We start from the raw sequence: 288,358 nt of genomic DNA, 5'->3' as shown, positions 1-288,358 counted from the left end.
AAATAATAATTATATATGCTTATATATTATGTAATAATAATTAATAAATAAAGGCACACTTTTAATAGATTCTTCCAAACTCCTTTCTTTGGTAACCCTATTATTATCCCAATTTCATTTTGTATTTAACACTCCTGCTGCCTAGTTTAACCCTTCATTTTATCTGTAAACTCTTCTCCTAAAGGAATATCCCTTTTGGCAAAGAGAATGGTCATTGTGAATTCTTCATGTGACCAGCCCTCTACATTTAATGCCAAATGCTCTCCTAAATCTCAGCATTTGGTGCTGAACCTCAATAACCTCCATACTGTTACTTGTTCCATTCACCAAAAAGATCAGAGAGGAAATTTTCATAAAATAAAATATAGTATTTTTGTGATAGTAAATAATCCATATATGAGGAGACTATAAATTGAGGAATAGCTGAACAAGTTGTAGAATATGACTTATAGAGAATTACTGTATTGAAAGAATGATTTCAGAAAAACCTGGGAAGACTTGTATGAATTGATGCAAACACAACATAATGGTCAACTAAAATTCCAAAAGACTCATGAAGAAATACGCTATCCACCTCTAAAAAGAGAACCAACAGGCTCAGAGGATAAATTGAGGTAGTGTTCATCATTCAGGGCTAACAAAAGCATGCTGCAAATGTGCCAGGTATCAGCTACTGCCCAGAGATCTCAAACTGGGGCTGCCAAAGGATGATTTCTAAGTTCCCCCTTCTGTTGTCCTCTAGAGGTTCCCAAAGCCCTGCTGTCTTTGCACATGAAAAACCATCCCAAGCCTGATCTCACATCAGTTTGCTCTCTTCCCAAATTAGCTACAACTGCAGAATCCAGAGGATTTTGTGCCCCTTCCAGTCCTTTGCTAGGGGTTGTTAAAAATGTGATGGATTATTTTTGTACCATAACAGATGACACAATGGACAGCTTCAAAGGAAACTAGAATGACTTCCATGAACTGATGCAGAGTGAAGTAAGCAGATTTAAGATAACAATTGACATGGAAACATTACAAAGAAAAACAACTTTGTAAGATTTGAGAATTTTGATTAATATAATGATAAACTATGAATCCAGGGGATTGAACATGAAGCTTATCACCCACCTCCTTTCAGAGAAGTAATGACCTTAAAATGTAGGATGACATAGACATTTTTGAACAAGTCACTATGGAAATTTGTTTTGTTGGATTAAACATATGTATTATAAGGGTTTTGTTTTTCAATTTTCACTGTTCCATTACAGGGAAAAATAACAAGTGTTTTGTTTTGTTTTTTCTAATTCAATTTGATTTTATTTTCAGTTTTGAATTCTCTCCCTCTTTCCTCTCCCTCCCCACTTAATGACAAAACCCATTACAAATATGTATATTCATGCAAAATAAATTCCCTCATTAACCATATCCAAAAAAAGAATAACAATAACTTAAAAAGAAAATATCTCTCAATCTATACTCCAAGTCCATCATCTCTCTATTTGGAGGTAGATATCATGTTTAATCATTAGTCCTTTGAAACTGCTGGATAACAAATGTTTATTTAAAAGATTGGCAAAAAGAATAAGCTTGGCCCCTAAAAAGAGATAGGAGATGCTTCTTTCTGCTCCTTTGCAGAGGTGGAAGGGCCATGAGTGTGGAACATTTCAATAATGTATGACAGTAGGGAGTGGGGATCGATTCATTTTGATAAACTTTTCCCCCTTTGTCCTTGTTTTCTTTTTAAAAAACTGTAGCAAGGTGATGTGGCTAATGTAGACACCAGGATGATGGTAGGTACCAAATGTCAGAGTTTGGTCATGTGAAAAATTCACAATGGTCATTCTCTTTGGCAAAAGGTAGTTTTATTTAGGAAAAGATGTTACAGACAAAATAAGATGTACAATAGACACCAGGAATGGTATATATGAAATAGAATGGGAGAACATATAAAAAATAAGTTCTTCAGTGGAACTCACAAATACCTAATAGAAAGGGAACACTCCATGAGGTTGGGGCATCCCCTTAACTGGCAGGCTAAATCCCAACACCCTAAATGAGTTAGTTAGCTGTAAGGAGGAGAAGTAGGGTCAGGAGAGGAGAGATATCATAAGATACCATGGGATTAGGACATGGAATGAAGGAAGGATTAAAACACCATGAGGCAGAGTACCACGGGGGGCTAACACAAAGGAGGGCATCATGGTATGGACCCTAAATGGATTTGTGGGGAATATTTAACCAGGGACATGACTGGGATTTCTGACAGGACTGTTCATAAACTCCACAGAGGGTGGGACCAAAGAATTAAATTGATCCTTCTCTTGCCTGCCCCAGGAATCAATTTTATCAATTTTTTCAGTTTCTCTAAGCCCACCATTGCCACCTTTAAGAATCATGGTAGTGTAACACCTGTCAGACTGGCTAGAATGACAGGGAAAGATAATGTGGAATGTTGGAGGTTATGGGAAAACAGGGACACTGATACATTGTTGGTGGAATTGTGAACACATCCAACCATTCTGGAGAGCGATTTGGAACTATGCTCAAAAAGCTATCACACTGTGCATACCTTTTGATCCATCAGTGTTACTGCTGGGCTTATATCCCAAAGAGATCATAAAGAAGGGAAAGGGACCTGCATGTGCACGAATGTTTGTGGCAGCCCTCTTAGTAGTGGTCAGAAACTGGAAACTGAGTGGATGCCCATCAATTGGAGAATGGCTGAATAAATTGTGGTATATGAATGTTATGGGATATTATTGTTCTGTAAGAAATGACCAACAGGATGATTTCAGAAAGGCCTGGAGAGACTTACATGAACCGATCTGAGTGAAACGAGCAGGGCCAGAAGATCATTATATACTTCAACAACAATACTATATGATGATCAATTCTGATGGACCTGGCCATCCTCAGCAATGAGATGAACCAAATCATTTCCAATGAAGCAGTAATGAACTGAACCAGCTACACCCAATGAAAGAACTCTGGGAAATGACTAAAAACCATTACATTGAATTCCCAATCCCTATATTTTTGCCCACCTGCATTTTTGATTTCTTTCACAGGCTAATTGTACAATATTTCTTTTTGTACAGCAAAATAACAGTTTGGGCGTGTATACTTATTGTGTATCTAATTTATATTTTAATATATTTAATATCTACTAGTCATCCTGCCATCTGGGGGAGGGGGTGGGGGAGAAGGAGGGGAAAAATTGGAATAAGAGGTTTGGCGATTGTCAATGCTGTAAAGTTACCCATACATATAACTGTAAATAAAAGGCTATTAAAATTTAAAAAAAAAAAAAAAAAAGAATTATGGTAGTGTGAAGGAGAGGGATACAAAGAAAAATTTAAGTGATTAAAAAAGATATTAATATAATCTATATTTTAAAAAGAGAAGGGAAAGCTTAACAAGGTCTTCACAGTTGTTTTCAAGTATTTGAAGGACATGCACCTGAAAGAATGGTTAGACTTGTTCCCTTGGGATTCAGATGGCAAAACTAGAAAGCAAAGAGAGGAAGTTGGAATGAGGCAAATTTAGGCTTCATATCCAGAAAATTTTCACAAAGTCATGTATTATCTCATCTTGAAGGTTTTTGAGTTCAAATGACTTCCCACTGGGTTTGTTCTTAGATGAAATTCGTTTCAATTACAGGTTCAACTAAATTGCCATTGAGGTCACTTCCAACTCTGCGATTCCATGTTTTTTGTGATACTGTGAGATGGAGGCTCAGGTCTTTTAACTCTAAGCTATTATGTACACAGGTGTATTAGATTCAGGGCAAATAAAAGTCAATGAAGATAGAGTCTGTGTCCTCAAGGTAAGGAAGAAATATACATATAAATGAGACAATTGTAGTTCAAAAGCAAATGTGTAATAATAAAATCCTCAAAGCTGCAGGGTTTTGAAATAGCTAGAAATGACAGCAGAAGCACTGCTGTAATCTAACTACATCAATGTAAAAATAGCAACACACCAGGAGAAAAATATACAGTGTTTTCAATAATATGAGCAAAAAGAATTCTAAAATACAGCTGAATGCTGAGCAATCTCAATGACCCTCTGTGGCCCTAGAGAGAAAAAAGCACCATTCTTTTTGAACTAGAAACAGCAGTCTATGAGGGAGGAATGCTTCATAGATGACTCAATTACTAGATTTTGAACTCCTTGAGAGCGAGGAATATATTTTGCCTTTGTATTCCCAGAGCTTAACACAATGCCAGGCAAACAGTGGGTGTTTAATAAATGCTTGTTGATTGACTGGGATGTATAGGGTGTTCAGGGAAGACTAGTATGTCTGGTATAAAGGCTTGCTGAGATGTTTACAAGATTGCTTATCCACCTTTGGTGTCTGGCACTCAACTCTCACCTGTAAGTCTCACCAAGAGATTGTAGTTCACTCAATGGCTACATTCCAGTAAAATTTTTTTGGCAAACTGACCCACTTGAGGGAAATCAACAGGCCTCAAACAAGTAGGTAATTTAGTGGGGTGTCTATCCCAAGTATAAGAAGACTTACCCAGTGAAATAGAAAAATGAGAAAAATATATTCCAGTGGCCATGAGGTAGCTGAAGCAGGTGCTATAGAATATTTAAAGTTCTAGCAGATGTCAAAGATGCTAAGGTTATCTACCACATCCCGGGCCATCTCCAATAATCTTGACTTTTATTTTGCCACTCGACCTTGATAACTCTGGAAGAGAGAGTAAGCTTAACAAGTTTGTGTAATTCAACATTTCCTTACTTAAATCCAATTTTCCCATGAGTCAGAATATCAAGATGTTATTGGTTCTCTTTGAAAATGGACAAACCACATTGATTTACAATTGGTTTCTTTATGCTTGATTATTTTTCCTATAAAGGGGAACTTCTTTGTGAGTATGTTTGTGAAGAAGGGAGAATAATATTCACAAATGACTATGAATATAAGCATAAAAACTCCATAAAGTAGATATTAAAAAAATAATAACAGCAGCAATGAAATCTTTTTGGAGATAAGAATAAGAGATAAGAGAAATAGAGAGCATTTTTTGTTATTTTGTCAAAAATACAAGTAATTTGGAATGCATTATTTTATGTACAATCATTTTTTTTCACTTATTTTTGTTTTTGTTAATGATTACTGAGTCCAGAACAAAATGTTTCTATATTTGTATATATAGGATAATTACAAATCAGCAATTACCTGTATGTTAAAGCAGAAGACTGAACTCTGGACATATTAGAGAACAATGATCAAATTCAAATTATTCAAAGTATGATGAAATTAATGAATCAGAATTCTGTTTACATTTCTATCCTTAAAAGTCATAATTTAAATAAAGCCTTGTGATCTTCATCTGTAAAAGGAGAAGACTGGACATTATCCTACCTTCCAGTTAAAATAGCCATGATTGTATGATTAAAGATGTTAGGACATGAAAGTGTTGGCTAAATCTTGTTCCTTGGTGTTAAATTTAAATCCTGTGAAGTTCAAACACACTAGTAGAAATGAAAATTTTCATTTATTAATGGTCTTCATGAAAGTAGACTTCCTCTCTCTCTCTCTCTCTCTCTCTTTTTTTACCTGAGGCAATTAGGATTAAGTGACTTGCCTAGGGTCTCACAGCCAGGAAGTGTTAAGTGTCTGGGGTCAGATTTGAACTCAGGTCCTCCTGACTTCAGGGCTGGTGCTCTATCCACTGCACCACCCAGTTGCCCCCCCATGAAAGCAGACTCTCTTAACAAAATCTTTAATTACTTCAGAAGTAATTGTGGAACCACAAATAAGTGTCTCAGTTTTCTTCTCTCCTATGAACATGACTGCTAAGTTCCTGAGATTTGGCAGTGACCAGATTTTTCTTCTAGTTCTGAGTTAGACAAAGCAAATATAGACAGATAGAAAGTCAAAGCATTTATTTAAGGCTTTCTATATGCTAAGCTCTGGTGACATAAATAGCAGCAAACAAGACTACCCCTTCTTTTAAAGAGACTACATTCTAATTAGGAAAGACTGCGCACAAAAAAAGGGAGTTGGAAAAGTGGGGTATAGAAGGCGGAGAGATGGGTGGAAAATAACTAGGAGGTTTGATTCTTATCCACACAATAGTTAAGCCAGGTTAGGGAAAAGTTCACTTATCAGAGTCAGTGGACCCAAGATCAGAGGTCAAGGTGGAGAGAGGAAGGAGGAGCAAGTGAAGATGATGATCAGAATTTAAGGCAGCATGCTAAGGAAATATCTGGGGGAAAATAAAAACTACTTTTTTTTATCATGAAAATGATAAACTATAATCATGAAAATGAAAAACTATTCAATGATAGTGTTTGGAAGTTACAAGTGTTTAGTAATGGATAAAGAAGTGTAAGTATCTGCAAAGTAAGTATACCCATTTTGAGGCTTAAATTCATCTTTCCAGGAATAATCCATACAGCTGTACTTATAAAAACCCATAAGGAACTCAAAAACCTCACAGGTTACCTTTCCTGGCTCCTTTCCCAAGCCCTCTGGGAAGATTTCTTGGCATCATGATGCTAGGCACTGATGCTGTGAATAAGCTCTCCTTGAAATCATGCTTTGAGGAGTTGTTCCTCAATGAGTTGTCAAAGGATATCAACAAAAAATTCTCAAAAGAATTGCAAGTGTGAGCTGGGGGTTTTCACCTCAAGTCCTTGAATTAATGTAATCAAAAAGGACCTTAACTTAATCAATCAATCAGTAAATACTTATTAAGAACCTATTGTCTGCCAGACAGTGTGCTAATGAAGTGGTTTAGGAAATTTAGAAAGTGTAGTTTTTGACTGTTAAGAGAGTATAAAATTTTAGTAATATCAAGTTATTTTGTGGGAGAGCAAAATGATTCACAACATGAAGAAATCATGATGAGGCATTTTCTCACAGATAACAAAGATTTGCCATTTATTACTTGAAATAGCTCAACCAAATATGAATAAGTAAAGCAGGATAATGCTTGATTAAGTAAAGTGCTTTCACGTTGGGGGAACTTTTAAAGCCTCAGGAGAGAGAAGAAGCAAGGATTTGGGGAGTAAGTGGAGGAACCCAGGAAAAGCTAGGGAGGAGCTAGGGGCCAGCAAGGACTCAAGGGTGAGCCAAGTGGAATCTAGGTGACTAACTAGGCCCCAGACTTCTCTAAAGATATATTAATCAAGTTGAGAACCAGATAGATGTATTAGAGTTCCTGGCAATGGAGACCTGATTAAATTGATTTAGAATTCATATCACTAAGTACTGAAAAAATAAAAAGAAGCAAAAGATGGTCCCTGCCCTCAAGGAACTTGTAATCTAAGAGGGAAGACAACAGGGAAACAAATCTATACAAAACAAGTTATCTATGTAATGGTAGGAAATAATTAACAAAGGGAAGGCACTAGAATTAAAAGAGGCTGGGAAAGGCTTCCCATAAAAAATGGGATTTTAAATGAGATTTAAAGGAAGTCAAGTTGGAGTTGAGGAGGAAGAACAACAAGAGCCATGGAAGAAAACCAGAAAAAATGCCAGGAGTCAAGAGATGCAGTGTCTTGTTAGAACAATCAGAAAGCCAGTCGGGTATAAAAAGATTGGAAAGTTAGAACGAGGCTGGGATATGAAAAGCTTTGATTGACAGAGTATTTTTTATTTGATACTCCAGACAATAGGGAGTCATTGGAGTTTATTGAGTAAGGAGTGATGTGATCAGACTGATTGAAGTTTTTTAATCAACAAACATAACGTAGATATTGAAGACTTTTCTTATAACCTTATAACAACATATGATCAAGCCCTTAATAAATTTGAAAGAACAATGGAACTTTGGACCATCATATGAAAAGCAGGTGATACCTTATTGTGAATGGTTGAGATAAAGTTCCATCTCTGGATTGTTGTTTGTCTTTCATTTTTGAAAATGATCACAGCATCAGAGCCATGATACATAAGTGAATTGGATTTAAATGAGGGAGACCAGCTTCACTTTTTCCTCCAGAGTCTTCTAGGTCCAGCAGCCAGAGATAGATCAGAATAATTGGAGATAGCCCTGGATGTAATCCCTGGGCCCATGAAAAAAATAGCTAGCTAGATAGTTTGGAGTGAAGCAGTCCAAAAGCCTAGGGATGAAGGAGCTCTAGCCAAGCCCCTGAATGTGAATGTGGGGAATAAAGGGAAGTGGAGAGTTTCTTCTTAGTGCTCCTTTCTCCCCCCATTCTGAGCTTCTATCAGAAGTCTCAACACTGATGGAAATGATAGCCAGTATGATGGTGATGAGATCTAGATGAGGGTACCAAACAATGCGATCCAATAATGCGATTATACATATTTATACAATTATCTTGTTGCACAAGAAAAATCAGATCAAAAAGAAAACAAAATGAGAAAGAAAACAAAATGCAAGCAAATAACAACAAAAAGAGTGAGAATGCTATGTCACTGATCCACATTCACTTCCCTAGTCCTTTCTCTGGGTATAGATGGTTCTCTTCATCACAAGATCAATGGAACGGCCCTCAGTCATTTCATTGTTGGAAAGAGTTACATCCATCAGAATTAACCATGGTATAATCTTCTAGTTGCCACCACATATAATGATTTCCTGGTTCTGCTCATTTCATTTGGTATCAGTTGATGTAAGTCTCTCCAGGCCTTTCTAAAATCATCCTGCTCATCCTTTTTTATAGAACAATAATATTCCACAACATTCATATACCATAACATTCTCCAACTGATGATCATCCACTCAGTTTCCAGTTTCTTGCCACTACAAAAAGAGCTGCCACAAACATTTTTGCACATGTGGGTCCCTTTCCCTCTTTTAAGCATCTCTTTGGAATATAAATCCAGTAGAAATACTGCTGGATCAAGATATGCACAGTTTGATCATTTTTGAACAAAGTTATATTCTTTCTATACTCTCCTAAAAGCTAAGTCACTAAATTTTTGGTGACTAGAGTTAATGGTAAACACACAAGTGGGCTTTACTTAGCAACAGCAATAAAAAATTCCAATGCCTCAAGATTCTTCCTAGAACCCTGAGGGAAGTAGTAGTCAGCTTCCTTCTGGATTTTGGCTCTGGATATGACCAAGAGCTGAGGGAGTTGCCTGGATGGGACAACATGAAACAACCACAAAATCACTAGTAACAAAAGAAATACAAATCAAACAACTTCACACTCAGAAAATTAACAAAAATGACAAAAGATGAAAATACAATATTGGAGGAGCTGTAGGAGCAGTATTGGTGTTGTCATGAATTGATCCAACTGTTATAGAAAGCAATTTTGAATTGACAAGATCTACAAGCTTTTGTCAAGTGCTTACTATGTATCAGGCACAGTTCTAGTTCTAGTAATAGATATAGTAGCAAAAATTCAGTTTCTGTCCTCAAATAACTTAAATTCTAATGGGATTGAAATGGAATATGTATTTGTATTTCAATTTGCTATATCATCTCACTATATATCCTTTTGGAAAAATAATCTTAAAAAAAGATAATTAAATTCTTGCTACAAAGGACATTTTTATTTGGACACGGAATGGACCAAATGGCTTTTGAGAATGACACATAAAAGGAAGCTTTAAGAGCACCAAAATATTTATACCAGCACCTTATATGGTAACAAAGAACTGGAAACAATGTCTAAACAAATTGTGGTACATGAATATTACAGAATATTCTTACACAAAGAGAAACTATATGGAGAATATATGGAGGCATGGAAAGACTTCTATGAACAGATGCTAAGAAGAACCAGAAAAAATATACCAAAAAAAATATGGGGAGGGAAAGAAAGACAGAGACAAACAGATAGACAGACAAAGCAAGCAGAAAAAAAAAAAAAAAGATTAGCACAACAGATTTGTACAATTTTTTGACTCAGTGGGCGAGAAGAGAGATTATATTTGAAAAAGATGATATAAAGTCAAAAATTATTAATAATTTTAAAATGCTTTTAGAAAAAGGCAGTTAGGTGGCACAATAGATAGAGTTCAGGGCCTAGAATCAGGAAGACTCATTTCAAATCTGGCCTCAGGTAATAGTTATATGACCACAGACAAGTAACTTAACCCTGTTTGTCTCAGTTTCTTCATAAGTCAAATGAACTGAAGAAGGAAATGTCAAACCATTCCATTTTCATCTGCCAAGAAAACTCCAAATGGAGTGTGTGTGTGTGTGTGTGTGTGTCTGTGTGTCTGTGTGTCTGTGTGTGTGTGATGTTCCCTACAGGGAGTTGCCAGATTTTTCTATCTCAAGAAAGTGGACTTCCTTCACAGGAGTCCACTTGTCAGTGTTTCTGTGTCTGGAATAACCCAGCAACAATTTCAGAGTGTTACTGATCATTGGGGAGAAGAGATCTGCCATAAAAACTGTCTAGATGATAGCCTATTATCATATCGTGCATGCGTCTCAGTGCTGAGATTTTGGTTTTAGGACCTCATCAATATTCATCACTAAGAACAATGTGGAAGGAGAGAAATAGTTAAGCAGAGGAAAATTAAATCTTGTCACAAGATTCATAAGACTATATGGGTTTGCTTGACAATAATTATAACAAATTCTCCTTTTCTTGCTTTCTCAATGGATGGAAGGGAGAGAATTCAGATCTGATAAAACAAAATTGAATTTTAAAAAGATAAAATTAAAATCTTTAAATTTGCAAAAAAAAAAAATACTTATTAGGTTTTAGAACATATGGGTCAGATTGGATTTCAAAATGAGTCAAAAGCTATTTTCTGCCTAGTCAGGAGAAAAGTTACTTAACCTCTCTCAGCCTCAGTTTCCTTGCCTATAAAATTGAGCTAAAAATAGCACACAAGTCACAGGATTGTTTGTGAAGATCACATGAGATGACATATGTAAAACATTTTGCAAATCTTATGAGCTATATAAATGCTAATTTATCAGAGGAAGCTCTTGACCTATATAATATCCAGAGAAAAATCATGAGTTCTGTGTGCATAAGCAATGATTCCACAAGCTAAGAGTGATGAATTGGTCATTGATTCTCTCTACCTAGAGGCCCTGAAAGTCTCTGGTGATTTTGTTAAATCAAAGGGGCTCTTTGCCCTTTTAACTGATGTATTTTCAACAGGATTATTCATTCCTTGTGCACATATAACCTCAAAAATCCCTGCTGTTCTTACTTATAAGGACCTTTTTTTCTAGGATGGTACCATAAAATTTCAGAAGAAAAAAGGAATCTCAGAAGTCTTTTAAAAAGTCCCTATCCAAATAGAAATCTCCTTTGCAGCAAGTATTCAATTCTCTCTTATGATTATTTATTTATTTTTCTCAAAGGGATATATACTGAGATGATATAGAAAAGGTTAGATATATAAGATCATATGTACCACTTACCTCCAACCCCCATCCACATGTATAGGGAGAACAACTTCATTTTGGACATTTTTATTTGTGACTAAGAACCTCCATTTTGATTATGATGTGCTCACAAGGCCCCTCATCCACTTAAAGTAATCCAGATTAAGTAATCTGCCACTTTCCTCTCTGCTACAATTCCCAGAGATCAACAGATCTAGAAGGTGCTTTAGTATTCAGTTTATATAAAATATCGGAACCTAACATCTCATTGGTTAGTTGCCTCATTTTCCTCATATTTAAGAAAGCTTTCAAGAATTGTCAATTGAGTGAATGCCCATGAGTTGGGGAATGACTAAATTATGTATATGAGTATAATGGAATATTATTGTTCTATAAGAAATATTGATCAGATTGATTTCAGAAAAGCCTGGAAAGACTTTCCTGAACTGATGCTGAATGAAGTGAGCAGAATCAGGAAAATATTGTACATAATAACAACAAGATTATGTGATAATCGACTATCATAGATTTAGCTCTGCTCAGCAATGTGGTGATCCAAGACAATTCCAATAGATGGAAAGAGCCATCCACATATAGAAAGAGGACTATGGGGACTAAATGCAGATCAAAGCATAGCATTTTCACCTTTGCTTTTCGCTTGTTTTTTCTTTCTCATGTTTTTTTCTCTTTAGGTCTGATTTTTCTTGTGCAACATGATAAATATGGAAATATGTTTAAAAGGATTGTACATGTTTAACCTATATCAGATTGCTTACTGTATTGCAGAGCGAGGGGGGAAAGAGGGAGAAAAATTTAGTACACAAAGTTTTATCAAAATGAATGTTAAAAACTATCTTTATGTATATTTGGAAAAAATAAAATACTATTGGGGAGAAGAAATATGACATGGAAATAGGGAAAGAGTACTAATTCTTAGAGTAACAGAAGTGGGAGAGCTTTGGAGACTAGTCGCTTAGTCCAACTCCCGAAAGACAGAGGGAAAGAGAGAAGAGCAGAAAAGGGGGGGAAGGGAAGGGGAAAGAGGAAGGGATGGCAAGGAGAGAGCAGGAGAGAAGGAAGAGCAGGGAAGGGAAGAGAGAGGGAGAGTAGAAAAGAGAGAGAAAAAGGGAGAGGAAGCCTTTAGAGCTATATAAACCAAATCCGTACCCTAGGAATCTGCAGTTGCCAATGAGTGAAATGGGAAACTGAGGACTTCTCAGAGTAACTATAGGAAATTTAAGACTCAGCACCAAAATCATTAAGGCTCTGGGTAGAATAGCAAAAGACTTGCTCTTCTAGCAGAAATACCTGAGATAACCCCCTAGACCTTTACTTAACTGCTTAGAGAAAAACATGACTAATTATTTAATGGCCTGGAGTCTCCAAGAAATCTCCAAACTAGCTATCTCTATTTGTTGATTGAAGAAGGCTGAGGTAAACTAAATCTTCTTGGTTATTCTAGCTTAATGGATTACTTACCTCTGAATAAATCTCCTTACTGTGAGGAATTATATGGTTTCTCATAAAATTATTCATTAAGGTAGATTGAACCTATAACCTAAATTTAGTTAATGAAGATCTAATGGGTTTGGAAAATGAACTTCTTTGTACAAACCTTATAATAGAATGCTCACACTAGCTCAAGTAAGCATCTATAAACCTTGTAAGGCTGACCACCATAAATCCATAAATTTAGGCAAACACACCTGTGAGCATTTGTAAACCTTGTGAAAGTGACCACCATAAACTTAGATAAATATATCTGCCCTGTCAGCTGTATAGGCTTGACTAGAATTTAGCAAACCTGTGCTATTTCCAGCTAAGCAGGCAGTGAAAATTAACCAGATAAGGGGAGTGGGGTCATTATGATTATATAATCACCTTTAACTTCTGTGAGATTGGCCTCCGTTCTCTGAGACTACAGTGAGTGGACCATCTGCTTCTTGCGAGATTCTAATAAAGCTTCTGTTCTTCACTTTGAGAAATCTCTGAGTAGTCATTTTAAGTTAGGACTTACCGTATCATACACCAGTAAAGATTATCAACCTTACAATATTAATAAATTACTTTCCTCTTCGGCTTGGCTACTCACTTTATTGTTTGACTTCCATTGTTGGGAGTATTCTCAGCAGTCTAACTTTCTTGAGAAATAGCTCTTCACTGCTACCTCAGTTTCCTGAGGAGAGTAGGCTGAGATTTATGACTGCTACAATGTTTCTCCTGTTAAATTAATTTTCAAAAGCAGCATACCCAATGATTCTGTCATTTCCCCATACAGGAATCAGGTGTGGTGCAGTGTCTCAACAACCAGGTGATTCACAAGTGACTGGATCCCAGGAGGTAACTCCTCAGGTAAAGAAATTTATTAAATGTTCAAGTTCCTTAAATTCCTAAAGTCTTTCGTATATGCTTAAGAAACAAAGACAAAAACAAAATGGTTTCTGCCCTCAGGGAACTCAGTCTATTAGGAAGCTATCATTGTGTACAGTGGTAAATGAATACAATGTAATACAAATAAAAGGAATTTTAGGAAAGAGAGGTCTAACACCTAGGAGTAGCTATGTGATATATTGGATATAATGTTGGGCCTGGCGTCAGGAACTAACTTCAAATCCAGTCTCATACACTTAGGACATGTATGACCTTAAGTTACTTAATCTTTTAATTTTGCCCACAGTTTTCATTTGTAAAATAAAATAAAATAAAATAACAGTACCTATCTCCTAGGGTTGTTCTGAAATAATATTTTTTATTTTATTTTTTTTAAAACATATGCATAGATAATTTTTAACATTCACCCTTGTCAAACCTTGTGTTCCAAATTATTTTCCCTCCCTTCTCCCCACCCCCTTCACCAGACAGTAAATAATCCAATATATGTTAAACAGATGTAATTCTTCCATACATATTTCCACAATTATGCTACACACAAAAAAATATCAGATCAAAAAGAAAAAAATGAGAAAGAAAACAAAAAACAAGCAAATGACAACAAAAGTGAGAATACCATGTTATGATCCACACTCAGTCCCACTGTCCTTTCTCTGGATGCAGATGACTCCCTTCATCACAAGATCATTGGAACTTTCCACAATCACCTCAAAATTGAAAAGAGTCACACCCATCAGAATAATCTTGTTGATGTGTACGATGTTGTCCTGGTTCTATTCATTTCATTTAGTCTCAATTTATGTAAGTCTCTCCAGGCCTCTCTGAAATCATCCTGCTGGTTGTTTCTTACAGTATAATAATATTCCATAACATTCATATACCATAACTTATTCAGCCATTCTCTAACTGATGGTATTCACTCAGTTTCCAGTTCCTTGACACTACAAACAGAGCTGCCACAAACATTCTTGCACATACAGGTCCCTTTCCCTCTGTAAGCTCTCTTTGGGATATAAGCCCAGTAGTAACACTGGTGGATCAAAGCATATGCACAGTTTGATAACTTTTTGAGCATAGTTCCAAATCGCTCTCCAGAATGGTGGGATCAGTTCACAACTCCACCAACAATATATTTGTGTCCTCATTTTCCCACATACCCTCCAACATTCATAATTATCCTTTCCTGTCATCTTAGCCAATCTAAGAGATATGTAGTCGTACCTTAGAGTTGTCTTAATTTGCATTTTTTTCTGATCAATAGTGATTTAGAGCATTTTTTTCATATGGCTAGAAATGGTTTTAATTTCTTCATCTGAAAATTGTCTGTTCATATCCCTTGACTATTTATTGATTGCAGAATGGCTTAAATTCTTATAAATTTGAGTCAATTATCTATATATTTTAGAAATGAGACCTTTATTATAACACTTGTATGTGAAGTTTTTTCCCATTTCTTCCCTTCTAATCTTGTCTGCATTTGTTCCCAATAATGCCATCAATATCATTTATTGGTGCAATAACATCACCAGATCAAAATATTTAAGGACAAAAAGCATCTTAGAGCTCTTAATTTATATTTCTATTTAAAAAAATTGAAAGCCCATGGGTTCAGAGGGCCAAATTCTGCAAGCTAAGAGCAAGTTTTTTTTTTTTTCATTTTAAGATACAATAAAATTTTATTTTAAAATTCAAAATTCTTTCTTAGTTTTTGCTACAAAAACTAGATAGGCCGAATTTGGCTGACAATTATTTGCTAATCCTTTCCTTAGATGAAAATAACTATATTTACAAGCTAAAATTATTATTCTTTTAGCAAGTTTAAATTCTTTTTTTCTATATCATAACACCAGAAGAGTGACAGAGATTAAGTGGTATCATTGGCACACTTTTTTGTTCTGTATTTGTCATGACCCACACATTTCCACAAATCTTTGGAAAATCAATTGTCTATAAAGATAGTAAAAGGTAAGCCTGAGGGTAGATGTGGAAAATACTTCCAATGCTTTCATTTCAGCCAAGTCTGGAATTTATTTAAATAAATATCGAACCATAGTCAAGTGATTTAACCTCTGGATATTTCAGTTCCTTTACCTGTTAAATTAGGGCTTTGAATTCAATGACCTCTAAAATATCTCAATCTATGATCCCATAGCAATAGAAATGAAGTTCTGGTTTCCTCAAGGAAACTGCAGTTCTTAAAGGAAATATTTGTTTCACTTAAATAACAGGTCAGCACATACTGAATAGAAAAGGCTACATCAGATAACAACCAGGGATCTTCTTATTATCATCAACATCTTGCTTACTGTGTGTTTCTATGAATGACTTCCTCCATTTTAGCACTTCCCTGGAATCCTCTGGTGGTTTATTTCCTTTGCTGAGCTGTTCTCTGCTATATCTATGATTCTACCATCTGATGCTATCATGCTAAATTGTAACTCTAGTATGGACTTTCCTACTAGAAAAGGAAAGGGTTATTTCAACTCTTTTGTGACTCAGATCTATGGTTTTGGCTACTCAGAGAATCAGTCTTACAAATATGTCTTCTGAATTTCATTTCTTTTGCCATAGATGTCATTCTTTGAATTCCTACCCTATCTCTGCAATAGCAAAAATAGACTTAAAGTGGATCAATAAGGAAACTACATTTTGCTGAAAAGTACCATAGACAATGAATTAATATAAATATTAAATGTACACTCATGAAATGGCATAGCAACTAACTGCTTAAAAGAAAAGCTAAATAAGTTACAGAGAGGAATAAATGCTAAGAAATATTTTTTTAAAAAATCTATCCTGCAAGTCACTTAATCTCTTTCTCAGTTTCCTGTCTTTAAAATGGGAATAATAATAAGTCCTTCCTCTCAAGGTTATTTGAGAATAAAATGAAATAATATTTATAAAGTATATAATAACAGTTACTGGCATATGGCATGTGCTTGTTAAATTTCATTGATCCTGGCAAACTTGAGGCTCTATTTAAATGCTAGCTATCGTTATTATCACATGTATATCTTAGCGAGTACAAAAACACATTATTATTTGAGAAGGGGCAGAGCACTAAGGACCATAGGATCAGGAAAGGTTTTTTTTTTTCTTTTAACAATATTTGATTTTTCCAAATACATACAAAGATAGTTTTCAACATTCATCTTTCTAAAACCCTTGTTTCAAATTTTTCTCCCTCTCCTTTTGCTCCTGCTTCCCCAAGATAGCAAGCAATTGGATAGGTTAAAAATGTATAATTCCTCCAAACACATTAGCAGGAAAAGTTTCTTATTGGAAATAGTATATGATGTCAAAGAAAGATACCAATTATTTTCTGTTAGAGCAAAAAAATCCCCCCTACATTCTAGGAGGATGGCTTATAAAAAGGCATGGAGGAAGGCTATGAAATGCTAAGTTTGGGAAATAACAAGAAGAACAATTTGTCTGGAATTTGGAACTGTGCAAAGAAGAATGATAAGAAATGAGAAAGGACTTTTTTGCTGCAAAAGCTAAATGTACCTATGGCTATGACTCACAAAAGAACTTAAATAGCACTGAGATTAACTACCAAAAGCATTGCAAACATTTCAAGGAGGAAAGCAGTTTACTAGCAAATTACTCTTCATGGGTCATGAACTTACTAAACTATTGAATATATTATTGTGCCATAAGAAAGGACAAAATAGGGACATCTAGATGACACAGTGGATAGAGTGCTTATAGAGTATTTACTCTGGAGTCAGAGGGACATGAGCTCAAATCCAACCTTTGACACTAACTGATCTCAGTAACTCACACCCTGGGCAAGTCACTTAACCCTGATTGCTTCCAGGAAAAAAAAAATAGGAAGGAAGAACAAAATAGATATTTCCAGGAGAAAAAAAGAAAAGACCTGCCCCTATGAACTGATACAGAGTGAACTGAAGTTGAAGAACAATTATTACATGATAACAACAATATTGTGGAGAAAAACTTTGAAAGACCATAGAATTCTGGTCAGTGCTATGATAATGAAGTGTGTGGGAGTCATGGTTCATAATTAGTTTGAAAGAATTCCCCTATAGTCACAAACGAGTTTATTTGTTCCATAGTCTAGCAATTAGAGAAAATTTGGGAATTTTTAAATATACTGAAATATGGAGCTTAACTAGCAGGATATCAGCCTAGATAGGGAAACAAGATACAAATAAGGGAGGAGCCAGCATGTCTTTTCACCCAGGTAAGGAGACAGGATATCTTTTAGCAAGGTATTGTCAATCAGATAGGATGGTGTTTTTGCAGGGGACAAATAAAAAAACAACAGATAAGATATTGCTCCATATTCCTTAGCTAGATATGCAGTTTTGAGCAGTCCCTCAGCTCTGACCCATCAATAACCCACAAAATTCAGAGCATTGAAGATAAACATGCTACCTACCTTGTGTCACAAATGTATTGGACTCAAAATACAGATGCCAAGATATAAATTTTCAGGCATGATCAATTTGGAAATTAGTTTTGCTGGAGTACATATGCTTAAAATGAGTTTTTACCCTCCTATTTTTTTGTTGTTGTTCTATTGAGGAGATTAGTGAAAGGGACAGGTGATAGTCATATGTAAAAATATATACGTTTATTAAAAAAAAAATCTTTCGAGACTATTCATCCCTCTGGTTGCCCTTTATTAAAACTCTCCAGATTATAAAGGCCCTTCCTGAATTGTGGTATCTAAAATAGAACAATACTCCAGATATGGTCTGACTAGGAGAGAATATAATAGAAGTATCACCTCTTTATTATTAGAAGTATAATTCTTTTACTACACCCCAAGTTCACTTTCCTTTTCTATTAACCCATTAACTAAAACTCCCAAGTCTCTTTTGGGCACTCTGCTAACTAACTATGCTTCACCTTTCATACTTAGGAAGTCAATTATTTTAACCCAATTGTCCATTTATTTATTTACGTTTATTACTATTAAATTTCATTATTATTATTAAATAAAATTGTATTAGAAGTGACAACAGAGAGTTAAGTGGAAGAAGCCAGTGGTGATTGCAGCAAGTGATAGTTTCTGAGGCATAGAGCTATTCTAATCTAAAAATATAAGTTGTTTGGGCTCTTAAGAATTCCTTTTATCACTAGTGGTTTAGAAATAATGTGAGAGAGGATACTCCTATGTGTTTAAGGGAATTTTTCCTTGTTATTTACTTTGTTGTTGTTTGATTAAATGCCTATTTTTTGAATTAATGTGTTATAGCATTAATTCATAATATAGATTGAAATGCAGAAGGAACTGTGCAGTTCATATTATAGACTGAATTGAAGTTCGTATTATAGATTGAAATACAGAAGTCTGGAGCAAATGCAAAGGTATTTCCTTGTATGTGTTTATTTCCCTTGGATAGAATAATAGTTTCTTGAAAATGGGTTATTTGACTTTTATTTTTGAATCATCAATGCTTACATAATTGGTGGTTAAGCAATGCTAATTGAAAAGAACCCAGAGGGTTAGGACCAGAAAACTTTCATTAAGAATTAGATTAGAAAGTTTTGGTACATCCAAGTATTAAATGTCTATTGTTAGCATTTCTAAAAGTCTTAACTTGATGTGTTATTTCTGAATTCCCCTTATAAATGTAGCTACAAGGTATGACTCACAAAAGAACTGAAATAGCCTTGAAGCTAGCTGCCAAAAATCACTGCAAGCATTTAAACATGAAACTATTCAGATACTGTAATAAAAAAAAAAAATGGGGGGGGAGCAGGTACCTATTTGGGGCATTTGGATACAAGCTGGATTCACTTCATTCAGCAGTTGAAAAGTACAATGTACTGCAGTGGGTACTGTCTCTTTTTATAAAGAGCTTAGAATTGAAGTGAGAATTAGCTGTCCATAAATAAAAATGAGAAAAGGCGGAGAGTGGGGGAGAGAGAGACTTGCAAGAATCATATCATCCTTTTGCCACATGAACTCAAAGTTTGAACTCCCTTTCCCTTGGACTCTACATGTAGTCATCAAAGAATTTTGTCCTCCCTTTTGTGGGTGTGTATCAACTGTTCTTATGATACCAACTTAGTAAATGTTCCTAAAAGCTAATCAAATTTGGCTACTGAATTGATATCAGCCATTAGTAAATAGGAAAAGAACACCAGTAGGGTTCAGTACTAAGCTTATTTATTCAATCAATCAAAAAACATTTTAAGTACCTACTATGGGCCAGGCATTGTCCTATTACCTGGAGAGACAAAGAAAAGAAACAGTTTTTGTCCTCAAAAATCTTATATATATATTTTTTGAGGTAGACAACATACCCATTAATAAATACATATGTTGAAAAATACAAGATAATGGTGGGGAGAGGGAAGGGAGATGCTTTGCATTCCTCCGTTACAAATATTATCTTATTTTATCCTCACAAAAATCTTGAAAGATCTTGGTGCTATTATTTCCTTTGTTTTGAAGGCAAGACAGTTAAGTGATTTGCTCAAAGCCACACAGCTAATAGTGTTTGAGATTGATTTGAGTTGGTCTTCCTGACTGTATCTAGTGCTCTAACTATTACATTAGATATCTCATGAACAAAGCTGATGAGGAAGAAGCATAAGGCAAATCTTTTTGGTCTTTATTTTCACAGGCTATCTCTAATGCTTGGAATCTTTCTCCCTGTCTCTACCTTAAAGTCCCAGCTAAAATTCCACTTTCTACAGGAAGCCTGTCCTCATCCTTTTTAATTCTAGTGACTTCCCCCAGTTGATTCTCTTCAATTTATTCTGTATTCAACTTGTTTGTACATATGTTATCTTCTCCCACTAGATTGTGAACTCCTTGACAGCAGAGATTGTCTCTTGCTTTTTCTTCTTGCTGTAAAATTCAATGGTAGTTTTTCTGCCTCTTTTTAGTGGAAGTTGAGTTTGACTATTGTGCCATTTTAAAAGTTCAAAAGACAGTTTCTGGGTAATTAATAATTTTATTAATAATACTAGTATATTATTAGTAAAAGAGATAGTCATTTGATCATCTCTCTTTTGGATCAAAGACAATTCATGCCTCGGGCTCATAGTTTATATATTCTTGGAAGAATAGGATGTTGCTGAAAGTGAAAGTCAACTCTGATTAACAATTAATGGGAAAAGTGAACATTACAATGAGAGTTGAACCTATTCTGAGAGGCTGGGACAGGTACAAATTTATGTCATTTACTTCTAAATGCCTAGTCTTGGTCAATCTAATCGAAGAAATTATTTTACCGAAACCTAATTAGAACACAATGGGCTTCCTCACCTGGGTGGGGTCTGAATAAGATTAAAGTTAATTCTATCTACTATCTATTATCAGAGCCTTGAAATAAGAACTTTAGAAAAAGAGGGAACTCTGGAACTCCTCAAATCATTGGTTATTAATAATTATTTGTCTCACTATAATGAAAAATAAGGACATCATCTTATTTTCCAACTGTTGGAGAGAACATGTGAAATATTAAATTTTGAAGTTATTGAATAATCCTAATCCTAAACATTATCGAGATAGTGAGAAAGTAGATTGTAAAGAAAAGAGATTCCTACTAACAGAAGCAGATATGGGCCAACTCAGTATCACATTGTTCAAAAGAAGCCTAACTAGATATTTGAATTTCTTGGAGTAGAAATGTTAACTTAAAAAAAAATTGTAGTGTAAGTGTGTGAAGAGAAGAGAGGTAAAAGAAGTAAGAAAATATTTTTTAAATGATGGAATTCTAACCAAACTACTTTAATTTGTCATATGTTCTCTGTCAGGGCAAAGCAGAACAGCATTCATCCCCAGGCAAACTGTGTGACCCAGGAGAGATACCTGAGTAAGATAGAAAAAACTCCATGTTGGAATCTTGCTTTCCAGGATTATAGCAAAGGCCTGTAAGTCAAAGACAGTGAGACCAGTGATGAACACCCATAGAGCAGATGAGTATGACCTAATTATTTGGGGAATGCTGAAAACCACCTGGCCCCCTAAATCTTTCCTTCTCCATCTTCCATAAATACAGGGCCAAAAAAGATTTCAGAGGCTATCTTGTCTAATTCTCTCATTTTAAAGATGATTTAAAGAAGACTCTCAGGTCCAGAGAGATTATATGATTTGCCCAGGGTCACAGAGCAGAGAAGTATCAGAACTGGGAGGCCAATTCAAGTCCTCCAAATCCACTGCTTCTTTCACTCACTACATTGCTGGTAATGAGATTCCTACATAGAATAAGAAAATTTTAGAAATTTGGAAGGAATCATACAGATTATCTGCCCAGCAATGGCTAACTGAAATTGGATAGCTGTTTAAAGTATAAAAGCAGCACTTGTTTGAGCTAAAGTAATCTAGATTATGGTTCTTTGAATAATCTTATTAATCCAATTATATAGCCATTGGAACAAAGGGACAAAGCTAATAGATATAGTTTGGGGAGTTTCAGGCAGCAAAAAAAAAAACCGATCTAGGCAAGTCCTCATTAAAGCATGAAAGTAATGACAATCACATACTATACTATGGCTCAAGTAGGATAGGTTGGCTAAAGGAACTAAGGACCTTCTTTTATAATGCAAATATACCATATAAGCAAGAGAACTCATGTCAGATGGGCTAGTTTACTTCACTGTGCCTGGATGGATGAGATGGGGCCCAAGTAGGTAAATCTAAAGGGGAGAAGGCTGGAGATCTAAAAGTCTAATGGTCATAAATTACCTGGGGTGTTTTGATGAAGCACCTTGGACAGCTGGAGGGATTCACATGGGTGCCTAAAAAGAATGCAGAGAAAAGAAAGATAGAGAAGCATTTGGTGAGGGCATGTTTATTTCATACAGTACAATGCAGCGGGACTCTCCAATCCACAATGCAAAGCAAATAGATTCTTCCCCTTCTGGTTGCCCCTAACAACCTGCTACAGAAAGGCATATGTCAATGACTATTTCAATATAGAAAGGAATGATGAATACATAGCCTTCTCACTCCCATAGGCAAGTATTCTGGATTTTAGTTTTGCATATCTCACACCAGGGAAGCTATTACTAATTCTCATAACAATCAGTACCAACATTGTGTTTTTCCATCAGAAAAGAAACACCAGACATTTCCATTCACCAATAAATTTACCATGCTGATGCAATTTAATTATGCCTGAAATTTTCTGACACTGAAAATTTTATTGTGGATTTTAAATTTTTTATGTTTTGTATTTTTAGAAATCTCAGTCATCAGTAACTATTTTTCAAAATGGCAATCCTTTCTTTAGTACCTTAGTACAGTGGTTTACCAAGAATCACTAATGTGATCCATTCATTGATCAATGGCTCAGTTCATAAGCATCCAAGTGCCCATAAAACTTCACATGTATCGATTGGGACTGGACACAGTCAGGAAATACAAACATTCAGGCATTCTCTTTTTGTCCTGGATCTGTCTTCATTTGTGTCCCAGTCTAGTTCTCCAAAAACAACTGAGATAAACCAGAATTTGATGGTGGTAGGGAACATATTAACATGGCTGTTTTGTGTGTGTACCTGTGTATTTGGTATCTCATTATTCACATAGCTGAAGGAGAAGAAAAGCATTCATAATTTAAAAATTTATATTTGGCTTTTGAGAGAATTTTTTTATTTCAATTTGATTCAATTCAATTCAGACAACAAGCAGACAGGTAGGTGGCTTTGTAAATAGAGTGCAAATTCTGGACCTGAGTTTAAATTCCACCTCAGATATTTATCAGCTACAGAATCCTAAGTTATTTGCTCTTCTTCTTGTTGAATTCATGGCCCCATTTTGGATTTTCTTGGAAGAGATATTAGAGTAGCTTACCATTTTCTTCTTCAGCTCATTTTAGAGATGAGGAACAAGGCAAACAGTATTAAGTGACTTGCCCAAGAATATATAACTGGTAAATGTCTGAGACTAGATTTGAACTCAGGAAGACTCAACTTATTGACTTCTGGCCCAGCACTCTACCTATTGTGCCACTAAATTCTGTTTCCTAGTTATAGCACTTATGTCTTAGGGTTATTGTAAAATGAAATGAGATAAAATATGCAAAGTGACTTGTAAATTTTAAAAGGATTTGGACCACATTGATTAGAGAAATGCAAATCAAAACAACTCTGAAGGATCACCTCATACCCATCATATTGGCTAATATGACAGAAAAGGAAAGTCACAAATATTGAAGAAAATGTGGGAAATTGTGATACTAATGCACTGTTGGTGGAATTGTGAACTAATTAAATCATTCTGGAGAAAATTTGAAAAATATTCTCAAAGGACTATATAACTGTTTATACACTTTGACCCAACAATACTACAACTAGGTTTGCTTCCCAAAGAGATTTTTTTTTAAAAAGAAAAAACCTCTATGTGCAAATATATATATACATAGAGAGAGAGAGAGCAGCTTTCTTTGTGGTGACAAAAAATTAGAAATTGAGGGGGAAAAGCTGAACAGGTTGATATATATAAAGGTTCACTTCACAATATATGTAATTTTGATGTAATGCTACTGTGCTGTCTTATAGACATTTCTTAAAAGATGATTAGAATGCTTTCAGAAAAAACATAGAAAGACTTACAAGAACTGATGCAAAGTGAAGTGAGCAGAAGCAGGAGAATATGGGGCAGAGTATATTGCTCTTACAGCAATATTGTATAGGATCAACTGTGAATGGCTTAGTTGCTCTCAGCAAGACAATGCTACAGAATTCCAGAATACAGAAAAAATGCTATCTACCTGTAGAGAAACAACTGATGGAATCTGAATGCAGATCAAAGCAAACTTTTTAAACTTCATTTTTTTTTGAGGATTTTTTTGGAGGGAGGGGGTCTATGTTTTCTTTTACAACATGACTAATATGGAAGTGTGTTTTGTATGATTGCATAAGTGTAATCTTTATCAAATTGCTGTCCTTCTCTATGGGAGGGGGAGGGAAAGAAAGAATTTTGAACTCAAAATTTAAAAAACTGAATGTAAAGGGGTGGCACAGTGGCTAGAGCACTGGCCTTGAAGTTCAAATGTGACCTCAGACACAACACTTACTAGCTGTATGATCCTGGGCAAGCCACTTAACCCCAATTGTCTTGCCAAAAAAAAAAAAAAAACTGAATGTAAAAAATAGTTTTTACATGTATTTGGAAAAATAAAATATCAGATATTTAAAATAAATTTTTTAATTAATTAATTAAAGTAATTTGGACTAGACCTATGATTTCATTGATAATAAGAACTTTCAGATAAAGAAACTTCTACTTGCTGTCCAAACGTGGACACTTAGAGAGTTGCCTGGAGGGAGCTCTGAGAGTCATAATCATAAAGCCTGTATCAGAGACATAACTTGGCCCAGATCTTCTAGGCTCCAAGACCATCTCTGAATCCACTACTCCACATTATTTCATGCAAATCTTTAAGCACTATAGAGGCTGCTAGGTGGTGCAATGAGTGGAACACTAAGCTTGGAATCAAGATCTGAGTTTAAATCCATTCTTACATATTTACTAGCAGCATAATCCTCGGCAAGTCACTTAACATCTGTCAGTTTCCTCAACTGTAAAATGAGGATAACAATAGTACGCGCTATTCAGTAGACACATGATTTAAAATGCTTATTTTCCTCCTTCTGGATATTTGTTCTAGTCCCTGTATTTTGAATATGCCATCTCTGATATTCTAGGATTTAGTTTCAGATAAAATGATAAAGCCATATCATTCCCCACCCCCCTCTCAGCAGCTCTTTCTGTCTGTCTGTCTCTCTCTGTGTGTCTCTGTCTCTCTCTTTGTGTCTCTCTGTCTCTGTCTGTCTGTTTCTCTGTGTGTGTGTCTCTGTCTCTGTCTCTGTCTCTTTCTCTGTCTCTATTTTGTATCCCTCTGTGTCTCTGTCTTTCTCTGTTGTGGGGGTCTCTCTTTTCTCTTTTCTCTCTCTTCTCTCTCTCTCTCTTTTCTCTTTTCTCTCTCTTCTCTCTCTCTCTCTCTCTCTCTCTCTCTCTCTCTCTCTCTCTCTCTCTCTCTCTCTCTCTCTCTCTCCTCACCCCCCACCTCTGCTAAAACAGTGGGAAGAAGGTTAAGTGTTTGGACTTTTTTATAAGGAGACAAAGTTGACATATCAATGAGCCAATAAATAAGCAAATTAGGAGACCGGCTATCGATACTGAGGATGTAAGGTCAGCCAAGTAAATACTTTAAAAGGTTAGCATCCTGCTTCAGTATCCAGGAAGCAAACTTAACTGTCACGGTGTGGATTCCCTTCCAAGAAAGCTATTCCAGGGCAAACCATTGCCACAATCCTACAGGCCAGAGAGGAGGGCTATAGCTAACAGCCACTAAGGATCCTGCTACAATTTCCAGCCTCTCTCGTTCTGAGGTAGCAGAGACTCCAGACTGTTACAAGAGTTATTTGTCTTGGAAGGCAGGAGAATGACATAGTATGAGATAATCTGGCTCTCCAGGGTCTCTCGTTCCTGGCTACAAGGAAGATCCTTCAAGCCTCATGTTTCCTGAATCAGGTGCTTCTGAGTGACTCTGGGGAAGTCTGCACAGGGCTGTGCTGGGATCTGCCCGGCACACAAAGCACTGGGAAATGTTGGTTCTGTGGCATATATGTTCTGGACCTACACTCTGCTCTCTTGGACCTGCCTTTGTCAGGGACCTCCACGCGTACATTGCACACAGCCCTTTGTCTGGCTTCTGGTTTTTATACTCCAGTGCCTTCCATCTGCTTTTTTGACCTGACTCTGCTTGGAGTGGTGGGGAGTGCTTTTTGTCACTTTTCAGCCCTGTTCCTGACTGCCCACTCAAGACCTTTTTAATTCAATTCTGGTATTTCCAACTTATTCATTCTAGCCCCATCTCCAGCTTGGCATTCTTCCAATTTCAGCTTAGTTTTCTCTGTTTGGTCTGTACCAGCAGCTCTGCCATTCTGATTCCCTCCTCCAAAGTAAGAGGAGCTGCCAACCTCCCAGTGTGGACAAGGTCCACTTCATCCTTAAGGGCCAGGAAGTAACTATGGCTGGCTGCTGAATGTCTCATCCCTAGTGGTAGGACAGAAGGAGTAAGTATTCCTCTTCATTTAACTTGAAAAGTCTGATTTGCCTCAGAAAAATTGCAATTCATTCATCCAGAAAACACTTGCTGAGAGCCAACTGCACACAAAGCCCTGTGCTTTCACAGACCTTATAAACTAATCCAAGAAATAAGAATTTTCTCAAATATGGATTCTAAAAGGCAGTGTTGGGGCAGCCAGATAGTATAATGCATAGAGCACCAGCCTTGAAGACAGGTGGACCTGAGTTCAAATCTAGTCTCAGATGCTTAATATTTCCTAGTTGTATGACCCTGGGCAAGTCACTTAATCCCAATTGCTTCAGCAAAAACAAAAACTAAAACTAAAAAGCAATGTTGACAGCTCCCTAGAGATTAGTCAATAGTGGACTGTGTAGGGTGCTTATGTCTGCCTCTTCCTAATCACTTTAGGATTGGGCATTTAGGTGTATAAGATTGATATTGAGCTAGGGGCTGAACCTATGTTTTCATTGGTGTAAAGAACTTTTGTATGAAGAACCTCTACTGGTACACCTTAGCAACTTATCTGCTATTTATAGTCATAGAGTTGCCTAGATCCAGTTTCTTAAACTGTGGGTAGCCTCCCCGCCCCCCATACATGGGTCTTATAACTGAAAGTGGAAGTCATAAAATTATGATTTATTATCAGTTACTTATTTCATATAGCTGTATACTCAGGGTCATGTAAAAATTTCTTGAGCGAAAAAGGGATCACAAGTGGAAAAAGGTTGGGAAGCCTGGCCTAGATCATTTAGAAATTAATTATTTTTACTCAGGTTCCCATATGTACCAGAGACAGGACTGGACCTCAAGTGTTCCACATTTCAAGATTAGCTCTCTAGTCTTTCAAGATTTTTAGATTCATACAATTTTAGAGCTAAGGGGATCATAAAGAATATTTTGTCCAACACTCCTGTTTTAGAGAAAACTGAAAAGAGAAATTATTTAGCCAAGCTCATAGAACCCAGGTTTTCTGAGTCTAAATACAGTGTTATTTTGGCTTATACCACATCTCCTTTAGATGCTCTAATACTCATCAATTTTAGATAACTAGATAACAGTACCTGGTACATTGAGACTCCTGAAGGTACATTATCTCCTTAGCACAATCTTCGGGGTTCTAGCTGCTTCCTCTATTGGTTAACTCCATTGGTTCCCTCAGAAGGCTAACAGGTAGCTGGAATTTCTATGTGTCTTCTCCCTCTCTTCCAATTACCCTCTTTGGTGCTTTAAAAAGAATATTTACTATAAAACCCTTTAGGAGAAATGTGAGGGGAGGGGACATTGTACAATAATATATGGAAAGGAGGGAAAAAAATCACATCTATCAAGACTCTTATTTATGGTTTGATGCTTGTCTTAAGCACCAACTAAGGTTTACTGTTTTCCTTTTACTTTCTTCTTCAGGGTTCAGGCTTTTGTGCCATCTCTTCCTTCCTCTGAGAATCCCCAAGCCTGATTCTTAAAGGCTACTTTTTCCTCAGCTTCTTTTGTTTGGTACCAGTCAATTTAATTCTACCAAACTGGACTCCCTGGTCAGGTCAGAGATTAGCTCAATCTTTGGTGGCAAAATAGCTGTTCTACCTATGCTGTTACCTACATGCTTTGTGCTCTACTTATTCCAGTTTGTCTTCTCAGGCTAAATTTCTTTCTCTTTAAAATGTGATCAATAATCATTGGTTGAGTTGAGCTAATAGATATATCCCTAAGACAAATGCAGCTAGGGTACCTTTCCTTGTTCTCTTGCTCCTAGATCCAGTTATTTCCCTCTCTCATGATGAGTCATGGCCCATATGGGGGACCCTCCCCTCTAGGGATGAATCCTGAAGATTACATGTTTTTGCCATAATTACAAATAAAAAATGCATGAGCCTACAGCAGCAGCAGTGCTATCTCATTCTCTCCATAACTGTCAGGGCCATTCTACCACCGGCATAAAATGAGGAATTTTATGATTCAATCCCTCCTGCTCCCTACTTCATGATGGAAATAATGAATACCTGATGGGTATAGTTAGTGCATCCTCTATGATAAGATGACAATCCTATGCCTTTGGGATCCTTGCTGTTTGCCAACCCGGTTAACCCAGGTTTGATTCATGTCTGGATAATAAATTTCCAAAGGGGTTGTCACAGGATAGTTTCAAACCTATACTCACCATTCTCTCCAAAACAATCAAAGCCCAAGTGGAACTTTGATGGTTTAATCTGGCCCACATTTCTGGTTAGCTCCTGTGAAAGAGCTAAAAGATCACTTGAATAGTGATCAGTGATCTTCTGTTTAATCAAATTTCTTTTTCTCAGTCCTAATGCTCCTTGGCTTGTGGCCTTTAACATTATTTGATCATTCCCTCCTTTTTGATATTCCATTCTCCCTTGAGTTATTTCAGTGATGTCTGATTCTTCATGGACCCCCTTTGGAGTTTTCTTGGCAAAGATACCAGAGTGATTTGCCATTTTCTTTTGCATCTCATTTTGCAAATGAGAAAACTAAGATAAATAGCAGTAAGTGACTTGTGGGGGGTCACATAGCTAATAAGTGTCTGAGGCTGGATTCGAACTCATGAAGATAAGTTTTCCCGATTCCATGCCCATTCTCTATTCATTGCTTTCTCCTGAGTCTCTGTGTTATGGGCCAAAACTTGAAACAAGGTACTAAGTGGAACTGAGGAGACAGTGGTTAAATCTAGTTTAGCCTTGATTTAATCCTACAACAAATAATGGTTTCCTAGTGATGTAATGATTGGTTTATACTCAGTGTGGGACATATAAGCAAGAAGCTCTCAGGGCCAGAGGAGACAAGAGCACTAGAAGCTCTCAGAGGCTGCAACAGATTCATTCCATCATCCACCTTTGGGGTGGCTGGAGGCTGAAGCACAAACCTGTGGATTCGGAGAGATTCAGAGGGCAGAGAAGGAGGCAGGAGCGCAAGCTCTTGGAACCAAGGAGAGAGATAGGCTTCTAAGAGAGCTAAGTGGACCCCCAGGAAAGGAGACAAGAATTTGAAAGAGATAATAAAGGATCTGGACTTTAACCCCTGGCTACTCGTGTGGTGATTACTAAACTGAAATGAAGGCTGCTCCCAGAGACCCCAAGAAAACCTCAACAGAGAACATTACATTTTAGAGAGAACATTACATCTCTAACTACCTATATGAATACTTCTTTTACAGTGATCATTGCTAGATCATCATCCATCTCCCCCCCTTTAAGTGTGGGGATCCCTGCAAGATCTATTCTTTATTCTTTTCTTTCTCTAGACTCTTCCCCTTGGGAAGCTCAACAGCATCCTTATATTCTATTATCATATTTATGTTAATGACTCTTGCATTTAATCCATCTAGCCCTAATATGTCTGAACATTTCTACATTCACCTCAAACCCACTATGTCCAAAATAGAACTCAGTGTCTTCAACCTGACCCTTGAACTTGGCCCTCCTTCTCACTTCCCTATTTCTTTTAAAACTGGATTCTTGGAAGTAGAGACAAATGGTGGTGGTTAAAAGAGAGAGAAGATGAAATGTTGAAAGGAAGGTATTCGGTTACAAAATAAACATTTCACTTTTTAAGAAGGACCTGAATCTTAAAATAGCTCAACACCTTAAAAAGTGGTAAGCAAAAACAAAGAACTTGTTTTTGGAGTATCAGCTGCATTCCTACCTTTGTCTGAAACCACTCATCTGCATAAGACCCCAAAAGGCCTTCCAGAAATATAACAGAATGAATCAGGATTAATTACCATAAAATGAAGTGGAGTTTTTCAATGAGAGAACTGGCTATGAACCTTCCAGGTTCCTGAATTGAGGAATGGAGAGCCCAGATCTCTCCCCAAGCCTGCGAGGATATGAGGAACCTCAGAACTCAGAAGCAGCTAACTGGTTCAATCATGGTGCTATAGATTGAGCAATGGTCTGGAATAAGAAAAATCTGAATTTAAATCCACCTTCACTTGTTAATTTTGTGCCTCAGTTTCCTCAATTATGAAATGGGGATAATAGCATCCACTTCATAGAGATGTTGAAAAGATTAAATAAGATAGTATTTTTTTTAAATTTAGCACATAGTAGGTGCTTAATAAATGCTGTTTCCCCTTCTATAGGCTCTAAGGAGGAGTCACAGAGGCTTGTCAATCCTCAAGGGTCATTGTCATAAAACAGGGATAATAACATCCATTTCATAAGGATGTTGAAAAGATTAAATAAGACAATATTTTAAAATAATTTAGCACATAATAGGTACTTAATAAATTTTTTTTCCCCTTCTATAGGCTCTGAGGGAGTCACAGAGGTTTGTCAATCCTCAAGGGTCATTGTCATAGTCAAAAAGAAAGTCCAGGCACTCCAATTGAAAATATAACTGTAAGATTCTAGTTTAAGAATATACTGGATTGGGCTCTCCATTCACACCCCAGTGAATGAAGTTGGCAAATGAATGCAGCTGCTCATTCTAATAGACTTAGGATGGAAAATGCCATTCCTCATCCAGAGAGAGACCTACGGAGACTGAATATGGATAGAAGCGTAGTGTTATCAGTGTTTTCACTTTTTGTTTGTTTGTTTGTTTTTTTTCTTTATTATGGTTTTTTCCCTTTTGGTCTGATTTTTCTTGCACATGACAAACATGAAAATATGTTTAAAAGAATTGCATAAATTTAACCTGTATCAGATTATTTGCTGTCTTGGGGAGGGGAGAGATAAAGTAGGAAGGGAAAAAAATTGAGAACACAAAACCTTACAAATATAAATGTTGAAAACTATCTTTACTTGTATTTGAAAAATAAAATACTATTGAAAATATTTTTTAAAAAGAATGCAATTACCCACTGAAGAGCAGTCTAAAGGAATCCAGAAGACTGACCTATTAAGCAGATCCAGGGGCAGAGAAACTTGCCTGGTCAAGTCTGACTGCAGCTGCCCAGGGGCAGGGTAGCTGTCCACATTCGATCCAGGAGCAGCTACGCCTAAAAGCTCAACAACCTGCCTGGGCCAGTAACTAAGCTCATAAAGGCATTAGAGCATGAGCCAAAAGATCTGTTCTCCCCAACCCACCAGCAGTGTGACCAAAGTGGTACAGTGGATAAAACCTTGAGCCTGGAGTCAGGAAGATCAGAGTTGAAATCTGGTCTCAGACACTCTCTAGCTGTGAGAAAATGGGCAAGTGACTTATATGCTCTGGGTCTCTGTTCTTGTGTTAAAAAGGGGGTGGGGGGCTGCCAAAGTGATTTTTTAAAGCTCAGTGATCCTGCTCAGTGACCTACAGTGGCTCTCCATTATATCTCCGCTCATATACAAAGTCCTCTTCTGTTTTGTATGTAAAGTTCTCCCTTCCTATCTTCTCAGCCTTCTTATCCTTGAGTCCCCTTCATAAACTCTATAATGCCCATAGATGACTCCTTTCATTTGCTGTCTCCTTAGCTGATGAATATTTGTTATTTCTTATGGTGCATTAACATTCCATTGATAATCCAATTGATAATCACATCTGCTTTGTTTATTTTATTCCCTAATTATTGCATAAACATTTTGTTTCTACTTTTTTAGTGCAACAAAGCATATTGCTATCAATATTTTGGGGAAATATGAAATTTCCTTCTGTCTTTGGCTCTCAAATCTGGGTCAAAGAGTGTTAATGGTTCAGTCACTTTTCTACCATTGTTCTAAATTATTTTCCAGAGTGCTTGGGCTAATTTTCAACTTTACCAACCTGAATTTCCAGCCTTTGTTTTCATTGTTTCCCTTTCATGCCTTCTGAGTTCCGGCCAAACTGGAGTACTAGCTGTTCCCTGAACTCAGCATTCAACCTTCCACCTCTTTACATTTCCACAAGCCATTCCCTCATACCTAGAATGCATTCCTTCCTGGTCTCTGCCTCTTATAAGTATCTTCCTCTGTAATTCAGTTCAGATATAGCCTTCTCTAAGGTGAGTTCCGGAGTCCTCCTCTCCCTCTACAGATTATATCTACATCTATGGCCATTAAAGTAATCTACACGGTTATATAACGTGCAAGCAGATAAGTATAAGATAAATCTGAGGGAGATCTACATATCTAGGTAGATGTAGATATCTCTGTACATCCATAGATAGACAGATACAAAAATAGATTTATTTCTAGGAGTATGCTTACATTTCTTCTAAATCCTATCAGGTCAAGCCTTTATATTCCCCTTAAGATCAATCAACGAGTTATCTTGTCAATATTACATACCCAATTATTATACATTAATATACATAACCAATAATTAGTAACACCAACATCATTTTAACTAGTATTTTCCTTGATATCCTTAATAATCAATCGATGTGAATTAGCTTGTTTAATGGGATATTTATTGAAAATATATGGAAAGGACACAAATATAAACTCCCACCCCTAACCAGGGCACACTCTCCATTTGATCATTACCATTCTTGGGAAGAATGAGCTCAATCTTAAAGTGGCTCGCACACATATTCTCACCAATAAATTCACTTCTGAATGTGTTATAATTAAAGGATTGGTCCTGCCCTTGTTTATAAGATACAGTATTTTGACTACCTGGTTGATTTAATGATGAACTGAGTCACATAGTTTTCACTATAGGGCTATACCAGTTCTTCATTTGGTTTAGCTATAGCAATCTGTGCAATGGACTTCCCACACTGGGTTTCTTGTGGCTCTCCTGATTTTTCAAAGCCCCCAAGTCCAATATTTCTTTTCCTAAGATTAGGGACAGAAAACAGCATAATGATGTGTCTATGGGCCAGATGGCAGCTGGGTAGGGAGGTTGCCCCTCCTAAATAATTCTCTCTCCCACCAGAGATCTATTGCATTTCTCCCTATTTACTAGAAAAAGCCACCAGTGACTTCCTCCACTGGAGGAGCCTTTTGTTTTTAGTTCAGAAGTCAATTAAAAGTTTTTCTTCACCATGAAATAAGTAAATAGGAAACAGTCACAGAATGGCTGAACATACTCTGAATCAGGATCAGAGCCTTTCCATGATTTGTCACCATGAATTTCTGAAAGCAGTGTCCTGAAATCATGAAAAAGGAAAAAGGACCCACATGTGCAGTTCTTTTTGTGGTACCAAAGAATTGGAAAATGAATAAATGTCTATCAACTGGGGAATGGCTGAATAAGTTGTGGTATATGAAGTTAATGGGATGTCATTTTTCTATTAAAAAATGATGACCAAGCTGATTTTAGAAAGGTCTGGAAAGATTTACATGAACTAATGCTCAGTGAAACAAGCAGAACCAGGAATACTTTATACACAATAACAGCAAGAATATGCAATGATCAACTATAAAAGACTTGATTTTTCTCAGTGGTTCAGTGATCCAAAGTAATCCCAATAGACTTTGGATAGAAAATGCCATCTGCATCCTGAAAAAGAACTATGGGGATTGAATGTAAATCAACAGATGCTATGTTCATTTCTTTTTTCTATTTTTTCCCTCTCCTATGGTTTTTTCCTTTTGCTCTGATTTTTCTCTCCCAACATGATTCATAAAGCAATGTGTATTAAAAATAAATAAACTAAGTGGAAGAAAGCAGAGTTCCAAAATATCTTTATGAAGTTAGCATCAAATAAAATAGACCTGATATAATCAAATGATTGGGTCCCATTGACCAGTCCTCCATTACCCTAGCACAATGCCTTCCACATAGTAAGCTATTCATAAATGTTTGTTGGATTAATTTTAATTGCTGACACAGAGTTCTTAAGAGTGAATATTCCTGTAATATATTTCAAAGGGATATGAACCAGACCTATGATTTCATTTGCTGTAGTAAGATCCCCATGAGGAACTTCCTCTACTAATACAGGTCAGCATCTTTTCAGCAACTTATTCTTAGAGGAGTATCTAGAGAACCGAGGGGTTAAGGGATTTGCCCAGCATCACAGAGTGAGTATGCATCAAAGATAGAATTTGATCTCCAGTATTCCTAAGTCCAAAGCCAGTATTTTAGTCACTATGATACACTGTCTTATATTTAATAGTCATAATAAATAATAAACGTCGTTTCATTTTTTGGTAGAACTTTTAAATTCTTTTTTTTAAAGCAATCTGTCAATTGTGCTCCAAAGATACAAAAAAAATCTTAATTTATTCATACAGACCCTACTGATTCAGAATGTGTGATTATGCTGTGTTAGAAATTATCTCTGCTTATTAAAATTCTTTCTTTATAGATTTCACAAATAACATTATATATAGAATATTCAAAATTCTTCATAGGACAACCAGTTTTCACATCTCCCTAACCACTTTAGAAACACCTCTTTACAGATCATTGATGTATTCATTGCAAATCATCCTTAACTATTAATTTAAATAGATAATTTAAGGACTTCCCATTAATACTAGGTTTTAGTTCCCATTATTTTTATATCTACCTAAGTACCAAAATTTCATTTTTAAAGAATTCTATAATTCATACTTTAGCAACTAGTGTTAATAGAACATACATGTATGGTACTTTATAATTAAGTAATGTACTTTCTTTATAACTACTCTTTGAGATACAATTCATTTTTCCAATCTTACTCATGAAGAAACTGAAACTCAGAGTTAAAATGGCTTTTCCAGAATGTGGAAACTCAAACCTCAGTGTTTTAAATCCAGAGCTAGCACTCTTCCCATATTCACACATTTTCTTGGTCAGTTGGTATTACTGAGATTTATTCTATCAGTATTTTTAGAATACTGATTTAGATTAGAATTAGATTTAGAATAGAACATGAGAGGAAAGTAAAAAGGAATCAGTAAGAATCTAGAAATATATGTAAGCTAAACATCTAGTCTATGACATTACAGATACCCATTATTTGCTGCTCATAGGAGGAACTTGGAATGATGCCATTGGAGGAAAAAACCCAATAACTTGCTATGCTGAAAACAATGTTAAATGAGAATAAAAAATTACATTCAGATTAAAAATGATTTAGCTCCTCTGGCGTTTCTAATATAAACTCAGTTAGAGCTAATCCCCAGCCTATGTGAAGCAAGCTGGGTGAAAATTAGAAGTAGTTTCTTTAGACTGTCAAGACTCCTAGTTAAAGCCTTAGTCAGAAACTCAAGTGTTACATGAAAGGGGGAGGTAACCAGGTTCATTTGCAGAATAGCCCCAGGACTCAATTCAAACTGATGTTTGTGGTCCAATTGGAAATATACTTGGTTGTTCAGAATCTGCTTTTATACAAGTGCCAAAATTTGACTTTATCCCTAGCTGTTTAATGCACAGTGACTTCTTTTTGTTGTCCTTCAGTTGTTTCAGTCATGTCAGATTCTGTGATCTCATTTGGGGTTTTCTCAGCAAAGATACTAATTGGCCATTTCCTTCTCCAGCTCATTATACAGATGAGGAAACTGAGGCAAACAGGGCTAAGTGACATGCCCAGAGTCATACAGCTAGTAAATGTCTTAAGCCAGACTTGAATTTATGAGTCCCTCTCCACCCACTGAAGCTTCACCACGCTGTCCCAATCCCTTCTGTAGCCACATCAATTTATATGTCCCAAAAGCCTTAGCACAGTTTTAAGCTTTAATAATTTAATAATTTAGGGGATACCTTTAATTTATCTGTTTCTATCTACAAGTATATGACTTGTCTCTCCTTGGTGGAAATAAAGAAGAAGACCCTGGGGTAATAGAATTTGAATGGAGGGGATATTGTAAGTCAACTAGCCCAGACCCCTCATTTTACAGATAAAACCCAGGAAGATTAAGTGATTTGTCCAGTATCACAAAGGCAATAAGTGTCAGGATCAGGATTCAAATCCAAATCTGTGACTCTATATCTAGCATGCTTTCTACTATATTTCCCTGGGGGGTGGGGGGAGTGGGGTGGGAGGGGGAATAGCCCCCAAAATAGTCTGAGCAAAAACTTGCTTCCACACCAAAGCCCCCTAGATAGATGGGGAAGTACAATGAACAGAGCACTTAGCTGGGAAATCAGGTAGGCCTGCCTCATAAACTTATTAGCTGTGTAACCTTGACAAGTCTTTTTAGTCTCCATTTCATAATCTCCAAAGGAAGGTATTCAAATCAAAAGCCTCTAAAGATCTTTGCAGGTCTAAATCAATCATCCTAGACTGGCAAGGGGAGGACCTAGAAAAAAAAAGAGCTATTAAACTAAACTCTAAAAATCAACAGCCTTGTTTTTTTTCACCCAATATCTCAACTCTGTATTGAGGATTGTTTTCAATTTGTTTTATTTTATCTTATTTTATTTTTTAAGATGGGGGAGGAGGTGTCATACTGTATTCATTACTGAGCCACAGTTTTATTTTCTGGGAAGTTATTTCAGTGATCCTTGTCGAAAAAAATAAAAACCCTCATTATCCGGAACAACCTATTCCTTCGTCCTCTTGTTTCCTGATATGATCTGCCTTTGCCAGGTCATCTGGTAATGTAGAAATCCAATATCATTTTTTTTAAAAAGTGAGGTACAAATGCTTCATTGTAAAAAAAAAAAAAAAAAAAAAAAAAAAAAAAACACTGATGAAGGGTTTCATAGATGAGACTCCTGACTTCAGAACTGACTAGTTCCCCACCATGCCACTTGGTGGAGCTTAGAGATTTATGTTACCAAGTACATTATCTGACATATTGGGGGGCGGGGGGGGGAGTTCCCGGGGCCAAGAAAAAGACTTCCATCAGATTTGTCACTGGACAATCAGAAATCTGTATGAATTCTCTACATTGAAACAGACCTCTCAAAAATAGGAGAGCTAAAAGATTCATTTGCTAATGTGTGATTCCCTCCTGAGCCCAGTAGAAAAACTATGATGAGGGCCTGTATCAGGGTAGGATAAATGACAGAGGAATGGGACATATAAAAGATATGTCCTTAGTGTGGAATCAACAGAACTTGACAACATTTTGATGAGCAGGGAGGGAGGTGAGGATAAAAGAGAGGAAAAAATTGAGAATGACATTTAGGTTGTAAGTCTGACTGACTAGGAGCATGGTAGTGTCCTCAACAGTATTATGGAGGCTAAGAAGAAGAAAGGATTGTTTGGGGATTTGGGGGAGGGGGGGTTAGGGGAATGAGTTCAGTTATAAAAATTACATTGCATTATAGATATAGTCTATGGCTAGCTAGTCTTACATGGGCTTGACCCAATCTTGGGAGAACATCTCCCAATTATCACTTGACCCAATCTCAGAATTTACTATAAAAAAAAATTTCTGAATATAATTCAAATATAGGATATGTCTTAATATCTATAAATATGGTTAATAGCATCACTATCAGCCTTTATTCTACCTAACTAAAAAAACCTTGAGCACATAGCAACTTATAACTTATCAATGTAATTTTTCTCTTTGTATGAGTCTACTCTTTCCCTAGTCCCATAGAATCTTTTAGAGACAATTTTTTTGAAATCTTTGTATTAGTATGGAAGCATTCCTATAATCTAACTTTCCTGCCAAAAGACTCATGGGTATTTAGCCTCATAGTACTACACAAAGGAATTAATTCCTCTGAAAGTAAAAATGAACACAAAGTTACAAGAGAAACAACTTCCTTTCCTGTTGAAACTTTACTAAGTAACTTAAAATAGTGGAATAGAGAAAAGTCTTGACTATATCATGGCTTTAGTCCCTGCTTGCTCCTTCTACCTTTTCAGGTCATGTACAGGGTCTTCTCTCTAAGAGATTGACACTGCCTGATAAATAACTTCCTGTGAGTCTCTAGAATGCTGGAGTCTGAGTTCCTCTGATTTCTCTAAGAGAAAATTCTCCCTACAAAGGAAGCCTTCCCAGTCCCTATTAATTCTAGTGCCTTCCCGCTGTTATTTCCAATTCATCCTATATATAGTTTGTTTGTACATGGGTGTTTGTGTATTTTCTCCCCCATTAGGTTGTCATATCTTTGAGAGAAGACAATGGCTTCTACCTTTTTTTTTTTGTATAGGCACAGTGTCTGGTACATACTATGAACTTAAAATGTTTATTAAATGAATGTCTGCCCCCAAAGAAACCATTAATTACTCCTGATGCCAGAATACTTATACAATGTCTCTCTCTCTCTCTCTCTCTCTCTCTCTCTCTCTCTCTCTCTCTCTCTCACACACACACACACACACACACACACACACACACACACCAAGTACAAGAATCCAAGGTCCACTCTCAACTACAATTCACTCCATTTTTATAGAGCTAGCATGAGAGGATCCTTCCCACAAAAGTCTAAGCCAACCAGTTTGTCCCCATTTGATTCACAATAAGTCCAGAAACATTTAAATGGACATAACCACAACTTGCACTGGCAGGTATAACCAAAGTCCCAAACAAAGACTCACATCCTTGTTAACTCAGGTTGATCTGGGAACTCCTCTGACCAAATCTCTACATGTAGTTCAAAGGAAGGAGAAATTCTTCCTGCGCTAAGGTGATTTTTAAGGGTGAAGGAGGGGTTTCCTGAAAGAGGCTTTGATCTTAATCTTGAAGGATCCATAGGATTTAGTTGGGGGGAGAGGAGGAAGAAGGAGATTCCAGGCAAGGACTTAAAATTGGGAATGAGTGTGGTGTGTCTCATGGATAATGAAGAATCTATCCCAGGAGGTATAAGTAGATCTTAATATAGATATGATGTAGTAAGGTGCTTTACAGATACAGAAGGTGTTCTTACTATCTAGGGTGACCATGTCCTAGGACATTTCTGGTACAATTGATCATCCAAAGCCTGAGGGTTTAAATAAACAATACCTTTAATAAAAACATCTTCAAATATTCCCAGATAATAGCAGTTTCTGAGGCAGTTAAAAAAATTCACAGGAAGATAAAAGTAAGTAAAAGTCAATGGCAAGGAGTTTAAAAGTAAAAGCAAGAAAGTTCTCTGGACTTTCAAGAACTCTCCATCAGCTTCTTAGAGTTAACTGTATGTTTTCTTAATCCAAAGGTCCTTAACCTCAGTTCTGCTATGAATGTATCTGAGGACAAGATTAACTGCTCCAGGTCTACTCCATCACTTCTACACTCACAGCAATCCCAGTCTGTTATGAAAGTATAAAAGAGTCTCCTAAATTGCACCAATATTGTGGTCTATAACATTCAGTGATATTTCTCACTCACCACCAAATCTCAACATCAAATATTTCATTTTCCATTTCAGGCAATCTATTTTTCTAATTTCCAATGAAAAAGGATATTTTCCTCCTACTTATCCTGTTTCTCTTTATATTAGATTCTCTTTTTTGGTAGAACATTTTCTAGGTCCTAGGAGACCAGAACTGAAAACAAAGAACAGCTATAAACCAACTTTTCTCTTGTTCTAGGTCTTGACCAACCAAGCTGAGCCTGTCCCTAACAATAGAATAAGATAAAATGAGTGATTGAGGGCTTGTCTCAAGGAAGCCTCTTAGCTGCAAAGACTCTTTCTGAGGATCTCACCTGAGTCAATGGAGAGTTCTATACAGCTAATTAAGCATTAATTTCTAATTGCTTCCTATTGTGCTTTCCATTGGAGAGCAACTGGTAATCTCAAGCTGGAGAGACAGCATGCTATTGCAATGGAAAGAATATTGGATTGGGAGTCTGAAAACCTGAGTCAACATCCTGGCTCCATAGCTACGAACTGTATGAATTTAGGCAAGTCAACTTTCTGATATTCAATTTCCTCAACTGAAAATTGGGCATTGGACTAGATTTCAAAGGTTCTTTCATCACTAAATCTGTGTTCCTATGTTTAGCTCAAAGATAGATAGATAGATTGATAGATAGACAGACAGATAACCAAACATGGGTATACTTGAGCCCATTTTACCTGGCTCATGAGAACTAATGGTCAAATTATCAGTGTGAGCATATTTACCTCAGAAAACACAAATTAGGGGCTGATTTATTGTTTTGTTGATTGTCTAGTTTTAGAAAAGTGGTCGAGAAAATGTTAATAAAACAGATAAAATGTGTGCATATATATCAGAGAGCCACTTGTTAAACATTTACTATCATATCCTTGGTGCTAATTCAAGGCTGAGAAGTTGGCTTATTTTTAATGTTTTATTTTTATTTTTTATCTCAAGAGCTCTCCTCTACAGAAAAAGAAAGACAACATAGGTTAGTAGAAAGAATAGTAGAATTGGGGTCAGCAATTCTGAGAGTACATTCTGGCACTCACTTATTACCTATATATCTTTGAATAAGCAATTTCTCTTTTATGGATATCATTTTCCTTCTCTGTAAGATGAGAAGCAAGATTCTGTACATCCTTCCCATACCTAGATCCCATGATTATGCTTCAATAGAGCCATAAGATGCAATTCCAGCCCTAACTGCTTTTAAGCTAGAAATTCCACTCACGGTCTTGGTCAGTGTCCAGAGCTTTTAACTGGGAACTCAACAACTTTTGCATCCAAAACAACTACTATAAACACTTGTGGCAAGTAGCATGAAGTTTGCCCCCCTCTTCAAGGGTAAAAAAGATCTCATGTGGGAAAAACAAAGGCCTTGGGACACCAGTTGCCAGGCTGCTACTGGGCTGGCTGACAGCCATGCAGTGGGGGAAGGGAGGGAGAGAGAGTAGGATAGGGTAGGAAGATGCTCACTCTCAATTCTCAATGTTTTATTTGACAGCTACCAGTTTTAAGGAATTATTCCTCCTAACAAGGAGCTAAACTCTGATTATTCCATGCTCCTAAAAAACTACTTCTAAATTATAGATCATGCCTTTTTGTTATGGGTCTGAGTATGTTTAGCACTTTCCCCTGCATTACTAAGAGGACGATAGGAACATTGCTAAGAAAACATTCTTGCCCTATTCTGCTTAACTCGCTCCTCTTTTTAAAAATGAATAAAAACGTCATTCACCCACCTGCCTTTTTCAGTCACTCATAATTTCATTTTTTTCTGAAAGCCAGGGATTTGATAGCACAAAATATAAAGACCAAGTCTCCTCATACCTTTTCTATTTTTGCCCCTCACCACAACATTGATCTTTGTGTGCCACAAAAGAGAAACCAGCATGGAGAGCCTGTCCACAGAGATCTGGAATAACATTTTAGAACTGGAAGAGCTTTTAGAGTTTACTTAGCCCTGCCTCCCTCATTGTCAAAGTGAGAAAATTAAGGCGTAAGGAAGGAAATTTGTTTTTCCAAAGGTAACCCAGCATTGTATGTGCAAAGCCAGGAAGAGAACTCTGCTGGGACAGGAGACTTTCCCATGTTCTGTGTCATTGATCCCACTTCTGCCTTCTCTTTTCTATGTATGAGACCTTAGCATTTTCATGTTGCTTTTTTCAAGTTTGCCTTTGCTCAAAAGTTCCAACCGCCCAGTGACCTCCTTAGTAAAAAGTCTTGGGGCTATCTGTCTCTCAGTGTCAGCTCAATTCATCAGCTTCCAAGATGGATCTGTCTGTTTCTCTTATATCTTAACTTTCACTGGATAGTGATACTGTTGTCTCCTAAGCCTATTGGCTTTGAGAGGAGAAAAGCAGTGCTAGATTTAGCAGGATCCTATGAAGCTTCCTAATATTAACAGTTTTTCTCCTTTGTCCTCCCCCTCTTCTGTGTTGTAATTTTCCTTGGCTGGCTTCTTTGCAATGATCCTATTTTTATAGACTTTACATTGAGCTCAGAGTGACTACCATATATGTGAATCACCTGGCTACAGAACACTTCCATATGATTGGTTCTAATATCTCAACAAGAAATGAGACAGGAGAACAATGCCTGCATTGTGTAGGGATATTACCTGGTTTGGATGCGTTGTTAGGTGGAAGACAGAAGTCTCAAGGGCTGTGTTTGCCCTTGAGGAACCTAAACTCCAAGCTTAACTCATTCCATTCTCAAATTCTTAACATATCATAACATGTCAGAGGTTGACAAGGTCTGCTTTGTCTTCCAAATGTTGCCTTCCTAGGGATAATTCAATTAGTGTTTCCAAGCAAGAAGTTCCTCATGCTATCCCTTCCCTTTTCTTCCCCCCTCCAAAAAAAAACAAACCCCAAAAAACAAAACAAAAACCCTAAACTATTGGAAGAATGGAAGAGGGAAGGGCTATGCATATTTTGGAAAATTCATGCAACAGTTTTAATAGATCAAATGATTTTTTTTCTTTCTGAAAAAGTAACTTGCCATAATGGACGGAATCTGGATTTAAAGTGAGGACATTTGGATCTCATTTTGACATTTGTTACCTGTGTGATCCTAGTCAAATCACTTAAGCTCTCTGAGCCTGTTTCCTTGACTGTAAAATGAGATTGTAGGACTAGGGTGGACTCTGAGGTTCCTTCCAACTCTAAACCTGGGAGTCTGAGTGTTCCATTTCAATATGGCAGTTTTGCCCCAGTCCCAAACCACCAGCAAAATTCTCTACAATTAGGAATAAATAGCACCTCGACTACTATACCATTTCCTATACCCAACCTCCAATGCAATTGATATTAAAGATTTTGACTGTCATGTCCCAGGACTTCATCCAGAAGGTCTTTTCTGATTATTCTCTGTTCAGAGTCATTCAATAAATATTAATTAAATAATTATTATGTGTAGAACTCTGTTCTAGGCAGTAGGAAAGATATCAAGTTGAGGTCCTTGACCTCAAGTCTAGTAAAAGGCATAACATATGGATACCAATACATAAAAAATGTCCCCAAGAAGATATGGATAAAGTATCATTAGTAACTGGAAGAATGAATTGTCATCGGTAAGGCTTTATGAAAGAGATGACATCTGATTAGGGTCATGGAGAATAAGATCATGGCAATCTCAACTTTTTGTGAAGAAAGTATAGTAGAAAACAAGGAAAGGGGAAAAAAGAAAAACAAAGAAGGAGTGAACATTATTTCAGTAATTTTGTAAAAACTGGACATATTTCCAGTAATGAAAATATAAGGTACTACTCCTTTTCTGTTTGGGTATTTTATTTGCTAAAAAAAAGGGCAAGAAAACGAAATATATGTGAGAAAAGCAGCTGGAGACAGTGCTAGGAAAGTGAGAAAAATAGTGCCTCAATTAAATGTGTTGAGGGGACTTTTGTGAAGGCAACCTAGAAACAAAATCTCTGACTGAAGGTGTAGGGTAATGTAGTGTATTATCTACATCTCATTTACATATGACCATTTTCGGTGATCTGAGGATTACAACTGAGAAACTAAAAATCAAAGATCTATTTGGTGATGCCCAGAAAAGTGCATGGTGCTGGTTTTGTATGGCACCTGCTAGAATTCTGGATTTGGGATTCTGAATTGGAGATCAATCAGACACTACAAATGAGGGTCTCATCTGGGAGGTTAGAGAATGAGGAGATGAGATGCTCAAGATGGGAAGAAGGAGAACCCAGTTAAAGGGGGAAGCAGCAAAGGAGAAATACTTGTTTCTTGAAAGCTTCTTGGGTAGGTTCTGCAAGCTGTTTTGATTGGAGAAGAGCTCTGAAGTTGCTGGGAGCTCATTGGACAAAGTTGAATCCCTCTGCTCTGTGAAGTTAGAAAGGCTTGTCAGTCACCTTTCAAAACTGAAGATGGCACTAAAGAGCAATAAAGATTAACCCAGCTAACCTCATGGATGGAAACCTGATGGGTAGAAAAAGCCCTAGAGTATGAAGGAGGGAGGAGGGAAGGGAGGGAAGGAAGGAGGAAGGAAGGGAAGGAAGGAGGTTCAGTTCCAGCTCTAACTTTGCTGCTGATCAGTTGTGATTCCATGGGGAAGTCATTAATCCCCTCGGGATCTTCATCACCTCTTCAGAAAAATAATTGGGTTGGATATGGTTATAAACTGGATCAGAAATGGAATGAAATTAATCCCATCTTAATGTCTCTAACAGTTAAATAAAGAGGTTTACTTAGCATGGAAAGAATACTAAGTAAAGATACAGAACTGATTTGGTTGGACCAAGCTTCCCTGACATTGTATTGGCCCTGCTGCTTTGGTGATCTGAAGATTGAGGGAGAAATTGCTTAATTCCCATAGACTGGCAATTTATGCCAGTTAAGCAACCAGAAAACTGGTTCAGGTCTTATTTAATTAAGTCTTATGAGTAGTTTTAATGGCTAGACTAGCTTTCAGAAGTTCCTATCACAGAACAGATGATCTATATGTTCTCTATCAGATCCAAACATTCTACTATTTTATTTCTAATATTCCTTTCTTCCCCATTCTAGCATTTTATTTTTTTTCCAATTACATGCTAAGATAGTTTTCAACATTTACTTTTATAAGATTTTGATTTTTCTCCCTCCTTCCTTCCTTCCCCCACCCCAAAACTGCAAACAATCTAATTCATAATGCTGTCTCAAGGTTTGCCAAGTATAATATATGTCCCATTTTGTTTACTCCTTACATCAACCCTATGAAGAAGGAGGGATATTTTAGGATTATTTTAGGTATAAAAAAAGTGAGGCTAGAAAAAGTCATTTGTTCAAGGTCATAGAAGGAGCAGAGAGAAAAATAGAATCAGAGGATTTTTGAGTTGGAAAGGCTGGCAGAAGTTATTTACTCCCTCTCTCTCATTTTACAAGGGAGAAACTGAAGAGGCTCAAATAAAGCCTACAGAATAAAGGTGATCCTGAAAGATCTTAGATGGGATTCATTGTTTTGGGTGCTAAGGGGGAAGTGCACCTGTAGCAGGAAAGGTGATAGGAGATCTCCTACAATTAAAGGAAGAAAGAAAGACAAAGCCCTTATAGAAGTGAATGAAGCCAAAATTGACTCTAGTGCCTAGAATTACTCTTGTTGGCTCATTTCCCAGGGGATTTAATTTTACAAACCTATGGAAGGTGAAAAGGGCTCAGTTATCTACCTTTTAAGGTACTATACAAAGTAAGTAACCGGAAATGTTGAATGTTTCTCAGACACTATGAATCAAAAGGAACCAATGTTGTGGTGGAAAATTTGGAGCTGCGTCTCATGTTGATCAAAACAAAGATTTAGGTAAAAGACTTTCAGCAAAAGTACAAGTATTAGTGTCTCCTTCTGGCAGAGAAAGAAACTTGGGAAGGAGAGAGGTGAAGTCATTTCCCAAGGTTGCAGAGGTAGTGGAAGAGCTGACACTAGAGCCTAAGTTTTTTAAACTCTTAGTTCAATGCTCTTTTCATTAGACCATAAAAGAGCCAATAACCAAAGTTTCTGAAAAAAGCTTATTTGTTCCTTCTTTTTACCTCGTTCCTTTATTATTTGTAGACCTATCTTGTAGCTCAAGTTTAAATGCTGTCATTTTGGGGGGAAGTGAGAATGATATACTTGAAAGCATTTTGAATTTGGAATCAAGAGACCAAAGGTTCTTGGTTCTGACACTATCTATGTGACCTTGGGAAAGATAATTACCTTTCCTGAGCTTAGGTCTCTGTGGAATGAGGATGATCAACTTTCTGTTGTGAGCAAGATGGTTTAACTAACCTGTGCAACAAAAATGTGAATTGTCATCATTAATCCCTAAATGGGTCAGTTACCATATGGTGATTTTTATTCTTCTATATACTGACCTAAAAGAAACCCAAGAGGTCATCTGATCTATTTCAGAATAAAGTCTAAACCTAGACCATTCACAGACTTTTTAGAAATCCTTAGATGTTTATTCCCGAGATTCTTGACACATATCATAGAAACAGAGGAACATTTATTGAGGGGATATAGTGCAGCAAGATGAATGCTGGCCTGGGAAACTGGAAGAATTGAAGAATCCTATCTCAGATATTTACTATCTGCATGGCCCTGGGTGTCTGTGCCTAAGTTTATGTATTAAATAATGGAGACAGATAGATGTGCCTACAGAATGAGAGGGCTAGACTTAATGGCTCCTAAAATCCTTTCAAGTTTTAAATCTATGGTCCTATGCACTTTTATTTTTTGAATCTTACTTTCTTCATTTGTTAAATGGGGAGCGTACCTATAGAACTTATCATATAGGAAAGTAGCAAGGTTTCCTTAGACTAATGTATGTAAAATTGCAAAATACTACTATTAGTAGCAGTATTAGTATTGGGGACTTAAAGGGGCCTTCAGTATATCAATCAGCAAGTATTTATTAAATGACCATTATAAATATCCATTATTCAATCTTGGGCAAGATATGATCTTTCCATGTCTGAAGGTCCCCACTCAGAAGTGAAATAATGAAGACAGATTGTTTCAACATTTATTGAATATCTCAGAGTAGCATGGTGAGCATTATCATTAAATAATATTTGCTAAGTACCTACTTCCAAATGAAACATGTTGGGTAGAATGATTGTATAAACAGAATACCTGGACCTTGGCCATAAGATGTTCAAAATTATATAGAAGGCACTGAGTGTCCCTGAGGAGATGAAGTCTAATAAAATCAGACATGACAGCCTGTGGCTTTCTTCTTTTAATTTTAGAAGGTCGGGAAGAAAGAATGAAGATAGAGAAGAGAGGTTAGGTCTGGGGCGACTGTTATAGTAAAGCTGAAAGGAGACTTTGAGATCATTTTAGTCCACTATGATACTTGCTAGTTGCATAATTGTGGCCAAGTCATTTGGGCTTTTTTGGATTTTAATTTTAATATCTGTGAAATGCACAACTTTGTGCCTTATTGTTAGGAGTTATTGTAGGAGAATGCTTTGTAGAATTAAGAGGTTACATGAAGGAAAGTTACTACTGTCTTCTCATATTTTCATAGCAGACTATCTAAAGGTTTTAGTACTGACACTTTATTTATTTATTTATTTTGCTGAGACAATTGGGGTTAAGTGACTTGCCTAGGGTCACACAGCTAGAAGTGTTAAGTGTCTGAGGCCACATTTGAACTCATTTCTTCCTGACTTCAGTGCTGGTGCTCTATCCACTGCACCATCTAGCTGCTCCTGATACTTTTATTTAACACATTTCAGTAGAATGTAAAGTCTTTGAGGGTATGGATTGTTTCAGTCTGTGGACCTGTTCTGCTTACCATAGTTGTTGCTTAGTGAATAGTTATTGGTATGATCTAGAATCAAATCAGAGGATCTCAGTAAAAGGAGATAATTGTGGGGTGATACAAGAAAGAACAATTAGAATTGTCCGATAATGAAGTCATTTGCCCCACCAAATAGGGTGATGCTTGTCACTGAAGATATCTAAGGCATATTGGGATTATCTGAGTTGTCTGAGAGAATAGAATTGCATTAAATGACCTTTAGAGTCCTTTACTAGTCTTCAGTGTAACTCAATTTGTTTGTACTTATTACCCTCCTTGCCAGGAATTCCTTGGAGTGAGAGAATGAGCAATCTAGAATAGTGGTTATTAAAGTATGGACCCTGGGAGGATAATGCATAGGTTATGCTAAATTCAATATACAGACATAGTAATTGTGTCTAAATAATCGGATGTGTATTTAGAGCCGTGATTACCTTTTATTAGAGGCAAATCTTACTGTCAACTTCCTACTAACTTGTGTCATCTCTTCTTACTCTTACTCCATGCAGCCTAAAAAAAATTAATTTATCTCTGGTTCCTACGTGTTAATATTTGTTCTGTTGTTTCATTATGTATATGTTTTTGCTAGATTGTAAACTAGGTTAAGACAAGGACAATTTTTTTACTTTTTATTCACAATGAAGCTCTTCATAATGAAGAGCCCTCTAAATGCTTAAGGTCTCACCTTCTCCTTAGGAAGTAATGACACAAAGAGATATTAAATTTTTAGAGACCATAGCTTCGCTGTACTTGATCTTAGAGTTTATATTGTCAGTCCTTTTGGGTTAAAGGGAGACAGGATGAATTGAGGAAAAAAGCTGGAGTAGGAGAAGCTAAACAATTAATCCAATATTTATTTATTTTTCAACAATCACTTTATAAGATTTTGAGTTCCAAATTTTTTCTTTCTCCCTTCCTTCTGTCCCTCCTCCCCAAGATGGCAAACAATTTGATATAGGTTATATATGTGATGTTTTTCCACATTGGTCATGCTGTGAAAGAAGAATCAGAACAAAATCAAAACAAAAACAAAACAACAATCAGAATATCATGAGAAAGAAATAACAGTAACAACAATAATGAAGGTGACAGTAGTATGCTGCAGCGATGTGCATTTGAACTCCACAGTTCTTTCTCTGGTATGGACTGCATTTTCCACCATGAGTCTTTCTGAATTGTCTTGCAATCTAGTATTTTTTAAGCAATTCCTATGTGTCAGGAACTGTGCTAGGTGTTAGACATACATACAAGTATAAGGAATGCCATAATTTCTCCTCAAAATGTGCTTACGTTCTAATGGGGAGATCAGTATATATGGAAACACATATAAATATAAAGTTAGTGAATACAAAAGCATATACCAAAACAACAAGGTTATTTGAGAAGGAGATCCCTAATATTTGGTAGGACTAAGAATAGCTTCATGCAGAAAGTAGTATTTGAGTTGATCTTTAAGGAAGAAAGGAATTCTATGAGGTGGAGGTAAGGAGAGAGTGCAGTCCAGACATGGGGACAGCCAAGAAAAGAACTGGGAGATGGAATGTTGTGAGTGAGGAAGACCAGTCTAGCAAGAATGGGACAATAATTGTGAGGTGCTTTATCTGATAAACAGAGATATTCATAGTTTACTCCAGACACTGGAATTGATTCTGTAGAGGAGTCATGTCCTCAAATCAGCCTGTAACAAAAGTTACTTTTGCAGAAGTATGAAAGATGGATTGGAGTGGGAAGAGACTTAAAGAAGGAGATCAATTAGGAGGCAATAATCCAGGGAAAAGGTGCTAAGGGCTGAAAGTATAGTGGTAGTTGTTTGGGTAAAGAGAAGGGCTAAGATTCAAAAGATGTAAAGGCAGAAATGACAAGATTTGACAACTGATTGCATAGGTAGGAAACAGGACAGTCAAGCTTCTAGAACAAACTCACATTGCCAACCTGAGATACTGGAAGGTGACTTCAGAAATAGAGAAGTTTAAAAGATTTGGGGCGGGGGTGGGGAATGAATTCAGTTGTAGACATGTTGAAATTTCTAAAATTAGTTGGTGATATGGGAGTGAAGCTCAGGGAAGAGCCTGGGGTTGGATATGGAGATGTGGAATTCATCTGCAAAGAGATGATAATTAAACCTTTAGGAGCTGGTGAAATTACCGAGGGTAAAAAAAAAAAAAAGTAGATAAGGAGAAGAGAACCCAAACCAAAGTCTTGGACAGATTTGTAACTCTTTGTAACTCTGAACTGATTCAAAAATTCATCTTTAACAAGTAATGTTGGTACCTAGAGAAATTCATTTGGGGAGATAAGGAAAAAGTCACAGGAAACTAACCCTGGAGACACAACAAGACTACTCTGGTGGTTGGTCACCCAATTCTGTGGCCAAATTCTGCTGCTTTGTAACTCCTAATCACTCTTGATAAATTTAGTTGTTTTGAAGTTGCAGGAGTGCTAGTGTTCATAGGTGCCTTTCAGATTTGGGGGCCCTATGATAAAATTCCATTACTTTCACCCCAGTTATGTTTCTGCTAATATTCTTGTTTTGTTAATATTTTTGTTTTATAAATTCCAAAGTGCTGTTGTAAATACCCTAAATATTGGTCATACTTATATTTCAAATATGCATTAAAAAGCTTTTTTGAAGTGAAATACAAATGATTTTTAGACTTGATCTTATAAGACTTCCTCAGTTTTCATATCATCTAGAATAAAATATATAAGGATGACAATAATCAATTAAACATTTATTAATCACCTAATATATATCAGTCATTGGACTAAACACTAGGGATACAAAAAGAGGCAAAAGATAATCCCTGTTCTCAAAGAGTTTTATAATCTACATGAAATAAAATGGAAAAATGAAAACCTAATCCTATTGGCAGGGGTGGCCTTGCAGCAGTACAATTTTCAGAGGAATTAAAAGGTCTACCTGCTCTCTAAAGAACATATATGGGATTGCTCCTCCTACCAAGCCTAAAATCCTTGATGATTAAATCTAGGGTGGCTGAGGTCTGGGACAAAGGCCAGATATGGGTGTGTCTGGGAATAGGAACTCTGGCTACATCTTTTGAGAAGAAACTTATCTTTCAGCTTATTCAAACTAGATTTCCCTTGAGTCAGAAAGTGAAAATTCTGAGGCCTGGTGACCAACACACAGGTGGAAGAGTATGGAGTTTCATTCTAGAACCATTGGCTGCTGGAGGTTGAAAATGTTCTCCAGACCAAGTCTAATAATCATACTAATTTTAATAAATGGGAGAACTTGAGGGATCCAAATCAGAAAATGGCTTGCCCATTGTCACACATAACTTGTAGCCCAGTTGGATGTTTTCTGATTGGGAATCCAGGATTTCTTCTCATTACAATGAAATTTACCTGCTTGGAATAATGGGAAGTACATAGGGATCATTTGAGGATGTGAGCTCAAATCTTAGTTCTGCTAAGTCACAGTGTAACCCTTGGAATACCTCAGTTCCCTCTGGCAAATTAGGGAAGCTCAGTTAGATGACTTAGATGGATTTTGGGAGAATTTAAGTTTAGATTCTACTTCAGACTTTTAAAATCTATCTCTTACTAGTGACATGACCTTAGATAAAAAAATCTCTCAGCTTGAGTTTTCTTATTATAAAATGGAGATAATAACAGCACTTACCTCCAGGGTTGTTGTGACATAAATTAAGATAACATATATAAAATGTTTCTAAACTTAAAGTGCTATGTGAATGCTTTTTGTTGTTGTTTAGTCTCTTACAGGGAATGAATGACTCCATTTGGGATTTTCTTGACAAAGATTCTGGAGTGATTTGCCATTTCCTTCTTCTGTTCATTTTGCAGATTAGGAAACTGAGGCAAACTCTTGCCCAGGGTCAGCTTGTAAGAGCCTTAAGCCAGATTTGAATTTAGGTTTTTCTGACTTCCGAGCTGGTACTCTCTATTCCTTGGATCATCTAGCTGCCCTAGCTATAACAGGAACACAAGCTATTATAAAAATCCTATGATCTCAGTTGCCACTGCTTCCCTAAACACAAGAGAATGGGGTTGGGGAGGCCTGAGCTCAGCATATTCACAAGAGTCCAGCTTCAAGGAAGGGTGGGGCTGATGCTTTGTCTGAGCCTGTGGATTGCCAGGTGTAGCCACCAAAGGGTGAAGGAGAGGGTGACAGGCAAGGACAAGCCACAGTATATGTGTCTTCTTTTTGCTCCAATGTGAAGCATTTATTTACTGACCGAAAACAAAATTACAACGAGTATCTTGACCTTGGAGAGGTAAAGATGTAAAAACGACTCAAAGTGAGCTAGGGAGGGAAACGATAGGGTGGAGTGAGGGTTGGGGTGAGGAATGGGATTAGAAGAGTTGGGTCTACCTTTCTTCCGTGTGGAGATCTAGAGCAGAAAACACTCGGTCGGCACTCATCTGCAATTAAAGGCTAGCGCTAATCTTAAAACATTTTGCCTGAGGTACTGGGAGATTAGTTTAGGGTTATACTTCTAGGGTAAGGACTTGAACCCAGCCCTTCGGTACTACTAGAAATTAGCTTCTTTAGTTCTTAGGCCAGCCCGTCTTCCCGGGGAATTGCTAGGAAAATAGATTTAGGGTGCAGATCATCAGATCTGAGCACCTCATCCTTCAGAATAAGAAACTGAGTTTTAGGTTAAGTGTTCAAGGTCACACAGGATTCTAACCCAGGCCCTCTATCGCCGATCTGATGCTATTTCCACGACATCCTTCAGGTGACATTGGGGAAAAGCACGGCCGGGCAGTTGCCCCGATTCATAGCGCAAGAAGTGGCTGAGGAACAGGAGGCTCCAGTTGGGGAAGGACAAGACAAGGGGTAGAGAGAAGCCGGGCTCTCGCCCCAAAAGACCACTTCTGGTCCTCCGAAGCAAAAGGGCCCTGAAAAACCAAGCTCCTCCCCTTTTCCCCAGCCCTCCCCCCGCACTAGGTGGGGCGGGGCGAGCGGTGGCCCCTCCCTCACCGCCGTGCCGGGTTGCTGGGGAGCTCGCTGCTCAGTGCGCTCTTTAACCGGCGGCTGCCCCACGCTGCCCCCTCCGCTTAGGGACACCTGGGGCCGGAGACGAGCGAGAGAGCCGGGAGGCAGGTCCGCAGTGTCCTGCGGGAACTCGGAGAATCCTGGGGCGGGGTCAGGGAGCGCAGCGCCACGAAGCTAGGGACCAGCGGCGAGGGCAGAAGAGCCCTAGGTGCTGGGAGAGCCCAGACGAGTGGAGCTCGGGATCCGCATAGTAGAGCGGGGCGCAGCTGCCCTCTCCTCCGGCCAGCCTGGGAGGATGGAAGACACCCGCTCGCCCTGTGAGTACCGCAGCTCATGTGCCCCCTCCCTCCTCCTTTTCCCCTCCCTTTCCCTGGGCTCTTTTCTCCTTCCCTCTTAGCTCCTTTCCTCCAGCTCTCCGCCTTTGTGTGGGTTTTGCTGCAGCCCCCTCCCCACCCACGGGCCCCAGCGCCCTCCTCCGTCCGTCAGTCCCTCCGCCCTCCTTTGTGGAGCCGCCCGCAGCCGCCGCAACCGCCCTTGAGCCCGGCCGGCCGCCGCAGCCTCTCTCCTTCGTCTGAGAGAACGCATCTCTTCCAGGCTCCCCTCTTGGGGCCTGGGCTCCAGCCCCCGCTCCGGGGCGCATCCGAAAGGGGGGCTGCCCCTTTGGGTTGCCCTGACCTGTTCTCCGGCCGGGCTCCATCGGTGCCCCCCGCCGTGCGCGGGCGCTCAGCTTTGTGTCTCCAGCTCCCCCGCCCCCTCTCCCCCACCCCTTTTTTCCTCAGGCTTTGCTTGGTTCCTGGAGCTCTCTCTGCGGCCGCGGTTCCCCGGAGGCTCCCAGTGAGGGGCCGCGGCGTGGGTGGGGTGGGCTGCGGGGTGGAGGTACTGTCTCGTGGTCCTCCCCTGTCCCCGGGGCGGGCGGACAGCCTGCCTGCCTGCGCCCGGGCGCTAAGGGGCTGCGTCAAAGACAGCGCCGCCGCCGCAGGTGACAGGCTGGGCTGGGAAGTTCTCCCATCCCCCTCGCGTTCTCACCCTTTTCCTCTCTGCGCCCTACAGAGATGGACCGCGATGCCGCCCGGAGAGACCACCCCGGAACGCTGATGGAAACCCGGACTGGGGCCAGCGGAGACGCTCAGCCGGGGGGTAGCGGCGGCAACGCGGATGGTGAGGAGTCCTCGGCTGCAGCAGATCCCAGTGCCCATCCCCAATCGGAGAAGATGCCGGAGCCCAGCAGGAATGTGGCGGCTGCAGCGGCGCCAGCAGCAGCAGCAGCAGCAGCGCCCAAGGGCAGCCGGGCAGTTCCGAATCGGTGCGTCAAGGACCCCAAACTAGTGCACCATCGCTTCCTGCGGCGCAGCGTGGTGGACTCAGACCAGGAGGAGTTGCCCGGTTTGGAGCCGCCGGAGCCGGAGCCTTCTCCGCAACCCCCTCAGCCCCTGCGCAAGGTCCTGCTGCTCTCCAAGACGCGCCGGCTCATTGCAGAGCGAGCTAAGGGTGGAGGGGCGCGCGCAGCGCCAGAGCTCCCGGGGGCCCCACTGCCACCAGCAGCAGGTGCCCCGATCCCCGAGGCTGCCCGCGAAGCGAGCCCTAGCCCCGGTAGCCAAGGGGATGGAGCTGCCGCGGCGGGCGTAGCAGCTTCTTCGGCCGCGGAGAGCAGCCAGGATGTAGAGAAGAAGGAGGCCGCCACGGTGTCGGCTTCGGCGGCCCCGGCGGAGGTGAAATCCGAACCCGGACCCACCAAAAAAGAGGAGCCGGAGGAGGAGGAAGAAGATGATGAAGACGACTTGAAGGCCGTCGCCACCTCTCCAGATGGCAGGTTCCTCAAATTTGATATTGAGCTGGGTCGGGGCTCCTTCAAGACAGTCTACAAGGGACTGGACACCGAGACTTGGGTGGAAGTGGCCTGGTGTGAACTTCAGGTAATCATTTCTTACTTTGCCTAGTGGGGTGGACTAACCCCGTTTCTCCCCACTCCCATCCCTTCTGGCTTCAGCCCTTTCCCGTACCCCAAACCCTCCCTTAGGTAGTTAATTGCTTGGGCATCACACAGCTTAAGGCCTAGTTGTTCATTGTATGGGTTAACTGGAGAGCTTCCTTAAAACCACCTGCATTTTCCCATTCCTTGACGTTTATGAGAGGCTGTGTGTGTGTATGTGTGAAGGGACAGGATAATGCATTTTTATGATTTTAGTCCATTGTTAAATCTGTAGCCCCCTTTTCTTTCTGGGAGAAAAGACTCCTTTAGGCCATAGGTTCAGTTTCTGCTTGGGCAATGTAGTTTTCTTGTGATAGGAGTTACTGAATGACTAGTCAGTTGCTAGGGAAGGAGTGCCACCTGCCATATTAAGCTAGAAACTTCTGGGTTTTTAGCAAGGGTAATAGTATCATTCTTTGTTTAAAAAAAAAAAAAAAACTAAAACGCTTGAATTTAAGCTGTGAGTTGTCGATTAGAAAGAAAAAAAAAGAAGAAAAAGAAAGAGTACCTTCAGTCCTATTAAGAATGCCCACCCAAAGAGATTTGTCACACATTATTTAGTATTAGGGAAACCAGGTGCCAAATATATACTCCTAATTGTAGTTGTTTTTTTTTCCCCCCTGGAGGTAGTCATGATTAAGTAGAACATGGAATTTGGATGAGAGTGTTAAGGCCATTGGTTCATTAAATGAATTCAGAAATTGTTGAAGCTCTTGAAACAAAATCATAGGAAATGTGAATTTAAAAAGTAAGGGCCATTCTTCGGCATGAATTTTTCATAAGTTCGCCACACATTGGCCCAGCCTGCTTGGTATGCTATAGGATTATATAAACTGCAACATGATCTACTTAAGGGGCAGTTTTTGGAGGCCTTGGGGTCTAATTGTCTAAATCTCCATTTTATCAGTACTTAATGAGAAAGAACTGCTGCAGTCAGTCATTCTGAGTTTTTCCTAGTCTAATTACCCCTGGGGTTTCTTTAAAGTATTATTTGAACTGGGATCTAGACCCCAGTGACACAGAGGCAAAATGTTAAGCTTCAAGAGTGAATTCCACATCTGATGCAATGCTCAAGTAAGATAGTCCTTAGTGCCACCTAGGCTAATTTTTGATAGCTTTGCAGACTACTACTTGGGTGCCAGAAATATGATTCAACTATACCACATCAATCCCGGTGTCATCTAGGTATGTTCCTGGAGGGAACCTAGATGTAATTGGGGAAGTCTGTCTAATTCAATTACATTGAGATTCTAGGATTTGGGTCTTTCTCTTGAAACTGAGTACAGTTTTTTAGTTTCTTTACATCTCATGTACTTTTTTCAGGTTTTTTTTTTTCCCTTTTTCAATACAAATTAATGAAACTCTGCTGGAATTGGGGTGGGGGGGAGGGTGAAAATTAGCCCTACCTGTTCTATCTTAGCTTGTATGTACTGCTGAGTTTGGCAGCTGCAGAGCCAGCCTATTGGAAGCTGGATAGGAAAAAAAGACAAGTCAGGAAGGCCGCAGTGTTGAGGAGCCCAAGACCCAAGGCAGCAAATCGCTAGTTCTTTGGTAAGCAGTAACTTTGGCTGGATGAGAAGGCAAGTCAGAAAAGAAAAACTTAGGGAAGGAGAAGCAAGAGGGTCTTTCCAGAAGAATTTGTATTATTTTAATATTGGTGATTTCTGAACTCTGTTGCCTTTTTTTTTTTATAAACCCCTCCCCCCCCAACTTTTCCATGACTGCCAGACATTGTGTTATAGACATTGTATTTACAAAGAACAGGTACTCAGTCAATTGAGGTGGTGTTTGTAGGTTGTAAAACAGATCTGGGTTCATGGGGGATAAAGTTCAAAAGGTAAAGAGCATGCAACTAAAAAAAGTGCCTAGATCCTTTATTTAAAGAGACTTGACAAAAAATAGCCAGCCATATTTCTAGATGTCTGAAGGAAGGTACTAGGCGATTAGTCCAATGCCTTCATTTTATAGATAAGTAGACTAAAAGCCAGAGGCTTAAAGTCATATAGGTAGTAAGGACCTTAAGCCTGGTTAGAGCAGGAGTAGTTAAGTGATGTGGCTAAAGTCATGAAGATAACAATTGGCAGAGTTCAAAGGCTAGGTCTTCTGATTCCAAATCCATCTCTTTTTATATTGTGTAGACAGTGTTACTTCCCTTTAAAGCAGAAAGTTTAACTAAAAGATGTTTCAAGGTCATTTTCTAATGAAAGAAGCATACTTTTACATTCTTTTTTAAAAATTACATTTTTTTTTTAACATTGTGAACTTAAGAGCCATCACCTAGGATTCTTGAATAGGTGAAAAACAATAGGGTGGTGGTATAGATTATAAAATATTTCTGTGCCTGCCAGATGCTGTGTAAAGTCTGAGGTATAGTGGTTGCCCTCTAGTAACTTCAAGATTTAAAGCTGGGGAAAATGACGTGTTAAAAAAACATAAATATGCCAACAAAAACCACCTTACCAAATAAGGTGGCTAGGATTAATGCCAGATGAGAAATACACACAGGAAGTTTTATTGGAATCCAAAGAAGGGACAGTTCAGTTCTGCTGGGTTGGTCAGGGAAAGTTTTATTTGGAGGAGTTGGAATTGGAGTGGAGCTCTAAAGGAAGGTAAGGAGGGTGAGAGAGGATTTTGTGTTTGGTCCTGGAGATAATAGGGAGCCATTGGAGTTTATTGAGTAGGGGGTTGACATGATCAGACTTACCCTTTAGGAATATCACTTTGATGAATGATGGAAAGACTTGAGGCAGATCACAGGCTATTGTAATAGTCTGGGTGTAAGGCGATGAAAGTTTGCATTGGAATGGTAGCAGTATCAGAAGAAAGAAAAGGTAGTATCTTGGAGAGGTACTGAAAAAGTAAAATCGAGAGGCCTTGGAAAATGGGTTGGATATGGGGGATGAGAGATCCATGAATATATAAGACCTTTTTGAGTGGAACAGAGGAAAAGTTTGCTTAATAGGATAATAGGAGATAAAGACTGAAAGAGCCAGATCCTAGTGAGCTTAGAATGTTACTTAAGATATTTTGACTTTATTCTTTTTGGCAGTGGGAAAGTGTTGAGGAGAGGAACAACACAATGGAAGCAATAGTTTAGAGGTATGAATCTGGCTACATCACAGTGGATGGGAGAAAAGTTGAGGCAGGGAGTTCATCTGAAAGTTTTCTGGAATCTAATAAAGGTGTTAAAGAGTATTGGCAGTGGGAGTAGGAAGCAAGACAGATGAGAGCAACCTTGTGCAAAAAAGGCTCAAAAGGATTTACTGTTTGGCTTTGGAGAAACATCTTCGTCAAAGATGTCTTTTAAAAAAAACTCAAGAAACCAAACAAATGGTGGTATGGTTGACTTGGACTAAGGAAGTTAAGAGAATGAGCTCTTTTTGAAGGAAAGATGATGAATACAGTTTGGAATATGATGAACATGAGGTGATGGGAAAATTATTTGGTGGAGTTTACTTGCTGGATGCTGGAAATGAGAGATAGAGGTAAAGGCCCAAACTATAACTTTGGGAATCATAAGCATAGAAGGTGATAGTTGTAACTTAGAATTTTTAAAGAAATTTATAACATATTTTTTGCATATATTTAACCTATATGCTTGCTATCTTGTGGGGGGGAAGCTAGAGAGGGAGGAAGAAGAATTTAGAGCACAGTTTTACAAAAAGGAATGTTGAAAACTAGCATTACATGTATTTGGAAATATAAAATGCTATTAAAACATTTTTTAAAAATGTACTTGGGATCAGTGATAAATATTGGTAATAACATCGATTAGGGTAAATGTCAAATGGCTACTATTGATGCAGTAAAAGACTTTTATTCTTTTAAAATTGGATTGCAGATAGTCTTTCTGCTCATTAAAGTCTTTTGCTGTTTTGTAGTTTTTCAGGTTTAGAGATTTTGTTGACTTAAATATAGATCAGTGAATTCCAGATTGCTTCTCTTCCCCCAGAGCTTTTAATCTTTGGTCCTCCAGAACATTACCATCTATAATTATTCTCTTCACATTTTTTCCAAACATTCTTAAGTTTCTCATTATTTTTCCACAAATGGTCGACACTTTTGAGCAGTATACAGATTTTTAAACTATGAGTGAAGAATGTATAAATGTATTATATATGTGTATGTAATATATATTCCTTTCAAGTCCCTAAATCAGAAAGGAATCAATTTTTGTGCTGAATTAACATTAACACAAGTATAATGATAATTCCTTTGTCCTAGAAATAAGTTTTCTGTATAACTGTATGATTTTTCAGATACCTATAGCTTAACCCTTTAAGCAGCAACTCTGACTGCTTAAACGTTTGGAGGATATATATTCCCTTTCCACTTACACCCATCCTTGTTTAAGTACAAGACGTTAAATGTAATTTAACCATTTGTTGACAATCCAGGATACTCATAATTATTTTTCTGTTGCATGTGTAAGTGTTTGGGGTTGCCTTTGGCAGTCATAGAAATGAGGAAGACTGTTTGACCAACCCTTAAAAAAGTCTTCAAGCTTTCATTGAGTGTGTTCTTTAAAAATGCCTTCTATTGTAATTTATTTTAGTATTGACTTATGGAGAATAGTAATAGTTTATTTGCTTTCTTCTTGGCTATTCACCTATCTCCAGTCTTCTGTATAAAAAGAAACTGTGTGTCCATCCTTGTTGGAATAGTGCTAAATATGAGGAGAAACAGGCTGTGGGCTTATGACTTAGGGCTTATGAGGTTATACTTGGAGAAGAAGATGTGAATTTTTGAATTTTTGTGTATGATCTCTCTTTAGACTACTTTAGCACTTTCTTTTTTACCTTTTTGGCTTGCTTCCTAGTTCTCCTTTGTGAAAAAGATATAGTGCAAGTGAACTCTGTCTAAAGTGAGATGTTATTATAGAAAGAAATGACAATTAATCTTGAAATAGGGCCAGCAGTGGAAGCTTAAAAAAAAATCAGAGATCACCAGTATCTACAATCACATACTTAGTTGGCAGTGAGTTGTAGTGGTTAAAGTAGAATCTGGTGTAAGAAAGATCTGAATTCAAATTCCAATTCAAACATTTATTAGCTGTGTGAAAGTCATTTAACCTAGTCTTAGAAAGTCACTTAACCTTTCTGAACCTCAATTTCCTCATGTTTAAAATAAAGGGATTGGACCTGAAGGCCTCTGAAGTCCTTTGCAGTTCTGAGAAAAGTTAAGTCTATCATAGTTGATCATCATATAATCTTGCTATTACTGTGTACCATGTTCTCCTGGTTCTGTTTACTTCACTCAGTATCAGTTCATGTGAGTCTTCCCAGACTTTTCTGAAATCAGCTTGCCTCCCTTGCAGTTCTAAATCTGTGATGCTGTAACTGAACCTTCTTCTGTTACAAAGAACTCCATTTCTCAAGCTTCCTTGTATACCTCAGTTCCCTTTACCTCTTCTTCATCTTTCCTTTCAATCCACCTATTGCCTTCATACAAGGGTAGTATCATGGAGAGAGCATATTAGCTATGTAACCTTGGCGAAATCAAATGTTATGACCCAAATAAGTCTAATTATGTTGACCCCTACCTATGACACAGAGTTGTTGAGAAAGCACCATAAACCAAGTGCCATCTAAATGAAAGTTTATTCTTTTCTGATGCACAAGAAAAGTTGTGATTTTTAAAAATTGATTATTTTTGCAATGAGAATTACTTTCATCAAAGCAGATCACAAATTCTCTAGTCCCTTGGAGATAGTTTCAGGAGTTGCTTTGGCCAAAATATTAAATCAGTCTTCTGATCCTTAGCTTTTCCAGACATAGTGCATTGGTTCCTCAGGTGACAAACACACATTTTGTTGCCAGGCTGGTACTCAAGAATTTTCCAGCTTGGGTAGGATCTTGGAGATCCCAGGGTCACCTCTGAGTTTTAGATGAAGACTTTCACAGGGATGAGTGGTTTTATAATAATAATTATTATTATTTATTAGTAATTACTACTGTAACTTTTAATCTGACATGATTAAAGGAATGGTTTCTGGGACCTCCAGACTTTTCTCCCCTTCTCCTCACTTCAGATATGGGAATACAGGGAAACTGTCAACCTTTGAGACTGATAAGGGAAAGAAATCTTTCTTGATGACATTATTTTAGAGCGTGAATATCAAGCTCTAAATTATTCAGAGCACTGATGCTTTATTTCAGCTTCTTGCTTACCTTGCATTTATAGTAACGCTTAAGGTTTGCAGAGCCCTTTTGTATGTTTTCTTTGATCCACATATGTTCTTTTTAATTGTAAGTAACCATTTATTTGTCACCAATTTACAAGTCTTGTGTAATTTATCACCAAACAAGTAGGTGAGGTTTCCAGGACTGCTTGGTTACATCCCACTTGCCCATAAAAACAAACTCAAATTTTCATTGCTGTCCCACTTTCCTGTTCTTCTTGTTTTGTTTTTCTTTAAAAACTTTTGCCTGCTTGTGCAGGCAATATTTGTGCAGGTTAATATTTTGTTTGATGTTCATTGGTGCTTAGTACCGTACCATCTTTGGGTGAATATAGTTAGTCTAGCTCAGCTTCCTTTGGACTCTTTCTCTGCCCTTTGACTAATTTCTTTCTGTCTCATTTACTTTAGCTTCTGGGGTGCTCTTGTTCCTTCTTCCCACTATTACCTCACTGGTTCAGGCCCCTATCATATGGGCAATTGAAATGATACCCTGACCTCCTTTCTCCAACCTATCCTTCACACAGTCGCCAAAGTAATCTTCCTAATGCATAGGTCTGATGAGATCACAGAGGGGGAAAGTTCAGGGAAAATTTCCTCCCTATCCAAACTCCCACTGTTTGTTCCTGCTCCACAGGATTCTTCCTCATTTGTACTCTTGCCTCATTTTGTATTTATTATCTTTTGTCTCTTCTATCGCCTGAATTGTCATCAGTTAGTTCTTAGTTCCTTTTCTCTTTCCCATGGGTAATGAGGTAACTTTTCACTTCTCAGAGGAGAATGTGATTTTCAACATGATTTTGTGATGATATTGCATTATGCTGGATTTCCTCCTCTTTTCTTTTTTTCTTTCTTTTTAAATTAAAGCTTTTCAAAACACGGGTGAACAATTCTTCAATTTTAGCCCTTTCAAAACCCTGTGTTCCAATCCCCCTTTTACCCCCCGCTTTCCCCTACACCCTTCCATAGATGTCAAGTAGTCCAATATATGTTAAACATGGTAGAAATATATGTTAAATTCAATATATGCATACATATTTATACAATTATCATACTGCACAAGAGAAAAAGTGAAGCAAAATGCAAGCAAATGACAACAAAAAGAGTGAAAATGCTATGTTGTGAACCACACTCAGTCCCCACAGTCCTCTCTCTGGGTGTAGATGGCTCTCTCCATCACAAGATTATTGGAAATGATCTGAATAATCTCATTATTGAAAAGAGGCACATTCATCAGGATTGATCATCGTATAATGTTGTTGCCGTATATAATGATGTCCTGGTTCTGCTCATTTCACTTAGCATCAGTTCATGTAAGTCTCTCCAGGCCTCTCTGAAATCATCTTGCTGGTCATTTCTTACAGAACAATAATATTCCATAATATTCATATATCATAATTTATTCAGCTGTTCTCCAATTAATGGGCATCCCTTCAGTTTCCAGTTTTTTGCCTCTCTTTTCTTCTCTGTCACTTTTGCTAACTCTTTTCCTCTTACCTTAAATGCAGGTAATTACCCCAAAGATTCTGTGCTTGAATCCTCTTTTTTTCTTCACTTGATTACTTTCCCTGATAGCTGATACATAGTAGGTGTCATATTGACTTGACTTTATTCGTTTTTTGTAGCTTAAATTGGCCTCTCTATATAGATGCTTTCAAGATATATATATATATCCAGTACAGACTTTTTATTTTCTAGTTCTTTACTTGACACATATCTCAATTAGATTTTTCTATGACCATCTCAATTTTGACGTGTCCAAAACAAAATTCCTTTCCCTTCTTTCTGTCCTGCCATCTTTCAGTTGCAATTGGCATTTCCAGTCTTATCACTCATACTTTACTGTTTGAACTTTATAGTAAATTCTTTTCCCAGTTCTTTTTCTAAATATGCCTTGGGATCTTTCCATGAAAAGTACCTCTATTTGTGCTGTCTCTTCTGCCTGTATTGCTAATTTTGTTTTCCCTACATCCTTCCCCTCACCCTTCATATAAGAAGGTTGAAATTAGTAAGTTTAATTAAATGGATTGTACTAGTGAATTTTCCTTCTCAGTCTCCCCATGACAAGTTTGAGGATACATTTAATTCAACAAACATTCATTCACTCATTTAGTGATTTATTAAGCAGGTACTATTTGACAGGTACTGGGAAGAAGAAAGAAGAAAATGGAAAAAAAAAAGTTTCTTGCTCTTTAAGAGCTTGCATTCTACCTAGGAAATATAGCTTATACACAGCTAAATTACATTCTAGACAAGAATGGAGAGAGATACTATTAACAATTGGAATGAAAGCTTCTTGGACAAGATAAGATGGTCCATGAGTTAAAGCTTAAAGATAAATGTTCTGAGAGGGAGGGACTACATTCCGGTCTTGTAGGTAGGGGATAGTGTGTGCAAATTCAGAAAGGTTGAATATGTGACTTTAAGGTTGGGGAACAGCTCTTAGAGAAGGTTTGATTGGAAAGTAGACTGTTTAAAGTGGTATACTAGAATTAGAGAAATTTAGTTTGGAGTCACATTGAAGAGGACTTTAAACATCAAGCTGGTATGGATCATGGCATCTAACCCAAGGTGCCAAGTATCCCTAACAGGGCTCACCAAATCACACATCGGAATCCTATTTGCTATATTTTTTCTAATCTATGAATGGTGATCCAATTACTGAGATTATTGAGAAATAAGCCATTGAATGAATTTTTTATTAGGAATAGAGGTGGTTCTCAAGTATATTCATTTTCATGAAAATATTTTGACCTCAATTTGTCCTTTATGATTATGTAGTGTTTTATTGTCTTATTTATTCTGTTAAGTGTGAGTGTTAACAAAGGAATTGGATGAAACCATAGAATTTGAGGGGCAGCTTGTGATTCAGAAGTCAAAAAAACATGAGCTCTAGTCTTGACCACCCCATCCAACTGTGGGATCTTAGGCAAGTTCCTTTAATGCTCTATATCAATGTTTTTAACCTTAAAATGCTAGATTGTTTTCATTTTTCCATTCCAAGATGATATTTATATATGATGAAATTGGAAAACCTTCTTGACAACTGGCAACATCTCCTTTTGTGTTGTATATTTTACTTTTGTTTAAGGGAGGGTGAGATTAAGCTGAATATGGATCCCAGGATTATGTTTATATAGTCACAAAATGCTGTCTCTGATATCTCTTGGCTCTGCTATATAAGGCCTTTCCTTATCCCAACATCCAATTGCTAGTACCTCTAGTCTGATGGCATCTTCTATTTGTAATGCATGTATTTATATGCATACCTGTTATATATACCATATCACTTCTGCCTTTTTATAGAATAAATCATTCTTGAGGAATTTTGTTACTGTCTTTCTGTTATTAGTACCTAGCATGGTGCAGTGCTAGGTACTTAGTAGGCACTTAATAAATACAGTAGAATAACAGAATTTATCTTAATAGAGGAAGCTTAGAGGTCATAAAATTCAACTTCCTATTTTATACATAGTTATGGATTTTTCCCCCTTGGCAATCTTCAGATAAAGATTGGTTGACCATTTGTTGAGACTTTAATATCTGGGATTCCTTTCATGTACTAATTGGACTACATAGCCACTAAAGGTTCTTTTTCTAAGAACCTGTATAATTGTGTGATAATTGAGAAAAGTGAAGCTGACCCAGGTAAGAAAGTTCTTTTTATTTATTTTTTTTTTTAATCACTTTTTTATTTAATAGCCTTTTATTTACAGGATATATACATGGGTAACTTTACAGCATTAACAATTGCCAAACCTCTTGTTCCAATTTTTCACCTCTTACCCCCCCCACCCCCTCCCCTAGATGGCAGGATGACCAGTAGATGTTAAATATATTAAAATATAAATTAGATACACAATAAGTATACATGACCAAAATGTTATTTTGCTGTACAAAAAGAATCAGACTCTGAAATATTGTACAATTAGCTTGTGAAGGAAATCAAAAATGCAGGTGTGCATAAATATAGGGATTGGGAATTCAATGTAATGGTTTTTAGTCATCTCCCAGAGTTCTTTTTCTGGGTATAGCTAGTTCAGTTCATTACTGCTCCATTAGAAATGATTTGGTTGATCTCGTTGCTGAGGATGGCCTGGTCCATCAGAACTGGTCATCATATAGTATTGTTGTTGAAGTATATAATGATCTCCTGGTCCTGCTCATTTCACTCAGCATCAGTTCGTGTAAGTCTCTCCAGGCCTTTCTGAAATCATCCTGTTGGTCATTTCTTACAGAACAGTAATATTCCATAATTTTCATATACCACAATTTATTCAGCCATTCTCCAACTGATGGACATCCATTCAGTTTCCAGTTTTTAGCCACTACAAAAAGGGCTGCCACAAACATTCGTGCACATACAGGTCCCTTTCCCTTCTTTATAATCTCTTTGGGATATAATCCCAGTAGTAACACTGCTGGATCAAAGGGTATGCACAGTTTGATAACTTTTTGAGCATAGTTCCAAACTACTCTCCAAAATGGTTGGATTCGTTCACAACTCCACCAACAATGCATCAATGTCCCAGTTTTCCCGCATCCCCTCCAACAATCATCATTATTTTTTCCTGTCATCTTAGCCAATCTGACAGGTGTGTAGTGGTATCTTAGAGTTGTCTTAATTTGCATTTCTCTGATTAATAATGACTTGGAGCATCTTTTCATATGACTAGAAATAGTTTCAATTTCTTCATCTGAGAATTGTCTGTTCATATCCTTTGACCATTTTTCAATTGGAGAATGGCTTGATTTTTTATAAATTAGAGTTAATTCTCTATATATTTTGGAAATGAGGCCTTTATCAGAACCTTTGACTGTAAAAATATTTTCCCAGTTTATTGCTTCCCTTCTAATCTTGTCTGCATTAGTTTTGTTTGTACAAAAACTTTTCAGTTTGGTATAATCGAAATTTTCTATTTTGTGATCAGTAATGATCTCTAGTTCTGCTTTGGTCATAAAGACCTTCCCCTTCCACAGGTCTGAGAGGTAAACTATCCTATATTCCTCTAATTTATTAATAATTTCATTCTTTATGCCTAGGTCATGAACCCATTTTGACCTTATCTTGGTGTACGGCGTTAAGTATGGATCAATGCCTAGTTTCTGCCATATTAGTTTCCAAGTTTCCCAGCAATTTTTATCAAACAGTAAGTTCTTATCCCAAAAGCTGGGATCTTTGGGTTTGTCAAAGACTAGGTTGCTATATTTGTTGACTGTTTTGTCCCTTGAACCTAATCTATTCCACTGATCAACTAAGGAAAGTTCTTTTTAAAGAATTAGTATTAGTGCGTGTTAACATTTATACTAATGTATATGTTAGTTTTAGTAATATTGTTGTTATTTGAGATTCACAATAAGATTGTGTAATAAGTAGTATCACCATTTTTTACGAGTAAAGAAACTGAGGTTGAAAAAGATTGAGACTGACCTTTGTCACAGAGCAAGTATATGTTAGAGACAGAACATGAAATCTTGACATATGTAGAAATACATGTATCCTGCTAAACCACTTATATATAAAAATAATCTTAGGGCTTCCTCATAGTTTCAAGGTTGCAATGCCTTCACAAAAATTTCTTTAGTACTGCAAATTCGAGTATATTAGAGTGTAATTTTTTAATTTGTTGTGATGCATATCACCACATTAAACACTAAATAAATGAATTAAAATAGGCTAATGATTTAGAAGTAATACAGATTTACAATATATTTGTGTGTGTAGATTGCTGTCTTCATTAGGGTCCTTTACCATAACTATACAACTTGATGCATTGATCAGTTTTCAGTTCTAAATAATAGGTTTTAAAAATACACTATTTTAAAAAATAAACCATTTTGATTCTGGGAAGATGGCAGAATAAAGCAGAAAACTTTCAACTCTCCAACTCTCCTCCATAGAAAAAGACAGACCATTGCCTCAGAGGAAAGGTAGAGAAAGCAGAAATAAACAAAAGTCAGAGTAAAGCAGTTGTTTTAAGACAGCCTAAGAAGACCACAGGAAAAAACTGGCCTCCTGGGGCAAAAGTTTAGCCTAGTGCAGTGCAAATACTTCAGGCCAACTCGGTGGAATAAACAAACAGGGGAGTAAAGGGAGGAAGTAGCTGGCGTTAGAGACAACCTCATCTTAGAAACTTTGATTTCCCAAGCTGTGTCTGTCTGTGAGAATGAGTGAGGGTCTGACAGGTGAATAGACCTTCTTCCAGTATCGAGGGTAAAAAGCACAACTATTGACCATATGAATCATGGTTGGATTGCTGCTTTTGGGGAGAATGCGCGCTGCTGGCTCTGGACACTTGCAAGAGAGCAGAGTCCATGGTTACAGTTCCAGGGAAGAGAGAGCAGGTGTAGTTAGCAGCTACCAGAAAGACCAAAGAGAATAAGATTATTTTCGGGACATCGTGACTGGGGCCTCTAGTCTAGCTTCTGGGACAGATCTCAGAAAGTAAGAAGGACCTAGGACTTGGGCCACACCTTAGGACTAGAACCTGATCATATAACAGCTGTTAAATACATTAAAATAACAACAGCAAAATGAAAATAAGCAAGCAAAGGAGAAAGAACCGAACCGTAGAGGATTGCTATGGGGATCGAGAAGATCTGGGTTCATATTCAGAGCAAAATGATGGAACTAAAAAGCCATTCCCATTTTAAGGAGAAATGTCAGATGGTCCTAAGCATAAAAAGATTTATTGAAGAGCTTAAAAAAAACTTTAAAAGCAAATAAAAGAGATTGAGGGAAAATTAGGGGGGAAAGTAGAACAATTCAAGAAAATTTTGAAAAGGAAATCAACCATTTGAAATAGAGAATCAAAAGTTTAAGGAGAAAAATAATTCCTTGAAAACTAGAAAGAAGCTATGGATGTTATAAAGAGACAAAGAAGTAATTTTTTAAAAGTCAAAATTCTGATTGTTTTTCTTGTATAAGTAAAACTTATAGAGCCAAGAATAGAAGGAATGAAGAAAATTGAGGACAAACTTTCATAGACAATCTCTCAGATACGATGTGATTGAGTAGGAATACTGCTGTGGAGTAGGAAATGATGAGCTGCTTGATTTAGAAAAACATAAAAAAAAAAAAAAAAAGACCTGTACTTAGGAAGGAAGAGGCTATTCACCTTTAGAGAAAAACATGACAAATGATAATAAGCACAATAGTACATTCTTACATATATGTGTTTGTTTATAGATATGAGTATGCTTAATTATAGCCTTCTTGGACAGGGAAAGGGTTTAAAGTAAAAAGTGCAAATTAGAACAAAAGGAAACAAAGAAAATTTGGACAGCTTTGAAAACAATGTGTAGTCTTTATAGATTTTCTTGAAATGAAAATGTATTGCTTTATATTGAATCCTCTTATGTTCTGGGTACCTGGCAATGTTTTATTTTCCTTATTTTGTATTTAAGTTTAAAAACATGAAAAAATCCATCTTTCCTGTGCTTTCTGTACTTCATTGGTTTAGTGAAGTATAGATACTTTCTCACACAGTATAGGTTACCATCATCAGTACTTTGTCATCCTGTGAGATTCTTGCCTTTATCCTTTCATGAGTCTTCCATAAAGGATCTGTCTAACACTGTAGTTTTTGGAGTTTTTTGCATGTTATGGATTTCAGTATAAAACTATGAATCTAATCTGCCTCCTTTCCTGGTGTTATATTTCCCTGGCTCATACTTTTTTTTAAATTAAAGCTTTTTATTTTCAAAAAATATGCATAGTTTTCAACATTCACCCTTGCAAAACCTTGTGTTCCAGTTTTTTTCTCCTTCCTTCCTCCCACCCCCTCCCTTAGATGGCAAATAATTCAATTTATGTTAAACATGTGCAATTCTTCTATACATATTTTCACAGTTAACATGCTCTACAAGAAAAATCGGATCAAAAAGGAAAAAAAGTGAGAAAGAAAACAAAAAGCAAGCAAACAGCAACAAAAAAGTGAAAATATTATGTTGTGATTCACACTCAGTATTGATCCTAGTATAGTCTTGTTGCTATGTACTATTCTCTTGGTTCTACTCATTTCACTTAGCGTCAGTTCATGTAAATCTCTCCAGATCTTTCTGAAATCATCCTGCTGATCATTTCTTATAGAACAATAATATTCCATAACATTCATATACTATAACTTATTTAGCCATTCTCCAACTTGGTCATCCACTCAGTTTCGAGTTCCTTACCACTACAAGAAAGGGCTGCTACAAACATTTTTGCACATGTGAGTTCTTTTCCCTTTTTTGGGATCTCTTTGGGATATAAGCCCAGTAGAAGCACCGATGGATCAAAGGGGATGCACAGTTTAATAGCCCTTTGGGCATAGTTCCACATTGCTTTCAAGAATAGTTGGATCAGTTCATAATTCTACCAACAATGTGCTAATGTTCCAGTTTTCCCACATCCTCTTCAACATTCATCATTATCTTTTCCTTTCATATTAACCAACCTGAGAGGTATGTAATAGTACCTCAAAGTTGTTTTAATTTGCATTTCTCTAATCAATAGTGATTTAGAGCATTTTTTTCATGACTAGAAAGGACTCGTACTTTTTTATGCATGTAAAACGTGTTGGAAAAATATAATTCTGAGTTAAGAAATGAGAGACCAAAGGATGGTGGGAGCCTCCTGATTTTGTATTGTGCATAATTTTCTCAAGAAGACAATAAATCATTAGATACATTGAGCACTAAACATGACCCCAAATAGAATAGAAACGAGACAACTGCAGGAATTATTTGAGTCAGTTGTGTGGAGTCTAGTCTTCAAATTATCAGAGCTAAAATACTTGCCATGATTATATGCTTTGCTACTCAAGGTGTGCAGGTAGACTGACGGCATTTTTACTGACAGAGAAATTTTTTTTGTTGGAAGGAGAAGTGAGAAGGAAGAGCAAGTAGGAGTCTTGTTGACTTTGTACATCCTTTTAAAAGAGTATCTATTTCCATTCAACCAGTAACCACAAGTAGTACCTCAAATAAATGTAAGAATGTAGAACCAGGAGTATATATATAATATCAAAATGAGTTTCCTTACCATTATGCAGTATATTCTGATTGATCAATAGAGTTTTAATGTTAGGTTGATTTGCTTAGTTTTAGCTTTACTAGAGTACATATGGGGATGCTAATTGACCAATTTTTTGAATTCATAAACAGCTGAATCATTTAAGTAACTTAAAATTATCTAGATGTTTTAATTATGTATCATATTTCAGCATATTAAGACTAAATGTTGATACTTTTTTAAAAAGCACAAACATTACTAATATTTTCCAATTTTCCATCCTTCTAACTTGTAACATCCTTCTCATTTGTAACAAAAAACTTTAGATAAAACAGATTCATTGGCTATTCCAATAGCTCATTCGTCATTTGGCCAATACTTCTATGCTGGGAAAAGAGAGAGGTATGTTTTATCATTAGTTTTTGGAAGTTAATATTAATCATTGTATTGATAGCAGTAATCTAATATCCATTTTTCTTTTTCTTTGCAGAGAAAAATATCCTTGATAGAACAAATTCTATTTTAGTCTAGATTCAATAGCTTAATAGTTTCTCTTGAATTTTCATTGTAAGCAATTTTTAAACAAAATTCTTGAGAGAATAATTTCAAATGCTTCCCCAAGTAGCTGACTTCCCTTTCTACCTCACCATTATGTTATTCTTATCTTAATGTTGAAAAATTTTAAAACCTTGCTGATACCTAGTTGGAAAGTTTTAATGACATTTTTCACAATAAAATTTCAATATGACAATTTCTTTTGAGGGCAAGGAGGGGATATTGACAGTATGAAGGTTAAAGAGATATATGAAAAGGGAATTATTAGCTAAAGCTTTTATGAGCTTGTAATACCTGTTTTTAGTTGGTCCTTTTTTATTTGTTTGTTTTTGTTCAAGAAACTATTAACCATACATTTTTGCCATGTTTAACATACATTAGATTACTTGCTATCTGAGGGGGGGAGGAGTAAAGGAAAGGGGGGGGGGAATTGGAGCACAAGGTTTTGCAAGGGTTAATGCATATGTTTTGAAAATAAAAAGCTTTAATAAAAAAAAAAAGAAACTGTTACTTTCCTTGCCATTTTTCCAGTGCAAGATTTTGTATGGTTGGGGTTTTGTTTTGTTTTGTTTTTAAATCATCGTCTGAAATCTTTTGCATGCAAAAATGAATCTGTGACTGAGTATGTAAACTGACCATCTTAACAGCATGAAAATCCAGTCCTTTAAAAAACAACTCCTGAATTTTAGTATCAAGTGTTGAACACATAGTTTAACACCTACTTGAAAGCAGCCAAAATCAAAGAAAGGAAATTTATATACCCTCTGTTACTTTATATTGATTTAATTTGTCAGCATCATGGTCTCATCATCTATAAGATGGGAGGATTGAACCAGATGACCACTAAATCAGTCATACAAACTTTCTTCTTTTGGTTATCTTGCTGATTTACTAATACTTCTGCTGAGGTAATCAGCCTTGTTAGATGTTTTCTTGTCAAATACCAACCAGAGAATGTGTACATTCATACCTTTATTAAATGTCTACTGGCGTCAGGCAGGGGCAGCCAGGTGGTGCCATAGTACAAGGAGCACTGGGCTTAGAATCAGGAAAATTTTTCTTACTGAGTTCAAATTCAGCCACAAACATTTACTAGCTGTGTGACCCTGAACAAGTAATTTCATCCTGTTTGCCTCAGTTTCCTCATCTGTAAAATGAGCTGGAGAAGGAAATGGCAACGCTCTCCAAGAAAACCCCAAATGAGGTCACAGGTCTGCCTTCTCAGAGCTTGGATCCTATTGGGAAGAAACACTGCATACATGAGAAAGTAAAGGGATGATATATACAGTTGAAATCAATCAGATTGGTAGAGTTCTCATTTCTCAAGTTTCATTTTTTAGCACTAATCCTGGCAAAAACATGCTTAATAAGTGTTTGTTGCTTAATGAATCAGTAATCTCAAATTCAGGTATAATTTCTAATATGGTTCATATGGCAAATCATTCACATCTCGTCTTTCCACAGTTCTTGTCCATATCCTTTAATAATTTTTTTTTTTTTTTTTTTTTGAGATTGGGTCAACCTGGCTCACGTAGGCTAGAAGTAGAGTGGCTACTCACAGGTTGAATCTTATTATCCATCAGTCTGGGAACTTTAACCCATGTTGTTTTTCCAATCTTGGCCAATTCACTCTCCTTGGGTATCCTAGTGGCCCACTGCTTCCAGGGACTGACTAAATTTGTTTTGTATTTAGTATGAGACTTATTGACTTAACCTACTGCAGTTCAGAATTCTATTAGCTTTGGCTTTCCCAGTAGGAAGGATTATGCCTATGAATTATAAGGCCTTTTTCTAGGTCTTTTAACTTTGTCTGTATTATTTCAGTATTTGGGCTGGTTTTTGCCACATAACTAGCCTAACTCCATTTCTTACATGATCTCTTTTCTGCAACATTTTGTGTTATCATTGGTAGAATTCTGCAGCTGACAAGAGTCATAGCTTTCAAACTGGAAGGTACCTTCTAGGCCATCTAGTTCAACCTCCTCACCCTCCTTGCCCATAGAGGTTAAGTGATATGACCATCACTTTGTCCCAACAGAGAAAGGTCACATTCAACATTCAAATCCAGGTCTTCGACTTTTCTCTGCTAGTACTTGGCACATAATAGACACTTAGGATCAGTGTTCTTAATTGATGTCCAAGGTCTTCCAGTTCTAAATCTCTTATTCCATGATTCTGTGGGTTACCTGCTATCTTGATTATTTTGGCACTTATGGCATTACATCATTTGTAGTCATAAAGCATCTGTTTCTACCCATTTATTCAGTTAATGTTTATTATACATTGATAAATTACTAGTGGAAGACACAAGGAGGATGGTAAACTACTTTATACAGACTTAGATAACTTTTGACAGTTGATATAAAGCCTACTTTGACAAATCCATAATGAAATTGGTGTGGTTAGTTCCCTCCATTGTAGTTCTTGAATTTGTCTTTCTGTGTCCATGTCTTTTTGTATTAACTCCATATAGTAGATCCAGGCTAGAAAAACTAAGATGAAAAAACTAGCCTTCTATCTTATACTTTTAATATTTTGGAGGTGGAAAGTAGAGACTGATTGGTCATTGGGCTGTCTAACAGATATCACATTTTTAGTATGAGGCTGACCTGCCTCTTCTTTGGATCAAAATGTTCTTTCTTTACTTACCCTTTCTGAAAACAAAGGTAACACAAATGTCAGACCCTGACTTGGGATAAATCAGCTGGTTTTAATCTTAGAGACTTCTCTGGTACTCTCTCTGTCTTGTTTTGTACTCATTCAGAGTCATATCCTAGGAATATCAAAATCTGGCTCATGAATCCAAGGGCCTGGGAAAATTTGTCAAGCACTGAAATTGATGATAGAACAGGTTTGTTAAAGTCATGAAAGAACAAAGGAAACCTTTAGCAAGGCAATAGGCAAAAGTTAGTGCCTTCCTTCAAGTGAGCTGTTTCCCTTCCCCTCCTCAGTTTCACTCCCAGTTCCTGCACAATCCAGTACTTAATTGTATTCCAGTTTTATGCACTGATATAATAGACATAGTCCAGTATTTCTCCTCTCCTTCCCTTAGGGGTCTTCTATACTAACTTTTAGTGTTCATGTACCTGTTTCTAACCTGAACTCTCCTGGACTGTATCCATACTGACTTTTGGCAGACTCCTGGCTTTGTTCTGGAATTTCTCCATTCCTTCCAGGTCGTCTGATTGTTTCTCCTATTTTTCTCTATGTTCATTTGCAAAATATTCTGGAAGGGGTGGGAATCTCAGGCAGCAACTAGCTCATAAAGCATTAATTGAGAGAAAGAGACAAACAGGAGGGAGGGGAGAAGGAAGAAGAGAGAGAGAGTGGGGGAAAAGTGGTGGGGGGCGGAGGGGGGACAACGGACAGATGGATGGAGGAAGAGAGAGGAAGAGAGTGTGTGAGCAAGTGAACCCACCTCTGGATTCACTCTTTATTTTTAGTTGAAGGATCAGATTCATCAGAAGCAGCTATGACCCTAATTTCTAAGGTAATCCTCGAGTGGCTCCATTCCTAACACTGCAGCTTCTGAGCTCCCCGCTAGGGTGCTTCCCATCAATATTTAGCTCTTATCAGTGGCATTCTACTCAAATAGCATAGCAAGAATAATAGTTATAAAATATTCCTCCTTTACACTTAGAGCATTCTTTTCTTTGTTTTTTTTTCTCTTTTTTCTTCTTCCTTCCTTCCTTCCTCCCTCTCCCTTCCTTCCTTCCTTTCTCCCCCTCCCCCCCCTTCCAGTTTATAGGAGCATACTTTTCCATCCATGTATAGTATCCATAAAAGAGAGTGGACACACATTTAAGTACAGTGATAAGGAAGCACAGATATAGGAAGTACATGTGGCCAAGTCAAGTCAGAACTCTGGAAATGGAGGACCACAATATCTCTGGAACTACAAGGCATAATGTCCCTTTCTCTCTTTTGAATTGACTTCATAAATTTTACATTTTGATGTGTTTTCTGTGCTAGATGATGATTCCATGGCTAGGGTAAATTGCTAGGCTAATTTAGTTCTCATAGGACACAAAATCAAGGTTGGATGAATTGCTTGCCTGGGTCACTCCTTGAGGCTCTACTACTAATTCCTCTGTATATCTGCCCTTGCTCATTGAAAGTAGCTGTGATCTCTGGGGCTTCTAACTTATGGATCACCTGATGACCTTTCAAAAAAAGATAGAGAAAATTAACCTAACATTAGTAGAATGCACTGCGGTTCTGCTTTTTTGACTGGACTCTGAGGTTCTTCTCCAATCTGAGGAAGCAAATGACAGTGCAAAGAGGTATAGCCTCTCCCCTACTTTGACAGCTCTTTCTATTTCAAGGTAGGATCTCCTCCTCTTTCCCAGTGAGAGATGTCACTCTAATCCAGTGGTTTTTAAAATAGGACATGAATGTATTCAAAATGCATTAAACACATTTTTAAATATGATAACTATTTCAGCACAATTGCTTTCCTTTGTAACCCTGTGTATTTTATTTTATGCATTTAAAAATATTTTGAGAAGGAATTCATTCATTTCACCAGTATGCCAGAGAGGTCTATAATTCAAATAAATTTAGGAGTCTCTTTTGTTTAATTTATGGTAACCATCTAGTACATTGGTGATTAACGAGCAGAAGATTCAGGTAAACAGCTTTAAGGTTCAGGGTCTTCCAGGGTTTTTTAAGCTTGGAGTTTCTCTTATTGATCTTATGCAAAGCAACAGCTAAAAAACCAGGTTTTGAATGAAGATGAACAACTAGAACTTAGAGGATGTAAGTAATCAACAAAAATGTATTTACTAAATGTTTACTCTATCAACAAACATTTATTAAGCATTTTATGCCAGGTACTTCACTAAGCACTGAAAATACAAGTATAAACATAAAGAAAGATTATACCCTTACCAAATTTTTAGTCTAATGTGGAAAATTAACATATAAGCTATATAAGGGAATTGTTGGAGAAAAGTCTGGAGAGGAAGGAGCAAGGTATCAGAGAGGAGTAAAGGAGTAAAAATGGATGATCTGGGTACTTCCTTCAAATGGAGGTTCCAGGAGGAACTGACTAATCAGAGGACTCATTTGCAAAGGCTGAGGTTTCTTCTCAGGAGAGAAGATTACAACATGCATGTTGGAGAAAGGGAAGGGGCCCTGAGCAAAATGAAAAAGTGATCAAATGCAATGCATTGTGCTAAGCTCTGAGCATCCAAATAGAGAAGTATAGATAGTCCCTGCTCTCAGAGAGCTCTGGAGAGACAGATCGGTTTTATTTAAATCAGATGGAAGGCTTTCCTTGTTCTTAGGGTGCAGTGACAGAACAGATGATAATGCATATTCCATAATGTCATTTCCATTCATAAAAAAATTTCTTTTTGATTTTGAACCATTTTACACTGTCAATCCCTCTTTAAAAACCTCGTTTTTTTCTATGTCTAAAGTAGCTCTGGCTACTGTGGAGGCAGGGAGCTGGTACCAGGTCACAGCTCCATAGAAGTTGTTTCCTAGGACAGTAGTTGTGGGGATTGACTGAAAACAACTAGATAGATAAAGAATTTGAGTGTTTATGGTGTACCAGTTACTATGCTAAACATTGGGGATTAAAAAAAACACATATAAAACAGAAACCCACTCTATGGGACTGGGATAAGGCAGCTAGAAAATAAAACAAATTGAAAAGAACAGAATAGCTGGGCTCAAGCTCTGATGCTTATTGGTAAAGACTTAGAATTCATCAAGAATCCCTCAGGACAGAGCTATTTCTTGGTGGTCAAGGCAAAGGCTTAGCAATAAGTGAAAACCACTGGTCTTGGAGACCCACCCATTTCCTGGATTCTTGAGATTGTCTGCTTGTCTGTAAAAATTGGTCAAGGTAGGAACAAGTGGTGGTGAGGAACGTAGACCCCTTCTCTGTTTTGATTGCTCCCCTCAGTGATATCTGCAGACATTAGTCTGGAAGATGAGCTGTGGTCTGGGGGATGCTGATATTCCCAAGGTTCTTGGGTTCAGGTTTTCTGTGGCTGCAAAGACAAAGTGATGACAGTAGTTTAAGTTAATTGATACATGACATCTCTCTTTCTGTCTGTCTCTCCTTTTGGGGGGTAGTGGCTGGTAAATTCATATTTTGCTGAGACTGCCTGGTCTTTTCCAAAATGATAGTGATAAATCAATTGTGAATTTTGGCACCTAACATTTTATTAACCACTGAGCTAACTACTAATGAAGGTAGAAAGATGGAGTAAGACAATGTTGCTCTCATTGAGTTTATAATTTAGTAAAATATGAACTAGGAAAGGCCTTGAATTCCAAAGATAGTAAAACAAAAACAAAAACAAACAAACAAAAAAAAACCTTTCTATTAACTCCCTTCGCTCAATCTTTTTACTTTGCAATAAGTATACTTGTAAGAATTCCAGTATGGGGCATAGATATAAGTGCCCATATCTTTCTTGTTTCCCCGGGCTTGAAGCTTCATGTTATAAATGTTTATTTTGCTTGTCTGAGCAATTGTATTACAGTCACAGCAACAGCAGTTTGAAAATACTAGCAAAACTAGGGCTTATTAATGGCTGAAATTACTGAACCATCTTGCAACTTGCTATTAGGTTGCTCTCAGCGTGATAGCCAGCTGTTGGGTACATTTTGACTGCTCTTTGTTCTTTAGAGTAGATGATAGGGCTTGAATGCATGGGTGCTTAGGAACAGAGAGTAGCTATTTCACTTTGTAGGATCCAGTATCCTTTCTCTCTTTTTTTGTTTAATGTGCAAACTCTCTTGAGTTGCTTTATAATATTACCCAACACTTGTGCAATTAATAGAGATCATTTCTTTAAAAATCTATGCTTAATATATAAACATATATTATAACTGGAAGGGACCTTAAGAGCTATACCCAAACACATCTACCTCATTTTAGAATTGAGGACATTGAAACCCAAAGAAGTCAATTGACTTGCCTGAAATCAGTAGGGAGTTAATGGCATTAGTCTGAGGCTTAGTCCTTTGATTTTTTATTCTTTTTTTGTCTTTTAAAAGTCATTTTTGATCTTCAACCCCACTTGAAACTTTCCTTATATAAGTTATGTTTTATGAATGTTGTGGAATATTATTGTTCTATAAGAAACGGTCAGCAGGGGAATTTCAGAAAGACCTGGAGAGACATAAACTGATGCTAAGTGAACTAGAACCAAGAGATCATTGTACAGGGCAAAAAGATTGTATGGTGATCAATTGTCATGGACTTGGCTTTTTTCTTTCTTGTATTCCAATTTTCTCTCTTTTCCTCCACCCTACATAACAAGTAGTTTAATATATGTTAAACATGGTAGAAATATGTTAAATCCAATATATGCATACATGTTTGTACAATTATTTTGTTGCACAAGAAAAATCAAATCAGACATAAAAAAAGAGAGAGAAAATAAAATGTGAGCAGACAACAAAAAGAGTGAAAATGCTATAGTGAACCACACTCAGTTCCCATAGTCCTCTCTTTGAGTGCAAGTGGCTGTCTTCACAAGATCATTGGAATGAGTCCATATCATCTCATTGTTGAAGAAAGAGACTTGTCTCTCTCACAAGTCCAATAGACTTGGGGTAGAGAGAGTCTTCTACATACAGAGAGAGAACTATGAAGACTGAATGTGCGTCAAAGCATAGCATTTTCATCTTATTTTTTATTTTATTTTTTTCCCTTTTGGCCTGACTTTTCTTTCATAACATGAAAAATTTGGAAATATGTTTTGTCTTAAAAGGGAAGGAGAGAGAAAAATTTAGATATTACATAGTCTTGGAATAATGAATGTTAAACTCTTTACATGTATTTTGAAAAATAAAAAGCTATTATTGGGGCAGCTAGTTGGTGTAGTGGTTAGAGTACCAGCCCTGAAGTCAGGAGGACCTGAGTTCAAATTTGGCCTCAGACAATTAACACTTTCTGACTGGGTGACTCAAGGCAAATCACTTAACCCCAATTGCCTCAGCAAAAAAAAAAAATAATAAAAAGCTATTATTTTATTAAAAAAAAAACTTGTAACAAAGAAAATCAATTTAGCAAGAGATGGCAATCATATGCAACATTTTGCACCCATAGCTTCTCCCATCCTTTTGTACATAGTTTCATTTTCTGTTCTGTTACTGACCATATTCTTTGTAATTATTTACATTGTCATATATTTTCTTAATTTTTGCAATTTTTAAGTTCCTCTGAATTGATTATATTCATCTAATATTCCTTTACCTCCACCTACCTGTTTGTTTTGTTCATTAAAGTCACCATTTTCTTTCTAGATCTTTGCAAGTCCACAGCATTTTGCTGTGGATATTTTGCTATACATGAGAGTTTTCCTTTCTCTCACTAACTTCCTTCAATTGAATGCCCAGTAGTGGAAGAGTTAAGTGTCCTGTTTTTTTTCCACAATAGAATATTTCCTCTTAAGTTTTGCCTGATCCCTTCCTGATATCACAGTGTTTTGTTTTGTTTTTTTTAATCATAGTTTACCGATGGATCTTCCTATATTGTATTCTATGAGAGAAGAAACTGTCCTAAATGCTTGAAAAGCAAGCCAAACTTTGATGCACCTAAATGAGCAGGAGATGCTGTAGTTGATAGAACTATTACATTTTTTCTGACCATGTTTGATGCTGGAATAAGGAATTAGGTGGGGGAGACCTTCAGATTTCAGCTCCTTTCATTCCATCTTGCATTGAATTTTTGTTATCAATCTTCGGTATTCGTGTTTGCAGTGAAATGGTGGAGCAGTCACAGATGAGCATTGTGAATAAGAAAGAAAACCAGGGTAGCCAGCCATCAGGTGACACTCATACTTCTAGAGTGGAAAATCTCTTTGAATGCTTGGCACCAGATGCCACTTTTGTTAAGATGATTAACATTCAGCCTTATTCCATTGTATAACATTTACATTCTTGACCCAAGAAAGGGAATTGGAACTAGGGTTCCATATTTGTCATGTTGTTCGAAAAAAAAAAAAAAATTGGATCAAAAGGGAAAAAAAAAAATAAAAAAATAAAATGAAGGTACTATCCTTTGATCCACATTCAGTCTTCTATCTGAGAAGTTGGGAAGGGAACAGTTAAGTAAACAGGCTGGCACTGAGGAAGAAGTTTTGCATTTCTGACATTAATAATTTCTTTTTCTTTTTTTATTATGGCTTTTTATATACATAACATATGCATGGTAATTTTTCAACATTGACCCTTGCAAAACTTTTTGTTTCAACTTTTCCCCTCCTTTCCTCCATCCCCTCCTCTAGATGGCAGGTAGTCCCATACATGTTAAATATGATATTAATATTTTCATGCAGGTATTAGGAACAACCCTTGAAGGGAGCAGAATCTTCTCTATGTTGGATTGTATTCGAAGAGATGCTGAAGGTCAATAACCCAAAGTCACCATAAGCAGCAGGTTTCTAAGATATTATCCAGTTAGGCAGTCCTCACTTTTTGCAGCAGTACATTCTTGAAAACCAGATCATGTATAGAGTATTATATTTTCCCAGAGGGATAAGAGTTATAATTCAGGATTACGATTCTGACTAAGGACTATGGCTGAAATAAATCATATGTATGACCAACAATATGTCATAAAAGCAAATATTATGACACTTGTAAATCTCTCTAATAATATAAATAGCCCTATAAAATGGGCATAAATGTATTGGCCATGTTGATTATATAAGGACTCTTTCCTCCCACCTACCTACTCCTCTTTCCCTTTAAAGTATTATAAATTTTATACAAAAGGTAGCCTATTGGAGAAATACAGAAAGTTAAATCTGGAAAAGATTTTGGAGTTCATCTAGCCCAGTCCTTTTATTTAATAGATGAGAAAGGTATGAGTATGGATTGTACAGGTCTTTCATTTATAAGTAAACTTACATTACACAAAAAGTTACACAAAACCTTACATTACACAAATTCTGCTGTGAAACTGTATTTCTGTAATATTTACTGCATTTAATGAACAAATTGGCTTTCTCTGTTTGAAATTTAGTAGAGTTGGGGGAAAGTAAGATTTGCTTGTCTCAGTTCTCTTATGTACTGGAGATAAGGTTTCATTTAACTAATTTTTTTTTCTCCCAGTAAATATAAATATGCTGGAGCAGAAACATTCAAAATGATTGATTATGTTGGATTCAGAACTACATTCAAAGTTGATCATTCTTTCCAAAAAACTCATTGAATCATCTGAATATTGCAATTGTATGCTATGGTTTAAAGCAGAAATCTCCTGAATCTGATCATTTTATTCAGTTTGGCTATAAACAAGAACTCTCTGTTCATTTAATGGAAGTACCAGTACAGAAGTTATAATCTCTACCTTCAATTCAATAATGAATACTTATATTCATCTACTGTATTCTTCTGTTTTAGATTTTCTTTTTACTTGTTTGTTAAATCCTGACCTTGGCACCACTTAGCCACTGCCATTGTTTGAAAGTGCCAAACCAATGAGTTATATTTGTTAATATTATGATATACTGCTTTGTGGTGTTTTTTTTTGTTTTTTTTTTTGTAGGTTGAAAAATAAAGTCAACATGGATCTAACGATCCTCTAGAATGCCTAGCAATTGAGGAATAACTCTACTGTCTCTTTTTTCAACTGCATTTTCAAGAACCTTTTATTTATTTATTTTTTCAGTTTCTTCATCTTTACTTTTATTTTTATTTTTTTATTTTTATTTTATTTTATGGGGATAATAAGATGGCAGCAAATACAGAATCATCTTTACTTTTTAAATAATATTTTATTTTTCCAAATACATATAAAGATAGTTTTCAGCATTCGTTTTTGTAAAAATTTGTGTTCAAAATTTTTCTCTCTTACTCCTCCCAAGATAGCATGATATAGATTAAATATGTGCGATTCTTTTAAACATATTTCTATATTTGTCATATTGTGCTAGAAAAGTTAGATCAAAAAGGGAAAATCATGAAAAAAAGAAACCAAGCAAACAAATAACAACAATAAAAGTGAACATACTATGCTTTGATCCACATTCAATCTCAATAATTATCTTTCTGGATGTGGATGGCATTTTCTATCATAAGTCTGCTGGAATTTCCTTGAATTATCTCATTGCTGAGAAGAGCCAAGTCTATCACAGATGATCATCCCATAATTTTGTTGTATTGTGTACAATGTTTTCTTGTCAACAACCTTTTATTAAGTGCATGTTACGTGCAAAGTACTTTGCTAGGCACTAGGAATTTTAGAGGTAAAAATATAATAGAAACGGATTTATACTAGGTTTGGCCCTCCTCCCTGATATGTACCATTGAGCCCTCTCCCATCTTATCTGCCAGATTGCCCTGCTAACATCCCTACTAATTTTCATTCTCAACTTTTTCAATTTTCTCAGTTTTCAATTCACATTTTTCATTCTAAGTATTCTGATACTTAGAAACATGCCTCCTTTATCCTTAAAAAAGCCATACCATCTGCATATATTGGATTTAACATATTTCTACCATGTTTAACATATATTGCACTACTTGCCATCTAGGGTAGGGGAGTGAACACAAGGTTTTGCAAGAGCAGAATTATCCATGCATATGTTTTGAAAAATAAAAAGCTTAAAAAAAAGCCATACAATCTATTTCTGCTATCTACCATCCTATCTACTCAACTCTTTGGGAAAAAAAAAATCATCCACTTCCTCAGCTCATTTTATATATAAGGAAACTGAGATACACAGAGATAGTGACTTGATGAGGGCTCTATAGCTAAAAAGTGTCAGAAGTCAGATTTGGGTTTGGAAAGATGAATTTTTCCAACTCCAAGCCTATATACCACCTAAAGGCAAGTTTATTAATTATAGAGCAGTACTTTAAAAAGCACAATGAAAGGGGTGGCTAGATCAAAAGTGACAGGTGATTAGATTGCTCAGTTACTTCTTGGTAAATGATGATATTAGGCCCTCCTTGGGGGTCTGCTTCACAGTGGACAAAAGTGTGACCTGGGCAGTCTGGTCATGAGGTAGAAGGTGGCGGTGGGTCTGGATGGCCACTGGAGGACTGGAGAAGACCCATTCTGTGCTGTGGGAGACCCTTCTGACCTGAAGCAGAAGTCAGGGGGTAGGCTGTGGAGGGAAGACAGTCTGGAGGCAGATGGCTGGATTTTAGGCCAGGGAAAGATTCTCGGGGCTCTCTGGGAAAGATTGGCTCGGAAGGTGGATGTCCTGCAGTTGCATTGATGTATGTTCCATTGAATTGTTATATCAGTGGATACCTGGGGTAGGCAGTACAGATGCACAGTGAATTGGGCCCAGAATTTATCGAAGGAATAGAGCCATATGGATTACATTTGGGAAACTGCAGTGTTTTTAATGATAGCAAGCTGTTCCCTGGCACAAAAACTTTTGAACGTCCTCCTGGTGATATCGTGCGGTTGCTAATCCTCAAACATCCAATCTCCAAAGAGTCGAAGCTGTGAGTGACCCTAATGCAAAGATCTGATATTTGCAAGTAGGCTACAGTCTCTTTCTAATGACCTTCATGTAAGAAGTGAGCAGCATAAAGGGGATGGATAGGAATCCCCAAAGGAGAGGAGATGGGCTGGATGAGGGATGGACCGAGGGATGGTAGCCAGATTGCAGGGCTGTGCCCTGTAAAAACATCTCCAGGAGCACTTCCATCACGTTACATGCAGCCTCTAAAGAGGGTCTGTAGGAAAACTTGGATGAGAATCCAATAAAATTCCAAATTCATCAAAGGCTTGTGGGGTGAAGACCCAGGCTGAAGTGGGTGGTCAATCCTGGCTGATGCAGGTAGTTTATGGAGCAAAGATAATCTAAAGGAAGATGTTTGGATTCTGGATGAATGAAGGCTTTTCAGGGCTCTCTGGGGAGGAGACAGAATTGAAGATAGATTGATTCTATTGAAGATTTAGAAGAATCTCTGAATTGGAAGGAACCAAGTCAGTGAGTTCAGCTTGTACCTAGTGTAATAATTTCCCCTCAATCCCCCCTCCCCCCGCAGTGCCTCAAACCATCATTTATCTTTTTGAGCAATTGAGTATCACCTTATTCCAATAAATGGAACTGAACATTATCATGTTTACTTGGCCTAGAAGCTAAAGGATGTACCAATTTATCTTCCTAAATAATGTAATGAATAATGAATATATATTTTAACATGTATCACATATATTGGATTACTAGGGATGGAAGGAAGGAAGGGAAAATTTGGAACACAGGCTATGCAAGGATCAGTGTTGAAAAACTATTGGTGCATATGTTTTGAAAATAAAAAGCTTTAATTTTTAAAAAATGAATAATGAACCTGATTTTTGAAAGTTTTATGAATGCCTTCCATTTTTATACCAACTGTTTCCCAATATCCTGGTCCCTTCCATTACCCATTGAAACCTTTTATATTGAAAAGTTAAAAGCAAATCCAATCTAAAAATATATGCAGCATTCCATATCCATGGGCCCCCAACTTTCTACTGAGAGGAGGGAAGTATTTCTGTTTATTAAGACTGGGACCATATGCCAGAATATAAATTCTGTAAGGACTGGAAGTGTTTTGCATTTTGAATGCATGTGCCTGGCCCATAGTAGGAACTTAAAACAATAAAATTCTATAAAGAAGAATATATAGAACTATATCCAGAACTACAAAAAAGAGTGTGTTAATTGGTCAATATTTCTATCCATATATCTATCTATCTATACATAGATAGATAGATATATTACTTCCCTTTGTGTATCCCTCATTTCATATAAACTGGCCTTTCTGCTGCTATTTAAAGTAACATCCTGCCTCTCATCTGCAAGCCTCTGGACAGGACTACGATGCCCTCCTTTCTTGACTCCTTCACTTAGAACACTTCCTAGTACTTAATAAATGTTTTTGAATTGACTCATAATACATGTTTAAATTGAAACTAGACAGGCTGTGGGTACACACCTAGTGTTGGACTTCGTCTCTTGTCAGAGAAGTGACCAATAGGAAAACTATCTGGCCTGATGTTGATAATGTTAATTGAGGGAGTAGAGTCCTTCTCCCCATGACAGCCTTTTTTTTTTTTTTTTTTTTTTTTTTTAAAGTACTGACAGTTTTTCCCCTTATGCTCCTTATCTCCTGTAGATTGTAAGTCCCCAGAGGACAGGGAACTTTGAATCTCTTCCTCTCCCTGGCATAATGCCCTGCTCACTACTACATAGTAAATATTTTATTATGATAATAAAAGAAAGCTGGTTTTTTTTCTTTTTTGTAGGTAGAGGTGTGTGACAGCATCAAGGTATTCCTGTGTTCTTGAGTCTTTACTTTAAAAAAAAAAAAACGAAACAAATAAAATCTAAACCCCAAGCACTTTATAACATGGAAGGAACAGCTGTCAGGTCAAAACAAAGAGCTTTTTAAGGCTGGGCAGAGCCCAGCCTAGGAGGAAGCCTTGCCAGTTTTCCATCTGGCAAACTGGGCGGTCCTCTGAGAAGTGCAGGTCCTAGGAACCAGTCCTAATGGAGAGGTCGTAGCCCACTCTGAGTCTTTTAAGAAGAGCTTTGGAACCGACTGGAGAAAGTTTCCAAGGCAGGTTAATAAAGCTAAAAGCAGCTAACTCCAAGTAAGGTAGTGTACAAGTCATCCGAAAAGATTAGGAGAGGAAATTAGTTCAGTATGGGAGCCTCTCTAGCCTTCTTATGGGCCAGGCTGGCTGTGGAATTAATATAATGTACCATTTTAATTAGCATTATTCATGTGTCCTATCTGTATGAGGGCTATATTTAGGTCTCTCTCCTGAGCCACCCTCTGTAGCTGCTGGACATAATTCTGCTCTGGAGTCAAAGCCTATGCAAGTTTTATAAGCTAGTTTCACTTTTTCTTATTTACACAAGTCTAAACAAATGCTGATGTATGCTTGAGGTTTTTCTATGAATAAGAAATAAATGCATCTTGTCCTTATTTGCCTTCAAGCCTACAGGTAACTTGCCTTTCTACACAGATACAAAGAGGATTTGAAAAGGCAACTTTGAAAAAAAATTATTGGGTAACTTCTGTTGACATTGTATACATTGGGAATGTTTGTTATTATAAGAATAAACTAGAGATGGATTAAAGGAGTGATTCTCTCCTACTGGCATTTGGCCTGTAGGGCATCATTGACCCTGCTGACTTCAAGTATTTTTAATCATGTCTTTGCTGGGCAGATAATAAACTTCCAGAAACTTTTTGGATGATCTTCAGAGGTGTATGGCCAAAGCCAGGTTCCTTACCTGGGACCCCTGCTTCCCAGGGGCCCCTCTCCCCAGAAGCCTTTCCAGCTTGGCGTAGGATTTCCCAGTGTTGCATTCTGCTGCCATGGCCCTTGAGAACTCAGGGTCGGTCACCTTCATGCGGTGATGAGAGACACGCTGTAGGACTTGATGGAGAGGCTTACTAATTTGTTGATTAAATTTTACTGCTATAGAGAAGAAGCTGAGCTGGCAAACTCTTACGTAAGATTTTTATGGCGATTTGAGGAGTAGCTTAATATGTCTAGTGTATTTGCCAATGTTTGAGGAGGTAACGACTAGCAAAGTAGAAGAGAAGAAAGTGGATAGAGTATTGGACAGTCAGAAAGGGCTGAGTTCAGATCTCACCCCAGATACTCCAACCATGTGACTCAACTCACTTTTTCTTGGTTTCCTTATCTGTAAAATTGGAATAATAATTGCACCTACCTCCCATAGCTGTTGGGAGGAGCCAATGAGATAATAAAGGTAAAATGCTTTGCACAGTGCCTGGCACGGCATAATTATTATATAAATGTTGGCTACAATGGACAATAAATAGGATATAATTTAGCAGTGCTAAATCTTCAAAACCTAATATCACATTTTTCTTAGGGGAATGGCACAGACAAATTGTCTAGTACCCTTCTCATGCTGTCTACCCCTGCTTCCTCCTTGCTTCATAGGTCAGACAGATGCTGGGAGTGGGACAAGGTGAAGAAGGTATTGTGGCAGAGCCTAATGTCAGAACCTTAGTTTTATACTTTTTAAGTTCCTACTATAGGCCAGGCATTGTGCATTCAAAATGCAAAACACTTCCAGTCCTTACAGAGTTTATATTCTAGTTGGGGATCCAATGTGGTACATGGTCCCACAATCTTAATTAATAGAAACACTTCCTCCCAGTAGAAAGGTGGGAGCCCACAGGTGTGGAATGCTGCAGATACTTTTAGACTGGGCTTGCTTTTAACTTTTCATATAATTATGCTATAAATATATATGTGTTTGTATATATATGTATGTATATATAGTATATACAGCAAATACTATAGTATAGTGTATATATAGTAGCATATACTATAGTATAGTGTGTATATATAGTAGCATATACTATAGTATAGTATATCTAATATAGCCTGGTTTGCTTGGAGGTTGGGGAGAGGAGTGAAAAACTGTTCCATGATGGGTTTGATGTGGCCAGATGTCCATGCCACAGGATCAAGCAGCCATATCAGGTAATATAAATTTCTGTGAGACCTCTATTTTCCTCCCAAATCTACCAGGCTCCAAGTTTATTCCTTGTACCATGAATCTCGAGTGTAGAATTTTTGCCTCTTCATATAAAGACCAGCCCCTATGGGAAGTGTGATTGTAGCAGTGGGGAGAGGGGGAAGACAAATGAGAAAGAGTAAGGGACAAAATAAACACAAACTACATTTGGTATGAAACGAGGCTCCTGGATGATGATCTGGGCTTTAGGATTTGAGAGAGTGGTAGACAAAAACCTATTGTTAGATCTAATTATTAAATTTAGAAAGATAATATGGCATAGTGGGTAGAGAGCCTTCTTTGGAGCCAAGAACACCTGAGTTCAAGTCCCAACCCTGACATATCCAGGCTGTGTGATCTACGTGAATCACTTAACTTCTCAGCATTTCAAGCAATTCTAACTGAAAGTTGTAGAGAAGGTTCCCATCTGCATTGATAGAGAGAATTTCCTAACTTGGAAATAAAATGACAGGGGATTATCCTATGTATCACGTGCTAGTTTATACACACACACACACACACACACACACACACACAGAGTTGTTGTTATATTTATTTGCATCTTGGTTCTATGCTAATATTAAAACTCTCTATTACATGTAATTTCTCGGCAGGTTTGCTTGCCTTCTTGGAGAGAGCACTATTATGTCCCATGACTAGACCTTGCTTAATATACAGCAAATTCAAAAGGAGGCATGATTTGGGCCAACAAGTTGGGGCTTAGGGCTAATTTTGATTCAGTCCATTCATAGCTCTTGACAATGTTATGTTCTGAGAGTCAAAGGCTTATTTCTCAAGAATAGGGCATATGGAAACCAGAATGAGTGTGGATGTACCCAGCTTCTGGTCCAGACTGTTGAATAAGGTCAGCAAAGTGGCTGCTCATAATAGTTAGTAGTAGTAAAATAGAGTTGATATATTAGTCATTAAAGCTCTTAAGCCTTATTTAGAGTACTTGCTTTTCCTTCTCCTCCAACTTGATTATTTCCATAGCATTTTACCTGGTACTTGTCTTTTTTGATCCTATCACTCCTTACCTTTTGTTATTCTCTCTCCTCCTTCTCTCTCCCTCCTTCCCTTCTTCCCTCCATCTCCCCGTCTCCCCTCCTTCTCTCTCTCTCTCTCTCTCTCTCTCTCTCTCTCTCTCTCTCTCCTCCCCCCCCCCCCTGAGAGTGTGTGTACTTAATCTTTTTATATATATTATACTTAAACTTTCTTGGATTTTAGGCTCAATTAAGGATTTCAGAATATTCACAGACGAGAAAAGAGAAGTCCAGGGAAATTAATAATGACTTGCCAAACCAAGATCACATAGGCAGCAAGTGACAGAGACAGTTTCAAAACCCTCTAATTTTAAGTCCAGTGATTTTCCAGCCGGGAGAAAGATGAGAGAAAAGCAATTTTAAGAATTATAAAAAAAACTGGTGAGGAGAGAGAGGCTCTAGGTCAGTTTGCTCCTATCTTAAGTCCTTTATAGTACTTGAAGGATTGTGGAATGCCTGTCATTCCACAGACATTTATTGGGTACCCAATGGAGGATCCAAAAATGCATGTCATGGCCCTTACCCCTCTGGAACTTGTGATCAGGTAAGACATAAACAGGTAAACTTGACTAACTACACGGAAATCGGGGAATTCATAGTAGGAACATATAACCTCCAGAACATATAACCCCAGACTGTCCTGGATGCTTCATGGAGGAAGGAGGCTGGGCGCTGAGCCCTCAGATCAACAAATATTTAATGAGTGTCTTCTCTGTGTAAGATACACAGTACAGGGAACTGTAAAATGAAGCCAGTAACCCAAGGATGCCTGCAGGCAGCTGCCCTATTGTTCTCTGTTGCATAAGTGAGCAAAGGACTGACTGGGTTAGCTTTTGGATAGATCTCCTTGATTGAATGCCCCAGCCCTTCCCATCCCTAGGATTCTGATGTAATGTCTGAAAAAAGGGTTATTATGGTATTTGAATAATTTGCTTTTTGAAATCAGTTCAAGAAACCCTCTACTCTTGTCCAAAAAGTATAGCAAATTAAAACAGTAATGAGAGTGATGGAAAGTGCTTAGTCAAGTCTTTTAAAAAAGCAGATTTAAAAAAAATATATATCTATGTGACAGGATAGTGTTATAATCCAGCTCCTCTTCTGAAACCCATGGGAAATAAAAGTTGACCAAAACACTGTAGATGTCCACAAAGAACTTTATACTCTATAGTAGGATAAATGAGATATGGTCCTAGCTCAAAAGTCAGTTTACAAAGTGCTTCTTCTCACTGCAGTGCAGACCTTTGAGACACACAGAAGGATTATTACCACTGAGAAAAACTTGTCCAAAGGATCATGTAGCTAATTAGCATCAGAGCTGGATTTAAAGCTAGGTTTCTTTTTCTTCTTTTTTTCCTTTTTAACTTAATTTTTTTAAAAAGCTTTTTATTTTCAAAACATATGCATGGGTAATTTGGGTAAAACATTGACCCTTGCAAAACCTTGTGTTCCACAATTTCCCCTCCTCCCCCCCTCCACATCCTTCCCTAGATGGCAGGTAATCCAATACATTTTAAAATATGTTAAATCCAATATATGTATACATATTTATGCAATTATCTTGCCTGCATGAGAAAAATCAGATCGAGAAAGAAAAAAAAAAACAATAAAATGCAAGCAAACAACAACAGAAATAGTGAAAATGCTATGTTGTGGACCACACTCAATTCCCACAGTTTTCTCTCTGGGTGCAGATGGATCTCTTCATTACAAGACCATTGGAATTAGTCCGAATCATCTCATTGTTGGAAAGAGCCACGTCCATCAGAATTGATCATTATATGGTCTTGTTGTTGCCATGTTCAATGATCTCCTATGAACTCGGGTTTCTCGAGCCTAAAACCAGAAATCTTTCTTTATTATATCCTGTACACTATAGGAGTATGGGAGAATCATGTGGAAGACTACAAGGAGTTACTATGTTACCCCTAGAGACAGCTCTGCTTCTGTAAACTTTAGGCTTTGTGATACTTGGTATGTTTGTGGATCTGCTCTGGGGGATTAGAGCTAGTCTGAGGCTTCCCTCTTCCTGAGATGAGAGTACCAGACTGTTAGTGTTTGGAAAGCTCCATTTTGGGGAGTTCTTGTTCACTCATTTCCTTCTAATTACATTGTCACTCCTGTCCCCACCATTGCCTTTCTCTTTGCACTAGAGAAATGCAGGTGCACTTAATCAAAATACTTCATCTCCTAGAGAGGCAGATTTAGGCAAGCTGTATTCTAGCCCTGGATTCTCTCTTCCAAGGAACTCAAAAAGTTCTGACAGGTCACCTCCAGCTGAGTTGATCAGGAAAAGTTTCAGAGAGAAGATGGTATTTTGTCTGGGCTTTGAATAATGGGCAAATTTTCACCAAACAGAGCTGGTGGGAGGAAAACATAAGCACAGACACATAAGTAAGAAAGCTAGAGGCATCTTCTAGGGGACCAGTTTGGTGGAGGTAATAAGTAAGGAGGAAATAGTTATGAATGACAGGCAAGAGAGTTTGGATTTTATTCTGTGGATGGTGAGTAAACATTTGAAAGCTTTTTTTTCCTATTTAATAAAATTTAACAATTTTTTCTCTCTCTTTTCTTTCCCCCTTGATGGGGTGGTGGAAGGAAAGAGACAAAATTCTGGGGCAAAACAAATTCCAGAATTGGTCACATCCAAAAAATGGCTAATTCTGCAACTTGAGTCTCTTCCCTTTATTATGCCAGAAGTTGGGTAGGATGCTTCAGTCAATGATTCTTTGGAATTGTGGCTGGTCATTGTATCACTTAGAGATTTAGAATCTCCATTTGAAACTATTTCAATAGAGGGAGAAAAAGAGGTAGGTTAAAGAGTATTCCAGGGAGATCCAACTAACTACAGGATAAAGAGGGAGATAATAGAGACAAGAGTTCTTTCATTGGTAGATCTGTTTTTGGAAGTTTGACACTGAATTTAATGTATTCCGTGTCCTTTGTGTTTGTTATAGGATAGGGAAATGTCTGACTTAATCCTCACATCTAATTCTTATGGTCTCTTACCTCAGCAGGCCAATGGCTGGATTAATTCGTTCAACAAACATTGAGTACCTACTGTGGGGGAAGTTAAGAGCAAGAAGATACAGATTCTGTCTACAAGGAATTTTATAATCTTCTAGGGGAAATGAGATGTATAAAACCAACAGACAAATCTGGGAGGAAGCTTAGAGGTCGCCTAGTTGAAGCTTGGCATTTTACAGGTGGGGAACTGAAACCCCAGGGGTTAAGATGATGGAGTTAAATCCTTGGGCTTCAAATCCAATTGTATTTCAACTACAATCCAGTATAGTATGAGATAGGATGGGATTACTGTTCTAAGAGGTATGAACAAAGTAATTTCAGGGTGTAGAGGTATGAAAGGATCAAATGAGATAAAGTATGTAAAACCTTGCAAATTTTAATTAAGTGCCTAATTATAACAATAGTAAATTCATAGAACACATTTTGAGTTATTAATGTAATGTCATAAATATTTCTTTATTAATGAATATTACTGTCAGTCAGCTTGGAAAGATATTGGAAGACTTGTTGGATTGGATAATATTTTTGTGTTGTGAAACACGGGCAGAATTTCCAAAGGTAAAAATGGGGAGAAAGGAAGAGTAACAAGGTGGGGAGAGAGACAGACAGACATTCAAAAACAGAGAGCAACAGAGGAGAGAGGGAGAGAGAAGGAGAAAGAGAGGGGGGGAGAGGAAGAGGGACAGAAGAGAGGGCAACATTTTAGCTTGTAGTTATAACAATAGTAGTAGTAATTCACATTTATATGACCTTTTACAGTATAAAAATCACTTCCCTTACAATGGTAGTATAGTTATTAATTCTGTTTTACAAATGAAGGGCTTGGGATTCAGAAACCTGGTGATTTTCCCACAGTCATTTAGCTGTACAGTGTTACAACCAATACTTGAAGTCAAATTCTCTAGCACAGTGGTGTCAAACTCATATAGAATTGGGGGCTGCTAATCCATACATAAGAATTCTTGCAGACTGCATAATGACTTAGTCTTTAAATGACTTGTTTTATTGTATTTTTAATTATTTTAAGTTTTTTCAGTTACAGTTTAGTCATTTAGTCAGTTTAGTTGACTTCTAAGGTTCTGTGATCCCATAAATTCCAATTCTATTGCTCTTCTTATTACATTTCACTAATATAACTCTTCTGAGAACCTCAGACTGTTCAATTTCATGATCCATCATAAGTTTGTTGAAACGTTCTATATACTTTTGTGGAATAACAAGAGGGCTAATTGTGATCAAAATCCTTTGATTCATTTTTTTCAAGTCATTCATTAAGTGCCTCCTATCTGGCAAGCACTAGGAACATACAGACAAAAATAGAAACAGAATCTACCTTCAATGGGACTTTCATAATATGGGGGTGAGGAACAGACCCCACACACCCACACACATACTACAGGATACAAAGTAAATGGAAGGGGATGAAGAATCTCTCTCATTTGGGGTGATTGGGAAAGACCCTGTAGAATGAACTTTAAATGGACCTTCTAAGAGATGGACACAGATAAGAATGAAGAGCATTCCTAACCTTTGTGCCAAACTACTATTTGCTCATGAAAGATGGTATATAGTTCTGTTTGCCACCCTTTAAGAAAGGCTTAGTAGTTGGAAAGGTTTCAGAAAGAAGCAGCTGAAGTGATTCAGTTGTTCATGTAATTATAGATTTACATCAGAAAGGGATCTGAGAGAGCCTCTAGTTGACTTCTGATGAGGAAATTGAGACCCAGAAATGTTAGATGGGCTTATGAGGTCATTGATAGTAAATGGAGTTGGGATGGACCCTAGATCTCCTGTTATAGCATTCTGTCTTTCAGGAGCAGAGATGGGGTTTATATTAAAGACATGTTAATAAGGTAGCTTCATTAGCAGAAGTGGGAGGGAAATCTATTCTATGAATATGTTATAAGCTCTGAGCCAGAAAAAAAAAGGCTGTTTTGTGAAACCAGATGCCAAAATAGAGACTTGAATTGTTTCAATTTGTTATTTTAAGGAGGGGAGAGAGAAAAAGAAATCTGTGGATATTAGCAATCAAGACATTTAAGAAGAGTACCCTGAACAGCTAACCTGTTAAACAAAAAATAGAAAAGTATTAATATTTAATTAATTAATATATCCACTGAGTATGATCTGTATCAAGAAATGGGTATTTTTTAACAACTTTTAATTTTTACTGATTTACAGGTAAGCCACTTATATTAAAATATGGAAATAAACATGGACAGAATAAATTTTTGCTGATTATACTGAAGATCTTGTTTTTTGAACAGGAAGAGACAAAAATATAGGTTGTGTCAATAAACTGAATCCTCCTACAAACTGAGGTTTTGACTGTAGAATCAGTAGCTGAGCACATAGGAAAGATATGGGTTCTGCCTGCATCATTGCTTTCCACCCTCTCTAGCTCCTCCTGCTCCTGTTGCCGTTGAGCTCAGTGTGTTCATAGCAACAGTTGCTATGATAGGAAGGCAGGGATGCTCTACTGGCTTAATCACTAGAGGATATATTTTTGGCACTGCGGGTTTTTTTGGTGTCGCCTTTTAGCTGTTAATGTAACTAACAAAGAACTCTACTGACAAAAAGCTACATTAGGAAAATCTTTTAATAGGCTAAATATTTAAGAAATGTTAGTTTTTTCATATCATTTAGCTTAAGGAATATTTAATATGTTTTAACTTGTCTTGTTGATAAGGTCAAACTAACATTTTTTAAAATTAAAATGTCCTGTAATACGACTTGATTTGAGTTCCAGGCCTGCTCCTTATTAGTCCTGGGGCCTTAGGTCACTTTCTCTCTTAAGGCCCAGGTTCTTAGTCTGTAAAATAAGATATTTGATCCCTTTCAGTCCTAAAATCTGTAATAGGAAGTTTGGTCCCTTTCAGTCCTAAATTATGAAATTTTTTTTTTACATTAAAAATGGAAACGGATATTTCCACATAAATCCTACAAATTGGCATAGGATAAATGTTTATCTGTAGCAGGGGTTTTTAATGTGGGGTCCTATGAACTTGTTTTTAATATTTTGATAACCATTTCCATATAGTTTCTTTTGTAATCCACATATTATTGGTCATACATTTTTAAGAAAATGAGTCTGAGAAAGCATCAATAGGTATCACTAGTCTGTCAAAAGAGTCCATAATATAAAAAAGGTTAAGAACTCTAGATTGCTAGAATATAAGTTCCTTGAAGGCAGGGACTGCTTTCTATTTTATCTCTCTATCTCCAGGCTGAGCAAAATGGCTTACCAATAGTAGGTATTTAATAGATGCTTATTAGATTAGTGGTGAGAAAGCTATATGCAGCCCAAAGTATGTGGTCAATAGGAACCTGAAGGCACATAATAATAGCTCCTGTTTCTGTTTGTTTTTGATACCCATTGGTTTAAGAGATGATCTTTTGTTAGATCCTTTCCTGAGCTCTAGCTCCATTTTAGCGTAGTGCCTAGTATATAGTGACTTTTAAATAAATGCTTGTTGATTGGTAGTTTCAAAAATGGAAATAGTCAAAGAAAATGAAGCTGTTTTTCTTTTTTTAAAATATTTCTATTTATTTGGATGTGCAGAATGAATATCCTTAGTTAGCATATCACCAAATGCTGTTATCATTTCAGCTTGTAGTAAAGACTTCCAAAAGTATAAAAGACATCTCTTAGTTCTTATTCTTTTCTCCTAATCTCTCCATCCCACTAAGTCAATTAATATTTATTAAGTGCCTGCTGTGTGCTAGGCACTGAGGATACCAAAAAAAAAGAAAGAAAGGAAAAAGTGTCTGTCAAGGAGTTTATAAACTAATGGGAAATACCACATACAACAATTATGTACAAACAAGCTATATTGGGGATAATCTTGAAAGAAAGGCATAAGATTAAGGAAGACTGGAATGGCTTCTTGCAAAAGCTGGGCATTTAGCTGAGACTGGAAGGAAGCCTGGAAAAGCAGAGGGTAGAGATAAGGAGAGGAGCATTGAGACAGCCAGTGGTTATGCTCAGTCAGTAGATAGTGTTGTGTGAAAAGAGCAGCAGGGAGTATAATTTTACTGGATGCAAAATATTGTGGAAGGGAGAACAGAAAGTAAAAAAGACAAGAAAGGCAGGAAGGGGCTAGGTTTTGAAGGGCTTTCAAAGCCAAGCAGAAATTCAGATTTGATACTGAAGGTAATAGAGAATAATTGAATAGAAGCGAAATTTCACTGGATGTCATTATTTAAGCTTTATACCATCTCACTGGCATAGTTATCTGTTTTATGTAAGTAATCCAAAGAATTTGAGACCCTGGAGGCAGGTTAGCCCAACCCCTGTTGGAGTAGAGGAATTCCCCTTAGGAACAATCCTGACAAATGGTCAACTAGCCACTTTTTTAAAGATGGCTTGTGTTCGGAAACACACTACTACTTTAAGCAGAGTTGTTTTATTCTTTAGTCATTCTCTCCACTCTGATTTCTTTTAATAACATTTAAGTAAATATTTAATAATAATTCTTCCATTTCTTTTAATAATATTTAAAATGGTAGAAGAGAAAGTCTGATTTAATGAATGTAGAGCAGAAGCAGTGGTTGGGTTATTTAAAATAGACTTGTCAATTCAGAGGAACAATACCTATGATAGAACCTGTGACTGACAAGATTTTATGAGTAACTCCTGATCTGTGTCCAGTTCTGAAACCAGAGTACGCGCCCTATATGGGCTGCTATTTTGCCTCTCGGTTAGAAAGGTGAAGTGAAGGTTATTAAGAATATGGTTTTAGGACATATGTAGCCTTTATGAGGATAGAGGACAGTTCTTATTAGTTTTTCTCTTAGTGTCTACTAGTGCAAAAGTGGTTGAATGAATATATTATATATAGTAGACATTAATAGTAATAGTGAGAGCTGTCATTTACATAATACTCTGACTTTTGTGGAATGCTTTATAAACATTGTTATTCAGTGTTTATATATTGTTTATACAGCAATTGTATATACAATATTTATACAGCAATCCTAGGAGGTAGATGCTATTATTAACACATTTTACAGATAAGGAAACTGAGATACAGAACAATCAAGTGCCTTGCTCAGCTAATAAGTATCTGAGTCAGGATTTGAATCTAGTGCTTCCTAACTCCCAATTCCGGCATTCTATTTTGTATGAATGAATGGAATGTGCTAAATTTGAAAAAATTATCAAGTCAGGAGGCCTGCTTACTTTAATGTTCTATCTTCTCAAGAGAATATAAAAAAGCTTTATCCATGATCCATTGAACTGAGCATTGGATTTTTCTATGGCATTAATCTCAGAAGGTTAAGGTTGTACTTGTGTGAATAAGTCAGAATCTTATCTGTAATTTTCCTTGATGGACTTAATAAGTTTGTGGTACAACCCTTTCTTGAACTAGCCTTTTTTTTTTTCAACTGTACAGTTTAATTTCTATAATGATTTTTTGGTTCTGAAAAAAGAGCAGCAACCTGTCCCTGGGGACAGAAGTAGGAGCTAGGTGGAAATTTAGATTGTACTCAATATAAGGAAATGCTTTCAAATAATTAAGTGGTGTTTAAATAATTAAATAATCAATAAATAATCTATTAATTTTAATTTATTAATTAATCAAATTAATTGAATAAATAAATAATTTTGAGCAGGAGGTTTACTATTGTCAGTAGGCAAATCTGAATGACCACTTGTTCTGGATGTGATAGCAAATTCCTGTTCCAATAAGGTTGAGTTAGATGACTTTGGAGACCCATCCTCTCCAATGCTAAATTTTTGTGATTTTTTTTTTCTTTTTCCTGAATTGGTTCTGGAGCTGATTACAAAGATACAAATTTGGGACTTTCCATTTTACAGGTGATGAGAAATATCAGAGACAAAGGGGAAAATGGTGTATGAGATCTGATTTTTCCCCCTCAGAGAGTGATAGATGTTTTTTCCTTTTTTCTTTCTTTTAATCAAGCTGTCCTGGGATAGAGGAAAGTGATGAGGAAAAGTGAAACACTATAGGTTAGACTGCAGACACTAGAGTCTCCTGCACTGGACAGACTGGGTTGAACAGGGATGAGCTGAGGTTCTCAGCTTTCCTACCTTGCCCCTAGGATTGGTCAACTATGAGATTCGTATGACTTGCCAATTGCTATCAGCTCCCCGGGCAAGATTGCAAAGTAGGCACATATCTTTCTTCTGCAACTACCTTCATTCTCTGTTCAGGTGCCCAACAGCCTTGTGTGTCTCATATGATCCAAAGTCCTCCCCAAGTGCCCTGTGTTCCCAAATCCTTCCTACTTCCACGTTACTCAGAACAGGCTCTCAGTCAAGCTTCTCTGATTAAGAAAAATGAAAAAACAAAAGCCCAGACGGTTAGGACTGGAGGCTTCCCCCACTTAAGGGATATTTCTCTCCTGAGAGCCTTCAAATGAAGATGCAAGCATTTGACTGTGAGGATGGTATGGGCCTCCCCAAATTACCCAAAACTGACATGTTTTATGAAATTTCCAATCCCTTCCCCTCCAACCCCCAACATACATGTTTGCTTTTTGAGTTTTAGTAAAAATTTATCTTTGTGACAGTGTGGATTACCACTAAACTGATTAAAACCTGGAGAATTATAGAATAAAGCATGTCTCCTGTACCTCATTTCATCTCCTTTAGCTCTTTTTTACACTTTCAAGGGTTGGTTTTAGCATCTGGAATTTGGTGAACATGTTTACTCTGTCCAACCAATACTTAATAGTTATAGGATCTATGGGATTACAAATCTAAAAATATTGTAAGTGACCTTAGAGGATTATTAGAGAATAATATTGGGTATTAGGGAATATCCAGAAGGCATTTTACAGATGAGAAAATTGAGGCTGCTAAATTAATGTGACATGCCCAAGGTCACGTAAGTGCAAGGCATTTGAATCTGAAGGGGTCTAATTCTAACCCCATTTCTTCTTTCTACTGTATCTGTCTGCAGTGGTCTATGATAGGATTGCTCTTATCAATGAGTAGTATAGATTGCAACCCATCTGAGCCTGTCTACAATTTTGCCAAAGGAGGCAAATATGTGTGTGATGGGAGGAAATAGACTAGGACTTATCCTTCCTTATTTTAAGGAGGGAAGGGAATAAGTATTATTTCATACTTATATGTATATGTTAAATACTTATATTTTCTCATTTGAAATTTGCAACAATACTAGGAGGGAAATGCTATTATTATTATTATTTTTGCTGAAGCAATTGGGGTTAAGTGACTTGCCCAGGGTCACACAGCTAAGAAGTGTTAAGTGTCTGAGGCCAGATTTGAACTCAGGTCCTCCTGACTTAAGGGCTGGTGCTCTATCTACTGCACCATTTAGCCCCAAGATTCTATTACTTATTTCCATTTTTCAATTGAGGAAACTGGCTCAGATGACAGTCATACAGTTAAATGTTTTGGGGATGAATTTGAACTTGGATCTTCTCGATCCATAACTAGTTACTTGCCTCTGCCTTTTCAGCCTTCAGTCTCTTGTCAGACTGAAGAGACCTCATCTTTTTAGGTTATTCTCACAAATTCTTCTTTTAGATTGTGGAGGTTCCTAAACTCCAAGACCTCAGGACTTTCTATAGTGTCTATTTGTCTCCATTTTTGGCAAGGCATTCGGGGCACACAGCTAAGTAAGTGTTGGGTGTTTTAAAGCTGCATTTGGACTTGGGACCTCCGGATTCCAGGGCCAGTGCTCTTTCTGCTCACCTCATTGCTCCTATGCCATAGTCTTTTGTCTCCATGAGGCTCACATAGAACACAATGCTCGTGGAGATGAAATGGAACCTTTTTTCCTTTCTGATCTTTCCAGGAGAAAGAACTAATAGGCAATAGACTAGTGGAAACTCACAGATTCAAATTGATGATTGGAAATTTTACATAATTAGTAATCCAGCCTTAATTTGGTATATTTTAGCACAAGTCCTAAAGCCATTTATAGAACAGAAGCCAAAGAGGCACTTCAGGAAATTAAACTCCATGGTAACCCTCACTTTGGAAATTAAAATAGCATCTCTATAAACACCAAACTTTGCCTACCGCCTGGAATGCTCCCGTGTCCGGACATCGGGAGAGTGCTTTTTGACGATGCTTCGAGTGACGGAGCTCCAGCACTCATACAAGCTTCTGGCTAGTTCCCTTTTTTAGGGGAAGCCTGTATTACCTCTGTTTTCATGGGAAGGGCTCCTGTTCCACTCTCAGGCTTCCGTGAGAGTGCAGGTTTGGCAGGGGACTAGGGAAGGAAGGGGGTGTGTGTGTGATATAAACCAGCAGCTTTGTGCTGTTTATCTTAGGCCTTTGTAGCTGAATTCCACCTATTCAATCAGGCTTTTCAGGATGGTCCAGAGCCATGGCAGTCAGTTCTGTGTACAGTAATGGGCAAGGACACGTTCTCAGACAAGTCCCCGTGGTTTAGCTGGGGGAAGAGGAAACGATTTTGGGGGGAACAGTGGGAGGAGATTGCTGAGTGAAATTTTTTTTTTTTTTTTTGGTGACTAATTCTCCCTCAGCTGGCAAAGAAACACCCGTGGGAAGCGGGGAATGGTTCCACAGCTGAATCCCAAAGTACCTTCTCTAAAAGGCTTCTTCATTCTTTCAGTTTCAGATGACAGCATTTCACTAGATAGAGTCCCCAAGGAATATTGAATTTTCCTTCCCCATGCTCTGGACCTGATGGCAGAAAATTAGCTTCTGAGTGTATCCATGGCATGGTTGGAGCGACATGGGTTTACTATGAAGGAAGAAGTATAATAAAAGTACGAAGTGTATCAGGATACAATGATCAGTTTACAAAGGAAGAACAATTTTCTGTTGAACCCAGATGCTGCTATTTGAGTTCCTAGTTCGCAAATCCTGATATATTTGTGCTTCCCTCAGTGGGCCATGTCTACACCTACATCCACCTGTTGGTTGGGCATATGGGTAATTAGAGGGCTGTTATTATAAACTTAGGGGCTTTCTAGCTCTAAGGAAAGTCCATAAATCCAGCATTGGACTGGAGAAGCCATGTACCTCAACCCTTTTGTTTTCCAGATGAGGAAGCTGAAGCCCAGGGTCATGCTGAAGATCATACACCTGGGGATTGAAGCCTCTGAGCCTGGTGCTCTTTGCAATATCCCCCGATATCCCTTTTCAGGATGTGTTTAATCATTGATCATTAGAAGGAGTTTGATATGTAATTATGTTATAGCACTTTAAAATTTGCAAAATACCTTAAATAATCTCGTTGGTTGCACAGGGAGTAGAGTACTGGTCCTAGAGTTAGGAAGACCTGAAATCCATCCTCAGATACTTCCTTGTGACCCTGAATAAATCATTAAAAAATTCTCAATATGCCTAACTATTAAGTAGAGATCATAAAAATACAATCTGAGTTTTTCTGACAAATGTAAGGCATTTAGCTTAGTGCCTGGCACATGGTAGACATTTAATAAATGCTTGTTCTCTTCTTCTTCCCTCCCTTCATTTGAATTTCACAGTGACCTTGGGACATGCTAGGTGCTCTTGTTCCCTCTGTTTTATATATGAGGAGCAGATATTTAATACCCTGCTTAGGACTGTATATATAATTAGTAAATGTCTGAGGTGAGACTCCTGACTTCAGTCTCGAACTCTTTCCAGCTTGCTGGTTATAGAGATGTAAGGATGTGAGGTCCAGAGAAATTAAGTGAATTTCTCTACTACCTCTATTCTATTAGTCAACAGGCATTTGTTATTATTACCATTAATTATTAATTATTATTAAGGCTGAAGATACATAGAAAGGCAAGAATGGGATTTCTATCATAAAAGAACTCATTTTTGAATGAATCTAAAATTTTTAAATGAAACCAAAACCAAGACTTTGCCTTCTGTATTAAACTACTTAACTTCATTAGACCTCAATTTCCTCATCTCTAAAATGGGTACTTGTCTGACCTGTCAGGCAGGGTAATTGCTAAGGAAATACTTTGTAGATTTGAAAAAAACACTATGTAAATGTGACCTATTATACTGAATTAGGGAGTGATCAGAGTCAGGTAGAGTTCAGCAGAGTAGGATCCTGGAGGGCAGGAAAGTTTTTTAAAAAAATATTTGGCTGCTAAACCTTTTGCTTTTTTTTTTTTTAATGCTGATCCAAAAATATGATTCCTTTTGTATCAGAGCTCCATTGGTTATTTGCTTATGAATGAGCTCCCTAGGGATAAGGCAAGGAAGCTTTTGTGACTCCTGCCTTTTGTGAAGAAGGCTTAAAAAGGTTGGAAAGGGCCTTTTAAAAACCAGACACTAAACAAACTTACTTTTGCTGGGGTGAATGTTTTATAGATAGAATAGACTTGTTCCCACCCACATACTGACAAGCCTTTAATCATAGGCAGGAAGGCAATTACACTTGTCAGACTCATGCATCTACATGGGAGTAACTGAGTCTCAAAGAAAGGATTACTTAGGGTAGAAGGCATTCAGTGTAAAACCTCCAAGGCCTTTTAGGTTGGAACCCTGGTAAGCCTGATTCTGCCAAAAGGATGGTCACACTGAGAAACACACCTTCCCCCTCTCTCTTAGACTTTTGGGGAGCTATTGGTCAGGTTCCACCCCAAAGCAGAGCAGATGGGGACTCCACTGGACACCAGACGGGTCAAGGTTCTCTATATTCAAACATAACTGAAATGAAACCTTCTTGTTATTTCCTTATGTGCTTTTCTGTGGAGGTTAGGGGTTGTTATTGTATTTTTTACTAAAGGTCCTTGGCTAAAATAATCATTGGCTCTATTTACAAAGATTGCATTGTTCCTGCCCTGCCGATTGGTTTGACATGTGAAATCTTTCATATTGCAAGTCTATTCAGAAAAATTGTTGGCGTCTCCTTAGCTGCCTTTTAAATAAAGGCTCAGATCATAACCTCTTCCTTCCTGCTCCTCCCCTCTTATTAACTTCCAAGGAAGTCAGTAGGCATGTAGGTTTGGCTGGTAACACCTGAACTCGCTTCTCCAGGGAAGAGGAGAACCATTCCATGATAGGGACCTTAAATGCCATCTTGTCCCACGTCCTCATTTTAGAATGGAATTTTTTTTTTTTAAAGAATGGAATTGAAATAGAATGGAAAAACCAAGGTGGGATTTGAATTTTGTGTCTTTTTTTTTCCAGTTTAGAATTTCAAGGGCAGTTTCCTTTGCCCACTACCCTAGCAGCCAGCTCATCCCAGAAGTCATCCCTCCCTCAGGTGCCAGTATTTAATTTCCTTATGTGTTTGTGTTAGGAGTTCCTAAGTATGCATCAAATCACTGACAGCAGCAAGCTAGGTAGGAAATATCACTCACTGAGGGAAAGATGGAAGAGCCCTGGATGACTGGACTGGAGCACATTAAGTTCCCCAACATTCTCTCCAGCAATGATTAGGACAGCCATTGACATTTGAAGTTTACAAGGCATTTTACATACATCATCTTAATTTTTCCTTAAAAGACGCATGTTGTAGGTAGTAAAGCCTTTGGTTGATGAGGAATCGGAAAATAGAAAGGCTCTTGAAGTACTTAAGTTGGAAGGCTGTCATGAGAAAGAGGGATTAGATTTGTTCTCTTTGGCCCCCGAGGGCAGAATTAGGAACATAGGGTAGAAATTGCAAAGAGGCAAATTTTGGCTTGGTGTCTGAGTGAGGAAAAAATGTGTCAACGTGGACAACTTTCCAGAAGTGCTGCCTTGGGAGATAGTGGGCTCTCCATGGCTAGAGTCTTCGGTCAAAGACTAGAAGAATATTTGATTGGTATGAGTGGAAAAGATTCTTTTTCCAATAGGGGCCGGCCCGGATGGATTCTGAGGTTCCCTCCTTCTAACTCTGAAATTCATTAACTATGATTTTTGTGCTTTAAACCTGTTTGTGGTAATCCAACTAATAAGTTTCATCATGAGGATTCAGATTCTGCTGTTGCTTGATTTCAAGACCTGCATCCTTTCAATAAGACTGTGAAGATGGGTCAGGCTCAAAAATAGCAGCTGGGAGGAGGAGAGGGAAAGGGAACAATATAATAAGGATGACTGGTCTTTTAATTCTTTAATATCTATGTTCTTGTGGATGTTGGTATTTCTTACTATATCCTCCCCCAAATCCTCCATAAAATAAATGCCTAATATTTCGGGGACCTTCTTCTAAGTCTTTTCAATATTATATAGATATCAATTATCCATTGCTCTTAATACATGACTGGCCTATTTTTCTCATCTTTTTTCTGTATGTTTTTATCTCACTGTTTTTTGGGGGGCTTGTCATTGTTTGTAATATATCAGTGGATTAGTAAATATCTGTTAAGTGTCTACTGGATGTCAGGTAGAGGTTCCCAACCCTATTTGTGTAATGGAGCCTTTTGGTAGCCCAGTAAAGTCTTCCTAAAGAATGGTTCTTCCAGGCCAGTTAGTTGGTGTAGTGGACAGAGTACCAGCTCTGAAATCAGGAGAACCTGAGTTCAAATCTGGTCTCAGACACTCAGAATCCCTATTTCCTTTCTCCATATACCTTTGTTTTGATTTTGGAGTCATCCGTCATTTTTATTTTTCAGAGATGGTGGTGCTCTGCAATTCACAGTTGAAATTAAAAGCAATCTAACCTGAGATTGTGCTATTGAAATGCCATTGTAAGTCTACATATTAGAATGGATCCCATACCAGATGCAACCTATCTAAGTTTGTTGCTTTTATAAATTTCAGGGCTGTTTGTCTAGGTCCTCTTGCATTCTGATTTTTTTTTGGGGGGGTCATTTCATTGCCCACCAGGATGGTCAGGGGGGTAAGAGAGAAATCTAGTTACATTTTGAGGAAGACTATATTATTCTGTCCTCTGGCATAGTCTTTAAAATTAGCTATTCCTGCCCTATGGTCATCTATTCATATCTTAAAAAAAAAAAAAAAAAACTAAAGAAGGAACATTGTTAGGGGTGGGGAGAGGTTGAAAGTATGTTTGTTTTGAGGACACCAGGCTCTTATGATGTAAGCTGGCGTTGTGCCTTGGTTTGTTGTGGTCTCTGCTGTTGAAAGATTAGTTATGGGCATTGCTTCGACAAGCCTATTTTAGACATTTTAATTTGGAATTAGATGTTTTTGAACTTTGTTACCTTAGAAGGCCAAAACCCTCAGTTTTATGTTATGCAATTAAAGAGTAAGAGTTCCATTGTTTTGGTCACTGTTGAATCTTTATCTTATGACTTCTCTCAACTGTTACTCATTTGACATGATTTTTAAACACACCCCTTTCTCTTCCCTCATCATTCTGGTCATCTCTCTCTGCAAGGGCTCCATTTTGTAAATGCCTCTTTCACAATGTAATCATAAAGAATATTAAGTCCCAAATAAATTTGTCACCTATTCTGATCGTTTCATGGAACTGCTTTAAAACAAAACAAAACAAAAATTCTTTTTAAAAAATTCTTTGTTATAAGGGATGGTTCTCCAGAGTGGGGAGGGGAATACATTTAGGTGATAGAAAAATAAAAGACGCCCATAAAAATTTATTTTAAAAGGTAAACATAGCAGATTATGGTATTGCCTACATTATTCTGGCCATCGGAATTCTATTAATGCAGCCTCAAATTGCATTAGCTCATTTTGCAAATTTTTTTTTTATTTTGAACTTAAGATCCTATAAAGCTTCCAGATCTTTTTCTTGAGAACTGCTTTTAAGCCATTTGTCTCAATCTTAAACTTTGAGGAAAATAATTTTTTTTTTAATTCCCAAATGTAGAACTTTTTGTTGCCCCCAGCCAAATATTTTAGCCCATTTTTTTTTTTTTTTTGATTCTGAGTCTGTCATTGGAAGTGTTTCTTCTTTTGTCATCTGTAGACTTAATAAATCTGCCAGCTTCCAAATCATTGATGATGTTGAATAAGATAAATTTGAGGACAGAGCCCTTGGGAAAGCTTTCTGTCCATTGGGACCAGTACTTGCTGTTCAATAAAGTCAAAAAGCATTTCTTGAACCCTATGTGCCAGGCACTATATGTTTAATATATAAAGAAAGGCAAAAACAGTCATTGTCTTTTGGGAATTTACATTTTACCAGGGGAGAGACAAATGTATATAATTAGGTATATACAGAGTAAATGGAAGGTAATCTCAGAGGGGAACAGTTAGGTGGTACACTGAATGGAACTCCAAACCTAGAATCAGGAAAACTTGTGTTCAGATGTAGGTAGCTTCAGGTACTTGCTAATCATGTGTTCCTGGGCCAGAAACTTAAGCTCTTTTTGCCTCAGCTTCCTCATCTGCAAAATAGGGATAATAATAGCACCTACCTCCTAGAGTTGTTATGAAAATCAAATGAGATAAAGTGCTCAGCACAGTACTTGGCACATATGCGTGCTATTAAATGTTTGCTGCTTCTGCTAGCAGGACTAGGAAAGGTCCCCTGCAGAGCCAAGTCAAGTGATCTTTGAGCCGAGTCAAAGAGTGCAGAACATTTCAAGCATGGAGTACAATCGCTGCAAATATGTAAAGATGGGGTGATAATAATAACAGCTAGCATTTCTCAAGTACCCACAATGTGCCAGGCCCTGTGCTAAGTGCCTTTATAAATATCATCTCGTGACCTTCACAATGCTCCTGGGAAGGGGAAATGTCCAGGTGAGGAACAGGGGGTAGACCTATATTGCTAGATCTTATAAGGTTCGTGGAAGAATATAAAATATAAGAGGAATGGAAAGGTAGGAGAGAACCAAGGTCTAAAAGGCTTTAAATGCCTAACAGAGGCATTTACCGGGAGGTAATAGGGAGTTTGGCAGTTTCTATCTTGGACACTTGAGGCAGAAGACCAATTATGGCCATGTTGTACACAGGCAAAAGAACTCTCTCTTCAAATAAGCATTTATCTATGACCTGAAAGAAATATGGTTTTGCTTAAAAGAAATCAGGTCAATGGCAAATTAAAATTCTGTGAAACACTAAATATTTGACCCAGCTGTTGAAGTTCACGACCATCAGTCATTGCTATGACACCAAAGAGTATAGTTATGTGCTGTTCTGTCAACTTTCCAAATGGGAGTTCTTATATTCTCCTTTCAACGAGGCTCTCAAATATCACACATTAGTGTCATTTTCACATTGAGAATTGTGACTGGTATTACAACTTGTGTGACTCAGAGAAAAATCACTTTATGTCCTTTCAACCTTAATTTTCTCATCTTTAAATCAAGGATAATAATACTAAGAGTATTTCTCTCAGTAGGTTGTAAGGTTCAAATAAAATGATGTGTATAAAGCATCATTTTAAAATCAGAATCTATTTATTCATTTAATTTATTTGGACCTGAGTAATTGGAAACTTTCTCAGTCCAAGATACCTTAAGTCCCCGTGGATTAAGAATACTTTGCTAAATTAAGACACAGAGGATGATAACATACTACTCAAACATCTCACATAAATTTAAATTATTAAAGGGGGAATCCTTATATATCATATCTAACTAAAAAAAAGGAAAGCCTTAAAGCCCAAATTCTGGCTTTTAAAGTAGAAAAAAACATTTTGTTTAGTGTATTTTCCCCCTATATTCTATATTCTTTGAACAAACTAATTTGTATCCCTAAAGTTATCCCTACCATTAATTTTTGGCTTATGGGACTGCATAGTAACATTGCATATTTATCTTTCTAACCATTTCTATAGAGTTTAGATTTTATCTTAGTTTTTAAACCACAATAGTTTTAATGAAGTCATTATGACAAAGGCAATTCAGTAAAATGTTGGGGCTAAGAAATGTGGAGCCCCACTAGTGCTTATGTCTTTATCCTGATTTATGTAGCTCTTTCAACTTTGCAGAGCACTTTTGTTTCTCATAGTCATCCTCACAACTCTGTTAGATAATTGCTAGCTGCATTGTAATGATAAGAAAATGCTTTGTTTTACAGCTCAAAGGTAGTCACATAGCTAACTTTAACTCAGAATTCAGACTTTGAGCTTTAAGACTCCAAGTCCAGCTTCATCCATTATATCATCCTAACAACTATCAGCTTCTAGAGGAAGAACTGATAAATAAAGCTATTCATAGAATGGTTGTGTGTGTGTGTGTGTGTGAATATATTTGCCACCCTTGACTTGAGTTGGCTTGTGTGTACATACATGCACAATATTGGTGTCTGTTGGAAGGAGAAGTTACTTTTTGTCGGACTCAGAAAGATTATAATCTTTCCTAGAGATAAGCGATAGAGACATAAATAGGATAAGAAAATAAGACAGAGACAACTGTTTTGTTGTTAGCTTAATAACAATTAAATATTCAATGTGAGATGCTAGCTGCTATAAAATTAAAGTATGACTATGTGCATTTATCTTCCTGTGTCTATCTAATTTCAGGAGAAAGAATAATATATAAAAAATTCTAACCTTGTCCTTTGGCTCCCAGTTGAGCTGGGCATTTATTTACCTTGCTGAGTATGTCTTAATGAGACAAAATCAGGATCTTGGTAGGTACAGGAAGTGCCTAATAAAGGAGATTCAGGGCCAGGTCCTAAATTTGACAGAGGATCAAAAAGTCAGCTTCTATTAAAATTAGAAAAGGGGATTAAAGCTCTGGCACTGTAGGATTGTAGAGTTTTGAGAGGTGATCTCATCTAATCTTATTTTATAGAGTGTTGAAGTGACTTGCTTAACATCATAGAGGTGGTATGTGGTTAAACTGATACCTGAATATACTTTTTGCTTATTCCTGTATTTTTTTATATTATGGTACAGGAATCCATTTCAGCATTGAGTCCAATTTAGATGTTAGCCAGAGTTATAGCATTATAGATATAGAGGTGGAGGGGATCTGAGAAGTCACCTAAATCCACTCTCATTTTATAGATAAGAAAACAGATTCAGAGAGGTAAAATAACTTGCCCAAGAATATTCAGATAAAGAGGACCAGAAATGATATGTGAACACAAGTCCTCTGACTGCAAATCTACATCCTTTCCTGGGTATTTTTCCTCCTAACTACCTGTTTCTTTCTCCATCTCAGCACTTACTCAAAGGGGAAGTGTCCACCAATAATCTATAATAACATTGATATGGATATTCAGTCTTTCATAATCTCATGGAGGTCTCTTCATTGATATGGATTGAAACCCCTCTGCCATCAAATTCTGTTAGACTCTTGTCCAGATTCTTTACTGGATTGAATGGGAAACACAAAACTCCCAGGACCTAAGGAGATATATTTGAACTACTTTGGAGCCTGAGTACAGCCTTTATTGAAAAATCTATGATTAAGTTTAGCCTTGGAGTTCTATAAGACAGTGGAGGATGTCCTATTTACATGAATGAGGGAAAGGAATAGAACATTGTAAAGGGACAATTTGCGTTATCTCTTTACATGAAGGAGGGAAAGGAATAGAACATTGTCAGTTAAAGGATTTAGATCTGGAAGAAACCTTAGAAATCTAGTGTAACATCTCTGTTTTATAGGTTACCTGTTTTACAGGTATTTTAGAAATTTAGATTCTGAGAGAAGGTTCTTGCCTGAAGTTGTAGACCCCTAGGACTAAGCTTTATCTTATTTTAACCTTAATATTTTTCCTCCTACCACACAGTTGTCCCCTGCTTCCATCTTTTCTGATATACATCCTCTCTTCTGATTTATTTTATGTGGTCCATCCTTCTCAGTTGAACATTTTTTGAGAACAAGGGCTTATGTCTTATTTGCCTCTGCATAGTCCCATGCTGTCTACTATGGCCTGTTAGGTATGGGGGATATTGCATGTTTATTGGGTAAATGAAGGTTGGATCAGTGAAGTAATTCTAGACTTCTTGCACTGTCTTTTCCTTAGCTAAATCCAGATTTCTCTGAAAAGAAATATAGAAAATTTCTTCTAAATAAAGTCCTTAATGGAACAACTTGAATTTTCAATATGGGAAAGGCCTTGCCATTGAATCTTAAACCATTATCTCTTCACAACCTCTCTGATCAGCTAACTGTGGTGTAGTGGTGTATCTGTGGTGTAGAATGATGATGCTAACAGTAATCATGGTACTAGCCAACGTTCAGATAACTTTGCAAGTTTGCAAAGCTCTTTATATGCTTTATTCCATGTATCCAGACATTTTCCTGCACTCCTCCTTCACTCCAGGACCCTCTAAAATGAGGGAAGAAAAGAAAATGGGTGTCATAGTTTGACCCCACCAAGACTCTGCTCAATCTGTGGGACGTAGTCATTAAAGCTGCTTTCCTGTGATGAGTCTCTCCTAGTTACCCTAAGTGCGTCAGAAATAGTCTTGCTCAACCTGGCAGCAGCCCAGGGAAATTGAGGAGTGGTGAATGTACCTCCCAGATGAGAGCACTGTCCTTGGCAATGGAAAATGTCATTCCAGTTGGTTTAAAATTTAGTCCCTGATGAATAGTGGTGCTATCCAATTCTATCTTTGGGTGTCCCAGAGAGCAAAATAGCAATCAGGTGGTAACCATCCACTTTCTAGAAATTAGAAATGTGATATGTTCAAGTGTATGGGGGACGTAAAAGACTATCTTGTATTCAAGGATCCGTGCTTTTAATTTGGTTCTAAGGGCTCTATTTAATATTTTCAGTGATAGGAAATGTGATAAAAACACAGCTTTCTGTATGAAGAAAGGCATCCTGTATCTAGTCGGATTTTTTTTTTTCTATCTCTAGCTGTGGGGAAATGCCTTGACATGGATTAGATTTTTAACATCTTATTCATTTTTCTTAAGTGTCATTATATAAGTGGCTACCAGATATTCAGCTGGGAGCTGCTTGGTTCCTCATTTCGTACCAGGGTTTTGCACCTTTTCAGAGAGTGTGATTTGTTTTCAAACAATGTCAGGTTCCTTTTGAATACCTTTTGAAACACCCACTCTGCTTTACTTTGATGAAATAAATACTCATTTTCTCTTCTAATGTTAGCTGATATAAAACAGAAAACTGAAACAGGGCAAGAAAACTGTCTTCCATCTTGTAAGAGTTAGTTACAGTTAAAAGTTTAAAATCAAGACTTAAATAGCCTGGATTCCATTTTCAATAAAGTACCTTGTAGTCATTGAAAGATTTCGGTATAGGAGAGGGATTGCACTGTTCCAGGAATCCTGTGTAGCCCAGATTTAGGAACTAAAAACCAAAACAAAATAAAATAGCATTTATTAAGTACCTATGGACATGTCAGGCATGGTGCTAAGTATGTGACAAATATTATCTGACCCTTGGATCCTTGCAACAACCTCAAAATATAGGTGCTAATATTATTCCCATTTAACAGCTGAGGAAACAGAAAAAAGCAGATTAAATGATTTGTTCAAGGTGACACAGTAAGTTTGTGAGATTGGATTTTCACTCTGGCCTGACCCAGTATTCTCCTATCTACTGTCCCTCCTAACTCTCTCTCTTAAAATATCTAACTGGAGGAAAAGAGACATACTGGGGAGAGGGAGATAGATATAAAATGTACATTTGTGTGTATAGTATATACATGTATATATGAATACTGTTCATAAGTATGCAAAGTATATACAATATGTATGTCTCCTTTTTAAAGAGGGAGGAGAGGTCCTGGGAAAATGCTATGAGAAATTTGAAGTGGGAGGCTTCATTTTCTTTTCTTTTCTTTATTTATCCATTCATTCATTCATTCATCCATTTATTTATTCATTCATTTCTTTCTCTATTAGTATTTTATTTTTCAAGTTACGTGTAATTTTTCTTTTTTTTTACATTTAAAATTTTCTCCAAATACATGTAAAGATCGTTTTCAGCATTCGTTTTTTTTCCCCCTGAGGCAATTGGGGTTAAGTGACTTGCCCAGGGTCACACAGCTAACAAGTATTAAGTGTCTGAGGCCAATCGAACTAAGGTCCTCCTGACTTCAGGGCTGGTGCTCTATCCACTGCACCATCTAGCTGCCCCACAACATTTTGTTTTTGTAAGACTTTATGTTCTAGATTTTTCTTCTACTTTCCTTACCTCTCCCTGTCTCAAAACAGCAAGTAATTTGATACAGGTTAAATATGTGTGATTCTCTTCAACATATTTCTATATTTATCATGTGCAAAAAAAAAAAATCAGATCAAAAGGGGAAAAAAAACACAAGAAAGAAAAAAAAAACAAATAAAAAATGAAAATAATATGTTTTGAGCCATATTCAGTCCCCAAAATTCTCTCTCTGTATGTGAATGGCATTTTCCATACCAAGTCCATTGGAATTGCCCAAAATGACTGCATTCTTGAAGAGCCAAGTCCATCACAGTTGATCATCACATGATATTGTTACTGTGTACAGTGTTCTCTTGGTTCTGCTCATTTCACTCAGCATAAGTTCCTGTAAGTCTTTACAGGCTGTTCTGAAATCTGCCTGTTCTTCATTTCTTATAGAACAATAATATTCCATTACTTTCATATATCATAACTTATTCAGCCATTCCCCGACTGGTGGGCATCCACTCAATTCCTTGCCATTACAAAAGAACATTTTTGCACATGTGGGTCCTTTTCCCTCTTTTATGATTTTTTTGGAATACAGGACTAGTAGTGGTACTGCTAGATTAAAGGGTATGCAATTTTATTGCCCTTTGGGCATAATGGAACTCAAAACTTTATTATTTTTCCTTTTTTTTTGTAGGCAGTTGGGTTTAAGTGACTTGCTCAGAATCACACAGCTAGAAAGTATCAAGTGTCTGAGTCCGGATTTAGACTTGGGGCCTCCTGACTCCAAGTTGATGCTCTATCAACTGCATCATCTAACTGCCCCAAACTCAAAACTTTAAGTAAAAATTTAAAAAAAAATTTAAGGATATATGTATGACTTAAGCTGATCAGTTAGTTTGAAGCAAACTTGTAATCTTGCATGGCTGAGTCAAGTTATCTTATTTTAATGCTATATTAAAACAGGCAGTGGAACATCAAGTTTTGTGCATGATCACAATGACTATATTAAGCCGATTCCTTGGGTAGCAATATAGAAGATGGATAAATGAGAAGATAGACTCAAAGCCAGATAATTGGATAGGACAGTTAAGAAGTTATTATAAGACTATTCTGATTTAGAACTTGAACTTGGCTTGTTTCAATGGAAATGGTGAGGAGAAGTTGGATTTGAGGAATGTAGATTACTAATAGCTTTTCATTCTAGAAAGGAGAAGACAGTAGTTTTGGGGGACTCTACCTGTAAGACATGTTCTTAGGAGAAAGAAATACCATTTCTTTACCTAGTACAGAGATTTTAATCTTGTGTGTGTGTGTGTGTGTGTGTGTGTGTGTGTGTGTGTGTGTGTGTGTGTTATGGATGTCCTTTAGCGTTCTGGACCCATTTTCAGAATAATATATTTAAATGCATAAAACAAAATACATAAGATTATAAAGGAAACCAATTATGCTGAAATATGGATATCAAAACATTAGTGAAACACCTATACCCCTAAGTTAAGAATTTAACCTTCATTTTCCTCAGTTTTCTTGAGTGTGAAATAGGAATATTAACACCTATCTCCTCGAGTTGTTCCGAGAATCAAAGGAACAAATGAAAACATTTAATACAAGTGTCTGCCCTAATATTGCTCTGACACAACTGCTTTCAGACAACTTCCTATAGTGGGGTGAGAACCTGTATAATAAAGGAATATCTTTTGTAAAACTGGATTAATTTCTTGGTTATATATAGTCCAATTTAATTCTTTTGCAAGCATGCTCAGTTTTTCCTCATGCTCTCCCATCCCCTGCAAATTCTTCCCTCCTCAATCTATGAGATCGTTTCTTTCTCTCTATCTTCTCTACCACATTCTTTTCAATGATTAATGTCTACTCACTGCCTTTACAATTCCTGACCTTGTTAATATTGTGTATTCTAGTTTCTGCTTCCTAGACTTTAATTTATTTCTCAAAATTCACTAGGGACCATCTTCTTATCAACTCTATTGGAGTCTTCTCAATGATCTCCTTTTAATCTCTTAGTCTCTTTTCTCTCCAAAATCCCCTTACTCCTCCCCAAACCAAAGCAATTTATCCTACTACCATTTTTGTAAAACAGGTCTTTTTGTGTCATTTTTATGCTAAAAATAAACACCTTCAAAGAATTCTTCTAAATAAAATCTAAAATACTTAGCTTCCCGTTCGAGGGCTTCCACATTCTGCTCTTTGTATATCTTTCCAGTCTTTCCTCTCACTGCTTACATACAGATACTTTTTCTGGAGAATGTCATGCCTTTGCTTATGTGTTCCCTTTGTCTAGAGTGTTTCCTCTCCATCTCTGCTTGTTGAATTCATCACTCATCCTTGTCACTCATCCTTCAGCTCAAATGCTTTATATTTTGAAATAACTTGTTTTAGGTCATAGGAATTTTTGAACTTTCAATCCCTGCACTAACCTTTTTTTCCTCCATCCCATCCTCCTTCTCCCCTCCAAAAAAAGTTTTACAATTACCAAAATGTGACATTGATGTTAGAATGTGTGTTCCTAATAAATGTATGTAAGGAAGGATGAATCAGGAAGAAGGGTTGAATTTGATTTTCATGTAAATGTTGATTGTCTAAAAGGAAGTTGTTTAACTGAAGGTAGAGTCTGTAAGGAACAGCAGTCTAAATTTCCTTGGAAAATATCTTGCTTTTCTGGAACATTGAGATCCTTAGTGTCCTGTTGGTGTATCATCTAGAGACACGTCACTGGCTTTGCCTGTAGCTCTGAAATGAGCTTTAAAGGAAGGTTTATAAAATGGCCTTCCCCTGGGAAAGATTAAAACTTCAGCCTTAATTTTTCTTTTTTTTTTTAATTAAAATTTTTATTAAAAGGTTTTTATTTTTAAAACATGGGCATGGATAATTTTTCTTTTTCTTTTTTTTTTCTTTTCTTTTTGATGAGCTAATTGGGGTTGAATGACTTGCCTAGGGTCACACAGCTAGGAAGTATTAAGTATTTTCCCCCCATTCTCTAGATGGCAAGTAATCCAATCTATGTTAGGCATGTTAAAAATATATATTAAATCCAATATATGCATACATATTTATATAATTGTCTTGCTGCACAAGAAAAATCAGATCAAAAAGGAAAAAAATGAAAAAGAAAATAAAATGCAAGCAAACAACAACAAAAGGAGTGAAAATGCTATTTTGTGATCCATTCTTAGTTCCCATAGTCCTCTCCCTGGTGTAGATCAGCCTTAATTTTTCAAAGGAGCATGGGGATAAATATCTCTTCAAGGCAAATTCTTTGTTAATGTGACATCTTTCCCTACCCCTTCCAATAAAACAGTTTCCTGGAGGACAATAATTCGATTTGTAAACTTGGACTCTAGAAAAAACAAGGAATACACATGAATAACTGCAAGTCACCTTGCTTGATGCCGTCCAAAGTTAGAAGCTGTGAGAACTGCAAGCTTTACTTTGCTAGTAGTGATTATGGTAGATAGAAAATAGTGCAGTTAAGCTCACCAGTATATCTAGTGATCTTCTTCCTGTACCTGAAATGGGCAGAGGATTTCTCCAGTTAGCCTAGGGTGTGCTTTCCTGAGATAGACCTCAATGTACTCCATCTTTCCCCTACCCAGTCCTGTCCTAGTGCTCTGAAGCTGAAAAATTGTGAGATTAAAGGGGCAAAACAGGGCTAGGTTCTGTGGGTTTTGGTGAGGAAAATGTTTACAGCAATTAAAATAATTCTCCTTTCTGCTTTACTTAAGTATTTACAAAGTGATTGACTTACAGTAGCCCTATTAGGTAGGTAGTGAGTGGGTGGGAGAGTAAATAGGGGGATGAGTGGGAGGTGGAGGGTAAGGTTTCTAAGAGATTATAGTGGAGTGGAGTGAAAGGATCTGAGTTTGAATCCTGGCCCTACTGCTTATATTTATTTTGTGCAAGACACAGCACATACATGCATGTGTGTACTTATGTATATAACTGTACCTCATGGTCAGAGTTTGAGCTGAAAGGAAGCCTTCATTGAGCCCACCCCCACCTCATTTTACAAGTGAGGAAACTAAAGGTGATGAAGTGACTTGGTTAGTCACTGCTTCAGTAATGGTGTTTGAAGCAGAATTTGAACTCGGGTCTTGCAGATCCCATACCCTCCACTCTATCTGCTATGCTGTTTGTCTCTCTCCCAATTTGTATATCTACATGATTATGTACATCATTAGAATGTAAACTTCTCAAGGTCATAATATCTAGCACATAGTAGATATTTAATAACTAATGATTGCTCTTCCTCCTAATAAGCCTTAGTTTCCTCAGAAAAAGAACTGGACTAGATCAGGGCGTCTTAAACTTTTTTTTTTTTAATTCCCTTTGGTAATCTGGTGAAACCTAGGAGATGTCTTCTTATAATGTTCTGTTGCTTATGTTCATTCATGACAAAAGTACTAAATTTGAGTTAGAAAATCAATAGAATAAAGATGTCCATCCCCCCCTCATTTAAATAATGAAAATGATAATAGCTAACATTTATACAGTGTTTACTGTATATCAAGAACTTTACTGTTGTTATCTCATGGGGTTCTCACCGCAGTCCTGGGAGATGGTTGTTATTATCTTGATTTATAGATGAAGAAACTGAGGCAAACAGAAGTAACATGACTTGCTGACTTGCCTAGGATCACCTCGCTCCCCAAGTTGGGTAAGAACCCTTAAACTAAATAATTTCTAATTTCCTTTCCAACTCTTCATTTGTCATCCTATTATCCCCATTTTACAGATGGATGAACTGAGGCTTGGGGACCACCAGGTGATAAAGGTCTTATCAGAATTAGGATTTGAATTCCATTCATTTGAGTCTCTGGGTCTGCCTCTTAAAATGATACCATCCTGAATTTCAACTTTGAAGAAGAGAAACATGTACCTTTGGCACAGTGGTTGAATACTTGATTTACTTTCTGTTCCAGAAAGACATACCTGGGAGTGAATTATCTCATGAAACTTGAAATTGCCAAACTGATAGAGGTGTCAGTGCAAGATTTCTTCTGGGACTTTCTCATTAATATGAATTCTCTAAGATAAGAGATAGCAAAGAAGGAATAAACAAACAAACAGTCATGCTGGCTCATGGACAGCCCCTCCTCTCTGGAGCCCCCTAATACCTGCCAAGAACTAGGGCTTCTCATTAACTTTCCCCGAAGTCCCTGGCTAGTCACATTTGAAGTCTGACTACTTTCTTAACAAGAAATGTAAATTAAAACCTCCCCCAGAAGCCTATCTAGGTTACCCTACTCATTCTTCCTTGTTAATCAGCTCCTGTGTGTCATCCTGTGTCTCACCCTTCCCTTCAGTCTATTGCAGGGTCTCTGACTCCTGTGAGTCTGTCTAGACTTTACCTGTCCCCTCCTCGTTCTTTCTCCTGTGTTTGTTTCTTCCTGGCTTTTGTGTCTGTCACTCATTCTTATTTTACTCCCTGTTCGGTTAGCGTACCTAGATGGATTCGGCCAAGAATCATGGTTAAAAGGAGTCTCGGATACCATCGAGTTGTACCCAAATGGAAATTCCCCTCAAGAATGATCATCCCACTTTCATTTGAACTCCTGGAGGGGGGTGGGGGATCGGCATTTTCCAAGGCATCCCATTTCTATACTGGTCAGGAAATATTTCATTTCCTTTGCCAGAAATCTCTCTGCTGCTATTTCTCTCCATGGCAGAACAAGTCGATTTCCACCTACCCTTCAAATACTCGAAGATGCTTGTTGTCTTTCCCTGAATTTTTAGGAAGAAAAAAAGCCTTGGTTCCTTCATCTAATGTGTACTTCATATAGTCTTCAGTGGGTTCACTGTCCAGGTTCAACTACTCAGGTACCTGGGACACATAGATTGAGCTGGAGAGACCTCTTTCGAGGTAGAAAGAGATCCTGGGACTATTACTTTGGAGAGAAGGTGGAAATATTGTTGTTACAGAGAGCCGGGCAGGATATATGGGAACTCAGACCTTGGGATAATACTTCACTTTTATCATTGAGAGTAACTGTACCATAGGAAGAACAGCCCATCCTCTCACTCTTTTTGAGAAGTTGGTGAAAAGGGTGGATAGTCAGAAAAGGGGGAATTCAGCCCTGGGGAGAATTCAAGAACAACCAGGATGCCAACACTGCAGCCTTTGTGGAGGGTCTCCGTTGCTAGGAGCCTCTGAGGGTTAGGAGATTGGGAAAGGGAGCAGAAGCAATCATGCTGCAGGGTTGGTGGAGATGCCAGAAGCTGTAGTAAAACTGCCAGGAAGAAAAATTGCACCTCTTGAATGCCAGATACCTTGAGGCAAATCTCTAGTTGCCCTTCCCTAGTTACATCCTTGCCATAGCATCCTAAGTGCACGTGTTCTAGCTTGTCACTGTGCTTCCTTAACTGGGGCATCTACAGCTGAATATACTACTCTAAATATTTTCTAGCAGGGCATAGAATAGTGGGACTTTTACTTCCTATTTTCCAGGCACTAAATCTGTCTTACTTCAGCTTAAAATGACGTTAGATCTTTTGATCATAGTCATACTGATGGATGATTCTTGTTAATCTTGTGGTCCACAAAACTCTCCACATCATTGTTTTTGTTTGTTTCCCTAGTCAAACCTCATCCTCTGCTCAAGAAGGTTATTTTAAAGCTCAGGTATAGTCCTTTGCAGTTCCTATATAACTCACTTTGAATCTTGAACCTGTCATCCTCTGTTTTAGCTCTTACCTTTTAAAATTTTGACAAATCTGCAGATTTAATGAGCATATGATTAATACCTTCAAGTCACAAATAAAAATGTAAAACTGCTGGGGCCAAAGACAGCTCCCTGGGGCACCCCATTAGAAACCTTCCTGTAAGTTACCATTAATGACTACCCTCGCTTGTCATCTGACCTGTTAGGTGGGTATCCCAGTCTCACTGCCACCCAATTACTGGATTTGGAGGCTTCTTTTCCTGGGGCACATTATCAGTAATTCTGTCCTGAGTCATTTTCTAGCAAGGCCCAAAAGCATGTGGGGGCCCTCATTAACTATGAGGTTTCTGCCATATCTATCCTTGGATTCTCCATCACTGAACTTTGGAGCTGGGGCTCCTCTCTGGCTCTAGTTAAGGACCAGGTTTGGTGGAACACTTGCTCTGGAATCCATCCACGTTTGAAGGCTGCATCTCCTGTATTCTTTATCAGCTTCAGGACTCATTATCCACAGTGTGTCCAGCCAGGAAGGGTCCCCACCACAGCTTCTTTTCTCTCCACTGGTCCCAGGAGAGCAATTCTCTGGTATTTGCCCCTTCAGGTCCTGGATTTAGAGCTTCCACACAGTTCTGGAGCAAGAAGGCTTCTATATTTGACAGTCCTGGACACAGGGAGTCTAGATTGGGAACCTATTGATAGGAGTTTTGCCTGATTCACGGTGCTTCATTGAAGCAGCTCAAAGAATCGGTATTGCCACATCCCTCTGTAACCCCAGCAGCAGACTTCCTGGGCCAGGACCTGAGCTTCCTGCAGAGTTCTTCCTACCAGGACCTCCTCCAGGGCAGGCCCCCCAGACACCTTGGATCCACTTCTGGTCTCTGACAGTGTCCTCCCACTTCCTTTCCTATTCTCTCTCCAGTCTGCTTCTCTTCCACACTGTCCTTCTAATGATAGCTCAACCCTCAGAGGTACTTGATAATTAGTGAGCTCCTCTCAGCACTGCCATATATCCCAAGGCCTCCCACCCCACTTTCTAGCTCTCCTCTTTTGTCTTCCCCATTAGAATGAAAGCTTGAGAGTAGGGACCATCTCATTTTCTTGTTTTTGTAGCTGCATTGCTTAGTATAATTAGCACTTAATAAATGTTCTATCTGTTTTATCTAAGATAAAAACAACCAAACAAATCAAAATCCCCCAAACCAACTCTTTTTTCTTCTCTTGTAGTACTGCTTAGCCTTAGATGATGATGATTATTGTTGTTATTATTGTTTTTTAGTAATAATAATAGCTTTTTATTTTTCAAGATGTTTTCAACATTCATGTCCTTGCAAAATCTTGTATTCCAAATTTTTCTCCCTCCCCTATACAGCAAGTAATTAGATTAATCTTTTAGTTCTTTTTATTTTTCAGCTTATTATTATTATTTAACAATAAGATAGAAGCAAAAATTAGCCTTACTTTTGCTCAATAGAAGGCAATTGTAGGAGTAATCTAAACATTTATACTTGGTAGAAATCAAAAGCAGGAATAATAATATTTATTAAGTACAGAACAATTAAAATATGTCAATCTATCTATAAACTGTCCCACCAATGCACACATTGTCCTTAAAGAATAAATAATAAGGGATAGTTAGGTGGTAGAGTGGCTGAAGTCAAGAGGACCTGAGTTCAAATCTGACCTCAGACACTTAACACTTCCTAGCTCTGTGGCCCTGGGCAAGTCACTTAGCCCAATTGCCTCAACAAAATAATAATAATAATAAAGAAAATTATAAACAAAGTAACATTTGGAGGACTAAGAGCTGACAACTGGGATCATACCTCAGAGAAAGTTAAAATTTTTGAGTTTTACATCATAAGGTAGAAGTGAGTATCTGCAATCAATCAGTATTTGTTAAGTGACTCTGCTGTTCAAGCCCCAGAGATACAAAGACAAAAGTGAAATTTCCCTCTCTGAAAATGCTTACTTTCTACTAGGGAAGACAATATATACAAAATATGTGCAAATAAAATTTAAGATAATTTGAGGAGTAGGAAGTAACAGCTGAAGAGATCATAAAGATATATGTCACTTACATAGTATGCATTTAATAAATGTTTGTTGAATTGAATTAATAATCATTTCATGAATGCATAAAGGCAGCATATTATAATGGAATGAAAACTGAATTCAGCATCAGAAGAGACCTGTGTTTGAATATCAAATCTGTCATTTCCTATCTCAAAGAATTCGAACAAGTCTCAACTCCTTAAGTCTCCTTAATTTAAAACATCTAGTTCCTCATCATAAAATGAGGAAAATAATACTTATATTATGTTTTCCATAAGGTTGGATGAGAATTAAAGGTGAAAATATGTGTATAATTATAAGGCATTCTATAAATTTTACCTATTATTTCTCATTCCCCAACTCTTTTAGTTCTTTTGACACCATTCTCACAAGATTGTGCCATACACTTCCATACAATTTTTATTAACTGCTCATGGCCTCTCTCTTCTGTATATGACTTTAAAGAAAAAAAAGTTTTTCTAAAAGAAATCATAGGTTGGTTAATGAAATACTTGTATATTTATATTTCTGTCATTAGAAACTCTACCATTTTATTCTAACTGAAATTGTTTCTACTTTTTTACCTCATTTCATTCTTCAGAGCTTTCTATCACTTCTGGTCTGACTTCCCTCCAAAATTTTAGACCATTCATTTCTAGCTATCTGAATCTTTGGATTTCACTTTCCCAAAATTTAGATTATGTATCAGATTATTATTAACTTTCTTTTCTTTTACTTTAAAAACATTCATTTTTGTAAACCTTTTGTGTTCTAATTTTTTTTACTCCCTCTTCCTCAACATAGCAAGCAAACTGATATAGGTTAAATATGTGCAATTCTTGTAACATATTTCCAATTTATGATATTGTGTGAGAAAAATCAGACCAAAGGAAAAAAAGAAACTTCGAGAAAGAAAAAACAAAGAAAAAAGGTGAAAATAGATTTATATTCTTAATTCGCTCTCTGCATGTGATTGACATTTTCCATCCCAAGTCTATTGGAATTGCTTTGAACCACCATATTGTTGAGAAAAACCAGTTCGATCACAGTTGATCATCACATAATGTTGTTACTTTGCCTTACTAGCTTTCTGCTCTGTTTCTATCATTAATTCTAAAATAGGGTGGTCATATCTCCCCAAGTTTTCGATCATTTCTCTTTCAGACAACTTATTAGTAAGAATAGGTATAGAATGGCAGCTCCCTTCAGTGTTTGTTTTGAAAGGTTATCTTTATCAAGCCTGTGATTTATTAGTTGATCTCTTGACAGGTAGAGAGCTCCAGGAAATCTCTAGAAACTGACATCCTTCATTACTACCATGTGATTTCCCCCCAGTCAGGTTCAGGGCCTGTTTAACTTGTTTCCTTGGCTATTGAGATGATTAAGCTTAATATCATCAGTCAGTCATCTTTAAAATGAGATGGATAAGAAAGTAAATGGGAATAGAGAATGATTACTTGGTAAATGTTCCATACCTTAATTATTCAACATATAGTGAGATTATTTTACAATTACAGAATATTAAAGCTAGGTGGATTATTCGAGACTATTTATTTCCTCATTCCGTGGAAAGTAAAACTGAGGCTCAGAAAACAGAAGTGATCTTCCTGAGGTTAAAGCCACAAAGCTGGTTGGTATAGAACTGGGATTAGAGCCCATATTGCTCGCCGCAGGCCATTGCTCTTTTCACAATACCATTTGTTCCACTTTCCAGGTGTTTTTCAAAATGATACGCAAAAAAGGAACTTCATATCATGATCCACTGAATTTCCTTAGTTTTTCTTAATAATCTGTTTCCACTTATTTCTGCACATTTAAGGCCTGTTATTAGTAGGATGTGATCTTGGTCTTCCTCCTAATTAATTTCCCTCAAGCCTCCTTGCCGGATCTCTTTGGTTCCGGCTGTTTCCCTGCATCCCTGACTCAGTGGAGCAGTTTGTACTGTGACCCTTCTTTTCCATCTTGCTTCTTTTGGAGAACAGAGATTCTTTATGTGAACCTATGTTCACCAGGGGATATGTTTCAAAGAGCTTTTTTATTTTTGGCTGAACTAGTTTTCTGTCCTCATGCATATCCTGGGTAAAAGTTTTGATCTAAAGGTTTTGTGGTGAAATTTTTTCCCTCAAGGCTTTCTTAAAGTGCTATCCATTCATTGCTTGGTGGGTGATTTCCTCTATGACTGTAAAAATGAGCTGCAATCAGAGAATCTTAAATTTGGGGGTTTTGATGGAGAAATTTTGAGATTCCATATTAGGCATTTCCTTTCTGAGACAGATGAAAATCCTTTTCATTTTGAAAGCAATATAGAAAAGGAGGACTCTGTGGATTTTCCTGTTAACCCTTTCAGATGTCTAATTCTCAGAGAGTTGATAAACAGGAGATTATTTATGTGAGTAACCTCACAATAGCCTTTACTCTTTGGGAACTTTAAATTTCTACAAGGGTGCCTTTCCCTTTCAAAGCAGAAGCAATCTCATTCATGTTCACAAAGTCCATTTATGTCAGAGATAGTTCTCAGATCTTTCCAGCTTTGAGTTTTAGCCCTCTTTTGACCATGATTTTGCCTTGTGGAAATTTCCAGTGTGGAAGCTTCCTCCCTTAAAGAGTTTTGAGCTTCTGAAAATGATAAAATGTATCTGCCCCCCCCAAAAATAAGATTAAACCGATAGGCAGACACTCAGATGTTTTAAAGGGGGGGGGGAGACAACTTTGCTGTTCATTAAATTTACAATGAGGAACTTTGTTTGGAGAAGTAAATATATGTGCCCTTTGAAGAAATGGCTTGCAGTAATTTCATCTGAGTTTACCAATGTTCATGATCCTTGCTGTCTGAATAGGTATATTATCAAAATGAATATTAAGACAAGTTGCCCAAAAAATTCCCTCAAATTGAGTGTTCTGAGGGAATTCAAGACTTGATTCTGTTGGTAAGTGGGGACATGCCCTTAGTAAGTGGAGGATACCCTGGTTTTGGAGCCAGGAGATTCTCTCCTAGGATATTTTGTAGCTGTTCCCTGGAGGTTAAATGACTTACTGGTGATAAGATTCCCATGCTTCACTCCCTCCTCCCCAACATAGTAAGCAATCTGATATAGGTTAAATATATTCAATCCTTTTCAAACATATTTCCATATTTGTCATGTGCAAGAAAAAATCAGTCCAAAAAGAAAAAAAAAAAACTTTGATAACAGTACATGCACTAGCTTGCAAACAAGAGTTGTTTGGAAAGTGTTTAAGTTGCTATAGAAACATAAATTATTTTTATGAAGTTTGTGACATCATTGATGTTGGAAGTTTTATCATTTCTGATTGAATCTGCCTACAGTTTATAGTCTTAATTGCTTATCACTTAACCACATAGCTCTTATGGGACAGAGGAAATATGAACTCACATTTTCCTGACTCAGATTAACTCAGCGTATAGTACTGGTTGTTGTTGTTATCTAATCAATAGCATTTGTAACTTGTTTCATTTCTGAGCTGACTAGTAATCCCTCTCTACTGTTGGCTGGGCAAGATCAGTGAGATAACCTCTCTCTGTTCAGACACAGAACTAACCATAGACATGCTAAAATAGTGAGAATTTATATTGTAAAGAATCATGTCCAAATTACTGTTCTAGCCACAATAAGAGCTATTCAAAGAAAAGAATATCATGAATGGAAATAATCATTCAAATCAATAAGCTTGTTATATCTTATATGCCCAAGGAATTGTGCTAAAGGCTGGGAACACAAATACAAGCTGAGAGAAAGCTAGTCCCTGCCTTCAAGGAGCTTACGTTCTAGGGAGAAGTGCACCCCAAAGAAAGTTCTGAAGGGCACTGTGGGGAGGAGGGAAGGCAGGGAGCAGTCTGGAGTGTAGCCCAAAGACAGATGATAACTGTCACGTACACTTAACTAGGGTGGTTGTGAGGACAGGACCTTGTAAACCTTTAAGTGCAGTAGAAACTGTTTTGACCACTGCCTTTGGGGAGATGAAGCATTCAAAGCAATTATATAGAAATATATCGAAATGCAGACTCATACTTGACCATGTGAGTGCAGCTATTTACTGAAAGCCTTGTAGGGTAAAGAAATCATAAAAGCTTAGTTTGAAGAGTCACTTTCTGACTCTTCTTCACTGGAGAAAAGAACACTGGATTTGGAGAGCAGAGCGCATGGGATCAAAGCTATGAACTGGGGCAAGTCCCACTGCCTCCTTTGTAAAATGAGGGGGTTGGGGGTAGGGAATCTCAGGGGTAGGTCTAAATCCTGTGATCTACAAAAAAACCCACAAAAAAACAAACACACTCAGACGTCTACACATGATCGTCTTGGCACTTTCCTGTGTGCTTAAATTCTCCAGCAGTAGACTTCCCCGTAGATAGTGCGTTTTTCCCTGATTTAGCAGTTTAGTTTTGCTTTTGTCATTATTAAGTCATTTCAGTTGCATCCCCCTCTTTATGACCCCATTTGGGGTTTTCTTGACAGAGATACTGGAGTGGTTTTGCTATTTCTTTCTCCGGATCATTTTACAGATGAGGAAACTGAGGCAAACAGAATCAATTGACTTGCTTAGGGTCACACAGCTAGTAAGTGATTGAGGTCAGATTTTAACTCAGGCCCTTCTGACTCCCCTCCTGGCACTCTATGGACTTGGCCAACTCACTGCCCTTATACCTTTGCTTCCTCTCTTTTTCCAGGGGGTGAAGTGGCCTATTGGGAGATGAAAAAGCAAGAACATCATAAACGTGGATGAAATTTAGAACCAGAGACTATTGTTATGTTCCGACTCTTCCTTTGTTAGTCATACTTTAAATTTTCTGAAGTTCAAGGGATTTCTTTAGGATTTCCCTTTTAAAAATTTATCTTTCAGGGTGGTACTAAGGTCTCCAAGAAGGCCATCATCTCTGTTCTCCAAACCCCCCCTACCCTCCTTCTCAATCTTCTCCTCTCTTCCAAGTCTAGCGTCTTGAGCAAGAAAATCTTAAATCCTTTAATTCTGCACAAACCACAACTTGAACTTGAAACCGTTGCCTTGATCTCCAAACCGCAGCGTGTCCCTGACAGCTGCAGGTTTGTGCTTGTCAGTGGCCAAGTTATATTCGCTTTGCTGTGTCAGAGGCTCCGGAGTTTGCCAGCAGAGAGGGCCGGTGACCCGAGGAGAGAAGCCGAGTGGGAGCCTCCTTATTTGGCCCCTGCTAATCTGAGGCTTTGATTTCATTGCTGGACCTTTCAGCAAGGCATTTGGTCAAGGGAAGAGAAGCCGCCATGATCCTTGGGCGCCCAGAGGGCTTGGTTGTTTTGACATATCCTGCCTTTACCTTACAAGGGCTAGATGCAGGAGCTTTTTCCCATTTTGATTCCTACTCCTCTGATGAACGAAGTCTTGGCTCCAGGATCTGCATCCACAGGCACTCCTACGGAGAGGACGAAAGCCTTGTGTGTGCCAGTCCCTAGATGAATCTTTAACCTTTAGAACTCACATGTCCAGAATTGGGGTTTGTCTGCTCCCAAGCTTTGACATGATGCTGTACGACAGCAGAAAGCTGCTGCCATATTAATCTTTTTAGAACACCATTGCAAGTTGTTTAAAAGGGGAGTAAATCTTCAGTCATATTGCCTGTTCAGTAAAATCTCTTAGGGAGCAGAGTGTGCCAAGTGATATGATCCATCGGATTTTCCTACCAAAAAATCTCATGTTGTCACCAAGCCAGTTTCCCTCATTTTCCTTTTTGTGTTTGATGTTTAGTCTTTTTTTTTTAATTTTGTATTTTATTTTTTCCCCAATGACATATAAAAGCAATTTCCATGCTTATTCTTGTTTCCAAGCCTTGCTTGACTCATTTTGTCTTTCTTTTCCTTCTCCCTCCCACATATTCTCAGCCTCTCAGAATGTTTCTAAATCCCATCTTTCCTTTAAGGATTCAAATCATAACCTGTCTTCTCCTTTGAATTTTTCCCAGGCCACCAAAGGCCATACTGATTTTCTTCCTGTCAAACTTTTGATAATACTTTCCGCCCAAGTCAATCAACCCTAGACAGAAGAGTCTCTAATCGTGATAACTTTCAGTCACTATCACCTTAGGGGAGGATATGGGAGATTGATCTCCAGAGAATATGACATTTCTGTTTCATTCTCCGATGGTACCTCTTTCCCACAGGGTTCTCTTTGGAGCCACATATTCTCAAATGAGTCCTTTAGAATACAAAACAGCTGTACTGCAATATTTGCAGATAATTACAAGTATATAATCAGTTGCTCGCCTTAAGTTTGTATGGATGAGTACAATTACATTGATGATATCAGTATTCCACTTGACACTCAGGTTCTTTTCAGGCTTTTTTTTTGGTGCATATACTTAGCACAGTTCCTGGCACATATATGTACTAATAAAACCTTGTTGACTTGACTCTTATATTTCCTGGCTAAAGCTTTTGTAGTCAAACCTTCTCTCTCTCTCTCTCTCTCTCTCTCTCTCTCTCTCTCTCTCTCTCTCTTTCTCTTTCTCTTTCTCTTTCTCTCTCACTCTCACACACACACAGTCACTTTGGAAACATCATCTTTTCTATTGGAGTTTCAACTTGAAAATGCTGTCTTTGAAGCTATTCAGACCTTCGGTTGGAAGCTTTGATGAATTCCATATCAAAACCAAATAAATATCTTTTGTTTTTAGCTTCTGTCCTAGGCACACAGCCTAGGATTTGTCCTCAAGAGAACATTATTTTCCTCTCTCCCATCCCTTCTCTTGTTAATCTCTAATTTCCCTATTATTTTTGATGTCTGTTCTTTCCTCTACTTTTTCTAATTGCTTTGCCTTAAATAATCTTTTTCATAGCTCTTATCTCTATACATTTTCACCTTCTTTATGTTATCATATCTGTTCCCTGTTTCAAGGTCTACTTTTTTTTTTTTTTTTTTTTACCAGCAAGAGAAAGTGAATGTCATTGTTTGAAGCAGCAAAAATAATAATGATAATGAACTGAAAGGACACCCAGACTTTTTCCATCTGAGTGAGATGACTGAGTGGCCTTGGGCACATCATCATTCAATCTATTCCAGCTTCATCTGTAAAATAAAGGGATCGGACTATAATCCTCTGGGGTCTCTGACCCTGTTTAAAAAAAATATTTTAAGAATTGTATTTTAAAAAATTGTTTTTCTTTGTAATTTATGTATTTTATTTGATATATTTAACATATATTCTGAAAAGGGGTCCATTCACTTCACCGGAGTATCCAAGAGGTTCAGCATGCAAAAAAAAAAAGGTAAAGAACCTTAGATTATCTGTAAAATCCTAAACTCAGACCTTCCATCTAGGCACAGACATTAGCGCATCAACAATACATCATCATTGTGATTATACTGATTAAAGAGTGTCAGGTTTTTATTTATTTATTTTTTTTAGAGCAAACCATATACTACTTGAAGACCAGGGGTCTGTTAAACAACACGCTCTATATCATTCCTTTTCATATTTAATCATATTGTTGTGGATGGTTACTTAAACATTTCATTTTTCTAAACCATATCTCCTCTACTAATTTGTTTCTTGAGGCATGTTATCCTGTGCTAATTTTCTGTTTCCTTCAATGCTAACACAGTTCTGGGCACATGGTAAATATTCAGTAAACAGTTAAATGACTAAACATATTTGTAATATAACCAACCTTCACCCTCAAACCGTACTTTTGTTATCTCTTTAGAATCCTATAAGACTTTAAAAAAATTTTACCAATTGACCTTTTTGTCAAGTTCAATATGTTTTGATACCCTGGATTACAGAGTTAGAATTTTAACACTGCAAACAAGTTTCTTTATTTAGATTGTGTTAATGAAGCTTATCCTACTTTTTAAGTGCAAAACATCTATGGAAATGATATAGCTGTCTCCTTAATCTTTTAATTAAAAAAAGATCTCGGTTTTTCTCCTTCTGATTTATATAAATCTGCCGAATCAACAATAAAGTCTTTTAGACCAACTTTAGACCATGAGAGACAAAATCACATCCTCTGGTGACTTTATTAGTAGGATGGCAGAAGTGACATAAAGCTCTTTGGAGGAGGGAATGGCAGGTAGTAAGCATCTGCTCACACAAACATATTTTGCTTTTACTTGTATTATCAAAGTGAAGAAATCCTTGAGGCTATGACCTGCTGACGCTGTTTCAGAGTTTCACAGGTGGGTCTGGGTCCCATCATTATCTTGGTGAAGCCATTAGACCCTTCTGGTTTTTATTCCCTCAGTTCATGATTTTAGGCTCAGGGTTTTATAATAGCAACAGCTTTATGCTTACTAGTCTAAAATAGATGGGAGTGAATGAAAGCAATGAATCTAACACCATTCCCTTATATTAAAATTATATCATTATCATAAAATTATACCTTAAGTTAATTTATAGCTTTACCTTTGTCTAGCCTATTGTCTGATGTTGCGAGCTAAGGCAATGGAACATTTATAAAATTTTCTAGACAGACTATGATAACATTACTCTTACATAGAGGGTTACAGCTGATAAAGCACTTTCATACTCAGCCTTATGTGTTCCTTACCTATAGGGATCCTAGCTTGTGAAGTGGCTGAGTCTCTTATTATTGTTGTTGTTAGGATGATGATGATGATGTCTCTTTTTTTTTGCAGATGAGAGAATTGAGGTTTAGATAGGTCTTGGCTTGTTCCAAGAAAGTACATGGTGGAGAAGTCCAAATCTACGGTCTAGGCTATCTCTGTTAACCAGGAATAGTTACTGATTTGGCAAATTGATTTCTGTGCTCTTATTCTATTAGCTTTGACACATTTGGGAGAGAGGAAATAGATGAGAAAGGCAAAATACACAAAAAATCCAATCCATTCCCTCTCAGCTGACATGCAGTGTGGTCATTGTCAGCTTTGAGAAAATTAAATATAATGATTTGAAATGAAATGTTCTCATGTAGTCATTTCCAAGGTTCTTAGAGTAGAAATAAAATAACAACAACAATAATAAGATAAGTAAATCCTCTTCAGAAGTGCTCTTTCTGGTGCTTAGCTGTGCTGTGGAGGTTAAACTGGTCTTTTCAGGTTCCTGCAAAGGTAGAATGGGTTTGAAGACAGTCTCAGAAGTATGTTCCTGTGTCAGGAATCATCCCATTGGAGAAGAGGAAGGTTCATCTCCAGTAGGTTGGCCCTTAAGTGATGAATCTGGGATTGGATAACATGTGAAATATAAATAAATCAATAGAAAAAGGCAGACAATTCTGTAGTCTTTGACTTGCCCCTTCCTTTATCCAGGACCGTACATGGTACCAGTGCATATTTCCATAATAGATTTCCAGCATCTAGGAAAACTTTCTCACTTTGTCCAGTAACCCCACCTGCTTCACTGTGGCTCCTTTGGGTCATTTCCCCTGGTTTGCTTCCATGAAGCCTACAGGATTGATACTGAGTCACTTAAAACGGTGTTTGCCACATAGTAGGCATTTAGCTCTTATCCACTGAATGACTGTGCCCAAAGGGATTTAACCGACTACCTCCTGACTTAATGATGACAGTAAGAGCTATTGCTTTAATTACTAGGGAAGCAATGCTGATGTGCTCACACAGCAGAGACCATTGCACTGCTATATGAAGCTTAGGTTTCTGAGATGGCTGTCTCTGCTTTTTTCAGCCTAGGAGCCTGCAGAGCGGGGTTGGTTTCCAATTCTGTCTCCTGTCCACTTGGATGACAATAAGTTTTCCTAAGAGTAGGCAGTGTCTCACACTGGCCCATACCAGCTGCTCCAGAAAATATAGTCTTAAATAGCATCACTTAGTCCAAAAAATGGTGCTGTTTCATTTAGTGAATAAGCTCAAAATAAATGATTTTGGTTTTGCATCCATTCCATGGATGTAATATCCATATATTTTTGTATTTTTTTGTTCTGAACTAAAACAAAAGTAGCATTTATTTATGTATATATGTACACACACACCAGGATACCAGGGAAACCATCAGTCTCCATTTTCTATTACTAGATTATTTTTTTAAATAGTTTTTTATTGACAAAGCATATGCATGGATAATTTTTCAATATTGACCCTTGCAAAAACTTATGTTCCAACTTTTCCCCTCCTTTCCCCCACCCCCTTCCCCTAGATGACAGGTAGTCCTATACATGTTAAATATGTTAAAGTATATGTTAAATACAATATATGTATACATATTTATACAGTTATCTTGCTGCAAACTAAGTTGTTTTTTTAAATTCAACATATTACTTTAAAAACTATTGTTTGAACTTTTTTCTGTTCTTTTGTAGATTTTTCCCTTTTATTTTTTCAATTACATGAAAAAAAATTTGACTTTAATTTTTAAACATTTTGAATTTCACTCTGCCTCATTCTCTTTCCTTTCCCTTTCCTTTTGTGTATTTAAAAATATTTCAGTGACCTCCTTTATTAGCCTTAACTTTTCTTCCCTGTGTTCTCCACTTAAAAACAGGGAGGGAAAAGAGCTTTTTTCATAAATAAGCAGTATCAAGCAAAAGAAAACCACATAGCGGCCATGTCTAAAAATATGTCTCTTTTTGCACCTTGGAACAATCATCTTTTTGTGAGGAATTGGGTAACATGCTCATAAATCCCGTCACTGGAAAAGTGATTGGTCATTGATTTTTTCAAAATAGTTTAAATAATTTTTTTTTCAGTTAACATAAACCTACTATTTTGTGTTCTTCTTATGGGGAAAAGAGAGCGAGTTGGAAACCTTTGTCCTGAACCTGCATAGTCTAACAGAACAATTCCTATATTGGTAAGGGCCTAAATATATAGGTCTCATTCTGGATACTGAGCCTGTCACTTCTGTCAAGAGGTGGATAGCATTTTTCATGATCGATTCTATAGGAATCATGCTTAGTCACTTCATTAATCAGAGTTCTTAAGTCTTTCAAAATTGTCCAACTTTATAATGTTATCTTGTATAGTATATTCTGGTTCTGCTTACTTTGCATCCATCTATGCTTCCAAGGATTTTCTGAAATAGCTTTTGTCATGCAATGCTATTCCATTATATTCATATACCCTAATTTGTTGAATAATTATCTCTTATCCTTTCAGTCATTCCATACTGTAAGGTAGGGGTGAGGAACCTTTTTTCTGCCAAGGGCTGTTTGGATATTTATAACAACATTTACGGGCCATACAAAATTATTAACTTGTAAAACTTGAGCAGTGGGAGATTATTATACCTAGCTTTCAGCTCATCATCACCTGCAGTTGCCTTAGTAAATTATTTCATGGGCCTTTTATGGCCCATAGGCCAGATGTGCCTCACTCCTGCTCTAAGGGGTATTATATCCATTGTTTAGATATTGGGGATAAAGTTTTAGTACATAAAAAGTCACCAAGAGGATATGAAGAAAAGGAACTTTTAAAACAAAGCCTCCTGTTTGCTGGATCTGTCTATTCTGAGTTCTCTGGAAGAAGTGAGGACTTTTCATGTACCTGTAACTTTATCCTTAGAAAACCACTCTGAAGTTGATTGTGGTTCCTTCCTTTTAGAAATAGGAGATGGAAAACAGGATAGGAAAGACCCTAAATTTCTATTTTGCGATATATTTATGCCTTCTACCCTCTATCTCAAACCTATTGGTCCAAGGGTAGGAAAGCTCTTAAATGAATTGTCTTGATTTGGGCTGAAGATATTTATTGATAATAATGATGATGATAATGGCGATCTCATTTCTATAATACTGTTGGGATTTGTAATGTGCTTTCCTCACAACGACATAATTGAAGCAAGTGAGAAAAATGTTCATCTATTTTTTTAAGAGATAAATAATGTGAAAGTCAGTGATGTCAGATGACTTGCTCAGGGTCAAATTGCTAATAAATAAGTAGAATCCATTTTTTTAGTCTCCACATCCAATGTTCCAGTTCTGTGCCATACTTTTTGCGTTTTTGATATCACAGGGGCAGTTTTACCACACTGAGCTTTTTCATTTTACCTCCTCTATATTCATTTAATCAGTGTTTTTAAAAATGCCTTCTATTTGTAATGCATTGTGTTAAGCATTGGAAGAAGACCAAAGAGAAATAAGACATGTTTTCTGAGAATGGGCTGGAAAAGGAAAGGGTAAACCACTCCAGTGTCTTTGCCAAGAAAACCCAAAATGTGGTCACAGAGAGTTGGACACAATGGAACAACACAAGATACTAAGGGATGTAGTGAGAGAGAAGTGACTTCCAAGGAGGAGGTGTTTTTTTTTAGCTGATTATTAAAGAATGAGTAGGATCTCAAAAATCCACATGTGAAGAAATTCATTCCAGTTGTAGGACACAGTATGAGCAAAGATCCTGAATAGACAGAATGTGTTTGAGGTTAGTGAGTGTGTTTAGACTGGACCAAAGTATGTGAGTAAGAGATATGTTAGTTAATATTGGGAAGGTTGTGGCTGTTAGCCTGGGTATTAGACCATAGAGTTTGAATTTTATTAAATATGGGGGAGCCATTGAAGCTTTTGAGCATAAGAGTGATGTGATTAGAACTTTTTTTTTCTCTTCCACTTTCTTCCTTTTTCAGTTTCTCTCTCTTCCAACCCTTTCATTGCTCCTTCTGCATTTGGATATCAAAACACATTGTTCACCCTTTTATCCTACATGAAGTTTGAATAGTTTCTGAGCCCAAGCCAGCCTCAATTGATTCTGCTAATTTTTGCTTTCTGACCACAAATCCTTATTCTGTGGTTTGTAAAATATTGGTATTATTGCTATGGAGATGAAGGAAACCCATGAATTTCTTCGGTGAACTCATATTTACTAATAGTGTGTGTCTAGTTGACCACTTAGGCTGAGCCATGCTGCCTTGCTGGCAGCAGTTGATTCTCATTTCATACTTAATAATTGCCTTATTGTATAAACTGGTATACTGTGTATATCTTCATTTGAATCGCAGAACAGGAATGCTTTGCAGGTTCATGGACATTAAGCAGATTTCTTTGGCTTTCCATTGTAAGGTCAAATGCAAACAATCACAACAATAATGAAAACAACAACAAAATCCACGTGATTATACTATGGCAGTAGTTATTTTTAAAACCCCTATTTTAAAACAGGTCATGCATTTCTAACTCCTAGTTCCTCTCCTCCCCACTGACTTTTCCGTTAGGAAAATAGCTTAGTTTATTGAGGCTCTAAAAAGACGGTGTTTATTCTTCCGTGTCAAATTTCAACTTTATGAAATTTTAAACAACTTGGAACTATTTAAAAAAGGAAAAGTTTGGCATAGAAATGGAAACTTCTCTGTCTCAGTCTTACTCACTTTATCTGTGTTTCTATCTTTCTCTCAATTATTAAGGTTTTATTTTGAAGGATATCCAAATCATAGATCAAGGAACCTAAGGCTGGAAGGAAGTTTAGAAAGAACATCAGATTTAACACCTTCCTTAAGATCCTTCATTTGACCTCCTTAGGAGATACAAGTTAGAAAAAAAAATATAAGGACCAAGGTTTCTGATTCTATTTTATCTTGCTTTAAAATTGGACTTTTAGATTTCTAGTGTTTAATATCATACACTGTTTTATTGATAATTGAGATCATTGACTATAGATATAGATATTATAACACCATGCAACTTTGCATTCGGAAAACCCTTTTGAAACCTAAACTGTTAACTGCCTCTTCCTGCTCTAGGGAAGATTTAAGAGAAGTTAACTACAAGGCAACTCAAGGAAGCTTATTACCTATAAAATGGGGAAATAGGTTGTGGTTAAATAGGGAGAAAATAGGGAAACTGGATGATTTCGAATTCAGTGTGGTTTTCTTATTTTGTTTAAATTTCTATTGTATTGGATACTTCCATCTTCAGATACAGCTGATTACAAAGCATAAGTAATCTGGGGGATGTTTGCCCTTTTGAATTACTCTCTATTTTCTTTCTTTGATGCCCAAACAGACTCCCACCCCAACAACTTGAGAATTGACTGTATTTTCATTCCTATCTTCATCTTTTAATTATGGGTGATTGTTTACCTAGTAATGGCTAAAAGTTTTCCAGGCATTGCAAAGGTAAATGAATATAATGGAAAATATTGAGGGAGTAGAGAGGCCTAATTACCTTAGCCTAGAAAATGAGTATGCATGTGGTTCATGATTTCTTAATCGTTGTGTCTCATACAACACTGCTATATTGCAGGTAATTCCTTTTTGTGCTATGATCTTTTGGATTTCCTCTCACTGATGCTTTTTCTTAAGGACTAAAGAGATAGTGATGGGGATGGAGGAGAAAGACAAAGAATTCAACAAACGTTTCAGTAATCATCTGTTAGGTGCAAGACACTTCAGTACATGAAGTTGTACTCGAGGGCTTGAGATTTAAAAAAAAAAAAAAAACAGTCCAGATTGCATGATGAGGATGGCAAGAGATGGATGGACAGGTATTTGGACTGATGGTGAAGAAAGAGAAGAGAGGAAGATTTTTCCCATCTCCTTTCTCCTTGGGTATTATGGCAAGGTCGACACTGGAACATGCTTTTTATAAGACTGAGAAATGGCACTTTGAGTTTAGAAATATGCATAGTAGAAAGCTGTTATTGAAATTAGGAAGAGTTAGACTTGAACCCTGTCTCTTAGAGTTAGTAGGTTTTTTATCCTGGACAAAAAAAAAAAAAGTCCGACCTTTGTGTGAAAGACACCATGGTGTAGTGAATAGCTGTTCCTTTTGTCAGGAAGGTATGGGTTCAACTTCTGCCTTTGACACATTTTCTCTGTTTAACCTGGAACAAATCACTTCACCTTTCAATATGCCAGGCAATTCTCCAAGTTGCAGAGAAGGCACTGACCTATATTGCTTTACTTGTGAGTTCCATTTAGCAAATGAAATTGCAGATTCATCCCTATAGCTATCCCTTTGTCCTGCAGTAGATTCCCGAGAACCTCTCAGCTAGATGTACCGCCAATCCACACTCCACATTCAGCTCCAAAGCTGGGTTCATTCCCTCTTCCCTGCTCCCTTTTATTCCTGCTTCATATTATTTCTTTATCCCTGTTCATTATCCCAGTGCACTTAGAACTTCCTTGCCATCCCTTATCCTTGCTTTGACTTTTCCCTGAGATATCTACCATTTGCCCATTTCTGTCAAGCCTGTTTTTTTAATGTTCAGCCTCTCATTTTCTCATACAATGTAAATAGTTTCATTCAGGCACTCATTATTTTTCACTCGGACTAATGTAATAGCTTTCTAGCCGATTTTCTTGTCTACTCACCAGTTCTTTGCACTCCATTTTTTGGAGTGGAGAGAGGGCTAGAATTTAAATCCGATTTTTTTTATATTTAAAGGCTATGTAGCCTTGTCACCCAGCCTTTCCTCATGTGCCAATTCAGAATAATAGGAAATATTTTCTAAACACTTACTGGAGATGGGATAGTTAGAATGGAGGGTCTGAAGTCGGGAAGTCTCATCTTCAAATCTAGCCTCAGACACTTTTTAGCTGGGTGATTCTGGGCAAGTCACTTAGCCCCATTTGCTTCAGTTTTCTCACCTGTAAAATGGCAAAGGAAGAAGGAAATGGCAAAGCACTCCAGTATCTTCATCAAGAAGAGTGGGTCATGACTAAAATAATTGAACAAAAATAAATGACAAGTTCTGAGCTAACTGATGGGCATGCAAGTTCAAGAAAAAAGAGACAATCAGTTCTGTGCTCAAGAAGTTTACATTCTATTGGGGGAAGATAATCTATATAAAGGATCTCAATAGTAGGGAGGAAGAGGGAAGAAAGGCAGGTTTGTATATACCTGGTATGTGGCTTTGAAGTCCAGAAAGTCAGCAATTGGACCTGGAGGAGAAGGAAAATAGTCCTTGGATTATTCCACAAAGTGAACTCTTAGAGGAACTTGCCAATAGATGAGCAAGCTGCTGGAATGGAAGGCTATTCCAGGACAAGGAGAGAGGTTCCAGGATGCTCCAGCTAGCATAAAGACAGAGTTGTAGAATTCAGAAAATCAAACCTATTTCCTGGGGCAAAGAAGAGTGAAATAATAATACCCTACAGGATTGTTGTGAGATCAGTTTAGTTAAAGCTTGTAAAACATTTTGCACACCTTTATTTTGTTTAAGATAAAGTATTACAAATAATATATATTATGTAATAGTAAAAAAATCCTTATTGCTATTCCTGAAGTACCCCTCTCATTGTGCTACAATTGTTGCCTACTGAAAGAAACAAATCTCAGTATTACTATCCTTTGCAACCTTATCTTCTAAGTACTATCTTTAAGAGACCATACATAAGGCAAAGAAAACTACTGCTTCATTGCCATCTTATCCTGTTCTCTCCCTTCTCCATGCCTTTGTCTTCACCATCTTGGTGCAGGAATGGACATCTTCTGCATGACCCCTTTCATCCTTGCCCTTCAGCTAGTGGGAACATTTCTTCTTTCCTGTAGGAATACACATTGCTTGGACCTTTCCTTCCACAGGACCATAGATTTTAGAGCTTAAGGGACCTTAGAGGTCACACAACCATAAATTGAAAGTTGCTCTTTCACAGTGTGAATGCTCATGGTCCAGGTGCCTTATCTGAAGCAGGTCCATAATAAATGCTAATTAAATTGAATCTCATTTTATAGGTTCAGGCAGTGTTTAGTCTATTTTATTTTAACAAGTATTTATAGTGCGTCTTTTCTGTGACCTGCAGAAGTATATGATGAATGTCCTGCCCTTAAGGAGCTTAGCAAAAGAAATAAAAGCAGGGCTTTTTCTCCCCACACTGAACTTCTTTGGTAGGTTTTCAAAAATAAACTCCATTTGTATGCAAGTCTTCACCCCACATGAAACAAGCATGTCACCATTCAGAGGGTAAAAGATTTATAACTAAAAGGGACCAAAGAGATTACTTGGTCTATCTCCCTTATTTCACAGGTGAGAAAATGAATACACTATATTTATGGGCTCAATTTCCCTCAATAGTAATAGTGACTCATCCTTCACACACTTGATTGAATTTGAGGCACTCAGAAAATGTGGACCTGAGTTGATGGAGTTACTGTTTTCTCTTCAGATGTGTGCTTACATAAAGATAAACTATTTAGGTCTTTACTTTCTGGAAATCGGCTCATCAGATCGGTGTGTCGATATATAGGTTATAATCTTGCCTTAAAAATATAGGACTTGGAGTCTCTAGAGCTCCCCAGACTCCTCAGGACTAGCTGGGCCCACAGCTCTATTCTGCAGTGGAAAAACTTGACATGCCTGAAGGCAACTCTAGCAGAAGAAGAATTGTGCCCTCTGAAATGATCCCAAGTCTGAATTTTACTGCTCAGGCATCGGGCAATGTCTTTAAAAAGAGAGAAATCTTCTGAAGCCCAGGCTTTTCTCTGCTCATGGGAAAAAGCCTAAACAAGGGACCTTTTGTATATTTATTTGTTAAGCTGTCCAACTTGGCATTGATTTAAATTCCAAAACTATAGAAGCTTGACTTTGTACTGTCCTTTAAATAACCGTTTTCAAAAAAATCTGGACAGCCTGTCTCCTCATTTTGTGTGTGTTTTCCTACATTGCAGAGAACTTAGGTGTTTCTATGTAAAAAGTAAACTGTTTGCTATGTTCCACATTTCCTGATCCCTATTCCCAGCTGCAAGGTCTATCCCTCCCCAAGATTACTCTGTGTACTTTGTATTTACTTATCTGCATATGTGTTGCTTCTCCTTACAAGATATAAACTCCTCAGATCTGGATTTGTTCCAGTTTTGGTCTTCGTATTTTCAGTATCTAAGCATAGATGCTTATACACAGTAGAGGGGCTTACTACATGCTTGCTTAATTCTAATGGCTCAGTTTGAAAAGATACAGAAAAAAGTCTCCTGTTGAGGGGAAAGTGTATGATGTTTTTGGGAATTTGCCAAACCAGAAGAAAATCTCACTAAGCCAGAATAATGAACTTCCTTTGAGGTTTAATGACTTATTGATAAACCTGTTTAGATTTGGTTGGAGAGGGTTCAGTAAGTTCTATTATCTATTTCCATCAAGTCCCATGAGAAACATTTATTCAGTTCAACAGACATTTAGCACCTGCTGTGTGCAAGACCTTAGGATAAGGCCTGAGTCTCACAGATGAAAGACAGCAGGCTGTATTATCATAGCTCTAGAAAAGGAAGTCATCAAGCCCAACCTTCTTGATTTACAGATGAAGAAAAGGAGATGCAGGCAAAATTCGAATCCAAGCCTTCTTACTTCAAAGCAAGTACTCTTGTCTTATAGAAGTGTCTAGGAAATTTTTTTTAAAGAATTATACATATTTAACCTATATCAGATTGCTTGTTGTCTTGGGGACAGGGGAGTTGAGGGAAGGAGAAAAATTTGGAACACAAAATCTTAAAAAATGAAATTAAACGATCTTTATATGTATTTGGGAAAAGTAAATAATATTGAAGGAAAAAGTTATTGTTTCCAGGAAACCCAAAAGTTAATTTTTTTTAATCTATGAAAAATTAAAAACCTCACATCATTACACTGGAATGTAATCAATGGAAAAGATCTGTCAGGTTCACATAGGAGGTGCTTGAGACCAAGGTATATATATTGTTCCTCTTGTATTAATGACTCACATTTGTGCGATACTCCAAGTTTTTTTTTTGTTTGTTTAATATAATTTTTATTGCATTATGATCCCCAAACAACACATTTAATATTTGTTTTTCTACATTTGATTTTTTTATCCTAATACATAGTCAATTTTTTTGTGTAGATAACTTGTGTTACTAAGAAAAAAGATATATATTCTTTACTGTTGCATTCAATTTTCCCCAAAATCAGCATATCTAACTTTAAAATTTTTTTGTTCTAGCTTTTTATTTACAAGATATATGCATAGTAATTTTTTAGCATTGACAGTTGCAAATCCTTTTGTTCCAATTTTTCCCTTCCTTCCCCCCCATCCCCTCCCCCAGATGGCAGGTTGACCAATACATGTTAAATATGTTAAAATATAAATTAAATACAATATATGTATACATGTCCAAACAGTTAATTTGCTGTATAAAAAGAATCAGACTCTGAAATATTATACAATTAGTCTGTGAAGGAAATCAAAAATTCAGGCGGACAAAAATAGAGGGATTGGTTCTTTCGCTGAGGGTAGCTGGTTCAGTTCATTACTACTCTACTGGAACTGATTTGGTTCATCTCATTGCTGAAGATGGCCAGGTCCATCAGAATTGATCATCATATAGTATTGTTGTTGAAGTATACAATGATCTCCTGGTTCTGATCATTTCACTCAACATCAGTTCATGTAAGTCTCTCCAGGCTTTTCTGAAAACATCCTGTTGGTCATTTCAATAATATATATTCCATATAACAATAATATTCCATAACATTCATATACCACAATTTATTCAGCCATTCTCCAACTGATGGACATCCACTCAGTTTCCATTTTCTGACCACTACAAAGAGACCTGACACAAACATTCTTGCACATACAAAGGGACCTCCCTTTCCCTTCTTTAATATCTCTTGGGGATATAAGCCCAGTAGTAACACTGCTGGATCAAAGGGAATGCAAGCTTGGTAACTTTTTGAGCATAGTTCCAAATTGCTCTCCAGAATGGCTGGGTGCACCAAATTTTATAATACACTTTCCTCACTCTAATCCTGTGGGGTAGGTACTATAGGGTTATCATCCCCATCTCTTACATGTGGAGTTCAGAAAGGTTGAATGTCTTCCCTTAGACTCCCAGCTGTGTGGATCTGAGAAAGGAATCGTGGTACAGTGGATAGAATGCTGGTCTTGGGAGTCGGGAAGAACTGGATTGGAATCTAGTCTCAGGGAAGCTAGGTGGCGCTGTGATAGAACACTGAGCTTGGAATCCTGTCTCAGAGGGAAGCTAGGTGGCGCTGTGACAGAACGCTGGGGCTGGAAATCTGTCTCGGGGAAGCTAGGTGGCGCTGTGATAGATAGACCACTGGACTTGGAATCCTGTCTCAGAAGGAATCTAGGTGGCGCTGTGATAGATAGACCACTGGACTTGGAATCCTGTCTCAGAAGGAAGCTAGATGGCGCTGTGATAAACCACTGGGCTTGGAATCCTGTTTCAGAGGGAAGCTAGGTGGCGCTGTGATAGATAGAACACTGGGCTTGGAGTCCTGTCTCAGAAGGAATCTGGGTGGCGCTATGATAGAACACTGGACTTGGAATCCTGTCTCAGAAGGAATCTGAGTGGCGCTGTGATAGACCACTGGGCTTGGAATCCTGTCTCGAGAAGCTAGGTGGCGCTGTGATAGAACACTGGCCTTGGAATCCTGTCTCAGAGGGAAGCTAGGTGGCGCTGTGATAGAACACTGGGCTTGGAATCTTGTCTCAGAAGGAATCTGGGTGGCGCTATGATAGAACACTGGGGCTGGAAATCTGTCTCAGAGAGAAGCTAGGTGGCGCTGTGATAGACCACTGGGCTTGGAATCCTGTCTTAGAGGAAAGCTAGGTGGCGCTGTGATAGACCACTGGGCTTGGAATCCTGTCTCAGAGGGAAGCTAGGTGGCGCTGTGATAGAACACTGGGCTTGGAATCCTGTCTCAGAGGGAAGCTAGGTGGCGCTGTGATAGAACACTGGGCTTGGAGTCCTGTCTCAGAAGGAATCTGGGCGGCGCTATGATAGAACACTGGGGCTGGAAATCTGTCTCAGAGAGAAGCTAGGTGGCGCTGTGATAGAACACTGGGCTTGGAATCCTGTCTTAGAGAGAAGCTAGGTGGCGCTATGATAGATAGAACACTGGGCTTGGGATCCAGTCTCAGGGAAGCTAGGTGGCGCTGTGATAAATAGGACACTGGGTTTGAAATCCTATCTCAGACAATAACTGCCTCACCTTGAACAAACTTAAACTCACTCCTTGGATCCCACTTTCCTTTTCTGTAAAATGAGATGATTCTTTATACCTCTGTTAGTCAAAACTCGAGCCCAACCTTTTGACTCCAGATCCAGTATTGATGTCCAAGAAATCTGTTCTTTTGTTGTTGTTCCCACTACCTCCAGAATTTTGACTTCTGTGTTTTTTAGTACTGGAAAGTGCATTCAAAACAGTGCTTTATTTTTCTTAACCTTGGGCCAGCAGGTACATGCAGTGATGGAAGCCTTCGTAATTTGATCCTAAACTCCTTCCCTTGAAAATAATTCTTTGGCTCTGCCTATACAACTTTTTTATTTTTAATCTTGACTTTTCTGTTGGTGGAGCCATTTTTCCTTTCCGCAGCATGTTAAGTAGGACACACCTGGGGTTAGATTGGAGGATAAAGAGTATCTGACGTGGTTTCCATCCTATTGTGTAAACAAGGCTTCAGTTAATTTTCCATGTTAAGTAATTCTCTGCCTGATTTTCCCCATCAGATTGTGACATTTTCCTTAGAAACTTTTAGAATAAAATTTCCTTAAAGAAATTTCTTCCTTTCTACAGCAGATAATTCTATCACTACTTTATCACTCGGGAGAAAATATGACACCTTGGACTTGATCACTCTAAATTGGCTTACAGAAACTATCAAAGATTGAGGGAGTTATGCATAATTGAGTTTTGTAAATAGCTGAGGGTTCTCTTCTTCTAAGCTCTAATTTACATTTTCATCATTCCTGATGGACTTTCTAAAATGTATTACCTTTCCTCTTTTATTTAACAAAATTTTGTGAACATCATTTTTCCATTTTGCTTTAAATGGAAAAGAACAAGGAGAACAAGGAGGTAGTGGTGGTTTTTATTTTTAAATAGTTATACTGGGGATGATAGGATCTAAGAAAGGGATAGACTCTCTTCCTAGTTTGACCACATTTATAACAGATAACAGAAAAAGGACAAAACTATTTAACTCTCATTTTACTTGTCATTTCTCTGTCAAGGAGAATGATCCTTAAACTGGAAAAGACAGAGCATAATATATAGAGAGTATTTAAAAGATTCCCACATATTATAGGTGAGTTTGTCATGAGACCTGGAAGAATTTTATCCTAAAGTTCCAAAAGAATTAAGGCATTTATTGTTATTATTCTTTGTCCTTCATTCTTGAAGACAACGATGATATTAGGTAGGTGATGTCATGACATGCAAGTGAATTGGATTCAAATGAGCAAAGGAGGGCTGTGCAACCAGCCTAACTTTTTCCTCCAGAACCATTTGGGTCCAATGGCCAGGTATAGATCTGGACAACTGGAGATAATCTTAGGTGCAGTGAAAAACCTCTTTAAGTTCTTTAATAGGTCTCAGTTTGACTGAGGAAACCATCCATTCAGTGATTAAGACTAGATAAGAAAAAAAGCATTTATTAATCATCTACAGTGTGCCATACACTGTAAATGCATGTGCTTGAGATACAAACTCATACTGACAGGTATAGTTGCCTAGACATTTTCAGCAGTCAGTGAAAAATCATAGAAGGGTATGAGGAGATGTTCCATGTCACTGGAAGAAGGTAAATGAAGTTCTTATCATTAAAAAGTGGTGTGGGAAAACAGGATTTAGCAAATATGGGTCAGTGAGGTTGATTCTCATGCCTGGCAAAATTCTATAAAAATGTTAAAAGGATTGTAAACATCTTTTCTGGGAAGTGGTTATCATGAAGAGCCATTTTGGCTTTATCAGGAGCGAGTGATGCCAAAGTAAACCACATTTCTCTTAAGGAGTTTATACATCCATAGATAATGAGAATTCTGTATATGTACTTTGATAAAGTCTTTCAGCTGCTTGTGGACAAGGAAAGAAATGTAGTACAGATGATAGAATTAGAACTAATTAAATGTCTGGACTTCAGGGGAGATCTTTTTCAGTCCCCAACTTAAGATTCTCTGATCTGCACTTAGAAGTCCTGCAGGCATCTCAAGCTCAAAATATAATTTATCTTTTTCTTTCTTAAACTTACCTGTCCTAAATCTCCCTTTTGCTGTTTCAAGGCACCATTATCCTTTTAGTCACCTGGGTTTTGCAAAGTCAAACTCAGTCATTCTTGACTCTTCCCAATAAGGTTTTTTTTTTTTTTAATTTTAAATTTTTAAAGTTTTTTATTTGCAAAGCATATGCATGGATAATTTGACAACATTGACCCTTGAATAGCATTGTGTTTCAGATTTTCTTCTCCCTACCCCCTCCCCTAGATGGCAAGCAATCCAGTATATGTTAAACATGTTAAAATATATGTTAAATCCAATATGTATAAGCATATTTATACAATTTTCTTGCTGCATAAGAAAAATCAGATCAAAAAAAGAAAGTAAATGAGTAAGAAAACAAAATGCAAGCAAACAACAAGAAAAAGAGGGAGAATATTATGTTGTGATCCACACTCGGTCCCCACAGTCCTCTTTCTAGGTATAGATGGCCCTCTTTATCACAAGATTATTGGAAGTGGTGTTAGTTATCTCATTGTTGGAAAGAGCCAAGTTTATCAGAATTGATTGTCATATAATATTGTTGCTATGAAAACAATGATCTCCTAGTTCTGCTTGTTTCATTTAGCATCAGTTCACGTGTGTCTCTGCAGGCCTCTCTAAAATCATCCTCCTGATCATTTCTTATAGAACAATAATGTTCCATAACATTCATATACCATAACTTATTCAGCCATTCTCCAACTGATGGTCATCCACTCAGTTTCCAGTTTCTGGCCACTACAAAAAAGGCTACCACAAAAATTTTTGCACATATGGGTCCCTTTCCCTCCTTTAAGATCTCTTTGAGATATAGGCTCAATAGAAACACTGCTGGATCAAAGGGTATGCACAATTTGATAACATTTTGAGCATAGTTCCAAATTGCTCTCCAGAATGCCTGGATCTGCTCACAACTCCACCAGCAATATATCAATGTCCCAGTTTTCCCACATCCCCTCCAACATTCGTCCTTTGTGTTTTCCTGTCATCTTAGCCAATCTGAGAGTATATAATGGTATCTCAGAGTTGTCTTAATTTGCATTTCTCTGATCAATAGTGATTTAGAGCACCTTCTCATATGATTAGAAATGGTTTTAATTTCTTCATCTGAAAATTGTCTGTTCATATCTTTTGGTCATCACCCAATCAAGTCTTGTCAAAAACTTGTATCTTACATCATCCCTTTCTCTTACATTGCCACCAACTAATTCAGCCTCTAATAATTTGGACTTATATTAAATGGACTTATATTATGGCCTTTTATTTATACTCCTGGTTTCCAGTTTGCCTCCTCTAGAATTTTCCATGTTATTGCCAACGTGATTTTCCTAAAGCAAAGGTCTGGCCATCTTCCTTCTGCTGAATAATAGTAAGAGACTTTCTGTTGTCTTAATATAAAATCCAAACTCTTCAACTTTAAAGCCTTTCACATTTCTGCCGTCCATTTTTCAAATTTGCCATTATTGCCCCTTAATATTCTGTAGTTTAACAACTTGCTGTCCTTTGAAGTCAGAATTGTATTTCCCACTTTTTTGCCTACTCACAAAGCTGTCTCCCATATCTCGAATGGTCTCTCTTCTCTTCTTTGTCTTAGAATTTCTAACTTCTTTCAGTGCTTCTATCAATCACTTCCTTTTATTGGGAACCTTTACTAAACTCTTTAGGTAGTGGTCATCACATTGTCTGATATTGTCTTTTTTACCATTCCTGCTGTACTCTGACACATTAAACCATACCTGAAGTGTTGCATTCAGTTCCCAGTACCACATTTTAGAAAGGATGTTGACAAGTTGGGGGGGTTCAGAGAAATCTAACCAGAATGGTTAAGGGACAGAGACTGGAGATCAATCATACCATTGGAGAGGAGTTTGGGGCATGGCAGTTATGGTGACTATCACAGAAGCATTAGAATTACTGTGCTGATTCCCAGTCGGCTGAACTAAAAACAGAGATGACATTGGAGAAAATTCCATGTAGGAAAAAACGTCCTAACAATTAGAGCTAAGTGTCATGGGAACATAGTGCCCTTGAAGGTGATTTTTTTGTTGTTGTTGTTGGACCTTCTCTGTCTCCATTTCTTATGTGTGGAGCCCAAATCTTAGAGAAGTTAAATGTCTTCCCTGTAGTCACAGATCTATACAAAGTGGGCTCCCCCTCACCAGAAATCACCAAGTAAAGGTTTAATCTGCATTTAGAGTTGTTGTGGAAGAGCTCCTTGGTCAAGAAAATGTGCATTTGACCACATGGCTTCTGGTGGCCTTCCGATTCCTTAATTTCATGTATTTCTATGAATTGTGCAGTATTAACCCTAAAAGACTATTGAGCTACGTAGATTCTTTTTCTTCTCCTTTTCATACCTTAACCCCACATGAAATGGTCTCATATGTGCAAATTCTTAAAATAGTTTTTCTGGTTCTTTCCTCACCCACTTCTCACTTTGATTTTCCTTTTCATACATTCTAATGATTTGGAAACCAAATGATCAATTTTGTTGCGGTTGATTGTAAAGTAAGAGGAAATCTGGCCGAAGGACTATCTGAGGGAGTTTCTTAGCAGTAAAATGCCTAATCAATCTGGTGATACTAATTTGTTTGGTCAGAAGTGTTTTTTGCATTTTGTTGTGTTCTCAGCAGGTAAGATTGCCAGATAGTGAAGTTCCAGAGGGACATTTATTATACCTAAACAACCCACACTCACACACAAACATATTATATATATATTATATGTTTGTATGTGTATATATAAAAATCTATATTTATGGAAAAGCACTTTCTAATTGATTCTGTGCATTTCATATATATGTGTATGTGTGTGTGTGTGTGTGTGTGTGTGTATATTCACACATATATAATTTTTTCTGTTGTATCTTTGGAATAACATTTAATAATAATCTGACATTTTAAGGCCTTTACAATGTAGCTTCACTAAATTTCCCATTGTTCCCCAATGTGGCCACTGTACCACAGTTATACTGGCTTGCTAATTGCTCTCTTTTTTGCATGTAATATTTATGTGAATATGTCTGCAAATATGAAACACAAGTAGTCCCAAAGATATCACATGCACTTCTTTTCTTACTTCCATATCTTAGAATCTCTTTTTTCCCCCTTGTCAAAGCATAGTTCATGTGCAGTTCCCTGCATGAGGCCTTCTCTTCCCCACTCTGTTAATGTTTTCTCGAGCAGTACCTAGCATACAGTAAACATTTTATAAATGTTTGTTGAGTGGAATTGAAAAACTTCAATCAATAAAATAAAGTCAGTGCTTAAATTTTTCTTTGCCTGAAGTTTGACAGCAAAGACCCAACAAGGAATTGCTTTTTTTCTCTTTCCATACACACTTTTTTGAAGTTAGCAAATGAATCATTATCATTGACTTAAATGAGAAGTACACAGTTGAAATGTTCTGTTGCAATTTTCTGTATTCCATAAAGAGACTGAGAAACCTGCACTTAGCAGATTCTGAAATATGGTCTACTACTACTGTTAATTTTAATGTCTTGGGCTGTAAAAGCAGTTTCTAATTGATTCTGTGCATATCTCAATTATAGGACAGAAAACTGACAAAGTTGGAGAGACAACGATTTAAAGAAGAAGCTGAAATGCTGAAAGGCCTGCAGCATCCAAATATTGTTAGATTCTATGACTTCTGGGAGTCTTGCACTAAGGGGAAAAAATGCATTGTGCTGGTAACTGAACTAATGACTTCTGGAACATTAAAAACGTAAGTTACCACATTGATTTCTATGCTATCAAGTACTCTGTCTCCACTATGAAAAAAGACTTGAACTCCTTCCTGACACCCTGCCTGGAAATAAATACCCAAACATTGTATAGGAATACATATATTTACATATATGTGTACATATGTATATAAACTCATCACACACAGCAAACATTTCTTTACTTGGAGTCTGAATTGGCATTCATCCTAGAACAGAAAACTGTCACAATCTGTAGTTTCTTTCACATCTTTCTATTTTATTCCATGTATGACAATAGATTTGCAAGTTATTGGTTGATTTTACTTTCTTAATTTATTTTTTATATTTGGGTGTTTTGTCATAGTTCAAGAATCTAGTTCAGTGTGGAAGATGGCCATATTTCACTTTCATGGCTCCCAAAATGGGCTGTGTTGGTATGGTATTTGTTTTACTATCCAAAACATGCAGTGGGGATTAAGAAGAGGGCACCAGGATTTGTAGAAGTGTTAAACAAATTTCTTTATCCCCATCGGGTTTGTGTCTATCTAATGTTTACCAGACCTGTGTTCTTGGTCACTTCACAACATGGCAGTATGGAAAAGGTCTTGGATGATCACTGGACTTTGGATTTTTTTAAACTTAGCACTCTTCCCCAAATAGATTTGCTAATGTGATAGATGCATTATTTAAGGCTGCAGTCATCCTCTTGGTACACATTCTGGACTGCTCCTTTTTCCAGTGTCCATATTAATAAATCCCTCAGATTTGCTAGTAGAGACTTAAATTTATCACCTCTTTGCTGCTTCTAAAAAGTATGGTCCATAAGCATTGGACTGTGACCCTTCCTGCTAAAACTTATTTTTAGATTTCTGTGCTGAGTAAAAGATCTAGACATCACAATGTCATAGTGACCTGGTATATCTTTACAGAGTAGTTGGGAGGAGAAGCACATAACCTATAACCTAGCAATTGATACTGCCGGGAATGTCTAAGATAAGGACATTTTTCTAACAGAATTAGTGAGGAGTACTAGATCTTAACATTTGTATTAGATTTTTAAATTGGTTCAAAAATAGAAATGCCTTGCTTTTTCATATTGAACTTGAACAGCTTTTAAAATAAACTGCTTTCTTAAAAGACCACTGAGATCAATTATTTTTGTAAGCTTTGTGGTTGTGCCTTTTCACCCTCTGCAGATATCTGAAGCGATTTAAAGTGATGAAACCCAAGGTTCTGCGCAGCTGGTGTCGGCAGATCCTGAAAGGCCTACTTTTTTTGCACACAAGGACTCCACCAATTATTCACAGAGACTTAAAATGTGACAATATTTTTATCACTGGACCAACTGGATCTGTGAAAATAGGAGACCTGGGTCTAGCAACCCTGAAGAGAGCCTCATTTGCTAAAAGTGTAATAGGTAAACTCATTTTTTTCTCCTTGGTAAATTTGGGGACTTTGAGATATGGACAAGTATGGTGTAGCATGGTTTCTAAGCTAAACTTTTTTATTCAAGTATAATTGTATTTTTTCAGCTCTTATCATTTGGAAATTATTTGTTTACCAGGTTTATGAACCTGAATTCCTTCTTTGGGTGTTAAATTTTAATCTGTTTTTCTTGATCTGTTTATTCCTCCTTCCTTTCAGTTTATTGAAGTTGGTACACAATCTATTTGTGTCTCTACCACAATTTCTCTTTAATCTCTCTCTGACCCCCCACTCATTTCTTTCTTATCCCCTCATTCCCTCCATTTTCTCCCCCCTGCTCCTTTGCTGTGTGTATCTCCATCTATTCATATATGATAGGCTTAGAAGGGGAATGGTCTTAAATTCTGCTCTTTAGATATTCAGAAATACTGAGGCATTATTTTAGTGTTTCTATATATCTAGCTTTGATTTCTATCCAAGCAATGCTTAAGAAACAAACAGAAGGAAATTGGCCCTAAGATGCACAAATAAAGTCTTTCTAGAGTTGGCTTAATATGTTCACTAACCACAATTATAATTGCTGCTGCTTCTGTCAGTCAATTTGAAATATTCAGACATTAGCCTCAGGATTTCAAGTTGAAGTAAGGAAATTAGAACTTAATCATAAATCTTTTATTTTTTATTATGAGATAACATTTATAAAGTGCTTAGCATAATGCCTAGCACATAGGAGGCAGTATATAAATGATTGTTTTTTATTATCCCCTTATTGTTAGGAGTAATCAGTAACTTAGATATTGCCCAGGGTTCATCTCATGTGACCAAGTAGACAATCCTATGGTTATGGGAAGATTTTTGCATGTAATATATATATATATATTGAATATATCATCCATATCACAAAATATTTTTTTTTTATTTAATAGCCTTTTATTTACAGGATATATGCATGGGTAACTTTGCAGCATTAACAATTGCCAAACCTTTTGTTCCAATTTTTCACCTCTTACCCCCCACCCCCTCCCCTAGATGGCAGGATGACCAGTAGATGTTAAATATATTAAAATATAAATTAGATACACAATAAGTATACATGACCAAAACGTTATTTTGTTGTACAAAAAGAATCAGACTCTGAAATATTGTACAATTAGCTTCACAAAATATTTTAAATGTTCTATGTGAAGAAATAATATTATGCAGCTTCAAAAAATAGTAAACTGAGCCAGAGATAAAGTATGAAGTGGAAATCAGGACTTGAAGCCATTGAGAAAATGAAATTTTTTTATATAACAAGTTCTTTCTAATCAAAGTTGCCTTGATGGGAACCAGAAGTACCACATTTTTTTTGTCCTTGAATATGGTTGCCTTGTCAATCAGGTAGACAATTGACTGAGTAACCAAAATTTCACCTTTGTTATTTTATTCTTAAAATTCTTAACTAAGTTAATTAAGAAATGTAGGTATTGTGGATTTTGTGATGGTTGTTGTTCAGTTGTTTCAGCCATGTCTGAGTCTTTGTGACTCCATTTGAGATTTTCTTGGCAAAGATACTGGAGTAGTTTGCCATTTCATTCTTCACTTCAGAAAATGGGGCAAATGGGGTTAAGTGACTTCCCAGGCTCACACAGCTCATGAGCATTTAAGGTCAGATTTGAATGCAGGAAAATGAGTCTGATTCCAAGTCTGATACTCTATGCACTGTACCACCTAGTTGCTTTTCTCAATTTGGCAAATAGTATTTTATAGCATGCCTTAGAATTCTATAGTAGAGGCTGATCAATATCTAGGCATGTGACATTTCAGATAATCAAGAAAAGAAATATTTTCTACAGATGAGCCCCAGTCAGTGAAGGTCTATCTATAGTGAAAGACAATTTTCTTTCTCTAAATTGGCATTTACTGACCCTTCTTTAGAGTATGTTTATTGATAATGTAAGCTGCTCTTTAATAAAGTGTTCATATAGTTCAAGGAGTGGGAGAAATTGGCTTTAAATAGATGTTTCTAGGGCCAGTGCTATCAATGCTTGCCTAGTGAGCTTTGCTGTTTTAAACAGCCTATCTAATGATGTCTGCTCTAAATCAGGAGAGTATCTTGGAATACTCAAAAGACTCTAAGAGGGGAGTCATGTAGATTCAGTCACAAAGTGGTACAGGTCATAATCTCTGAAATAACTGATTTGGTGAATTTACTGAATGTGGGCAGGGTAACATCCACAGAACTGGATGAAGTACAATACCATCAAGGAAAGAGAAATTAGGTTGTTTTTGTTCTTTTTCAGTTGATTTGCTTTTCTCTTTTTTGCTCTTTTCATTTTCTGCCTATCATATCTCATTAGTATAATAAAACCTTGTTATGAGTTTTGTTATTCTATAGGAAACTTGATTTTTGCTTCCTCTAATATCATACCTTTCTCATGTATAAACGCTGTATGTATCTCATGCTGTTTAAAAAAAATTACAATGTGGATGATATCCTAAATTGATTTAGAGAACATTTTTTTGGGGGGGTCCTATTGTCGTATTCTACTCAAATGAACAAAATAGCTTCATTTCTGTACTCATTTCTTTAGAGCTCAGTTAATTGACTGTGGTATAAAAGCTTGTTTCTTGTGTTGTGTGGGACCTAGAGTCTACATGCTGATTCTTCTGTCATCTTCCTAACTGAAATCAAACCAGTTTTCTTTTTAAAATTTTTTATCAGCATTTATTTTTTCTCCCTCCTATTTTACCATCTCCTTTAACAATGAAAAAACAAAAGCTTCTTTGAATAATACAGCAAAATAATTTCCCATGTTGTCTACATCCAAAAATGTGTATATCATTCTACAGACAGGTGCTATTTGTTGAACCCCTTATTTCCCTGGTCTGCTTTTGAATTATCTCAACTTTTTATACATCTTGGGAGTAATAAATACAGCCTTTATTGAACAGAATCATGAGATAGCAATAAAGATTCTTCAGCTGTTTGTACTCCCCATACCAGGTACTTTATTAATGCTCTTTCTACTGTGCCATTTCAAAAATTAAAGTTAAAGTTCATGTCCTTGAAGTATAAAGATGAGTTGAGTTTATAGATGAGAAAAAGCTACTGAAGTTGAGCACTTCAAGGATCTTTTGTCTTTTCCACAACAAATACTGAATTGTATATAGTGTTTAAGGAAGTAAAGCAAAGACTTTTTTCCTCTTTCAAACCTCAAACTGCCAGTTAATTCTAAAGAGAAGATATAATTAACTTTGATAATTTTTACACCAATGTGGAATATCACTTTCATGAGTCTCTCTATGGGCAAGGAGAAACTATGGATTTGGTAAATATTTCAGTTTATGGAGCTCTAAATTGATTGAGAGAATTGTTCTGTTTTGTTTAAGATCAAGTTTACTTTCAAAAGTTTGCAGTCTGTTTGTGCTCCCTGGGCTTGCATTTGTCCTTTGAAGATGAAAGCAGTTCATTCTCTGCTCTGTTCAGGTGGTAAAATTCAAAATGCAATCACAGTGGAAATGGCAGGAAATAAGCCTTGGATCACATGGTCCTCCTCTCATCACCAGCCTGTTCCTGAGGGCACATTTCTTTCTTCAACTTTGTCAGCCATTGAAATACTGTGTGCATGTCCGCTGTGTCCGTTTAGTACTGGCCAAGGGTCCAATACCACTCTGTGGCTTTTAGCATCTGATAGGACCTTTTTTTCTCCACCAGTTATATGTGTATGTGCTTTACAGACTACGATTTGAAAAGGGCCCTTCACAAGGTCACATTTCTTCGAAAAAATAGTTCTCTTTGGATCACTCAATTTTTAAAATTTATTTTGATTTATTTATGTTTTGGATCACTCAGATTTAGAGAGAATGTGTATCTATTTCATTATCTCTCTCTGTGTGTATATTTGCCAGATATTTCATCTTAATTTCCTATGAAGAAACTCTCTGTTGCTTTTATGCAACAGTTTTGCAGCGAAGAATCTGAGAGTTATATGGTGACATTGTTACCATATTGACTTGGCTTGTATGGGACTTGAAGGTGTGTTGTCCAGGCTCCCTGGCCAGTTTCTGTTCAGTTATACTACATGAAATGGCACCATGGAATACTAGGGATCTGTGAATGGTATTTTTTGATATTTTCAATACAGTACCTTGTATTGTATTTCATATGGTATTTTGTTTTCTTTATAATCCTTAGGAATTTATTTTATCTCTATAAAAACGTCTTGCCAAGAAAGGGTCAGCAAGAACCCCCTCAATGAACAATAAATATGTGTCATTATTTTGTAACTATGACACATGTAAGACCTAAATGAAAATTTCAATTTTATTATTCTTTCATCAAATGTTTATTAAGTACCTACTCTGTGCAGATTACATACTAAGGTATAGGTGTGATTAAAAAGTTTAGAAAATAGTCTCCCATCTTTTTTGGAGGGCTGAGCATTTCAATGATCTCTCCTACTCCCTTCATCTTCAATTTTTCTTAAGCCAATGACATTTTCAAAATTCATGCTTCACAATTACTCTGATGCCATTGACCTCCCCCTTCTCCTGGATCCTCTCTTTCTTCAGCTCTACTGACCCTGCTCTTTCCAGTTCTTCTTCCTATCTGACCATCCCTTTCCATCCTCATTAACTAGATTAACTCTCCATAAGTGAGGTTATTCCACAACATTCTATACTAAGTTCTCTTTCCTCTCTTTTTAGAGATTTTATCAAGACCATTGTCAGCTCATTGAATTGTCATCTATATTGACACGATTCCCAAATCTATATATCCAACCATCATCTCTCCAATAAGCTCTAGACCACTATCACCAACTCTCTATCAGACAGTTCTTCCTGCATTTCCCATAAGTATTTCAAGCTTTTAATATGTTCCAAAGAGATTGCATTTAATGGGGAAACTTCCTTAAAATGTTCCATCCTCTAACCTACTCTTTATTTGCTAAGAGTATCACCATTTCTTGAGCAGGACCAGGAGGTCATTATATACTTCAACAACAATACTATATGATGACCAGTTCTGATGGACCTGGCCATGCTCAGCAATGAGATCACCCAAATCATTTCCAATGGAGCAGTAATGAACTGAACCAGCTACGCCCAGAGAAAGAACTCTGGGAGATGATTAAAAACCATTACATTGAATTCCCAATCCCTATATTTATGCCCACCTGCATTTTTGATTTCCTTCACAAGCTAATTGTACAATATTTCAGAGTCTGATTCTTTTTGTACAGCAAAATAACAGTTTGGTCATGTATACTTATTGTGTATCTGATTTATATTTTAATATATTTAACATCTACTGGTCATCCTGACATCTGGGGGAGGGGATGGGGGGTCAAGAGGTGAAAAATTGGAATAAGAGGTTTGGCAATTGTTAATGCTGTAAAGTTACTCATACGTATAACCTGTAAATAAAAGGCTATTAAATAAATTTTTAAAAAAAAGATACTATTATAAGAAAAAAAAAAAAAAGAGTATCACCATTTCTGCCATTAACCTGGAACCCTCCTAAACTTTTTCCTGTCCTTCAAATTCCAAGGCATATTAATTCTACTTTTACATCTCTCCATCTATCCCTTTGCTTGGTGACCACATATTATTGTTCATATGATTGTCTCCTTTTCTAGACTATTGGAATGGACCCCCTAAACAATGGATAGAGTGCTGGACCTTGAGTAAAAAAGATTCATCTTGAATTCAAATCTGACCTCAGTTATTTAACAAGTTTTTTTATTCTGGGCAAGTTACTTAACCCTGTTTGTCTCAGTTTCCTCATCTATAAAATGATCTGGAAAAGGAAATGGCCAACCACTCCCATATCTTTGCTGAGAAAACCCCCAGTAAGATCACAAAGAGTCAGACATGAATGAAATACTGAACAAGCTAACTGGTCTCCCTACAATTACTCTTCTGCTTAATCCAATTTTTGCACAAATACTTCTAATGTGAAAGTCTGCTGTAACTCCCTTATTTTCAGTGGTTCCCTGTTGTCCCTGGGATAAAATATAAATAATTCTGTGTATGACTGAAAGTCTTTTATGTTCCGATTTGAGCTTCTGTTCTAGATTTTCACAATGCTTACTTTTGCATATTCTATAGTCATCATGGTAGCCACACAAGTCAAATTCTTCCTGAATTTGGCATTCTCTCTATGCCCTGTACAGACTTGTGTCTAGAATATATTCCCCTTCAGCCCTATTTCTTTCTATTTGTAATTTTCCTTAAGGTTCAGATCAGAGGTCATCTTGTATATAAGCATTTTTCTGATCATAGCAGTTATTAATATTCTCCCTCCTAAAGTTACTTTAAATTTACTCACTTTTATGCATATTGTATCATCTGGGAAGTAGTAAGCATTTTAAAGGCAGTGAATATTTTGGTTTTGTATTTACAGCATTGAGCACATGACTTACACATAGTCGACCCTTCACAAAGTCTTGTTGAATGCTTACCAGGGGTGGATAAGCCACTAACAGTAAATAATAATTTATATTATAAGTGCATCATAGTGGCAAAACAAGATGTCAGTCTAGATAATGTGTGTGTTTTTGGTTTTTTAAGGAATAAATATGATTGATTTTGGTTATTTGGATCCATTCAGTATAGTTGCCATCTCTCCCAATCCTAGTGTTAAGATTCTAAACATAAGCTGTTCAGTAATTTATAATTTCAGTCTGTAAAAAGAAACCTTGTCATCCTTCATTTCTATTCTATTTATTCAACAGGATGCCATCAAGGTGCTTGAAAAGCCAATTCAACTTAGATGTCATATTAGGAAGCTAATCATAGTAAAATATAGTTTCTTTTAATGACTAGTGCCCTTGTCATAAAACAATTACTACAGAACCTTTCTGTTTCCCTTGACACTGTTCCTCGGGTCTCTAGCTCTCTTCCAGAGCCAATATGTTTACTTATTTCTTAGAGCAGTAACATGAGCTCTTATTACAGCAATCTCCTATTAAGATTGATAAATGCATTTTACAAGGATAATGGAATTACTAGAATAGTTAGAATCAAAACATCCAAGCTAATAAATGTGTAGGTTGCTTATCTTTTTTATCTTATTGAATGCATTTCCCTGAGATTTTTTTTAAAACAGTAAGCCATACTTGTACCTCTGCTATTTTAAAATGGGTGAAAAAGGGTAATTTTGGGAATTAAAAACATCCTGAGAGTTTTATTTATCCTCTTCTGCTTTAGGATTCTTCTGGCAACTTTATAATGCCAGCTTTTGTAGCTTAGATAGATAATGATGACAGTATCTGTTTTGTTAATCTCCCAGTGTTGTTTAAAAGATAAAATAAAAAACACCTGAAAGTGTTATACAAATAGTAGTATTATACTTTATCAACTTTTCCCTATTTCCCAAAAAAAAAAAAAAAAAAATACTAAGGAAAACCACTTAGCATGGAAAAACAATCAGATCCTAGATAAATAGAAACTGTTTTAATATACATATATTTGTTTGTTTTTGTTTCTTACATCAACATAGTTATCCCAAGTATTTTCTCTCCATTCCAGGGAATCATCCCATATGACAAATAGTTTTTAATAGGGTAGAGAAAGTCAGCACAAATGGTTGATATATTGAAAACAACTGAAAACATACATAACATCTGTGTACCTTCCACTTACATGAAAGGGCAGGTTGGGAGGATCTTCTCCTATCTCTTTGTTGGGTTTTGTTGATTTTTCTAATTTTGTTACATTTACTTTTGATTTTTTTGGGGGGGAGTATGTAATTCTTTCCATTTATATTGTTGTAGTTACTGTGCATATTGTTTTCTGGCTATCATTGTTATAAATCTTTCCATCCTTCTATGTATTCATCACTTAAATCATTTCTTACATAACAATAATTCCATTACATTTATGTACCATTATTTGTGTAGTTATTCCTCAATTGATGGGTATCTAGTTTCCAATTCTTAGCTATCACAAAAAGTGCTGCTATAAGTGTTTTTGAGTATAATGAAGACATTTCTTATCAATAACCTCCTTGAATATAAGCTCACTAATAGAGCCTCTAGTTCAAAGGGTGTATTAATGTTTTAGTCCCTTAATTTCATAATTCAAAATTGGATTGTTCTACCATTTCACAGCTTCACCAACAGTGTATTAGTGTATCATATGGAGAATTTTACCCTAGGTGACTTATATTTTCTATTTTATCAAACTTCATTCTTGGATTTTGTTATTTCTGAGTTACTCTTGTCTAGTATGTTTCCTTAATCTGTCTTTATATTCTTTCTATTCTTTAACCAATACCAGATTACTGCTTCATTATAATATAGTTTGAAATCTGGAAGTTCTCACTCTATACCTTCTTTTCAGCATTTCCTTTGATATTCTAGGAAATATCTTTCTAAATGAATTTTGTTATTTTATCAATGTCTTTAAAATATCCCCTTGATAATTTGATTGGTATAGCATAATATATTTTGAATGTTTCCTTTTGCTTTGTCTGATAGTGTAGCTGCCACTCCTGCTTTTTAAAATTTACTTGATACATAGTAAATATTTTCCATCACTTTAGTGAATGTCTTTGGTTTTAATGTTTAAAAAATAGTTGTTGTTTTTTCATCTCTTCTTACTTTTTTAGGCTTTTCATAAGTTCTGCATTTGAAAATCAAATTTTTTGTTCAGCTCTGGTCTTTTCATCAAAAATAATTGAAAATCCCTTAATTCATTGAATGTCCATCTTTTCCTCTGGAAGATAATGCTTAGTTTTTCTGTATAGTTGATTCTTGGTTGTAGTCCAAGCTCCTTTGCCTAATATTTGATGTTGTTTAGGTTTGTTTTTTTTTTTTTATTGTGGTTTTCAGACAGTCAAATAATTCTTAGATTGTCTATTTTGGATTTATTTTCCATGTCAGTTGTTTTTCTAATGTGTATTTTACATTTTCTATTTCTCTCTTCCTTCCTTCCTTTCTCCCTCCCTCCCTCCCTTTCCTTCCTCCCTCCTTTCCTTTTTCTCCCTCCCTCCCTTTCTGCCTTCCTTCCTTCCTTCTGATTTTTGATGTCACACTAGGTTATTCACTTCCATTTGTCCAGTTCTAATTTTTAGTGAATTATTTTCTTCAGTTAGCTTTTTTACCTCCTTTTGCATTTAGCCAATTGTACTTTTAAAGGACTTGGGTTCATTGGATTTTTTTTTCCATTTCTCCAAGTCTATTTTTTAAAGAATTGTTCTCTTTTTCCGTTTTTCTGAATCTATTTTTAAAGAAGTGGCTTTCTTCAGCATATTTTTAAAAATTTCATCAAATGTATGTTTTAAGTTGTTTTCTTCAGTTAATTTCTGTGTTTCCTTTTTCAAATTCTCCTGCAAAGCTGTCTTTCTTTTTCTCATTTTTCTAACTTTCTTTTAAGATCCTTTTTGAATTGATGACCATTTCATATTTCCCTTTGAAACTTCATCTGGAGGCATTTTGCCTTTAGTGTTGTCAGGAGTTCTGTTCTTCCCTGTCTCCATAATAGCTATCTATGGTAAGAGCTCTTTTTTCTTTTTTGCTCATTTTTAAAGGTTGAGGTCTATTTCTAGGGAACAGGGGGACTGTCTTGATCTTCCTGTACAAGGTAATAGCCAAGGCCAGTGCTGCAGATTTTCCTACTGCGCTGGGTGGACCTGGCCAAGTCCCATCTGTTATGGATGCTGGGGTTCAGAGGCTATTTGCTTTCTGTAATTGTGCTAGATGTCTCACAGCTGGTCTGTTGATCCACTGGCCTTCTGGACCAGGATAAGTAGCCATTGCTGCTGTATTTTGTTTAAGAGCCTCACACTAAATCCCCTGCACAGTGCCTCTTCACCCTGGCCTTTCTGTGCTACATCTACATCTGTGCTGGGCCATGTCCTCCCTTACCCAATGGAAATAGACCTTTTGTGAAGTCCTTCCAAGATATTTTCTTGCTGGAAATTTGTTACATCCAAAATATTTATAGGTTTTGTCGCTCTAAAATCTGTCCAGGATTGATCTAGTATTGATTCTGAGGGAAGCCAGGAAGAGCTCAGGCAAAGTCTTGTCTATCTCTGCCATCTTGCAAATGTCTTTGTTTTTAAAATATATTTCTTATAAGCAGCAGGCTGTAGTATTTTTTCCTAGTCTGTCATTCTTTTTTGTTTTATTAGATTGCTTAATCTATTCACATTTTTAAAATAATAGCTTTTTATATTTCAAAATACATGCAAAGATAGTTTCTAACATTCACCCCCACATCCCTCTCTACTTGCCCTCTCCCCTAGACAGTGAAACAATCCAATATAGGCTAAATTTGAGTAAATACATCTCAATACCCTTCATGCTTTACAAGAAAAATCGGATCAAAAAGAAAAAGAAAATGAGGGGGGGAAAAAACAAGCAAGCAAACAACAAAACAAGTAAAAATAAGTATGTTTTGATCCCCAGTCAGTCCTGTAGTCTTTTCTCCAGATGCAGATAGCTCTCCATCACAAGTCCACTGAAACTGACCTGAATCACCTCCGTGTTGAAAACAGCCGTGTCTGTCACAGTTGATCATCAATAATCCTGTCGTAGCTATACACAATGCTGCCTTGGTTTCTCTTCTCTTCACTTAGCATCACTTCATGTAAATCTCTTCAGGCCTTTCCCTAACCATCCTGTTAATCATTTGTTATAAAAAAATAATATTCTATTATACAATCACATACCCTAACTTATTAAGCCATTCCCCAACTGATAATCCAGTCACATTTAAAGTTACAATACTTAAGCTTATATTTCCCTCCCTGTGTCTCTAAATTTTTTTTTGACTTTTTATGAGTCATCATCCCTCTCATCTGCTGCACAGTATTTATTATGTTTCCTTGCTTTATTTCAGCCTTTTTTTAAAAAGTGGTTGGTATAGCATTAAAAGTGTAAATTAATTTTTGTGGTATTATTATTTTTTTATATTGACATGACCTAACCATGAACACTAGATATTCCTTCAGTTAAGTTCTTACAGGTGAAAGTAGGAAATGTTTTAAAAGTTGATGAGCAATTTAATTTATATAGCAAATCAGTTAGGGTTTTTTGGTTTTTTGGGGTTTTTTTTGAATACCAGAAATTCTGGGATAAGCATTGTATAAAAAGAGAGTAGCTTAAGAAATGGCTGGCATGGAGTTTCCATGCTAGTTCGGGAGATAAAGTAATTTTTAAAACTAGGGAATAAGGCAATACTGTCTTTGATACTTAGTTGTTTATATATGTTTATAATATTTATAAATGTTGCAAAAAGTCTTTAGTCAATAACTTGTTGTAATGTGGGGCTGACCCTGGGTTTTCAAAAATTATGCTGATGGCTAGAGACATTGTGACTTCCCCAAGATCATATAACTGGTTCTTAAATCAGCCCGAGTCTTACTTTGGATTATGTTATAGAGAATGCAAAATTGGAGCCATACTTAAAGTTATGTAGATGATTGGATGGAATAGAGAAAAGGTGCAAGGTGGTCTGGTTAAAAGTCTGGCCTTTGTTACTACCTCTCTGACCTTGGGCACGCTTCTTTCTAAGGATCTCACTTTCTTCATCTGTCTGATTAGGTAGAGAATGGGGAGAGCAAAGTTTAAATTGCTTTATACAGAAATCCCTTAGGGTTTAAATTTTTAAAAAAACAAAAATGTTGCCTGGGGATTTTCAAATGCTTTTTGCCCAAATAATCTATTTGATCTATCCAGCCTTAATGGGACTGAGAAACATGTTTCTGCTTTCTTATACTAGTCCCAAAAAATGTGGATGTGCTTTCTGGGTCCTGAATATACTATCCCTTAATAGTGCCATGTAATTGGCACTCAAAGTTATATACTTTGATGAAACAGATTTTTATAAGGTAGTTCATGTCATAACACTTTGTACAACTTATCTGTGCTTACGAAGCAAAAATCATTGGGAGCAACTGCATATTTTTCATTTGACACAGTGCTGTCTTGTAATGGAAAAATCCCTGGGTTTGGAGACAGAGGATCTGGCTTAGTCCCTACCTTGGTTGCTTCATAACTTTGAGACCTCAGGCTAGTAACTTCCCCTCTTGGCACCTTATCTGCCTAATTTATTATATAGCTGCAGTAAACTTTGCACTCATTACTTCATAGGAATATTGGGACTCCAGTGGGAGTGAGCTTGTAAAGCACCCTGAAAACCAAGGCATGCCATAGAAAGCACATGCCATAGAAAGCACATAAATGGTTGTTTTTGTTTTGGATGTTTTCATTAGTAGAAAGGTTGAATCCATTCATCAGTAATGAGCTCTTAACTTTTTTTAAATGAACATGGTTCTCCCCCATAGAGGTGCTAGTCACTGGGGCAAAAGGATATTCTGAGAAGCTACACTAGCTATTATAGGTTGCCAAGGGATCACTTTGTAAATGGTTATTTCAGACACCAGTGGCACCCAAGTGACCTAAAAGCGTTGATACAGAGGCGCCTGTTTATTCCCTGAGAGCAGCTCGTACATGGTAGAATCTGCTGCCTCATGCCCACTTTTGTTTCTGAAGATGAGATAGAATGACAACACAGCTTGAAACCATATAATAAATGTTTGAATGTATGCTCATCATTCTTTTCCCACTGGATCTATTCATGAAGCAAAACTGTTTATAGCATTTGGGAATTTTGGCCGTCAATTTGTTATGTACTCAAAAAAGCACTGACTGGCTTTGCTTAGGAATATGAGAAAGCAAGAAGAAGTGGAAAAGAAGTGCTTCCTAGATTGGAAGTCTTCAGGCAAAGGCTGGATGATGTTGGCTGTTTTGATAGACAAGATTCTTCTTTCAGTTCAGGTTGAACTAGCCTTTAAAGTCTATTCTACCTTTAAATTTTGTGTGCTTGCTTTTGAGGGCTCTTCAGTAATTCTTTGAGGGGTAATTTTTGTGAAAGGATCAAAGTGCCAAACCATCTTGGCAGACCAGGCTGAAAAGATAGGAATAAACCAGTAAGATGAACTATATTAGAGACAAGTCATGTCAGAGTCATGAAATCTTTGTTGCAAGGGGTCTTGGGGCCATTTGGGTCAACCTTTATTTAACCAAACATCCCATATCATATAAAATTTAAGTATATGATGATTTAAATTGGTGATTTGCCACATGAAGGAAAGATTGGATTTTTACACATGCTTCTTAAATTCTTTCTTTCCATTTGTGACCCTTTTCTTGCCAGAGAAATGTTTACATGACCCTGGGTATATAGGTATACAAATCAAACATTTACTGACTAAGAAATCAAAATTTTGCGATCCCCACATTCATTTATGAGACCCACATGGAATCATGAATCACAGTTTAAAATGCTGGGCCATATTCAACATGTGATAAATGGTAATCCAGCCTTTGTCTGAAAAATTCTAGTAAGCATGAAGTCACTAACTTTACAGACAGCACAACCCCCAAGTGGATATCCATCAATCAGTCATTTAACAAGTAATTAGAACTTTCCCTCTATTAGCCATCCATGTTAGGTATTGGGAATCCATGGACAAAGAATGAAACAATCCCTACTTACCAATCAGCTTACATTTTACTGAGGATATTCACATCTATATAAAATATAAACACAATATAAATAATATTAGTAATAATAAATTATATATATAATATAAATATAAATACAAGGTATTTGGGAGGAAGGGCACTATTTTGAAGGTTAGGAACAACTTCATGCAGGAGGTATGTCTTAAAGGAAGGTCTCTAAATCTGCCTCTATAAAACTTCCATATATTCCTGTCACTTTTTGTCCTCTGGGGCCAGGGAAGTTTAATCCCTCTTTCACGTGGCAACTCATCAGCTATTTCAATATTCTGTCTCTCGCTCCTGCCCCTTATGCTAAATCTTGTATTCTTTAGGCTAAACATTCCTAGTTCTTTCAAATAACCCCGTATTGTATTTTCACCCTCCTGATCATACTCTTCTGGTTATTTAAAGCTAATCAACATCCTTTCTAAAATAGGTGAATTATCCAGACATGCTTTGACCAAAATGGGGTACGGTGAGACAAGCCCTAGCCCTAGGCTTGATGCCTCCTACAGTTAGTTTCAAAAATTCAACTCCACAAATCCATTTAAATCAATTTCATGAGATGACTTGGCTAATCAACAGCCCTTGTGCAATAAATATGTCAGTTTTTGTGGGTTTGAATATCAATATAATTCAGCAGCACAGATTTGCATTCAAAAGAACCAATGGGATCATAGACTTTATTAAAAGTATGGTTCGCCACTGAAGTAAGTAATATTTCCACTGTCATTATTCAAATCAAAATACATCTGGAGTATTTTTGTTCCATACTTTGTGTATATGTGTGTGAGGCAGGGTTAAGTGACTTGCCCAGACTCACATAGCTAATAAGTATCAAGTGTCTGAGATTTGAACTCAGGTCCCTCCTGACTGTGGCCAGTATTCTATCTACTGCATCACCTATCTGTCCCTGTTTTCCATACCTTTAAAACATTATTTTGTTTCAATAAATAAAAATCTATTTTCTCTCTGTTCCTCATTGAAAAACAAAATGAAACTTTTATAATAAAAATACAAAGCCTGGCCAAAAAAAAAAAAAGTGCATACAAAATAATGTATGCACAGTAGAAGTCCGTCACTTCCCTTTCAGGGAATGGGTAGTATGAATCCTCTGAAATCTTGAGGCCATTGTGTTAATCAGAATTCTGGAGTCTTTTGTGAATTTTCTAATATCAATTGTTCTAGTTCTGCGTACTACATTCTGTATCAGTTGATTCTGATCTAAACAGATTTCTTTGAAGTCATCCTTCTCATTTCTTAAAACACAATAGTATTTAATTATATTCATACATAATAATGTGTTTAGTTCTTCCCTAATTGACCTCAGAAGCCATGAGATATATAACCTGTGTTTGACCAAGAATTCTCCACACAAATACAACATTTTTTGTAAATGAGGATTGTTTCCATTTTCATTCTTAGGACTAAATAGTAACATTCTCTCCACTGTCTGCTACATCTGAACAGAGCCAGCCCTGCTAGTGACTAAGCAATTACTGTTTGAAATCTTGAAGCTGCTTAAAGTATGGAAGTAGGCTTCCATGTTGTACAAGATGTAGGCATTCGTTGAAAACTAATTGAATAAACTGAAATTGAAGGTTAAAATAAATAATCTTTGTTGATTTCCATCTATTGCTGCCTTTATTATCAGTTCATAGAATTGCCAGTCAAAATAAAATCATTACAGGCCTGGAGCAGACAGATGAATTGTAAATAAATATTTTTAAGTAATTTTTTTAAAAAATTATGGTTCTTTGGCCAAGGATTTTTTTGAGCTTCAGGAAAGTAAACGGTTTCTTTTTTCTTTTGCAACTGCTAAAACTTCCTGTTTTATTGAATTTAATTAGTATTATTCCTAATTGGTGCACTATATTCTCCTACTCATCAAATCTTTTCACCCCTGCACTTAATCATAGATCCAGAGAAACTTAGAACTATATTTGACCACAGAGCTCAATTTGTCCAAAACCCCCTTATTATGGATATTGCGAAACTGAGGCCCTGAGATGATAAAGATAACAAAGTGAATTGATAATAAAGGGCAATCTCCTAACTCTCAGGTGTTTCTAGATGCTTTCAACTCTCACCTGATTTATCTTAAATTCTCTTTTGTAGCCCTTCCTCTCTGGAGGATAAACATCTCTTTACAGACTCCTATTTCCCTTTTGATGGCTTCCTATTTAAGATAGCTGAAAGTGATGACCTCTAGTAGGAGAAGAAACTGAATTCAAAAAAGGCAGTAGCTGAATTGATTTTGTTCTCCTGCCAATATTCTGCCGTCATCAAGACTGAGACATACTGTATTCCAAAGGGGTCATAATAGAGGAGAAAGGACCCACATGTGCAAAAATGTTTGTAGTAGCTCTTTTTATGGTGAAAGGAATTGAAAATTGAGTGGATGCCCATCAGTTGGGGAATGGCTGAATAAGTTATTTTATATGAATGTAATGGAATGTTATTGTCCTATAAGCAATGATGAGCAGGCTGATTTCAGAAAAGCCTGGAAAGATTTCCATGAACTGATGCTGAGTGAAGTGAGTAAAACCGGGAAAACTTGTACACAGTAATAGCAATGTTAAGTAGCAGTGATCAACTATGATAGACTTAGCTCTCAGCAATACTTGGAATAGAAAATATCATTCCCATTCAGAGAGAAAACTAGGGAGCCTGAATGTGGATTGGAGCATACTATTTTCACCTTTTTTTTTTGTCATTGTTTGATTGCTTTTTTTCCTCCTCATAATTTCCCCTTTTGTTCTGATTTCTCTCTTACAACATGACTATTATGAATATGTTTAAAATACATGTATGACCTCTGCTATATTGTTTAGTGTCTTGTGAGGAGGTAAGGGATAGAGGGAAAACATTATAACTTGAAATCTTTTAAATATGAATGTTGAAAACTATCTTTACATGTAACTGGAAAAATATTTTTAGGTATTAAAATTTAAAAAAAAAAAGACTGAGACACAGGCTTGTTTCCAGACTACTTTTTATACTTTTGCTGATCTCATTGTACAGAGACACTTGAAAGGGGTTAAGTGGCCATTTAATTCAGAGCAGATGCTTCAAAGCCTGCATAGTAGGGCTCCAGAGCCATATTAGGTTACTTTCGGGGTCATTTTCCTACGTGTAATTTTTTTTCTATGGATTTAGTTTCATGTGCCAAACTAGAATACCTTGTTAAGTAGTCAAATGACAGGCCTAGGGGATAAAAAGACAAATTAAATTTGTTTTAAGCTCAGTGCTCCTTTTAGAATCAAAGCACCATGGGATGTTTAGATCTGGAAAAGAATGTGAGAGATCATTGGACCCAAGCTCTAAATTTGATCTTGTGAATCAAGTTGTATCCCAGGCTTTCCAAATATGAGTGGGGTTTAATAATAAAATTTCTATTCCAGCAATATTTCCCTTTCTGAATTATTTTTTAGAATGTGAAATTATTCTATTACTTGGGTGAATAAATTCAAACATAAGCACTTTGGATTTTTCTGTGGAAAAGAGTGAATAGGACGGGAGGAGAAAGCAAAGATGGGGTTTAATTTTATTACCTTTATTTCCAAATGCTTCTGAATTTTCTTTCTTTCCATTGAGTACACTGCCCTCTTTCTGATATTTTAAATTCTTAATATCTTTGTTGTTTTTGATCTCTCAAAATTGAAACTGTTCTCTTCGAAGGTACCAAAAATCTCTACATTGCCAAATTTGATGACCTTTTCTTAATAGTTATCCTTCCTCATCTTTGTCCAGCAACTGAAGATGCTTACCATTGCTCCTTCTGAATACATTTTTTTTTCTCCCTTCTTTAGGCTATTCACAATATGGTTTTCCCTTAGATCTTCTCCTGCCTGTTTTCCTTCTCATTCTCCTTTATTGGATCCTTTTCTGTTTTCTGTATGCATGTCAAGGCTCTATTCTGGGTCTTCTTCTAAGTACTTATTAAGGACTTGTTGACTGAATATTTCTCTATGTTCTTTCTTAGTGATTTGATCAATATTAATGGGTTTAATTGTCATCTCTGTGAAATGAATTCCCAGTTCACTAAATCCAGCCCAAGTCTCTCCTGAGCTCCTCTACCACATCACAAATTTCCTATGGAAAATTTCAAATTTGGTGTCCTAATCTTAAACCTTTCTAGACAAGAATGATCACACACAGACCCTTAGCTGTCTCTAAACTAATTCTTTTTTTAAACTTTCATATTTCTTTTTCATTTTAGATCTTCATTCTAGTCACAGGTTCACAACATTGGCATTATCCTTGATACCTTTTTCTCCCTCTCCACATTCAATTAACAACAATAAATAATTGACATTAACTATTTAATGGTCAATAAGGATTAAACAATTCATCATTTAATTATGGCCTTCAACAATTCACCTCTATCCACCTTTGTTTACCCACATACTTACTTCCCTGGTTGGAGTCCTCACTACTATTCACTTGGACTGTTATAATAAACCTTTGATTGGTTGCCTCAACTTCAGTCTTTCCATTCTCTATTTCTATCTTAAATGAAGATCTATCATATCACTTCCTTACTCAGTAACTCCAGTGTCTTCTTAGTGCTTTTGGGATCAAATATCATTTCATCTTTATCACATCCTTGTTTAAATTCTTTTTTTTTAATGAATGTCCTAATGTAAATAATTATTAGGATAACAATACATGTTATAAACATGATACTTTAAATTTTATAATGTGCTTCTATTTAATGCTCACAACAACCCTGTGAGGTAAGGGCCATTATTAATGCATTTTTCTTGCCTCAGATTATACATTAATTTGTGTCTGAGGGAAAATCTTAACTCGGGTCTTCCTGACTTTAAATCTAATACTCTTATTAGAATGCAATCTACCTTGCCATTATACATATATTGGAGAGAGAAAACATGTTCAGGTTTTTTATTTTTTTCCTAATTAATGAGTCTGTGGATTCAAAAAAGTGTGGAAACTCTGGAGTATCTCTTAAATGTTTAACACTTGAAAATTCATATATCAAGGATTATAATAATATAATACTGAATTATTGGGGCTTTCACAAGAAAATACATTATTTCTTCATCATGGCATCTTGTTCACTTATTAGATAGGAATTCCTTGTTTCTTAAATTATTATAATTTGGTGATAATATTCAGTTTGTATTAATTTTTCATTCTTGAATTATATGTATAATTCTAATTTTTATAGCTTTGTAATATGTAATTAGTCCAGTCCTGGGTTCTTTTCAGCTATCTCAAGATATCTGCAAAACTTTTTCTCAAGCTAAGGGTAAATGCCTCTCCCTGGATAAACTCTGTAGAAGGAATTCTGGTTTAGATAGCAGTTAGGCTAGTAAGTCATTACTTGGTAATAGGTCTCTGAAGTCATTTGATTGCTTAATTAACAAATATTTAAATGCTCCTGTGTGCCAGGTACTCTGCTTAGTGCTAGGAATACAAAGGAATGCCAAGAAACACATCAAATCAAAACAGTTACTGTCCTCAAGGAGCTTTCATTCTAAAGGCAAGACAACATATTAAGATATATGCTTAGAAGTTAATCTTAGAGGAGAAGGTACTAGCATTTGGTTCTTTCCAACTTTGAGATTCTCTGATTCTCTATTATATTTAAAACATTCTCTTGTTTTATTCCCCAAATCCTGAGAGCTAGATATTTTGAAGTGTGCATAAGGAGGGCAGCCTTCCTTTTCTGATGTGAGGTTAGTATTTGGGTTAACTTTTGTGCTTTTCTTTTTATATGCTCAGGAACCCCAGAATTTATGGCCCCAGAGATGTATGAAGAACACTACGATGAATCCGTTGACGTCTATGCCTTTGGGATGTGTATGTTGGAAATGGCTACCTCAGAATACCCCTACTCAGAATGCCAGAATGCTGCCCAAATCTACCGGAAGGTCACTTGTGTAAGTCTGTTCCAAGATCCCACTCCCAGTTTTCTTCACAAAGATTCTCTCCCCTTCCCTACTAGCCAGATAGTTGTGTGCATAACTATGCTATTAGAAATATAAATATCATTCCTCCTTCTTTAAAAAACAAAACCTAACCCCAAGAAATTTTAGCAGAGTTGGTACATCCTGTGGTGTAGTTTTTGGGACCCAGCTGATCTGAAGAGTGTTCATATATCTTTTTTTCTGATGCAAGGTTTTCCTTTAATTTGGAGATTTCAGCTGTTCAAACAAGTCTGCTGGTTTCTGATTCTTAGCATAACACCAGGCATTACTACAACACTCACTTTAAGGTTGAAAATGTATTATAAATCAGTGGATCAAATGCTAGTGTTATTTATTCTCACCCCTGTAACTTGCCCTTTCTTTCCTAGCATCATCATTCAAATGAGTTTAAAAAAAAAAAAAAGAGCTAGGTGAGATTCCACTTTCAGATTTAAGCATTTATTTATCCTGAGGTTAAAATACAATATCATAATCTAGCAGCAGCTCAATCAGTTTTCTTCTGCTTACTTTTGGGCTGATGCTTAGATCTTCTCATAGAAAACATTTCATTTTGCAATCCTGGGGGAAGGTCTAAGTAGCCCCAAATCTTGGAGTTTTTAAAAAAGGAAAGCAAATTGTGCTTCATTAAGCACAAAATACTGTTCTTCTGAATTCAGTACTTAATAAGTGTCTTCTCTCTTCACAAGTAGTATAATATCAGTTGCTTTTATAAATCTAATGAGGAGGGATTTGTTCACTACAGTCTTATAGCCCATGCAAGACCTTCCATAATGACAGGATCAGAACTCAATGCTTACTCTCCTCTTATTTTTGCTGATTTGAGGGCTAGATCTTGAAAGAATGATTTACTTTCTAACTCATTATACATTGAGTTTTGCAAAGGAGTTAGGCGTAGCATTTGGAATATAAATCTATCTGTTCTGATAATATTCCTATAAATCTGGAAAACTAATTTCCATGCTCCCTTTTTAAAAAAGAACTTTATTATTTTATTTTTTTTGTAATTACTTGTGAAAACAATGTTTTAATGTTCATTTTTTAAAGTTTTGATTCTAAATTTCCTTCTAAATTCTAAATTTGATTCTAAATTACATAGTGGTTGGCTTGTAGGACTCGCATGGTATTTATCCTGTCTTTTCCCATAGTTTGTGCAGTAAACTTCCAGAGGGCAGGAATAATGATGGAGACTTCTTTGTACCTTCTATGGTTCCTAGCAAAGTGTGTTATATAGAAGAATATATCTGTACCAATGGTGGAAGCCCCATCTCAATCTATGCCATGTAATGACTGTATGTTGTTGGGCATGTCACCTAACTTCTTTCAAGTATCTATAAAATCTATATACATTCTGGATACATCCCAGCACTGTTTCAAGGATCAAATTAGATATATAAACTGTAGAATGCTCTATAAATGGGATATAGTGGTATTATTTGTTGTTATAAATGCATCTGTCATTTACAAAATGACATAAAGTCTGGAATATTGTGATTTTTTGTTTGTTTGATGGGCATTCCCACAGATGATATGGCAAGTGGTTAAAGACTTTGACCTTAAAAGTCAGGAAGTTCAAGTTCACATTTCTGAAAATGTATGTCCCAGATGATTCTCATGAAACAACATTCCAGGTTCTGGGACACATGAAGGATTAATAAGTAATCAAAAGTTAAAGAATTGGGTTCATATGGTGTGGATGTTACTGAAATTTGTAATAAAATGTTTAGAGAAACGGGCTCGAACTTCAAAGGTTTTTAAAAGAGACATCAAATTCAAACCAAATGTGCTAATCCCCTCTACAGCATCCCTGACAGGTGAGCATTCATCCTCTGCTTCATGTGATATCCAATATCCCATTTCATAAGGTAGTCCATTCCATTTTAGGACAGCTCTGATCAGAAATTCTTCATCATATTTTGCTGAAAGCTGCCTCCCTACCTAACCATTGTAGTTCTAACTTCAGGAATCCCATAGAATGACAGCCTTTCAGATTTTAAAGAGAGCTGTAATATCTCATCGTCATACCAAGTCTGAGCTAAATATCTCCAGTTCCCTGATGTGATTTCAAATCCCATCACTGTTGTGACCATCTTCCTCCAGACATATTCAGCTTGTCGCTTTCCTTCTTGAAATGTCAATTAACAGAATGTAGCATCCATCTTCCAGATAGAGAATGAACAGGATAGAGGACACCAGGACTATTTCCAAGAGCAGTAACTAGCATGGGTTATCAGGGCTCTGCTCCCAGTGTACAAAGGAGTTTAATAACTAATTAGAAAAGTAATTATAATAGGAAATTCTAGGGGCTCCTCACTCTATCTTTGCCCATAGACTCATTCCAGATGAGTCTATCTCCAGTCTCCATTTTTCTCCTCTATCCTTCCCAGAAGTAGCCTTGTAGTATTACAAAACTTTACCTCTGTTGATTGTCTTGGACTCTCTGGCCCTGTTGTTGCTTTGGGTGATTTGGATAATGTGCTCCTTTTATGATTATGGTGAATCTTTTCTGCTGTTAGTTCACACTTTTGGTCTATTTTGAGTTTATAGCCAACTAACTACTCTTAGGCTAATCTTTCCCATTATGGATTTATGCGTTTTTATTTCTAAGTTGCAGAATGTATTTGCTCCTTTCAGATTTCAATTTGTTCATTTTGAGCCATCATTTCATTTATTAACTCTTTCTGACTTTGTCAGTAATTATGTTACATATGTGGGGAAGTATTTATTCCTGAAATTTGTAATAATGTTTATAGAACCAGACTTGGACTCCTATAATCCAATACATTGGCTATCCCATTACAGTATTGGCTACAAGTTGAATAATGTGTCATAATATAATCGTGAGTTCAAAGTTAGAAAGACATTAGTGATCCTTTAGTCCAATATATTCTTGGGAAAAAAATGATTCTTGATGCAAAGTCTAGGCTTTGCTTGTTGAACTTTTAAGAAGAAATACAGAATCTTTTCAAGACAATTTATTCGAATTGTGGTTACTACTAATTATGAGTTTTTCCTGACATAAAACCTTGATCTATCCCTTCATAACTTGTACCAGTTTGGTTCCTTTTGGGGAAAAACAGAACAAATGTTTTCTTCCATGTGATATTGTTCAAATACTTAACTCTCATGTTCCTCTGGGTTTTCTCTTCTCTAGGCTAAACATCCCAGTTCCTTTAACCAATATTCATGATATAAACTAAACCATTTTTCTATCCCCTGAACGTACTCCAGCTTCTTGTCCTTCATAAGATGTGGCACCTAGGCCTTAATGCAATAGTTTAGATGTCATTTGACCAAAACAGAACACATTTGGATGATTACCTCTTTATTCCTAGATAGTTTCATTCCTGATTCATGGAAACTGTTTAGTGTTTAACTGGAGAGGCCAAGGATACAACCATTTGATATTGGCTAAAGATATTCCGTTAGAGCCCACATTAACACAGAGCCACAAATTACATATATTTTGATGTGATCATTCAGCTAGAAATCTAACCTACTTTATCATTATTTTCTTCTTCCTGTTTAAAACAGATATCTTAGTTGGAATCATGATTCATTTTATGTGTATATTTCCTCTACTCTCATACTCTTGTTGAGATGGGATGGGCTTGGGCAGAAGGACATGAAGTTAATTTGAAATGACCTTTTTTTCCTGTGAACCAATGCTAGCTTCTAGTGATGATCATTTTCTCTTCTAAGTTCTCATTCATTCTCTTTCTCTCTCTTTCTCTTTTTCCCTCCCCCCCTCCCCCCCTCTAAACATGCTTTTTAAGAGCCCTTTTTGTTAGCATTTCTTTACAAATCTAAGTCCATTTTTACTCATATTTATTTCTTTAGGTCTTCTCCCTTGGATTTTTCATCACGATAATATAGATATTTTGTTAGAATTTTTAGTATTTGTTAGAATTTTTTGATAATCTCCCTTTCTCTTTGAGCCATCATCTCTTAAATTCTCTGTCATGGAGTCTCTTTTTCCTAAAATTTCCTGAATTTCCTAAAATTTGGACTGTGTGTCTGAATATGTATCATTTTATCTTTTGAGAGTTGAAACTCTCATTAAGACAAATAAAAGTTTTATCAGATACTCTGCTTCCATCAAGACATGACTTTTCGCAGACATCTAGATGGTTAACCACCCCTTATTTATATTACTATTTATTACCAATTCTATATCAATTCTTGAAAAGCATCCTCTGTATCTCTGTGGCATCAGGTCATATGTAATATGCTCCAACAATTATGTCTTTTCTCTCTCTCCTTTTATCCTTAGGCAAATACTCTTTATCTCTTATCTTAGAAATCTGGATATCCAAGCTCGTATGTGAATATACCTATCCTTATATTTTATTAATTTGTAATCTATAGTCCTAATTCTTAATTCCTATTTTTAAGGTCAGTTGAATACTAGTTATCTATGGAAAAAGAAAAAAGAGGTTGAGGAAGCAGGGAAAAATTCAAATGGTCATGAGGAAGATATTTCTTGCCAGTGCTTCTTTAAATGATAAAGGAAAAAGGTAACTTAGAACTTAGAAGGAAATATTTTAACCCCCTCATTTTGTAGAAGAGCAAACTGAATTCCAAAAATGAAGTCTTTTTTTTTTTAAGGTGAAACAGAACCTGTATTTAAACTCATATCCTATTTATTATTTTTTCTTCCCAATGTGCTACATTATCTCCTTTTGATTATATCCTATTTGATATCCATACAAGGCACATTGATAACAGATCATTAATAATAGTTGATTAGTCAAATATCTGACTTGGGGAAAATCTTAATCTTCTTGTGACATTTATGTTCATGGTGTCATTTCTAGAAGAAATACTGACCAAGGCGTGATTTTTAACTTAGAATTTAAATAGATGTCCCATTAATTTAATATTATTTTCAAGAAGTAACTTTATTTGAGTTTAACTGTTTGTTTGCTTTAAATACATTTTTAATCACAAAAAAATCTCCACTGATTTTTTTTTCCATTTTTATGGATAATTTATTTTTTTAACTGCCAAATTATCTGCACAGAGAACTAGGCCTTTCTACTCTCTACTAATTGGTTGATGATTCCTATGGTGATCACCTCATCTTTTAGGATAAAAACTTTTCTTTTAATCCTTTTAGATTCTAATCCCATAAAAAGATTTCTAGTGAACTCTTCAGCCTCCTTAGTAGAGGGAGGAAGCATTTAGAGTTATTTAACAGCATTGATTTTTAGCAGTAGTATTCGTGTACATTGAGAACATATACATTGGAACACATCATTGTTTTGGGTTTCATGAGGATTTCTGAAATCAAGATGTTGACAGTATGGCTAGATCAGACAGTAGGCAATTGTAAGATTACATGTAAGTTCAAAAGAATGGACACAGAGATTTAGGGCAGCAATTCTATTAGCTAGATAGAAGTGAAAATTCTGAGAATCAGAAATATTATTTCCAGGGGAGAGGTGTTAAGGAGAATTAGACAAGAATAGATTCTTGGAGAATGCCTGTGCTTGGGAGGCTAATGCTAGAAGAGTAACCAAAAAGGGACTAGAATTGTAGCCCAAGAAAGGATAATCAGAAGGAGCAGGTGATAGTACACAGAGGTTAAAATGAATGATGAACAAGGTCATTGAATTTGTTGGTCAAGAGATCATTCAGAACCTTGGAGAAAAGAATTTCAGCCAACTAGTAGATTCAAAACCAGAGTATTAAGGGGGAGATAGATGGAGAGTGAGTGGAATAGGAAATGGAGATGTATGTATAATGTATTCACTAGAAATTTTTGGCAATGGAAGGTAGGGAACTGTGCATTTTGGAGCAGGATTTACCATTTCATAAATCTGAGAGAGAATAGTATAGTGCTTGGGTTTCATTTTGGTTTATTTTAATAGTGAGAAGTCTTATCTACTGATTAATTATACTTACTAATTTTTTGGTGCACTACTAATGAGGTTGTAATTCAATTTCAGTGGACAATTATTAACACAAAGCTCTGTATTAGGCCCTTGGAGAGACAAAAAGTTTAGATAAGAAATGTCTCTTGCCTTCATAGACAGGGGCTTAAAGTCTATTAAGACATGGGGTTAGGTTTTATTTATATTGTAGTTATTTATCTAAGGATAGATAAATAAATTGTAGTGCATAGTAGTAGATAGATAATAAAAAGTAGTGCAGTTATAGCATACTCTGTGAGATTGTGGGAAGAAATGTTTTTACTACCTAGGGGAATCAGGGTCCATTTCTTATAGGAAAGGGCACTGGAATTACATTATTATGTTAAATAATGTAATTTTAATATTATTATGATGATACAATAATCATGATGATAATTATTCATTAAAATGAAAGTTCTTTGGGAATAAAGGTTGTTTTATCCTTTGTGTATGCTAAGTGCCTAGCACTGTGTCTGGTATATGACTGCTTAATAAAAGCTTGACTGATGGGGAAAGTGCTTCCTAGTTTATGAAGCTTTTTCCCCTCAACACCCTGCAAATAGATTGTGAAAGTAGTCCAGGTGTTATTCCCACTAAAAATACGGGGAAAAAACCCACAGCTTTGACAAAAGCAAAGTTAATAAGTTCCAGAGCTTAGGCAGCAATTGAGCAAGTCTAGGGGATTGAAAAGGAAAGGCATTCTAGCCACTAGGAGTAGTGGAGCCAGAAGCATAGAACACTGGGAAGGTGGGTGGCTGGCAAATGGTAAAGAGGCTTGAATGTCTAGCAACAGGATATAAAGTCAGAATTGACCCCAAATGCAATAGGGAAGCTGTTGGTGTTCTTGAGCTTTGAAAGTAACCTTATTAAAGGTGTGTGTGTGTGTGTGTGTGTGTGTGTGTGTAGAAAGATCTGCTTAGGAGGCTTTTTCAATAATAATCTAGGTCAGTGGTAATAAGTACCTTTGCAAGGGTAATAAATATACTGTATCATCTCTCTGTTTCCAATTAATTTCACTTTTTTCATTGCCTGAATATGTAGATTGATTTTTAAGAAATTTTTTTTTTTTTAAACAGTGAATTATAGTCCTTTATTGAGGAACTATGAATTCAGAAGAGGTCAAAAGTATGAGCACATGGTGACCCAAATAAATGTTTTGTTCTTTCACTTTATCTTAAATTAAAAGACCAAGACTGCGTAAGTGTTATTGTCTTCATCTTAAAATAAGACATTAATACTTTAATCTATACCTAGGGAAACCTTTGGCCTTCCAAGATAAATATAGCTTCTGGACTAAGAGAAAAATCTCATTTATGGCTTTATAGAAGGCCCTTTGCACTTATCAGGGTGAAGTTCTATAGATCACCAAAAATAATTAAATACATAGATAAAATATTTTATCCTAAGTAATGAAAAGCTGCCAGAGAACAAAGGGCTATCTCTTATCTATTGGATTGTCTTGGCTTCATGGTTTGAGCTAAGTCAGAGAGTTCAGAAGTTAGTTCAATACTGGCAATTGTAAAATTTCTATGATTTTTACATTAAAAATCCTTGAGATCCATGTCTTGCCTGAAAACTACTTCTTTTATTAAAGATTACCTTGAAGATGTTGTATGTACTCTATAAGACTATAAGTACTTTGAGATAAGAAGTTGTACCATATACATTTTTTCCCCTTAAAAGCTGCTTTGCATATGGTAGGCACTCATTAGGGTTGTTTTTTCTCTTGGTGGTACTTCTATCCTTTTAAACATCTAGGTTCAAAACTTCAGTCATCTTAATTCTTAGCTTTATTCTTCTTCCCTTTTCTTTTTCTTTTCTATCTCTCCATACCTAAATAGTTTTTAGATCCTCTTGTGATTACCTTGGAAACCTCTTTTGCATTTTTTTTCACTCACTCAGTCTACCAGATTATGGTCTAACAAATAGCTTTCTAAACAGATTTCTTTGCTGATCTTCTCTCCCTCTATATAGCTGTCAAATTGTGTAGAACAAAGAATGCTAAATACTTGAGTTCAAATTCTAGTTCTTATATTTACTACTAACCTTAGCAATCCAATTAGTTTCTCTTGGTCTCAGTTCCCTCAACTAAAAATGTTAGATGAAATCATCTTGTTGAGTGTTTCCTTCAATTTCTGAATCTATAATCCTGCCTTCTCTACCTGTTATGCTGTTGCTCAAAATTTAGTGTCTCCCAAGCTCTTTAAGTAAGACCTACCACAGTCTATCTCCAGCCCACCTTTCAGGCTTATGTTGCTCTCTTTCTTACATTCAAAGTTCCAAAGAAACTGTACTCCTTTCTGCTCCCCAGATATTGATATCTTTCTTGTCTCTGACTATCCTTATCTTCTTATAGGGTTTAGGTTAGCTTAGCTTAGGTGCTCTCTGTTTTAGGTAGTCATTTCTGATCCTCTTTCTTTTCTTAAATAATCATAGAACACTTTGTTTATCTTCTTTAGCTTGATCTCACCTTGTTATAGATTATACTTATGGAATTGATATTCTTCTCTTCCTACCTTCCCCAAGTCAAATTGTTTGACAACAATGCTATTTCACTTTTACCCATGTATTATTTGTGCCTAACACTGTGCCCTGAAATCAGTAGGCATTAATAAATGTTCTGTGTGAAGATCAACTATGATGGATGTGGCTCTTCTCAATTGTGTGATGATTCAAGGCAATAGATTTCAGATGGAAAATGCCATCCACATCCAGAGAGACAATTATGGAAACTGAATGTGGATTGAAGCATAGTATTTTTACCTTTTTGTTTTTTCTTTCTAGTTTTTTTTTTCACTTTTGGAATTAATTTTTCTTGCACAGCATGACAAATATGGAAATATGTGTAAAAGAATTGCACATATTTAATCAGTATCAGATTGCTTGCGGTCTTAGAGAGGGAGGAGGTAAAGAAGGGAGGAAGAAAAATTTGGAACACAAAGTTTTACAAAAATGAATGTTGAATCTTTACATATATTTGGAAAAAAAGAAAAAAAAATGTTCTGTTGAATTGAATTCATTTTCTGTGGGCCACAGTAGTAGAAGATCCAACCATACTTTGATAAAATAGTAATATGTCCAAAAAACTTAAGAGAACTCTGTTTAAGTCCCAATTTACAATTGTGATGAGTAGTGCTAAGAGTTTATCTTTGAATGTATACAAAAGTTATATGACACTAATTGCTGAATAAGACCTTAATATAATAATAATAAGTTATAGCCACATATGGTAGATAACAAAATTATTTTTAAACACTTTGCAAGCACTTTGTAGTACATATCATAGGGATTTGGTCCTTTGAATTTTGTTATCCATGATCATGTTTATCTTTAGTTTGAGTGTGTTGAGTAAAACTGCTCTCTAACATTCTTTCTGTGTTTCATTCAATTCGGGGAATATTTTTGAGGATCTATTGTAGGTGTAGAGTAGTTACAGAAAATATTACAATTGTCAACTAAAATTATTTCTTCCATGCCTTATTCTAAAGTGCAGAAACAATGACTTCTGTATTCCAAAAGTAACAACTGTTTTATTTTTCTATGGATACTGCACACATTCCTTAGGCATTTTTCAACTTGACTATATTTTGGTTGACTTCTGATGCAGCTAAAATCACTGTTCAGGCATAGAGTTATGACTCTCAGTAGAAAAGTCTATATTTCACAGCATGGGTTTCTTTAGAAATAGGCTCCTGTGCAAAGGCAGTACTTTTACCTTGAATGTCTCTAGATTGTGATTATTAAATACAGTGCTAATATACATGGGTTTAACTGGGATAATGTAAAATAAACCAGAAATAAATAAGAGGTGATATCATTGGTAACCGCGAGTGGCAGTGGACTTGGTAATGGATTATCTAAGGAGATTAGTAGAAATTTCTAAAAGATTTGTATAGAAAATGGAAGCAATGGCAAATACCAGAAGACAAATGAAAAAGTATGGTCTGATTTTGGAGGATAGTGTTGAGAGTGCCAAAGCTTAAGATGAGTTGAGGCTGGCCAGTAAATCAAAGTAACAAATAGGTTTTTGGTGTCCCACATTACTATATAGTTCGGCTTTTGACCTTTTCCACAGGCTTTTCCTTTCTTATGTGTACATAGTTGTTTGTATGTTGTCTCCTCTATTAAATTGTGAGCTTCTTGAAAGCATAGAACTACTTTTTAACTTTTTAAATTTTTTGGCCATTCTTTGTATTCCCTGCACTTAGCAGTGCCTGGCATACAGTAGGTACTTAATGTCTATTTGATTATCTGTCTGTTTGATTAGAATGTACATTAGAATGTTTGATTAGAATTAGAACAACAGCTACTGTTGTTTCAGTCCTGAGTTTTGCACAAGTCAAATTCTATTTGATTAGCAACATGTACATTCCTGTCTTTTCACTCCTGAGTTTTACACAGGTCAAATTATTAATCCAGTTATTTATTACTTCTGGGTACCTAATGTGAGGATTTATTTGAAATACAGTTTTTTAAATTATGGTTTGGGGGAAAAAATGTTTAGAATCATGAGATTATGTTGTACCTACATTATTCTGTGCTTGACACCCAACTGTATCAGAAAAAGTTTTAAAATGATTTATAATAATAATTTACTTTTTTATGCTTGGCTTTGGAAATGTTAGGGATAAACTTGATTTTTTGGCATGTGTCGTTCTTTCCTTCTTCCCTTTGCCCCAACCATTCCATCTTATTTTGTTTGTAATTGGAAAGAATCAAGAAAAATGGTATTTGGAATATCATATTTTTCAATGGGAAGGATGTAACAAAGAAAGATTGGTACATTCAAGTGTACTTTCTAATTTCTTTGGTGAGAGAGACTTGTGGAGTGTGAATTATGTGCAGTGCAGGTTTTGGGGTATCATTGTAGTATAGATAGTCTTATAGAAAGAAACCTATTTGGAGAGATGCATAGGTAGGGTAGGACAGTATAAAAGCTGGTTCTGCTTTGAGAAAACCTATTTAAAGTACATTTCTTTTATTGAAGTGATAAACTCAGGGCAACAGGAGAAAGTGCATAATTAGAAGCCAGCAGCTACTATTTTTAAACTCTAAGATCAACAGAACAGCTGATTCCAGAGGCATGATGAATATTGGATTATCATATGCCAGTTGTGAGAACTGTTGCAAATGCTGTTTATTGAGCTTATACAAGAAGTCCAGAAAAGGGCAATGTTGTTTGATATAATAAGGTTAGTATTTCAGTAAGCTATAAATCCTTAATACCTCATATTTTCTGATAGTTTTTTTAAAAATAAAAATATTGCTATTCTAGAGCCCTAAATCACATTTTCCACTTTTTTCCTCTTTTCATTTTCCTGGAGCCTTAGGGACCACCATAGGATTTATACCTTGAACTAGTAACATATTAGATGAGAGGCCAGCACTAAAATAGGTCAACTTTTGTTCTATATCTGGCAAAAATGCTGCCATTTTTGGACTTAAATCAGTTTCACAGAATTTTACTTTTAGGATATTAGTGAAAAGGACTTTTATAGATCCATTTCAATCATCATTTTTTTTTGTTTTATCTATTATCTATCCCTTTATCTACCAAGTTAATAATAATAATAGCTAGCTTTTATGTAACACCTTTTGTGTATCAGGCATTATGTTAAATACCTTACAAATATTATCTCATTTAATCCTCACTACAACCCTGGAAATGTGTTTTTATTATCTCCATTTTACAGTTGGCAGAACTGAAGCAAACAGGTTAAATGGCTTGCCTACAGTTCCACAGCCAAAAATGTCTGATGGTATATTTGAACTTGTTTTCCTACTCCAGGCCCAGTGATCCAGTCACCTTGCTTCTATTCATGTAGCCATATATATACTTCATATGTATATATGTACTGATGGATGACTAGTAGCTCCTCCTCTCTCTCCCAGGATGAAAATACATAGGCTAAATTTCCACTACTTAGTCACAGGGGAGATCTGACTTCATTTTTTTTCTGACCTCTACCAACTCAACCCTCCTAAGGCCCCCTTTAGGCTTTGGGGGGCTCACCACTATTAATGCTAGACTTAGATACTTATCAGAGCTTACGATTCAAAACCCCCAAGCTTAGAAGATCCACTAGCTTCAAATTCTCCAGGGGCTGGGATTACATATATATGTATATATGTCACCAACCTTCTCGTTTTACAGAGGCAAAAACAGAGGCTCAAAAAGTAGGAGTACTAAATTAGTTGGAGTATTGTAGTATTTATTTGCTTGATCCCTCTCCTTCTCTCCCATTCCCCAAGCTAAGGGAGTTGGGAGTTTTAGTTAGATACTTATTTTCTTTGGATTATTCCACTAAATCGCTGTTTCTCCCTTGTGCTATTTCTTTTTTTTTTTTTAACCTGATACAGTTTTAGAAGAACAAAAAAGGATTTGCAAAACTATATTTCTTCTTTATTAATGCTTATGATGAGGGAGAACTAGTCTGCCCATTTTAGCCCTTTTACCCCTGAAAGATTCTGGGACTCGTTTGTATTGCCTAGAGAGATATCTGTCCTCAGTGTTGACACTAGATGAAGTCATCATGGTTAAATATCCTCTGGAGTTTGCTTTCCTGTGAGATTCCTTCCTAGAAATTCCCTCTAGGAAGAGTACTTCCCATTCCCCTCTAAAGGACATTACACTGATGCTCTGACTTATAGAAGAAAAGCAGTGATCTAGAAATGTCCCTGAAAAGTGTTTGACTTTGGGGTGAGAATGTTTTCCTCTTTTCATAAAGACTAGTAGCTAAATTTTTCATTTTTTAGGAATTAGTAGACAAGGTGTTTTATTGTTCCCATAAAGTTATCATTTAATACTGTTCAAAGATGACAGGGATAAGGAAGAATATCTATTTATAGAGCAGTTTTATCTATAAGCCAGCTGGTCACTTCTCCCCATACCATGAATCAGTTCTGGTTTTAGCTTTTTCATGTTTAAGATGAAAAGGTTGGATTCAGTTACCTCTGAAGTCTCTTCCAGCTGTGTCTGTATCTGAAAAGATGGGCAGTTTTGTGGAAAAAAAAACCTTAAAAAGCTTTTTTAAAATATTTCTATTCTTTAGAAATAAATGCTTATCCAACTATATTAGCAGTATTAGTATTAGTATTAGTATGCCCTTCCTCCAGAGCACAGAAAAACAAATTTTTACCAAAACAAAGAATTGTAAACAGCAAGAGCTAATTTTCTAAAAGGCAAAAAGATTTGAGACATTTTGACACAGAGAAGAGAAAATATTCTTCTCACATGGTGTTATATGTTATGTGGGAAGATAATATTTCTGTTTTCTTATTCCTATTCTCATCTTACTTTATCCCTTTCTCATTTTATATGTTTCATCACCCACCCCTTCTGGATATGTCTTTTGGGACATTGTTCCCTTCTGTATCTTTTTCTTCTCTCACCATTTGTTTTCAGTATTATTTTCTGGTTCATGAGCCATCTCTTGCTCCCTTAGCTTAGGAATTCTCCATAGATCTGTTCTGAACTCTCTGTTTAATCACTTTTCTATTCCTCCTTGATGATCTATTAAGTTCAGAAAAGTTTGATTATCATCTCTATGCAGATGACTCCTAGATTTGCTTAAACAACCCCAATTCTTTCTTCCGAATTCTAATTCCACACATTTATTTCTGGGATTTTTATCTGTAACATGAGTGAAATTGGCTGGATGACCTTTAAATTTCTTTCAAACTAAGTTTATGATTATTTGCTTGGTCAATATTATTCCTATGAATGAATGCAACACATTAAAAAACAAACTTATCTTTTCTTCTACATTTACTTTTCCCCCCTTTCTGTTGAGAGTATTTTTCTTCTTTCTGTTAGGTCTCAAAATCTCATTATAATTTTTTACCATTCCATTTTCTTTTCATTTACCTGCCACTATAAAACACTGCCCCCTCCCCCCCCCCATCTAGTCTGTTTCCTAAGGGACAAGTTTGAACAATTTACTTCCTTGCTTAAAAACATCCTTTTGCCTCTAAGATAAAATGCAAATTCCTTAGCTTGGTATATAAGGCCCTTCCATCTCTCCAATCTACCTTTCTTATTACTATCCTTCATATACTTTCAGATTGCTCAAATTGGACTATTAAACTTTTTCAAACTGGACACTCCTCTACCTACTTCCAAGCAGTCCTGTAGGTTTTCCATGCATTCAGTGCATTTATCTCCAACAATCAATATTTTTCTTACTTCATGACTCAGTTCTTATCCTACCTTCTCCCTGAGGCTTTCCCCAGTCATCCCATTTTTAGAATTTGCTTCCTCCTCTAGTTCCGTATATTTACTTCACTATGCCTGTATTATGTTCTGCCATTCCCAGAAGCTTCCTGGAGTAATGATTCTGTGGTTCTTTATTTGGTATCCTTAGTACCTTCCATATGGTAGGTGGTTCATCAGTATTGAATAGAATTGGATTGTTAGAAAAATGTAAACAGTTTGACCAACTGGAACTGAAGGTAGGACATCTGACCCCCTCATTTCACACATAAGGAAAACTTAGCTGAAGGGCTAAGTGACTTGCCTGAGATCACTCATCAAAATGATGAGCAACAAAAAATGGTTTTTTATCCATATCCCCTTACTCTTGAGTTAATGTAGTGCATCTGTTCCCAAAAAATGTCAGTATATCCCAGTAAGTTAATAAACAGTATAAGTTTGCTGTCTCTAGGAACCAGATTGCACAGGTGAGTTTGGTTTTACCTTATTATGTATACAACTAGTTTCTAGAGAACTATCAGAAATAGTTATACCTGGCAAATGTGTGTTATTAAATCCACCTAGCATAGAGAAACATTTATAGAATTCTTTTTTTTAGTTAGATTTGCTTTTTAAGATTGACTTCATTCATTGTAAAGATTTCAGAGTCTCTTATGTATCTTTTCTATGAATTCTTTAGTAATGATGGCAGGAAAAGGAGTAGATAAGGTTAAAAAAAATTGTTTAATGGTTTCTTAAAGTGTGCAATTTTAAAAACAAAACTGGTCACCACGTGACAAACCCAGAAGCTCAAGTTATTTTAGTAATTATACTCTGTTTTATATAAACAAACTTTATTTGGCCATCAGAATTAACCAAGTTTTTGTGAGCTCCAATCCAAACATTAAATCCTACATTTAAGGACTACTGTGGTTTCAAATTTAAAAGAGTAAACTGTGACATTGTTGCTTCTTCTTTCAATGATGACAAAACATGTGAAAGCCGTTAACTTGCAGCTGTCATGACAGATACACATCAGATTGAATTAGCTCCCATTTCAGAGCATAAAAATTATCATAGAACGTCTTTCAAAAATGGGTCTTTTCAAATTTTGGCTCACACTACATAAACACAATGCAAGTAAAAGGGAAGATTTACAAATTTAATTGTTGTGACTCCCACAAATTTATTTTAAAGTATCATCAACAAGAATGACTTGCATCTATTTAAAAAATAACCAATCACAGGTGTTCATTAATTGTTTACTCTGGCTGGCACTATGCCAATTAGTGGGGGACAGTACAAAGAAATGCAAAAATAGGATCACTTTCCTCCAGAAACTCAAATTTTAATATTATTTTATTTTTCCAAATTCATTTTTTCTAATATTCACTTTTATAAAACCTTGTATTCCAAATTTTTCTCCCTCCCGTTCCTTATCCCAGGACAGCAAGCAATCTGATATATGTGCAATTTTTAAAAACATAATTCCATATTTTTCATGCTATTGCAAGAAAAATCAGACTAAAGAGGAAAAAACCAAGAGAAAAAAACAAAACAAAACAAATAAAAAGGTGAAAATACTATGCTTCAATCCACATTCAGTCTCCATAGTTCTTTCTCTGCATATGGATTGGGATAGAAATTAGGTTTAGACCATCGTTATGCCATATATCACAAAATGAGCACCAAATAGTTACATAACTGAAACACATATATTATATATTTATTTATATATTAGGAAAATCAGTCAAAAAAATACAAAGAGATTGCCAGGAAAAAAAAAAAGTGTTTTCCATTCCAAATCTATTGGAATTACCTTGGATCACTGCATTGTTGAAAAGAGCCAAGTCTATCACAGTTGATTATCACAATAATTTTGTTACATGTACAGTGTTCCTTTGGTTCTGTTCACTTCAGTCAACATCACTTCATGGAAGTCTTACCAGACTTTTCTGAAATCGTCATGCTAATTTTTTCTTATATAACAATCCATTACCTGTTATTCAACCATTCTCCAATTGATGTTCATCCACTCAATTTCCCATTCCTTGCATCACAAAAAAAGTTGCTACAAACATTTTTGCACATGTGGGTTCCTTTCCCTCTCTTATGATCTCTTTGGGATACAGAGATAACAAAAACCTTAAGCCTGTTGGCATCAAAAAACTCAAATTTTAAATGTTTTTATGTTGGAAAAATGAGATGTGAATGGATTAGAATTGACAACTTCATCCTTAAATTGAATTTCCTTTGAAGTTGAATTGATGCCATCTACTTTTTATACTCCAATCATTTCCTTGTATATCTTATCCCCTACTTTTAACTCTCATAACAAAGAAATACAGCTAAGTAAAACCAGTTAATAGAATGTCTGATGATGCAGTACAACATTGTACATTCATAGTCCTCATTCCATTGGTAAAAGGGAAGTATATCTTTGCATTTTCATTTGTTCTGATCCAAGGTTGGTCACAGCAGGGAGCAAGTTGAGTTTATTTTAATTTGCATTATTTTAATTTTCAAGTATATTCTTCATTTGGTTCTGCTTACTACTATATGAATCAATTAATATAGATTTTCCCAAGAGTTTTTGAATTGTTTATATTTATTATTTCTAGTGGCAGAATAATGTTATATTATATTCAACATACATGTTGTTCAGGAATTTGCCAGTTAATGGGCAATGACTTTTCCCTGACTCTTTGCTACCAGAAAAAGGGTTATTACAAATATTATAGCACATATGAAACTCTCTCTGTCTTTGACCTCTTTGATTTCTGTGCCCTGTGATGAAATCATTAACAATTTAACAATTTTTCTCATGTAATTCCAAATTGTTTTTCAGGGTATTTGGATTAATTTACAGCTTTGCCAAAAAAGTATATTTTTGTGCTTATGTTCTACAACCTCTTCCTACTTATGAATAATCTATTAACTCTTTCTTTTCTTTTCTCATCTTCACTGATTTGCTGTATGCTTGAGTTGTTTAAATGTACATTTATTGGTGATTTGAATAATTTTTTCCATATGGTGATTAATAGTTAGCAATACTGTTTTTGTCTGGCAATCTTTTTATTTTTTTTTTGACTAATTTCCTAATACATAAACACTATATTTATATTTCAGTTATGTATGTTTGGTGTGTATTTTGTGATATGACATAGTATGGTGGTATAAACTTTGTTTTTTTTTAAATTACTTTTCTGTCTTTTCAATAATTTATGCTATATAATGTTTACTGAACTGTTGTGTTCGCTTGCTTCTGGATCTTACTTAGGTAGTGTTCAGTAGTAATTTTTCTGTTTCTAAACAAGTAAAAAAATAAACTATTTTCATATAGCAGGAATAAACAAAATCAAGAGCTAATGATGTTCTGCCCTCTCAGTTTTGTTTGTTTTTTTTCCCTTAAAATTCTCATCAATTTTTTTTTTATTATTTTATCCATTCCTGCAATGTAACTCACTGATAGGTTTATTGTCACAGCACTACATCTAGAAATTAATGTTTTCTCAGTTTTTAAAATGAATTTTGGTGTGTTTTTCCTACCTTTGCAGGGTATCAAACCAGCCAGCTTTGAAAAAGTACATGATCCTGAAATTAAGGAGATTATTGGAGAATGCATCTGCAAAAACAAGGAAGAAAGGTTAGTTTTCAATGAAATATAATTGATTATTTGCATTATTTTTCAAGTTAAAATGATTGAAAGTTGGTTCATTTCCTAAAAGAGAAATAGAGAATTTTGAAAGAAAAGGGAGGAATGCCTTAGATATTTTATGTATTGGCCATTTTGAAATAACAGAGCTAATAAAATTGTTGTGCGTGAATTTATACCTTTTATTAAAGGTATAAGTCAGGGGTCCTCAAACTATGGCCGCAGGCCAGATGCAGTAGCTTAGGACATTTATCCCCCTTACCCAGGGCTATGAAGTTTCTTTATTTAAAGGCCCACAAAACAAATTTTTTGTTTTTATTATAATCCGGCCCTCCAACAGTCTGAGGGACAGTGAACTGGCCCCTTATTTTAAAAGTTTGAGGACCCCTGGTATAAGTAAATCTGGTTTAAGTAGAATGTTTACCTAATTTAATAAGGTATAGCACACAAGAGATAGAAGTTGTTTATGATACATAGCTAGGTACTCATTGTCAACAAGTATATTCTCCTTTGATGTAGAATGAGGGTGGGAAGGTAGGGCAGAGCATGGGAAGGGAGAAAACTTATAGCAAATATTTATAAGGAAATTCTTAAGGGTTAGTTGTTCAGCACTATGGCCAGCTCCAAGACAATTAATTTGAAGAACATATTTCATTGAATTTTATGAAGATCATCAGTTATTTTATATTGTCTATTAATTTGCCACCTAAACATTTGCTTTTGTCCTTCTCCAGATATGAAATTAAAGATTTATTGGGTCATGCTTTTTTTGCGGAAGACACTGGGGTAAGAGTGGAACTAGCAGAAGAGGACCATGGTAGGAAATCCTCTATTGCCTTAAGGCTCTGGGTTGAAGATCCTAAGAAACTAAAAGGAAAACCCAAAGATAATGGAGCAATTGAGTTTACTTTTGATTTGGAGAAGGAGACTCCTGATGATGTTGCACAAGAAATGGTAAAAATGAACTTTCTTTATCTCCTCCCTCCCCCAATAAATGCATAAGTAGTAACTTTTAAAAAAAATAAAAGGACAAAAAAATTGGATCTCATAAATTTTACAAGTTATAAGCATCTAGAGAACATAGTAATTCTAAATTTTAAAAATGTGAAACATAGTTCAAAAGATAAATGAATTTAATGAAATAAGCTTATCATTTTAATGGGAAAATTATAGTTATAAGAATGGAAATTAGTAAGTAATTACCATTTTTATGTTGTATGTTTTGAAATATAGTTAGAAATTTTATTAGATGTGATTTATAGAAAAAAAAATTAACAGAATTGGAAAAATGTTGGATAAAGGCCCCAAAATGAAACATTAGATCCTCAATGTAATTTAGAAACTGAGAGAAATAGAGATAATTTTAATATATTCCTTTGGTTAATTCTAGTTGCTTGTGCTTATGGAAGCAAATGTTTAATATTTCTAAGCTTTTTTGCAAGAGTAATTGAACTTTTAATTTCTGATATCCATGTTTTTTCCTTCTCCTCCCCTCTCCTTTGCTCTCTTCCTCTCATCTTTCTTCTCTCCTTGTCAGATTGTGGGATATACATACCTTTCTTCCATGCATTTGCCTGATAGATATAGAGCACCATCTGTATACTGGAAATCATGGTAGTAACTGTGGGAAACAAATATGATTAGAACACAATTCTTGCTCTTTATCTAGTGGTGGAGATAAGTCATAAAATAACTTAAATACAAGGGGGAATGTGATAAGTGAAGAGGGTTTGTGTTTATTTGAAGTGATGACATAAGCAAAGGCTTAGAGACAGGAACTGTTGTCTATGAGTAGAAGATAGGGAAAGGCACTGTATCTCTGATATCCTTGATATTGGTACTTCCTAGATGAGGCAAATCCTTCTATCAGTATATGTTGGCACCTTCTCTGCAACTTGGTATCTTAGAGTTTTCTAGAGCAGGAAGCTGTTACATGATTTGTCCAGAGTCACTTAGCCAGAGTCATGTGGAATATTATGAGTAACTTGGTTTAGTCATAGTGCATTGATGTGCATAGAAAGGAGCATTGTAAAAAATTTGGGGAAAATATGTTGGAGCTGGGTAATGAAGCCCTTCAAGTATTAGAGAAAATAGTTTAAATTTTATTTGGAATATAGTGCAGAACTATTTAAAATTAGTTTTGTGGCAGTGTTTGTTTTTAGCAGAGGAGTAATATAATCCCAGTGTTTTTATGAGTATCATATTGACCTGTCCAATGTGGCCCATACCAGGAGGGTATTTCACTTGTTGACATAGCCAAGGAAACGTAGGATTATAGATTAAAAGCTGAAAATGATTATTATGCTTAACACTCTCATTTTGCAACTGAAGAATCCAAGGGCCCAAATCCAAGAGTGCCCCAAATCACAAAATTAGTAAATGAAATTTCCATTGTAGTTTAGTGATAGTTGGAGCGATGGGGAGCCTGGATCATTTGGTTGTGGCCTGTTAGCCAGGAATTCTGTGGGCCTTTAACTAGCATCTCTACCTTGGCCCAGTTTACTTTCCTGGTGATTTTATTTCATTCTCCTAAATAGGATACAGCAAGCACAAGAGATGCAACGTGCATAAAAGTAGTTTGTCACCCATAATATCCTACATAATTTTAACATGTTATCATGGTAATCAGATATTTGCTCAGAAGGCTAATATGATAGCAATTTGTAGAATGAACTGGAGAGGCAACGGCCTGGAAAAGAGTAGCCTAATTAGGAGCCTGGAATTAAGAGTACACAATAATGAGAGACTTTACCAATATATAAGCAATAGATAGAGAAAAGAAGCTAGGATTACAAAACATATCTCAGAGGTTCACATCTTCCAAAGAACTGAGAAAATTGTTTGACTTGGAGAATGACACAAGCAAAGAGAAGGTGTATTTGAGCTTCAGTTACTAGGAGAATGATGGCAGCACTGGCATAGGCAAGGAACCCAGAAGGAAGAGCAATTCTTTTGGGAAGGATGGATGCAGAGAGATTGAACTTTATTTTATGTGTCCCCAGGATTTAGAGGTAGTAGAGTCCTTGGAGGCCAGTAAGTCCAATTCTCTCTTTACAGATGGGGACTCCAAGGCTAACTTTAAGTGTCTGAGCCAGTATTTGATTGAAGGCCTCCCAGACTCCATGTCCAGTGCCCTCATTCACTGCAGTATGCTTCCTGGTTGAGTGCCAGATAGGGGTGCAGTTTGAATCTCAAATTAGAGCTCTGGGCTTGAGAGAGTGATTTTTATAGTGCTGTTCACTGAGGTGCCTTAGGCCTCAGTAAGACCATTATAGGATAGAATAAAAGGCGAGAAAATAGGGCCAAGAACCTTCTTTTCTTGTTATTTATCTGCTTTCCATCAACTTTTAATTCAAATAAAGATGTGGTGAATGGAGGAACACCTGACCAAATACCACTTTACAGGTGTAAGTAATGCACATCTAGTTAGACCAGTCAACTTGACTTACACCCAGGGAAACAACCACTTCCTAAGTGGTTGTGTTTGGAGGCCTGCCAAGCAAGAGCTTGCCTACCTAGCTGACAGGTCTCTGTAAAACCCACATCCACCAGGAGCTGTATTCACAAGTTGGAAGAGTTAAGATAAAATTGACAGCCAGCCTAGGAAGTGCCTTGTAACCTCATTTAAAAGACTTCTTCAAAATATTCTTTCTTTAACTGTTTAGTGAAGTGTATTCTGACAAGCTCTTTATTTTGGACTTGTTCAATCTGATGATTTGGAACAATAAACCCCTGTTAATTCAGATGACACTAATTTGGGTTTTGATGTATTCCACAAATACATGCTGGACTATGTCAGTTTTTATCTATAGAAATCAGTTTTTTTACACAAGTTAGTACAGGTACTTTGTTTAATAAATGTGTAATTAGTTGATTTTGCTGTTCACCCCAAAGCAACACCTTCTATTATCTCCTACATCACTGTCCTGGCTTCTGTTTGCTTCAATCCAGGTGTCGTCTCAATGAAAACACAGAAAAGTGAAGATTAGGAAATGAACAGTGTTGTCAAGATAGATCTGGAATCCGTCATTCAGAGAGAAATTCCTTTTTGCAGACTAGAAATGTCAGTTTACACTTTACCTTGCTATTTACTTAGACTTTGGAGGATAGGATTATTAGGTTATAATACTTCTTTTATCCTGTGTCCCATTTTCCAAAGAGAAGTATTTCTCAGTTGTACTCTAAAGAAAGGAAGAAAGGAAGGAAGCTGTCCTAGGGGAAAGTTTGATATTTGTCCTTGTAATTTTTTCTCCTCCTTCTCTATGCCCTTCTCTCAGATCTTAGTATTTTATGTCCTCCACCAGTAACAATTTTTTTTATTAATAAAGTTTTCTGTTAGAGAATCCATCAGTGCTTATTCTTCTTGGGACTCCTGCTTTAAAATCTCTTCCTACTTCCTAATTTTCTCATTCTCACATTCAATCTCTTTTCATTTCTCAGTGTTCTTAGTTATAGCCAGATGGCAGGAAAGAAAAAATTAATCATTATGTTAATTTATAGTAAGATTTACCAAATAGTATATAGCATCTAAATACTTAACATTTTAATAATAACAAGAAGAAACAGACCATGAAGTTATAAAAATTGTTGATCTCAATGTGTTTCTTTCAGACATAGACAAAACAAGCAAATATAAATCTCCATGAAGCAAATTGAGGGCTTGAATAGAATTATTTGCAAGTTCTTTTTCATGTTTATCTGAAATCTGCTTTTCTGTGATTTCTACCTTAACCCTTCTCTTTGCGCTGAAGTGACATGGGATAATTTATGGGAAAATGATAACCTTTCACATCTTTCATTTCTCCTAAGTCTTTTCTTCATATGAATCACTAATGAGCTATTCCTTGTATAAGATGGTATCTACATATTTCTCATCCCTTTTTTACTTTACGTTGTCATATCTCTGCATCTCAACATGTAATATCCAGAATCAAACTTATTGTTTCCAATTGTCTTCTTACTAACATGAATGCTATGGAATGACTTTTGATCTGGACATTTTATTTTGATATTAATTCTCTTTAGATGTTATATTTTAATATTTTAATCAATACAGCTTAAAATATTTAGGTTTTTTTATTTTTAATAAGCTGAGTCACACTGTTGGCTCTAATTGAGCTTGTGATTAATTAAAATTTTTAGATCTTTTTTGAGTGAACAGCTGCCAAGACAGATAGATTTAATCCAGTACTTGTGTAGATGGTGTTTGTACTTAAGTGAAAGATTTGGAATTAATAATGGTAAATGTAATATTGTTGTTTGAGGCCTACCATTCCAACCCTTCAAGACAATTTTGCTTCTGTCTTCTGTTGTAGTTACCTTTCTCTCTCAGTCTTACAAAAACACACTTCTGAAATTTGTACATGCTATGATTCCAATCAAATCCTTAATGAAAATGCTAAGCAGGGTAGGGCCATGAGAGATCCCCTTAAATATGGACATACAACCATTAATTGCTAATTTTGACTATTGCTAATTGCTAATTTTTGACTATTTTGATTTTAATCTCTAGCCTGAATTTTATTCTCTTGTAAGGATATTATGAAAATTATCATGTTTTGCTCACATAGATTTCCCTGGTAATTGTGTTACTCTAAAAGAAAGTTAATTGTATGTAACTAATGTTTAACAAACTTGAATTAATATATTATAATTTTTGACAATCTTAATTATAAATATAAATTTTAAACAAAAATTTGTCTATTTCAACATTCAGCGTGTGAAATTTGAATGTATGTTTTATCACTGTTTAGTCTTCTCCTATCCTGATTTATACATCACAGTGATTTTTCTGGCTTTTCACTTCTCAAAGAATTTCTCATCTTAGAAGGAATCAATCTATATATCTGCTGAGGGAACTACTGTTAAAGAATGGTTTTACTTCTTCACTTGTCAATAATGAAGCCAGGCAACAGGGCACAATATTTAATCTAGAGTCAGAAGATCTGAATTCAGATTTTGACTGTGTCTTTTAACTAGAATGCAAGTGATCTTAGGCAGGCCACAATTTCTCTGGTCCTCAGTTTCTGTATCAATAAATTATGGTGTTGAACTATATGACCTTTAAGGTCCTTTTCATGCTCTGAATCTATCATCTTTTTTAAAAAAATAATTTTATTGATATTATCTTTACATTGCCTAGTATTCCTCCCCTTTGCTCTTCTCAGAGAATAATCACATAGTTTTAAAGGTAATAAAAACAAGAAAAAGGGAAAAGAATCCACAAAATTCTTGTGCTCAGCATATTGAAAAAATTTGAAAATATTTGCAGTGTTCCACCCCCTTTTCAGAGATGCACCTTCTACTTTTGCAGTAGTATTGAGGAGTGGTGCTTCCTCATCTCTTCTTGGGGTCATTAAACCTCTGATCTCTTAAATAGACCTTCTTGAACTGACCTTGTAGCAAGTATTTAAGAATAATGGTAAGCTAGAGATAGCACAATGATGACCATGACCTATTTATAAAAGCGGTTTGTGTCAGCAGGTCTATGACATGTGTTAGACTGGAAGCCAACAGAATATTATTTAAATATACACATCTACACACATACACACACACACACACACACACACACACACACACACATTCATACACAAACCATGTCAATTTAAAATACCGAATAGAAAAGTCTTATGTTTATAAAAGGGAGAAAATTTCACGATTGTAAAATAGTAATTGAAGAATGTACAAACAGATTTCATCTATGTCTCTCAGTTTTGGTTCTTCTGACTTAAAGTCTTGTGGAGCAGAAGATGCATTTGTATAAAAAAAAAAAAAAAAAGATAAAGAACCAGGAAGATGCAGCAACCTAATTTCTGTAAGCTTTAAGCAGGCAAATTAATGTCTTGTATCTGATAAATAAAAAGTCCGGAGTTAGGACTTCTCATTCCCAGAGACTGAAGTAGCCTTTTAATTTTAAGCATTTGGGAAGCTGGATCTCAGTCCAGAGAATGTTGACACCCAAAGCAATGTTAGCAAGATTTTAAGAACAGAAGAGGGAAAACTAGAATTGGATTACTGAGTAGTTTCAGAGCAGCCAAGGCACAGCAAAACATTTTTTGGTTTTTGTATCTTTTCACTTTTGGCTCTGAGTGATCAATCATTAGACAAGGGAGAGTAGATCTTCCTTGTTACCTTAACTAAAGTGGAAGGGAACATTTACTTCAGTGGGGAAAAAAAGCATAATAAGACCATGGGATAAAAAAAATTGCTGGATCTAGAGTTTAGGAGGTTTGGCTCAGAATCCCAGCTCTCCTTTCTACCCATGTGACTATGGGCAACTCATCTCTCACACCTTTAGGTTTCTTTATTTATAAACAGAGAGGGTTGGACCAGATTATCCTTAAAGTCACATCCAGCTCTAAGAGCTAAGATACTAAGTAGGAAAGAATGTTCTGTTTCATCCCTCTTGTCCTCACACCTCTGGGAAGCTTCCCTATTAGGACAATACAATAAGCCCAACCACGGCTATCCATCTGCTGGCCACTGGTAGCATTACAGGCATATTATGCTGCATTCTACAAGAAATTGGACTCATAAAAGAAGATTAAATTTAACAGTCCTCAGTAGTATTCCCAGGGATATAGACATATAAAAAGAGAAGAATTTTTTAACACAACTGAATTCCTCATTGGTGACACTAAAAGAATTGTATCAAATTTTAGTTGATATAGAAAAGAGATTCTCAGAGCAAAAATATCTTCTGGTGCCCTACTAGGTATTCAGAGAAATCTGAATCAGATACCTAGATCCTCTCTAGGTCACAGTAGAGTAGAAAGAAAATTGAATTTGGAGTGAGATGACCCTTTCTCCAATCCTTCCTCTTCCACATAAAACTTTTATGTGATTTACGATAAATCACTTAACTTCTCCTGGCTTCAGGTTCATCATCTGTTAAAATGATGGGATTAGATTATATGACCTTTAAAGTAGCTTCCAGTTCTGCATTTATGATCTTGTGATCTAATATCTTCAAAGCAACTTCCTGTCTTACTCTTTTGTCCCCACCTTGTACTAATTTGGTAGGATAAAATTGTGTTGTTTTTTTTAAATATACAAATAGAATACTTTATGCATATCAAGTTAAATTTATTGTTGTTGAATCCTGCCCACATCATTTCTCTCTCTCAAGATTTTAAAGGCTTCCAATTATGCCATATGATATTTCAGTTAATTTCAGCTTCGTGTCATTCACAGTATGGGTAATCATGCCTTCCATGTTTTTATCCAAATCATTGATTAATGTTTAGAACAGAATCAGGATAAGCCTATGAATCTGTTCAAAATATTTTAAGTTGACGTGGTCTAATAAGCAAACTCTGTAGACACACACATAAATAAAAGTGCATGCACATGCAGCTAGATAGTACAGTGGATAGATAGTCAGACCTACAGTCAGGAATACCAAGCTTGCCTCAGACATGTAGTAGCTATGTGACCTTGGACAAATCACTTAATCCCTTTTGCCTTAGTTTCCCTGTCTGTAAAATGAGCTGGAGAAGGAAATGTCAAACCACCTCCATATCCTTTGTTAGAAAATTCCAAATGGTCTCAAAAAGATTCAGATAGAATAAAAAATGGCTGAACAACAATATGTGTGTGTGTGTATACACACATACACAGACACACACACACACACACACACATATACACCTATATTTACAGAAAGAAAGTGAGTTCCAGTTTAATTTGCTGGGTCATTGGGATATTTTTGTTTTGAATATCAAATCTTTGGCAATTGAGTTAAAATCTTTACATTTCAGACAAGAAAACCAGCATTCTCATTTTGTTTTACATTTCAATTTAAGCCCTCTTTTAATGCTACACCTTCTTTTTCTTTTGTAATTTACACAGTTCAGATTTCACTAATAGACTAATTTTTGCCCAGATTGCAGAAAATTAAGAAGATTTGACCCTACCTTTTTTCACTGTGTTCCCGTTCCTCTCCCTTTCTTATTATTTAATCTTGTCCCTTTCCTATAATAAGAAAATATCTTGGTGTGAATAGTGAAGACAGATTCTATCTCTCCTCATGTAGCACATGATAGTGTCACCCTTCCCCTATATCTCTGGGTGGGGGGCCTAAGGCATGAAAGGCTGAAACCTTATATTGCCTTAGTGTGTCACCACTTTGAGTGGCTAGCAATTGAGGATTATGGCACAGCTATGAAGTCATGAAGCTACTTGTGTAATTACACATTTAAAATGTCAGTAACTGATCTGCCCTCATGTACTATCTCTCTAATATTGGGATCTATCTCCTGAGTTTAGACATTGTCTCTCCAATGAGAGATTTTATTTTTAAAACAAAGTGGGATATCTGCTTTGTTCTGAAACGGTGGTCTTCAGACATCAAATGCCTCCAACATTAGCTGCTTCTGGAGACCCATTAGGAATAAGCCCTAAATGAAAGAACAAATGAATCTTCAACATTAAGTAGTAGCTTACTCTTTTGCAAGCTTTACAAAACAATTTCCTTACAAAAAGCCCATGAGTTTTGTGGTCTTATACATTATTGCTTTCCATTTGACATATGAGGAAATGGAGTCTCAGGGAGATGAATTGACTTGCTCATGTTTAATACTCACCTAGGAATTATTCATGGTAAGAATTCAGTCTTGGTTTCATGTCTCCAAATCCCAACATTTTTTTCTTCTTCAACAAAGTGATACTCTTATCTTTTCCCCAAAAAAATATAGAACAGAATTTTACTTAATAAGATTTTAAATAGGCAGGCTCACACCCCAATCTAGAGACAGTAAGAATAAAAACAAAAAACCTAGCCCCTTCTCCATTCTTGTCTCCTATACTCACCAAACCACTTCCCACAGAGACCTGTATCTGTGATTCTGAAAGCATTACCATAAGAGTAAGCCTCCCCATATTTGGGGGGAGAAAAGTCAGGGTCACTATAGCATTAACTTCTCTCCTGGACTTATATTCCACATGACTCATGGCATTAGTCAAAGATAAGGTCCATGTTTTCTTCTCTATGTGGTTCTATGTCACATGGTTCCTTCATTCCAGTCTCTTTTTCAATTCTCAGTTCTATGATGCTCTACCATGACAATTTTTGCTTTGTTGCCTACAATTCTATATGATCTATCTTTGTGTGTGTGTGTGTGTGTGTGTGTGTGTGTGTGTGTGTGTGTGTGTGACAGAGAGAAAGAGAGCAGGCAGAGGCAGAGGTAGAGGTATTGAATGATTGATTGACTGATTGTGTCTGGCTCTTTCTCTTACTCATTTCTGAGTTTCTCATTCCTATTGCTACTTCTTAACATTCATTGCCTCTACTACTGCTTTTACTTTTATTGCTGCCATTGGTTTCCTATCACTTGCTGTATTCTTCAAGAAGTTGTTGTAAACATTTTAGGATGAAGTATTGCTCTGTCTTTGAAAGAGTTATGAGGAAAAAAAAGTTACAAGATATCTCACAGAACCCTCTTTTGGGAGAATGCCATGTGAAAAACACATCTTTACAAACTTATGTGATTATTGCAATGAAAAGAACAATGATATTGGTATCAGGATAGACCTGAGTTCAAATGCTGCTCCTAGCATTGGTATCTGTGACTATCAACAAATTACATAGCTACCTTTGAGCATATTACATCATTTGTAAAGTGGAAGCAAAAACCCTTGTAGTCCTTTGCAGAGCTGTTGTGAAGATTCACTGAAATCAGAAGTTATGGAAATCAAATGATAACGCTACTGCTGCTTTTAGGCTTCATCTATTCTTTTTTCATTTAAAGATGGAATTTCACTGAAAAATCAACTGTTGTTTCTAGGTTTGTAGCTTAGAAGGTAAAGAGAACTCAGCAAAAATTTCTTGAATTTTTCTCTGGATTCCTCCCTGCATACACACATACAGTCATCTTCATTTTCAGCTTGGTCTCTGGCATAGGCAAAATATGTGAAAGCATAGAGAATTGTACGTACGAGTTCTGGCTACTTGCTTTTTTTGTGGATTAAAAAAAGCTTCTCCCTGTGGCATCGCCACAAAATGGGCAGGGGACCAAGTCTAAATTGGTATGTGGTGCTGTTGGAAGGTCAGGAATTTAATAGCCTTCTGTCACTCCAATTTTTTTAGTATGATTTTGCAAGAGCAGAACTACTGACTTTATTTTCTATGAGAACTTTTTGTATTGGCTGAGAAACATTAGATTTTTATAAGCATGCAGAACATGACTTCTGGATAGTCCAGACAGTGAAAGTCCATTAATTAGGATTTGAGTAACCAGCATTCATCTGCCAGTTCACAAATAGCAAAAGGCTTTTTTTGTTTGTTTGTTTCTTTGTTTGCAAGATTTATTCTTCCCTACAATCTTATGGGGTAGGTAGTATAAGTATCATTACCCTCATTTCACAGATGGGAAAATAGTAGCCCATAATCAATGGTAGCCCACCTTCCATGATTACATATTCAGTAAGTGGCCTGGCCAACTAAGGCTTTCTAATTCCAGAAGCTTAATGTTCTTTTTACTTCCCTACCCTTCTTTTTTCATTTCCTCTGTTTGAGTAAAGAGTCATTTACCATATTGCAAAGTACATGGCAAGATCTCCCAAAGCTCTCACTGATATTCCCTGTGGCATTCTAGTAGCATCAGTTAAATCTGGTGCCATTTGGTCCTAGGTAAAAAATACTCTCTGAAAGGAACAACTAAATCCAAGGAAACAGGCAGAGAGACGTCGTACAGAAAATATGGGGCAATTGGCTATAGATTTGACATGGAACAAAGCAATGTAAAATGTGGGATTCCATTGTTAAAGGTCTTTAACAATCGTCTTTAAACATCATTAGTCATGCTAGAAAAACCTTAAGCCTCTGTGGGATATCCCTGCTGGGTGAAATTACCATGGACAGAAATGAATGGGCAAACAAGTTCAAGCCAATTCAAATTCATTTTCTTTGCCTGCTGCTTTCTTGCTGGCTAATGTCAGGCATTCAGAGATGAGTAATTTCTTTTATGTTGGTGTATCTTAGAAACAACTTCATTTGGGATGCTAAGCTTGTTGTTGGGACTGTGGTAGTTAAGGTCTTGTAGTCATAGAATCTTAAGTTAGAAGGGGCCTCTGAGATCATCTAGTCCATTCAAATGAAGTAATAATTTTAAAGTGCTTAATACAGTGCTTATATATAATAAACACTAAAATATTGTTTTTATTGTTATTATTTTTAGGTTAAAGTCTTCAAAACATGGCATGTGTTATTTCATTTGACCCTTACAACAACCCTGGGAGGTAGATTATCCCCATTTTACAGATGAGGAAACTGAGGCAAGCAACATTAAAGTAAATTGCCCAGTATAGCTTGGCCAAAGTTGAAATTTGGTCTTACTCCAGACTGTCTTCTGTTCATTGGGCCACCTGGCTGTCTTAGAGTTTTCCTCTGAGTTTCCATAAGAGAATCAAATAAGATAACATAATGGCTTTGTAAAAGAGGCCAGATAGCATCATCATGTGTATAGCCTTATTATTTAGAGGCAATCTCTTTTTGAGCTCAAGTCTCTCTTCTCAAGTCTTCTCATCATCAGTTCTAGTTTTGAACTTCATTATAGCACAGAAATTTGGAGAAAGCTCCCCTTTCCTCCTCTGTCTGGTTTTCCAATGAAATGATTTCCAGACCTCTCACTGTCCTGCCTCAGTGCCCTACTGGATACTTCCATTTATCACAATTCCTTTTCAAATGATAATACTTGGATCAAATCAGCAAAGAGCACAGTGGCAACTTTCTATCACAAAGAAAACCTAGAGTAGTAGACAGGTTGGTAGATTCAATAGAATCAATCAATCACTAGAGATACAGAAACAAAAAGTAGGAAATCTAGGTTCAAACCCTTCCTCTGATACTTAGTAACTAAGTGCCTATAGGAAAATTATATAATTTCTCTGAACCTCAATTTCCTCATGTGTAAAATGGGAATGAGAATATCTTATACCTCTTACCTTACTAACTTGTTCTGAGGATCAAATGAAATGATATATATAAAGCACTTTGAAAATAGTAAGAATTGCTATGGAAATGGTTGTTATTTTTGGTCTGAATTCTGTTGTATTCAAAGAATCAGAGATCTTGTTAGTTTTCTTATTGGCTGAAGTTGACTTTGTAGTTCACTAAATTATTAACAATTCTTTGTCACCTGAAATTCTGATAGGTATTTCTCTTTTGTTTTGTAATTGATTTTTTTGAAAACCAGTGAAATGACTTAAGTTCATCCCTGATAAAAAATAATTTTGAAATTTGACTGACTTTTCCATCATCTTAACAATTCAGTCCTTTTGTCACATCCCTCAACCCTGGAATCCTCCAAAAAGTCAATTCAATTAGTTTGTGGTGGTTATCTTAGTGAATATGTGTACTATCTTCTGGGGAAATCATCAGAATCTTTTCTAAATATGTATTGAATATTCTTTTGATTCTCCCTTCTAAAATTTTGCAAAGAGTTATCAAAATTATTTTGAAAGGTTATCAAAAATAGTTATCAAAATACTAGTTTGTATTACTCTAGATCTGTTCTTTTTTTTTCCTTTTCAAAAATTTGGAAATTTTCCCAGTTCTAGTTTTCTGAGAGCTCTCTTAAGGGCCATGATTTTTCAAAGTTTATTGATAGTGTCTGCAAATGTCTTCAGGTCATTGGGATTAGAAATAAATAAACAGAAATATAAACTCATTTTAAACCATCTACATATTATCTTGCCATTTACTCATATATCTTTGTCAGCAATTCAATGTGACTTCTTTTTTACCTTCCAATTGGAAGGTTCTTTTTTTTGCTTGGGGCAGGGGGAGAAAGGAAGAGAGCAAAGATTCATTAAGCACCTGTTATGTGCCAAACGCTGAGCTAAATACTTTACAAAATATTTAATTTGGTAATATTTTTGAATTTAATTTTTGAAAGGGTCAATTTATATTGCTGCTATATTTCTAAAGCCATTATGATGTGTTACTAATGAACTGAGTTTGGATTTATATCTGTTATTTATCATGCTTCAAGGAGTTGTGTTTTGCGGGGAGTGATAACAGACACTTCTTTTGCTGATGAAGATCACAATCCTTCTGCATTTTGAAAGGCAGTAAAGAGAAGCAAAATGAAGGCTAGATTTGGCACCCAAGACTTAGATTCAGATCTTGTTGCAAACATTTTTTTAGCTATATGGCTTGGCAATTTCAATTACCCAATCTATAAAATGAGGAAGACTCTAGCACTTATGTTGGTGCAGAAGGCTCCCATAAGATCTATACTGAAAGGCCCTCATCTACCTTAATGAGCTCTTTAAAAAGCAGTGATAGTTCTTTTCATCAGTCTAGTAGATTTCAAGTTGATAAATTCAGCCCTCCGAAACCAGTCTGGTGATAAGCTCCTCCAAACTTCCTTTGACTGGTTCTTAAACCCAGATAGGGATCGGCTCATACCAGGTTCCTGCCTATTTGAAAGGACCCACTGGTGTTCTGTTGGCATAACCTCTAAGAACACGGCATGATATTATGATGAGACCTCAGAATGGGGAATCATAGATGTGATCATAGACTAGCGGCAGAAGGGATCTCAAGAGGACATCCATCTTTAACCCATCGACTTGAGATTTAAGGAAACTAAACACATGAGACTTCAAAGTAACTGCCCTAAAGTCTCTCAGAGGCATTACTGGTGGAACCAGGATCCTCTATTATCCAATGACCAAGTCCCATCGAGGTGGTTTTTATTGTGGGGAAAAGCACACTGATAATTACCCTTAAACGTGCCCCATTTTATGCCTCTAGGAGTTGTGTTCTTTGTATGTTTCTTTTCTTGCTCACGATCTCAACTGTGTTCTAGTAAAGATAAATAAGTTATGGTATCAGTGAATCCTACATCATCTATGTCTTAATTCTGTTACGTTTCAGAGTAGATATAGTTAAGTGTTCATACTCATTATTTTGGTTTGTTGTTTGTTTATTTTAAGGAGATTGCTTTTCTCTGCTCTGCATGCAGTAGACAGACTTACCTTCCATGTACCTTTCCTTCCAGATTGAATCTGGATTTTTTCATGAAAGTGATGTCAAGATAGTGGCAAAGTCAATTCGGGACAGAGTGGCATTAATTCAGTGGAGGAGAGAGAGGATCTGGCCTATTGTGCAGTCTGAAGAGCGCCGGGATTCTGAAAGCCTCGATAAATCCAAGTTGCCACAGGCACAACTCCAGGTTCAGGTCACATACCATTCTCATGTGGGCCAGCAGACTCAGCTGGAACCTGAGGAGCCTGAAGCTGACCAGCATCTCTTTCAGCCAAAACTTCCTACAAGCGCCACATCAGTGGCATGTAAGTCTGCTTTTTTTTTTCCTTTACAAGGAAAATATAATTGTTATATAGCAGAACCCTATTCCAGCATGATTTGTAACTTCATGCATTTACGATTTATGCTTGGAATCAAATATGTTCTCTGAGACTAATATACCTATTTAAAAGCTTTGTTTAATTTTTTTTTTTGTAAAGGGAGGAAGGATGTTTTTTTTTAAAAAACAGTAAAATCATTTTCATATTGTATATAAGAAAAAGAAGATACTGTGAAATGGGGATTTGTAGCTTATTATTATTAGAAAATTTAAGACAATACAACCTATGTGCTTTTTTTGGTAAGGTTATGATGGGCTCATTTATTTTTCTTATTAATGTTCTTAGGACTGAGTACTAGGCAATGTGATATAGTTAAAAAGAATACTGGGCTTGGAATCAGGAAAGGCCTGAGATTGACTCATATTTGTGGTACTTGGTTATGTTGGGCAAGTCCATTAAATTCTCTGGGTCTCAGCTTCTTTATCTGTAGCAGTGTCTGTGGCATCTAATCTCTAGGATAAAGTGTTTTGAAGCACACTGCAAACCTGAAAGATATATAAATGTTGGGTCTTGGGCTTAAATTAAACTGGAGAAAGCACTGGCCATGGGAGGGCATCTAGCAATCATCTCACAACACATCTCTCTTTAAACTATTATTTAAACTTCTACACTGTACTGAATACTGGAGACTCAAAGATAAAAGTGAATCAGTCCCTTCCCTCATAAAGCTGTCATTCTTTGGAAGAGATAACATGTGTATTTACAAATTGTATGCAAAATGGATACAAGGTAATCGGGAATGGAACAGTAACACTAATTGGGGGGGGGGGGGCGGTGAAGATCAGGAAAACTTCATGAATGGAAACTAATCTTGAAAAGAAGCAGAAATTCTAAGATGCAGAGAGAAGAAATGGAATATTTTCTAGGCAGGGAGCATTGAAAATACTTTACCAGTTTTATAGTTTTTCCATGTAAGTTTCAGGCAGGTTGTGAAACACCTTGTATGTCAAACATATTTGACTCTAGAGGAAATAGGAAATCCTAGGATTTTGAGAAACGTAGTGACATGATCAGTGACAAAAAAAAAAAAAAAAAAAATCATTTGGGTGGCAGAGAGCACCATGAATTGGGGAAGGGAAAAACAGGGAAGGAATAAGAATTATCATTCTATTGAGGGATGACATAACCTTTGAACTGGTAGAATCCCTTAAACACCTAGGTTCCTCCTTTAGTAAAATAATCTAATATCTATGCCCACTTAAAGTGCTGTAAACAGTTTGTTTCTACTTATAAATGATGTTACTTGAACACGCTTGGCCATTAGTTTTGTGTTTACTTATGTTTCTACTTAAGTACTGTTGGCTAAATTCAGAGGAAATCCAAAAATCTGAAGAAGTAATATGAAGAGTTATTTCTGTTTACTTGTCACTTGGTTTCTTACTGAAACTTAAAGATCAAATCTTACTTTAGGCTTTTAGAATTGCAACTTGTAAATCTTACTGTTTACTTAATTATTGTGGATGACAATATGTACACAGGATAGTAATAATTACAGAGGGGAAAGCGGAGAAGAAGGAAAAAGAAAAAGGGAGTAAAGGAAGGAGTTATCAAAAGCTTACTGCGTACCATGCTCTGTGCTAAGCACTTTACAGAGCACCTTAATGTCTGCAAAGTGTTTTAATTTGCTATGTTTGATGGGTACTAAAGGTATTATTGTCTCTATTGTACCAATGAAGAAAAGTTACATCACACAGTTTACTCAGTGTCACATAAGTCCCCCTGACTCCAAGTCAAATGCACCATCCACTAAACCAGGCTACATAATGGAGTGAGTGATAAATGCTTCTTCACAATTTTGTTCCATAAATTTAAATTAAACTTCTGAATGCATTTATTTTTATTTGATTACAAAAGAGAAGAGGGAGAAATTGAATCAGGTCATAAATATTTACCACTGCCACTCATGACATACCTTTTCTTTTTCTTTTTGCTCTCTGAAAGAGTATGTTGGCAAAATTGGCTTTCCCCACTGCTGTACTAGCAGCAGTTTGCTTATTGAGTTCGGCAAAGAAGGTTGCTATTTGATACATGCAAATCCTGAGGCCAGCAGTTAGGCTGTTGCTGACATTGAGAGTTTCCTTTGGGATATGGGAACAAAAAAGACAGAATTGAGAACCAGCTGTCATTTTTCATTTTTATTGCAATGAAAGCTGTAGAATGAACAATTTCCATGGGCACCATCTTGGAATTTTCCACTGAGAGACACAATAGTTTTAGTGAAACAAGCTTGTTAATTGTATGGAGATATTTAATAAGCTTCAGTGAATCTGAAAAGGCCCCTTCTCAAGCTTTAATATTCAGTAAAATCATTCTAATCCTGACTTACATTTGACAAAGATGCCACGATGGACCAATTGCCAAGCTTCTGCAATTTCCAAAGTTGAATTCGAACCAAATCTCTGCCTGATGAACAGCAACAAAGTTATAAATTGTTTGATTGTTTTGTAAAAAGCTAGGCTCGTAGTGTACTTGATAATGCATAGAATGCTGGATGGAAGATCCAGACATACACTTTGGAATCATAATGGGACAGTAACCAGAATACTGAGATATTACTCTCTGGCTTTATTTTTCCCATATACCAAATGTAGACAAGACCTATTCAAGTGATTCTACTGCTCTTCTGTGAATTCTGCCAGTCTTTTAAGTGCTGTTATAAGACTGATCATATTACTCCCCTATTCAATAAACTCCAGTGACCCCTTATTATCTCTAGGATAAAATAATATGTGTTTACATTTCCCAATGTATTCTCTTTCTCTCTAAACATTTTAATCCAACTATACTGTGTCTTAGTTTTCAACATAATACACAACACCTGGCTGTCCTTCATACATGAATTATATATCTTCCTGATCTCTGCTTTTTGGATTCTCTGATTTCCATTAAATTGCATTTGAAATATGACTTTCTATATAAAATATTTTCCTGATCCTCGCATTCACTCATTGTTGCTTGTCCTTTGTTCTCAAAAACAACCATGACATCAGGGAAGTGGTACTGTAACATGCAAATGAATTAGAGGGCCATGCAAAGCTACTAGTCACATTTTCTCATCCAGAGCCACCTGGGTCCAATGGCAAGGTACAGATCAGGATGACTGGAGGTGCTCCCCGGATGCAGTGGGAGACTTTGGCCTTTTGAAGATAAAGGCTTTAATAGATCTCAGTTTGACTGAGGCAATCTTCTACTCACTAATATAATCCATCCTAAAACTATCTTGTCATTCACTCAATGAGTATTTATTAAGTACTTATTATGTACCAGACACCTGGGGATACAAATACAAACTCAAAAGAAAGTTACTGCACATAAGAAGATGACATTCTAATAAGGACATTTCCCAGAAGGGAGCTGAGAATGAGAGAGAGAGAGGGACAGAGACAGAGACAGAGGTACATGGGATTTGGGAAATAGGACCCTTCCTACAATGTTATACTTTCTCAGTTTGATGGATGTTGTAGTAGTCAACCTTGTAGTTTTAATTACATTCTGGCATATAGAGCAGATCAATCTCTTTTGGAGTTGATGTTATTTGCAAAGCTTGAACAAATTGCTTAGAAGTACATTCTAATGCACGAGTGAGTTTTTAATGTAATCTCTATATTAATGTTCCCATTTCCCTGAACATGTCCAACATTCTTTGTTCTGGGCATTAAGGGTACCATAGTACTTAAAAAATGTTTACTCTAAACCTTGATATTTTGTTTTGCCTTCAGCGGACAGCACATTTGACAGTGGCCAAGGCTCCACTGTGTACTCCGACTCCCAGAGTAGCCAGCAGAGTGTGATTTACTCCTCCCTGCCCGATGCCATCCCTCCCACTATTCAGCGTGTCTATAGCCCACCTGTCAGTGATGGTCAAGTTGGGACACAGAGCCACCCATCTCTGGGGCCCTACCAGCAGCCTACACCGGTAAGTTTTTAGTCTCAGTCCTCATTGGTCATGTTTATAAAGAATCAAGAATGTTGTTGTAATAATGCCCAGGCTATCTGACTGTTGGAATGATGTAGTGGAAATCCCAATAGTAGTAGAGACCCAAATAATTTTTTTTTTTTTGACTGAGGCAATTGGAGTTAAGTCACTTGCCCAGGGTCACACAGCCAGGAAAGTGTTAGGTATCTGAGAAGGTCCTCCCTGACTTCAGGGCTGGTGTTCTATCCACTACAGCAACTAGCTGTCTCCCCCCCCAATACTTTTTTTTTAATAGCTTTTTATTTACAAGATATATGCATGGGCAATTTTTCAGCATTGACAATTGCAAAACCTTTTGTTCCAATATTTCCCCTCCTTTCCCCCATCCCCTTCCCTAGATGGCAGGTAGACTAATACATGTTAAATATGTTAAAATATAAGTTAAATAAAATATATGTATACATATCCATACAGTTATTTTGCTGTCCAAAAAGAATCGGACTTTGAAATAGTGTACAATTAGCCTGTGAAGGAAATAAAAAATGCAGGCAGACAAAAATAGAGGGATTGGGAATTCTATGTAGTGGTTCATAGTCATCTCCCAGAGTTCTTTCACTGGGTGTAGCTGGTTCAGTTCATTATTGCTCTATTGGAACTGATTTGGTTCATCTCATTGTTGAAGAGGGCCATGTCCATCAGAATTGATCATCATATAGTATTGTTGTTGAAGTATATGATGATCTCCTGGTCCCTGCTCATTTCATTCAGCATCAGTTCATGTAAGTCTCTCCAGGCTTTTCTGAAATCATCCTGCTGGTCATTTCTTATAGAACAATAATATTCCATAATATTCATATACCACAATTTATTCAACCATTCTCCAACTGATGGGCACCCACTCAGTTTCCAGTTTCTGGCCACTACAAAGAGACCTGCCACAAACATTTTGGCACATACAGGTCCCTTTCCCTTCTTTAAGATCTCTTTGGGATATAAGTCCAGTAGTAACACTGCTGGATCAAAGGGTATGCACAGTTTGATAACTTTTTGAGCACAGTTCCAAATCACTCTCCAGAATGGCTGGATGTGTTCACAATTCCACCAACAATGTATCAGTGTCCCAGTTTTCCCACATCCCCTCCAACATTCTGCATTATCTTTCCCTGTCATTCTAGCCACTCTGACAGGTGTTTAGTAGTATCTCAGAGTTGTCTTAATTTGCGTTTCTCTGATCAATAATGACTTGGAGCATCTTTTCATATGGCTAGAAATAATTTCAATTTCTTTGTCTGAGAATTGTCTGTTCATATCCTTTGACCATTTGTCAATTGGAGAATGACTTGATTTCTTATAAATTGGAGTCAGTTCTCCATATATTTTGGAAATGAGGCCTTTATCAGAACCTTTGACTGTAAAAATGTTTTCCCAGTTTATTGCTTCCCTTCTAATCTTGTCTGCATTAGTTTTGTTTGTAAAAAACTTTTCAATTTGATATAATCAAAATTTTCTATTTTGTGATCAATAATGCTCTCTAGTTACCCCCAATACTTTTTAAGAAACCCCTAGGCCATGCAATTTTGGGAATGCTGTTCATCTTAGGAATATAGCTATTGGAAGTGATATAGCACAATCTTGAAGAATGTATCTGTGAATAAAGGGAATTGGACCTGATATCCTTATTCTACTAAGCTATCCAAAATTGTATGTTCTGTCACCCAAGAGTCTAGACTGCTATCTTGTAGCTCAAACAATGAGTACTTTTCAGTTTCATGAAAGAAGAAATGGGTTCGTTGTTAGTCCTCTTTACCCACCAATCATGTGAACCGCAATCCCATAGTATCATTTATTCTGTTCTGTTCTTCGTTCTATACTCCCCAACTCTACCTCTTAATTGTTTTCCCCATAAATTTACCTTAAAGATTTTCTCCTTGTTCTTGGGAGACTTCCTTCCTTGGAATTTAGCCTGCTTTAATTGGTGTTACAATTATAATAAAATTTTGTCCCTCGACTTAGAAATTATTTGAGCTTCCAGATTCTCTTGAGACACTCAGGACATTGGTCCAGAACTTCAGTATATTTTAGGAATCCCCTGTATCTCCTGCAACCCAATAATCTGTTCATATGATGAACATCCTAAATTATCCTTTTAATCAATTAGTTTTTTCTCTAATTGCAGGAAGTGGGGGATCAAATACCATTGAATAAGCCAAAAATTACTTCTGCTTGGCTTTGGAACCCATTAGGCAACTAAGTCTGACTTTGACTAATTAGGTTGAAGTTTCACAGTATGTGCCATCTGACTTCCCAGATTTGGCCAGAGACCAAATACCAGGGAGAATATCAACCTGGGATTAAAAATTTGTCATAGGATAATCCTCAAAGTGAATTATTCATACATATGTCACTGAGAGTTAGCTTATTTTCCTTCCTGTCCCCAACTTCTCATTCTTCTTCACTCATCATTCATATTAAGTAGCTTAGATATTTATCTTTTAAATTTGTATTTACATATTTAAATCTTGCCATTAAAACATAGACCAACCAGCTATTCTTTGCATTTATCTATTTTCATTAAAATTGGGTTTAAATTTACACACACACACACACTTTCTCTCTCTCTCTCTCTCTCTCTCTCTCTCTCTCTCTCTCTCTCTCTCGTTTTGTGGCATATTTGGAAACTCCCCCAGGATGCAGCAGATGGTCTCAACATGCCTTATAATTCCACTCAACCACCATTAACTCACTAAGTCTTTGAGGAAAATTCAAGTTCCATTAGTGGACACATGGTCACTTCTTTCTTCCTATTTTTTTGGTCATGCTTTTTCTTTTGTTAACTCAGTGGCTCTGCTGTTAGGGATATATTCCTGCTGGGAAGGGAAGATAGGGAATAAGTCTGGGATACAAATGAGAAGACAGTCTTCTACCATATCTTCAAAATTCAGAAGAACATGTTCTCTAAACTAGATGAAATAGTATAATTTGTATAATAATAAATATCATATAATTATATATAATTAATTGTATAATTGTATAAGTCTCAAGGAAAGATCACCACATTCTTACTGGTCAAGATCTTTCTGATAGTGTCTATGTATGTATATGTGTGTGTGTGTATCTTATTTCAGGATTCCTTAACTTTTTTCCACTAACTCTTTATGCTAAAAATTTTTTATATGACCCTGGCATATGTGTAAATAAAATCAGTATACAAATCAAGCATTTACTTATAATAAACCATAATCACATCCCCACCATTAAGTTATAAGACCTCATATGGAATGGCAAACCACAGTTTTAAGAAGCTGTCCCTTATTTAAAAATAAATAACCTCCTTTCTGTGAAGAGTGGAATTTTCTGTCAGTGAGATGTGTCCATTCATGAAAATAATACTATATTAAGAGGTTTCAGCCTATCTGTTATGTCCTGTGTGACTGTTTATGCATAATGCTAGCTTTGATTAAAAGTTAGGAGTAGGGATATAGAACTGTTATTTACAATATAGATACAAGGTGGTATTGTTGGCTTATATATTATTCAATTTAACCAAATTTTAATATGTCTTCTATATATAAATCACTGTACTTGGTACTGAGAATACTAGGGAAACAAATAGTCTTCCTTGGGAAAGAATTTTTTGCGTTTTTTCTTTCTTTTTTCTTTTTTTTTTTTTTTTTTTTTTTGGAAGTAGAATTCCTAGTATTATTTTCCTTTTTGTCATTTCCTTTTTCCGGTCTTCCATTCTGGATATATTTAAATAGCCTGATTTACAGCAAGGTCTATTAAATCTGTAAGTTGTCCTAAATTAAAATTGGATGGGTTGTGCTTTCTCTTCAGCCTGGACTTACTGTGGGCCCTGTTTCATCCACTGTACTCCCTCCAAGACCACAGCAACATTACCCAGAACCAGCAATGACTTTCTCAGTGCAACCAACAACAGTTGCTTCAGGGCATATGGGGCCAGCACCATCTATGTTACCTACTCAGCCAGTAAGTCCATGAAATTTCTTCCTTTCCTTTTTTTTTTTTTTCCCTGAAGTAATTGAGCTTAAGTGACTTGCCAAGGGTCACACAGCTAGGAAATATGAGACCGGATTTGAACTCGGGTCCTCCTGACTCTAGGGCCAGCACTATATACACTATGCTATCTAGTTGCCCCAAGTCTATGAAATTTCTTTATCTTCCTAATCCAGTCTTGGATGAGAATAAGGGTAAGAGAGCTTATATTAATACCTTTTGTTTCTGCCTTACAATCATTTCCTGATATGGCATCTCCCTCTCCAAAATTGAATAGAAAATAAAATTAGACTAAAATAACTGATAAGTGCTTCCATTTTATATCTAATGTTCTGCCCTTATAATTAGTTTGTCCACTGAGAGGAGTAAGGTTTTTTTAATTATTATTTTTCCATGAGCAGGATTAATTATTGCCATTTTCTGTAGTTGCACTTTTTTTCTTTTAGAGCTCTTTTTATTGTCAGTTGTTGTAGTTGAGGTACCTTTAGTTCGTACTGTTTGTGTTTATTTTCTCCACTGTTCTGTCCTAGACTTTCTTTCATCTCTCCCTCTGTAATATTTTTATGAGTGACCTCATTAGTTCGTATGGGTTCAGTTATTACCTCTATCAAAAATGATTCCCAGATTTATTTATCCATCCTTAACCTCTCTCCCAAACTCCAGTTTTGTATTCTTAACTCTCTTAGATATTTTGAACTGAATAGTCTGTAGGCATCTCAAACTCAACTTGTCCAAAACAGACCTCATTATCTTCCCTACAAAACCCCTTTCTTTGTAATGCTTCTATTACTGTCACCCAGGCTCACAATCTTGGTGTCAAGGTGGTGTTTTTGTTGGTTGTTAGTTTTGCAAATTGTCTCTCCATTAGCATTTGAATCAGTCCTCAATAAATGCTTATTGATTGAATATTTCGGGCTTCATGAATTTGTAAAATCTCCCCTTGTTTCCTTGAATTCCTCATTCATTCATTCTGCTAGATTCTAGAGACAAAAGTGAAACATTCCATTAAAAGGATGAAGTAAAAATAAAGCATATTATAAGCACAAACTAATTTTACTAGTCCAGGTCACTAAGACCTTGCAAGATGAAGAAAGCATTTGTGGAGGAGGCGATCACAGTTTTTAAAGGTGAAAGAGACCTGTATGATTATATCTCATTATGTACTGCATTTTGTTTAGCCATTCCTCAGATGATGAATATTCCACTTGGTTTTTAGTTCTTTGTTCATGAAAAGTTCTCCTGTATTTCAGTCAGTATCTATTTGGCCTTTTATTTCTCTTTTTGACCTTCTTATTATATGTGCTCAGAAGTGGTTTTGCTAGGGCAGAATGTGAACAGTTTAGTCAGTTTTCTTATCTAGTGGCACACACTTTTAGTTTAATCACGTTTCTTACCTAATGGCATACATTTTCTGTTGTGATAGTCCTTTTATTGTTGAGTTTTACTCATGATAGATTTTTCTCGATTTATATTTTTTCTTTTTTCTTTTTTTATAGCTTTTTATTTACAAGTTATATGCATGGGTAATTTTACAGCATTGACAATTGCCAAACCTTTTGTTCCAATTTTTCTCCTCCTTCCCCCATCCCCTCCCCCAGATTGACCAATACATGTTAAATATGTTAAAGTGATTTGTTTAAGAATAATTTGACAGCTGAGTAGAGTATGAACTGGAAGGAGTCAAGATTTGAGGGAGATAAGACAAGCCAAGAGACTATTGCAGTCATGCAGGTATGAATTAATGAGAACTTATACCAAGGTATGTGCCTTTAGAGAAAAGGAAATATTTATGAGATGTGAAAAAGGAAGAATTCATCAATTTTGGCAACAAATTGAATATTGGGGAAAGGAGTAAGAACCTGTAGAATTGAGAATGACATCAAGTTTGCAAGTTTGGATGACTGAAAAGGTAGTGGTACACTTGATAACTGGGAATTTGAAAAGAGGAAAGGGTTTTGGGGGGGGGGGGGGAAATGAGTTCATGTTTGAACAGATTGCATTTAAGATTTCTCTCAGACTTCCAGTTAGAGAATGAATTTGTAGGTTAGGAAAGAGAGGTTAGGACTGGATCAGTAGTATGCTAAGAATCTTTAGTACAGAGATAATTGAATCCATGGGAGCTGAGTAGTTCGCCAAATGATAGAGTAGAGAAGGAGAAGGGAAGATAGAGTTGTGGAGGGATATCTACCATTATTAGCAAGTATGATGTGAATGAAGATCCAGGAAAGGAGACCTAAATGGAGCAGTGATACAGTAGGAGGAGAACCGGAAGGCAGCACCATCATAAAAATCTAGAAAGACAGTATCAGGGATGATTGATGGAGTCAATGGATATTTAAAAAGTGCAAGAAGGACAAAGATTGGAAAAAAGGATTAGATAAAGCAATTATTTCCTGAACTTTGGAGAAATTTGTTTCAGTTGAATGGCAAGGCCAGAATTCAGATTTTAGAGAGTTAATGAGAATGAGAAGAAAGCACAACTTGCAGCTCACCTTCTCAAAGAATTTAATCACAAAAGGAAGAAAGGATAAATAAATGAGAGGTTTTTTTGAGAGGGGGTTGCCACTAAGTTGTGTTTTCAGGTAGCCAAGAAGTAAGCATATAAGTGATTTAGTGATGATTATTGAGGGTACAGTCTGCTGGAGGGAATGGAATGGGGTGGGATCACTTGTGCATGTGGAGGAGATAGCTGTCGCAAAGAGAGACCTCTTCATGTAAGATAGGTGAAGGCATAAACAGTGACAGAAGGTATCTAAACAATGTGAGATTTGGAGGAGAGAAGAAAAAGAAACTCTTGGCAGATGGCCTTAATTAATTCCAGGTTTGCAGGGAAACAGACATTTATTAAGCAGTTATTACGTGCCAGGCACTATAATAATCACTTTACAAATATTGTCTTATTTGATCCTCGCAACAAGGTAGCTATCATTATCCCCATTCCACTGTTGAGGAAACGGAGACATATAAAAAGCCAGGAGACTTGCCAAGGGTCGCTCAGATATTAAGTGTCTTGGAGTCAGATTTGAACTTGAGGCTTCTTGATTTCAGCCCCAGCACTTTGTTGACTACACTATTCACCCATCTAATAAAACATGAGTTAACTTTCTCAGTCGAAAGTGAAGGGGGAGGTAGGGAGTTTTTTAAAAGGAATGAAAAGATTTGGAAGAGCTGCTGTGGTTAATGGGATAGTAAGTTAATTGAGGAGATATAAAAGGATTGGCTAGATACTGTGAGGACTCAGCTGAGATTATATAACATAAATTTAAAGTGGAAACAGCAGAATTTTATGACTGCTGGACGTGAAGTACAATACAACAAGAGTAGAAAGCTAGGTTAAATCCAGGTTTCAAAGGACTTTAAAAACTAAAAAGAGGAGTATTTGATTCCAGAAGTAACAGGGAGCCTCTGGAGTAGGGGAATAACATGATCAGATCTGCATTTTAAGCAGAATCATTTCTGCAGCAGAAATAGTGATAAAAGCTGACATTTCTTTGCAAAACCATTTACAAACATATTTAATGCTTACATACTTTAGCCATGTGGAGAACTTGGAGGCAGTTTGAAAAAAAACAATCTTTGCATAGCCTTGTTTGTGAGCAAAGACCTTGGGCTTTTGTACACAGGTCACTGTGGTTCTCTTCCTTCTGTTGGAAAGGTTATGGTTTTTTGAATTAAACTGGGACACTTTCCAAGTGCAGACATCTGAAATGGCCTCCCAGGCCTTCTGCTAAAGCATCACAAAAGCACTGTTGTGAGAAAATATGGTTTGTCCTGTTCTGGAATCTGTTCCTTGTGAGCACTCAGTTCTTTTATTACCCTACTATTTCTCCTCCATCGACACAGCTGTTGTTTAACTATTTGCCTCACTGAGTATCACCTATCTTGTCATGAAGTTTAATTTCTTAGAACATAGTCAAGACTCTATATCTGTTCTTCTCTTCACTCCATACCCCTTTCAAAACAAAAAGTCTTTAATAAAACAAGCAAAAAATAAAAAGCTTTCTTCTCAGAATACTCATAGAGCCCAAAGTTCAGATTTGAAAAATGACTTGCCAAGTCATGTCCTCATGTGCTGACCGGTGCTGTGCTCCTCTAATATTCTTCTGAGCTTGGCTTATGCAAGGGAATGCCTAACTCAGAAACAGACTACCTTCAGAGAACCCAGGTCTGCAGCTTTCATATATGACAACTGAAGAGGAAAATGAACCTTCTCAACCCTTTGTCATTATTTGGTGCCTCCTAAATCATTGCTTTAGAGCCAGAAGCTCATCCATTTCTATCCCTTTATTTTCTAGATGAGAAACAGAAGGTCAGGGAATTGAATTAATCTGCCCCAAGTCACACAGCTAATTAAAGTACTTAAACTGAGATTTGAACTTGGATCCTCCAAACCCCACTCCCCTTTGCCTTTCTCATATGCCCATTTCCTAGTTTCTTGAAGTTCTCACATTGCCTAGGATTCATCCATCCACCCTACTTCAACTCACCACCAGGATAATTATACCTTAGAAATCACCATCATTCAAATACCATAACTCCTTTTTCTGAATAGTATTCTTACCATAAACCTTTCCACAACTATTCATCACCTTCATTATGACTCATTCCCTAGCACTTGCTTCTCTTTATTATCGCTATTCTGGCCTGACTTTCCCAACCTTGACTATTTTATGGTCAGCTTGACTTTTCACTGTTCTTACCCTCCTAATCTTAACTACTGTTTGCTTCTTGTATTCCTACTTTGGAGCCACTGGAGGTTGCTGGAGCAGGACATCAAGGCATTCCTACTGCATCAATAAGCATTTATAAACGTCAACAAATATTTAATAGTCGCTTACTATGTGTCAGGTACTATATAGAGGTTCAGGAGATACAAAGAAAGTATAGTAACTCATGGAAGCTTCATTTAATGGGCCCACTAAAAATCTATGCTTATTTCAACTCAGGGCTCTGTTCCACGTGATCATTCTTTTAAGCATTCCTTATTTCCACTCTCTTTTGCTGTGATTTAACTCTTCTTCCTGCCCCTTCCTCCTCAACCATTCTCTGGTGAAACTGCTTCCTTGCTAAACATAACTCTCTCCCTGTGCCTTCTATTCCATCTCTATCAGTCTTTGAACCTATTTTATTGCCTCTCTCTTGAATCTTCTATTTTCCCCTCTTTATTGGGTCTTTACCATTAAACTGCAAATATGCTCAGATCTCCTGTATCATAAAAAGAAAATTCAATTTACCTTTCCATCTTCAAGCTTTTATATCATCTTTCAATTTCCTCTGTGCTGTCAAACTATTAGAAAGAATACTCTACCTTTCCTGTCATTTATTTCTTCATCATCCACTCGTTCTTCTTTCCCTGGAAATCCATACTCAGTGTCCATGATTATATTCCAAGAGCTTCCTCCTAAACCTTTGATGGCCTCCATATCATCCAATCCAATGATACTTTCCCCCCATATTTTCCCATCTTTATTTGACTTGGCCTTTATGGCATTAGAAATTGTTGAGTAAATCATCTTCTGTGATATTTCCCCCACCTTAGCTTCCATGACACTATCCTCTTACCTCTCTGTAACCCATCTCATTTTTATTCCTGCTTTAATCTCTCTGTCCCTTAAACATATATATTTCCCAGCATCTTCTGCTAGTCCCTTTGCATTTCTATTCCTCTCTTCTCTTCCATCTCCTACATTTGACTTTAATAATAACCTTTATGCAAGTGATTTCTAATGCTATATCTTTACCCTCTTCTCAAAGTTATGGGCCTGTGTTCTTCCAACAGCCTTGGATGTCCTACCAACACTTAAAACTAAACATTTCCAAAAACTAAACTCATTCCTTCCATTCAAACTTAATCTCTCTTCCCCAGCTACTAGTGATTTGTGGCACCACTAATCCATTATTTCAGACACATAACTCCATTAAATCATCCCTTTTAGCACCTGTATATTCAGTTAGTTGAAAAATTGTTTAGTTCTATTTCAATCTATTAAAAATCATTCTTTTAAAATTTTGAGTTCCAAATTTTCTTCTTCCCTCCTCTCTCCCTAACCCATTCCCATTTTCCTTTTCATATTAAAAGCTCTTCTTTGTGTGCCTTTTTTATATGAGAAATTTTCCCATTCTACCTCTTCCCCATTCTCATCTCTTCAATTTTTTTTAGAGATCATTCCCTTTTAATCAACTCACATATATATCCTCTACTTATACTAATTCTAAATTCCTGCCCTAATAATGACAGAGTTCTTAGGAGTTACAAGTATCATCTTCCCATATAGTAATGTAAAGCAGTTTAATTTTATTGAGTCCCTTTTTCATGTTTATCTTTTTATCTTTCTCTTGAATCTTCTTATCAAAATTGCTATTCATCTTTGTCTTTTCATCAGGAATTTTTGGAATTTCTCTAATTCGTTAAATATCCATCTTTTATCCCTGAAGTATCACATTATTTCACTGGTTAGGTTATATTTGGCTGTAATCCTTCCCTTGCTTTCCAGAATATCATATTCCAAGCTCTCTGATCCTTTAATGTTGGAAGCTGCTAAATCTTATATGAACCTCACAGTGACTCCACTATTTTTAAATTGTGTATTTAAGTATTTTCTCTGACTTGAAAGCTCTGAAATTTGGCTATAATATTCCTTGGACTTTTCAATCTGGTACTCTTTCAGGAAGTTATTAGAAGATTCTTTCCATATCTATTTTATCCACTATAGCTAACATTGGGGCACTTGATATTTTCTTGAAAGATGATTTCTAAATTCTTTCTTTGATCATGGCTTTCAAGTAGCCATTCTTAATTTAGCTCTCTTGGGTCTGTTTTCCAGATTGCCTGATTTTCTGATGAAATATTAAACATTTTCTTCTTTTTTCATTATTTTTATTTTGTTTTCTTGTTTAATGTTGTCTCATGGAGTCATTACTTTTCACTTGTCCAATTCTAATTTTTTTTTTTTTTTTGCTTAGGCAATTGGGGTTAAGTGACTTGCCCAGGGTCACATAGTTAGGAAGTGTTGAGTTTCTGAGGCTAGATTTGAACTCAAGTCCTCCTGACTTCAGAGCTGGTGTTCTATACACTGCACCACCTAGCTGCCCCGCCAGTTTTTTTTTTTTAATTTTTAAGAAATTATTTTTGCAGTTTAATTTTTAAGAAATTATTTTCTTTCTTTATTGAGATTTTATATCTCTTTTCCCACTTGGCCAGTTTTACTTTTTAAAGAGTTCTTTTCTTCAGTGAATTTTTGTTCCTTTTTTCATTTGACATGTTCTGCTTTTTTTGGTAGCTATTTTCACATTTTTTCTTCTTCTGAGTTTATGTCTTAGCCTTTTCTGTAACCATAGTAGCTTTTTATGGTCAAGTTTTTGGGTGTTGTTGTTGTTGTTGTTATTTTTGTTGTTATTTGCTTATTTTTTTCAGCCTATGTCTAGACTTGGAACTTTATGTTAAAGTTGGACTCTGCTCACTTGGGGAGCAGAGACACTGTCTCAATGCTTCAGGTTTTTTGATGATTTTTGTTTTCAGAGTTAGTTCTGAGAGTCTGCAGGTTTGGGGTACTTCCAAGATGGTGTGATCCTTTTATTCTCCAAGTCTACACTCTTGCCTTACTCAGGAAGGGCTCCTGATCACCTGCAACCACAAGTCTTGGCCTTCCTCTCTGCCTTAGTACTGTGTTACCTTTTGACCAATCATTGTCACTTTTCTCCAAAAATGTGACCCAGAACTAATTGTATATGGGCGAAAGAGTTGCCATTTGGCACCAGCTGTACCCAGTGCCAATAAAGAGTGACCTGTGGTCTCTTTCTAACTAGGTGTCCTACCTGTCTCTGTCTCTGAACTGAAAGCTCCCATGGCTACTGTTGCTCCAACCATTTCTGCAGCATGTGTGTGCTCCAAAGAGACTTTCATTAGATCTCCACTCCAATGTTACAGACTTCTGCTGGCCTTTTAAGTTTTCTTAGGCCAAAAAAATATTTTACCTTGACATTGTTGCCTGCCACTCCAAAATTTGATTAGAGACATTATTTTAAAGTTATTTGGGAGAGAATGTTTCTAGAGTTCAGCCTTTTTTTTAGTTTTTCTTTCAATAATATCCAGCTCTTTCTCTCAGTTCTCACTGTGGTGACATTGTTCTGTCTTTGCTCCTCTTGTTTAGTTTCTAGATTCTTACAATACCCTCCTAATTCACTTTCCTGCCTAATCTGTCACCTTTCCATGTCATTCTCTTAATTTCTGAATGATGTAACATCCCATTATTTTACTTCTCTACTCAGAAATCCCTAATGCCTCCTTATTGCCTACTATATAAAATATAAACACCTTAATCTAGTATTCAAGGCCCTTCACATTCTCATTTCCAACTCACCTATCCAGCTTAGTTATCTCACCTAGATGTATTCTGCATTCAATCAAACTAAGCTTTCTTGTCTTGTCTTGCCATTTTCTGTTTTCGTGCTTTGTTCTTACTCTCTTCTGTGCCTGGAATGATTCCATACTTTTCTACTGTTTTCCTTCAAACCGATACAGATGTCATCTCCCCAATTATAAGCATTTTTTCCCCTCAGATTTCTCATAGTACTTTGCAAAGATCACTGTACTTCCTTTTATCAATTTTTTTTTTAATTTGGCCCTTACTCCTACCCAATTAGATTGTAATCTCTGAGAACAAAGCCTGTGTCTTATTTATCTTTGCATACCCAATGTCTTACATTATGCTGTGTACACATTAGGTATGTTATGTACTTTAAGTGGAGTTGTAAATTATTTGAAACATTGCTCATTCCACTCAGGAAACTATCCTGGGCCTTAGGAAGGTATCTTATTAATACAGACCCCATGAAAGTAGCTGAGAATTTCAGGAAAGCTGGAGTTTGGCTTGAGATCTTCACATGGGGAACTGATTCATAGGTTTATAGTTTGGGAGAAAAAATCTAGAAGAGATTCAAGAGATGCAATGATTTTGCATTCTCATTTTAGACATGAGGAAATGAAAACTTGGTGAACTTGAGACATATCAAAGTTGACATTAAGCTTGTGAAAGAGACAGTAGAGAGAACCTGTTCTTCTGCCTCCCAAACCATCAGGGTCTTTCTCACCACTTTTCAGTAAATTTTTCAGCTGCTTCTCACATAAGCAAAAATATCTACAAACATAGTAGTCTAAATTGTCAGTCCCTTAACCAAGCATTTATTAAATGCTTGCTACTAAACTAAAGACTACTTTCCTATCCCTGGAAGGTACTTAGATGCCTTAGGAAGAACTGTTCATTTCTGATATCCTATTTGTCACAAAGGAACAAGAAAGCTCTGTAGTGATTCTGAGTGTGCCCATGAAGATGTAGAAGGAAGAGGAAAGATGATTGGCTTGATCATATCCTCAACTGGACTATCCAAATAATGATATTTCTTAAGTGACTACTGTGCCTAGAACACTTTTGCACACTAGTCAGGGGGGAGCAGAGAGTTTCAAAAAGGTACCGCTTGCGCTTATGGATGGCATATGAACATGGAAGCAGAGACCACCAACCTCACGGCCATCAGAGAACTAGAGATTGCTGTCATTGGGAGAGGTGTTGCTTCACAGAGTGAAATATTTCTATCAAAATAACAATAATTACATATATATGAATATATGATACATTATAATATATGACTTATATGGCATATTACATATGTCTTGTATAATATGTAAGAAAAATTTTCTATTTAAAAAATATAGCCAATAGAGTACATTTGTGTGACAGTTGAATGATGAATGGTGTTGGGTTTATCACAGCCTCCACCCCTGGCTCAGCCAGCTGCAATACAGCAAGTTCTTGCCAGTCAGCCTGTGTGCCCACATCAGCCAGCACCTCATCACTTGTCTCAGTACCCAACCCCACCTTCCCAGGTGGCTGCTGCCAGTCAGCTGCAGCCCGTGCAGATGCCACAGGTGCCGCTACAGCCGCTTTCTCAAGTGCCACCTGCCCAGGTAAACTGTGACCTTCTAACCTGGGTGGGTGGAAGAGGGAGAAGGGGAAAGGAGGGACAGAAGTGAATGAGTTGCTCTTTGAGGTGCGCCTGTATACCCAAAAAGAGAGAACCAGCCTTGTTGAGTGAATGTAATTGGAAATTCAGTTCACAATACTAATTTTGCATGCTAACTTTTGAGTGGTGATACTGATGATAATAATAGTAAGAGTAAGAGCTAATATCCACATAGCACTTTCAGAACCACAAAGCATTTTCTCATTTGATCCTCACTATAGCTTTGTGAGATAGGTGTTGTCATCATACTCATTTTACAGATAAGTAAACCAAGATTCAGAGAAATTTACATAATTTATTCCATCATCAGAGAGCAAGTACATTTTCTAAATGTGATTAAATATTGGGTCTCTCGAGTTTCAAATTAAAGTTTCCATACCCCCTTACATTGGACGTACCCCAAAGCTTAATAAAAATAGCCTATGGCCTTATATTTTTCCTAATACTGCAACCTAAATCAATTTTGTATCTATCAGTTTTTGTAATTTTTATCTTGATGCTACCTCTGCTTTTACAACAGCACACCCACTTCCTACTTTTTCTTTTCCCAAAGTTATAAGTACAAGTAGATAGGGAGTATTTTTTCTTAAGCCTGATCTTCCTTTCTGCCTCATTTCCATTCCTGTCCCCTTTGTTCATCCATCAAAGGCGTCTTTTGCTGTGCTTTTAAATGAGCCTGATATGGATTTGATTCCTTCCCCCCAATCACAGGCTACCTGGGCACGTAAGATGCCTTTCTGGCTCTGGTTCTTATGATTCTCTAGGTGCCTAAGAAGCAGGTACTAGTGATCGAGTTTCTGGAAACAGGAGAGCTCATTACTAGATTTTCTGTTGTAAAGCAGAAAGTGAGAGACCACTAGTGGGACACTGTGTACCAGCTCATTTCACGTCCTGTTGGAGATTGGTTCTCTCCTGAGGTACACATAGGCTTCTTTACCTGAGAGTGCAGTGTCATTCCATACACAAAGAAAATGAATTTTGTTACGTAAGAAGAGATTTGCTTTTATAATTCAGATGTGAAGGACATAGAGGACAACCTATGAAACAGAGCAAAGTCATACTGGATACAGTAGAGACTGTGTGGCATTTGCTCACATCCATTATTTAGAATACAGAAATCTCAGGCCTTCAAATGTAAAATATAAAACTTAGTATAATTCCTAGTGGCATAAAGGGATCATGGCTCATTATTTCAATGGCACTAACAAGGTAATGCATCTAGTAGGTTGAAAAGCTCTCAGAAGAATTAGAAGTAAATATCCAGTTTCCTCTGTAAGAAAAGAAATTGTGTATAAGTTTTAGATAAACTATGTAACAGTTTTCTAATTAGTAGCTATGTAGCAGTAGATAGAGTTAGGCTTGGCGTTAGTTCCCATCTGGTCTCAGATATTTACTAGAAAAAAGTAAATATCCAGCTTCCTTTTTAAGAAAAGAAATTGTATACAAGTTTTAAATAACAATGTAACAGTTTCTAATTAGTAGCTATATAGCAGTGAATAGAGTTAGTTAGGCTTGGATTAGTTCCAATCTAGTCTCAGATATTTACTAGCTGTATGAATCTGGGCAGTTCATTTAACCCTATTTTCCTCAGGACCCTCATTTGTAAAAACTGGAGAAAGAAATAGCAACCACTCCAATATCTTTGTCAAGAAGACCCCAATTGAATAACCCCACACAATTTAATTTAAATTAGTGAACAATAAGCACACTTTTTAACTCAGTATTTGCTATTTGGCAGTAGTTTTTTTAAAATATCCATTGTGATGAAAACTATTTTTTCTGATTAATCACTGGGCATCTTGTCCATCAACTTTGAGATTGTGATCCACCAGTTTTCTTCTAGTAGTATGGAGGCACACTTCAATTTCCTGAGATTTATACACATAAATTAGAAAATTAGCTCATCTAATTTCATCTGGCATATTCCTTATTCTTCTATTCAAATTTACATGTTTAGTGGAACCACTTTCCCTTGATATTTGTTTTCTCTACTGTATTATACAGTGCTCCCTCTCCCTTGCCATTAGAAAATAAGGTAATGCATCTAGTATATAGATAGCTTTCATTAGAAGAATTTATAATAAAACATGAAGAAAAAATTCTGTCACAAAGCAGCTATTTTATCATTGAGTTATTTGGATTGTGACCAACTCCTGTGATCCATTTGGGGTTTACTTGGCAAAGATAACAGGAGTGGATTGCTATGTCCCTCTGCAGCTCATTTACAAATGAGGAAACTGAGTGAAAGAGGTTAAATGACTTGCCCAGGCTCACACTTGCCTGTGTGGCAAGTAAGTGTACTTACTACTACAAATGAGGAAACTGAGTGAAAGAGGTTAAATGACTTGCCCAGGCTCACTACTTACTAAGTGCCTTAGGCCAGATTTTAATTTGCTAAAGTGAATCGTCCAGACTCCAGGCCCTATACTCTATCCACTGTGACCCCTAGCTGCCCTAAAAAGCTTCTAGTGGGCACCCATAAGCACTGTGCTAGCTGCTTTTGATATAAATACAAAAATAAAGTAATGTGTGCTCTCTTTGGGGAGATAAATAAATTACACAGGATATATGTAAAATAAATACAGAATCCTCAGTACAGAAAGGCAAGAATTAACTGGAGAGTTAATTGAGGAACTGGCATTTCAGCTGATCTTTGATCAATAAGAAGACTTGGAAGGTTTACAAATTGCTGAGGAGAAAGGACTCGCTTAAAAAAAAATTCAAACAGACACTATTTGTTTACTGTAAGGTTACTGTCATTCTTTTAATAGTTTATCTTAAGTCCTAAACATGAGCTTTGCTTTTCAAAAAGATAAATGTTTCAAATCTGGCTTCAGACACTTAACACGTCCTATCTGTGTGACCCTGGGCGAGTCACTTAACCTCAATTGCCTCAGCAAAAAAACAAACAAAAAAAAAGGATAAGTGAGTTTGGTATCTGAGATACTAATTTATTTTTCAAATAATCTTTTTCTCATTTAAAAAAAATTAAATATTTGCTTTAAATGTATTTGTTCTGACCTTTACAACCATGTACAATTGTCTGTTATTCATAGACATAAATACTTTTCAAGAAAACTTTTTCTCCTAAAGAAAAAAAAAATAGAAATCATTATTATTTTTCTTAGAATAAATTCTCTAAGACTCTCAGATTCAAGTCTTCAACTTACATTGTCAGATGTCGGTTCACAGACTTATTCTTTACCTTTGTTTAAAAGGCTGAAAATCAGATTGAGACAAATTGATTTCTCTGGAGTCCTGTTATAAGATTTGTGACCTTCTGTTCACTTAAGGCATGAAAAGACTGGTCAGTTTGGGATTTTGTTTCAGTTCCCCCATTACTCATGCACCAGTGTGGGGCCAGTGTTTGCAGTGCAAACACAGCCAGTAAGGAGTGCTCAAAGAAATATTTTCACTGGAAGAAAAATCCTGTACCACCTCTATTCCCACCCCCATCCCACAAAATGTTGTTTTTTTTTTTTTTCCCCAGCTTTAGTTTGGAGGTATTAAGTAACTTAAGTATACACTGGCTATGTTGAGTTTAGAATGGGTTGTTTTCAAATAAAATCTATTTAAAGCATTAAATGTTAGCCTAAGAAACAAACTCACAATTTACATTCATGAAAATCCTTTTCTTGCTTTTGGAGGTAGTTCCTTTCTTGTCATTTCTTTCTTTGACACTATTCACCTGCAAATTAGCAGCATAAACTAAGCTGCTTCTTCTATGTTGTTATAAAAACATCTTGAGAATACTTTAATTCTATAATCAAGAACTGACATTGATCAAGATTTTCCTTTATAGCAACTGAACTTTTTTGTAAGAGCAGATTAGTAAACTTGGCACTTCTATTTGAATTACATTTATTTTAATTATTTTTCCCCTACTGCTATCATGAAACATAATCCCTGGAGTAAAATTTTTCTTCTTTTTGTATCAAGATTGTAGCCAACATCTTGGGGTAAACTTTTTTGGGTTTTTTAACTAGTTTTTGGGGTGGGTGGGCTGGGGAGGGGTTAGTGAGAGGGAGAAGAAAGCTGTTATCATCTATTTCATCCAAGTTGGAAATTTCTTCTCACAGACGTATTCATTCATTCATTCATTCATTCATGCAAGCATACATTTTAGCCTTAGTTGTTTGGCACATTGACAAATTAAATGACTTGCCCAGAATTGCATGGTATGTCAGAGGCAAAACTTCATTGAACCCAAGTCATTTAGACAGCATTCTGTTTTCTATGTGAAGATTGTAGCTTATGAAAATCCTGTAAAATTATTGAGATAAACAGATGCAAATGTATCCAATAATCAGTATAGGATAGGTGCCTTTTTTATTCTTTTATAATCTAAAGCTTTATTTCATAGCTTCATGAAGTTGACCTCAGTTCCTCAAAGGTATTGCTAGTGGAGCAAAAGTTTTGGTACATCCTACCAAGCTGAAAAGGCTTTCAATACATACCTTGTCTCATCCAAGGGACAACTTTGGCTAAATTTAGAAAGGTTGCCCACCAAGTTGGCCCCCATCTCAGGGGGATAATTTTTATCTTTTGGCTCTTGCAACTCTCAAAGAGCACACACTACGTTCTAGAGGGGTTGTGATCTGTGTTAGTGGGGTTCAGTATCCACTGATGACATTGTGGATTGTCAAAGAACCAAAGTAAGTATTAAATTTGGGAAGCTACTGAGGCTTTGTGTATAGCATCAGTGAGAACTCCTGCAATTGATCTGATGTTATATCTTTTTCAGATTCCTCAGTTTCCTGTCATTCCTCCAATCACTCCTCTGGCAGGAATTGACAACATTCCTCCAAATCTCTCTGATTTACCTGCTGCAAATGTGCCCCCTCTCCCTGCTCCTTCTCAGTATTTTTCTCCAGCTGTGATTTTGCCAAGCCTTTCCATAAACCCTGTCACCCCTCTGCCAGCTACCCCTGCCCTCCCTGTGCAGGCTGTCAAACTTCCCCACACTTCTGTGGCCCCCTTGGTCATGCCCTGCCAAACAATAGTGCCAAACATGTCTGCCACGACAATACCTTTGCTGGCCGTGGCCCCACAAGGCGTCACTGCATTGCCCATCCATCAGGCTGTTACCCAGATCCCCCCTCAACCACTGTACCAGGCTGCTTTCCAGCCCCTCATCCAAAGTGAAGTCCCCCCCTCTCCCCATCACACTCAGAACTTACAAGCGGTCTCCCAGCAGCAGCCGCCGCCGGCACCACCACCCCAGCCGCAGCTGCCTCCTCTTCCTCAGTCCCTTCAGCCAAGCATAATTCATCCTTCAGAACAGGCTATTCCAGCTTCTGGAGCTGGTAACCAGGTAATCAATTTGATGTATTCTGCTCATTTTGGCATTCAGGAGTTCATTGTTAAAAGAGTCTGGGAATCAAGAATACATCTTTGTTGTTAGTGACATTTCTCACTTATTCAGAAGCAACTCCCTCTCCTGGTCATCACTTCTGGGTGACTTGCCCACCAGAGTGGAAACCAGGGAGAGAAAAAACACAGGCAGCTCTTTTGAGGGCTCAGATATGAGAGGAAAAGTCCTTGACACTGATAATTAAAATTACATTTTTGGATTTTCCTTGCTCCACTTCAATTCCTCACTTTGGATGGTAGGGGGCTGATAGCAATCAAAGATTTTTCAAGCTTGAGCAGCTGTTACTATAATAATAAAGAGAATTGTTTTGTGTTTGACATCATGGAGTTACTGCTCTGTGTAGAGCAGTAGTGTCAGACACATAGTCTGCAGGCTACATGTGACCCATGACTTTATCAAAAGTGGCCAGAACCAGATTAAAATGTAGTTCCTATCTGATTTTAATGTGTTGATGTATAAAAGAAATAATAAAAGTATTTGTGACTTTCTAAGTCAGTATGCAGCCAGAGGAATCCTTGTGTACAATTTAATGACCCTGTGTTTATCTGAATTTGAAACCACCAATACACAGGCTCTTGTAAAAAGAACAAGCACATAGGAAGAGGTATTCTATTAATTATATGTCAGGAAATATATATATATATATTGGATTTCCTGCTTTGCATGTGTCCAAGACCTCTAAGATCTTTTCTTATTCCGAGAATCTCTGAATTCTGTAATCATTGGTAGAAATGTAAAACAGAATACTTTTCTGATTTTGTTTATTTTTTTTTTAAAGAAAAGTAATATTGGCAATACTTCAGTGAGAGCTATTATACTCTATGTCACTGAGAGGGAACAGCAATCATATCTTGTTGGAAAAGAGAAGTAAGATTCAGGACTATTCTGCTGATGAATTTCCATTCCAAGTATATAACTTGTTATGTTTTCTTGATTCTCTCAGTATGAAAGTTCTATAAACAAATCATGTCACAGTAAGTCTGTTTTAGGTTTATTCTTAGCATCACCTTCAGCTAATGAATATTTGTTGCAGAGCATTTGCAGAAAACATTTTGGATAAGTCATTTAAAAGAAGACCCAATTGTGTAATGATGTTTTTAGACCAAGTTAGATGCAAAAGACCTTAATATTTGTAAGATAAGAATTATTAGCTATGATACAACACTGTGATCATATAGTAAACTCCCAGACAATATAATTTTTGAGTGATTTAGTCTAATATCTGAAGTTAACAGAGTATCCTATCAGTTCAGAATAGTCTCTAAAAGAAAAAAATTTTAAACGTGATGGATGTATCTGTGAGTGTGTGTCTGTGAGAGAGAGAGAGAGAGAGAGAGAGAGAGAGAGAGAGAAAGAGAGAGAGAATAAATATGAGAATGCTTCAATCTATATTCCAACACAATTAGTCAATTAGTTCCTTCTTTGGGAATGGCTAGGATTTTTCATCATGAGAGAGAAGAAGAAGAAGAGAGGAGGGCAGAGGGAGAATGAAAGAAAATGTAGGTCCTGGTGTCATGTGCTCAGTTTGGTTAATACTCTTCAGCCTTCCCCAGACTCTCTAAATCGGCCCTGTTGGATTTTCTGCTGTCAATCTAGAGTACTTAGACATTGTTTTTATAGAAGACTTTGTTTATGTGGTGATAGGCATAGGTGATCAAGGCCATTGTGCTTTCATCATTATTATATCTCTGGAGAAAGCTAATGTTTCATTAGGAAGGATAATGAGTTCAATTTGATGACTCTAAGGTCTCCTCCAGCTTTAGTATCCTATGACTCTAGGTCAAAGAAATAACTCTGAATGAAATCAAAGCAGTAGATTGGAGCAGAGAACGTTGAAAGAAATTCCCAGGTCCTCATTTGCTTTCCCCTTTTACAGAGATTCTCTCTGTCAGCAAGGAATTGGATGGAACCCCATCTACTCCCATTTTGTGGTAACTTTGACCCAAGCACACTCAAGTTACTGGCTGATCTTTGTGAAGATTAATTCTGTCTTCACTCCCCCGTGTCTACATTATAATGTTACTTTCTGAAGGGGAAGGCTTTCTTGAAACACAACCCAGAAATTAAAGGTTTTTTGTCCTTATTGCCATCTGCATTAAATTTTATTTAAATAATCTTAACAGTTCCTTTTTAACAAAAAGAAAGGAAAAAAGCCCCTGAGGGGGGAAAAAACTCAAAACAAAACATATACTTTCCAAGATCAACTAATGAAAGGTGGCAAGTATTGATTACTTGATGCTTATGTGTGTATATGTGTGGGTGTGGACCTTTGTGGTGGTGGTTTTGTTATTATTTTTATTTTTTTTAATCAGTTGTGACTTAGTCACTGTGCATGGGTTGAAATAAGATAATGCATGAATTTGGGGGCGGAAAATGGAATGCTCCAGGATGGTCTCAGGATAGAATTCTGAGGATCATTCAAGGAGTTTTCCAAGACTGAACTAACTTGTATTTACTGGCATATTGAGCTCTTATCCAGTTTTTTCAAACCATTTAGAAATAGGTAAATCATATATTATCCTGACTGCCTTTGTATGTTGGAGGGGGTGTATGTATACCACCCCCCAAAGGCTACAGAATGAAATAATATTCAATAAATGAAATACTGGTTTTGATTTGTAATTGAATAAGAAAAATTTACTGACCTATTTCCATATATATATCACAATTTCCAAATGAACTCAAGCTGGATAAATTTAATTCATTGTGTTGGTGTCCTCTGTGTTTGTGTGAGATTGTTTTCCCTCATTATTCCCAAAGACTTTTAGAATTTGGTTCTTAGATCCAAATAAAGAAATATTAATATGCATTGTTGTTCATTATGCCATAGCAAATACTTATTGGACAGCCCCCTCCATATGCGGTGGATGTTGCAGCCCAGGTCCCTGTTGTACCAGTCCGGGCATCGTCAGTCCTGTCTCCACCTCTGCAGTTCCAGCCTGAAATAATTCCTCCAGTCGTTGCCACAGAGCATCTTCCTCAGATTTCTGGTACTCTGGCTACCACTACTATGTCAGTTGATCATAGTTTGCCTGTTCAGACAGCTGGCCTTCTGCCTCAGCCAAACCCACCCCATTCTTTAGGACCTTCAGCTCCCGTTTCATGTCCTACTATCCAGCTGACAGCAGAACCACCTCAAGAGGTATAGTATGTTTGTTCTAAATATCTTTTCAATTAAGCAGGTCTTTTGATTAACTTCCCTTGAGTTGTAGCTCTAAAATTTACAAAGAGAAAAGTATTTTTAAATTGACCCAAACTATTTAATTGTCAAGCTTAACCATGATGAATGTGGTCATAGTTCTTTTTAAGTAGAAGGCAGAGGTGTATGACTAACAATTTGTGACCCTAATTACTTGCTTTAGGGCATACTTTCTAGAGTAGTCAAATGGATGTAATATTCTGTCTTATTTCCTTTCTTATCTCACACATTAGTTAAGTTCACATTACAGTATATTGGCTTCAGAGTTTTTCCCTATCTTGTGCTAAGGTGGATAGAGAAAATTTCTCTTCAAGGAAATTGGAAAGATAAAACTCACTGCTAGCTTATTAATGTTCCTTTTCAGGTATGGGAAAAGAAAAGATTTGTTTTCAATTACATAATGTGTTTTGCCAGCTTTTAGAAAACCAGATTGATGCTAAGTACATGATAATAAAAAGTTTAATTCTTAGAAATCTATATCTGTTTTGTTATTAGGTCATTTCTGAGCCCTGTTTTCATGTTGCACTTTGTGTAGAATTTGCATCAGCTAAACCAGATCAAGTTATGTTTAAAGTACATCCATGTATAAAATCCTGTGAAGAATTAAAGAATCTTTTATTTACCAGCAGCTTTACAGTAACCAAAATTTGTTGATATCTTGAGCTTCCTCTTTTTCATTCCTTGTTTTGTTTCAGGAGCAAACAATCCAGGAGAAACAACCAACTCTCCTGCAGACCTGTGAAAGGTAATTTTGCCTAAAACTCAAAAGGAATCGAAGCTAGAAGCTAGTGACATTTCCATCTTCACCTGCATAACCTCAGATAGTTCTCCATCTTGTGACATAATGTCACAAAAAATTAAAAATGGTGAACTGTTCCTTTGTCTAGAATGGCTAAATGTTCATTATCTCTCTCTGAATGGGAAGAAAAAGTGTTTGTGTCTGTATATACATGTATACATATTTATGTACACAAAACATACATACACATGCATGCACACGTACACAAATCACATGTGCATACATGTACATGTGTGTATATATTCTTCTGTATACATACACATATATTTAATTATGTTTTTTTTATTTCCATAATTTATCCTAAGAAAGATATGTAGAGGTAGAGGGGAGAAAGAAAGAGAGCTGGATAGACAAATGGAGAGATGTTCCTTTATATGGTAAGCTATATTGCCAGTTCTCGGATAAAGGTTTATAAATTTCTTTAACCTCATGTTCTTCTTTCTGTAGATTTTATTTTGGATTGCTAGTTGCTAGATTAGATTGTTACTCCTATGGGAATTTGTTTTCCCCACCTGCAAACTGAAGAGTTTGGACTAGATTCAATCTAATCTAGCAACTATTCATTAAGTGTCTCCTTTGCTCAATTTGCTGCATTAGGTATTGGGAATAAAAATACAAAAGACTCTTTTGGCCTTTTGAGGATACCAGAGAGAGTTGATTAGAATGAATTGTATACTCAATTTAGACTAGATGATCTACCTTTCTAACTCTGAATGGTATGAATTTATGACTTTAAGTCAGAGAAGAACCCCATAAGGTCAAAATAAAATTCCAAGTATATTCCCAAGGTCACAGATATTGTTGGGATTCATGATTCAATTCAGTGTTATTTTGCCACACAATCCTACACAACTCTTCTCTCCAAATCATTGTAATTTTTCATCTTTCATTGGAGAAACTGGGAATTAGGGGCTTCAGACCTGAAACTCTTCAAAATTCTTTTGGTATTGTTAGGTATATTTGGGGTGCAGTCCTTAGTGATTTTAGTTAACATTCTTTCCTATAACATATCTCTTTATGTCCCTGTAATTACGGTGTTCTCTTTATATCCATGATTTATCCTAGCTGATAAAGCCATTGATCTGATTCTTCTAATTAGGAACTTTTCTTCTTTGGTCTTCAAATAAGATGGGCAGATACCATATTCATGCTAGAGGAGTGGAATTCCTGACAGTTTTAGGAACTAGACATGGTTGACCAATTGTGATAGGATTTAGGAGATACCCTAATAGTTGTATTCTGGTTTTTGAAAATATATCTCAGAGATGAGAGATTAGATTTAATTCTTTTTGGCTGTAGTGGGTAGTATAATGAACATTTGAAGAGAGACAGTTAGCTTGATTTGAGAAAAACCTCTTGATGATTAGAGTTATCAGAAAGTGGAAGGGGTATTCTTTAAACAAAGGCTGGATGATTGCTTGATGTTATAGAGGTGAATCTTTTCCAGAAACATGTCTACTTCTGAATTCTGTGATTTATGTAATGCCCTAAAAAATGGAAAAGTCTTGTTTAGGTTAATGAAAGGAAATGAACATTTTGTCACCAAAGGATCTAGATTCATATTTTGCCTTTGATAATTATTACTTGCGTGATTTTGAGCAAATCAGTCTCATTACTGTCTGCTGAGGCTTTAGTTTTCTCATCTTTAAAATGAGGGACCTGAACTAGATGGCCTCTGAAATCCTGTCTTTTTCTTAGTCTATGGTCCTAGGTTCAAAGCATGATGATTTTTCAGATTAAATTTTGTATTATGTTATTTTAAAATCTTGCTCCTGAAAGCCCCACTAGTTTTTTTTAAAAGGTTGAGTGTGGTATTTTGCTTTGTTTTGGTTTTTTCCCCTCATAAATAAATATTCTTGGTTTTGATAAGCTATGGAGGATCTGATGTGGCATCTGGAAAAGAAATGAGTGATGGCTGTGAAGGTGCATTTGGAGGTGGGAAACAGGAAGGAAAATCTTCCAAGAAGCATCATCGGAAGTCTACCCGCACACGGTCACGTCAAGAAAAAGCCAACAAATCAAAACTGACTATCCTTAATGTGAGTTGTGTGTGTGTGTGTGTGTATGCTCACATGCATGCATGTTTATGTACAACTCTTTAGCCTGCTTGGGTGACTGATGAGCATCTATATTTTCTAGGTTTGTAACACTGGAGATAAAATGGTAGAGTGCCAATTGGAAACGCATAATCACAAAATGGTCACTTTTAAGTTTGATCTAGATGGGGATGCTCCAGAAGAAATTGCTACTTATATGGTAAGACTTGGCTTTCAAATTTCCAATAGTAAATCAAAAAATATTTTTTTTAATTTTTTTTAAATTAAGCTTTTTATTTTCAAATCATATGCATGCATAATTTTTCAACATTGACCTTTGCAAAACTTTTGTGTTCCAATTTCCCTTCTCATCCTCCCACCCCCCCCCCAGATGACAAGTAATCCAATGTATATTAAACATGGTAAAAATATGTTAAATCCTATATCTGCATATGTTAAATTAAAAATATTGAATTATAATTTTTTCTTAGTGCAAGGGTTTTTAACTTAGGAAGATGTGAACTTATTTTTTCATAATTTGATAACTTTATATCAATATAATTTGTGGGGCTTTTTGTAATTCTGCCTATTTTATGTACTTAAAACCTTTCTTAGAAGGGGGTCTCTAGGCTTTCCCAGATTGTCAAAGGAGATTGATAATATAAAAAACTCTGCTTTGAGGCAATGAAAAAGCATACTATTGATAAAAATTTAGCATTTATATAGCACATTAAAGATTGCAAAACACTTTGCAAATATTGTTTCATTTTATCCTGAAATGTCCTGAAATTTAATTTGGCCTTTAGGGTGTGAAGATTTAAGGATAGAAAAGATTTGGGGGCAATTAAAGATAGATGGGCCTCTCTAAAGTCTACCCCTATTTGTCCTCTCTGACCCCCGGATTTAGATTTCTTTGGTCCACATGGATGGTAAAGAGTAGTTTATTGTTTATTCTTTTTCCCAGGGCTTTTTAAACTTTTCCCACTCATAACCCCTTTTCATCCAAGAAATTTTTACATGACCTCAGGTATATGGGTATATAAAATAAGTATACAACTATATATTTTCTGGTAATTTTGCAACTTCCACATTCAGTTATGTGATCCCATATGGGGATCATGAACCAAAGTTTAAGAAACTTTGATTTATCCAACCTAACCCCACCCACATATTTTTGGTCCTAGAAGTTTATATCAGATATTTAACTTCATTTATATTCTTAAAGAATGGATTTTCTGGTTAAGTGAATATATTCACTAACTTAAAAACTATTTGTTTCAACCAACTTGTTTAAAATCATTTAGAAAACAATGCTATAGTATTTTGTTTTATTGCGTTTAATATAGAATATTTATTTGGAAATTTTCTTTGATTAAGGAGCTGAGTTTGCTGAGTTGCCTATTAGTTTACATTTTACACACTTCTTAATGAAGATATAAGATGAGATTGAATATATACTGACTCCTGAAATTTCAGAGTTTGAGGTGGGGGGGGGAGAGATCAAACGTCTGTTCATATTTTGCCCGGACAAAAAAAAGGTAACATACATACCAAATGAACCATGGAATCCTAACTAATTTGGTAACTGATTTTAATTTGTTGAAAAATTAATTGAAACTTAAAGAATTTCACTTTATCATGGATATAGTGGACCTAGAAAGATGTCCTTTGAAGGGAACATTATAATATGGGTATTACTCTTATTTCCTGATATCAACATCATATCTAAAGTAATCATAATATAAAATATTAATATTATTTGAGAGGTCATTATATTTAAAATTGCTTGAAATTAAAAATGTCTGAGAAGCAGGCAATCCCCAGTTCCTTGTATATTTCTCTGTAACACTGTTATTTGTGTTAAAATTACTACTAAGTCTAGAAACTAGAAAAGCATACTTTGGACTTATTTCATTTAACTTCAGCTTTTCTAGAGAATATAAAGGTTTTCTAGGAATGATGTCATAAAGGATCTAGGAAAGAAGTCAGGATGAAAAAAATATATTTAAAGGAGACAGAAGAAACTGGGGAATTGATGGATACATTTCTCTGTGAGAGAAAATAGGAAAGAGAGACTCAGCATTATCTTAGAATTATTTCATTGATAGAGTATTCATGGAGGGTAATTATAGAATTTTGTTGAAACAACAATATCTAGTAATCCTTGGAAAGATTAAGGACAATTCACAAGCAACTAAAAAGTTCAAGGAATCTTATCCTTAGTCCCAGGAAATAGAACTGTTTTTATGAAAATTGTTCTTTCTTTACCAGGGGGTACCAAAATTCCCATATGTAAAATTAGACATGGCTACACTGTGCTGCCATTCTGTTCAAGAAAAGATGGGGTGCCTACTGTGATACCAACTGAAACTTAGTTCTGTTCATTTGTAAGGGTAGAAAAAGGACCCAGAAGAAATCTAGAAATAACTGTAGTAAAGTTCACATGTGGTGTACTCCCTACCTTTGTCCAGTTGAGTAGAATGATATGGAAAAGCGGCTGCAGGAAACAACTAGGTACAGAGATTGTGTCAAGGCTTCAGATTTGGTTGTTTATATCCTGGCTTAAGCTATAAGAATTACCTCCTAACAGGTCATTGAATGCTCCATTAAAATGGAAAAGGTTGCATTTGGCAAAAAAAAAATTATTGACTAGCCCAAGAAGGCTTTAAATTACAATTTGAAGAGATGAAGAAAAATTTCTATCTAAAACTATAAAATTTTGCATAATAAAATATGATTTAAGATGAGAAGCAAAAAAAAAAATCCATTTGTCACTATTTTAAAATTCTGTCTAATTTAGTTATATTCTAATACCATCCTAGTGTACATGTACGTTATTTCTCTCTCGTAATCTCTGCCCATTCTAATCTACCAGTATTTTTCACACTACTACCAGATTAAATTTTCTGTAAAAATCTACATGGTAGTAGAGTGAATAAAAAACTGGAACCAGGAAGACCAAGTTTTACATTTCATGCCTCTGACCTGAGACAAATTACTTAGCCTCCCAGTACTCCAAGTAAATATCTAAGATTATAAATTAAAAAACAATGGTAAAAGGAGCCTGTCTCCAGGAATTCTTTACATAGTTGAAATCCCATTCTGGTTTCAAAAGACACAGGCACAGTAAAACAACAGTGTCCTAGTTCATATCAAGGAATCACTGAAAATCTAAGATCAAAGGGATCACAATTCCCTTCTCCAGTGCTCTTCTCTGATCTTCATCATCTTATTTCTAAAATCCAAATTGTTCCTCTGAGTCCTTTGTGTTTACAGGTAGAGAATGAATTTATACTTCAGACCGAAAAAGAAACCTTCATCGAACAAATGAAAGATATCATCGATAAAGCAGAAGACATGCTCAGTGAGGATATGGAGTGTGAACAGAACTCAGATCAAGGAATGAGCCTTCAGCACAATGCCTATGGACTAGACACTGGAGAAGTGAGTTTCCTGTGCCTCTGTTAGTGAATATTAAATAAGGGGATAAAAATGCTTTTGGGCACTTACATACTGAGCTTCTTATAGAAACACTAGTAATCATTATAGATAATAATGAGGCAGAAGATTGAAATGTAGGTGATCTCTTTTTAAGATTTTTTTTTCAATTTAACTACACTTAAGCTTCAAGTGGATACATTGACTTAGATATAAAACATCATATATGCAAGTAAGAAAAGTAAAGAAGTTACCTTTTGCATCTCTGGGCTAGATAACCTCGTAAGCTTAACTCAGTGAAATTTATAATTTATACCAGGATGTTTTTGAAGAAGTTTCATTTTCATATTAATCACATTAATTTCTAATCTATTGTCCCTTAAAAAGGAGAATCGGCAATCTCAAGTGAATGCCCCTGTGTATCAACAGAATGGTAAGCATACTTTCCTTGCTACCCCTACAAAAATTTGTATGAAAATCCTGTCATGATGTAGAAGCTATTCTGGGTGCTTGGAAGCCCTGGCATGTGGAAGAACATTCTGAACTGCATTTTAGGTACAAGACTGCTAGAAGCAATTTATTTTATTAATTTAGATGAAAACAGATATAAATATTTCTTCTTAGAGAAAGAGACCAAAGCTGGACAGAATTCCCCCATAACCTTCAAAGTCTCTCTCACAAGCCACTTCTTTCTGGTCTGCAATTTATAATATTTCTAGAAAAATAGCAAACATTTATAGTTAGCTAGAAAATGGCAAAAGTAAAAGTTTATTTCACATTTTCCTTCATCAGCATATCAATGATATTCGTTTTTGGTATATCCTTGAAGATTTGTTTTCCTAAAACTATTCAATTCTTCTTTGACCATTTCCTGTAAATTTTCCCTTTTTAGTAAGTCAAAGGTAAATTTAAGGGGTTACTTTTATTATTATCAAGAATAACTAGTTCAGAAGTTCTGTGACTTTTTTTTAACATTTTAATAATTATATTTCAGCATATTCCAGTATATTCAGTATATATTCCTTTGTATATTTTATATATTTACAAACATTTTTCTATATTTGATGCATTTAAAATCATTCTTCTGAGAATAGGGTCCATCCACAAGCTAGGGCAGGCTGTTAGACACAAAGATGTTTAAGAACCTTAGTCTTAGTCTTATTATTAAATTTATTACTTTGAGAAGGATGCCCTCCTGGGCTAATTATGAATTCTTTTCCCTTTTTAGAAGGGAAAAGAGGATTCAGTGGAATTGGACATTGTTTCACAAGTAATGTTTAAAGGAAGACTGGTAAACTTTCTCTTTCCAATTAGTCCCAAGAGAGAGCAGGGTCACCTCAGTATATATATTTCCACATTTATCAGAGGGCAAATGCTGGCAGTTTTTAACAAGTTGGGAAGGCTTCAAATATCTGTCCAGTAAAAAACTATTTGTCTAAAAAAAGGCCACCCTGGCCAAGTTAATCCCAGAAGTTTCAACTATCATTTGATGACTTTTTTTTTTAACCATAGCCTCCCTCAGACAAAAATGCAAAATTCTTCAGACTTATGTGAGCCATTTCTGCTTTCACAATGACATTGGCAAAAGAAGGAGCAGAAATTCTTAGGTGGTCAGCATCAGAGGTGGCAGATTCTCTGATGGCCTGCAAGACTCCTGAGTCTGGCCCAAACCAAATTAAAGTATAATTAAAAAGTGTTTAACAAAATAAGTTTAGTGTAATGAGATACTATATATAATTTGTGGGTTTCTAAGTTAATATGGAACTCCCTGCAGGTACCTGTTTTTATTTGAGTTTGACATCAGTGGTCTACATCTATTATATTTCAGCGAAAGGATTCTTAACATATAATATTTTCTTAGTAACAAATAAGTTGCTGTACTATTCAAGAAAAGGAAATGCATTCATGTTGATGTGCTTGCTAAAAATGAAATCAAAAGACATGGCAAAGTGGGGGTTAATTGAAAGAATAATTCCCAAGTTCTTTTTGGAGAGGGGAATAAAGGAGTTGGGAAAAGTTGTTTTCATCAAATTTTCAGGGATACCTGAAAATGTAATTGCCTAACACACTTGGTAATTTTAGCTTGTGATTCTTATAAAAAATCATCAGCAAACAGACTAGAATAATGGCCATTGCAACTTAGGTACCAAGTTATTGCAGAGGAAGAAGAAAGAAAACTTAATCATTCATCATATGCTAGTCCCTGGGGTTTAGAAAGGTGAAACATGACTAAGAGATTTGCAGTCCAGTAGGGGAAAAATATGTAAATGGACAGAATGATGCAAAGTAGAATTTGATGAAGTATCACTTTCAGCTCATGACTTCAGGAAAGGCTTTCTGAAGAAAATAGAAACTTCAAGGAAAAGATCTAAAGAACAAAGAGAGTGCATTTCAGATATGCAAGATAACCTGTACTAATGGCTGGGGATACAAAGGAACAGAATGAGACTGGAGAACAGTTACTGCTGCAATTTGATTGAAACATTGCATGTATAAATGAAGATATCAGGCTGTAAATCTGAGCCCATAAAATCTTAGAGATACATATGAGGTATCTGTCTATTTGTTATTTGCTATGAAGGCAGAAACATAGGGGAAGGGAAAGAACATGGTAAAATATTGAAAGATATGTCTAATGGCTAAGAAATATGATGTTCTGTCTTTTAAATTACTTAATATCTAGATCTCATCAAGCCAGTCTTCAAAAACATGATTGACAGGTATTCAACATGACAATTCTTAAGTAAATGGTAACACATTTACAGAAATATATTTTAACTGACCAGTAATAATTGTGGATATAGAAGTCATTTCAGAATCATCTATGTAGAGTCAGCAGGTTATCAACTAGCTAAAGCAAATACAAAATTAGAAATAAAGGATCATACTTGGAAGATGCCATGTGTGATTATGGCATTTATTGTAATCTACTTAACCTGTTTAAACAATATGTGAAACCTAGCTTATGAGAGAAAAATAGGCAAAAATGAAATCTACATCTTAATCAGTCTTTCTTAAAGAAGTTGAACTACATAGCAATTTATGTCCTCCTACCAGAAGGAGGCCAAAAAAAACCCCATACACTACCACAATCAGCGTCTGTTCAACTTTGCCAAGTGGAAAATGACCAAGGGTTAGAACATTTAGAAAATATTACAGATATAGATAATTGGAGACCATCAGCAATATATTCTCCTAAAAAAGTGAAAAAACATACAAAGGAAAAATAAACAGTTAAGGTACATTGTCCAACCAGAATTTATATGTGAAACCAGAAGGTCAAGAAACATGTGAAATGGAACATATCTGATATTAGCTTTACAGTACTCTATTTCCCCAAGCATCTTTCAAAGACTGTAAGTTCCAAAGCCATTTGATATTGGAAGAAAGTTTCTTCATTGTGTATTTCCTATACTATTTACAATCAAAAACATGGATAATGAGGCTTTCAATGGCAATAATAGTGGAACTCCACCACATTTGAACTTCATTACTTAAATAAATGTGGGGAAGTGACAATGACTTTTAAAAGTAAGTCAGTAAGATTAGCTGAACTTGGTAAAACACATATAGAATAATCAGGGTAGGGATTGATTTTTCAAGACAAAAGAGGGGGAAAATTCCCCTAACTTGAAAAAGATCAGCTAAATGCTTTTACAGTGAGAAAAAAAGTAGCCAAAAAGCATCATTAAGAACCAACTTACATATTTTACTTTTCATCTCTTAAATGTATGAAAATGTCTGTGAATACATCAAGGGTATTGTCAATGAAATATGAGAAAGGAACAACAATTACATGTTCAGATTATTTTGCTCAATAGACCAACACCTACAGTATAATTGAATTGAGTTAGAGATTATATGAGATCCCATTGCATCCGTTATTAGTTTTAAGAATTAGATTCAGAAAAAAATGCATCTTTTAAAGCTATTCCAAAATAAGATTTCTCCTACACATGTAATAACCTTGTCTAAGATTATAGGGTGACAGATGCACCAATAAATATAGGTAGTGACCCGCAAGATAAGATGGAGAATATTAGGAGACAATCAGTCATTCATCCAGCAAACTTTTATTAAGCTCCAGTTTTGTATCATGCTTTCCACTTTGCATTTTTGCCATTATGATGGAAAGAATCTTTTACAAAATTCAAGCAACAATTTGTAATTGATGGTGAGGTTGTCTATATATTCCTAGTTACAGATAACTAGGTACTACTTGTTGCAGCAAAGCCTCATTGTAAAAGTTATTAAAATATGAAAGCGATTGGTCTAACTATTCCCAATAGAAGAATACAGTGAATGAAAAAAAAATGTATTTTGTCAATACTTTGAAATGCATCCATACTCTGGAACCCACTCATGGAGTCAGTCCATTGATATAAATATATCTTGAAGAGGCATTGCAAACAGATAATGAGCTAAAACTCAATCAGTATGGAACTAGACTGGAATGTATTTGGGAAACTGCAGTGTTTTTAATGATGTTCAGATTCCTCAAAAACCCACTTTCCTTAATAACAGTTTTTCTTCCAGTTACAGGATATGGTTGAGAATTATGAAATACTGCTGTCTCTAAGTCAAAATTCCAAATAATCCCAAATAATACAAAAATGACTGCACAGTAGAAGTAACATAAATAAAATAATATATAATTATAATATAATAATAAAATAAAAAGAATTGTCATAAATGACACATCAAATGCAGGGACTCACAATGTTAAGGTTATAGGTGAACACAAATAATTGACAATCCTTAGGGAAAAGAAATAGAGGAAAGACTACCAAATATTAAGTGGGAATGGGTGGGTCTTTGGAAGGCTTATAGAAAAGACATTTACAAGAAATGTATATGATGAAAAGATATGGAGAGACTGCTTTTTATTTCAATCCTTGTATTAAATGCCTGCTTTGATAATAGCACAGACTGTTCAAAAGTGTGACAAGGCAATGTTATGGTTTTAAGCTCACAGATTCTTTCTGTTCTCTTTGCACTTGACTTCCATTGTATTCTCAGTTGAAATTCACTCAAAGCTATTCATTCAGATTGGTCCTTCAGCCTGAAGATATGGTCCAAAGATGCTTTATTACATCATTCAGAATCTGAGGCATGTCCATTAGAAAGGCAGTGAGCATAGAGGGCTCTCTAAAAAAAAAAAAAAAAAAAAAAAGCCAAATTTAGCTTTTTCTACTAACTTTCTTGTGGATAATGAGGAAAATATCTAAGTTTCTGCCTACATGCGTCTGTCTCTTTCCTGTTTGTTTATTTGAGCTTGATACATAACTAGTCCCAATTCATGTAGAAAAAACCCTTATGGGAAGAGAGGGCAACTAGAAAATTAACATATCTTGTGGAGTATTGTTTCCTTTCCCTGTTTTTTCCTTAGAAAACTAATCAATATGAAACTCATCCTGTGAAGACTTCTCATATAGAAATAAGAATAGGAAAGGATTTTTATTAATATAATTTGTAATTCTTATAGTATTGACTGACTTTGTTTTCATTATACCCATAGTTCTACATACTGGAAAAAGGTGGTTCATTATATGTCCAGTAGCAGAAAACCCGACAGCAGAGGTCCCTGAATCTTCTCCCCCTCCTCTTTTGTGTCCCCAGCAGCCTGAAGGATATCAAGGTAGGGAAATAAGAAATTAGATCCTTCTTAACATTTCTAAATTCAGGGATCCTATTCACGTAACTGGACAGAGAACTACTTTTTCTCCTTTTTGCAGCTGAAGACATCGTAGAAAGGTTGTGCTATGATGAGATTTCTTGGCTTCATTTCATTTTCCCTTTTCTTTTCTATGTTCTATAGGTTACTGTACATTTCTTTGTTTACGTTCTCTGTGTAATGGTACCCACAGAGAGGTGGCCCTCTCCTGAATAATGTAGAAGGAACCCCTCCTTTGGGTGTTAGGTTAGATGACATAACCTTGAAAATACCTTCTGAATATTTTGAGTAATTTTATCTTATTTTGGGACATTTGGGGAGAAGGTTTATTTTAGAGCTTGAATTTTGCTCTTTCTACTTAGAGAGATCCCAGAAAAGCTGTATACAAAGCATGAGTTGTATATTAAGCCAAAATTTCTAATTAACTTCTATCATAATATCCATTTTCAGAATAAATAACTAACACTTAAGAAAAACTATCCTTCAAACTCCTAATTTTCCATTAAAGAATTCCTTTGCCTTTATCAGTGCCAAATCTCCTGTGTTAAATTCTCAATCCTTGTTAGGAAGGTTAATCTAAAGGACTGCCTATTCATGAGAGCCCTTCAATTTAAGTTACACTTGCCTTACATAGTCCCTCTATAATGGTATCTACACTTTTTTCTTCTTTTTTAAACAAAAGATTATGTTTAAAGTGTTCCATACTTTTCAAATTACTTTCACATCTGTTAACTCATTTCACAATATCCTTGAAGAAAGTATAATAGATTTAGTACAGTTAGACCCATTTTAAAGGTTGAAATGATAATGATTGGCTCTGAGACCTCCCACAGCATAATTTAGTATAGGACTAGACCTATAATCCAGGCTTTGTAGCTCTAGTTTGGTTTTTTTTTTGGTTTGTTCTTAAATATTACACTCTGATTTCCATTGCAGAATAATAAAGTAAATAATAAATAATAGGGCTGCAAAGGATGAACTTTAGCCTATAGAAATTGTGACTAATAAAAGAACCTGTTCAAATGGAGAGTGACAAGCTAGAATTTGAACATGGGCCTTGATGTCAAATCCACTTTCCCATCCCCCCATTTTAACCAATTCATGGGCATACAGTTCTTCCTGCTTCTATGAGACTTGAAGGTTTAAACATCTGAGCTGCTTGGGGAGATTCAAATAAGATAATGGGTATAAAAGTGCTACAATTTAGAACTGAAAAGCCCTCAAAGGAATTCAGAACTGTGTCGGGCTGTTTAAAGGTTGCATTGAGTGAGTAACAGCCACAGAGCAAGGTTGCTGGTACAAGATGTTTTTATTTTCCATTCCAGAGCCAGAGCCTTGTGAGGACCTGCTGTTGCGGACAGAACCACCGAGCATCTCGGTTGGGGCCCAGCTTCCCATTCAAGCTGGTCTTGGTGACACTCACAGTGGGACGCCGACTCCGCTGGCACAGGCCTCCATACCGTTGGCTCTCTTGCCAAACGAGGCAGAAATAGTAGCTTCCGTGCTGCCAGAGCCAGCTCCGTGTGTCCTAGAGCCAGCTGTGAGCATGGGCCAGGGAGGGACTCCGGCTGAGCAGCCAATGCCAGCCCATGCCCACGGCTCCCAGAGCATGGAGCCTTGCGATCTCGCCCTTGGGAAGCCCACCAGCCCACCTGCACAAAAAGTGGACCAGGACATTTGTGGCCCCACCTTGGAAGTCACGTGCTGCCCGCAAGGACAGCGAGAGTCTGTTCTTGCTCTGTCCAGTTTGGCAGCGGAGCCAGGGACTCTCTCGGAACTTGTCCCAGAACCTCCAGCAGCACTCCCCGTAGTTCCCGGGCCCGAGACCAGCCAGCCAAGCGCGACTGCTCATCCCTTCCTCAGTCAAGTACTTCCTTCGGCTGTCGTGTCAGAACCGCTCGGTCTCAAAGCGTCCCAGCTTCCAAGCCCACCACAAGTCTCTGCTGCCCTGCCCCAGCAGCCAAGCCTCCCTAGCCAGGCCCAGCCCGCAAGTGGCTCGGGCCTGGGAACCAGTCTCCCCCAGCCGCCATCTGCATTTGAATCTGATGGGGAAGGACCACCGAGGGTTGGCTTTGTGGACAACACAATTAAGAGTCTGGATGAGAAGCTGCGGAACCTACTCTACCAGGAGTATGTTCCCACTTCTTCTGCCTCAGCAGGCACCCCTCTGGAGCAATGTGACAGCGAATTTAGGCTGGAGCGATTGAGTGAAGACCTGCTTCCCACTCTTGCTCTGGCTTCCACCCTTGACTCCTACCCAGCTCCCAGCGGTACCGCCTCTGCTGCTGCTGAAAAACTGCCGTCATTCATCGCAGCAGATAGGTCCTCACACCATCCCCTAACTGGACAGGGGGTGAGTAAATGTGCCCTTAAATGAAAGAAGCCATCTGTGCAATGGCTCAGGGAGAGGGTGGCTCAGGGCACGACGAGAAAGACTATGTTATAGGGGAATTTCAAATAAAAGCCGAGGAATCTAGAGAATTAAGTGGGAGATGGGGGAGCAGCCACCCACATAGCTGAGACCTGCCAAGAGAGAATTTCCTGGCACTCCCTCCCAGTCTAATGACTCCCCCCCCTCCTACTTAGGCCCTACTATCTCACCCCCTTATTTTCTATAACAAATAATTCCCTGTTTGAAGGAGCATGAGTTAGTCAGTGTGTTCTTGAGTTAGAAATGGGATGTCAGATGTGTAAGCGAGATAGAGTTGAGTTGCTTGGTTCTGTACAAATCATTAACTTCCTCCTGTTCTTGAGCTCTTCAAATTATTAGACTGTTCTACCTAGGGGAAAAATAAGGAAGCGAGTCAAAGCCTCCAGAGACAAAGAAGAAAAAAGATGCATTGAGTTATTTTTTCCCAATAAAGGATATGAGGAAAGGCTATGAATGGTGTTATTTCTCTTTTGTTTTTTGTTTTTCTTGCTGAAGGTGGACACATCAAAAATGATACAGATGGGAGTCAGACCATCAGAAGTAGATGGTTCACCCAGAAGAGCAGGTAATTGGAAACAAATCCTGATCTAATTAGGAAACTTTCAGAGTTGTATGCTAACCTGCTTTATACTTCATCTTAACCCACTTTGGATTCTTGCTAGAGCTAAAGTCTAATAGACATGCAACTGCAATTATCTTGGGTTTATATAAATATTTTGAGTAAAATCTGGAATGATTGTACCAGGGCATATACAAAAATGAGCTCAATATGTATATATAAGCTGAATATTAAAAGTCACACTAGAAAACATTTAAAAGAGAACCCAGTCATAGTTGTAGCTTGTGAGAGAATTCTTAACCAAACAAGGGATGGGGGCAATCACAAAAAAACCTGAACAGATCATGAGCTTGAAAAGCTTTTGTATGAACAAAATCAATGCAAGTAGATAAGGTAAGCTGCCTACCAGGAAGATTTGGCAGGATGTAAACCTGAACATCTTCATGAAAAGCTCTGGTGTATTATTTTTCCCATGGGGGGAAAAATAAACTGTGGAAATCCTCTTTAGAAAAGAAACACTATAAAGTGTTAATTAAGCTTATCATCTTTTTAGATATTGCTGACAGAAATCTAAATGTCCCCATAATTGGTTATAAATGACTGTTAGAGTTAATTTCAGTCTCATTCCTATTTAAAAAGTTGAGGGGATAGAATCAGTAACACTAAAGGTAAAAAGTTTCCAAAGAATCTGGCTTTTTTTGAACAGATGAAGGAACAGTCATCAGGATGGAGGAAAGGTAATTAGACAAAAGCAGGACCAGATCAAAAAAATCTTTTTAAATACTAATGTTAAGGATGATTTTGCCATAAGCACCATCCTTAGATTTTGTGGCACTTATGGGGACTTTTCAATTTGACAAAATATTTCAGGTTTATCAAATTAGCTTACTATTTTAAGATGTTTCAGTTCATTCTTCCTGGACAATTAGTAATGGTAAGAAATGCCTTCATTAACTAGGAGCATCAGGGTGTATGGGCAACTGGCTTCTAATTCTTGGACTATAACCAACCTTTTTTGTGGATTTGCTTTGTTAGTCTCAGACATGTCATTGTACTGCTTAATTCTTTAGCAGCCGTGTCAGATGAGTAAGGCATACCCATGTTAGTCTATTTAGCATCAGTATTTCATGTGAACACCTGGCTTGGTTTATAAGCCATGCAGTCCTGTTATTAGAAATGACCTTTGCACCCTTGCTAAATGTTTTAGCCTAATAGTAATGAGGGAACTCTTTTAATAACAGTTTTTATTTGTATAGGGCTTTGAGTGCCCTTTGAGGCACTTTATCTGATTTGATTTTAACTATATAGTAAGATAGAATATTCCTGCTTTTTAATGAGAAAGCTAAAATACAGGGATTTAATGATCATATTTCAAGTCAATAGAGGATCTAGAGCTAAAATATAGTGACCTAACTCTTCAGGATTTCTGGTCCTTTCTTTCCAATTTGCTTCTGCCCTGTTCAGATCAGCTTCCTTATTGTTCCCTTTATTCTTTCTTAGTTTTTATCATTGTCATAGTCATCAAATTTCTTTTGTTGTGGTTGTCCAGTCATTTTTCAGTCATGTTATTTCAAGTTTTCTTGAGAAAGATAGTGATACGCCATTGCTTTCTCCAATGCCAAAAGTGTATGTGATACAAAAACTATTTAAAAATAAAAGTATTTTCTGTATGTCAGTGACTGTGTTGGGCGCTAAGCATATAAATACATAAGTCTCTGCCTTTAGGGAGTTTACATTTTGGGATGGGGTGAGGTGGCAGAAGGGGGAGAAAAAAGAGGTAGGAATGTGTTGGGATCCATGCATCACATTGAATTAAAATTTAGAAAAATAAATACAAGGTTATTTTTGGGAGGAGACAGAGCAAACAATTGGGGGAATCAGGAAAGAATTGAGCTAACACTTGAAAGGTAGATTAAGGAAATGGAATTGCATTCCAAGTGGAAGACAGAATGTCAGAGATGGAGAAAAAGCTTGGAGATCAGTTTGGCTGGAATATGACATATGTAAGAGAAAATATAGTGTATAGTCAACCTGAAAAGATATGGACTCTATAAAATAGTTTACAAAATTTAATAAAAACTTAAGCTCCATCTTTATGAAAGTTTAATTTAATAAAAACTTAAGCTGTAGCTTTATGAAAATTGTGGTATATTAATTTTTAGTTCAATTAGAAAGGCACACAGATTACTAGTTTTGCTTAATGGTAATTGATTTGTTTTAACTATATTAAAAGAAAGTTTTATATCCAGCTGCTTTATATTTTTATATGTAGAGGTACTTTCTAGTTAACCCAAATATTTCCAATTGCATGATTGAACTATAAACATCATTTTCTCCCTTATTATACATTCTAAGTAACTTTTTTTAAAATTTATTTAGTGGCGTCATCTCTCAGCGACACGTTAAGTTCCCATGGTTGCTTAACATCCATCTCAAGCACAACACCAAACCTTCAGGTAACAAAACTTGACAGTCTTGTTCATGGGATTTGCTCAATTTTTGAATTGAATCTCCTCATTTCTGTGTTTGTTTTTTTCTTCTCTTAAGGGCATCCCTCCTTCAGTTGTCAGAGAACATCTGGAGACTTCAAAAAGGGATGATCAAATTGAGCCTGAAATCTTAGTTAAGCCCATGGAGAGTTTGACACAGACACTTGCAGCAGATGGAGGGATAAATAACCTTCAGAAGCACAGTTCTCTTGATTCTGATTCCCTTCAAAAGCAGATAGAAAAGGATGACATCGGCACACCAGCCAAAACGATTGGCAGATTTTCCGTCATCAGCACCCAAGATGAATTAACTCTGGCATCGCCCCAGTGCTTAAGGTACTCTGCACCTCCCGATGTCTACCTGGATGAGCTTCCTTCCAGCCCTGACTTGAAGATGGCTGTCCGGCGTGTGCAGACAGCTTCTTCAATTGAAGTTGGAATGGGTGAGCCCATTTCTAGTGATTCGGGAGACGAATGCCTGAGAAGAAAGCCTTCCATCCAGAAGCAGTCCTCTCTGCCCAGCAGCAGCACAGCCAGTGACTTCATGAAGAAAGCAGCAGCAGCCCTCTTATACCGATCAGGAAAGACGGGCTCCCTGGGCTCAGATTCTCCCAGTAAAAGTCAAGGGATGAAGATCCCAACCATTAGTGTGACCTCTTTCCATTCCCAGTCCTCCTATGTGAGCAGTGACAATGACTCCGAGTTTGAAGATGCTGACATTAAAAAGGAGCTGCAAAGTTTGAGAGAGAAGTAGGTGTTGTCCCCGTTGTGACAGCTGTTTGTATGTGGTACCAGGGGGCATGAAGGAAGATCGTTGCAGTGTGGGTCAAAGTCCAAACCAGTTATAATCTTTATTATGTCCAGCTGACAATCATTTGGGAATGAAAAAAGTCATAAAAATTTGCAAATATATACCTATAAACTAAGAGTACCTATAATAAAATAGAATACCTATATAATATAGGTAAACCCACATAATACCTATAATTACCTATAGATAAATTTATATAATACCTATCTATATAAAACTTATTTAATATAATACCTATATAAATTAGAATACCAATAAACTAAGTGCTCCCCTCCTCCTTGTCTACCCACCTTATAATAAGTTCCTTATACTGCATGTGTAGGGTTCAGACAGGTGAAGGAGAAATGAGAAGCCATTTGGGGTAGAATAGGGTGAAATATGATGAACTCAGCCAGGAAACAGGTATAGGGTGGAGAGGTGAGAGATATCATTAAAAAGAAACTAGTATAATGTATGCAGTAGAAAGCCATTTTAATTTGTAGAACAAGGAAACATACTTGATATATATATATATATATATATATATATATATATATAACCTACAAGAAAGAAACCCTAGGCAACTATCTTCTATTAACCAAGACACTCTGAAGCAAAAATTAAGATCAGCAAAGTCCAACTCTTTTTGTACAGCAAAATAACTGTTTGGACATGTATACTTATATTGTATTTAGGGGACTTTTGAAGAAAGAAATAATATGACAATGTAGATACAGAAAATTGAAGAAAAGAACCGAACAAAAGACTAACTACAGAAGCGAGAATAATATTTGTACCAAGAATAGAAAGGGAATAGTTCAGAAAGGAAACTAATTTTTAGGGCACTTTAGATCATGAGTTTGGGAGTGCTAATGGGGTATAACTGCAAGATATGTCATTCTGACAATTAGAAGTAGGAGACTGCAGAGTAAGTAAAAGGCTAGGACTTGAGGTAAAGAGTTGTAAATCATTTTCTTAGAGGTGATAGAAAGTAGGAGTGATGATAGATATAGTCACAAAAGAAAGAAATTTACAGAGAAGAATAGATATAAATGACAAAAACTTTGGAGAATATCAATTTTAAAATTATGCCAACTTAATATAGGTTTCACACTAGAACTATTTTGAATATAACTGAAGTTCATCTTTTATTAAACAGTCCATGGGAAAACCTATGTAAATAAGAGTAATCATCTTTGGAATATTGCACTCGTATAAGAAGAGGATTCATTGCAAAACACTGCTTTCTCAAGCTTGGAGGGAAATCCTAAAAATGATCTTGCTTGGGTTTTGTTTTGTTTTTTTTTAAGGAAGAAGAATTTGAAAAACTTATAGAATATATAGAACATATTTTTAAATGACCTTGAGCTTGCAAACATCAATCTTGTTTTTCATTTTCAACTAAGAAAAAACCCCAATTTCTCCAAAGTAGACAAAATAAGCTTCATTTTGTTTTAAAATTTAACTCCACTTTTTGCCATATCCACAGAAAAATGATGGGGTGTGCTGGAGAGTTAAAACAGTCCCACAAAAGATCTAGGTACAGGAAAAAAGAATTACATCATTCCCTACAGCCACTAATGCATGTGTTGCATAATACGTACAACATTTTTGTGTAGTGGACAAGCCTCAAATTTTTACAGTGGAGACTATATTGTCAGTCAGATGACAAATATTCTGTGTTTATATCCAAATTGGCATTTTCTTAATAGCAATAAAATAAAGATGCTTGTGCTAGAGCTCCTTCAACTCTTTGCAAAAAAGTTCACTTTCTTGGCATTAATTATAGATTGGTGGACCCAAGATCTTTGATCTTTGATCTGTCAGTCATGTCAAGATAGAGCAAAACACAGAGCCCATCTGTTTTTAGTGTAGTGCTTTCCTGCCATTATTGTCTATAAAACTTCCATAAATCCTGGAAAGAATTGGATAGGAAAGAAATTTGGACATCAGCAGCTTAGTAGTTAGGCACTCCTTCCCTTTATGGTGTTGGCTGGGATGACGGTAACATTATAGTCATCAACTACAACTTAGGGCCTGGCTCCAATTTTTAAAAATAATTTCTACAATATTTTAAGTTTTCAAAATGCTTTTAATCAAGTCTCGATTCATTTTATTCTGTGAAATTCATATAAAGAAAAGCAGGTATGGATAAATAGTATAGATAAACTAAAATAAATGGCATCTCACTATTTAGTACCTGCACTTTTACCCCCAGATTATGAACTTGATTGATTTTTCCAAGTTTCCTTTCTATGTAAATTTGAACTCACCTCTTCTTTCTTTCATTTGGCCAAATTTGTTTAACCATGCCAGGAGAGCTATAGGGAATTCAGAAAGGATCCCTGATTTGGGGGGGAAGGATTGGGGAAGAAGGCAAATTCCTCTACTCAAGTAGATTTGTGGTTTTGGAGATGTAATAGAACTTCCTGAGAAATCCAGAGTCTTAAGTGACTTGTATAGAGACTTTCAACTAATAGTATTCAAATTCAGGTCTTTGTAACTCCATCTCCATAGTGCTACCTCTCATATGTATTTGTTCCCATTGTCAAGGATATCCCATTTTATTCTGCATCTAATAATTAGTAGATTTGAATGTGTTGGGCAGTATGTGTCCTGCAGTATGAATCCTATTTATTATGACTTCAAACTAATCAAAATGAGTTACTTTTTTAAAAAATATAATCCAAAATGGCAACAGCTAGGTGATGTGATAGTGTTGTGCCTGAAATCAGGAAGACTCATTTTCCTGAGTTCAAATCTGGCCTCAGACATTTAGTAGCTAGCTGAGTGACCCTGTTTGCCTCAGTTTCCTTATCTGTAAAAGAAGCTGAAAAAATATCAGACCACTCTGGTATCTTTGACAAGAAAATCCCAAATGAGCTCATGAAGAATCAGTTACAATTGAAACAATCAAATAAACCACAGATCCAAATCAGCACTTTTACAATGCACTACATTTAAATTGCCACCATATATTCCTTTGATGATGTATTTCTGATCTGATAGTTGCATCCAAAAATTGAGATCAATTCTTAAAGAAAAAAAACTTTAAGAATTTGATTAGTTGCTAGCAGGTTTTAAATGTAGCTGAAACTTGCTTTTTTAGTTTCATTAATTTTGAGTCACTAAACTTGGAAGATGTAAAGTGTGTAACAACAGTAGTTTGGGGTAGAGGGAAAAGCCAGGTACTTGGAGGAGACCGGGAACCTTTTTGTTGTTGTTGTTTTTAAACAAAATTGATGAGAAAACTTAATCTTTCCTTCTTCCTCTTTCTCTCCTTTTCTTTTTCCCTATTTTTCACATCAGACACCTGAAAGAGATCTCAGAACTGCAAACTCAGCAAAAGAACGAAATAGAAGCTTTGTACCTGCGACTAGGGAAGCCCTTACCTCCCAACGTGGGGTTCTTCCATACTGCTCCTCCCAGTGGTCGGAGAAGAAGGACAAGCAAAAATAAATTAAAAGCTGGGAAGCTGTTAAATCCGCTGGTGCAGCAGTTAAAGAGTGTGGCATCCAATACAAGTAGGCAAATAGTTTCCCTTCATGAAGAATTTGAGAGTTTAACATTTGTTAAATTTGTGATTGGTGTAGAGAGTGATGTGGCCTTAGCTCGCACTTCCCTCCATATTCTTTGGCTCTGCACTAGGCCATGGATACTGCATTCTCCATTGTGTCCTGTGACAGAAGAGTGGAAAATGCTGTTGGAGGTTATGTTTCCTAGCAGGATTTTCAAAATTTTTTGTTGTTGTTGTTGTTATTGTGGTAGTTGTTTCCTTTTCATTGAAAACGTCACAATGGAGGAGTAGGATACAAGTAAGTAGAGAGGAGACACAAATTCTGTTCTCTTGGACCACTGAAGCAGCCCCAGTTATGAACAGACACATTTTCTCTTTGTTGCAAAAATTCTGGCCCAAATTAGGGCTGTGGAATGGGTGGGCTTACTGAAGTGGGAAAGCACCAAAGCTAGTTTCTGAGCCTGGATCCAGGGTGGTGGAAAGCAGGTGGTGGTGGTGTTTTCCTATAATCACTGTGTATAAACCCTTGAATTAATTAGTAAACAGAGCATTTAAGCACCTACTAAAAGCCAGGCACTACTTAAAAGAAGGTTACATTTTCATGATTTAATGATGGTGATGTTAAGAAGACTGATCCTTATCATAAGATCTAAATATCCCACTGTGAGTCCTGATGTTCCTAAGTTTTACCAGTGATTAGAGTTTAGTTTTCTCTGATCAATAAAAAAAAAAGAAACATGATTAGCAGCTGCTGAAATATTGTCATCATGAACTACAAGAACTGAATTTGGTGATGGTTTTGCTTTATTTTTACTTTTTCTTCTCTAATAATAACGCTTAATACGTAGGTGGAATTGAATTAGGAAAGGAAGGAGGGAAGGAAAGGGGAGAGAGGGTGGGAGGAGAGAAGAGAGGAAAAAAGGGGAGAAAAAAGAGAAAGAAGGAAGGAAAGACAGAGAGATGGATTGGCAGATAAATAGATAAACATATATAGACAGATAGGCAGGCAGATAGGTAGATAGACATAGATCAATAGACAGGTAGATCGCTCAGTTGATAATAGAAAGATCCATTGATGGATGGATGGATAGATAGATAGTTAGGAGTTACATTTGGCCCTAAGAGGGATGATGTGAGCAAATTTCTCCTGCTACTGCTGACCAGTCTACATTCAGGATTGCGTTCCATAGCAAGGAGGCTTCAGGAAGCTCATAAGGTCTGTGTGGAGAATGTGGCAGGTGTAAGTCTAGGAAGATCCCAAAGCATCTGGAAGGAAAGCTGTGTCTTTACTTTTAATATTCCTTATATCTTTTTACCCATTTCCCCTCCGAATAAATTCATTTGCATTTCAAATTGTGGTCCATCTAACAAAAGACCAATTCTAGGGAGAAAGCAGTGTACACGCTTAGCCTTCCATCTCCAGAGTTAGAGAGCTCCCAGCCTATGTGAACGGCACCTGACTTTCCTAGCACAATGCTGTAAACTAATCATGTATTTTCACGCTAAGATGTTTTTCCCGCTTTCTCCTCATGACACTCCCACAGGGCAGGTGGTATGGTGGGTATATCTCCAGCACCAGAGCAGCCCGCCAGGCCCGCAGGGCTGGGGGGTCTGCCCGGGCCGGCCCTCTGCGAGGGGGCCGCAGGAGGAGGAGCACGCTCAGGCCCCGCCCCTGCTCTAGCTGTCTCATAGTGCCTTTTGCCCCTTTTTTCCCCGCCATAGGTAACTTGTCAGACTGCAGAGGCTCTCCCTCTAAAGACTCCGCTAAAGCGCGGCCTGGTTCCACCGCAGTCACTTCCTCAGCTTCAGGCACGTTCGGAAAGGCAGTGCAGACCCAGCAGCCCTGCTCTGTTAAAGCCTCCCTGTCTTCTGACATCTGCTCCGGCTTAGCCAGTGAAGGAGGCGGAGCTCAAGGCCAAGGTGATTCGCGGCTTGACCCTCTTCCGGCATGTACGAGGAGGGCAGCGGGGTTGCTGGGCAGTCTCCTGCTAACCCGGAGGAGAACCAGAGCCTCTCCTGCCCCCGCTGCTTTCTCCCTCCCCTAGACACTCCAGGCTTTGCCTCGGGCTCACAGAGCAGCTAAATGAGCATAGAGTCCTGGCGGGGGGGAGGGGTGTTGTGGCCCAGCCGGAGACCGGCTTCCTGCGGAGATGGCTTGGCTGAGACCGCACAGGCTTACCTGAGGGAACTTAGACGGGCTAGCTCTCCATTCTGTGCTCCTTGCTCTGGTCCCGGATCCTTTTACTTACAATCACCCCAACGGTGGAGCCGAGAACTCCCCCAGGGATGCTCAGCTCCCTCGTCCTCCTGCAGTAGAAGTAGTTGGGAAGGAGAGCCACGGCCTAGAGCGCAAGACTTCAGTGAGGGGTGGGCTCACTTCTTACCTGCTGCTGAAATGGGGATTAAAAAAAAAAATTATTTTAAAATCGCTGCATTTGCTCTGATGGTGGCCGCGTCACACTCCTGAAGTGGGCTCGCCTTCGGGGTACCCAGCTCCTTAGATTCCCGGCTCTTACCTCACCGTATAGATTGAAAAACTCTCATGACAATTACTACGCAGTGCCAAAGCTAATGCATCCCTCTCTGGCCTAGTCTCTGAGAGTTGTGTCTTCTCTTCGTGGCTGTCACATCCTTTTTTGATTAACTTACTCCTCCTTGGCTAGGCTAGAATGGAGCTGTGGATGATTAACTAACAAGAGCTGATTTGACTGATGGTATAGGACATCGAATCACAGCTATTTGTACTTTATAAGTGTCTCTTTGTTTTCTTCCCTTTATATTCATTTGCAGGCTGGACGGTTTACCATCAAACGTCTGAGAGAGTGACCTATAAATCTAGTAGCAAACCTCGTACCAGATTCCTCAGTGGACCTGTGTCTTTGTCCATCTGTTTGTATTGGTTCTTTTTGTATTTTATCACTCCTCATCTCTTACTTTTCCCTTTCCCCTTTTCTGAGCTCATCAGTATCTTGGATATGTTTGGCAGGATGCCTTCTTTCCCCATCCACTCCCCTTCTCCCCCTGCCCTCACTCCCACCCTTCCCATCAGAATCATCTTTTTTAGTTATCACACACACACATACACACAAACATTCCCTCCCTCCCTTTTTTTTTTTCTTTGCTTTCCTTTTTTAAAACCAGTCATCATCAACCACTCATTATTTTTTTATTTCTCACAGAAAGCTTTTGTGCACCACTTTTGGCTCATGCCCGGGTACCAAAAGCATGTGTGGAAGATCTCATCCCTAACTCGTAGCCTTGTGGTAAACTGTTGTATCTCAGACATACCAAGGCACTCAGTATTTTGTGGATTTTTTTTTTATGTTGGAAGTAATTTTTTCAGTTGCAATGTGGCAAATATACATGTCTGCTGTCCCCAGTTCCAGCGACAACAAAAAGAAAAACCCAACCTTCTGTAGACGCATGGTCTCTTTCACACATGTTTGGACTATGAAGACATGCATGTAGCAAGCCGATACAATTCTAGAAGGTCACTGAAGGGTATAACTTCTCTAAAAGGGCTGTATTAAAACAATATACAGTACTGTTTATATCTACTGTTTCCCCCTGCTCCCTGCATGTGGAAATGCTGTTAAAACAGTGCTCCAGCTAGTACTTTCCAATTCATTTTTCTAGGTGGTATTTTTCTACCTAGATCTCAAATACTTGATTTCCCAACCACCCCTTTTCTTCCTGTTCCCCTTTCCCTTTTCTTCCCTCTCCCCCTAAATTAAAATTTTCAATTGAATGATATGGGGATTCCTCCAAAGGCAACAAACACATTCCTCTTCCTTCCTCCTCTTCTCAAGTCATCTAGCTGGAGCACTTAACATGTTGTATTTTCTTATATAACCTCATGTGACCTCAGAGATGAAGTCAATTAGCAGTTCATCAAAGTTCTACGAAATAAAAATTATATCCAGATTTTCTTCAGATATTTTGAAATGTATTCTCAGATTCCAATAACTTCCATTTCAAATAACTGTGCACCTGTTTTAATCTTTTGACAAAGTGCATTTTATTTTTAGCTTCAAGAACAATTGGCCATTGAATCCAAAGTCATTGGGTTTGGGCTTTTTTAAAAAAGGAAAAATAAGTTTTTGGTTTTTTTTTTATTGGGCATTTATGCTGGTTGGGGGCATGTGAATTTTTACTTGTACAATAAAGATATATTGTACTGGTCAGGTACAAGAGGCCACTTGCACATGATACTTAGCTAATGTTCACAAATAGTAATTCTGTTAGAATAAAGTGTCCATTCCCATCAACTCCAGATTTCCCTCCCCCATTAGAGTTCTACATTGTTCATCATTATCGAGGTGAGACAGATCAAAGGCACAAGGACCACTCAGATAAACTCCAGCTCTTTTCTAAGTAAACTTCTCTTAACAGAACTTTCAAAATTCCCAACTTCATTCCGCTTCACTGACTACTGCTCCTTAACTTAGGATGTTGATGAACTTTGGATTTAGTTTGGTCTGGAATAGCCATATATTTTCTTTCATTTGAGTTTTAAAGGGTCTAGAGAGGAGAGATAAAGGAATGGTAGTCATTGTAGGAATTTTTAAATGAAGAGAACCTGTATCCCTCCCTTTCTCTCCCCCCAAACAAAAGCAACCCTTTGCACACTGGGCCAGTGTTTTACTCTTGATTGATTTTTGTAACAGGCCTCAGAGAGAAAATTGTATTCCAAAAAAGAGACATTTATTGTCCAATTATTGACATTTATAGTATTTGGGGGATGTTTCATTCAAAAATACAAACTATCTCAAATTTGCTACCCTTACCATTTCTGCATGAAAATGTCAATTCTGGGCAGATAGATTGCTGATGAGATATTTCAAATAGGTGGAGGATTTGAGTTAAGAGCAATTTGTGACTCCCTTCAGGATATGTTGAATATTTCAGGTTTGGAAGAAATGAAGGACTCACCTATAAGCATGCTTCTTAATTCCTGAAATCTTTTTTAAAGTAATGGAGCTAATAAACTATTAATAGGTTACGAGCAACATCTAAAAAGAAAGGCAGAGTATGGGCAAAGGAAATCAATTTATAAAACCAAATTTTTAGTGGAATCGATTATTTTCCCTGTTTTTCCTTTATCCCTTCTATAATCTTGCAAAGGGAGCTCATTAGACAAGAAACCAGACAAGGTAGGTGAGGGAGAAGAGGAAAAAACAATAGATAGTTTGCAATTATTAAATTATTAATATTATTTAAATTTTTAGGTTAACTCATGTTGACCATAGTGATGAGATTCCTAATGTTTAAGTGAGAATGTGATATTCATTAACCTGATATTCTACTAATTAGCCTTTGCTTTCTCTCATGTTCCTATTTAGTATTATGTATTATATTTGTAGCACTTAAGTTTAAATTTTAAGGTAATCGATACACTTAACCGAATATTTGAGGCAGCTAGATGGCGCAATGGATATATCAGAAAGACCTGAATTCAAATATAGTCTTTTACTAGTTATTTACTTACCAGGCCAAGTTATTTAACTTCTCTATGTCCCAATTTCCTCATCTTTAAAATGAGGGTACTTAAAACACCTACCTTGAAGGGTTTTTATGAGGATCAAGTAAGATAATGTGTAAAATGCTTTGCAAACTGCTATATAAATGCTAGTTGTTGTGGTGGTAGTTGCTAATATTTGCATAAGGTCAAGAGAGGCAGGGATAACTGCCCCCAATATCAGATGGTAATGCTGATGGAAGAGACATTGAGGCTTGACCATGATTGGCCATGGGGAGGGCGTTGACTAATCTTTGAATCCACTAGTAGTTTTTATTAAGGGAATGTCTATTTTTTTCTTACATGTGCATGTGCATGCCATATCAACCTTGATTCATGTCTTGTTCAATCATTCTTGTAGCAGTTGGAGAAAAATCAGAGGTGTTCTCTGAGGTACATTAGAGAGAAGGTTCCTGTATAAGGTAGGATGTTGGACTGGATGGCTGCTGTTTTCTTCCAATGCTAAGATTCTATATCTGGATTAGAGTCCAGAAACTAAACTCTGCAGTATACATTATGCTTATTCCAGACTTCTCGTTTTTACTTGACCCTGCCTTACTAATGATAATGAGTCTGTAGGTGTGGTCCTACAAGCTGAGAGTTTTTTTTCTTCCAAGGAACTTTTGCTGCCCAGTGAGGAAATCACCAACTCTTCTGTCTGTCAGGTGCTTCCACATAAATAAGTCTTTAATTAAGAGAAGGGAATCAGATGGGAGCATCTGGGAACTACACAAAGATACCATAAAAACGGAGATGGAGAATCAACAGCAAAAGCAAATGGGAATGAACTCAAGTGTTGTTAGTGAGACAGCTCTCACCCCAAGGTCAGGTGTCTAAAGCCATTTCCTGATATTTGAAGTTCAGCAACTTCACAGCTTTTACCAAGTGTGATGGACTCCTTTTGTTAGATTTGCTTGGCTAGCCTGAATTAAATACTGGAAAGAGCAAACCAGGATTCTCCTAAGCACAGACATTTCAGAACCTGTCCTGAAAAATGCAGGGAGAAGCATTTTGGATAAGCTCAGTGGGAGCTGGATTGTTGTTTTTTGTTTAATGGATTTTAAAATGAAGACAGGAAAATACAACCTGTAGATTATGGCATAGTGTTATTCCATAATAGATGTGACCCTATAGCTCTTGAAGTTTTGGAGGTTCAATTCATAAGTACATAGCTTACATGTAGAAATTGTATTAAGAATTTTAAATGTAATAATTTTTAAAATTAAAGAATTAACTCAAGGACTATAGTGTGTAATGTTCGGGCTAGCTTTCTGGAGGTCCTTCAGACGAGCCTTGGTCTCAGCAACTTAAACAACAGGAGAATGGTCAAAGATAGAATGTTTATCTTCCAGTCCTTCTTAGCCATATACCTTATTGTAATTATAGCATTACAGCATACTGATTATGTGTGAACTTAGAGAACCATTACATCACCATGCTAAGTACAAAGTATATATGTAAACTAGAGAACCATTATCTCATCAATTCCACTGAGTTAACACCTTGTTTCAAGTATACTGCTCCAGAGTTCTAGCCCTCTGCAATAGACCTCTTGGTACTAAGTGGACATGGTACTTCCAGGGCTTGGAGGCCAGGAGCACCTGTATATTTCACTTGTTATTCCTATTGCTCTCCACATGCTTCAGCAAACACTTCATTTTGCAAATATTTGAACGAATTGTGTTTGCTCAGAAATAAAATGATGAATGGCTGAAGGTCTTCACCTACTTTATAAAGCTGCCCTTCTGAATACACTATAACAATTTATCTGAAAATGTTTCTTTGGTTTTTGAATAATTGATACTTAAAGATTCCTCTTCATAGCAGTCATTTTATTTGGATAGCAGCTTTTTAAAAGTAATGAGACATAGTTGTCAGCATCCAAAAGGATAGAGGCTTTTATAAAAGCCAGTGATAGAGATTGGGAGAGAATATTCCCTGGCTAGTTAGCTTTTTAATTATGTCTTTAAGGTACAGATTGAATAAAAGTAGAACTCAGATTTTCTTGATTCATCTGTTTAGTCAGTAGGGTGTGGGAGGAAAAAGAAGAAAAAGAGAAAGAAATAAGCATTTCTATAGTACCTACTATTGTAAATATAGTAAATATATCTCATTTGATCCTCACGAACAACCCTGGGAGGAGCTCCATTTTATACTTAAAGAAACTGAGGCAGACAGAAGGCTAACACAACTAGTATCTGTGATTGGATTTGAAGTCAGGATTTTTTGACTCCAAGCCCAGGGCCCTTTGGCTCTGAACCATCAACTGCCTTCAAAAACTAAGAATCCCTACTTTATCTCTAACCAATCTGAACAATGCCAGATGAGGTTCTGTTAGCAAAAATTTCCTCAGTGCTCTGTATGGAGCATTCTCCATAGATATATTACATGGAGCCTTTTGTAACCAGTTGTTTTCTGGACTTACTAGTAGTAGTAGAGGTAACAATATTTTTCTCTGTTTTCTAGATAAAGAAGTGTCCCTAATACTTGGAAAATATATCCAAAATATCTGGGTCTTGTTTCTCTGCCTTTTACAATAATGGGGTGGCAACCTTCTGTTTTTGCCCAGCAAGAAAACTCCCTTTCCTGCTAATCTTATGAATAAAATAGGGAGGTTTGCAGTCCATAAGTCAGGGAATTATTTACTGAAGGTCCCCCCCCACCCCCCATCTGCAGAGTAATAATAATAATAATAAGATAATTATCCTTTTTAAAAAATCATTGACCAGAAGCCCAAAAAAAGGACCTTAAAGGTTTGGCAGTAATTATTTGCTGATCCTTCTAGCTCTTTGGGTACTCATTAGGAGGGAAATCTTTGTTTAAGACAGATGATGCTATGCTGAAGAAAAGGGATTTCCTTCTTTTTGAGATTGCTCAACCTAGCTCCTTCTGTTGCTGGCTGGAAAATGTCCCTTTTTGGGAAGGGGGGGGGTCTTTAAAGCCTTGCAAAATGGTAACAGATGTATAATATCTTATTTATAGCCTTCTCTCTTTTTTCTGGGTATAATTCTCCAGTTTTTTCCTAGCTTTTGTACATTTTTCTTCCAAAGCTCTTTTCAAAGTTTGTAAGTTTTATCTACACCAGTACTGTGGATTAGCAGTACCAAAGATTTTGGTAAGTTTACATATCTATGTTTGGCTGTTATTTTTTTTTATTTCTTTTGTAATGAACTAAAATATTTAAGGTACAAGTGATAGAGAAATGAACTGGGAAGAAGGGGGCACTTTATTCCTTTCTCCAAATTGTATTCTAGTGGGGAAAAGCTATCTGAGATAATGATTATTAGAATTATTGGGTGGTGACATTTTCAGTTCCATTTCAGACTATAAAGTTATTGATAGGAAAAAGGCAAGAAGTCATGTAATCCCTGGCATTGGTACTCTGATAGTTAGAAATGATTTAAATTGCATAGAATCGTGCTTGTTTGAATCCAAGTAGAAGAGTGGCAATGGGACAAGATTTTAATGTGCCCCAAATCAGATTCACATATGTGTTTATCTTGAAATTTTCTTTCCAGTAGTAAAGAACTGTTATGCTATTATACAATCCACCCCCATTCTCCCTCAACAATAATAATGCTTTTGTTATATTACATTTAACTTCTATCTTTTTTTTTTTTTTTTACAATTTACAAAGAATTTTGTCATAGTGTTGTGATGGAGAGAGAACAAAAGTATTATTAGCCCTATTTTAAAGATTAGGAAGAAGAGAACCAAAGAAGCAATATAGCTTTGCCCCAAGAGAGACAGTATAGCTATAGTAGAAAGAATACAGACTCTCATTTATTACTTCTGTGATATTGGGGCAATGCCTTTAATCTTTTTGGGCCTTAGTTTCCTCATCTGTAACATGGTGAAATTAGACAAGGTGACCTCTGACTACTATCCTATGATTCCTGGTCACATAGCTACTAATGGTCAGAGTAGGAACATCAACTAATTGGTTTATATATCTAATTCCTTTTCCACTGTATTCTTCTTTTCTCCCTCTCTCCCCTTCTTGCCTTCTTCTTCTTAACTTTCCTCCTTCCTCCTCTGTCTGACAAGAAGCCAAATAGCAATTAGAGTGTTCAGATCTTTACCTAGTAGAAAATGGACTCTGGGGTTCTGTTTTTCTTATTCTCTGGAAGCTTTGGTTAGGGTCTGGAATAAGATGAAATAAGATGTGAGAATAAGATCAAGAAATAAGATGAAGAGACTCATGTAAATTAGATTGCTTGGTCTCATGCATTGTGGGCTGACATTTTGCCATGAAGCATTTTTCAAATCTGAACATAACCAAACCCCTCTTTGGAGAGAAGATTTTAAATATAGAGAATGAAAATAAGTGATAGCCTTGGAGTGAAAGGGGAGGAGAAATAGCAAGGGATTTTCAATTAAAACTTTATGCCCTGCCAAGATGCCTATTCTGGACATTTTTTCTTAGGTGGTATGAGATAATTAGAAGTGAAGTTGATAGAATACACCACCTGGACTATTTTTCTTTTCCTGAGCTCACATAATTTCCCTTGGAGTCTGCTGTCCTACCATATTCTCTGAGACAAATAGTGCTTAACTTCCTTAGACAGTAAGGTCCCTGTGACCTGGTAGAGCATTTTACAGTGCTTGTTGCACATTTCCCCCTCCCTCCCTTTTTTGATGATTTTTGACTGGCATTTATATAAGAAAAAAAAAAACTGGCACATCATGCATATATACATAGACACATATAATATGTAAATATTGTACATACCCACATGCATATATGTATATGCATATACATCTGTGAGTATAATTTCCTGAATGTATATATTGTCAATACCTACTTCAGAAATTAAAGCGAGAGGTATTTTAGACACCTCCACTTACAAAATAATAATGACAAATTGTTATCTGATTTGTAAACTTAAAACTCTAGTGCAACACCCTTATTTTAGAATGTTCTTCTATTCAGACTTCAAAATGGTCTGCTTTGATGGTTATCATTAGTTTGAAAGTGACTAAATCTGTGAGCACTAGAAGGCTCTTTGGCAATAAAAGTTTTTTAAAGTTATAAAATTATGACCTAGCCAATAATTTAGTAATAACTGCTCATTAGAAGAAGCTTAGACAAAATGACCTGAGGTACCTTCCTGCTTTAAATATCTATGATCTGAAACTACTCATTATTGCAGATAAATGTATTTATAACAATGGGTAGGATAATGTGGTTATTTCTGTGTGTTTTAAAATACCATCTTGGTTTGAGTATAGGATGGACTTTTCTTTTCAAATCTGACTCATGAAACTTGAATATGACCTATAATTTTTTTCAATGCAGTGTGTTTATTCATACACAAGTATATAATTTTTTCCACTTTAATCATACTGCTTATATTCAAATAGAATACATTCTAGTACATTAACACAGCCAAGTCCCATTAATGTAAATAATAAATCCCTTAAGTATGTTGCATTATTTAAATTTGCACTGTTTATTTCCATTGACTTGAGGAGGGAGTGTGGAAAGGTCTATATTGGATACAATTACAACTGTATTCAATACAGTGAATGTAAATAACACTTGAGGAGATTTATTGTTCCCAGAAGTTATATATCAGTACAATTATATAGTTATTAAATAGTCAAGTAAAATCATAGGGAATCTGCACCTAGTGAATTTTCTGTAGGGAATTTTCATTACCTGGTTACCAGGAGACCACTTTCTCCTATCCATAGTTGGTTAGTATGCAGAATCGGGACCTACAGTCTTATTTGAATGCAAATTATTTTATTGCTAGCCTAGGCAGAATATTACAAGGTAAGTCTATTGCACAAAAGTCAAAGATATATGAATGCCAAACATTCATATTATATCTACTCCTTGCTACCCTTGATAATGGGAAGACGTCCATGTCTTTCATAAAAATCTTATCATCTTAGCTAGCATTTATATAATGCTTTAAGGCAGCAAAATGTTTTACAGATAGTCTCCTTTTATCCTCACAATAACCCTAGGAGGTAGGTGCTATTATTAACCCGCTTTTTAGAGGAGAAGATTGAAGCACGTAGAAGTGAAATGATTTGCCCAGATGTCATATGACTTCAGGTCATCTTGTGCCTTGCCAAGAGGCTACTTTGTATCTCACTGATATGGAGTTATTCCCACCCACAGCTGTAACTTAATTTCCCACTCTGTTAGGGGGCCCAGTCTGTAGACTGGGATCTCCAGTTAATAAATATTTGGTAAGCACCTGCTATGTATAAAATGTAAATTCTCAATCTGTGAGATCCCCAACTGAGTTGAATCTGCCTCTTCCCTGAAGTTTTCTGAGATTTCTAGCACAAAAGACAACCTGTTTCCCCTTTGCTGTTAACATTACAGAACTTTCCTACCAGGACTTCTCCTTATCCTCGGGTTCTCAAAGTTTCAGGAAAATGTTAATTCCTCACAAAAAGATTAGAGGAGAAAAAGTTTGCAGACTTACAGGTACAATGACCTTTGCTTATTGATGTAAAAGCTTTTGTAACCTGGCAATTACTCCCCTACTAACTGCAAATCATTGAAAGTTGAGTCTTTATGTGTTACCTTGGGTTCCCTTTGACCATGACGGAAAGAAATAAAACAACATTTAAAAAAGATATTCCATTACTCATGGTTTTTGTTAAGTACAACTTGGCTTTTCCCTTCAGATTAAATAAATGTAGCTTTACTAACCCTGTACTAATGCCCATCAAAAATAAGGATTTTATTTGGACCGCTGCTATGTATATATGGACTCATCTGTTCACAATTGATGGTATATTCAGCTGTCTATATTCAGGACTCTTAAGATACCAAAAGAGTATTTAAGAAAATTGGTAAACTTGGGAACAGAGAGTCATCCCAAAGACAATTTGTGTTTTCTGAGATTCTAGGTAGGGTATTTTGTTATATTAGCAGACTTAAACAATAACAGACTTTTTGGTGAAATAAACCCTTAAGGCTCCCAAGCTGAACTGGGAGAGCCTGTTTGATGTGTACACTACAGATTGCAATAAGTCAACAAGGATTTAGAAGAAGTAGGACATTTGGGTCAAAGAAAACAAGATGAGAAAGAATAAAGGATTTTAAGTTAAGACAATGATCTTCATTGTCTTAGTTGGAAAATTATTTTTTAATGGAAGCACTATAATTTCTTCATTCTGAGCACAAAACTTTGGGAGTAAATAATTTTATTATTACTTATTTTGAATATTAACTATTTTGAAAATAATTTACTATTTTACCAGCCCTCTTGTTTGTGGCTTTAGTTCATTCACCTTAAATGTGCTGTTGGGGTGAAGACCCCAAAGTTTTGACTTTCCATAATTTATTTTCAAATTTGAACACTCAATTTGTTTTCTGATGCAGGCTTACTTAGGTCAAAAATACATTGATTGTTAAAGCTAGAAAGAACTTTAAAGATCTGGTCTAACCCACTTTTTTTTTTTTCAGACGTGGAAACTGTGGACTTACTGTGTTCACAGAGCAAGTTAATGATCAAGTTGGGAATAGAATCCAGAATTCCATCCTCCAAGCTCTGTGTTATTATTAAAAAAAAAAAAAAAAAAAAAAAAAGGTTGGACTGGTTCTAGTTACAATTTGGGTTGCAGATAGAAGATTAGGCAAGGTCTGATGGATAGGGCACTCAACCTGTGACCAAAAGGACCAGCATTCAAATCCAGTCTGTGATATTTACTAGTTCCTGTAACAAGGACAAGGAACCTCTCTCAGCCTCAGGTTCCTCGATTAAAAAGTGGACATAATAATAGCACCTACCTCACACACACACATACACACACACAAATGAGATCATATTTGTTTAAAAAAAAAAAAAACACCATGTAGCACAGTGGCTGATACATAATCAGTATTAGTTAAATATTTACTTCTTTCCTCTCGGAATCTGTTTTCCTTGCATATAAAATAGAACCTTGATTTGCCTTATTTGTGTAAAAAAAAAAAAAAAAAAAGTAAAATTTGCCTTATTTGTAAAAGGAGGAGGGGAAGCTTAATATTAGCCCTACCTCGGGGGTGGTTCTGAAGAAAGTGTTTTATAAAGCATAGAGCTTTACATAAATGTGAATTGTCATTTGTACTATGCCATTGTTTCAATAATACCACCTAGACTTCAGGTACTTGTTGTTCAGCCCTCTAGAAAACCAGCTGTGTTATGACATCAGAATTCAAGACCATTTTGTATTGAATGACTTTTAATGGATATTTCTTAGAAAGCCCACTATGTGCTTAAGCATTCAATTTTCTTGATTCTCATTTCAAGCCAAAAAATGTACAGAAGTCTTGAGTCTTTCTAATTTTCCTCTCTAGAAATGGAAGTGTGCACCAAGAATTTCCTACCAAGTAGTAATTACAAATTGTCAGCTGCTCTCAAAAATTTAATTTTGTCACTTTCTATAGCATATGAATCCTTTAGCTCAATTGTTCTTATTCCTTCCATCTCTCCTTCACCCCCATTATAGGTATTTTGGTTTGTTTGGTGCCCCCTGACCTTCTTAGGCATCTAGGTGGCTCAGTGGCTATGAGAGTTAGGAAGACCTAAGTTTAAATTTGCCCTCAGATTCTTAATAGCCATTTACCCCTGGGCAAGTCACTTAAACTGCCTCAGTTTCTTCATATGTAAAATGGCATCAGTCACTTAGTAATGACAAGTGCCTAATCTTTTTCATTTACTTTCTTTCTTTTTAGTCTTATGCTTTTTGCTTCTCTCTTCCCTTTTTTCCTTAATATGATTTATTCTCTTCTGCTACATCAGGGACCAAGATAAGAAAAATAACAACCTTATACTTTATGTATAATTTCTCATTTAGTCTCACAACACTATGATAAAGGAAACTGAAATTCAGAGAGCCCCTTTTCCCAGAACCCATAAACTCATAAGTGTTACTTAAAGAGCACAGATTTTTCTCACCCCAAGTCTAGCACTCAGAACATGGTATAGCATGGACCGTGTTGACATGGAAAGACCACCCAAATCCAGTGATCAGAAAATGTGGGCCCCTGCAAAATGGGTATGAGAATGTTCGACCTGAAAGTAGGGGCAGCTAGGTGGCTCATTGAATAGAGCACAACTGGTCTGGAGTCAAGAACATCTGAGTTCAAATGTGATCTTGGACACTTAATACTTACTGGCTGTGTGACCCTGAGCAAGTCATACTTCTCCCATCCTCTGCAATCATACTAGGCAGTCTAGCTCTTATAGGTACTCCTTTTCTAGCAGGATTTTACTCAAAAGACGCAATCATTGAAGCCATAAACACATCATACTCAAACACTTGAGCCCTATGCATAACTCTTATCACCACAATATTTACAATTTCTCTCTCTCTCTCTCTCTCTCTCTCTCACACACACACACACACACACACACACACACACACACACACACACACACACAATATTGAAAGTAGTGAAATGCTTCCCAAATCCTGATTGAAAGGTAATGGTCCCAGAGTACAGCTTGAGATGTTTTTGTATATATGGCCAATATGCTTTCTCAATGGAGGAGAGGAGAGAAGGAGAAGGTGGATCTTCATTTGAAAATGAAATTTTAATTTAAACATATGAATATATGTATATATACTATGTATGTGTGTATATATATGATAGTAATAGAAGTAAACAATTCTTTGCTATGTAAGAGCTTTTGGGGGCAGAGGAAGATGCAAACAAAGAAATTTTAGCATAAATTTCATTAAGAAAATTTTCTTTTAAAAAAGTACAAAAATAGAAAGTACATTCTAAGTTGTCAGATTCTTCATAAGTGAATTTCTCTGAGACTCTCTAGTTCTTTTGTTTGGGTCTTCCTTTGGCATCACAAAGTTAGGAGAGATCAGACATATTTATTTGTTTCAATAGTTCAGTAAGGAGTAAAGATGTACTTTTGCAATGGCAGGTATGGACCTATAACTAAGACTAGCCCTTTGACATTTAACTTAGTGCTCCTCCTTAGAGGAAGGTTCCATAGAACTTTCCTTAGATATCAAAGATATTTTGGATCTTTGCACCCAACCATCTCATTCATTGTCCAGAGGAGAAATCTAAGACCCAGCAGAGTAAAATATCTTGTCCAAGAAAACAGTATGATAGAGTGAGAAAAGGGCCTCTAGATCACTCAGTAGATAGTCCTGGGTCTGAGGTCAGGAAGACCTGATTTCAAATCAGCCTCAGGCACTTACTAGCTAGCTATATGACCCTGAGCAAGTCACTGAACTCTGTTTGCCTCAGTTTCCTCATCTGTAAAATGAAGAAAATGGCAAACCACCAATATCTCTGCCAAGAAGACCACAAATGGGGTCATGAAGAAAGACTAAACAACAATTACAATCAGTGAAAAGAGAACTGGATTTATAGTCAAAGGATTTAGATTCAATACTGGTTCTGACACTTAAATGTAAGGAAGCTACCGCAATGCTATGAAAAAAAAGGGACTGAACTTTTAGGGTTCTTAATAGGTAGTCTGAATATTGTTTGTTGTTGTTTGGTTAATATTTTGCATTAAAATGTCAATTTTCTGAAAAGGAATCCATATAGCACCAAGCTTGGAGTTAGTAGCTGTGTGACTCTAGGCAAGTCACTTAACCCCAGTTGTTTGGGGTGGGAGTGGGGAAGACAGCTTGAGTGACTACATCAAACCTTTTCATCCTGGAAATAAGGACGCCACAGGACTGAAGGGATTTTTCCCAAGCCCACTGAAGTAATAAGTAGCACAGTTATTGAACCCAGTTCCTCTGAAGTCTAAATTCACTCAGCCCTTCTCTACTTTTGATTGGTCTATGGAAGCACCATTTCTGGGGCAAGGATGTAGTCCTGATCCTTATGTTTTCAGTTCCTTGTAGGAGAACATTAAAATAAGCGTTTGGTACTATTTGAAAAAGGAAGGCAGATAGGGTTGGAAGAGTGGTGGATTTTGTGATGGAAGAAAACGGAGCACATAGTTGAGTCAATTTGTTAATAGATTAATTGATGGAAGCAACTTTGAAAGCCTCAGCAGGAGCTCCCTCTGCTGGCTCTGTACAACACAGCAAGCCAAAAAAGAATATTTCCGTTTTTCTCAAATGTGATGAGAAACTTGATAAACTACAGCCAGAGGTATCCTGTCCTCCTGCTCCTTCTGTCCAGGTACTACATGGCCTTGCTGTCATGCTTCCCTTTTGCGGGTTATTGTCATTGTCAGTAAAAGGACTTAGCATCAGTTTCGTCCCTTGATCTTCCCAGCAGTCCCAGGGGTCATTTTGTAAATGAGGACCACTTTGCAGTGAAAGCTTTGCCCCAGAGGTCACACAGATAGTGAGTGTTTGCCTATGATCACAGCGGCCTTCTTGGCTCCAAAGCTGATCCTTTCTGTACTGGGTAAAGCTAAATAGGACCAGAGATTGAAACTGTGATTTCACTGGGTTAATTCTCTCAGTGCAAGTCAGCCCCTTCTCCCCAGTTTGGAAAGTTGTCTAGACCAGTAAGAGCTGTCTAGAATTTAAATGCCTTGCCCAGAGCTACACAGCCAATATATGTCATAGGAAAGTCTTAAGTAAAGTTTTCCTAACTCAGGCCAGCCTTCTCTCTCTTCTTCTAGGTTTCTTAACCTAAGATGCATAAGCTCTTTTGTTAAATATTTTTATAACTATCCTTATGTAAATATCATTGGTGTTTGTAATATTGTCTATTTTATGCAGTTAAAACTATTACTCTAAAAAACAGATCTATAAATTTTATTATAGTCCAAAAGAATCTGTGACAGAAAAAAGTTTGAAGTCTCTGACAGTATAATATACTGCTTCTAATCCCAACATTGCCTTAGTGTTCATATTTAAAATGGTCACATTTAACAACAGGTCTAATGACAAAGAATTATTCTGAGCTGTTAATTTCAGGACATTAAGGGGTTTATTTACTACTAGACATTTCTTGAACACCTGTCTAGTACCTATTCCTCTGCCCAGGCGCTGAGGTAGGGGAGGAGGAGATATGGCCAGTACCCTCAAAGTCAGTAATAAGGGATAGAATGCATATGAGAGCATTCATTTGGGCAGAAAATGTTACGAGTATTCTAGAGTGTGTAGCATAAACAAATGAGCAGAGGCAAGATAATAAGAAAACAGTATTCACGATATAGGAATATATAGGAAGGGCACAAAAATGCCTGAACCAGGTGTTCAAGTCTTTGAAAGCGAGGTTTTGTGGAGGACCTTGAGTTCCAGCTAATGTGTTTTAAACACCACCCTTAAGGAAATGGGGAACCATTAAAGAGTGGAAGAGAAAAAAAAAGACATGATATTATTTCTGTCTTAAAAAGATTATTTGGCAGAGTGTGGGATTGATTGTAAAGAGTAGAAAGACAGGAATATCAGCTAGAAAGGTATTGGAATAGATGGTGAAGGCATAATGGATGGTAGATGGATTTGGGATTGGGGAAGCTCACAAGGAAGAGCATTTGAATGTCTGTGATTTTCAGTGTGAATTTGTCTATCTTTGTCCAGAGTTATTTTCTCATCTGTATGTTATGATAAGATAATATATTTCAAAAGAAAAATTACTTGTTTTCTCCTTAACTAGATTTTATCCAGTTGTTGGTTCTTTTTGTGTATTGATCTGTCTTAACACTTGTCATATGGATGTGTCTCACACATGTGAATGTATTGGAAGTGATATCACTTACTGTTATTATCTGTATATTAAAGTATGGGTGAAGAGGAGATACTCTGCTTTTCTCTGCAAGCCAAACTGTATGTCACACGTCCTGTAGCTTGTGTCTTCATGTTCCCATATGTCTCTATCTCATAGCGCAATAGCTCAATAATAGTATATGTGCAGAACTGAAATGATATATCAATTTTTTAAATGCTTAATCTCTCTATTGACTTAAAGGTACATCTCCTAGGTTATCTTCTTCCATCCACTCTCCCATTCCCCTCCAAAAAAAAGAGAGCAAAAAATAAAAATAGATTTGAAATCCTTTGAAAGACACCTGATATCAGCTCCCTGCAGAGAGAACAAGGTTTGCTTTTCCTAACTACAATTTCATTCACTAGTAGGATAGAAAGAAAACCTCCAACACTACTCTGTTTTTAAATGATTGTGCAATTTTTTTGCATAAATGTGTTTGAAAATTATACATAATTTCTTGTTCAGATTTAGAATGGCTAGAAGCATTAACTCTTTCAGGTCCTCTGCATTTGTTCCTGTGTATGTTTAGATGTTTGTTATTTGCAAAATGTTCATTGTTGAAATGTGATTTCATCTCCCTAAGCTTTAATTTGGAATTCGTGCCAAATTCTATTTCAATGTCTTGAAAGCAGAGATTTTTTTTTTCTGACAATATAATTTCATAGTAGTAATCATGAGGTTTGTGTGAATTCCTCGAACCATCTTCAATCTAGCACTTGTTTCCATTGTGGGAAAGGAGTTCTAGATATAATCTACTAACTAGCCATGGGAATAAAGGAAATGTAAGTGGGTAGGATGTTCACTTGAAGTCAGGGCTGGCCATCATTCACCTTTGTATCCCCCAGTGCCCAGGACAGTGTTTTGCAACTGGGTCCCGTAACAAATGGTTGCTTCATTGACTTAGAAGAGATAGAATGATTTCTGTTTCTGGTCTGTGATGATGACTAATTTAATTACATTTATAACATAACAAAGGAAAAATTGGACACTGCACTTCACTCACTGGACACATATTAAATGCACACTCTGTGCAAAGAACACTGTGTTACACATTGGATAATATGCAAATTTTGGACAATTTTAGTCCCTGCCTACATGGAGCACACAGTGTAGTAGAAGAAATGTAGTCTGAGATTTGTGCCAACTGAAGTAGGTACTGAGTAGGTTAAGAATTAACCACTCAAGCAACGTTTTTTCATAGAGTGCTACTAGCCTCATAGTGTCTCTTGAGCCATGTCAATGGAAAAGGGCCAAAAAAGGAGATGGGTGGTTCAGGGGTCCTTTTGGGGAGTCTTATGGCCCCCCATGAGCCATAGGGGGAATTACTAGCACAATCATGAAGTTGGTGAGGAAAATATTAAAACAGAAACAGAAGAGGTTACTCTGGCTTTTCTCTGACTTTTTAACAACCATTTTCTACAATCTGTCTCCTTCACCATTATTTCAAGTTCATCCCCTCACCAAGATCTGGATTTTAGTCCAAGAAGAGTAAACAAAAATACTCTGGATAATAAAGATAAACATTGGTGTGGAGTTTGTGTGAGTTGTTTTTAAAAAGAGACTTAAGAAACTGCACCTTCATTTTCAGCTAAGGACCAAAGCTATTTTCTAGCATTGGAAGGGAATGGGGATGTAGAACATATCAACTTATAACTTAAAAGGGTCTGTCAGCTTGCTCTAAGAATATATCTTCATCTTGTTTGATTTTAGAGTATCCCACTAAGGTATCCACTGGGTTGTGATTTTGCACTGATGGTTTTAAATGGGTTTTATACTAGAAAGTTGTTTCAGGAACATAAAAAAGAGACTTAGTTTTGGCTGTTAGTTCTCCCATTAATCTAGTTGAGTAATCTTAGGGAAAGTAATTTAAATGTACTTATCCCATCTCTAAAATAAGATACTTCCTCTCTATATTCTTTATGAGGCGATTACAAAGTTTGTTAAGTGGTGGACTAGTGTCCAATCATAAAAGTGGAGTCATTTCCCAGTGATAGTTTCCAGATAGCTTTAATATAATAACTAATCTATCTAAATTAACAATAAACCCTCAAATACAGTGCATTATAAACAAATGATATTGAAACTAGAATAAGGGAAAATGCCCTTTTATATTAATTACTAAGTACTTCTAACAGGCAAGAGAAAAGATTGTGCTTTATCCATACACAGAAATCTGTTAGACAATTGGCCCATGGCTTTTAACCCTTACTGTTTGTGAGGAGGTGGACATCTCCCATCTCCAGCGCCGCCACCACTACAGAGAATGTGTAACAAAACTCATTTTTAAATGCCCCTCACCCACGACTTGAGCAGTTTTTAAGCAGCAAATTGAAGCAAGATGGATGCCATTAGTGGTCCTCAATTAGGAAGGTAATTATGAAAGAAAGTTTAACTTCTCACCCCTACCCCACTCTTCCAATACTGAAAGAAGGAATGGTAATAAGAGCTTTTGGGTTACATGTCACAAAACTAGAGTATAAAAACTTTAATTCCAGATCAATTTTTGCCCTTTGAAATAAGGATGGGCTGATTTTTATTACATTTGATATTACCACTGAATTCAGAATACTCAAACTTCTTAGAAACCTTCGGATATTAGAATATTTTCCAAATTGGCCTCAGACCTACAGAACAATGTATCTTTTTGGACTTGTGAAACTTTGAATTTGTCCTTTACAGCCTATTAATCACCTGCTAGCCAGCTCCCCTTTGCATTAATAAGCTCTTGTAACCGATTTTAAACCGCTTTACGTGCCTAATCACAGCGGGGGTCCAAGCGCTTGTACTGGAAAGCGAAGGGGATATTTTTTTTTTCATAAACTTATAGAGACATTGGGTTTCCACATACAATGTCAAACTTGAAGCTTTCGAGTATTACTCTTGGCATGTGGATGTGCTTGGTAAAACATTTGTTAACCTGCACACTAACTAACGTGGGTTTGGGATGCCCAGTTAATTGAGGTTTTTCTCTTCTCTCTGAACTGCTGACTTTTTGTCTGTTCTTCCTTGCATAATGATGACCTTTGCTTGAACATACAGTAGCTTGTACAGCAGAAGTATACTGTCCTGCCTAACTCTGTGTGTCTTGTATTGTTTTACCTTGTAGGGTCCACCCTGAAACGTCTATGCCTAGGGAAAGAGCACAGTAGTAGTAATTATCTGATTTTTTTTTCCTCCTTTTCATATTTTCTCCATTGCATGGGGTCATTTCCTTTCTTGGCTATATCATCAGGGTTTCATTGATGTTCTTGCAAAAATGGTGCTGGCTGGGCGCTGTGTGCGTGAATGAGTAGACGGACACCCATGTCTATGATTGATGCTTGTGGAATAACCTGGCTGTTGCTGCCATGGAAGTGGCTGTTGTGTCTGGATGGTCCTGCAGCTTCCGTACAGCAGCATCTCTGCTCCTCATCTCATCCTGCCTTCATGCTTTTTCTTCCCTGTTCCCATTTATTTCATTACCAACATTATTTCAAGGACTCCTTTTTTCCCTAGATCCATAAATTACTAATAACTAATTGGCTCCTTTTCCTAAATCACCAGAATAAATATTCTCCAAAAGTTTTTTTTAAAAATAGAATGAATATCAATGCAAAATGAAAAATGTCCAGGATTAAATGGGTTACTGGTTTACCTGGACTGCTTTATTCAGCCATTCGTTGAAAATTTTCAATTAGAAATAGGCATCTGTGTCCGTGCTTGTTCATTGCTAATTACTAAAATAGACTCATATAGTGCATTGTGTTTCTGAACTGTTTGTTTGAAGAGATGGTCTCTGGTTAAATTTTCAAAATAAAAATGTTAATTTCAATTTTTTTATTAGGTTTTTTTTTAAGCAAGTTCATAATCGGATTGCTTTTCCATTTATAACTTACCCAGAATTTTAAATAAAAAATTATCTGTCAAATTTTTTAAAAAGAAATTCTATCATATGGGCCAAGCCCTTAACTCAACAAAGGGATTGATTTAATTACAATAATGAATATCGGGGAAAAATAATATCATAGCCAAACGTTATGGTGTTTATCCAATTTTTAATGTCAATTCCAAAAGCATTTATGAAGTGCTCACTGTGTTCCAGGAACTGACGACAGAAAAAATTCAAAAGCCCTGCCCTCAAAGACCTTACATTCCACTTTAGTTTATGATAGTACAAAGTATTTCTCCAAGTAGTGAAACAGGTTTCCTTCTACCTGGTTTAATTCGTTAAAGTTTCATGTTTGTGGAAAGCTGCCCAGCCAGCTCACAACAAAAGCATGTTACTTCTTGGCCTGACACTCCTAAATATTCACACATACCAACCAATACTGAGAGAAACTGAACTTCTACCTCCAATTCCCTTACTGATACTTTTAAAATTAATTAGAATCTCCAGGTAACTGGAACTTATTGGACTTAAAAAAAAAAAAAAATCTGGCCTGTTGTAATAAGCATTTTTTCTGGACATATAAATCTTGTTATCATGTTCTTTCTCTGTTCACTCCCAAGCCATGAGGTCCATGCTGTTCCCATTCCGGGAACCAAGCTTGGAGATTTGGTTTTGTACTTGCTCTGTGCACAGGGAGCACTGAACCATGGTGATGAAATGCTTGTGGTAGAACAGATGGGTGCTGTTCATAAAAACAAATTGGAAAAGCTACCGTAAGAATAGCCAAACTATTTGTCATGGCTCTTCCCCACCATGTGCGATAGTTGATAAAATATTCCCAAAGAGGGAGGCCTGTGTCCTGCACTTCCTCAGTCCAGAATTCAATGATAGGCAAAGTATGGGACATATCAGGAATTGGATTGAAAAATTCTGGAAAAAAAGGCCCCCTTTCTCCAGACCAACTCTTGAAGCAAAGGTGTTCTCCGGTGCAGTCATGTCAAAAATAACTCAAATCATGGAAGGCCCTTGTGTCAGCCTTATAATTGATCCTGCCTTGTGTGTGATTTCCTAGGATCTTCCACCACCAGTCTGGTAACGGGTCCCGAGCCGGTGCCCCCAGCCACCCTGCAAGTCCAGGCACAAGTCAATAATAGCAACAACAAGAAAGGGATGTTCACGGATGATTTGCACAAGCTAGTGGATGAATGGACAAGCAAGACTGTGGGAGCTGCTCAGACAAAGCCTTCCCTAAACCAGCTGAAACAGAATCAGAAAAGGCAAGACATGGAACCCCGAGCAAATCCTGCTCAGGCACAAAATGAGGCACGTGGCGTAAGTGACAGTTTCTGGGGAAGGCAGAGTGGCAAGGGGTTGGAGGGCCGAGGGAGAGCCTGCTCTTGTCCAGAAGGGGCCCTGGAAAGCAGGGATCCCTTCTTATGGAACAACGTCCACCTCACTGGGCTGCACAGAGCTCTAAAACCGATCCTCTGAGACCCACTGGTGTTGGGAATCTCTTGTCTGCGTAATACTCACTTGTTAGCATTCCTTTTTTCTGGTGTCCGACTAGTCCTGCTTAACCTGCCTTTCTAGTCCCTGATTTCCATTAGTTACACTGTGTGACCTGTTCATGGAAGAACTTGACTCCTGTTTGGGGGGGGAGAAGACCAAGGAGATCCCACCTCCTGTGATTCTCCGACTCCAGATCCGGGGGGGTCTGCAGTCCAACGTTAGTGACCTTCCTTTCCTTGTACATGTAATTCTCAGTGTTGCTTAAATTTCAAAATGTGTTGTTTCTGCTCTGATAAACATTTACAGCAATTGGATGAAGGAGTCATTGGCTGTTCTATGCCTCCCTGCTTTCTTCTTTCTTTCATCCTCTCCCTTCCTAATTCTCTCACTTTCGTCCAATGCACCATGAAAGAAATGTTTATTGCACATCTTCTATCATCCCCTCAAGAAAAGATCAGTTTTGAGGGAAATTTTCCCCCAAAGATTCCAATCAATAAGGTTTACTGAATAACTACCAGGTACAAGGCATTGGATAGAGACAAGAAAAAGTTCCTTAGCCCAAAGAGTTTATATTTTATTGATGTGCCTTCAAGGATCACACTTCAGGGATCAAGACTGAACTTGGGGAGAAGAAAAAAAAACAGAATGGTAGAATATCTTCTACCAACCCTCTTCAGCCTAAATGCTTTTCTCTTGGGTTAGGAAAACATACTTAGTGTGAACAACATTAGCCCGAGTTTCAGTAATGGATTTCTGGTTCTGATTCCAAAGTGGGATGACTCTTCAGTTAAGCTTGGCCATGACTTCTCCCTTTTACTATTTAATTTCTACCTCCTGAATGGAGAATAATCATTTCTCTTCTTCCTGACTATGGAGGATGAACAGAGTGTATGCTTGTTACTAATTAGCTCAGGAAGGATTTCATTTGTCCTTTCTCTACCCTAACCCATCTAAAAAACACAAACAAACCTAAACAGAAGAAAGGCACTTTGGCACATAGTTCTGTTCAGGGATAGTCTTTACAAGGGATGACAAATTCATGGGTTTGTTTTTCTGATTCTTTAAGGCTACAATAATAGGTTCATGAACGGCTAATTGACTTAATTTTGCTGGATGCAATGAGACCCATTTATGTTTCACCTTATGATGAAAGCATCTATTGAAAGACTATGCCTGACATAGAGAGTACCTTGTTAAGTTCTTCAGTTTACCTTACCTTTGGAGAATCCTGTCAAAGAGCTTCTATATATTTAGAAAGTGAACTCTTCAAAGCAGTGGTGCTTCCAAAGTAATCACTTTTTCTTTTCATTGCAATTAGATCAGGGACGAGCCTTTCCACCAACATCCCCATTCACCTCTCTACCAGATTCATCAGTTCTCAGCAATGTGGGCATCAGATACTTGCCTAAAAGAGACTGGCAAATGATGACCTGGAGAAAGGGAAAAAAATTAATTGGATCTAAAATGTTTTAGGACTTGATCTTAGTAATTCAGCAGATAGTGGTTCCTACTTGATTCCAAGGTAGTGAGATCAAATAATCTCCTTTTCTGAAAAGACCTGAAAAATTAGCATTTGTCTGACATAATTGTGAGGGGATACCTCCTTGCCTTTCATAAGAGGGAAGGAAAATGCTTGTTGTTAGATGAGAGGTGACATGTCTGTGTGGGATCTGGATAATGTCATGTAAAGAGCTACTACATGACACCCCATTAAACAGTTAAGAGTATGATCTGGCCAGGAATAATGCAGGTGATATAAAAACGAATGATAGCAGTATTTTTTTAAGTCTGACCTACCCGGCTAGAGGATTGTTCCTGCCTTCTCTGAAGAGTGTTCTGGAAGGACACTGAAGTGTCTTTCACATCTTTTTTTTTTTTTTGAAAGTGAAGAACAGAAACCAAGGGATTGATTGTCCGATAAACTGTTTCTTGGTTTAAGCTTGAATCGGAAACTTATGCTCAGCAGATTCATCTATTTCTGTAATTTGTATGTTTTGCTGCTTTGTTTTTGCTTATTTTCTTGTAAAAACACCTTGTGAAAAATTCCAGTATTATCTCTGGTTGAACTGAGGGAGAAAGAATTTTCTCTTTTATTTTAGGCTGTGTCACAAGGGGACCAGCTTGCTTATGGATGAGGTAATGGCATTAGTACCTATATCAACTCCAAACACAGAGTGAAGGGGCCCTAGAGTAGAGAAATGTCTGTTATGGAAGGAGAGAGATACAACATTTCAAAGGAAGGAAAATCAATGGGAATTAGAGACTGAACTGATAAACAGTATCAAAAAGAGACAGTGTTAAATTCAGAATGGCGTCAAGATTTGAGCCTGAAGGAAATAGGGAGATCAAGAAACTAGCAAAAAGAATATCAGGCCAGATTAATAATCTTTCTATTAGAGTTGTCCTATTAACAAATCCCAGGACTGTGGTAAACAACTACTTAAATTTACCTAAAGTAATTTTTCTCTGTCACTATGCTGAAAAGTAGTTTGAATCTTTAAATCTAACTGAATTCTTCCAGCTCAATTTGTAATTTAATTTTTTTCCAGCATTGCTGCTTAATTTTTTTTTATTCAAAGAGAACCAGAAGGTCAGTAGAGCCATCCACTATTTCCTATCCCAGAAACCATCTAAAAAGAAGAATCTAGTTATGATGTAAGATGAAACAGAATTGCCTTCACCATCACTCTTTTCCCTACTCCAAGAAGGGCACGTCTGAAATAGAATAGGACAATAGCATATGTCCATAATATTCAGTATGGTCCCCTTGAGCCATCAGAGCTTACTCTGTATTCAGAATGTGAGTGGCAGGGTCCCTTTTCTTAAGGACTTCGTTTAGTTGGGAATGGACTTTTCTGCTACTCTTGAACTAAGGTCCATATCCGTCTCTAGTCCTGAAACTGAATTTGTTACAACTTTATAGGGAAGCAGTTCTAACTTTCAGGCCATTCAGGAGTATTAGATGGATTGAAAAGAGCTGTTGGAGTAAGTGTGAAATCAGGTTTTCCACCAAGAAAGTTTTTTTTTTTCTTAGAGCTATTCTTTGAATATGTGTAGCAGCTTACTGCCACTTCAGGTCAAGGTAGTGCCTGACTTGAAAGCAACTTATGTGGACAGACAATACCCAGAGTTGTTACAGTAAGAGCTTTGTGAAAAATTGTGAAGATATTAGAGAAACATTAGCTTTGGGAGGAGGGGGAAAAAAACTCTAAGTACACTAATCAAAAAAAGCTCACAGCATCAGGAGTCTAAATTGGGAGGAGAGAATAAAAAACAGAACTCTCAAAAAACTGACGAGTGTCAGTGTTTTTAATCTGTGCCCCAACTTCCCTTCCACCTGAATTAATATACCTCACTGTTAAGGCCGCCCATAAATGTCATCATTTGGCAGTCCTCTGCCATTGTTTGTTTTAAGAAAACACAGTCCCATGACCCTCTCAGAGTAGGTATGGGTCATTCACACTTGAGGGTCACTTCTATTATTTTTCTTTTTTCCTGACACTTGACTGACATCAGCTGCTCTAAGGTGATAGCGCCAAGTTCCTTAACCTGGAGTCTATGGACTTGGATTTATTTCAACATAAGCTTTTGTTCAGAGTAGACTTTGTAAGACATAATTAAGTGAAATTTTTTATGTCTCACATAGCCCTTTCCTCCCTTCATCCAGAACTTTGGCCTAGAACTTACTTAAATTTTTTTTTTTCAGCTAATAATCATTTTTGAAGAGAAAATGCCTCTCCCAGTACAAACAAACAAAAAACAACTCTTGTAATCCATATGCAAAGTCAAGCAAAACAAATTCCTGTGTAGGCCATATCCCAAAACCTATCTATTCTGAGCTGATCCATAACATCTCTGTGAGGGGTGGAGGTATCATTTCTTTCTCATGGATCCTCTAGATTTATGATTAATCATTGTGTTAAACAGAGTTCTTAAGCCTTTCAAAAGTATTCATTTTATAATGTTATAGTCTAAATTGCTCTCCTGGTTCTGATCACTTCATACTGTATCAGTTCATAAAGTTCTTCCCAGGTTTCTCTGAAGACAACCCTTACATCATTTCTTATAGCAGAACAATGATATTCCATTGTATTCACATACTATAATTTGTTCAGTCATTCCCTAATTGTTGAACATTCCCTTAGTTTCCAGGTTTTTTTTTTTTTTCAATATGAAAGAGCTGCGACTTGTTCATATGACACCTTTTCTTTGATTTTCTTTTTGATTTCCTTTATGTGTAGGACTTACCTATTCTCTTGCAGATACTCTACATTTGTCATGTTCCTTTTTCTCACTCTTCTGAGTGTGAAGTGGAATCTTAGCGCTGCTTTTATTTGCATTTCTTTAATTATTAATGAGTTGGAGCATGCTTTCTTATTGCTGTTGATGGTTTGATTTTTTACCTTGAAAACAGTCTGTTCATTTCCTTGTTGGGGAATAGATTTTACAGAACACACACACACACACACACACACACACACCCCAGCCTTGGGCCCCAGTTGCTTTTCCAACATTGAGTATCAAACCAAGCGTACCCCCAAAAGCAGCCAGGTCGTGCTTTGTAACTGACTGGCCCCCAGTAGGAAGACTTAAACCATTCTATTTGAAATGTGCACAAGAGCCACAGTTTCTTATGTCCAGATGATCCTCATTCCACCATCCCTGCCCTGAGGGCTTTTCTGCTTCTTTACATTGTTAATCTGAGGTGCTTTCTTCCCAAACCAGGGGCACCTTTGGCTCCTCCCCATTTTGTGGTGCAGCTGGATGTCAAACTTGAGCTCTTTTGTACGGGAGGGGCAGGTTTTAAGTTAACCTTTTGTGTTCAAAGGACCTTCAGCCAACAATGGAGGTTCGGCTTAGCGCTATCAGAGCTCCTTTGAGTTCTCCCCTTTGAAAATGAAGGTCCTGCCTTATTCACCTGGACATTTCAGGTGAGATGTTAGCTTCTTAAAATACCTGGAGGGGTTCTCTCTGCTGAACACTGGGGAGAAGTAGGTTATGAGTCAGGAGGGAAAAGATGGTCTGATGGTTTGTAGTTCTCCACCTCTCAACCCCAAGTCCTGATTGAGTGGTGGACCCATTAGAAGGCCCAAGCATGGTTCAGTGACTGCTTTCTCTTAGAGACAGAGATGTCTGCTTGGCAGGTTCCTAAAGAACTCCCAGGGTTGAAGCAAACAGATTGTGTTGACCCTGGCTAGTCAACCTGAGCATAATCCTTCTGCGTGTCTTTGTGTTTTGTAGGTTAATTCAGTCAGAACGGGAGTGGGGAAACAATATCTTGTTCCAGTGCCTGGCCCTGTGTCAGCTGCATTAATTCCCGGAGTCACTCCAGCCCTGCCAATGCCTATGACAGGTACTCCCCTTTCTGGCCCAGTCCCACCTTACGTGCTCCCTCCGTGTCCATATGGAGGAATGTTCCCGGCACCTGTGTATGGTGTGCAGTGGCCAGACCCGGTGGGCCAGCCTGGGATTAGAGGGCATAACCTTGTACCATTTCCAAGCCTGAGCAAAACGGGTTTGCAGTTATTCCCAGTATACCTGCAGCAACCTGCTGTCAATCCATGCAGCCCCAAGCTGAGAATCACCTAGCTTTCTGACTCACCTGTAAAACAGGGTGTTCTCCTAAAACACACACATTCATTCTCATTCTCTCTCTCCTCTTCTTCCTTTCCTTCTTCCCCTCCCTCTCCATCTTTCTCTCTCCCTCTCCTTCTCTCTTTTTGACACACACATTTCCAAGACAGTATTTGAGCCTGGGGATGCGATTTGTCTGTGTAGCTTTGGTGGCTTCAGCTATAACCACAGCAAGCTTGGTAGAACCCACCACAAGCCATATCTCAAGGATGGGTTTGTTCATGGCAATATTTACATATTTCACTGCTAAAGACAATTTATTCTCCATTGTTGTGATTGTGGTATATACTTAACGTTCTTGAAAACACAAATAACTCCCTGTACTTGACTTGATGATGACGACAATATTGTATTAATCCTGCAGGAGTATTTGAGTGCCTTGAATTTTGACTTTTCAGTTCCTTACTGGAAAGAGATGTAAAATATATCTATATAGAGAAACATATATACGTATATACATATATATATATATATATTGGAAAGGCATTTTATTTATAGTTTGCTTGTGAGGTCAAAAACAATTTCCCTATTTTAAGTTGCAAAGATATGCAGAGTTTATACACTTTGAAACTGAAGCTTGTGGTCATTTTTTTGTTGTAGTTTCTACGTAAATGTGGTTTTTTTTCTTTCATTCTAATGAGAAGATAACCTTGACTATCAAAGGGTTCCAAATGTTAGGTTGAGATTTGTGTGATGGTCAAAAAACCTAAATCTCCTTTGAGTTTATCCAATGAGAAAGAAAAAAGAGGATTTTGGGGGGGGAAGTGTTCTTCAAGGAACATATTTGGAAGCTGTAAAGGTATCCTGCACAGAGAGCCAGGTAATAACTTTGGCCAGAGTAGGAGCCAGGTAATAACTTTGGCCAGAGTAGTTCTGTCCGAGGTACATAATGGTACAGGTGGTGACTTCTTTCTGTTAACAGGGACCTCAGAGAAAATTTTTTTCTTCTCTTCCTTAGTTAAGTATCCAAATTTTGCCACACTTTACCCAAAAGGACATGCGTAAGTCAGTTTGATTTGAAATCTGTATGTGCTTTGTTGGTGCAAAGCAAAGAAAAGCACCACTTTAAATGGCTCACTCTGAGAATAGACAGCCCTCCTGCGGGTTTCTGTCTTCCTTTAGGCCTGTGGTGCTGTTCTGTGAGGAACAAACTGAATCCAAGGCAGAGACAGTGTTCAAAGTGTCTCTGCTATTTGCCTTCTGACTAAACACATCTTTCAGAACAATATTACCTGACCAGCTCCTTTTGCCAGGCTTTTCTTTCTCTCTTTGCACTGGAGCGTGGGAGCAGCCTCCCTCTTCCCTCTCTGTGCCCCAAAGCCTACCCCAGTTTGATCCCTGTTATGGGCTGTGGACTCTCCATCACTCCACAGGTGACTGATAGAAAGTCAGTTTGTCTCTGGCAAGCTTCCTTTTCATAGACAGGTCGACCTCGACAGGCTCATTCTAGGCGTGGGATAAGAAAACTTTCCATGGTGGAATGCTGAAGGCACACTGTTCTCTTCCTGCAAAGATGTTTTATACTCCCTGCTGGAAAGCAGAATGCCCTGTGCTGCCAAACATGGGAACTGTATCATTCTATTGTACTTTGGAGCATTCTTAGAACTGTCAAATTATTTGGTTTGTACCCTTTGAGAATATATTATTCCATCAATTCAGTTAGAATTGAATTTTATAGACTATTAGGCAGAGTCTTCTGCCTGGGCAAAATACTGACTGTAGTAAGAGATTTCTGTTCTCTGTAACATGTATATTTGATTTGTTTGTTTTTAGATTCATGTCTGTATGCTTCATGAGCAAACATTAGGAGACTGTTCTCATTCCCCACATCCCCACTCCCTACCTTCCATTCCTCTTTGAGCTTGCATTGGAACTGTCTGGAGTCACTATTGCCTGTTAGTTCCATCCTTGTAAACAGACAGTCAGTGGAACGAAATCCCCAAGAGACTGTATATATTAAGGAGAAAAATAAACATTTTGTGCTTGAAAACAGTGTGAAAACATCTTTTTTTCCCCCTTTCCCCTAAAAAAAAAATCTGAAAAAATAACTCCCTCTGCCCAGATGACTTGGGACTACCTCCCACCAGAACCTTTGCTGGTCTTTTTTCATTATCTATATCTTGTATTTGGAGATAGTTTTTCTGGGCACTCTCTTCACCTGTTATAGATCGTTTTAATGGAATTTGTGACTCCCAGGCATTCCAAGGTTGCCATTTGGGGCATTACCTATTCAACTTTAGGCAAAATTTTCTACCCCACATGGGTGAGGCTGGATAGTCAATAGGCTGTCAGTAGGATTCCTTTCTAGATAACTAATTTCCTGAGACAAGGAAGAAGGAATTGCTCTTAAGTTAGAATTTCCATGGGTGCTAGGCTGGGAAAATATATTTCAACACTCTGTGCTGAAGGTGTCCCAATATCCTTCGAGGTTACCAGTCCCAGACTGAAGGATTTAAGGAAGAAGGAAGGAGAGAGTGTGTGTGTGTGTGTGTGTGTGTGTGTGTGTGTGTGTGTGTGTGAGAGAGAGAGAGAGAGACAGAGAGAGAGACAGAGACAGAAAGACACTAGCAGGAATCACTTGAGTTTTGTCTCCTTTTATATTGTATTTTTTTCATATGAATTCACTTTTGTAGGTTGTAGATTAACTGCTAAAGTCATGGGAAAAGAAAAGTTAATGGGGAGGAGGGTTGGAAAGTGGTTTTGGCTTTTTCTTTAAGATGTTCAGTAGATCTTCTATCTTAGCTACAGCCTGCCTAAGACTGGGGGGAAATGTTTGGGGAAAGTGGCAATATTGGAAATAGTCATAAATAATGGTTTTTACCTTCCACAAAGCACATCTTCAAGAAAGATAGAAGTTGGGGAGAATGTAAGGGGTCACCTTAGACTGTGACCATTGAGCCTTCTGTCCACCCACAAAACTAAAGCAGTCTTCCTGATTGGGATCATGAAAATACTATATTGACATATTCAACTTGAATCTGTAGAGAGATGACTGGAATGAAGGTCACCCTTGTAAAGTGGATCCCAATGTCCACAAGGTAGACTGTCCATGATGACATCTTGCTATTTCCCTTGTATCAGCAAAAACACTATATGATTATTAGGCTCGAGTAGCATTGCCATCCCTTTAACAGGAGGACTGCTGCCATAGCATGGCCATAGTAGAATGGCCAGCTGTTCCCACAGGTCAGGAAGCCTGGTGTACGGTGTCAGCTCGGGGCTGTTGGCCAAGTCACAGAAAGGAACAGCATTTTTTGCTGGCTTTGCTTTTGGACTTAGCCTGCCTACAACTTAAGGTAGGTCTGGCCTAATGGGAAATACAGGAGCTGACCATTGCCGATCAATACTTATATGTCTGGGTTAGAGTGACCATTAGGATATCATTTTGCCAAAGTTCCTTCAGGCCTTTCAGCCGTCACCAGAAATGGACGTGGGTTATTTTTGCCAGATCAGGCCCCCAAAGCCAGGGTTAGCACACCTTCTCACTTGACTGTCTACAATAGTTTCTTCGAACGAATCCCAACAGTGGCCCCAAAACTGATTTATTAGTGAGAAGGCTTATGTGTGCGCTGTGCCTTCCTGAGTCTGCGTTGAAGGAAAATTCCTGTTCTTAGTCCCTGAACAGAAGCCGCTGTGGGATTGAGTCTCTGTGTTTACTATCTGTTCTCATCTTGGTAATACTAAATGAAGCTGTGTTCTTATTTAATCACTTAAATCAACATACTAAGGAAAGCTCCCACATTCAGATTTAATCTGGATCACAAGAGGGGTGAGCTTCCGAGGTGTATTACTGAGGTGATTATATACAGGTCCTGCTTTGGAAGCCGCTTGAATTTCTTTCTGGGATGGTCTTGAGTGTGATCTTGCAGGAGGCAGGGGATCAGCCTAAAGCATTCTGCCGACCTCTGTGTACACTCTGGAGCTCCTTCTGTTCTTCTTTCTATGTATTACCTAGGGCAAGAAAAAGACACACGAGCTTTTCTTGTTTACAATAGGAAACCTGCCTTAGATAAACAAGAATCGGTTTACTTGTGGATGCCCTTGAGTCACCACTGCCCATTTTGATTCCCTGGCTGATAAAAATCGGAGACCTATATAATCAGTGGAGTCTTTAAAAATCTGCATTTATCTAATTAATTTCTTTACTTCCATCCGTCCCCTGGGTGTAAATTTCTGCTTCTGGTTCCCTTCCCAGTGTGTCCTTTCTCCTTGGGGAGGTTCGGTTTAGAGTCATGCTCCCTTGACCGCCTGTTGGTGATGGTTCACCGAGTGGCTGATGGGAGAAGCCTCCGGCTGGCGCCTTCAAATCAGAGTGGGGGTCAGCACGTTATCAGGACTGTAACTGGCTGTGGCGGTTTTGTCTTCTAGATTCTGAGAATTCGAAGCCCGACTGACCCCAAGCCAGATGAGCTTGCGTCCCAGGCGCCAGGTCCCACTTCATCTAAAGAGGAAGAAGGGGAAGATGGGAAGTGATTTGGCCTTGCTGTGTGTGAGGCGCCCTGCTCCTTGTCTATCCCATTGCTGTTTTGTAACTACTTTCTAATTTTTTTATTCACAATTGGAAACACAAATGTTATGCAAGAATAAAAAATATTTTGGGGGAAAAATACTTTGGTTTTTTTGAAGATCATTCTCCTTTCTCCTGGCCCCCAGGCAGGGAGGCCATTAGGGATGCCATTTAAGTAACAGGGAAAGTGAAGAACATTGACTTGAGCCCACTCATCCCAAGACATCCTGTGCTAGGGGAGAGAATTTCAGTCTACAGCATCCTGTACCTGTTGATCCTTAAAGGGCTCATCATTTACTATTCACCAGCACCAAAGTAGCGTGCGTTTGGGGTACCCAAACCCGGGACCCATCCACAATAGCCACTTTACAAGGGCCAGTCTGCATCTGGAAATAACAGCCATTTTATTCTTCAGTCCTGAATAAAGATTTCAGAAACCAACTTCTTTTCTAGGCCCCTAGCGAGGTTTCAGCTCCTCACCTGTGAAGATAGGCTGGGCCCTGCTCTTGAGAGGAATCATGAATTTTGTTTTTCTTGAGATGGCCAGAATCCTGAAGATGGAAGGGGCAGGTGTCCTCTGAGACTGCCCTTCTGAAACTTGTCAGGGTTTCCATTGCCAGTGTGGAGAAACCGTGGAGAGGAAGGAGACTTCATCCTAGATTTACTTCTTCTCATTGAGGGGGAAACTGAAGCCCTTCAGGTGGACTTGAGAAATTATTACTTCACCTTGGGCAGCTCCTGAAGACAGCTTCTCCTCCAAAAGCTGAGTGTTATTCTAGTGGTGTGGAATGAGGCACACACATCATGGTGTGATGATAGATACGCTGGTTAGCAGGAAAGTTGTAGGGTGAAAAATAAACTTGCATTGGGGAGGGGGGAGATTCTCCTGTCTCTACTCATCAGGCAAATTGTAAATGGGCAGTACGTCTCCAGTTCATTCAGCGTCATTCTTGGGTAAATGTGAGCATTTACTTCACCTCTCAGACCTCAGTTTCTTTATCTATAAAAAGGGGGCAGTGGCCAAGCTAAGCCTTTCCAGCTGGAAATATTTGGTGCTGTGATGTGATCATCCCTGTTCAGGTGTAAGTTGGACCAGTTGGCCACTGGAGCACCTTCCAGCTCTGATTCCTAGCTCTCTGTTGGAGATAGGAGTGTGGGGACTACTCAGTAGAAAGGCAAGTGGTCCTCAAATCATACCTTATCACAACAGGAGGCATCCTCATGCACTGGAAAGGTCTAGGTTCAAATCCCAACTTTTCCACTTCCTACCTACGGATCGGATTTGGGGTGAGTTATTGCACCCATTCTTGGTATCAGAATAAATGACTTTTAAGGTTGCGCTCAGATCTTGATTGTCATCCTCTTGTGTGTATAAAGATAATTTCTCTCCATACATTTCGTTTTCTAATTAGTAAATTCAAAATCTTTCTCCAAGACTCCATGAAATACAGCCAGCCATGAAACCCTAGAAAAGCTTAATCAAAGAAAATCACAAGTTAATTCAAGAGGTAATCATTCAGGCCAGGAACTAGAAGAGTATAAATTGTGCTGGTATCTGCAGACTAAGTTTGGGTTCCAGGAAAACCTACCAGGTGGAGGATACATATTTCCTAAGAACTTTCATGTTCCACTGGAGAGAAGGAATCCAAGAAGCTTGAAAACACTCTACTGCAGCTGTTGCCCTCAGGAAGGGCTAATGGGCAACGATCACCATCCCAGCCTATGAAAATAGGTGGATGAATTGGAATGCCCTGAGAGGGGCTACTAGAAACAGACCGGTGAGGATATTTTTCTTAACCTCAGAAGACCAAGCTCTTAAGAAAAGAACTGAGCAAAATACCAGTCCCACCCACCCACCTCCACCTCTGGCTAACCTCTCAAGATCAAATAGTATAGAAGGAGTCCTGAAGATTTTACATCACAAAGCATTGTGAAAGATCATCCATGCTTTTAAAAATTAATGCTGTAGTTAGCTGAAGACTCTTACATCGTTTGAGTTTTCTGGGAACCAGGCTTCCATTGCATGGGAAGCACACAATCTCCTCACTTAACATCCCTTCTATCCTCACCCACCAGTCTGTTCTATACCTGGTTGGGATCAATCTTTCTAGGGCACTTCTTGACGATGGGTCTCCTCTGCCAAAAAACCTTTCACGAGTTTCCTATTGCCTGTGGGATAAAGGCCAGGATCCTCAGTGTGGTATTCAGGATCTTTCACTCCAAGGTGCTCTTTTAGCATTTTTCATTCAACAATCAACAAGTATGATGTGCCATTTATGGGAAATGCACCTTTATTTTCACTGTAATTGGTTTCCTTTGTAATCCTATGTAATTTATGCCTTTGAAAACATTATTCTGCAAAGGGATCCAGGACACCAGAAAAAGATTAATGCTCCTCCCTGCACCCCAGCTTAGAGGAAATGTCTTTCTCTGATAGTTTTGGGGAAAGAGCTTGCCTTCTGTTTAACCGTAATATTTTGCCTTCTGATTTCACTTATAAAAAGAATGATAAGATAAAGCAGTCATGTCAAGAATTGGGTGGTCAGCAATATCTAAAGCTTGGTAGAGGTCAGGGACTTTGAAGACTAAGAAAAGACCGCTGGATTTAGGGCCTCGGCGGTAACCTTGTGGAATACAGTTTCAGTGGAGTGATGGTTAGGAATCAAATTGCAAAAGGAGGTTGAGAAATGAGTGAGAACCAAGCGGGCGTAGCAAACGCAAAGCTTCTCTTTCTAGGAGTCTGGTGTTGAAAGGCAGGGGAGATCTATAGGACTAGAGCTATTTTTGGCTTTGAATTCAGCTAAGCAGGATAAACAAATCCCTACCCGATGGGGAATTAGTTCTCCTGAGCCTGCCCTGCCAAGGGCATGGATAGCTACAGGACAGCTGTCTGAGAGAAGCTGGGCTTGGGAGGGAGGTCAGCTGAACAGGAGGAGCCCAGCAAACCTCCAGAATCAGGCAGATAAAGAGTTAAGCTCATGGAGCAAAGGAATGAGCAGGATCCCAAGGGCAGGTGGTTGGGGAGGCCGGCAGCCAAAACTGCCCCAGCAAGCAGGGGTGGTATGCTCCTGACTGGGTCCCTCTGCTCTTTGGGCTAATTTTACACAGCTTGCTAGGTGGGAGTGGGCTTCAGCCCATAGTTCTTAATCGTATCTAAAAGATCTGTTAGTCTTCAGGTATTCATTCAGCTGCTGGCCTATGAAACACAGAAGAAAAAGCGTTTTTGCAGAGTTAAAGTTGATCATAAAAATAAAGGGAGTATGACATACTTATATGTGTATATACACACATGGACTTATGCTAGTGATCTATGAATCATTTTACATTATACTATTACATTGTTGTTTTATATATATATGTATATATATATATAACATTGTTATAATGTGATGTATCATATTTAATATATAATAATGTATTACATTATATTATGTTATATTTTTAATTATTCTGGGTCTTATCACATCTAGGTTGGAAGTAGAATGACTATCTATGGACCTAATCCCCCTACTGATTGTCATAGGGCTTGGATCTGCTGCATTTCCAGTGTGGGTCAGTTTGCCCTCCTTAGGCAAACTAGCAGCTCCCCACTTTGGGGTTTATCATATTGATACCAGACTTAGTATGGGTACCCAATCCAGCTCAGAATCCTGAGCTCAGGTGATCTGCTAGCATCAGCCTCCTGACAATAGGGATACAGATGTATGCTACCCCTGGCTCACAGATAACTGAACTAGAAAATAATGTATTAGGCAACATGAAGTGGTGAAGGAAGGGATGTCCTCAAAGTCGGGAAGATTCGGATTGAGTCCCATGTCTGACACATATTGACTGCATATAACTTAGCTTTGACTTAACCCATTTCTTTTAAGTCAGTGAACTAGCATTTATTAAATACCTACTATGTGCCAAGTGGTAGTGATACAAAAAAAGGCCAAAGACAGAGGGAAACACCATGAATAGTTATGGACAAATAAGATATATGCAGGATGAACAGGGGGATTTCAGGGGGAAGGAGCTAAGATTAAGGACCAGAAAAGGCTTTGTGCAGAATGCAGGACTTCAGCTAAGCGGGAGGGAAGCCGGGAGGTAGAGATGAGAAGGGAGAGAATTCCAGGCCGGACCTCCAGGGAAAATGTCCAGTTGAGAGATGGAGTGAGATGGAATGACATCTACAAGGAACAGCAAGGAGACCACATCCTTCAGAGTACCGCGAAGGGAGTAAGGTGCAAGAAGACTAGACAGGTAGGGCTCTGTAAGCAAAACTGCAGATTTCCCCTTTGATTCTAGAAGTAACAAGGGAGCTACTGGAGTTTATTGAATAGGGGACTTATGTGGGCAGACCTGTGCGTTAGAATGATTACTTTGACAGCAGAAGAGCATGAATTGGAGACCAAACAGAGGGATAGTCCAGGGTCTGCGCCAAAGTGGTCATAGTGTCAGAGGGAAGAAGGGAGTGATGGGGTTTGACTACTGATAGGACGTGGGGAATGGGGGATAGTGAGAGCTCAGGGATGACCCTTAGCTTGTGAGCTGGAGTGACTAGGAAGTTGGTGGTTCTCTCAGCCGTAGTAGGGAAGTCAAGAGGAGGAGGGAAGGTAATGACTTAGACTATAAATCGCAGAAAAAGGTGCTGATCTACATTGGCAGAGGGAGTTTCCTCATTTGAGAGCTGCCTATAGCAATGAAGTCAGAGATCTGAGCTCTATCCAAAAATCATAAGTGCCTAAGGCCTAGGAAACAAAGAATACAAAATGACCTTCAGTCCTTTGTCATCCCTTTTTATTTCTGCAGTGACCATGGCTGAGTGGCAGAAATGTGGGAATGGGCAGGGCTGAAGACATTAGGAATTTTATATATACATACATACACACATATATGTAGAGATATATTACTACGGTAGAAAATGCATCATAGGAACCTTGACCTTTTTACTATAAGTGAAACCAAAAGACAAAAGGAGATTGCAGCCAAATGGTTGGATAGCTCACAGATCCTATTTGGAGAAGCAAAATGAAACCTCCCATCTTGGAGAGTTGCATCATTTCTCATTGCTCAGGCTTCTGATAAGCATTTAGGCCACCAGGAAAGGAATTGAAACTTGTGCACCAGCATGTTGCAGAGGATAAAAAGGTGGAGGGTTTCTACAAAGAATTAATAGTCTGAAAAATAAACTAACTATATATCTTAATCTTCCAAGGCTTCAATACCAAGTGGGGAGAGCAGTGAAAAATTGGCTGGAAAATAGAGTTCAGGAATAAAAAAGAAGCAAAGGCAAAAGCTTCTAGACCACACAGAATCCTCATATCTATATCTCATGAATACTTTCTCTGACAAGAAAGTTGGGAGGTACTGGATATGTTGAACACTACATACTGTTTCTGTCTCTCTTTTGCACATGTGCATGCATTCTCTCTCTGTCTCTCGCTCTTTCTCTCTCCCTCTCTCCTCCCCCCATACACACAAAAACACACACAGAGAATTTGTTTTAAAAGACTGGAAACAATTTGTGGCTAATATGAGAGTCATTCCTGAATTAACTAATTTATGTATGGACGGACCACCCACTTAGAGCAAAGAACCAAATGGAAACCAAATTAGAAAAAAGAATACAAATCAAAAGATGTGGCGTGGAATCGAAGCATTTCCAACCTGACCTGTTTCAACAAGTTGTTAATGCTGGAAAAAGAGAAAGGAATAAAAGAAGAGGAATTAATATAGGATTATCACCATTTTCTAAGTGAATTTAATTGATGTGTCAATTGCCACAAAAAGGAGACCAAAAGAGTCTAGAAACGGATAGAAAAATGGTAGGCAAGAGCAACATTAGTAAATGGACTCATTTTTTGGTCTGTACAGGAAAATAATGGAAGATTATCTGAAATATTATATTGCCTCATAAAAGAGTAAAAATAGATTAAGCCAAAAACTAATCTATGGATCATTTTGTATGAGACCCAACTAACCACATTATCCACTATGGTCAAATGAAAAGAGAACTCGACTTCGGGTGAGAAGCTGAATTCAAATCTTGTCTCTGTTCTTTACTATTCCTGTGATTTTGGGCAAGGAGCTTAATCTCACTAGATCTTAATTAGCACCTCTGTAAAATGGGAGGGTTTAACTAAGTGACCTTTGAGATGACTTCCTGCCTTAGGCTTATGAACCCAAGAACATTGATATCCGTTTGAAATATAAACTCAGTAAGATCCTAGGGAGGAAGATAGTGTGAACTGTGTTGCCTCATAAAATAGCAGGAAGCAATAGAGGTAAAAACACGTTTACTGAAAGTTTGGCAAAAATCCCTGAGATCATATAAGAATGAAGCTGGAAGGAGAATGACAAATGAAAAGTGCAAAAGCTGTATTAAGGATTTCTGTAATCAAGTCTTCTCAACATCTAGGATGGGGGAGCCACCAAATTTAAACCTGATAGTGTAGTTCCCAGGATGTAATATATAAAGATAGAAATCTACTAATGACAA

The 288,358-nt window shown here is 36.9% G+C and overlaps 1 protein-coding gene and 1 long non-coding RNA gene across 12 annotated transcripts; one reads left to right on the top strand and one right to left on the bottom strand.

Annotated features, from left to right (window-relative positions):
• Nucleotides 1–52,476: 52,476 nt before the first annotated feature.
• On the top strand, nucleotides 52,477–281,964 carry WNK2 (WNK lysine deficient protein kinase 2). Of its 11 annotated transcripts, none has more exons than XM_031956903.1 (30): nucleotides 52,477–52,842; nucleotides 53,576–54,438; nucleotides 145,755–145,927; nucleotides 147,104–147,324; nucleotides 166,583–166,740; nucleotides 184,449–184,537; nucleotides 185,281–185,500; nucleotides 199,555–199,846; nucleotides 203,641–203,837; nucleotides 207,672–207,824; nucleotides 217,621–217,815; nucleotides 222,616–223,185; nucleotides 226,076–226,387; nucleotides 227,140–227,189; nucleotides 229,114–229,282; nucleotides 229,383–229,499; nucleotides 232,556–232,723; nucleotides 233,105–233,150; nucleotides 238,236–238,355; nucleotides 239,717–240,744; nucleotides 241,318–241,387; nucleotides 243,761–243,837; nucleotides 243,929–244,620; nucleotides 247,970–248,184; nucleotides 249,900–250,097; nucleotides 250,968–251,066; nucleotides 269,463–269,507; nucleotides 271,297–271,547; nucleotides 276,975–277,086; nucleotides 281,736–281,964. In XM_031956903.1, the coding sequence occupies exons 2-30, from the start codon at nucleotides 53,578–53,580 to the stop codon at nucleotides 281,759–281,761; spliced, it is 6,924 nt and encodes a 2,307-aa protein (XP_031812763.1). In that variant the 5' UTR covers nucleotides 52,477–52,842; nucleotides 53,576–53,577; the 3' UTR covers nucleotides 281,762–281,964. The 11 variants fall into 11 exon arrangements, with proteins under 11 accessions (XP_031812763.1, XP_023354027.2, XP_031812756.1 ...); XM_023498259.2 differs by having other exon boundaries at nucleotides 271,297–271,556; XM_031956896.1 differs by lacking the exon at nucleotides 281,736–281,964 and adding an exon at nucleotides 279,141–279,377 and having other exon boundaries at nucleotides 271,297–271,556.
• Nucleotides 186,102–194,226, bottom strand: LOC116422003. Its single transcript, XR_004232610.1, has 3 exons — nucleotides 194,134–194,226; nucleotides 193,465–193,522; nucleotides 186,102–186,167 (listed from the first exon to the last, which is right to left on the bottom strand). It is a non-coding gene; the product is annotated as an uncharacterized LOC116422003 (long non-coding RNA).
• Nucleotides 281,965–288,358: the final 6,394 nt, after the last annotated feature.

This window comes from Sarcophilus harrisii, chromosome 1 (assembly GCF_902635505.1).
Source record: "Sarcophilus harrisii chromosome 1, mSarHar1.11, whole genome shotgun sequence".
Taxonomy (NCBI): Eukaryota; Metazoa; Chordata; class Mammalia; order Dasyuromorphia; family Dasyuridae; genus Sarcophilus; species Sarcophilus harrisii.
The sequence above is the reverse complement of the archived record's forward strand: the minus strand, read 5'-3'. Positions and strand labels throughout refer to the sequence as shown.

Bases quoted from the DNA above. Each gene is read 5' to 3' on its own strand.
- WNK2 (XM_023498259.2), top strand. From the start codon at position 53,578: ATGGACCGCGATGCCGCCCGGAGAGACCACCCCGGAACGCTGATGGAA. The intron at 229,500-232,555 runs GTAAGACTTGGC...TTGTGTTTACAG, and splicing joins AAGAAATTGCTACTTATATG to GTAGAGAATGAATTTATACT. The intron at 243,838-243,928 runs GTAACAAAACTT...TCTTCTCTTAAG, and splicing joins GCACAACACCAAACCTTCAG to GGCATCCCTCCTTCAGTTGT.